This window comes from Canis lupus, chromosome 26, assembly GCF_003254725.2.
Source record: "Canis lupus dingo isolate Sandy chromosome 26, ASM325472v2, whole genome shotgun sequence".
Lineage (NCBI taxonomy): Eukaryota > Metazoa > Chordata > Mammalia > Carnivora > Canidae > Canis > Canis lupus.
Window position 1 is genome coordinate 7,039,093 of NC_064268.1, and position 218,767 is coordinate 7,257,859.

At 40.7% G+C, this 218,767-nt stretch overlaps 5 protein-coding genes, 1 long non-coding RNA gene and 1 other non-coding gene across 13 annotated transcripts; 5 read left to right on the forward strand and 2 right to left on the reverse strand.

Annotated features, from left to right (window-relative positions):
• The first annotated feature begins 18,166 nt into the window (after positions 1 to 18,166).
• HCAR1 (hydroxycarboxylic acid receptor 1) lies at positions 18,167 to 22,792 on the forward strand. The gene has a single exon (XM_025473771.3). The coding sequence runs from the start codon at positions 18,976 to 18,978 to the stop codon at positions 20,062 to 20,064; it is 1,089 nt and encodes a 362-aa protein (XP_025329556.1). The 5' UTR covers positions 18,167 to 18,975; the 3' UTR covers positions 20,065 to 22,792.
• A 9,772-nt stretch (positions 22,793 to 32,564) lies between these two features.
• On the forward strand, positions 32,565 to 34,663 carry LOC112676487 (hydroxycarboxylic acid receptor 2). Its single transcript, XM_025473772.3, has one exon. It carries the CDS (start codon positions 32,696 to 32,698, stop codon positions 33,785 to 33,787), a length of 1,092 nt encoding a protein of 363 aa, XP_025329557.1. The 5' UTR covers positions 32,565 to 32,695; the 3' UTR covers positions 33,788 to 34,663.
• A 27,247-nt stretch (positions 34,664 to 61,910) lies between these two features.
• LOC118352400 (uncharacterized) lies at positions 61,911 to 66,700 on the reverse strand. Its single transcript, XR_004809471.2, has 3 exons — positions 65,301 to 66,700; positions 63,687 to 63,744; positions 61,911 to 62,437 (listed from the first exon to the last, which is right to left on the reverse strand). It is a non-coding gene; the product is annotated as an uncharacterized LOC118352400 (long non-coding RNA).
• Positions 66,701 to 74,137: 7,437 nt separating this feature from the next.
• On the reverse strand, positions 74,138 to 153,186 carry KNTC1 (kinetochore associated 1). Its single transcript, XM_049101723.1, is given in 65 exon segments — positions 74,138 to 74,370; positions 76,031 to 76,121; positions 76,925 to 77,070; positions 77,535 to 77,624; positions 78,737 to 78,866; positions 79,843 to 79,856; positions 79,858 to 79,907; positions 79,996 to 80,050; positions 82,298 to 82,354; positions 82,725 to 82,820; positions 83,655 to 83,790; positions 84,529 to 84,647; positions 85,850 to 85,928; positions 87,962 to 88,008; positions 90,905 to 91,014; positions 91,131 to 91,341; positions 91,604 to 91,677; positions 93,111 to 93,327; positions 93,452 to 93,510; positions 93,600 to 93,771; positions 94,644 to 94,733; positions 97,273 to 97,480; positions 99,602 to 99,711; positions 100,922 to 101,038; positions 101,666 to 101,794; positions 102,184 to 102,288; positions 103,489 to 103,652; positions 104,168 to 104,224; positions 104,758 to 104,896; positions 105,539 to 105,636; positions 106,092 to 106,264; positions 106,824 to 107,104; positions 111,768 to 111,835; positions 112,438 to 112,510; positions 114,488 to 114,607; positions 115,146 to 115,280; positions 116,114 to 116,213; positions 116,622 to 116,725; positions 117,367 to 117,465; positions 118,187 to 118,330; positions 118,426 to 118,545; positions 120,924 to 121,025; positions 121,118 to 121,174; positions 121,366 to 121,509; positions 122,656 to 122,767; positions 124,522 to 124,583; positions 125,360 to 125,413; positions 125,780 to 125,869; positions 125,960 to 126,085; positions 130,102 to 130,177; positions 130,263 to 130,328; positions 130,430 to 130,473; positions 131,720 to 131,818; positions 133,135 to 133,186; positions 133,521 to 133,636; positions 133,853 to 133,905; positions 134,268 to 134,361; positions 135,612 to 135,722; positions 136,098 to 136,132; positions 137,008 to 137,085; positions 138,552 to 138,630; positions 138,982 to 139,097; positions 141,646 to 141,766; positions 150,108 to 150,278; positions 153,064 to 153,186. Coding segments are annotated over 64 exon segments (6,624 nt in total). The 5' UTR covers positions 150,237 to 150,278; positions 153,064 to 153,186; the 3' UTR covers positions 74,138 to 74,349.
• On the forward strand, positions 98,630 to 212,686 carry ZCCHC8 (zinc finger CCHC-type containing 8). 5 transcript variants are annotated; one of them, XM_035706448.2, is made up of 15 exons: positions 180,919 to 181,296; positions 182,947 to 182,989; positions 188,297 to 188,371; positions 189,934 to 190,039; positions 191,529 to 191,606; positions 193,173 to 193,187; positions 195,757 to 195,860; positions 195,977 to 196,042; positions 196,618 to 196,678; positions 197,130 to 197,272; positions 197,763 to 197,905; positions 201,954 to 202,075; positions 204,832 to 204,918; positions 205,175 to 205,292; positions 210,877 to 212,686. In XM_035706448.2, exons 1-15 carry the CDS (start codon positions 181,098 to 181,100, stop codon positions 211,659 to 211,661), a joined length of 2,145 nt encoding a protein of 714 aa, XP_035562341.1. In that variant the 5' UTR covers positions 180,919 to 181,097; the 3' UTR covers positions 211,662 to 212,686. The 5 variants fall into 5 exon arrangements, with proteins under 5 accessions (XP_048957678.1, XP_035562341.1, XP_035562342.1 ...); XM_035706449.2 differs by having other exon boundaries at positions 182,953 to 182,989; XM_025473786.3 differs by lacking the exon at positions 193,173 to 193,187 and having other exon boundaries at positions 180,920 to 181,296.
• On the forward strand, positions 153,215 to 174,079 carry RSRC2 (arginine and serine rich coiled-coil 2). 3 transcript variants are annotated; one of them, XM_049101722.1, is made up of 12 exons: positions 153,238 to 153,377; positions 156,712 to 156,819; positions 157,303 to 157,459; positions 158,886 to 158,929; positions 159,739 to 159,816; positions 161,396 to 161,608; positions 162,845 to 163,048; positions 165,285 to 165,407; positions 168,322 to 168,401; positions 170,519 to 170,751; positions 171,185 to 171,274; positions 173,096 to 174,079. In XM_049101722.1, exons 5-12 carry the CDS (start codon positions 159,809 to 159,811, stop codon positions 173,273 to 173,275), a joined length of 1,131 nt encoding a protein of 376 aa, XP_048957679.1. In that variant the 5' UTR covers positions 153,238 to 153,377; positions 156,712 to 156,819; positions 157,303 to 157,459; positions 158,886 to 158,929; positions 159,739 to 159,808; the 3' UTR covers positions 173,276 to 174,079. The 3 variants fall into 3 exon arrangements, with proteins under 3 accessions (XP_025329566.1, XP_025329565.1, XP_048957679.1); XM_025473781.3 differs by lacking the exons at positions 156,712 to 156,819; positions 159,739 to 159,816 and having other exon boundaries at positions 153,215 to 153,377; positions 161,418 to 161,608; positions 170,522 to 170,751; XM_025473780.3 differs by lacking the exons at positions 156,712 to 156,819; positions 159,739 to 159,816 and having other exon boundaries at positions 153,215 to 153,377; positions 161,418 to 161,608; positions 173,096 to 173,742.
• LOC112677063 (small nucleolar RNA SNORA9) lies at positions 188,823 to 188,957 on the forward strand. Its single transcript, XR_003146832.1, has one exon. It is a non-coding gene; the product is annotated as a small nucleolar RNA SNORA9 (small nucleolar RNA).
• Positions 212,687 to 218,767: the final 6,081 nt, after the last annotated feature.

A 218,767-nucleotide genomic window follows, 5' to 3' on the forward strand; every position in this document is an offset into this window, starting at 1 on the left:
GTCTAGTTGTTTCCTTCTGGGAAAATCCTTTCCTAACCGTGCTCCGCCCGAGTCCCTCCCAGTCGCGTTGGTGAAATGGGAACAACACTACAGTGCTTGCAAACCTCTGAGGGTTAGGAAAAGGATGACCAAGGAGTGCTTGGTAGCCGGTGGAGGTTGCTTTGTCCTTCACCTCATCCCCCTTCTTCCCGGCCGACTTCATTTGCGCCACCACCATCCTTACATTTTCTGCTCACGGTTTACTTTATGCGTGCACAAAACCATCTGGCATAATCTTTTTCGCCGGTGACTGCTGCCTCCACCCTGACATCTTTCTTAAATAAAAGAGGAGTCTCCACCCTAACCTCCTTGCAGAAGAGTCAATTCTGTGTAACTAGTGAAAGAAGATCTTGTTCCCAAACATGGTTGATTCCAATAATAATAGCTTTCGATTCCAATAATAACTTCCACTTATTGACACCCACCTGCCATTATGTATCAAAAACCTGCTCATTCGGGTATAGAGTCCAGGTGGATTCATTCCACAAAATTTTCTTTTTTTAAGATTTTATTTATGAAAGACACAGGCAAAGGGAGAGGGAGAAGCATGCTCCCCTCAGGAAGCCTGATGTGGGACTCCATTCCTGAACTCCAGGATCACGCCCTGAGCCAAAGGCAGAGCTTAACTGCTGAGCCATCCAGGCGTCCCATCCACAAAATTTTCTTGAGTTCCTATCATGCAGCACTGTCCCTACATAAGCACTGGGGATGCAGTGAACAAGAGACAAAGTGCCTACTCTTGCTAAATTTAGCAGTCTTAAAAGTGATAGCTGATTCAGTCCTTACAGTAACCCTATAAGGGAGCAACTGGGTGGCTCATTGGTTGAGCATCTGCCTTTGGCTCAGGTCTTGATCTTGTGGTCCAGGCATCAAGTCCCGCATCGGGCTCCCTGCAAGGAGCCTGCTTCTCCCTCTGCCTCTCTGTGTGTGTGTCTCTCATGATTAAATAAAATCTTTTTTAAAAAGATAACCCTATGAGGTAGGTATTGTCTTCAATTTCCAGATGGTAAAATCATAGCTCAAAGGTAGAAATGAATTAAGTAGACATGTGACTAAGATCATAAGCTAATAGTATATTTTATGGGTCTTAAGATGCACATTTTTTCACATTTTAATATCCCATACCAAGATGCATTGCAAGGGATGAAATTTTAGCATTTGTCATAGTTTAATTTGGCAGCTTTTTTCTTTCTTAGTGATGCATAAAATAATGGCATCTCATAATCAATGGCATCTTAAATGCGATGAAATATGTGTAAGTGGCCAGTCCTGTGTAGTAGACCCAATGTCTTCAGTTCCATTCCTCACCCCTTTCTTGCTCTGCTTCGTAAAGAAGGGGGTGCTGGACCCCCAGAGACCACATCCCCAGGCTTTCTTGTTCCTGAGCTTCCAGCTAGGTTTAGCCAACAGGAGGCAGCAATAGGAACAGCCACCTCCCTAGCCATCCACTCCACCCTTGTGAGTAGCATCTCTGACATAACTGGTTTTCCGTCTATATTGTTAGGGAATCCTAGAACCTGGGCACCTGTAACATACCCGCTCCTGGATCTAGTCTATAGCCTGGCAGCGGTGATTGTTGGCTTCTTGTTGCTGCTAATCTCTGAATTGCCTCAACCACCTCTGTTAAGCTTTCCAACACTTTATTCCCCATGTAACCAATCCCTTGAATGAAACTCCCACCCACCCCCAACCCCCACACTTTAAATACTTAGATGGGGTTATTTTCTAGGCAGACTATGCCTGACACCGCTGGCATTCAAACCCAGATTTGTACTTCCTAGGACATCTACAGCCTATCAGCTCTCAAGTTCTAAAAGCAGGAGCCACATACTAAATAAAGAAAAATCCCAGAAGTTTCTCACCAGGAAGCCACAGACTCTTTGAAGAGCAGTGTGATTTGTGCAAAGAATATAGGGCTCCACTTGTGCACCAAGCGTTGTCAGGAAATTGACTAAACATCTTTCTGACTTAAATATTAATATTTCCTAACGTAAATCACACTTTTGTTGCAATGAAATTTCAAAGATTGAATCTAACTGGCCTGGCTCCAGCTGCATCCAATCCTAAATCAATCACCATAACTAAACAAGCCCTGAGTCAACTGTCCACCTTCGGAGCTGTGTTTTAGAAGTGGAGACAGACTACAGAACTATGAGGTACTATGACCATGAGAGGGAATGATGGTAAAGTATCAAAACAACAGATGTCCACTGTAGTCATTCTTACACTCAGGTGTGCTAAAAATTATTAAATAACCCAACTACACTTACATCAAGTGGGTATATAGGTGAGCAGACTTCCTTACTAACAGAATACTACTTCGCTTAAGCGAGCAGTGTGTCCAGCCAGAGGCTTCACTTCCCAGCCTCCCTCACCGCGAAGGTGGCTATGTGACACAGCTCTGGTTAATGAGATGTAGATAGGTGGTGACAGGGACATCCCTTCTGTCAGGAACATTGTGAAAGATTTTTAAATGGACAGATACATGGTGTCCTAGCACTCTCTTTGGTGTCATCTCCATCTTTCACTACTGTTGAGCTATTTTACGGTTTTGTAAATTGTAGAAAACTGATAGTAATGCAATTGGCTCTTGTCCATAGAAATGCAAATGAATTGTGTCTGGTGCAGCTGCAATTGATCATTTCTCTGTTGCCTAGTTTTCCATCTGTTTGTAAATTCATTATAGCATTCTCAATTGCCTGTGTATGTATATATGATTGCCTATGTGTGAACGTTTTCAAGAATTCTCCTTTGAATTGGTTTTAACATCTTACTGACTTAATTAATAAATGAAGTAAAATATCTGACACATTTTTATTTTATGATTAGGGAAGAGTCATGCTTTTATTCTTTTAGAAATTCATCATTTAATACTTCTCAAATAAAAGGACAAGGTCTCATATTTAGAAAAAAACGGCAGTGGGATGCCTGGGTGGCTCAGTCAGTTAAGCATCTACCTTCAGTTCAAGTCATGATCCCAGGGTCCTGGGATCTAGCCCTGCACCGGGCTCTCTGCTCAGTGGGGAAGTCTACTTCTCCCTCTCCCACTCCCCCTGCTTGTGCTCTCTGTCTCTGTCAAATAAGTAAATAACATCTTAAAAAAAAAAAAAAAAAAAAAAAGCCTTGACCTTTCTCTCTTCTTTCTGATTGGTATTCGAACATAAACCATATTGCAACCTCGAGGGCCTAGCCTGAGCGTGAAGGTGCTTATGCTAAGGATTTGGGACTGGAAATGTATAAAAAAGCCCGTGTTCCTGATAGCATTGTTGAGTTACTATATCAGTTCTTGACTGCCTCCCTTCCAGGGCTTCCTATTTTGAAAATTCCCTGCTTTCCCGCACTCCATTTAGTTTAAGCCAATGCGGTAAGATTTTCTATTATACTACAGAATACATTCCTAAATAATACCATCAGAAAGCATGAAAAAGAAGGAAAAAAGGGGAGGAAAGAAAGATGACCTTTTAAAAAAATATATTTTATTTATTTATTCATGACAGAGAGAGAGAGAGAGAGAGAGAGGCAGAGACACAGGCCGAGGGAGAAGCAGGCTCCATGGAGGGAGCCGGATGTGGGACTTGATCCTGGGTCTCCAGGATCACACCCTGGGCTGAAAGCTGTGCTAAACCGCTGAGCCACCTGGGCTGCCCTTTTTTTTTTTTTTTTTTTTTTTTTTAAAGTAAGCCCCACATGAAACTTAATGTGGGGTTTGAACTCACAACGCTGAGATCAAGACCTGAGCTGAGATGGAGTTAGATGCTTAACCAACTGAGACACTCAGGTACCCCGGGACAGTTTCTTTAGCATGAGAGGGAAACCTGTGGTCAAGAAAAGCATGACTGAAAAAAAAGGAACAAAGGTGAGTCCTTGCTAAAGGATGATGGGGAAATAATGTTGCAAGACCAGTCATTTGGATGAAGCATTGACAAAGGGGCATTCTGACACTTTCTGAGAAGTCCTCTAGCAAAGAGAATGAAAGAGTTTGCCCTGGGCTTCTTGGATTAGGAGTGACTTCTTACCATAGGTGACACCTTGTCATAGGATCATCTATTTTTTCAAGAAGTCATGGGTTTTATTTTTCCACTGTTGGGGTTAGATTGGCCCTTAGCCAGATATTTTCTACTACTAGTTCCTTCTGGGCATTTTCAAGATAGTCACTTGGGGGTTGAATGGATATTTGTTGATTGCCTTTCTAGCATCCACTCTCTATTACAGGCCCATTTTAGTTTGGAAGGGATTGTCTCTCCTCCATACAATACCCATGTGGTCCAAATGAACCTTTGCAACTCCCCATCCAGAGGTGGAGCATGTGACCCAGGTTTAAGGCAATCAGCACGTTATATTCTGTTAGTAATAATGATTAAACAACTCAAGGGTAGATCAATCACAGTGAATTCCAGCACATTCTGAGGGAGCTTCTAGAAAACAGGTTCTCTCCTTCTCGCTGGACTGAGTCTCAGAGATGAACAATAGAGTTACTGGCAGTCATCTTGCCACCACATGGCCTGAGAGTAAAGTCATTATGAAGGAGAGCAGAGCTGAGAGATGGAGCATGTTGACCCCTGATTCCACCCACATTTGAAGTCAGCTCTAATCCTGGACCTTTCAGTTATGAAATTATCATTTCTGCTTAAGCCAGTTTGAATCGGAGTGTCACTTTCAAATTAGTTCTGGTGAACAACATAGGTTTAGGGCTAGAAAAGCCCTTATTGGGGTTAATGAAGACCTGTTTTAGGGGTGCCTGGGTGACTCAGTCAGTTAAGTGTCTGCCTTCAGGTTAGGTCATGATCCCAGTGTCCTTCATCAGGCTCCCTGCTCAGCGGGGAGTCTGCTTCTCCCTCTCCCTTGGCTGCTCCCCCTGGTTGTGTTCTGTCTCCCTTTCTGTCAAACAAAAAAAAATTAAGTCTTTTTTTTTTAAAGATTTTATTTATTTATTCATGAGAGACACAATAGAGAGAGGCAGAGACACAGACAGAGGAAGAAGCAGGCTCCATGCAGGGAGCCTGATGCAGGACTCGATCCTGGGACTCTGGGATCACACCCTGAGCCAAAGGCAGATGCTCAACCACTGAGCCACGCAGACGTCCCCCAAATTAAATCTTTATTAAAAAAAAAAAAAAAGACCTATTCTAGCTAATGTTTCCCAACACTGTGACACATATGATGGCTATTATGCCCTTGCAGAGCACAATCTCATAAAAAAAACTTACATTTTGATGAAACCCCAAAGTGATGGCTAAGATGTAAAGCATTAAAATAATTTATAATTTTCAGGGCTCAGAAGAGCATGCAACTCTTGATCTTGGGGTCGTGAGTTCCAGCCCCACGTTGGGTGAAAGTTACTTAAATAAATAAAACTTTTTCAAAAAGTTATATTTCACAATTATTTACAATTAATGTGTAAAATAGGTTGCTATGAGCTATGGCAGATTCAATGGGCTGTCACTCGGTTGTTTTTTTTTTTTCTCTTCTACTCCAGAAGGCTTTTTAGAGTTCTTATAACAAGAGCTGGCCCAAAGAAAAACATCATAAGCTTAACCTTCAATCTACCTCATTTGTTTAAATAAATAACATTTCAAACTCTAATACTTTCATATCTATTAGCAATAAATTACCAGACATGTGCCATATGTACAACAAAATTCAATACCAGTGGATTGAGATGCCCGGAAGAGAACTGCTTAGTGAATTGGGCTCAGTTTGTTCCTAAGCCATACGAGCTACCTTTAAAACTAATGAATTCTTCATCTATTAGGCCTAGTCTAAATTGGAAAAGAAAAACAATTTTTTTTTTTGAAAAGAGAGTTTTTATTTGTCCTCTTTCTCTCCTGAAAGATGGATACCCTTCAAGAATTGTTCTCTCAAAAGCAATTGGATCTTTGATGTGCAAACAGGTTTAGAATCTAGGAGTGGATTCCCCAATTTCAGGCATGGCTGGATTCTAAAGATAAACAACATATTCAAGAATCTTTTTTTTTTTTTTAAGATTTTATTTATTTATTCATGAAAGAGAGAGAGGCAGAGATACAGGCAGTGGGAGAAGCAGGCTCCATGCAGGGAGCCCTACGTGGGACTTGATCCCCGGTCTCCAGGATCACGCCCTGGTCTGAAGGCAGGCGCTAAACCGCTGAACCACCCAGGGCTGCCCCATCTTCAAGAATCTATCTCAGGGTGCCTGGGTGGCTCAGTCGGTTAAGCATCTGACTCTTGGTTTCAGCTCAGGTCAGGATCTCACCGTCTTGAGATCAAGCCCCCTGTAGGGCTTCCTGCTCAGCAGAGAGTCTCCTCAAGACTCTCTCTCCTTCTGTCCCTCCTCCAGCTCCCTCTCTGTAAAATAAACAAATAAGTCTTAAAAAAAAAAAAAATGAAACTAGGGACACCTGGATGGCTAAGCGGTTGAGCATCTGCCTTTGGCTCAAGGTGGGATCCCGGGATCCGGGATCTGGTACCACATCGGGTTACCTGTAAGGAGGCTGCTTCTCCTTCTGCCTGTGTCTCTGCCTCTCTCTCTGTGTCTCTCATGAATAAATAAATAAAATCTTAAAAAAAAAAAAAAGAATACCCCTCTTAGAGATAAAGCAAATATGAAAAGTGTTTATGCTTGGTAGTTCTGGGTAAATATATGGGACTTACTTCGTACTGAACTTGCAGCTTTTATGTAAGTTTGAAATTATTTCAAATTTAAATATTTTTTTCTTAAAAAGAAGCTATCTCTTTTCATCTCTTGGCTTCTTCCCTATGCTTTCTTCACATTTCCTAAATACTTAGGTTAGTTTCCACTAGTTTAGCGATCCCCAAAGAGAGATTATCTTTTCAAACAATTGTAACAAACAATTCAAGTTACTATTTGCTATATACTAAATGTATGTGTCCTCCAAAGATGCCTACGTTGACATCCTAACCCCAATGTGATGGTAGTAGGAGGCAGGCCTTTGGGAGGTCATTGGGTCATGAGGGTAGAGCCCTTATGATGGTATTAGTACTTTTATAAAAGAGACCCTAGAGGGACACCTGGATGGCTCAGTGGTTGAGCATCTGCCTTTGGCTCAGGTCGTGATCCCAGGGTCCTGGGATCGAGTCCTGCATCGGCTCCCCTCAAGGAGCCTGCTTCCCCTCTGCCTATGTCTCTGCCTCTCTCTGTGCCTCTCATAAATAAATAAATAAAGTCTTTGGGAAAAAAAAAGAGAGAGAGAGAGAGACCCTAGAGAATTCCCTTCCTCCTTCTGCCATGGGAGGACACAAAGCAAAGAACAAGCCATCAATGAATTAGGAAACAAACCCTCACCAGTGAACCTGCTAACAACCTTGATCTTACTTCCCAGCCTCCAGAACAGTGAGAAATAAATTTCTGTTGTTTGCAAGCCACCTAGTCTATAGTATTTTGCTACAGCAGCCCAAATGGACTGAGACAGTGAACCATTAGCCTTTCAAGTCCCTGAGACAATCACAGTGGGAATGAAATGATCTGATTTGCCAGGACAAGGCACATGCACTTTCCTTAAGCCAAAGGATGAAACCAAATCCTTCCAAACCTCAGAGATGGTTAAACCTCAGGGATGGATGAGTCACCAAAGGAAATCAGGCTATTAATGCCACAGGAGGGCACATGGGTGCTGGAAAGACAGAAACAGCATATCAGAACCCCATCATGTGAACTCTAGGTCCTAGAAGCCCTGCTCAAAGGGAAAGAGGCCAGGGGACTGAGATAACAGGCAAGGAGCAGGCATGCTAAGGGTTAATGAAAACCAACCTGTTCTGCTTCTCTAAAAAGCAGATGTTTAATAAGATCATTTGTTCTGACAGTGCAGGAATGACAAGGGATACAACCAGTTTTGCCACAAAGGGCCCATAAATATTCAACATAGAGGAAGACTCATTTACAAAGATGATACAATTTTACTATGATGAGCAGCGCTTTGAGTTTTCAGTGAAACCTGTTCTTGCTTAGTCTAGCCAAAGACCCCTCCCCCCAGGACCCTTCTCCCTCATGGAAGGGGCCCAAAGTCCTTGACATTCTGAGAGTCATGTTACAATACATGTACATATACCTCTTTTTTATTATAAAAGTATTACTGGCGCACCTGGGTGGCTCAGTCACTTGAGCACCTGACTTTCGATTTCAGCTCAGGTCATGATGTCAGGGTCATGAGATCGAGCCCCATTCCAGGCTCTGTGCTGAGCGTGGAGCCTGCTTGAGATTGTCTCTCCCTCTCCTTCTGCCTCTCTCTCCGCCCACCCACTGCTTGCATGCACACACATTCTCTCTCAAATAAATAAATAAACAAAATAAACAATACAGAAGTGTCTATAGTAAAAAAATGAAAGTTTCCCCCTCTCCAGAGTGCTGTTAACAGTTTGGTACAGAGGGTCCCTGGCTGACTCAATGGGTAGAGCATGTGACTCTTGATCTGGGAGTTGTGAATTTGAGTCCCACATTGGGTGTAGAGATAACTTAAAAATAAAATCTTCAAAAAAAAAAAACAGTTTGGTACATATAATGATAATAATCGTAGGTATATTAGTTAAACCATATATAACATCTATACTGTGTCATGCACTGTTCTAAGCACTTTAACTAGATTACTTCATTTTGCCTTGGTATTAGAATGATATGGGTAACATTGTTTCCATTTTACAGGTGAAGAAATTGAACCTTAGAGAAATGAAGTAGTTTGTAAGATCTCACAACCAAAAAGTGAGAAAATCAACTTTAAACCCAAACAGTCTAACTCTAGAGTATGTGTTATTCCAGATTTTTTAAATGTATATGCATATTTTTGAGTTGTAATTCACATAAAATTAACCAGGTAAAGTGTACATTTCAGTGGTATTTAGTACATTGTTGGGCAAACATTGCCTCTATCTAGTTCCAAAACATTTTCATCACCCCCTGCAAAAATCCCTCTGTACCCATTAAGCAGTCATTCTCCATTTTACCCCATATTTAGCACCTGATAAACATTAACCTACTTTTTGTCTCTATGATTTATCTAATCTGGATGTTTCATATGAATGGAATCATACAATACATTACTTTTTCTGTCTGGCCTATCCACTTTGAATGTTTTCCAGGTACACATACTCTGTAGTGTGAATCAGTACTTCATCCCTTTTTATGGTGGAATGATACTCCTTTGTAGGCATATACCACAATTTGCTTATCTACCCATGTGTTGATTAACACTTGGGTTGTTTCCATCTGCATTAGTCATGGTTCTTCAGAGAAACAGAACAAATAAGATGTGCATATATTTGGAGAGAGATTTATTTTTAAGGAATTGGCTTATGTAATTATGAAGCCTGGCAAGCTCAAAATCTGTGGGATAGGGTGGCAGATTGGTTATCCAGGGAAGAGCTGATATTGCAGTCAAGTCTGAAGGACATCTGCTGGCAGAATGCCTTCTTGCTTCTAGGAAGGCTTTCAACTGCTTGGATGAGGCCCACCCACATTATAGAGGCAGGTCTGCTTTAAATTTCACCAATTTAGGAGCACTTGGGTGCCTCAATTGGTTGAGCATCTGACTCTTGGTTTTGGTTCAGGTCATGATCTCAGAGTTATGAGATAGAGAGATGGAGCGCCACAATGGGTTCTGCACTCAGTGGGAATTCTGCTTGAGATTCTCTCCTTCTCCCTCTCCCTCTGTCCCTCTCCTGCTCATGTGCAGAAGTGCTCTCTTTCTCTCTCTCTCACTAAATGGACAAACAAATTAAATCTTTTTAAAAAATTTCACCAGTTTATTTTTATTTTTTTTTTAATTTTTTTATTTATGATAGTCACAGAGAGAGGGAGAGAAAGAGAGACAGGCAGAGGGAGAAGCAGGCTCCATGCACCGGGAGCCCGATGTGGGATTCGATCCCGGGTCTCCAGGATCGCGCCCTGGGCCAAAGGCAGGCGCCAAACCGCTGCGCCACCCAGGGATCCCAAATTTCACCAGTTTAAATGTTAATCTCATCCAAAAGACATCCTCACAGGAACATCTAAAATATTTGACCAAATATTTGGGTATAGCCAAGTTGACATATGAAGGAAACCATCATACCACCTTTTGGCTACTGTGATTAGTGTTGATATGAGCATTCATGAACAAGTATTTGAGTCCTGTTTTCAGTTCTGTGGAGTATATACCTAAGAGTTGAATTGCTGGGTCCTATGGTAAACCTATGTTTAACTTTTTTAGGAAGTCCTAAATTGCTTTTCACAGCAGCTGATTGATTTTACATTCCCTTCAGCAAGATATGAGGGCCTATCTATTATTTTTTAACTTCCAAAACTGAGATTATGCTATACAAATTTAGGTGCATTTTTGGTGTTTTACACTTAATCTTTCTTGGACATCTTTCTGAGTCAGTACTTATAACTCAGTCTCATTCTCTATGGATAGCAAAGATGCTGAGAACAGCGCCTGGCCCAAGGGATTGTTATATAAATGAATTCTTTGGGATCCCTGGGTGGCGCAGCGGTTTAGCGCCTGCCTTTGGCCCAGAGCGCGATCCTGGAGACCCGGGATTGAATCCCATGTCAGGCTCCCGGTGCATGGAGCCTGCTTCTCCCTCTGCCTGTGTCTCTGCCTCTCCTTCTGCCTGTGTCTCTGCCTCTCTCTCTCTGTGTGACTATCATAAATAAATAAAAATTAAAAAAAAAATTTTAATGAATTCTTCTTCTTCTTCTTCTTCTTCTTCTTCTTCTTCTTCTTCAAGTAAGTACTTTATTGAGTGAAGTCACCATAATTTTATCTCATTCCCCACTAATAAAGATTTAAGTTGCTTTCAATTTTTTTTTTTACATTTTTTTAGGGAAAATATATACAAGCAGGGAGAACAAGCAGTGAATGTCTATGTCCCCACAATCCAGCTACAACAATAAAAAACTCATAACCTCTCCTTTTTTATTTCTGCCCCCTCCTGTTGGACTCCTTGGAATCACATCCCAAACATCATATCATTTTATCTACACATATTTCAGGATATCTAAAAGATTAGTGGCTATTTGTTTAAACATAACCAAACTATTGACAATAATTAGCAATCATTCCTTAATTAGCCAACCAGTGTTCAGATTTCCCCAAATGTCTCATATTTTGAATGGTTGGAATTGAGCCAGATTACAAAAAATTTGGTTACTATATCTCTTAAATCTCTTTGAATATATAATTTCTCCCTCTGTCTTTAATTTCTCTTACCTTTTATTTTTTTTTAAAGATTTTATTTATTTAAGAAAGAGCAAGCACACAAGCTGGAGAAGAGGCAGACAGAGAGGGAGAAGTCGATTCCCCCCTGAGCATGGAGCTCAGTTCAGGACTTGATCCTAGGACCCTGGGAACATGACCTGAGCTGAAGGCAGGCGCTCAGCCAACTGAGCCAGCCAGGCGCCCTTCTTACACTTTATATGTAGAAAAAAAAAAACCATTGTCTGCAATTTTTAAGACTCATTTTGAAATGGCAAGGAAGTTCCTGTTAGAGCTTGTGTCAGGTCAGTGAAGCCCTTCCCCACCCGTCACACTGTGAAGCAATCCATGTCCCTCTGCTTAACTGTGTGGCCCCCCACACCCAGCTTTCTTCTGGGCTGCAGCCCCACAGAGCAAAACAAACAAAACATATGGTAAATCATCCAGTCCTTGAATTTGGTCAGTAAATTCCTCCTCCCTTCCAGAGAGGACATTTTGAAATAGTTGGGGAAAGAAAGAAATTCAAGGATGCAGACATAGACACTGGAAAGGTCAATGAGTTGCAGTGGGTTGGGTAGTGGGCTGTGGTTGTGGGTTGAATGGTCGCCACCCCCATAAAAGATACCCTTGCCCCTGAAAACTGTGAATATGGCTTTATTTGGAAAGAGAGTTTTGCAGATGTAATTAAGTTAATGACCCTGAGATGAGATAATTTTGGATTATCTGGCCCCTAAATAACACATGTTCTTATAAGAGGCACGCAGAGAAGGCCATGTAACCCTGGAGGCAGAGATTGGAGTGATGCAGTCACAGACCAAGGAGTGTGGATAGCCACCAGAAGCTGGAAGAGGCAAGATACAAGCTCTGTTCTAGAGTCTTTGGTGGGAGCATAACCCTGCTGATAACTTCACTTCAGACTTCTAGTCTCCAGAACTGTGAAGAGAATACATTGCTGCTGCTTCAAGCCCCCCAGCTTATGGTAATTTGTTAGAGCAGCTTCAGGGAGCTAATAGGGTCACATACTAAGGGCCCCATCTAGGAAAGGCATTTAGGGGAAGCAGGGCCCCTGGATTTCCACCTGTGAAATAAAAAGAAATATGTATATTGTTTTCTGCCCATGGTTCCTGACACAAAGCTCCTAAATCCTTTGGAGTTTCCTATAGTGTTTTTTTGTTCTAATGAGATGATTCTTGGTGAGCTCCTAGATGGAGGCTGGTCACCAGAAAGACCAAGCTATGATTAAAATTTTCATCCTCCAGAGAGGGGAAAGGGGCTGTAAATGGAGTTAATGGTTTATCCTGTCTAGGGGCATCTGGGTGGCTTAGTGGTTGAGCATCTGCCTTTGGCTTAGGTCCTGATCCTGGGGTCCTGGGATCTAGTACTGCATCAGACTTCCAGGAAGGAGCCTGCTTCTCCCTCTGCTTATGTCTCTGCTTCTCTCTCTGTCTCTCATGAATAAATAAATAAAATCTTAAAAAAACAATTTATCCAGTCTATATGATGAAGCCTCCATAAAAATCCCAACTGAATGGTTTTTGGGGGCTCCTGGGCTGGTGGATCTCTATAAACCCCAACTCCATGATGACAGAAGCTTCTGTACCTGGGACCCTTCCAGACTTCACCCTATGTATCTCTTCTCTGGTTGTTCATCTGTTTCCTTTATCACATCCTTTATTATATCATAAACTGGTAAACACAAGTATGTGTTTCCCTGAGTTCTACTAGCTGCTTTAGCATAAGATCGAATCCAGAGAGAGATCATAGGAACCTCAAGTTGTAATCAAATTAGACAGAAATCGTGGGCAACCAGGGAGAGGATGTCTTTCTAACACCCCACAACGTGGATGGTTCCTCCTTCTGAGGAGCCAGGTGGCCTCCGCAGGATTGTCCACTTCCTGCCCTGTCTCTTATAAAGTATAACATCATCTTAAAAACACCGGGGGAGGTGTCACACAGGGCCCAAGGGCCCCAAGCTCACACCACATCAGTCTGATAGGTGTTTTCTGAAGTTTTTTCAATCTGCCTTTCCTGTTCAGAGGTGTTTCCTACAGCCAAGAGAATAAGTAAACTGCAGAGGTCTACAATCATTTGTTCACTGGGTCATTCATTTACTTAAGACATGCATACTGAGTGTCCTCTTGGGGTCAGGCATTGGGCTGTGTTCTGGGCACACAAAGCTGAATCAGATCCAGTACTTTTTTTTTTTACAGAAACAGAGGCAGAGCCAGAGGGAAATACCAGGTAAATCATTACAATACTGTGTGGTAGGGGGCACCTGGGTGGCTCAGTCGGTTGGGCACCTGACTTTCAATTTCTGCTCAGGTTGTGATCTTGGGTCCCTGCAATCAGGCCCCATGTTCGGGCCTCCTCTCTGCAGGCTGGGAGTCTGCTTAGATATTCTCTCTTTCCTTCTGCCCCTTCCCACACTCTAGTTTACTCTCTTTCAAATGAATAAATAAGTCTTTAAATAATAATAATAACAAAAACATGTGGCAAGTGTATGGGTGCCAGAAGTGGTACCAAGAAGAGAGCCTAACCCAGACTGGAGAGGGAGATTCACAAAAGGCTCAGCAGTTGTATGAAGTGTGCTAGCCACAAACCACATGTGGCTTTTAAACTTTTTTTAAGAAAGATTTTATTTATTTATTTGAGAGAGAGAGAATGAGCGAGCACAAGTAGGGGGGAGAGACAGAGAGAGAGAGGGAGAAGCAGACTCCCCACTGAGCAGGGAGCCTGCCGTGGGACTTGATCCCAGGATCATGATCTGAGCCAAAGGCAAACACTTAATCAACTGAGCCACCCAGGCACCCTGGCTTTTAAACTTTAAATTAATTAAATAATATTGAAAATTCAGGTTCTACTAGCCCCATTTCAAGTGCTCAGTAGCCACATGTATATTACAGGGCACTTCCATCATGGTAGAAAGTTCTATTGGAAGATGCTGGTCTAGGCTGAGGCTGACAAAAGAGGAGTTATCCAGGACTGGGGGTGGGAGGAAGTATTTCCCCAGAAGTCCCTATAAAACAGCCTTTGGATACCAAACATAGTACAGCTGCTGTGGGAGGTGTCCAGGCCTTTCTGCGGGGCCTTGCCAGTCATCTTGAATTCCTGGCAAAGGACAACATGGGAGCCGCTGGAGCATTTAACCAGGTGAGTAGCATCATCAGATTTGAGTTTTGGAAAATGGATTGGAGGAGGAGTAAGACAGGGGCGGGGCAGGAGGAACACTACCCTCCACTACCACACTCCTCCAGAATCTTGGACCAGCTGAAGTGGTAGCAATGTGGCTGGAGAGAGATTTAGGGCATGTGGGTGATCAATTGGGGATCATGGTGTGTGAAGAAGAGGGAACCAAGCTTAGGGCTTGTGCTAAGTGGATGGCACTAACAGTTCCCTTTATCTGATGTGGAATCTGAAGAAGAGGATGAGAAACTTTTTTTTTCAGTGTTAGTACTTAAGGGAGTGGGTTTCAGTTGTCTGGAGGCCCTCATTCCTCAAAAATACCCGCTCTGCGGCTCACCGCAGAACACACTAGAGAGAACACATGGGCTTTGAGCCTGCAGGATTCCTGAGGGAAACAACAGGCAGCTCTGTGGCTCCAGAGCAGGCAGGAGGGCTGGGTGGGATTGGGGTGTGGGAGGGCAACAAAAGCCTGTTGCTTCTCTCTCTCTCTTTTTCAACTATTCCCCTGATCCTTCAGGATGCTGCTCACTCCTAAATGGCTCCCTGCTGCCTCCAAGTTCAAAGTCCCCTGTAAGATAGCTCCACTCAGAGCTATGTGGCCTATTCTCAGACTCCATGATTCCCAACTCAGATGCCTGTCTTTCCACTTCTTCTACACTCTTCATAGTGTTTGGAATGTCTGTTCCTTCCGTTTCTGCCTCTACAAATTTTAATAGCTCTCCGTCATTCCCCTCATTCACAAAACTCCCATGGACCAGTTGTATTTTTTTCAAACACATTTTAACATAAGTTTGTAGGGGCACCTGGGTGGCTCAGCAGTTGGGCGTCTGCTTTTGGCTCAGGGCGTGATCCTGGGGTCCTGGGATCGAGTCCTGCATCAGGCTTCCTTCATGGAGCCTGCTTTTCCCTCTACCTGTGTCTCTGCTGCCCTGTGTATGTCTCTCATGAATAAATAAATAAAATCTTTAAAATAAATAAATATAGTTGTAGCCACGAAGTCAAAATATATGTGTGTATTACATTATCCACAATAACCTCACATATCATTTGTGGTGTGTATGCTATATATATATATTTTTTAAGATTTTATTTATTTATTCATGAGCTACAGAGAGAGAGAGAGGCAGAGACACAGGCAGAGGGAGAAGCAGGCTCCATGCAGGGAGCCCGATGTGGGACTCGATTCCAGGTCTCCAGGATCACACCCCGGGCTGCAGGTGGTGCTAAACCACTGTGCCACCAGGGTTGCCCTGTATGCTATATTTTGAAGAATATTACCTCAATCTGCTTATTCAATGTGCTTCTTAAAATTGTTATTTATGTAGTTGTTTTATTTCCCACTAAACACTTAGCTCCAGACAATTAATAATATCTTCCTCATTTGGAGGATTCTGAAGCATCAGGCAACAACCTTAGAGGTTCATTCAATCTGTTCATTCTTAAATCAAAAAAGCCTCAATTTGCATCAGGCACTGTGATTAGTAACTAGGAGTAAAAATAAGATCAATAATAAAATTTGGTTTACATTTTAAAAGACTATTTCTTTCTTTATTTTTTTTTAAAGATTTTATTTATTTATTCACGATAGACATAGAGAGAGAGAGAGGCAGAGACACAGGCAGAGGGAGAAGCAGGCTCCATGCCAGGAGCCTGACATGGGACTTGATCCCGGGACCCCAGGATCATGCCCTGGGCCAAAGGCAGGCGCCAAACCGCTGAGCCACCCAGGGATCCCCAAGACTATTTCTTTATTTTATTATTATTTTTTAAGATTTTATTTGTTAAAAAAAAAAAAAAAGATCTTATTTGTTTATTTGACAGAGGGAGAGAGGAAGAGAGAGCACCAGCAGGGGGAAGGGCAGAAGAAGGAGAAGCAGACTTCCCGCAGAGCAGGGAGCCCGAAGTGTAGCTCAGGACCTCAAGATCATGACCTGACCCAAAGGCAGATGCTTAATCACCTGAGCCACAGCACCCCAGACTATTTCTTTTTTTTTTTTTTTAGAGAGAGGTTTTATATTCACAGCAAAACTGAGGGAAGGATACAGAGAGTTCCCATATCCCCTAGTCCCACACATGCACAGCTTCTCCTATTCTCAATAGCAGACTTTCAGGGAAATGGAAACCTATTCTTTTTTCCTTAATCCTCTGCCTTCCGTAGAATTCTGCAAAGAGAAAGAGAAGGTGCTTTCGCAAGAATGTGGAAAAAGACAGGTGTTAGTCATTTGAGAAAAGGGAAGCACTCTGTGTTTACAAGAATCCTAACAGTGTCTGCTCACATAGAATGAGGAATACTAAAAAAAAAAAAAAAAAAAAAAAAGAGAATGAGGAATACTTTCCATTTGTTGAAAAATCCAGCCTGATGGTATTCAGGTATTTACCAAGAACATGGACTCTGTCTCCAAGGACCTCTTGGATTAGCAGGGGGGCTACACGGACATGTTCGATGGATGTATTATTTATTAGAAGTTATGAGACTAACAAGGTGTGAGGAGAAAAAGTAGCAGGATGGCATTGGAAAGATACACAAGGCCCATCCGTGAAGAGCCTTGTATACCAATCTGACAAATGTGACTTTTAGCCTAGAGCAGATGTGGCAAACTTAAAATCCCACAGAAACCAGGCATGTAAATGAGTGAAGCTGACTAGGTAATAGGGAGTGGTGGGACTGGGGCAAAATGGAGAATGCCCCTGACACAGGGAGCGGCTACTCTCAGCTCCAGCTGATGGTTACTGTGTGGCCCAGAGCAGCCAGATCTTCCAGTTTTCCAAGAAAGTCTGGAAATCCAGGTTTTTATAGGACAGTTCTAAGGGGTTTTTTTGGTTTTGTTTTTTAAGTTTTGATTATTTATTGGACAGAGAGAAAGAGAGCACAAGTAGGCAGAGCAGCAGGCAGAGGGAGAGGGAGAAGCAGGCTTTCTGCTGAGCAGGGAGCTCAATGCGGGGCTGGATTCCAAGACCTGGGGATCATGACCTGAGCCGAAGGCAGACACTTAACCCACTGGAGCCTCTCAGGCGCCCCAGGACAGTTCTAAGTTCTTAAAACATGTGGCCCAAAACCAACTGGCTTTAGAACCAGATATGGCTCACAGGCCATACACCAATCACCTTGGCAGCTTGAAGGGAGCAGATGAAGGTTCTTTTTTTATAAAAGGATATGATCCCATCTGTGCTTTAGAAAAAAATCACATGGTGGTGTGGGAAAGGAATTACAGGGAATAGATTAGAGGAAAGGAAACCAGTCAGGAAACTCTCAATAGTTTCTACAGGTGGAAGGTGGCAGCAGCCACAGTGGGGTGGGGGGAGATGTCGTGGCTGATCTGGAGTCCAGGATTCAGTGGAAGGAACTTTGCTTTAATCAGCAACTGGAAAAAGGAGTATATGCATTTTCTCAATGTATTTCCTGCCCCTGCACCCCTTTCCTAAGCTAGGAACTGAAAGGAATAGGGCAGATAGATCATCTCTAAAGCCAAAGGATAGGACATTTTAGTAAAATCTCTGGGCTTGGGTGCAGTCTCTTTTTACCTATGATTATTTTAGAGATAGACTCCTTGACCAACTGCCCAACCCTCACTCGCCCCACCAATGCGCTCAGCACATAGTTAAAATTAAAAGCATATCCATCATTTGGTATTTGGCTCTTTTGAACGACCAGTGGAAAACTCAGAGCCAAATCCTCTTTTGCAAACAGCAGAGAGAGGAACCGGCTCCCCAAGAGGCTGTTGTGTGGAGACAGACTCATGAGAGGTGACCAGCTCCATTGCATGGTCTTGCTAGTTGTGTAACGGATCACTTGGGTTCAGGGAAGGATGCAAAGGGCAGGGGTGTGAATGCAGGGAAGAAGACGCACTCCACAGAGTTTTTCTAACACCCAACAAGTGCTACTTTTAGCTTTGTTAGCTAAAAATAAGCTCGAAAAAAGCTTTTCTAGCTTTTTTTCCCCCCTCCACAGACCCTTCTGAATTTTAAGTGCTGTATTTTTTAGTGTGGGCAGCGGAAATGGGTCTGAGGAGCTGTGCAGCAAAGCCTCCCCCTCTGGCACCGCCTGGGAGAGCCCCATGGGATAGGGAGAGGACGGGGCAGTCAGGCAAAGGTTAGGGGCAGAGGCCCAGAACGGCTCCAGGAAATGTTTGTATTTCTCCACCGGGAGGGAGGACAAACAAGCTTTTTTCGTGCCTTCTGGGCAGCTTTGCATGCTCTCCAGCGCAGGAGTCTGAAGAGCAAGAGTGAGGCTGGAAAGAAAAACCGTTCTGGGGCTGGACCCAGCAACTGCTCCATGAATCTCACCGGACCTGCCTGCCGCCCAGAAATGACCGCTTGCATTTCTCCATGCTTCACCTGGTGGGGAGACAGGTAGCCTGGGACAGCCTGCCAAGGAAGGACCTCCCTGAGTCTCTCATCCCCTGGCTGAAGTCTCTGTCTTCCCAGCGGTGGCTGTGTCCACCCACACGTGCAGTCGGTACCTGCATCCCAGGCTGAAGAAGTCGAGAAACCAGCAGCTGGGTGAGTGGTAGCCTTCAGATAAGCGTCTGTGTCTCTGTGGGGACTCCCAGCACCCTCCCCCCTGCACACGGGACACCGTCCACTGTCCACCATGGACAACGGGTCGTGCTGCCTCATCGAGGGGGACCCCATCTCTCAGGTGATGCCACCGCTGCTGATCCTGGCCTTTGTGCTGGGCGCACTGGGCAATGGCATGGCCCTCTGTGGTTTCTGCTTTTACATGAAGACCTGGAAGCCGAGCACTATTTACCTTTTTAACCTGGCCGTGGCCGACTTCCTTCTCATGATCTGCCTGCCCTTCCGGACAGACTACTACTGGAGACACAGGCAATGGGCCTTTGAGGACATTCCGTGTCGGGTGGCGCTCTTCATGCTGGCCATGAACAGGGCTGGGAGCATCATCTTCCTCACTGTGGTGGCGGTGGACAGGTACTTCAAAGTGGTCCACCCCCACCACGTGCTGAACACCATTTCCAACCGGACTGCAGCTGGCATCGTCTGTGCCCTTTGGATCATGGTCATCCTGGGCACTCTCTACCTTTTGATGGAGAACCATCTGTGCGTGCATGAGAAGACCATATCTTGTGAGAGCTTCATCATGGAGTCAGCCAATGGCTGGCACGACATCATGTTCCAGCTGGAATTCTTCCTCCCTCTCGGCATCATCCTGTTCTGCTCCTTCAGGATTATTTGGAGTCTGAAGCAGAGGCGGCAGCTGGCCAGGCAGACTCGGATGAAGAAGGCTACCCGGTTCATCATGGTTGTGGCGGTTGTGTTCATCACGTGCTACCTGCCCAGCGTGTCGGCCAGACTCTATTTCCTCTGGACGGTGCCCTCGAGTGCCTGCGACCCCTCTGTCCACGTAGCCCTCCACATCACCCTCAGCTTCACCTACATGAACAGCATGCTGGATCCTCTGGTGTATTATTTTTCGAGTCCTGTATTCCCCAAATTCTACACCAAGCTCAAGATCCGCGGTTTGCGACCAAAGAGTCCAGGGCACTCCAAGACCCAGAGGCCGGAAGAGATGCCAATCCCAAAGCTCTGTCGCAAGAGTTGTGTCCGTGTGGCAAGCAGCTTCCAGAGCCAATCCAACGAGCAGCAAGATCTTCAAATGTGTGGAATGGCACTGAAACAGGCAGACAGGCAAAACCCAAGGAGGACAGACAAACAGACTTAGAAATAGTTCGTGCCAAGGGGGTGAGAAGACTTTGAAAATGCCACCCTTCCTCAGCTGTATCCTCCTCACTCTATCTGGAAGTGGAATCCAGGTCACTATGGCTTTTTGGAAGGTTCCAGTTGAAAAGTGAGTGGGTTACCTTTCTAGGACCCAGTTACAAGGACAGGACAGTATGTGCACAGAACGGAGCATGTGTGTATTGGGTGGGGCTATGGGAAGAGCTCAGTTCCTGGGCAGTTTCAAGTGGCTGAGTAAATAGGTATCAATATGTACAGGGGACATATCCTTTTTCTGGGAGCATCAGTGAACTTAATGACTTAGCAGTATTTCCTATCCTCTGACCTTAAGTTGTTACTTGTTTTGGAAAGTAGATTCCAGAGTAAGTCAATAGCTTGATATTAGGCTGAGTGAGGCTCTTTCGAGGCAGTTGTCTTGATCCTGACGAATTTCATCTTCACAGGGCCCCTCTGTATGGCTCTGATTTCTCAGTAGCCCAAGAAGAAGGGCAGCAAAACCATCTGCTCTGATCTTCTCTGACCTCTGCATTTTTCTGCAAGTCTTTGCATTTCAAAGAAGGTGCTGAGGGATCTGTTTCCAGGGAGAGCTGAGCGCTTGAAAAAAAATCCCATTGGCCTTTGCAAAGGGCTGAGCCCAGGGTGATTGCTTCTGACTGCTTGTTATATGACTACGAGTTGAGATTACTTATTCATTCATTTTCCAAGTATCTACTGAATTCATATACATGCTGGGCACTGTGCTAGTCTCCCTTTTACCTGGAGGGTTGTTAGTCAAGCCCTGTGTGACAGCAAAGTATCTGGGGGGAGGGGGGGCAAACAGAAAGGTTAATACTCTCTCTCTTACTAACCTCTCAGGGAATATAGTTTCTAGACCTGTTCATTGCAAACATCAGTATGTTTCTCTCGTTTCAGATTTCTGTACAAACACTAAAGGGTGGGAAGGGTGATGTCCCTTATGCACATGAATTTTCCACACGTGTACTTGGAGCCCTCAAAACTGAATGATTCTATGGAATGACAGGCTGCCCCGGCCTTGGATTAGGGGGAAGGAGTCCAAGCCATCTTTAGCTCTGTTCTCAAGCCACAGAGTGGTGAAAGTCATTCTTGGCTCTTTTGTTTACACATTCTCAAATTTCCAGGGTACTCTCTGCCCCAGATGACCTTACCAGATTTTAGTTCTTTGGCCTTGAAACACTCCTATCAGCTGTCTTTATTATTTCCTTTTGCAGAGGCACTCCATACCCAGCAATGAAAAGTATGGGGTCTGGAAAGTCAGATGAACCTAAATTTGAATCCCAGCTCAACCACTTACTAGATGTATAATCTGAGGGCAGGTTTTTTTTAAATAAATTTATTTTTTATTGGTGTTCAATTTGCCAACATATAGAATAACACCCAGTGCTCATCTCGTCAAGTGCCTACCTCAGTGTCTGTCACCCAGTCACCCCCACCCCCCCCGCCCACCTCCCCTTCCACTACCCCTAGTTCGTTTCCCAGAGTTAGGAGTCTCTCATGTTCTGTCTCCCTTTCTGATATTTCCCACTCATTTTTTTCTCCTTTCCTCTTTATTCCCTTTCACTATTTTTTATATTCCCCAAATGAATGAGACCATATAATGTTGTCCTTCTCCGATTGACTTCACTCAGCATAATACCCTCCAGGTCCATCCACGTTGAAGCAAATGGTGGGTATTTGTCGTTTCTAATGGCTGAGGAATATTCCATTGTATACATAGACCACAGCTTCTTTATCCATTCATCTTTCGATGGGCACCGAGGCTCCTTCCACAGTTTGGCTATTGTGGACATTGCTGCTAGAAACATCGGGGTGCAGGTGTCCCAGCGTTTCACTGCATCTGTATCTTTGGGGTAAATCCCCAGCAGTGCAACTGCTGGGTCGTAGGGCAGGTCTATTTTTAACTCTTTGAGGAACCTCCACACAGTTTTCCAGAGTGGCTGCACCAGTTCACATTCCCACCTGAGGGCAGATTTTATTTAAACCTTCAGCTTCCATTTTCTTCATATGTCAAACAGAAGTAACAATAACGTAGATGTCAAGAGGTTGGTGGGCAGATTCCATGAACGTAAGCTCCCGAAGCACAGGGGTGCTTTTAAAAAAATTTTTTTAATTTAAATTCAATTTGCCATTATATAGTATAACACTCACTCCCCATCCCTCACTCAAGTGCCCTCCTTAGTGCCTGTCACCCAGTCACCCCATCCCCCCACTCACCTCCCCTTCTGCAACCCTTTGTCTCCCAGAGTTAGGAGTCTCTCATGGTTTGTCTTCAAGCATAGGGATTCTGTTCACTGTTATGCCTCCAGTGCCTAGAAGAGTGCCCGCACATAGGTGCTCAATACACAAGTGCAGATGGAGCATTAAGTTCTGTGTCTGGCAGTAAGTACTCAATATTACGACTTCTGACATTAATGCAGTTTGCACACAAAGATGATGAGGCATAGAAGCCATTTCCCTCAGAGTTTGCCACCCCAAGTAGCTGCTGTACTGTCACTACCTGAATTTCCTCACTCCCCAGCTGCCTGGGGAGGAGTGAAAGCACGATTCTTATCTGCCTCAGAGAACCATATATCCTCCAAAAAGAAATCTGTGGAAGGCCCACACTTCTGCTTTTGATTCTACCCCTGCTCATAATTCATTCCTGGGCTGCTCCTTTATTGCTTCGTTTTAATAAAGACGGTTTCCAAAAGAAAGTCTGCATTCTGTGTGTGTGTGACTCCTAAGACCATACGCTTCGAAGAAAGGAGTGTAAAAATCCAGAATCTCAGGTAGGCAGAGATTCTCACTAAGAACCAGCAAGAACAAACAAAAAAGAAGGAAAAATGAAAAACCCAAGCACAGTCCAGACTCCATTTTTTCAATTCCCAATGTGATGAAAAAGAGATCTTACCAAGTGTTCTTCAGAAATTGTAAGGAAGAGGAATTTAGCTTTGTTTGAGTAAACACAGGCCCCTTTTGAGCTCACTCATGAAGCTGGGGCCCTAAATTTTATATATTTATTTATACACACACACACACACGGTTTGAGATGGAATAGGACAGACAGATAACTATATTCACCATCCAGTGATGATATAGTAGGAGTGGGAAGAGGTTAATACTTTATCCTTGTAAAGATTCGTTCATTCATTCACTCATTCATTCCATCTTTCTTCCTTTTTTTTTTTTTTTTTAAGATTTTATTTATTTATTCATGAGAGACACACAGAGAGAGAGGCAGAGACACAGGCAGTGGGAGAAGCAGGCTCCATGCAGGGAGCCCAACATGGGGTCTCCAGGATCACCCCCTGGGCTGAAGGTGGCGCTAAACCGCTAAGCCACCTGGGCTGCTCTCATTCCATGTATTAGGCACCAACTCTGTACCAGGCACAGTAGACACATAAATGGAAAACAAAGCCCCTGACCCTGTGGGTTCTATTGTAGAAACCAAGGGAAAAAATCAAACTACCATTCAGGGTAACTGTGTGAAAGTGGTAAGAATAAGGTTCTGCAGGACAGCCCAAGGACTTCATCTTGACCTGGGGGGGAGGGGGGCTGAAGAGGGCTTCTCAGAGGAAGTGACTCCTGAACTTAGCCCTGAAGGTGACAAAGGAGGCAACCAGATGACTCAATGGGGAAAGGTATCCCAGTGAGAGAGGATGTGGTAAGAAAGCAGGTTACCTGGGAGCTGCAGGACAGTCAATGGGACAGGAATGAAAAGCCCTGGGGGTCTGAGGCAATCTGGTAAGAGGTGATGCCATGAGATCCACTGGGGAGAGAAGGTCTGTTCACAACATTTATTTATTTATTTTTTCTTTTTTTAAAGAGGGAGTTGAGGAGGGCCAGAGGGAGAGGAAGGGGGACAGAAACTCAAGCAGACACCCCAGCGAGTGTGGAGCCCCATGGGGCTCGATCTCACGACCCTGAGATCACAACCTGAGCTGAAACCAAGAGTTGGATGCTCAACCAACTGAACCATGTGCACCTCACAACTCTTCTTGATGGAAGATTCATGACTAACCTTTCAGATTCTTTGATTTTGGAAAGGAATTAAATTTAATTATCAAAGGCATATATGTTTTTCTTCAAAATCAAAAGAACAGGGATCCCTGGGTGGCGCAGCGGTTTAGCGCCTGCCTTTGGCCCAGGGCGTGATCCTGGAGACCCGGGATCGAATCCCACGTCGGGCTCCCGGTGCATGGAGCCTGCTTCTTCCTCTGCCTATGTCTCTGCCTCTCTCTCTCTCTCTCTCTCTCTCTCTCTGTGTGACTATCATAAATAAATAAATAAATAAATAAATAAATAAATAAATAAATAAATCAAAAGAACATATGAATACATAAAGAAGTAAGAGTTTTCCTTGCATTCCCTTTAATCTCATTTCCTAGAGGTGATGACTAATATTGGGGGTATATACACACTTGCACACAAATGATGAATCTTGCTGAAGCAGGATACACAGGCAGGTAGTTTTGCAAGGTACTTTTATCATGAATAAAGTACCTTTTTAAAAAAGATTTTATTTATTTATTTATGAGAGACACACAGAGAGAGAGAGAGAGAGCCAGAGACATAGGCAGAGGGAAAAGCAGATTGCCTGCAGGAAGCCCAGTGTGGGACTCAATCCCAGGACCCAAGGATCACAACTTGAGCCAAAGGCAGATGCTCAACCACCGAGCCACCCAGGCCCCCCAAGAAAGAGAATCCTAGGCAGGCTCTCCGCTGAGTGTGGAGCCTGATTTGGGGCTCCATCCACAACCTGAGATCACAACCTGAGCCAAAACTAAGAGTTGGACACTCAACGGACTGAGTCACCCAGGTGCCCCAACCATGGCCTTTTAATGGATATTTAAATGATTTCCAATTTTCCCCTATTGCCATCGTGCTGTGGTGAATATTTTGAATGAAGTATCTTTGGGCACATGGGCTAGAGTTTTCAGAAGATTCTGAGATGTGGAAATGCTGGGTCAGAGGACAGGCGGCTGGAGAGCATAGCCCCTGGACCCCGACTATCTGGACCCAAATCCTATCTCTTTTACTTACTAGCTATGTGGCTTTAGCAAGTTACTTAACCTCAATACTTTACTTTCCTTGTCTATAAAATGGGGACAAGAACAATACCTGCCATAGGGTTGTTTTGAGTACTAAATGAATTCAGATATATAAAGCACCTAGAGGGGTGCCTGTGATTCAGCCAGTGAAGCGTCTGCCTTCAGCTCAGATCACAATCCCAAGGTCCTGGGATGGATCCCCGCATCAGACTTTCTGTTCAACAGGGAGCCTGCTTCTCCCTCTCCCCCTGCCTACGGTTCTGCCTCCTTGTGCTCTCTCTTTCTCTCTCTTTCTCTGTCAAAGAAATAAATAAAAATCTTTTAAAAAATAAAAATAAAGCACCTGGAATAGTGCCAAACATAGAATAGACACTGAAAAAACAAAAACAAAAACAAAAACAAACCTAAAGCCCTACTCTTTTAAAGCAATGAAACCTAATCATCAGTTTTGTTGTTGTGTATTTGGAGTTGTGTGTTTGGAGAGGAATATTTGCCTAAGACAAAGTTATGCAAACCTAAGAGTGAGCTCCTAGGTTTTCTTCTAAGAGTTTTGTCTTATATTTAGGTCTATAATCCATTTTGAGTTAACTTTTGTGTCCAGGGCAAAGAAGGGATCTGACTTCATTCTCTTGCATATGGCTATTCAGTTGTCCCAGCAGCACTAATTACAAAGACTGTTCTTCCCCCCACTGATTTATCTTAGAACCCTTGTTGAAAATCAGCTGAGTAAAAGTTCAGTCTGAACTCTTCATCATACCCTATAGCTTTGCATGTCTATTCTTATGCCAGAAGCACACTGTATTGATGACTGTAAAGTGTTTGAACTGGGAAGTGGGAGTTCAACTTTCTTCTTCTTTTTCAAGATTATTTGATTATTCTGATTTGCCCTTAGATTTTTTTACATGAAATTTCACACTGTATTTCAAAACCCTGAAATATTCTTCTCCTTTATTTTCATATTTCTCTGTCAGCCAGGGAAGCCAACCTCTTCTCTATTTCTTTACTACTTCTCAATTTCTCCTTCATCTTTCTGAGAAGTCCAGAGGTCTCTTATTTCCCTCTAGCCAAGTGTCCCAATTCAGTGTTACTTACCCTCTACGGGGGCAAATCTCCCACAATGCTCCTAATGAACAATGCTTCCTGTCTTTCCATCCTCATGTGACCCCTCTTAGAATATGGACTGGCTCTATGATTCGTTTTAACCCACAGAATACGACGAAGGTGAGGTTTCTAAGCCCAGGCAGCAAGAAGTTCTGCTTGCATGTTTTTTGAAAGCCTTGAGAAGCCTCGTAAATTCAATCTACCCTGTGGAAAGAACACACAAAGAGGCCATACAGGCAGATACAAGACTATATGGAGAGAGAGAGAAAGGCCAGGTGTCCCAGTGTCCTACTTGAGCCTAACTGCCCTCGGACAAGAACTGGCCAGCTGAGTCCAGTCAACTCATAGGATCAGGAAAGATAATACAAAGGTGTTTGTTTCAAGCCACTGATTTTTGTGGTGGTTTGTTACATAGCAATAGATAACTAAAACAGAAATTCCAGGTAAATCCAAAGACAAACAGTGAATCACTTAACCTAAACCTTAGTTTTCTAATCTGTAAAATGGAAATGATGGTGAGGATAATCAGAGCATATCACTCACCAAGTTTTTTGTGTGGATTAAATGAGATCATGGAGTTAAATCTACAAATCTCTTAGCACGATACCTAGCACAAAGCAGACAGTGATAAATGATAGCATTTTTTAAAAATTTTATTCTTAAGTAATCTCTACACCCAATGAACATGGGGCTTGAATTCACAACCCAGAGATCAAGAGTCGCATGCTCCACTGACTCAGCCAGCCAGGCACACCTTACAATTATCATTTTTAATTAAAAAAAAAAAAAAGGTTCAGTTCAGTTCAGTGGCACACATCCAACCTGTGATAACTAGGCATAAAGATTCAAGTTAATTGTGAAAATCATACATTTTAAGTGGAATTTCCATGAAACCCGGTGGAATCACTGCCTCCGCTGTTGAAATGATTCATTAAAAGTTTCTGTACAACTCATGTGCTAGTAAGAAAAAACATAAATACATAAAAGAGGGACACAAACAGGACAAATCATGCCCACAGCACAGTGGGAAGACCGGAAATTCCACAGCAGGCACCAGAATCCAGGGAGACCGGAAGGTATATTCAGTCTGAGTGGTTGTCAACTTTCGTTAGAATCACAGAATGAGCTGGAAGATTATCTAATCCCTCAATTTGCACATGAAGAAGCCAAGAGGGTTCACGGTGGTTGATGACAGTTTCAGACTAAGCATCCAGTTTTTCTCTTTTTTTTCAAACTTAGCAATATTTGTTGTTCATTCCTAATTTTACCCATGACTTGGTTTTATTTATTTGTTTGTTTATTTAAGTAGGCGCCATGCCCTACATGGGGCTTGAACTCATGACCCTAAGATCCAAGAGTCAGATGCTCTACCAACTAAGCCAACCAGGTGTCCCAATGACTGTTGTTTGAAACACACACACACACACACACACAAATATTATAAAGCTGTAAAACTTAGAAAGAAAGAGTACCTTGCACATTCCAGCTCCTGGAAATAAATAATTATTGTTAATAATCAGTTTTTCTGACTCAGTAAATAAAGGACATTAGTTCTAAATATCACCAACCAATCTACATTAGTCCAAGAAGGATGCAGGATATTCACAGGCAGCAAGGTCAGGAAACAAATACCAACCATTTCACTAGAATCTTAATACACCCACATAAGAGGACCTCAATCCAGTGCAGCCTTATGAATAAGGCAGTAATATAGTAAGAGTCTGTGTAGTTTCGTGGTTAGGAACACAGTCTTTGAAGTCACTGTCAAATTCAAACCCAAAGCTCTGCTCTTATTGGCTGGGGTAGCATGAATATTACCAACCTCTCTGAGCTTCACTTCTTTCATTTTTTTTTAAATATTTTTTATTTATTTATTCATGAGAGACACACAGAGAGAGACAGAGACATAGGAAGAGGGAGGAGAAGCAGGCTCCATGCAGGGAGCCTGATGTGGGACTCGATCCCAGGACTCCAGGATCACACCCTGAGCCGAAGGCAGACGCTCAACCACTGAGCCACTCAGGCGTCCCCATTTTGAAATCAAAATCAGTAATGGCCCTACTTTGTGGACTATAGTCAAGGTCAAACACAATTATGTAGTTAAAGCATTTATTTGTGCATGGGGTCTGGCATATTGGAAGCTCTCTGTAATGTAGGTGGCAACAGCACCTGCTTTTTTTTTTTTTGTTTTATTAATTGAGGAATAATTGACCTGAAACCAATACAGTATTATATTGGTGCACATAAAGATGCACTATGTGTGTATATTGTGAAATGATCATCATAATGAGTCGAGTTAACTCTGTCATTGTACATAGCTACATAATTTTTTTCTTGTGCTGAGGACTTTTAAGATTTTCTCTCTTCATAATTTTCGAACATGCAATACAGAATTATTAGCTATCATCACCATGCTATACATTACATCCCCAGGACTTATTTATTTTATAACTGGAGCCTTGTATCTTTGGACTTTCTTCACCAATTTTGCCCCCTCTCCACCCCCTACCTCTGGCAACCACACATCTGTTCTCTGTATCTATGAGGGTTTTTTTTTTTTTTTATGATTCCATATATAAGAGAGATCATATGGTATTATTTACTTTTTTCCATCTGACTTATTTCATTTAGCATAATACCCTCACAGTCCATCTATGTTGTCATAAATGGCAAGATTGTATTCTTTTTTAAGGTTCAATGATTTCATCATTTTTTATGGTTCAATAATATTCCATATACACATACACACACACACACACTTTTTTAAATCCATTCATTTGCCTATGAACAGGTAGGTTTCTTTCCCATATTTTGGCTATTGTGAGTAATGCTGCAATGAATATGGACATGCAGATATCTTTTCAAGTTAGTGTTTTCGTTTTCTTTGGATAAACAGAAGTGGAATTGCTGGGTGGTATGGTATTTCTTTTTTTAACTTTTTGAGAAACCTCCATACTGTTTTCCATAGTGGCTGCACCAATTTCCATTCCCACCAACAGTGCAAGAGGGTTGCCTTTTCTCCACAGCCTCGCCAACACTTGTTATTTCTTGTCTTCTTGATAATAGCCATTCTAACAGGTGTGAGGTGATATCTCATTGTGCTTTGGATTTACATTTCCCTGATGATGAGCAATGCTGAGCATTTTTCATGAACCTATTTGTCATTCATTGTGACTTTTTTGGAAAATATATTCAGATTCTCTATCCATTTTTAATTAAATTGTTTGTTTTGCTATTAAGTTATATGAATTCTTTATATATTTTGGCTATTAACCCCTTATCAGATATATAATTTGCAAATATTTTCTCCCATTCATTATCTTGCCTTTCATTTTGTTAATGGTTTCCTTTGCTGCACAGAAGCTTTTTTTTTTTTTAAGATTTTATTTATTTACTCATAAGAGACTATCTATATAGAGAGGGAGAGGCAGAGACACAGGCAAAGGGAGGAGCAGGGTCCATGCAGGGAGCCCGACGTGGGACTCAATCCCCAGTATCCAGGATCACACCCTGGGCTGAAGGCAGCACTGAGCCATCCGGGCTGCCCTGCGCAGAAGCGTTTTAGTTTGATATTGTCCCTGTTGTTCATGTGTGCTTTTTTTGTCTTTGCTTCTGGTGTCAAATCCAAAAAAATCATCACCAAGACCAAGGTCAAAGAGTTTAATGCCAATGTATTCTACTAGGAGTTTTATGGTTTCAGGTCACACGTTCAAGTCTTTAATCCATTTTAGGTTAATTTTTTTAGAGATTTATTTATTTATTTGAGAGAGAGAGGACACGCACATGCACACGCCCACAAGTGGGAGGAGAGGCAGAGGGAGAGAATCTTCAAGCAGACTCCCCGCTGAGCTGGGAGCCTGACGTAGGGCTTGATCTCAGAACCCATAAGATCATGCATGACATGAGCAGAAAGTTTTCATGTATAGAGTAAGAAAGTGGTCCAGTTTCACTCTTTTGCATGTGGTTGTCCAGTTTTCCCAACACCATCTATTGAAGAGGTTATGCTTTCCCCAGTATATATTCTTGGATTTTTTGTCATAAATTAATTGACTGTTTTTGCATGGGTTTATTTCTGGGCTCTCTGTTATAGTCCATTGATCTATGTGTCTGTTTTTATGCCAACACCATACTGTTTTGATTAGTATAGCTTTCTTATATAGTTAGAAATCAGGAGTATGATGACTCCAGCTTTGTTCTTCTTTTCTAAGATTGCTTTGGCTATTCGGGATCTTCTGTGGTTCTGTACACAAAATTATTTTTTTCTATTGAATTATTTTTTCTATTTCCACCAAAAATGCTATTGGAATTTTTGTTTGTTCTACTTCTACCAAAAATGTTATCAGAATTTTGACAGAGATTGCATTGAATCTGTAGATTTCTTTGGGTAGTACAGACATTTTAACAACATTTTTTCTTCTGATCCATCAGCATGGAATATATCTCTCCATTTCTTTGTGTCTTCTTCAATGTCTTTCATCAATGTATTATATTTCAGTGTACAAGTTTTTCACCTCCTTGGTTAAATTTATTCCTAGGTATTTTATTCTTTTTGAGTGCAATTATAAATAGGATTATTTTCTTAACTTCTCTTTCTCTTTATTTGTTATTAGTGTAGCCAACATCATCTTCATCATTTTCTTGATCATTGAGTCCTCTGGTTCCTATGGGAATCTAATATTCAATCATCTCAACTCCCATTTACTGTGAAGCATCTACCAATCCCTGCTATTGAAGCTGGGCATGCCTCTGAAGAAATAAATTTTCTTTTTCTTTTTTTTTTTTTTAAATTAAGTTCTATGCCCCATGTGGGGCTTGATCTCATGACCCTGAGATAAAGAGTTGCATGTGCTGTATCGACTGAGACAGCCAGGTGCTCCAGATTTCCTATTTTTAAAAAAGATTTTATTTATTATTTAAGAGATAGAGAGAGAACGAGTGAGCATGAAGGGCAAAGGGAGAGGAAGAAACAGGCTCCCCGCCGAGCAGGGACCCCCCCCCCCAAGTGAGGCTTGATCCCAGGACCCCTGGATCATGACCTCAGCCAAAGCAGATGCTTACATGGCTGAGTCAGGCAGGTGCCCCACATTTCTGATTTTTAACTCAAAGTAGAAGGACCTCTTACACAGCACGGATCATAGCCAAAATATTAAAGGGTAGAAATGTCCTCTAGGGTTACACCCAATTATACTAAGAAGCGAAGAAATTATGTGTGAAATGGTGATCTGCTGTGAGGGGGAGTTCAAAGTCCTCAAGGGTCCCATCCCTCTAAGTTTAATTTTACAAAAGTGGAGGCTTTTAAAATATCATGCACTTAGTGCGATGAGGCTAAGGGGGAACAGGAGGATACAGGAACTCTGTACTTCCTGCTCAATTTTGCTGTGAATCTAAAACTCTAAAAAAATAACACTTATTGATTTTTAAGAATTATGTACTTCAGGGGCACCTGAGTGGTGCAGTCAGTTGAGCGGCTGACTCGGTTTCAGCTCAGGTTGTGATCTCAGGGTGCGCTCAGCACCAAGTCTGCTTGAGATTCTCTCCTTCTCCCTATGCCCCTCCCACTCCTGCTCTCTCTCTGCCAAATAAATAAATAAATCTTTAAAAAGGTAAAAATAAAAATCACATACCTCAAAATAAATTGCTAATGAGCACAGAAACCTATCAAAATCCAACGCAAACAAACAAAAAAACCCAGTTTATTGTAACATACCACTGGCAATCCAAACCAAGTTCAAGTTTTCAAACATCTTATGAAATTGTATACTGCTCTCAAATATCCTTCCCCTTCCCCCCAGCTAGAGCTTAATCGCCAATTTCTGGTGGGGAAAAGCAATCTGTGTTTGTACAGAGAAGACAGCAGGGAAGCATCAAACACAACACGTCCGTCCTCATAAAATAGACAGTTACTGCCTTGGTGTCTCCAAAGAAATCATATGCATGCTACTGTTTCTTAAGTCATATATATGCTAATACTTCATAGTCACTCTTAACGTTTCTAGAAAACCATACTGTTTAGCACAGGAAATTACTATTGCCGTTGTCATCTTGTTCATTGTGTGAGCCAACTACACAACCGTGAATTGATTCTCTAATGCTGAGCCTTCGGTATGCCAGCACACAGACTTCCGAAGGGAAACCCTCCACATTGCAGTAATTCACAAATGACAGTCGGCTTGCCTAAACTCATCCTTTACATTTAGGAAACTTTGTGGGTTCCTGTCTTCCCTGGGGGATTTTTATTACTTGTTTATGCAAACAGAAGATTGCATAAGAGTCTTGCTGGCTTTTTTTTTTTTTTTTTTTCTTAAGGGATTTCGTAGTTTCCTGGTAAGCACTCAGTCACCAGTTTCAACACCCTGACATGACATAAAGGCGGGAGCTGAACCTCCGGTTCGCCACTCAGACACACACCTCTTTCCTTGAGCACTCGCTAGGTGAGGCGCTCCCTAGGACCGGCTTGTTCCACTCATGAATCTGCACCAGCAGCAGAATCATTTTCTGGAAATAGACAAGAAGAACTGCTGTGTGTTCCGGGATGACTTCATCGCCAATGTGCTGCCACCGGTATTGGGGCTGGAGTTTGTGTTCGGGCTTCTGGGCAATGGCCTTGCCCTGTGGATTTTCTGCTTCCATCTCAAGTCCTGGAAATCCAGCCGGATCTTCTTGTTCAACTTGGCTGTGGCTGACTTTCTCCTGATCATCTGCCTGCCATTCTTGACGGACAACTATGTGAGGAAGTGGGACTGGAGGTTTGGGGACATCCCTTGCCGGCTAATGCTCTTCATGCTGGCCATGAACCGCCAGGGCAGCATCATCTTTCTCACGGTGGTGGCTGTGGACAGGTACTTCCGGGTGGTCCATCCTCACCATGTTCTGAACAAGATCTCGAATAGGACAGCGGCCCTCATTTCCTGCCTCTTGTGGGGTGTCACCATTGGCCTGACGGGTCACCTCCTATCCAAAAAAATGCTGATCAGGAATAGAGATGCAAATTTGTGCAGCAGCTTTAGCATCTGCCATACCTTCAGGTGGCATGATGCTATGTTCCTTCTGGAATTCATCCTGCCTTTGGGCATCATCCTATTCTGCTCGGCCAGAATCATCTGGAGCCTGCGCCAACGACAAATGGACAGACATGCCAAGATCAAGAGAGCCATCAACTTCATCATGGTGGTGGCCATCGTCTTCATCATCTGTTTCCTGCCCAGTGTGGCCGTGCGCATACGCATTTTCTGGCTCTTGCACACTACAGGTACGAAGAACTGTGACATCTATCGCTCGGTTGACCTGGCATTTTTCATCACCCTTAGCTTCACCTACATGAACAGCATGCTGGACCCTTTGGTATACTACTTCTCCAGCCCCTCTTTCCCCAACTTCTTCTCCACCCTGATCAACCGCTGCCTGAGGAAAAAGAGACCACAAGAGTTGGATAACAACCAGAGCACAAGCATGGAGCTCACAGGTGATCTGAATACTACCAGGAGTGTGCCGGACAATTTAGTGGCCAACTCCGGCGAGCCACGGAACCCATCTTACCTGACCCCAGCTTCTCGCTAAATAACCAAGCCAAGAAGAGAGCTTGTCACCAAGAACCAAGGTCTCTGGATACACAGTTTGGCTGGGTGCACAGGATACCATCATTAAACTTGGCCTGTGGTTTCCTGGAACTTCCAGATTCAGAGAATCAGATTTGGAGAAGGGTAGTGGCAGAGTGGGCTGCCTGGTTGTGGAGCGTCACCAGAGGACTCTTGGGGGAACAGAGAGGAAAGCTTCTGAAACTTCTGCTCAATTTCTGACACTCATGGAACTGAAGATGACATAACTGTCCATACTTTTGCTGAGTAGAGTTGGAGCCACGGAGACGCCCATCAGCGCCTGTGATTCACTGGCCTCTTTCCCTCACCTGCCTGAAACAGGGATGGTTCTTGGCTCCTGGGGTGATACCTAGCCGGTTGGTGGGCTCTAGATGGAATAAGAAAAGCTAAGTGGCTGGAGGAGAGTTATTGCCCCGAGAGGGAGGCCAGGTGTCATTAAACAAACCAGTAGTTCTCCCACATTCCATGGGACCAATTAATCTTCCAGCCACACTTCAGTAGAAAAGCACTAGGCAGACAGACTCACAAGCTTGGGTTAATATCTGAGTTTCCAGTAGTCATAAGAGAGGGATTAGCCAGGGCAGGACTGAGCAAAAGAGTCCTACTAAGAGAAAGGAAAGGTGTTTGTGCTGTGGCTAATCCATTCCTCTCCTGTTGACAATAATCGAAGGCTGAGCAGTTAGAGACCTCAGAGAAGATAACTCCTTCCCATCTCTTGTTTTTGTCATTAAAAGGGAAATGCTGCCCAGTGGTAAAGAGAGAGAAGGTTCCTTCACATTTGTTCGCTTGTTTCTGTCCTTATAAGAAATCTACCACTTCAATAAATTTTGATATGAGACACACAGTCTGGTGTTGCATGTGTCTGGGTGATGGTTCACAGAAAGGGACTTCTTATTTAAGCAGAGACCTTTATGGGCTGTTAACTGTGTCCTGATATATAAATACCAAATACTGGGATGCCTGGGTGGCTCAGCGGTTGAGCATCTGCCTTCATCCTAAGGTGTGATCCCAGAAGTCCCAGGAGCAAGTCCCAATCCGGCTCTCTACATGGAGCCTGTTTCTCTCTCTGCCTATGTCTCTGCCTCTCTCTATGTGTCTCTCATGAATAAATAAATAAAATTTATTTTAAAAAAAAGAAAAGAAAAATACCAAATACTGTCAAGTAGGGAAAGGAAGTAGACACTGAGCTCCATCAAGAGAGTATTAAGTAAAAAAAAAAAAAAAAAAAAACAAGAGAGTATTAAGTAAAAAAGACAAATGTGTTAGGACAAGGATGAGTAAGGGGACTGAGAATAAGTAAAAATCATCTAATTTGGAAGGGTGGTATAGACAGGGTGACAAGAGCCCTGTATGTTTTATTTAGAGTTTAGTGAATATTGCTATTACTATTTGCATATTAAAAAGGAATCAGGACAGATTGGGTGTTTGCATGGGAGGGAGGGAGAAGAAAGAATTTCCTGTGGAAAAGTTTCAGTTCCTAGTTCTGGGATGGAAAGGAGATGTACTGGTTTGAGTCTGTGATCAGTCCAAGTTTCTGTTACACTTTCATTCCCAGCCTGTCACTCCTTGATTCTTCAGCAAGATGAGGCTTGCTTTGACATCCTGACTCAGATACAGATAAGAAAGGCGGATACTCAGACTCCCAGCCATAGTCTAATGGCAGTAAATGAAAAACAGATGGAGATGTTCTTGTATTGAAGTGTTTTCAGAGCACTTTGCTTGTCCCGTTCTCCAGTTGATTCCTAGAAGTAGAAAGTTAAAGCAGAGATTACCTTCTCAAAGAGGAAAAGATGGCAGAGATGAGCTCAGAAGAAAGGAGTAGGTCCCCCAGCCTCAAATGCATGAGTCAGCAGGAAGCTTACTCAGCTGTGAAACTCTGATCTGTTCAGAACTAATTCACATTCGTTCATTTGCTCAGGAGTCCTGTCAGTATTTATTTATTTATTTATTTATTATTTATTTATTTAGCAGGCTCTACATCCAGTGTGGGGCTTGAATTCATGACGACCCTGAGATCAAGAGTTCTGTCCTCTACAAACTAAACCAACCAAGCACCCTTCCATCAGCGCCTTTGTGCTGTGGGCCAGATGCTGCTCTGGGTGGTTGGTAGAGATAGAAGAAGGAACACGGTACCCAAGACCCTCTTCTTATAGAACTCACATCCAAGGTGGGAAGGCAGACGGAAGAGAAGTAAACAATGAAGGGAAAAGGAACTAGGGATAGTTGGGAATATTCTCTAGAATTCTAGAGAATATTCCCAATGCAGACTTAAAACAGAGGGGTCTGCGGGCAGCCCAGGTGGCTCAGTGGTTTAGTGCTGATTTAGTGCCGCCTTAGTCCACGGCCTGATCCTGGAGACCCGGGATCGAGTCCCGAGTCGAGCTCCCTGAATGGAGCCTGCTTCTCCCTCTGCCTGTGTCTCTGCCTCTCTCTCTCTCTCTCTGTGTGTCCTCATGAATAAATAAAATCTTAACAAAACAAAACAAAACAAAAAAAAAAACAGAGGGGTCTGAGATGACTGGGAGGGTAGGTCTCTATGAAAAAGTGACTGAGCTGAGCCATAAATGATGAGACACAGGTACCATGCCTGGGTAGCTCAGTGGTTGAGTGCCTTTGGCTCAGGTCATGATCCTGGGGTCCTGGGATCAAGTCCCTCATTGGGCTCCCCATGGGCAGCTTTCTTCTCCCTCTGCCTGTGTCTCTGCCTCTGTTGTGTGTGTGTTTCTCATGAATAAATAAATAAAATATTAAAAAAAAATGATGAGACATAGCAGAAATCTGCAAAATCTGCAAAAATCCGGAGGAAGGGCATTTTAGTCAGTGGTGATGGTAAGTGCAAAAGCCCTGAGGTAAGAATTAGTTTGGTGTGTGTGACTGTATTTGTTTCCTAGAGTTGCCATAATAAAGTATCAATTTGGCAGTTTAAAACAACAAAAATGGGCAACCCGGGTGGCCCAGCAGTTTAGCGCCGCCTTTAGCCCTAGGCGTGATCCTGGGGACCCGGCATTGAGTCCCCCGTCGGGCTCCCTGCATGGAGCCTGCTTCTCCCGCTGCCTGTGTCTCTGCCTCTTTCTGTGTGTGTGTCTCTCATGAATTAATAAATTAAATTAAAAAAAAAGATTTAGGGGGATCCCTGGGTGGCGCAGCGGTTTAGCGCCTGCCTTTGGCCCAGGGCGCGATCCTGGAGACCCGGAATCGAATCCCACATCGGGCTCCCGGTGCATGGAGCCTGCTTCTGTCTCTGCCTGTGTCTCTGCCTCTCTCTCTCTCTCTCTCTTTGTGACTATCATAAATAAATAAAAATTAAAAAAAAAAGATTTAATTAAAAAATAAATTAAATAAAACAACAAAAATTTATTCTTTTCTAGTTCTGGAGGCTGGAAGTCCAAACTAAGGTGTCAGCAGGGTTCTTTCCTTCTGGGGGCAATGAGGGAGAATCTGTTCCATCCATCTGTCACTCCTAGCTTCTGGTGGCTATTGGCAATTCTTGGCATTCCTTGGCTTGAAGATGCACTACCCTAATCTCTGCCTCCATTTTCCATGACTGTCTTCTCTAAGTATCTCTGTGTCATCTCCTTTTCTGTCTCTCTCTTAAAAAAAAGAAAAAAAAATTATTTATTTATTTATTTATTTATTTATTTATTTATTTATTTATTTATTTATGAGAGAGAACAAGAAGGGGAGGGGAAGAGAACAAGAGAGAGAAGGAGAAGCAGACTCCTCACCGAGCAGGAAGCCCCACATGGGGCTCGATCCCAGGACCTTGGGATTATGACCCACGCTGGCAGACGTTTCACAGACTGAGCAACCCAGATGCCCTCTTTTTTGTCTCTTACAAGGGAACTTACCACTGGATTTAGGGACCACCCAGTCGAAGATGATCTCATCTTGAGATCCTTACCTTAATTACATCTGTAAAGACCCTTGTCCCAAATAAGTTCATATTCTAAGATTCCAAGTGGACATACCTCTTGGGTCCCTATTCGACTTACTACAGCAGAGAAGAGTCCCATGTGGCCGGTCTGCTACATGGTGGCCTACTACATGCAGCCTGCTACATGGGATCTGCTACATGGTGAGGTAAAGAGTCCCTGTTGTGTGAAAACAATGAAAGACTTGAGAAAAAGATCACATTGTATTAAATGAAAAAGCGTTTCAAAACAGAAGATGGTCTCAATTCTCATAAAATATGTACAACTGTGTATATATGCGTGGAATAGCAGACTAAAAGAGAACAAATCAAAGCCTTAACTTGGACACTACCCAGGCAATTCTACCTGGGATTACAGATGCTTTTCCCTTTCCTTTCTGGACTTCTCCGTATTTTCCAATTGTCCATGATGAGCTGTATCACCACTGCAATTATTTCTAAAAATGTGTTGTTTTAACAATTAAATAACAGGGTCACCTGGCCAGCTCAGTCAGTGGAGCAGGTGACTCTGGATCTTGGGGTCATGAGTTTGAGCCCCACTCTGGGTCTACGTAGAGATTACTTAGAAATAAAAATCTTTTTAAAGAATCACATTTTGTTAGGTCTATAAAATAAGAACACCATCATCATCATCCTTGGTCATTAATAATATTTATTAAGAAAGGAGTCTCCTGCTAAATACTTCTGTTTCCCTGTCCAGAGGAATACCAATGTTGATCTAAAATGGGAGCAAGTAAGGACACCTGGGTGGCTCAGTCAGTTGAGTGTCTGCCTTGGGCTCAGGTATTGATCCTAGGGTCCTGGGATCAAGCCGTGCGTTGGGCTCCCTGTTCAGCAGGAGTCTGTTTCTTCCTTTCCATCTGCACCTCCCCCTGCTCATACTTACACACACTCTCTCTTTTAAACAAATAAATAAAATCTTTAAAAATAAAATAAAATGGGAGCTAACAGGGGCACCCGACTGCCTCAGTTGGTAAAACATGTGGCTCTTAATCTCAGGGTTATACGTCCAAGCCTCACATTGGGCATAGAGTTTACTTAAAAATAAATAAAATAAAATAAAATGGGAGCAAGTAATGTTATTCTGGAAGAAACCAATGGTGTGCTCCATTCATTCCCAAACTGTGGTACAACATATGTGAGTGCATGTCCATATATTGGAAGGGGCAATTATTTATTTTTAAGATCTTAATTTTTTTTTAAGTAATCTCTACACCCAGTGTGGGGCCTAAACTCACAATCCCTAGATCAAGAGTCACATGCTCTGCTGACGGAACCATCCAGGCACTCCTGGAAGGGGCAGTTATAATCATATATGCATTGATTTTTCCATTGTTTCCTCCTTATTTTGGAGGGTACCAGTTTGAGTTCTATGAGTTTATTATATAAAAAGTAGGGCCTCATTTTAACCCCAATCTCTTCCAAACCTGAAGAAATTACTCCTAAGTCTAGAACCATAAAATTGGGGCTTTAAACCCCATGTTTGTTTCTGATTTGATGAACTCTTTCACCTTTCCAAATTTATTAGTCTATCTGGCCCATGGTGCCTTGCCTGAAGAGAGGGATCTAACTCACACCTAGGATTCTCATCCTTAATACATCTTGTTTCATTTTCAACATCCTTGATTATGATCTGTCGCTCTGTTGGCTGTCCTGCTTACAACAAGCAGCTGTCTTCCCATATGGTGCATCAGGCCCACCTGACCCCTTTCTTCCCCCACTTTGCTTCTGTAAATCAGAATTTAGCCGAGGAATTGGTTATCCATGGTGCCTTGGGCTGTGTGGGCATTTGGTGGGGTCACTAAGCACCAGAAATCGATCATTTACCAACCAAACTGGGCCTACTCCCCCTATCTTTTGGTTTGAATTGGGAACTTCTCCAAAGCAGAACTGAAAAAATTTTTTTAAAGATTTTGTGTATTTATTCATGAGAGACACAGGGAGAGAGAAAGAGAGGCAGAGACACAGGCAGAGGGAGAAGCAGGCTCCATGCAGGGAGCCTGACGTGGGACTCGATCCTGGGTCGTCAGGCTCCCTGCATGGAGCCTGCTTCTCCCTCTGCCTGTGTCTCTGCCTCTCTGTGTCTCTCATGAATAAATAAATCAAATCTTTAAAATAATAAAGATGAATGAATAAAGAAGCTGTGGTGTATGTATACAATGCAATATTACTCAGCCATCAGAAACGACAAATACCCACCATTTGCTTCGACGTGGATGGAACTCGAGGGTATTATGCTGAGTGAAGTAAGTCAGTCGGAGAAGGACAAACATTATATGGTCTCATTCATTTGGGGAATATAAAAAATAGTGAAAGGGAATAAAGGGGAAAGGAGAAAAAATGAGTGGGAAATATCAGAGAGGGTGACAGGACATGAGAGACTCCTAACTGGGAAACCAACAAGGGGTAGTGGAAAGGGAGGTGAGCGGGGGGGTGGTGGGGACTGGGTGATAGGCACTGAGGGGGGCACTTGGCGGGATGACCATTGGGTGTTATGCTATATGTTGGCAAATTGAACTCCAATTAAAAAATATGTAAATAAATAAAATAAAATAAAATAAAATAAAATAAAATAAAATAAAATAAAATAAAATAAAATAAAATAAATAAAAAATTCTTTGACGGTTGAGTCTGGGCTGTTCCTGTTACCAGCCAAGTTTGTGAGAAGGACATTCCTTTTTTTCCCCCATTGTAGTAAGAAGATGCCTTATTATAATTGTTTAACTCAAGGGCCTCATAAATGCAAGTATCAAAACACACTTCAAATTAGCTTAAGCAATAAATGAGAAATCAAAAGAGAGGGAAGAGGGATGCCTGGTTGGCTCAGCGGTTCAGGACGTGATCCCAGAATTCCGGGATCGAGTCCCACATCGGGCTCCCTGCATGGAGCCTGCTTCTCCCTCTGCCTGTGTCTGTGCCTCTCTCTCTGTGTCTCTTATGAATAAATAAATGGAATCTTCAAAAAAAAAGGGGGGGGGCGGGGAAGATACTGGCTTATCTTACAGAAACTGAAAGAGAGTTTAAGCAGGGGCGGGCAACTCCAGGGGACCAGCTCACAGCCCTTGGGTCCAGCTCTTAGCCATGAAGGTGATTTAACCCTTCCATACCTGTGTCTCTCCAATCAGACTCTCACACGAGAGAATCAGATGGGTCTCAAGCCACTCTCTATAAAAGAGTGATGAAGTCATGAAGAGTCACACAGCAGTTGTGCAAAAGGTATTTAAAAATTACTGTTTGGCTCAGTGGTTTGGTGCCATCTTCAGCCCAAGGCCTGATCCTGGAGACCTGGGATCGAGTCCCACATCCGGCTCCCTGCATGGAGCCTGCTTCTCCCTCTGCCTGTGTCTCTGCCTCTCTTTCTCTGTATGTCTCTCATGAATAAATAAATAAAATCTTTAAAAAAAGAGAGAGAGAGAGAGGATTGATATCTACTCAAAGTCCAAACTTACATGTATGAGTGGCATGGAAGGTGATTTGGAACGGTATCTGAGGAATATCTGGCAAAGGGCATGTCTTTACCCAAATACTAATTTTTTAAGATTTTATTCATTTATTCATGAGAGACACAGACAGGCAGAGACATAGGCAGAGGGAGAAGCAGGCTCCTCACAGGGAGCCCAATGCGGGACTCAGTCCCCAAACTGGGATCATGCCCTGAGCCAAAAGCAGACGCTCAACCACTGAGCCACCCAGGTGTCCCCAAGCAGTAATTTTTAAAAAAGATTTTAAAAATCTTTTTAAAGAGAGAGAGGCAGAGACACAAGCAGAGGGAGAAGGAGGCTCCGTGCAGGGAGCCTGATGTGGGACTCGATCTCGGGACTCCAGGATCAGCCCTGGGCCAAAGGACAGGTGCTAAACCGCTGAACCACCCAGAGATCCCCAGATCCCAATTCTCTTGCTGCCCAAATGTCTGCCATGTTATAAGATGGTGGTCCCAAAGAAAAGTAATTGATTGGCCTTTGGAAGCAACACAGTTCAGAAGCTCCAAATCCATTCAGAGAGCCCTTCAGAAGGCCTTTCTGGAGAATTAAAGTCTTCATTATTTTATATATTGCTTCATAAAGTTGGGGAAAAGAAATATTCTTTGTCAGGCTTAACTGAAGAGAATACCTGGCGATGATGTTCTGTTTGCTAAGTTTTGTGTCTTCTACAACAAATGAAGCATGACCCTTTTGCAACTGGTGTTATTGCTATTCTCTTGGAGCACAAATTTAAGATTTGGCCACCTTGTCTCTTCAGGAAGAAGGGGTTTGCCTGTGGCATTACAAACACCAGGCTTGACCTATAGTCCACAATCCCACGACCCTGGCAAATGAAAGCAAGCACTTCTACACTCTTAACAAATATTGATATACTCAATGTTCTAGCCACACCCACAGAGGGATTTACTCCCATCAGCAGATATTGGGAACAGTACATAAAGTTCCTAATACAATCAAAAAGAAGAAGGGCCCCTGGGTGGCTCAATCCTTTAAGCATCTGCCGTTGGCTCAGGTCATCATTCCAGCATCCTGGAAACTGAGCTGTGCATTGGGCTACCTGCTCAGCAGGGAGCCTGCTTCTGCCACCCTCTGCTTCTGCCTCCCTTGACTCCTCTTGCTTGTGCTCTCTCTCTCATTGTCAAATAAATTAGTAAAATAAAAAAAAAAAAAAAAAGAGGGACGCTTGGGTCGCTCAGTGGTTGAGCATCTGCCTTCGGCTCAGGACATGATCCCAGAATTCCAGAATCGTGTCCCTTATCAGGCTCCCTGCAGGGAGCCTGCTTCTCCCTCTGCCTCTGTCTCTGCCTTCTCTCTGTGTCTCTCATGAATAAATAAATAAAATCTGAAAAAAAAAAAAAGTCACATGCTCCATTGACTGAGCCAGCCAGGTGCCCCTATTTTTGGTTTTCTTTTCTTTTCTTTTTTTTTTTTTAAAGATTTTATTTATTTATTCATGAGAGACACAGAGAGAGAGGCAGAGACACAGGCAGAGGGAGAAGCAGGCTCCATACAGGAAACTGGGACTCGATCCCGGGCCTCCAGGCTCACACCCTGGACTGAAGGCGGCGCTAAACCGCTGAGCCACCCGGGCTGCCCTAATTTTTGGTTTTCATAAAGTAGCATGAGGCAAAGACATACTCACAATCAGATACTACTTTCATCAGCAGCATCATTTGATTGCTACCAGCTATATCTAAGATTTGCTCTCTGCTACCTGTCAGAAACTGAGCTAAGTGCTTTATGTAGGTGATCCCATATCATCCTCCCAATAACTTCAGAGGGGAGGTGCTCTTTCCATTTCACAGATAAGGGAACTGAGACTCAGAGAGTTTGAATAGTTTGCCTAAGATCAACAGTCTATGGGTGAAGGACCAAGAAAACAGAGGCTAGTGGTCTGACTCCAGAGTCTTTGCCTCTAAAGTTCTGAGAAAATGTAAAATGAGAGATGAACAATGTGAACTGTAAAAGGTACAGGGAATACCTTGAGCCATTTGGGTCAACATTCCCAGAACTTTCTAGGCTGCCCAACAACTTAGGCCTTCAGGTACTTCCCAGGTCCAGGCTGGGGTCATGTACTTAAACTGCCCAGTATAGTGCCTTGCACCTGGAAGGTGTTCTAGATAGGAGTTTCCCTTTTCTAGAGCTAACTGGTGATTGGCCCCTTTCTTTCTTTTTGAAGATCCTTCTTGTTTTTGTATAGAAACTACCATTTTATAAGGAGACAGATCAAGGATATTCACTGTAACATTATTTATAATAGTGAAAAACAGAAAACAACCTAATTCTCCATGAGTAAGGGAATAGATACATAGGGATACAGGCTCCTGATGGAATACTAAGTAGCAGTGAAAAAAAATGAACCTGAGGTACCTTGTATCAGTAGGACTGAATCTTTTTTTTTTTTAATTTTTTTTAATTTATTTATGATAGTCACAGAGAGAGAGAGAGAGAGAGAGAGAGAGAGAGAGAGACAGGCAGAGACACAGGCAGAGGGAGAAGCAGGCTCCATGCACCGGGAGCCCGATGTGGGATTCGATCCCGGGTCTCCAGGATCGCGCCCTGGGCCAAAGGCAGGCGCCAAACCGCTGCGCCACCCAGGGATCCCAGTAGGACTGAATCTTGAGCATAATATCTAGAGGAAAAAGCAAGCTGTCAAAAAATAAATTCAATATGATAACATTTATGTAAATGTTTAAAACATACTAAACAGGGGCACCTGGGTGGCTCAGTATTTGAGCGTCTGCCTTTGGCTTGGGTCATGATCCTGAGGTCCTGGGATTGAGTCCCCCATCGGGCTCACTGCAGGGAGTCTGCTTCTCTCTGTGTGTCTCTCATGAATAAATACATAAAATCCTTTTAAAAAGCAAATAAAACATGCTAAACAAAATAACATGATTTTTGAAAGCATTCAATATATAATAAAACAAAAATCTCAGGTGAGAAGGATGCAGAGTGCCTACAGGATATAGATTAGTTCGGGCAGCCCAGGTGGCTCAGCGGTTTAGTGCCGCCTGCAGCCCAAGGTGTGATCCTGGAGACCTGGGATCGAGTCCCACGTCGGGGTCCCTGCGTGGAGCCTGCTTCTCTCTCTACCCCTCTCTCTCTGTGTCTCTCATGAATAAATAAATCTTAAAAAAAAAAAAAAATCTTAAATGTTTAAAAAAAAAAAAAAGGATATAGATTAGTTCTATGGACGTAGGGAGGGAGGGTGGGACATGGATGGAAGGAGACCTCAATTCTATTTGTAATGCTTTCCCTTCATTTTAAATATTTTATTTATTTATTATTTATTTAGAGAGAGAGCACTTGAGTGGGAATGGGGAATGGAGGCAGGAAGGGACAGAGGGAGGGAGAGAGAATCTCAAGCAGACTCCATGCTGAGGCTCCAGGCCGACACAGGGTTCAGTCTCACCACCCTGACATTGTGACCTGAGCTGAAATCAATAGTCAGATGTTTAAGCGATGAGCCACCCAAGCACCCTGCTTTTACTTCATTTTATTTTATTTTATTTTTATTTATTTATTTATTTATTTATTTATGAATGATAGTCACACACAGAGAGAGAGAGAGAGAGACAGAGACACAGGCAGAGGGAGAAGCAGGCTCCATGCACCGGGAGCCCGACGTGGGATTCGATCCTGGATCTCCAGGATCGCGCCCTGGGCCAAAGGCAGGCGCCAAACCGCTGCGCCACCCAGGGATCCCTTTTACTTCATTTTAAAAGAAAGGTCTGCAAGTGACCCTCAGCAGGTGAATGATTAAAGTGTGGTGCATCCACACCATGGAATGTTACATAGCAATACAAAGGAACAGATTATTGATGCATGCATCAACTTGGATGGATCCCAAGGACTTTATACTGAGTGGGGAGAAAAAGACCAATCTTAAAAGTTACTTACTGTACAATCTCATGTATGTAAAATTCTTAAATGATAAAATTATAAAGAAGAACAGATCAGTGGTTACTAGGGGTTAAGAAAGGGTGTGGTAGAACATGAGGATGTTTCTTTCGGGTGAGAGTGATTTGTATCTTCAATGTGGTGGTGATTATACAAAATCTATGTATGTCTGGGGTGCCTGGATGGCTCAATCTGTTAAATGTCTGACTCTTGATCTCAGCTCAGGTACTGCTTTCTGGGTCATGAGTTCAAGCCCCACATAGGGCTCCACGCTGGGCATCAAGCCTACTTTAAAAAAAAAAAATCTGTGTATTTAATAAAATGTCACAGAGTTATAACAAAAACAGAGGAGAAGAAGAGGAGAGGAAAGGAGGGGAAGAGGGAATGGAAAGGAGGAAGAAAGAATACATGGAAAAACTGGTGAAATTCAAGTGATGTTTGTAGACTAGCTAATTTTATTGGGAAATATCAATTTTCTGACTTTGGTAATCTAGTACAGTTATGTAAGGTGCCATCATTGGTGGACTCTGGGTAATGGGGAGATGGGATCATACTATTTTTTATCAATTTATGGGTCTATACTTCAAAATAAAATGTTAAAAAGTAAAAATGTTCTGAAGTAAATATAACACACAGCTAACATTTGTTAAATCTGAGGATGCCTGGGTGGCTCAGTTGGTTAAGTGTCTGCTTTCAGCTCAAGTCATGAGCTGAAAAGGGCCTTGGGATAGAGCCCTTCATTGGGATCCCTGCTCAATGGGGAGCTGGTTTCTCCCTCTCCCTCTGTGGTTCCCCCTGCTTGTGCTCTCTTTCTTTGTGTCAAATAAATAAATGAAATCTTTAACAACAACAACAACAAAAAATTGTTAAATCTTGGTGGTAGAAGCACCTGGTGGCTCAGTTGGTTGGGAGTCTAGTCTTGGTTTCTGTTCCAGTTGTGATCTTGGGGTCCTAGGATCAAGTCCCACACGGGGCTCTGCACTTAGTGGGGAGTCTGCTTCACCCTCCCCCTCAGCCTCTGTCCCTGCTCTCTCTCTTTAAAATAAATGAATAGGGACACCTGGGTGGCTCAGCAGTTGAGTGTCTGCTTTGGCTCAGGGCGTGATCCCGGAGTCCCAGGATCAAGTTCCGCTTCTGCCCGCATCCTGCTCCCTGCATGGAGCTGCCTTCCCCCTCTGTCTGTGTCTCTGCCTCTCTCTGTGTGTGTCTTTCATGAATAAATAAATAAAATCTTTTTTTAAAATAATAAAAATTCATAAAACACGTTTCTACCACCCAGATTTTTAAAAAACATTTATTAATTTATTTTAAGATTTTATTTATTTATTCATGAGAGACACAGAAAGAGAGAGGCAGAGACATAGGCAGAAAGAAAAGCAGGCTCCCTGCAGGGAGCCACATGCGGGACTTGATCCCAGGACCCCGGGATCACACCCTGAGCCAAAGGCAGCCACTCAACTGCTGAACTGCCCAGGCTTCCTGAATTTTTATTCTTTATGAGCACGAAGGTGCATGTACACACACGTGTGCATGCTTAGGTCAACTGACAGCACCTTAAGGCAGACACTACCACCCATTCTGTTGACAAGGCCCCCATCTGACAAGATTCAGCTTATTCTCCATCTTCTTTTGCGTCCCTCCTCACCAGATGCCGTTTATGCTTTGAAGATTTTATGGCTAGCCACTTGAGGAACAGATAAAAGGTAGCCAAAAATGAGCTTGTTTATAAAAAAAAAAAACTAGTAAGATTAAAAACTCTTACAAAATGACAGTGGAGGGATCCCTGGGTGGCGCAGCGGTTTGGCGCCTGCCTTTGGCCCAGGGCGTGATCCTGGAGACCCAGGATCAAATCCCACATCGGGCTCCTGGTGCATGGAGCCTGCTTCTCCCTCTCTGCCTGTGTCTCTGCCTCTCTCTCTCTCTCTGTGACTATCATAAATAAATAAAAAGAAAAAAAAATGACAGTGGAAAACTTAATGCTGAGTAGAAGAAGCCAGACACAAAAGGCCACATACAGTATGATTCCACGTATATGAAATGTCCAGAACAGGTAAATCCTTAGAGACAGAAGGTAGATTGGTGGCTGCCAGGGGTGGGGGAGGGGAGAATGAGGAGTGGCTGCTGATGGGTACGGGATCTCCTTTTGGGGTGATGAAAATGGGAACTAGACAGAGGTGGAATTTGCACTGCCTTGTGAATGTACCAAATGCCGCTGCATGGTTCACTGTAAAATGATTGAATTTGGGGCACCTGGATGGCTCAGTCAGTTGAGCACTTGCCTTCAGCTCAGGTCATGATACTGGGGGCCTGGGATCCATCCTCACGTCAGGCTCCCTGCTCAATGGGGAGCTTGTTTCTCCCTTTCCCTCTGCCATTCCCTTGGCTTATGCTCTCTGGTTCTCTCTGTCAAATAATAAATAAAATCTTAAAAATAAAATAAAATAAAATGATTGTTATGTGAATTTCATTTGGTTGAAACACAAAAAACTCTTGTGAGCAGAATCTCTGGAGTAACTGTCCCTGTCTCTGGCTCATCCTCGCTCCCATCCCCCTCTTCTCCATCTGTCCCCAGTTCTCTCCTGAGTCAGGCAAGACCTCTGTCCCAGACACAGTGAAAGTGGAGTTAGGGCAGGGCGTTAAGTATGAGCCAGTGTCTAATGTGATTGCTGGAAAACTCTAGATTGGGTAATTCTCATATAAACGTTTTCCTTACTCTTACACCCCCTTGGAGCACAACATGGAGCCAGAGCCTCCGACTGAATAGCTTTGTTGAAATCCTAAGCCCCAGGACTTTAGAATGTGACTGTCTTTGGAGATAGGTTCTTTTAAGAGGTAATTAAGTTAAAATGAGGTCTTTAGGATGGCCTGAATCCCACAGGCTTGTGTCCTTATAAGAAGAGGAGGTTAGGACATAGGTAGACACAGAGGGAAGTCCACGTGAGGCCGCAGGGAGAAGACAGTTATCTACAAACCAAGGACAGAGGACTCAAAAGAAATAACGCCAACACATTGACCTTAGACTTCTGGCCTCAAGAACCATGAGAAATAAATTCTTATTTAAGCCTCCGGTCTGTGGACCTCTGTTATGGTGGCCCTAGCAAATGAACAGGGCCTGATCAACCTTCTTAAAAGATTCCATCAGGGCAGCCCGGGTGGCTCAGCGGTTTAGTGCCACCTTTAGCCCAGGGCATGATCCTGAAGACCCAGGATTGAGTCTCACATCGGGCTCCCTGCATGGAGCCTGCTTCTCCCTCTGCCTGTGTCTCTGCCTCTCTCTCTGTGTGTCTCTCATGAATAAATAAATAAAGTCTTTAAAAAAAAAAAAAAGACTCACTCAGCCAGTGGCTACAGAGCTTAGCTGGAATGCCCTACATATTTATTTAAAACCACTTATCACCTATAAATTTGAAAAGAATTTGACATAAGGCCTGCTGTGCTACACAGCAGAGAAATTCAACTTTAGAAAAAGTAGAATAACACCAAGGACAGATGGACTTTTCATAGGCAAACATTGCCCAACTGCTTCTCTCTCTTCATCAACCCTTTGTGTGATGATGGAAATCAATCTCAGAATTTATTAAAATGCATATTTAAAAGAATGTAATGGGGGATCCCTGGGTGGCGCAGCGGTTTAGCGCCTGCCTTTGGCCCAGGGCGTGATCCTGGAGACCCGGGATTGAGTCCCACGTCGGGCTCCCGGTGCATGGAGCCTGCTTCTCCCTCTGCCTATGTCTCTGCCTCTCTCTCTCTCTCTGTGTGACTATCATAAATAAATAAAAATCTTTAAAAAAAATAAAATAAAATAAAAAAAAATAAAATAAAAGAATGTAATGAGAGAAGAAAGTTACAGGGCTCTCTAGAGTTCCTGTAGAGGCTGATATTTCAGTCATGGTTTTAAAAGTATCTATTTTGGGGCACCTGGCTGGCTCAGTCAGGAGAACACAGGACTTTTGATCTCAGGGTCGTGAGTTCAAGCTCCATGTTGGGTATAGAGCTTACATTTTAAAAAAAGGCGGGGGGAACTACTGGGTGCTTAGTGATTGGGCGTCTGCCTTTGGCTTGGGTCATGATCCAGGAGACCCGAGATCGAGTCCCACATCAGCCTCCCTACATGGAGCCTGCTTCTCCCTCTGCCTATGTCTCTGTCTCTCTCTCTGTGTCTCTCATGAATAAATAAATGAAATCTTTATTTATTTTTCTAATAAATGAAATCTTTAAAAGATAGATCTTAACAAAACTACTAAAATTATTATAGTCAATCCAGAAAAAAAAAAAAAAGCCTTCCTCAATATTCTTATCCACTGTTTGTTTGGTTTTTTTTAATTTATTCATGAGAGACACACAGAGAAAGGCAGAGACACAAGCAGAGGGAGAAGCAGGCTCCATGCAGGGAGCCCCATGTGGGACTCGATCCCATGATCCAGGATCATGCCCTAGTCAAAGGCATACGTTCAACCATTGAGGCACCCAGGCATGCCTCCACTGTTATTTCTAACAAAGAATATTCACATTAAACTATTAATGATTACTTTCCTAAAAACAAAAATGGAATTGTATCTCTTTTCCCATTTCAGAAACCTTCAATTATCAACAGAATAAAATTCAAACTCAGCATGGCCTTCCCCTGCCAGGCTATGTGGTATCAGCGTGGTATGGGGAAGTCAAGGAGAATGGCCTCTGGAATCAGAGGATCGTGGGATGAAATTCCAGCTTTACCACCCGCCAGCCAGGTGCTCAGGACCAAGAGAATGAAAAAGGCCTAGGACCTTTCCAGCTTTTGAAGCTCCCCTCATTTATTATCTTACTAAGACATAGTTCACATACTACAAAATACACTTTTTTTTAAAGGCGACTTATTTTATGGAATATCTTGTGCTGGACATTTTTTTACATGCAGACACATGCCTAGAAGGGCTGAGAGAGTCAGGACAGACAGGGGACAAAAATCTGAATTTACATCAAAGCCATTCATTGTCTTTCCCACTAAGGGCTCAGCCAGTGCTTTCCTGTGCTTCTCAAGTGCCCAGTGGTCAGTCCTTATTTAGTGTGAAATAAAGACAGGATTGAGGAGAACCAGCCAACTGACAGAGAGAAGCCTGAGAAACCCCTGAGAGAGACAGTCCTGATTCTGGCAGCCACAGGCAAGTCCTCCCCTATGGCCAGGTACCCTTGGTCAGGGCTGGCTTCCAGACACACCAACTGGGTTCCCAGCCACCCAAGTCATTTTTCAAGAAGCCAGTATGTTATGCAACAACTGTCAACGACCCCAGCATCAAGCTCTTAACTTTCATCCAGCCCAGGACACCTACCAAAACCATACTTACACTTGATCTTAGCCAAAAGGCCGGGAAATGAGAAGTTCACCCTTTTATTTATTTATTTATTTTTATTTATTTTATTTTTTTAATAATTTTTTTAAATTTTTATTTATTTATGATAGTCACAGAGAGAGAGAGAGAGGTAGAGACATAGGCAGAGGGAGAAGCAGGCTCCATGCACCGGGAGCCCGACGTGGGATTCAATCCCGGGTCTCCAGGATCGCGCCCTGGGCCAAAGGCAGGTGCCAAACCGCTGCGCCACCCAGGGATCCCTTTTTAATTTTTTTTCTTTTTTTTTTTAATAATTTTTTTTAATTTTTATTTATTTATGATAGTCACAGAGAGAGAGAGAGAGAGAGAGAGAGAGGTAAGTCCACCCTTTTAAAGTGGTTTTTGGTATATTCACAGTGCTCTGCAGCCATCCCCTCTATCTGATTCCAGAACTTCTTTACCATCCCAAAAAAGAAAACCTATCCCCATTAGCAGTCCTGTAGAGTTCCCGAAGTCCTCGACAAACACCAATCTACTATCTGTCTTTATGGTCATTATATATTTTTAAAAATGAAGAAAGGTGGGACGCCTGGGTGGCTCAGTCACTTAGGCGTCTGACTCTTGATTTTGGCTCAGGTTGTGGTCTTAGGGGTCATAGGATTGAGCCCCACGTTGAGCTCCACACTCATTGTGGAGTCTGTTTGGGGTTCTCACCTTCTCCCTCTGATCCTCCCCACACCTGCCCCTGCTCTCTTAAATAAATAAAATCTTTTTTTTTTCTTTTTTTTTTTTAATGAAGAAATATTGGGGTACCTGGCTGGCTCAGTGAATGGAGCACACAACTCTTAATCTTGGGATGGTGAGTTTGAGCCCCACACTGAGTGTAGAACTTACTTTAAAAAATGAAGAAATGCCATAACAGGGTAGAAAAATTGGAGGAGGGGACGCCTGGGTTGCTCAGCGGTTGAGCGTCTGCCTTTGGCTCAGGGCATGATCCTGGAGTCTCGGATCGAGTCCCACATCAGGCTCCTGCATGGAGTCTGCTTCTCCTTCTATCTATGTCTCTGCCTCTCTCTCTGTGTCTCTCATGAATAAATAAATCAAATCTTTAAAAAAAAAAAAAAAAAAGAAAAGAAAAAATTGGAGGAGGAGGATTTAGAAGGAAAAACTGTCTTAATCAAGGCTTTTTTCTCCCTATCCTGGTTTAGGTGCTTGTTCTGGGGTTGGATCCAACAGCTATAACTGAGACCTTGGGCTCTCCTGGGGTATTCGTGGGAAACTCCTGAGGGGCTGGACAGGAGACCAGAAAATGGCCCTTAACCTAGATATGAACCAGTATGATGGTTAAAATATGTCCACATGTGCTTCGACACTCGTCCCTTCTAAAGATGGAGTCTAATTTTCCTCTGCTTGGATGTGGGTCAGACTTTGTACTTTCTATTAACAAATAGAATGTAATTGAAGTGATACTATGTGCTTCCAAAGCTAAGCATTAAAAGCTTCTTTCCCCTTCCCTTTCTCTCTTCCCTGTTTGGCACACCGTATTGGGTGGAAGCGCAGGCCACATGCAGAGGCCGCAAGGGACTGCTCTGGCTAATACTTCCAACTAGATCCTGAGCTGACAGCGAGCAGCCACAGCCAGGAGCAGCCACAGCCAGCAGAGCCCCCTTCAAGAGCATGTGATCTGGGTCGTAGGCTCAGGGTCTCATGGTAAGAAGGGCCCAGGCTTTGTTTTAAAGCTCTGCCATCAGTACCTTGAAATTCACTTCCCTTTTTTTCTTTAAGTAATCCCTATATCCAACATGAGGCTCAAACTTACAACCCTGAAATCAAGAGTCACATTCTTGGGGCAGCCCTGGTGGTGCAGCGGCTTGGCGCTGCCTGCAGCTTGGGGTGTGATCCTGGAGATCCAGGATCGAGTCCCACATTGGGCTCCCTGCATGGAGCCTGCTTCTCCCTCTCCCTGTGTCTCTGCCTCTCTCCCTCATGTGTCTATGAATAAATAAATAAATAAATCTTTAAAAAAAAAAGGAGTCACATTCTCTACAGACTGAGCCAGTCAAGCACCCCAGCACCTTGAAATTCTTAACACCTTTCTTTCTCTTTCTTCTTTCTTTTTTTCTTTTAAAAAAGATTTTATTTAAAAAAAAAAAGATTTTATTTATTTATTTATAAGAGACACAAAGAGAGGCAGAGACATAGGCAGAGGGAGAAGCAGGCTCCTCACTGAGCAGGGAGCCCAACACGGGGCTCTACCTGGTTGTGTCCTGGGATCACAACCCTAGCCCAAGGCAGACACTTAATGACTGAGCCACTCAGGTGTCCCGAAATTCTTTTTATTTTTTATTTATTTTATTTATTATTATTTATTTATTTATTTATTTATTTATTTATATTTTTAATTAATTAATTTTTTTATTTTTTATTTTTTAAAAGATTTCTATTTATTCACTCATGAGAGACACAGAGAGAGAGAGAGGCAGAGACATAGGCAGAGGGAGATGCAGGCTCCCTGTGTGGAGCCTGATGTGGGACTCCATCCCAGGACCCCAGGATCATAACCTGAGCCGAAGGCAGATGCTCAACCACTGAGCAACCCAGGTGTCCCTCACCCTGAAATTCTTCACACTTAACAGTTTATTGAGATATAATTCCTATAGTAGAAAACTCACCATTTAAAGTGTACAGTTCAGGAGTGCCTGTGTGAATTCATGGCTCATGGAAACCATCAGAGATAATATGTAATTATTGTTGCCTTACACTGCTATGTTTTGAGGAAATGTATTATATACCAATAGATAGAAAAAGCAGGCAGAAAATAGCAGATTCTGGGAAGAGCCTCCAGGTCTGTGGGTTCCAGGACGAAGCTTTCTTTGGCTTCAAATGAGCATTCTGGGTCTTCTCAACTTCTTTGAGCTGGAGGTGAATGATGTGTGAGAATGGTACTAGCATTTGCTGGTGGAGCCGACAGCATCATTGCCATCTTCCGGGCAACCTGATGGAGAGTTCAAACCCAGTGGGGCTTCAACTAGTGGGTATATCATCTCATACATATCTTCAGTTTGTATCCAGTTTTTCCATCGGCTTCATTATCTAGGTATTTCAGTGTAAACAAACTCTTTCAATGAACTTGGAAAGCGATTGGTGGTCTGTAAGTTCAAGAAATCATTATCTTTAAGGAACATTCTCTGGTGGAGCTGTGTATACCTATATCTGGTGCATTATTTTTTTAATTCAAATCATCTATTGGACTACACTCACAGTTTATGATATACTTTAACATCTGTGATTTTACAGATCATTTCATTTTTGTACTAAAAATATGTTTTAGGGTTGCCTGGGTGGCTCAGTCAGTAAAGTGTCTGCCTTGGGCTCAGGTCATCCTGGGATCCAGCCCCACATCTGGGCTTCCTCCTCAGCAGGGGGCTTGCTTTTCCCTCTCCTTCTGCTGCCCCTGCAGCTTGTGCTCTCTCTTATGCTCACTCTCTCTCTCAAATAAATGAATAAAATCTTAAAAAGAAAAAAAAAAACTAAATGTGAGGCTCCGAAAACTTCTGGATTGTAAAGCATCCTTATGCTGGGAGACTGGTACACCCCAACTCCACAGGAATAGAAGCTTCTATGCTCTGGACCCTTGCAAACCTTATCTATGTACCTCTCCATCTGGCTGTTCATTTATATCTTTATAATATCCTTTATAATAAGCCAGTAATAGTAAGTAAAGCACTTTCCTGAGTTCTGTGAGCCATTCTAGCAAATTATCCAACAGGAGAAGGGGACATGGAAGCCCCTGATTTATAGCTGATTGATCAGAAGTACAGGTGGCAACCTGGGACTCGCAATTGGCATCTGAACTGTCAAGGCAGTCTTGTGGACCAAGCCCTTAATCTGTGGGGTCTGATACTAACTGCAAGTAGTTAGTCTCAGAGTGGAACTGGATTCTAGGACACCCAGGTGGTGTCCAGAGAGCTGGAGAATAGACTAGTATGGAGAAAAAAACCCACACATTTGTCAGAAGTGTTGTGAGTAAAAGTAGATCACTCATATACAGGAGTAGAGGCTGCTTTGCCAGCTCACACAGTGTAGGAAAACCTCAACAGTGAAAGCTCAGCCCCAACGAGCTGACACTGAGGAATAACAGCCCATTAAATGGGCGCCAGCACCCAGAGACAGAAGGGCAGATACACCAATCAGAGCATACATTGCTGAAGAGGACAGATGTGCCTCGGAATTTAAAACCATCATAAACAGGGATCCCTGGGTGGCGCAGCGGTTTGGCGCCTGCCTTTGGCCCAGGGCGCGATCCTGGAGACCCGGGATCGAATCCCACATCGGGCTCCCGGTGCATGGAGCCTGCTTCTCCCTCTGCCTGTGTCTCTGCCTCTCTCTCTCTCTGTGACTATCATAAATAAATAAAAATTGAAAAAAAATATAAAAAAAAATAAAAAAATAAAACCATCATAAACAAGAATGTGTCAGCAAATCCAAATACAGCCCACATAAAGAACTTCCCAGAGCTGAAATATATGATTTTCAAGATTAAGAAACTCATGAGTTAAAAGTGAGTCGGGTCCCTGGAGTCCGAGAGATCAAGAGCAAGAAATGTCTCAAAGCACATACCAAAATTATAAAGAAACAGAAATCTGTGGGGAGATAGAATTGAGGAGAGCTCCAGAAGAATGAACACACACACTGTAGCAGCTCCAAGATGAGAAGATGCCCCAGATAAACAAATAAGCCAAGAAAAGTTCCCTGAGAATAGTAAAGACCAAAGATTGCAGATTGAAGGGCTCTCTGAGTTCCAGACGGGGCTGATGAGAGGAGACGTGTATGTAAGCATGAAGCATATTCTGTAACAATCATACAAGAGTCATGTGGAGGCGCACCTGGGTGGCTCAGCGATTGAGCATCTGCCTTCGGCTCAGGTTGTGATCCTGGGGTCCTGGGATCGAGTTCTGCATCGGGCTCCCTGCATGGAGCCTGCTTCTCCCTCTGCCTATGTCTCTGCCTCTCTCTGTCTCTCTGAATAAATAAAATCTTTTTTTTTAATTTTTATTTATTTATGATAGTCACACAGAGAGAGAGAGGCAGAGACACAGGCAGAGGGAGAAGCAGGCTCCCTGCACTGAGAGCCCGGCATGGGATTCGATCCCGGGTCTCCAGGATCGTGCCCTGGGTCAAAGGCAGGCACCAAACCGCTGCGCCACCCAGGGATCCCTCTTTTTTTTTTTTTTTTTTAAGTGTCATGTGGAAAGCAGAAAACTATTCACAAAGAAAAAAGAATATCAGATTGGGATCAGATTTTTCATTGACAGTAGTGGACAACGACAGTGGAACTGTATCTACACAGAAGAGAGAAAGGACCACAACCCAAGACTCTCCAGTTGTCAGAATATTTGCATCTATTGAGGCAAAAGGAAGGTGGTCAAGGGGACCCAAGAATTCAGAGAATATAATCCCCAGTGCTCTGTCTGAGGAAAGTACCTGAGAAAAGCCTAGCCAAGCTGAAAGTAAACCTGCAAAGAAAACTGAGGAAGGAGGAAGAAAGAGAGAAAACAGCATTAAAAATGTACACATGTGACATTTTAATCTAAATGGAGCAGGATAGACTGAAATTTGTGGAACAGGGAAGGATTCTTGAAACCAAACAAACATCCTCTAAGGGACTTCTAACAAATACTAGATTATCTCAGCCAAACCTCAGAGAGCAATGGAGGGAAGGGAAGTATAAAGTGTCATGGGTCTCAGCAGGGAACAGGGGAAAGAAAGATAAGGAAGTGAAAGTGTTCTAAAGGTCTCATCCTACTGGGTGAGGGAGAAAGGGAGGAAATAGATCAAGGAAGTGGTTAGTTATGTGCCTCTGATTATGGGAGCAAGGAAATTGGTCATGGAAGAGATGGGGATCTTAACCAAGCCAGCGAACACAGAAGCCAGGAAAGAAAAGATGGATATATTTGACTATGTAAACATTAAAATGTTTTGTGTGACAAAGGATACCATAAATACAGCAAGTTCAAGTGATGGAGCTGGAAAAATATTTGTAATATAAATAACTGTCAGCAACTGGAATTGACTTATTGTGTGCCTGGCACTGTTCTGTTGACTCTAAGGGTATTAACTCACTTGTGTCTAGAGCAATGCTATGAAGCAGGAATGGTGATGACAATGATGATCATTTCTTTTTTTTTCCTTTGGGGAGGGGCAGGGGCAGAGAGAGATGGAGAGAATCTTTTTTTTTTTAAGATTTTATTTATTTATTTACTTATTTACTTATTTATTTATTTATTAGAGAGAAAAAGAGCGCAAGCAGGGGGAAGGCTAGAGGGAGAGGGAGAAGCAGACTCCCCACTTAGCAGGGAGCCTGACATGGGGCTCTAACCCAGAACCCTGAGATTATGATCCAAGCTGAAGGCAGATGCTTAACTGACTGAGCCAACCAGGTGCCCCAGAGAGAGAGAATCATAAGCAAGCTCCTCATGCAGTACAGAGACCAATAGGGGGCTCGATCTCAGGACCCTGAGATCAAGACCTGAGCAAAAATCAAGAGTCAGATCCTTAACTGACTGAGCCACCCAGGCATCCTGATGATCACTACTTTATAGATGAGTAAACTGAGGCATGACAAGGTTAAACGACTTGCCAAGGTCACATGACCAGTCAGAGCCTGAGTGACCCTTGGTAACCCTCCCCAGGAAACAATAGCCAAGTGGATGCTATATAAAGAGCTTTACAAATTGACCAGAACAAGACAAACAACCACTACAGGAACAGACTTATATTATAAATAGACCATTTAGAGAAAAGCAAAATGAAATGGCTAGGAAACATATAAAAACACCCTCAATTTCTGTGGTCAAAAAAATACAAATTAAAGAAGCAACAGGACACCAGACTGACACAAACAGAAAATGGGATGTTGTCAAATGCTGGCAGGAATGTGGAGGAAAGGGCACTCTTCTACATGTGAAGCTTGCAGCCTTTTGGGAAAGCTATCTGGCAACATCTCTTAAAATTAAACTAAACATACCCTTTCACCCATTAATCCCACTCCTGGGAATCTAGCCCAAAGAAATAAAAACACTAATACTTAAAGACAAGGATTTTTTTTTTTTTTGAGCATTGTTTTTTGTGGCAGAAAACTTGTCACAATGTGAATCCCAAAAAAGAGAGAATCCATTGCATGAATTATGTTATATCCACCCTATATACATTTCAGTAAGATAAAATCAATCAGGGTCTGCAACATGGCAGCCCACTGGCCCAAAGGGCTGGCAGATATGTTTTTCATGAGCCAACAGTGTTTCTTTAAATTCCTGCAGGCTTCTGACTCTGTGATCCCCTAGAAATATTTCCATTAGATGCAGAACCTGCCCTCCATAGGGCCGTGGTGCATAAACAAATACACAGTACATGTAGTGGTAGCTGTACTTTGTGGTGGCGGGGTTGGTGGGGGACATTGGCAAGGATGTGGAGGGATGGGAACTCTGCTATGTTGCTGGTAGGATGTACAATGGTGCAGCCGCTGTGGAAAACGGTTTGGGAATTCCTCAACAAGTTAAACATCGAGATATCAGGGGTATCGGAGTGGCTCAGTGGTTAAGCATCTGCCTTTGGCTCAGATGGTGATCCTGGAGTCCTGGGATTGAGTCCCACATCAGGCTTCCTGCAGGGAACCTGCTTCTCTCTCTGCCTGTGTCTCTGCCTCTCTCTCTGTGTCTCTCATGAATAAATAAATAAAATCTTTTTAATAAATAAATAAACAAACAAACATAGAGGTACCATATGTCCCAGCAGTGCCACTCCTATGAACATATTCAAAAGAATTGAAAACAGGCCTTCAAACAAAATCTTGAACACAATATTCACACCTACACCAATAGCCAAAAAGCAAAACCAACCCAAATACCCATCAATGATAAACGGATAAACAGATGTGGTCCATCTATATAACGGGATACGATTTAGCCACAGAAAGGAGTAAAGCGCTGACATTTGCCACTATGTGGATGCGCCTTGAAGACGTGATGCTGAATGAAAGAGGCCAGACATGAAATGTTATGTATTGTAGGGGTCCACTTCTAGGAAATCTCCAGAACAGACAAATCCATGAAGACAGAAAGCCCATCAGGGGCCGCTAGGGGGCTGGGGGAGGGCATAGGGGGGTGACTGTTCAGTTGGTAAGGAGTTTCTGTTGGCAGGGGACTAAAACGTTCTGGAACTGCATAGGGTGCAATGGCTGCCCAACATGGTTGAATGTACTTAATGCCACTTTACTTTTTATTTTAAAGATTTTATTTATTTATTCATGGGAGACTGAGAGACACAGAGAAAGAGGCAGAGACACAGGCAGAGGGAGAAGCAGGCTCCATGCAGTGAGCCCGTCATGGGACTCTAGGATCACGACCTGGGCTTAAGGCAGGCGCCAAACTGCTGATCCACCCAGGGATCCTTAATGCCACTTTAAAATGGGTAAAATGGGGGTGCCTGGGTGGTTCAGTGGTTGAGTGTCTGCCTTTGGCTCAGGTCATGATCCCGGGGTCCTGGGATTGAGCCCCATGTTTGGGCAGCAGGGAGCCTACTTCTTCTCCCTCTGCCTGACTTTCCCCCTGCTTGCGTGCTCTCTCTCTCTCTCTCAAATAAATAAATAAAATATTTTTAAAAATTTGCTATCTTTAAAGCAAATATCTTATTTATTTATTTGTTTGTTTGTTTGTTTGTTTATTTATTTATTTATTTTATTGATGAAAATGGTAAGCCAGGAAAGAGAAACTCTAGAATGTCACCGTTCTCGTGAGGTGGCTTCTCTTCGTTATTGCTCTGACTTCTGAGTTGCTTTCCTCCCTACCTTGTGGCTTTTATTTACTCACAGCCTCTGCCAACTGTCTCCATCTGGGTCTCTTTGCTTCTGCATGACTGGTGTTAACTTCTGCATGTCTCGCATTCAAACTTCCACAAAGGGAAGACTCGACTGGATTATTGTCACTGTCTAGCATCACCTCTAATGAGCAGAGGATGTTATTGAGTGTAATAGCCACTATCTAATTGTAGTGGGTGACCACTACACTTGAATGGTGACCCCTAAAAAGACATGTTCCCCAGCCTAACTTCAGGCATCTTATTTGTGAATATCATCTATTTGGGAAAAGGGTCTTTGCATATGTAATCAAATTTAGGATATGAACATGAACTCAGCCTGGATGACCTGGATGGGTCCCAAATCCAATCACAGTGTCCTTATAGGAGACACACAGAGAGGAGAGACACAGAGGAGAAGTCCTGTGAAGACTGAGACAGAGAGTAAGGTGAAGCAACCACAAGCCAAGGAATGCCTGAAGCCACTGGAAGCTGGAAGAGGCAAGGAAAGATTTTTTTCCTTAGAGTCTTTGGAAGGAGTATGACATGCCAACACCTCAATTTCAGATTTCTGGCTTCCAGAACTGTGAGAGAATAAATCTCTGTTGTTTTAAGCCACCTAATGTGTAATAATTTGTTTCAATAGTCCTAGGAAACAAATATACCAGAAGAGAGTGCCTTTTTGAGCAAAACTTATGTACCAGGCCACTTCATGGGCTGCTGGTCAGCTGTGGATGGTTCCTAGGGATGCAGACCAATAGCTGTTCTAGTCAGCTGAAGCCAGAGAGGTGACGTGGCATGATTTTTGAGCCATAGACTTCTCTTTCAGCATAGCCCAGAGAGAGGAAGCCCATAGCCCATAGCCCAGAGACAACAGCACGAGGGATTGCAATTCAGTTTTTAAAAACTTTCCTGCTCTGGGGTTTCTGGATTGATTGATTGATTGATTGATTATTTCTGGATATATATATATATATATATATATATATATAAGATTTTATTTATTTATTCATGAGAGAGAGAGACACACACACACACACACACAGAGGGGCAGAAACACAGGCAGAGGGAGAAGCAGGCTCCCTGCAAGGAGCCCAATGTGGGACTCAATCCTCCAACCTGGGATCATGCCCTGAGCTGAAAGCAGAGGCCCAACGGCTGAGCCACCCAGGCGTCCCAATTTCTAGATATAAAATAATCATTCATTTTCAAACTTAGTTTGATGTTTCTCATGAACATTAAGCTGAAAATAAATACATGTCCGTGGTGCTCAAAGCAGTGTCCCTGGATCCTGCCCTTGGCCTTGCTGGCCTTTTGAAGGATAGCCTTGACATTTCCTTGCTGTAACCACTTCCCGGGAGCCACCATGTTAGGGAGCACTTGCAGCCTCTCTAACCATCTATTGTCAGGGAGGATCTGATCAGAATCCTTCCTCTCTTCTGCACTTTCATGGTACCCTGGATTTTTACTTCTTCACAGCATTTATCACACTGTGAATTAAATAATTATTTGCTTGACTATTCCTTTAGTTTCAATCTCATCCACCACACTGTAAGCTCTGTGAGGACAGGAGCTAAGAGCCTCTGGCTTACTACCACTTCCGCAGTGCCTTGTGCGGTGTGGAAGTAGTAGGCACACAATAAATATTTGTGGAATAGAAGCATAAATGGCTTCCATATGATGGTGGTGGAGGCAAAGGCAAATCTGGGTACACAAATCAAAATCTAGAAGACAATTAAATCAATGAAGCACATTCCCATTTGAAGCATCTCGCCAGGGTCTCTGCAAGGGTACTAGAGGGAAAGTGCACTCTGGATCCACCAGGGTCATCCCTCCAATATTTTTTAAGAGCTTCTACTTCACATGGCTTTGAACCACTGGCATGCTATTTATTATGACTCTAGTTCCTACACTTCTTCATTAAGACAACTGTTTATAGAATAGACAATCCATAAAGGAAAGGTTGTTTGACAACTAGAACAGAGAAGTTCACACCCATGAACAGGATACAGATTACTCTAATAATATTGAGGGGGTGGTTGGCAGAGAACTTGCCTACCTGCGTCATGGTGTTTGTGCTCATGGTTACCACCTTCTGCAAATGGCCTTCCTCCAAGCATCTGTGTCCTTCCGAGGTGACTGGGTTCAAACCTAGCTACAGGGTGTGAATCTTGTGAGTTTAGCCAGTCATAGTGGTCTTATTCTCCTTGCAAAGACATTGTTGCAGGCCTGGGGTTGTGAAGCAGTTCTGACCAGTATGATGTGAGGGTTAGTCTTCTAGGGATACTTCTCAGAAAATGTCCCAGCGATGTCATTGCTAGGTATATGCCCCAAAGAACTGAAAATTGGTTACTCAAACAAATACATGTACAAGCATGTTCATGGCAACATTATTCAATAGCTAAAAGGTGGAAACAACCCAAATGTCTGTGGACATGGATAAACAAAGTGTGGTGGATTCATACAATAGAATATCACAAAAAGGAATGACATGTTGTTACAAGCCACACTGTGGATGAACCATGGGAACATTAGACCAGCTGAAAAAAGCCACAAAAAAGGCCTCGTATTGTATAATTCCAATTTAATGAAACATTTAGAATAAGCACATCCTTAGAGACAGAAGGTAGATGAATGGTTGCCCAGGGATAAGGGAAGGAGGAATAGGGAATGATTGTTTAGTGGGAATGGGGGTCTCCTTTGGGAGAGATGAACATATTTTGGAACTAGAGAGAGGTGATGGTTACACAACACTGTGAATATACCAAATGTCCCCGAATTATTCATTTTAAAGAAGGTTAATTTCATGTATGAATTTCACCTTAATTTAAAAAGAGGATTTGGGGTGGGGAATAAAAAAGGATTTTTGGAAATTCTTGCCTACAGATGTCATGCTGGAAGCTGATGAAATCTTTTGCATTGTGAGGAGACAAACTAAGGACAAACCAGCACCCTAGAGGATGGCCAAGTGGAAAAAATGGAAAGGATCTGGGCCCTTGATTATGTCATTAGCAAGTTGGGGGAACTTGTTCTCCAGTCTTCTGATTATGTAAGATATAAATGCCTTCTTTGCTTCAAGCTGCTTTTAGTTGGGTTTTCTATGACTTGCAGCCAAAGTCAGTATAGATTTCAAGGTTCTGAAAAAGCAAGGCAAAGGCATTAATTTTATCCAGACGGGAACAAGAATCACAATACCAACAGCATCCACCTTCACACACTTTAAGTGTCCTCTCATGGGAGAGAAAAGATGACATAACGCATTGTTACTGGCTAACGTGAAAGAAATATATATACCTCTTGAGCTTGTTAGGTAAATAGCAAATTTGATGACAAATTCTTGAGAGCAGTTAATCCTCCAGGTTAGATGTGGAATGTGTATGTGTCTATGTGTGGTGGTGCTCTTCAAGATGAACCCAGATCTCATCCGCCCTGTGGTCTCTAGCCAGTCTTAGTATTTCAAAAACAGGATGGACTAGCTTTAGATGCAATCTTGACATAATTATAGAGTTGTTGGCTCTGAACACTATAGGTGAGATGGATTCACTGGCCACGCCATGGAGTTTGTGTGGCTTCTCTTGGGATTTGAGAGCATAGCATCTAACACTGACATGTGACCAAGCATTATAGAAAACTCAGGCTTTCTCTGTCCAATCTATTCAATGAAGGTGAACACTTCCCTTTTCAAAGACAGGTTGACTTTTCTGCATCACTAGGCTGTGACAGGGGAAAGCAGAGGGAGATAAGTAGTCCTGTCTCCACTGCCTTTCTCTCACTTTCCCACAGCTCTGGAAAGTCCTGGCAACGCCACCCTAAAAGGTTCCTGCTCTACTCCACACATAGAAAGCTTTCAAGAAAAGGATAATGCAGCTAGGTGGACTTTTATAAGGGCATTTAAGGGCTAATATTAGGGATTAGTACTTGAAGTGTTGTTGGATTTGATCTGGTTACTTCCAGAGTTCTTGGCACCTAGTCCTAAATTGTTGTGTAATGTGTAAACTATGAAAATAAATGACTTAAGTTGCCTACCATAAAAACCTGTTTCACAGCTGTTGGATTAAAGGAAATAGGTCCTTTGCCTGTGCTGATTAAGGTGCTACATTTGTTTATAAAGGTTGCAGGGAATTAGCCATGATGAAAATGAATTAAGTTTTATCCCTCTGAGAATATTTGACAGGGATATTGCATTACATTCCTCCCTGTTTTCACTCAGTAATTTTTTTTTAAGCTAGGAATTCAGATAGTCAATGCGTCTTATCTATAAAGAGGTGAGTTATTTATTCAAGGAGTCTTGAATCTCCTGGAATGTGAGGTATTTACAAAACAATAGTAAGTATGCTAAATAAAAGGAAACAAAACACAAATCTTGCTGCCTTTCAGAGGGCTTACCTGCATGAGGATATTGAGTTGAGTCTACCGATGTCCTGGGGGGTTAGCCCGGAACCAGCTTCAAAGAAAGGTAGAGGATAGAGAAATAAAAGATTGTTTTTTTTTTTAATTAATTATTTATGAGAGACACAGGGAGAGAGAGAGAGAGAGAGAGGCAGAGGGAGAAGCGGACTCCTCCCAGGGAGCCCGATATGGGACTCGATCTCGGACCCCGGGATCACTCCCTGAGTTGAAGACAGATGCTCAACCACTGAGCCACCCAGGCATCCCTAAAAGACTGTTCTTCGAGAATTGTCCTTCTGGTTACTGTTATCCATTTTTTAAGTCTGTTGATTCCTTAGCTTTCCTATAGACTCAGTAGTGGGATAATTAAAATGCACATGATGTTGGTTCACATGGCCAAAACTGATGAGGGAACAGAGGACTAGCTCAGGACAAAGCACATTGACAAGCCCTTGAAACAGGCAAAGGGATATTCCTCTACAGACTCAACTGCCTCGATATTCATACTTTGCTAAGGGCAGAAGGCAATCTTAGCTCGTAAGTCTACTTTAACATATAAAAATTCCTTTAGGGGATCCCTGGGTGGCGCAGCGGTTTGGCGCCTGCCTTTGGCCCAGGGCGCGATCCTGGAGACCCGGGATCGAATCCCACATCAGGCTCCCGGTGCATGGAGCCTGCTTCTCCCTCTGCCTATGTCTCTGCCTCTCTCTCTCTCTCTCTCTCTCTCTCTCTCTCTGTGTGACTATCATAAATAAATAAAAATTTTAAAAAAATTTAAAAAATAAAAATAAAAATTCCTTTAGAATGATGGTTCCTGATGTGAAATGTTGGGGTCTGGGAGTGAACGGTCAAGAAAGAATTCCTGAGGTGTCTTCAGTGCAAAAAAGGTAGTGTTTTTTTGTTTTGTTTGTTTGAAGCTCAATCTGTCTATTTAAGAGACAGAGTGTGTGCATAGAAGGAGAGGGAGAAGCAGACAACCCACTGAGCAGGGATCCTGATGTGGGGCTCTATCTCAGGACCCCAGAGTCATGAACTGAGCTGAAGGCAGACGCTTAACGGACTGAGCCACCCAGGTGCCATCCCCCAAAAAGGTGGTTTTATTAAAGGAGCATGGGGACAGGACCCATAGGCATGGAAGAACTGCACTGGGGTTGGGAGGGGTAGCTGATTCATATACTTTATAGGTGGCGGTTAGAAAGAAAGAAAATCTCTAAAGAATTTGGAAACAAGATTTCCAGGAATTTGAGGGGCTAGCTACTGTTAAGATAAGGTCATTCTGGGCGGCTCAGGTTGTAATCTCAGAGTCCTGGGATGGAGCTCCTTGTTCAGGGGGGAGTCTGCTTCTCCTTCTCCCTCTGTCCCTCCCCCTGCTTGTGTTTTTCTCTCTCTCTCTCTCTCTCTTTCTTTCTCTCTCTGTCAAATAAATAAATAAAATATTTTTTAAAAAAGTTAAGGTCATTTACTACTGTCCAGTAAACCCTTAGTCATGAGACTCTTCAGATGTACATCAGTGCCCTGTATGCTTGGAGGATGATTGCTAACATACATCTGGGAGGGACAGAGATAAAAGAAGTCTCTAAAGGGATTTTCATATGTTAAAGAAGACTTTACAGGATCCTGGAGGTCTGGCTGACATCAAGCTAAGGTTGCTTTTCTCTTCTAGCAAAGCATTAACTTTAAGGCAGTTTCAAGTTCCTTGAGGAATGCTGTACTCTGCCCCCTGAAGTATTTGTCCACGGCCTGCAGATTGTAAGGAGATTTAATTTTATCTACATTTCTTTTGGGGAGTTAGATTATTTGATAAGAATGCTTTTTTCTTGTAAATCACCAAGACTTTTGTAACTTGAGGGAGACTTATCTTGCAGGACTGTGATCTCTATTAGTTAACCATTCGTCTTTCCTTTCCTCAGGTTTAGGGCAGCCAGGAGTGCCTAAGGAAGGTCACAGCTTCCACCCCAGAGTGGGGGGTGTGGTTTGCAGGATGTCGGTTTCTGCTACGCTCCCAGCTAGTCTTCTGCTCCCTCATCAATGACCACCTGGAATATGACCTTATTTAGAAATAGTGTAAATGCACTATTGCAGATGTAATTAGGGTAAATATTAAGATGAGATCACACAGGATTAGGGCGGGCCCTAAATCCAATGACAAGCGTCCTCCTAAGAGACAGAAAAGGACGTACGGAGACACAGGGAGAAAACCATGTGATGATGGAAGCAGAGACTAGAGTAAAAGGAACATAAGCTAAGGACACCTTGAGCCACCAGAAGCCAGAAGCTACACGGTGGGATTTTCCCTTACAGCCTTTGGAGGGAGCATGGTCCTGCCAATGCCTTAATTTTGGACTTCTAGCCCCCAGAACTGTGAGGCAATAAATTCCTGGTTTGTTTGTTTGTTTGTTTGTTTGTTTGTTCAGGCTCCATGCCCACTGTGGAGCTGGTGCTCACAACCTGGCATCCCCGATTCCTGTTGTTTTAAGGCTCTCAGTTAATGGTAATTTTTTATGGCAGCCCTGGAAAGCAAGAGACATTCGGGGCAAAACTGGGGAGAAACTGTTTTCTACCACTGCCTTTCAAGAGACCTAACACAGGAGGCCAGCAGAAGACACGGCGAGAGTGTGGCTGGGTTTCTGGCCTTCGCCTTTCTGGGCCTTTCTTCCTTCACGCTGAAGATCTCTTCAACTCCCTATGACCCTCACCACTTATATTTTCTTTCCTTCCTCACTGTCAGCGTCTCTTTTCCTCCTCTGAGCCCAGAAGTAAAAATAAAAATACAGAAAAATCCCACCAGCAATCCAAACTGAACCAAAAGCCTGTCATTTTCTGAGAAAAGGTGACCCATTAATCCATGACTATGCAGAATTCTTATGTCTGCCTGGCAAACTTGTGAATGATTGAACTCAATGTTGAAGACTGGGCTTGGTTAGGAGTCTTTTAAAATTTTTTTAAATTTATTTTTATTATTTTATTATTATTTTTTAAAGATTTTATGTATTTGAGCACGCATGCATGCCAGATGTGGAGCAGAGGGAGAGGGAGAAAGAATTTCCAGCAGACTCCTCGTCAAATGCGGAGCCAGATGCAGGGCTTGATTTCACAACCCCAAGATCACAACCTGAGCCCGAACCAAGAGTTGGATGCTTAACCAAATGAGCCACCCAGGTACCCCTTAATTTTTATGTTTTTTTGTTTGATTTGTTTAAGTAATCCATACACTCAACTCGTAACCCTGAGATCAACAGTTGCATGCTCTTCTGGGACACCTGGGTGGCTCAGTGGTTAAGCATCTACCTCTGGCTCAGGGCCTGATCTTGGTGTCCTGGGATCGAGTCCCACATCGGGCTCCCTGCAGGGAGCTTGCTTCTCCCTCTGCCTATGTCTCTGCCTCTTTCTGTGTGTCTCTCATGAATAAATAAATAAAATCTTAAAAAAAAAAAGAGAGAGAACTAGGGGAGTGCCTGGGTGGCTCAGCCAATTAAGCATCTGAATCTTAGTTTTGGCTCAGGGCGTGAGATTAAGCCCGGTGTTAAGCTCCACACTCAGCACAGAGTCTGCATGTCTGCCTCCCACATTTTAAGATTTTAAAATCTTAAAAAGAGAGCAAGAGAAGCACCAGCATATGCACTCATATCATTTGATGATGAAGTTTTCCTACACATTCTGGCTTCTATGACTATAAAAACAGCAATTACAAGACATGTGACATTATAGAGTGGGAAGGAGTGGAGGAAATTTTGTAAATTACTACTTCTTCTTTTTGATGACATAACAGAAGGCAAGCTGAGGGCAAAAGGCAACGTGACACGCCACATACTCCCCTGTCCCAAGGTGGAGTGGAATACATGTGACATTCTGAGGTACTCATGGCTGCCCAAGAACAAAGGAAGGAAAAAGCAAATGGTCAACTGATAAAAATCACAGTCATGAAGGATATAAAACTCCATCAGTCTGTAACTGTCTTAATGATTTACAAGAAAAACACAATCTTGAGAATAGTCAGATTTCCAGAAACCTATAGAGACTCAATTTCCTGGAGCCCTAATGTCACCTTCCCCTTCCATAGGATAATATGTATTCAGTCACTCCGCACTTACAATTCGGCTTTTTCTGCCCACGTGTGGTGTCCCTATGCTTTAATAAAATCACCTTTTTTGCACGGAAAATGTCTCATGAATCCTTTTTGGCCGTTTGCTCGCAGACCCAAACTCCAAATTACACTATTTTGAGGTATGAAATATAGAATGGATTATGAGTAATATATCATAAGACTAAAAAAAAAAGACTTAAAAAAATCAAGTCTAGGGATCCCTGGGTGGCGCAGCGGTTTGGTGCCTGCCTTTGGCCCAGGGTGCGATCCTGGAGACCCGGGATCGAATCCCACATCGGGCTCCCAGTGCATGGAGCCTGCTTCTCCCTCTGCCTATGTCTTTGCCTCTCTCTCTGTGTGTGTGTGACTATCATAAATAAATTTAAAAATTAAAAAAAAAAAAATCAAGTCTATACGAAGAACATTAGAAAAAAATGAGTTGGGAATAACTTTGGTTTCGAGGAGGACTAGGGTGGCTCCATGGTTAAGCATTCAACTCTTGATTTCGGCTCAGGTCACGGTCTCAGGGTCATGAGATGGAGCTCTACATCTGGCTCTGAGCTGAGCTTCAGTCTGCTTGAAATTCTTTCTCCCCTTCGTCCTCTGCCCTTCCCCCTGCTTGTACTCTCTCTCTCTAAAAATCAATAAATAAAATCTTTTTAAAAAAATCTTGGGAGGGCCCCTGGGTGGCTCAGTCAGTTGAGCGTCTGATTTAATTTCAGCTCAGGTCATGATCTCAGGGGGTCAGATCAAGCCCTACATCGGGCTCTGTGCTGGGCATGGAGTCTGGTTATGATTCTCTCTCTCTCTAAAATAAATAGATTTTTTTTTTTTTTTTTAAAGATTTTACTTATTTATTCATGAGAGACACACTGAGAGAGAGGCAGAGACATAGGCAGAGGAAGAAGCAGGCTCCATGCGGGGAGCCAGATGCAGGACTCGATCTTGGGACTCCAGGATCACGCCCTGAGCTGAAGGCAGACACTTAACCGCTGAGCCACCCAGGTGCCCCAATAAATAAATCTTCTTTTTTTTAATTAAAGAATAATTCTGGTTTTGAGATTCTCCTGGTTATCACTTATCTTTTTGATTACAAGGAATATCCTAATGCTTCATCGGTATACATGTGCATAATCACATAAATTAGATGTTCTCTTAAGTGATTCAAGGAACTTGGATACTGAGTAAATATGTAATGAGGAATGAGGGCATCAACTAGGCAAAACAGAAGGAGCAAAGACTCGAAACTGCATAGTATGTGCAGAGAATTGCTCCTCAAGACAGGTAGGGAATGGAAAACTCTGATCATTGAATCTTATCTGATATCTTGGATAAGTCTGGGTATACATATTGAAAAAAACCTAAAGAGTATCTAGGTGGTTCAAAAGCTATAGGATATAGTGATGTTTTTCATAATAGCCAAAAGGTAGAAACAACCTGAATGTCCATCAGTCGATGAATAAACAAAATATTCCATCTATAATATGGAATAAAATTATTACACCATAAAAAGGAATGAAGCTGTGACATACAGAGTTTTGTTTAAAGGTAATGTAAATAGGGATGCCTGGGTGGCTCAGCGGTTGGGTGGCTGCCTTCGTCTCAGGTTGAGATCCTGGGATCCGGGATCAGGTCCTGCATCGGGCTCTGGCGAGGAGCCTGCCTCTCTGTCTATGTGTCTCTCATGAATAAATAGATAAATCTTAAAAAAAAAAAAAATAGAGGTAATGTAAATATTCTGAAATTGACTGTGATGATGGTTGTGTATATTTGTGAGTATGTTAAAAACCATCGAAGTGTACTTTTTTTAAAAGATTGTATTTATTAGAGAGAGAGAGAGAGAACGGATGTGAGCATGAGTGGATGGGAGGGGCGAAGGGAGAGAGAGAAGCAGGGCTCCTGATGAGCAGGGAAGTCAAATCAAGGCTCAATTCCAGGACCTCGGGGATGACCTGAGCCAAAGGCAGATGCTTAACCAACTGAGTGAGGCACCCAGGAACCCCCCACTGCGGTGTACACTTTAAATGGGTGAATTGTATGGTATGTGGACTATATCTCAATAAAGCTGCTTTTTAAAAAGCTTTAAGAGTAGTTACCAAGGGAAAGTCAGTTTAGAGGTCACATTCTTGAGTACTATGAACACTGGAAGGAGAATTCAAAAAGAGAATACTCCAGAAATTTCTTTAATCCCTTTGGAAAACACTCAGCTTTGGTTGAGTCTAGAAGCACATGCTCTTGTTTTCTAGTTGTTTTCAAATATGTAAAGAATGCCAGAAAACCACACCACCACCACCACTTTGTCTTTCTCTAATGTTTTGTAGAGTTAATGGTAAGGCCTAGCTGTTGTGAGTTAACATTCAGACTCATTTCAAGGGATGCAATGTGTTAACATAAACACTGCCAACAGGTTCTGAATCTTTGGGCCCCAGAAGAGACAGTAGAAAGAAGACTGAATATCTTATGTTTTGCCAGGCCAGGATTTCTATCCAGAAGAGAATGAAGGGAGGACACTTCACTAATAAAATTCTTTACTCCAAGTAGTGAAAGTAACGAAAATTTAGCCAACTCATTCACAGCAAGAGATGATGAAAGAATGGGCATGAGTCATGAGAATTAAATATAGTAGTGCCTTTACTTATTTAGAAGTTGTTGACTTCCCCCTTTCTATGTAATGAGGTGCTGTCACGTGTTCACATGATCATGACACATTCATGGAAGGAATTTTACCCTGAAAATGGATAGCTAATTTATTTCATAACATATTTATTACATCTTTTTTTTTTAATTTTTATTTATTTATGATAGTCACACAGAGAGAGAGAGAGAGGCAGAGACATAGGCAGAGAAGCAGGCTCTATGCACCGGGAGCCCAACGTGGGATTCGATCCCGGGTCTCCAGGATCGCGCCCTGGGCCAAAGGCAGGCGCTAAACCGCTGCGCCACCCAGGGATCCCTTATTACATCTTTTTTATGAGACTCTGTTCTAGGGTTTGGGGTCAACATAATGAGTAGTGAGACCATCAATAAACAGATCAACCAAGAAAAATAAAAAAACCAGATCAACCATGATAACTGGATTGCATTGAGAAGGAAGTAAATACAAAACACACACACACACACACACACACACACACAAAGAGAAGGAAGTAAATATGTTAATGCCATAGCCAGTGACTGGGGTGGAGGAGGGGAGGCAACTTTAGTTTGGCTGGTGGGGAAGGCTGGTGAGAGGAGAAAGTGGTAGATATACAGGCTAGAAAGGTAGGTGGGACCTTCTAAGCCACTGTATGGATGGGCAGGTAACAACAGGCACTGAAATCCAGCTTTTTATTATTTATTTATTTATTTATTTATTTATTTATTTATTTATTTAAGACTTTATTATGTATTCATGAGAGACAGAGAGAGACAGAGACAGAGACACAGGCAGAGGGAGAACCAGGTTCCATGCAGGGAACCTGATGTGGGACTCGATTCTGGGACTCCGGGATCATGCCCTGGACTGAAGGTAGGCGCTTCAACCACTGAGCCACCCAGGGATCCCCTGAAATCCAGCTTTTTTAAAAAGAGAGAGAGAGAGAGAGCATGAGCGAGTACGCACACCAGTGGGGGAGTGGCTGAGGGTGAGGGACAAGTACACTCCCCACTGGGCAGGGAGCCTGAGGCGGGGCTTGATTCCAGAACTCTGAGATCTTGACCTGAGCTGAAGTCAGATGTTTAACCAACTGAACCACCCAGCGCCCCTGAAATCCAGCTTTTAAATCCAGTGCTTTTTACAAATGTAACTGTTCCCAGGGAGTGCCTTTCTGTACTAGGAGAGCCCCTTTTTTAAAAAAGTGGCTCCACTCCCAGTAGGGAGCCCAACTCAGGGCTTGAACTCATTACCTTGAGATCAAGGCCAGAGCTGATATCAAGAGTCGGATGCTTAACTGACTGAGCCACTCAGACATCCCTGAGGAGAGCTTTTATAACTCATCTCATCTTCCTAAAGAGGTTTGTTTCTATTTTGAACAAAGGTGCCTGTGTGCCTCAGTTGGCAACTTAGGTCTTGTGCTAAGTGAAATGGGGAAGCCAGTGAAAAGGGTGTGGCGGGCATAGACAAGATCCGGCTTGTTTTAAGGAGAAACAGTATGGATAATGGCTGTATGGAGACAAGAGTGGAAAATAATCAAGGCTAATAAAAATATAATAAATAGAACAAGGATCCCAGCTAATTGTATATTTGAACTACAAATGAACTGAAAATAAATTTAAATATATGTGTTTCAAAAAATACTTCTCTGGCAGACCTAAAGCTAACCCTCTGGCTATCAGAACTTTTTTTTTTTTTTTTTTTAAGATTTATTTGGGATGCCTGGCTGCTCAGTGGTTGAGCGTCTGCCTTCGGTTCAGGGCATGATCCAGGGGTCTCGGGATCGAGTCCTGCATTGGGCTCCTTGTGGGGAGCCTGCTTCTCACTCTGCCTATGTCTCTGTCTCTCTCTGAGTGTCTCATGAATAAATAAATAAAATCTCTAAAAAAAAAAAAAAAGAAAAAAAGAATTTGGGGCAGCCCAGGTGGCTCAGCAGTTTAGTGCCGCCTTTAGCCCAGGGCCTGATCCTGGAGACCTGGGATCAAGTCCCACATTGGGCTCCCTGCATGGGGCCTGCTTCCCCCTCTGCCTGTGTCTCTGCCCCTCTCTCTGTGTGTCTCTCGCGAATAAATAAATAAAATCTTAAAAAAAAAAGATTTTATTTATTTATTCATGAGAGACAGAGACATAGGCAGAGGGAGAAGCAGGCAGAGACTTGATCCTAGGACCCCGGGATCATGATCTGAGCCAAAGGCAGACACTCAACCACTGAGCCACCCAGGTATCCCTGCCTATCAGAACTTTATTTGAAACAATGAAACCAGTGTTAAGATTGGGAAAAGGATCATTCAGTTTAGCTTGAGCCCATCAGGCATGCAGTCATTTCATATTTGTTACCTTCTGGTGCCACCATTTGACCCCTTCCCTTCCTTTCACTTTTTATGGCCAGGAAGACAATTCCAGGCTCTGCTTTCAAATACAGATAGTTTTCTTAAGGTTCAATTAAAGAAGTATCAAAGAAATACAGATGTAAATAGTCAGATACCATTTTCACCTATCATGTTAGCAAAAGGTTTTTAAAAGTCAGATTGGTCCATGTTAGGGAGAAGAGGTAAAGCAGACATGCTTCTTGCTGGTAGGAAGGGACATTTGTGAAAAAGATCTTTTGAAACACATAGTCAGGCAACCCATATCTAGAGCTTTTAAGCTGTTCTTCATTCCCTTTGATCTGGTCAACCTGTTCCAAGGAATGCATCTCAAGGAAATAATCCCAAATATAGAAAAAGCTTTTTGAAAAATGTTGTAGTCTAAATAATCAGAACAGAGCAAGGGGAGGAACATTTAAACCTCCTTAGGAGGTTTTACAAATAAGGGAACTAAGGCTTTGAGAAGTTATATAACTTGTCCAGGATCACACAGCTAGTATGGGACAGAGCCAGGATTCAAATCCAGACTAGCTTTACCCCCAAAACCCACGTTTTTAATTACAATGCTACATTGAGTTTTCTGTATAGAAATAATGTTTTTCCTAACTGGAAAAGCAAAGGGAAACTCATTCTGTTTTATAAAATTCAATTTATTCAAGTTACACACACACCTAGAAAAAGATTGCCAAGGGGGAGAAAGGTGTGAGGAGGTCTCTGCACGCTGGGGGGGAGGGGCGCAGCGGGGTGGGGCGCCCCAGGCCAGCCTCCGTACTGCTGTACTGCAGCGGCTGACAGCCAGGAGGTGCCTCTCCCGGACCCCCTGCCACACGGGTTACGGTTTGGTTCTGTCATTCTTGGCCTTGGCAGGAAAATCAGAAGGTTGAAAAAGGCAAAGACTTGCTTCTTTTCTCTCTTGGGGGTGGCCTGGTAGCAGCAGCCATTGCTGGGGGTGACTGAGGGTTGCTGTGGGCAGCGGCTCCCCCAGGCTCAGGGTTGCGAAGCTCCCCCCACCCCCAGCCTCCAGCTCTCAGGCCCTCCCACTACTGCCTCTCTAGCCAAAACCCCCTATCCATCCTTTGCCTTTCAGTCCTTTCAACACCCTTGTAACCAATTCCTGGCATCCAATCCTTCTCTGTCCTGAAATACCTAGAGTGGTTTCTATTTTTCTGGCTGGCCATTAATATGTTCTGCAGCAAAACATAAGATACATATTTGCTAGACTTACATTAAAAATATTGACACTATTCTTATTTGTAAATGAAGATACAGGATATAAGCAGTAGCTTTTCTTATGAGGGGAGCAAAATATTTTTGCATAGTTTCCTTTATGTGGGGTGCAAAAGATAGTCTCTGTAAGTCATGCAAGTAACTGGTGAAGAAAAGGTTTATTAATTTAAGACATGAGTTCTTTAAGGGATAATCATACTGCTATTAAATGCTTCAGCTGTTACTTGTTGGTTAACATTTGACAAGTTAGAATACATCAATTGCACAATTTTGAATCTGTAATAAATATGATTAGTTAATAGTAGACTCCAGACTTCCCTCTGTTCTTCTTATAAAAGGTTGGATGATCTACTATGATGCACTAAGAAACATCTAAATGGGAAGAAACATAGAAGCATTTTCATTAGTGTCACTTAGTTTTTTCAATAGAAAATGGTCTGATAAACCATAAAATTTAAGACTTAACTATTGCTAAACTGCTACATATATAATTATTTGGCATTTAGATAAGATAGGACTAGAGAAAAACTGATATATTTTAAGGGTCACAAATTTGTATCCTGAATCAATAATCTCTATTTAAAAAAAAAAAAAGTAATCCTATGCCATTGAACACAACAAACTGGAAGTGAACAAGAGAAGTTATTAATGAAAGTTAACAAAATGGGGATCCCTGGGTGGCGCAGCGGTTTGGCGCCTGCCTTTGGCCCAGGGCGCGATCCTGGAGACCCGGGATTGAATCCCACATCGGGCTCCCGGTGCATGGAGCCTGCTTCTCCCTCTGCCTGTGTCTCTGCCTCTCTCTCTCTCACTGTGTGCCTATCATAAATAAATAAATAAATAAAATAATTTAAAAAAAAAAATTAAAAAAAAAAAAAAAAGAAAGTTAACAAAATGTAGGCTTATTTTAACATGCCTGATCTGGACAAAGGGAAGGAAAAGCCTCCACAGTAACTTTAATAAGTTTACTAAAACTACCAAGACGTGATCAAAGTAAAAAATATTAGGGGTGCCTGGCTGGCTCATTCAGTGGAGCAGATGACTCTTGGGCCTCAGGGTTGTGAGTTTGAGCTCCACGTTGAGTATAGAAATTACTTAAAAAAAAAAAAAAAAAAAAGAAGCAGACTTTTACCTTATATTTTAGTTAAGAATAAAAGTAAGAGGGCAGCCCGGATGGCTCAGCTCCCTCTTTCTCTCTCTTTCTGTGTCTCTAATAAATAAATAAAATCTTAAAAAAAAAAAAAAAAGAATAAAAGTAAGAATAGTTTACATGTGTATTTTACACATGAAAACATTTGGAAGGATGTATACTAAAATGTTAACAGTGATCCTATTTCTGGATAGTGAGATTTCAAGAGATTAGGGTTTTGTGGGTTGTTGCTTTTTGGCTCTTGTAAAAATTTTTTCTATAGTGAACATATGTTTTTGGTAATTAAAAAGGAGAAGAATTAAAATCAATTAATGCCCAAGTACAACATTAATTAATGCTTTTTGAAATTTAGTTTTTCTACTTCTTTTTTTTAAGGACTTTATATATTTATTCATGAGAGGTCACAGAGAGAGAGAGTCAGAGACATAGGCAGAGGGAGAAGCAGGTTCCCCTCAGGGAGCCTGATGTGGGACTCGATCCATGAACTCCAGGATCATACCCTGAGCCAAAAGCAGAGCTTAACCATGAGCCATCCAGGAGTCTCTCACTTGCTTCAATATGAAAAATAGGATTTTATGAGGAATCATAATGCTGTAGAGCACCCAAGAGACCATGTGGTCCAAATTACAAAATTAAACTCCATGCAGGCTCAGTGAGTGACTGGCCTGAGGCCACACTGTTCAGAGAGCAGAACCATGGCCTCTTGATTTCTGGTCTAGGACCCCCTTATACAAAAACCAAAATTTCAAAATACATTTATGTATTTTTATACATAAAAATACATTTATCTCCACAACACCAGAATAAGTTGGTTCAATATCAAGACCCTAAAAATATAAATAGTGCCAGGTTAGAACCCAAGTAATGGTGGGCCAGCTTTACCTTCAGGATTTCAGAGGGAGTGGTATCTGGTGGTACAGGTTTCCCACGATGCTTTGAATATTCAGTTATAAAGACTGAAGCTTCATCTAAACTATGGAATCAGAAAGAAAAAGCATCATGAGGACATTCTTTTAAGTGATAAATATGTCTGCTATCTTGATTGTGGTGATGGCTTCACGGGGGGAGGGGGGGGATATATATGTCAAAATTTATCATACGGCATATTTGAAATATGTGTCGCCTACATATATATGTGTGTATACCATGTCTCAAAAAATAATGTTTATAAACAACACATGATCTATGGTTAGATCACAAGTGGTAAACAAACAGAAGGAAATGCATGGCATGGTAATGAGAAAGGGACACATCCCAAGTGGCTAGCATAGTTAGACTAAATGTGGTGATGGCCCAGGAAAGACTTCTGTCCTGACCAGGTTTTCTTTCCTTAGTACTAGCCATTCCTCCCTTCTCCTTTTCACTTTCTAAATCCATCCCAACCCTATCCCAAGAAGCTGACTTCCAAACTTGTGGATGTGGGAAAATTAGACAATCAAGTTTAGCAAAAATTATATTACATAAAAGCCCCCAATTCTGAGCAAGTGTCTAAGGAATAAAGCTGTAATTCAGGTTTTAAAGTAGGATTGTGAATCACCTATTTTGGGGGTTCAGAAAGCTTACTTGATTGTCTGATTCCAAGTTCATGTTTGAAGGGACTGAATTATACAACTAGCCTCTGGGTATGTGTAATAATGCTACAACTTAATACACAGAGCCCTTCATTACAACCAAATAGTTGTGCAACTGTTTGATCTTTTCCTCCAAAATAAAGGTAAATTTTAAGGAAATTCTATGGTAAGGCATTTTTGTTTAGTAGCTTGTTAATTAACTTACCTTATCTCGCTTGCCAAATAGTTTACCAGGTCTGTGATGTTGTTGGTATTCATCATGTGCAATTTCAACACTTGAAAGTATTTTGTCTTTGCCAAAATCCCAAAGTCTTTCTTACTTATGATATTATTCAGAATCAGATTTCTGATCTATAGAATAACAGGTATTTTTATATAAAAAATGTGTTGAAATGGAAAAAATTCCGAGGCCTTATTCAATACCCCAAAATTTCTTATAATCACAAGTTAAATTACCATTGTATTGTGACTAAGCCTCTTTTTTCAGGGATTGGGGAAGGGGAGATGTTTTGGCCCATTTTAGTAACAGATTAAATCAATAAGTAATTACTGTTAAGCACTCTGGGACTTTTTATGAGGAAGATCTACTTACAACAAGCATTTAAGGCTATAGATTTTCCACTGAGCATGGCGGCAAATAAGAGAGATGATGTCTCTGTCTTTTAAAAAATTTATTAAGGTTTACTAAAAGCAAAATGATTTTATATATTACCAAGCAGAGATAGTAGTTTTCAGCTTAATTTTGATTTCAGAAAAATTATTACCTTCTAATATCAAATTTTTCATAGTGAAAAGAAGAAGAAAATGCCTCTTACTTGATGTGAAAATCCTGCCAACTGGCCAGTATTCATATGCTCTTCTAATTGCTGTAAAATGATCTGAGGATTACATGACCCCAGAAAATTCTAGAGGAAAAAAAATCAAAACACAGTTAATGGGAAAGTATTATTACTATTCTGTCAAATCTGAAAGGTTTTCATTTTTAAATTTGGAATATCTTTAGGAATTTCTATTATAGGAAAAAAAGCCCACCTCTATCATATAACAAAAAATTATGGAAATAAGGAAGGAGACATTTTACAAATACCTATTGTAATAGTAAGAGCTGTTTGACAAGCATTTTGTCATCCTAGGTGCCAAAAGGAATCTATTTAAATACTGAAATTTTGAAAAGCATCAACGGATGAGTTTATGAATAGTAAAAACAAACAAACAAACAAACAAACGAACAAACCCCAAGTCAAAGACAAGCACAGATGGCTGTGAAAAAATGCAATGAACAGACAAAACGACAGATTAAAAAAAAAAAAAAAGTGTGTTTATTTATATAGTTCTCTATCTACTGGCTTATCTACCTTTGGGGAAATACTGCAAAACATTCCCAAGTGCTTTGTTCTATTTGTCTGTGTTGTAAAGGGAATGAGTTATTTTTTAAAGTTCTGTCCTCAAACTGCTCATGGCTCCTTTTGTCAGACACCCACATACAAAACCTTCTCTCTTATCTCTCACATCCAATCACTAAGTCAAGCTGCTCCATCCAGTTCATTCTCACTGCCACCATCCTACTCTAGGGACATATCCCCTCAAGCCTTCCCTGCCCATCCACATCCCTGCTGTTGTGTGTGGATCAAGTGAGATTCACCTCCAGTCAAGTGCAACAACTTCTCACTCATCTCTTCTTGCCTCCTCTCTCCTCTGATCAAGCCCATGGATTGTTCCTTATAAAACAGTTCCTGAGCAATTAATTCACTTTACTCTTCCAGGAAAAGTGATTGCCCTCCCCACCTGTACCCGATAAAGGTCCAAATCCCTCTGAAGGCATCCCTCAGATGGATCTTGATCTATCTTTCAGGGTTATCGCCTGCTAAACCTGCATACAAATCTCCCACCCCAATCACACTGATGCACTCATGCTTCACAGGTCTGGTAAAAAGAAAATGCAACACTTTTGCAGGGGACATACAGCATGAGACTTTCTGTTTCTTTGGCAGCCCCAGAGGAATAATTTGCGAGATACCTTAATTTGCTGGTGTCTTTTTTCCGAGTGGGGCATGAGCATTAGACAGGCTAGTGCAAAAGCTGGAAGCTCTAACTGGACATACTGCCTGGCTACTCCAATCATGTCGAGATCATCTGAAACTGGACATCTTCAAGAGAGCACATGAATTTGTTAATACCAATCAAATTAATTTATGAATTAATTTGCTACCTGACTCTGCTTTCAAAGATTTTAAACATTGAAGTGCTGGGGCATAACATATGCTTAGTAATGAGTAACTTGAGTCTTTCACTGCATTCTTCGTGGAATAAAATAACCTGCCTACTGGAACACAGAGTACTGGTTGCTGCTGTGATTATGTCTGAAAGCCCACACATGCCTAAAGATACATGTCTTCTGAGTGTTCTCAGAAGACTCAAAACTTATGAGGTAACACTGCATAATTTAGGGTAGTTGTAAAAGTACTGTGTACATACATTAAAACTAATTTTAGAGAATGCTCACTGACCATGAGTTTATTAGCTGCACTGCATATGGAAAGTAGACATGGTAAAAATAGAAGACCGTCTATCTTAAAAGCAAGTGACTGGGCAGCCCAGGTGGCTCAGTGGTTTAGCGCCACCTTTGGCCCAGGGTGTGATTCTGGGGACCTGGGATTGAGTCCCACATCAGGCCCCCTGCATGGAGCCTGGTTCTCTCTCTGACTGTGTCTCTCCACCTCTCTCTCTCTCTCTCTCTCTCTGATGAATAAATAAATAAAATCTTAAAAAAAAAAAAAAAAAAAAAAGCAAGCGGTGTGCTTAACTTCCCCAGAATGAATTATTGGAAAGAGAGGGTTTTTTTTGTTTTTTTGTTTTGTTTTGTTTTGTTTTTAAGATTTTTTATTTATTTATTCAGAGAGAGAGGGGGGGGCGGGCAGAGACACAGGCAGAGGTAGAAGCAGGCTCCATGCAGAGAGCCCGACGTGGGACTCGATCCAGGGTCTCCAGGATCACGCCCTGGGCTGCAGGTGGCACCAAACCGCTGCGCCACCGGGGCTGCCCGGAAAGAGAGGTTAATTAGAAATGAATTTTATAAGCAACACAGAGGACTTTTGGGGGTAGGAAAACAAGTATCTTACTTACTCTAGAATAGCGACTGAGACTCTCACAGCAATCTGATAACTGACTGGGACTCAGAGGACAAGATGCTGAAAATAAACAACAGTAATGTGCACATACTCCCACGTATAGAGTTATAAAATGCTACTGTCAATGTTTCAGGGGAGAGAAAAATACCTGAAAGTAGGGGTATCTGAACCACACGCTGCCAAGCTTTGCTGAAGTAGGGAACCTGGGGAAACAAAAACACAATGGGATTCAAGCCTGGGGTATCACTAACTCTCTAGGTTCTGCAGTCGCAGAACTAACTATACTGAGAGGTTGTGTTCTGGATGCTAAGACCAAAATCATAAATTGGTATCTCTCTGTTCGAGATGGTTAGATTTTAGGATAGTATTCTTTCTTTCTTTTTTTTTTTTTTTTTCCAAAGTAAACTCTACACCCAGTGTGAGTCTCAAATTCATGATCCTGAGATCAAGAGTCAAATGTTCTACTGACTGAGGCAGCCAGGTGCCCTTGGATGATTTTCTTCATAAGCGTATGGTTCAAGATCTTATCTTGATCTTAACGAATCTTGGCTGATTCGTTATTGTTTCATTTGAGGAAAAGAAGTGTCAGAACCAACTTAGAAAACAAAACTTAGACTGCTGTGTGCCAGACATTGTGTAAGAGCCACAGGAAAGGCACAAGCATGTAAGAGAAAGGATTTCAAAAAATGAATAAGGCAACAACATCAATTTCCACTCATAGGGGAGGGGTAAAATGACTTAATACATTTTACTCCTTATTATAGAGAAAAATTAAGAGTTAAAACTAATGAGGTGCTAAGAGCATTAAATATACAGGTCTCTTAAGATCCAACAATCCCACTCGTAAGGATATGCTGAAGAGAAACAAAAACATACATCCACATAAAAACTTGTACATAAATGTTCGTGGAACAGCATTATTTATAATAACCCAAAAACCCATCAACTGATGAATAGATAAATAAAATGTGAGTCTGTCCATACCGTGAACATTAGTTTAGAAAAAAGGGATGAAACCATGAAACGTGTGACCACACAGATAAACCTTGAAAACATGATGCTGAGTGAAGGGAGCACAAAAGGCCACATACTGCATGATTCCACTGATACAACATATCCAGCATAGACACTTCCAGGGGCTGGAAGAGGAAGGAATAGGGAGTGACTGCTAATGGATCTGGGGCATACTTTCAGGGTGAAAAAAACGTTCTAGAATTAGAGAACGGTGATGGTTGAGCAACATTATGAATATACTAAAAGCCACTTAATTGTACAATTTTTATTTCTTTATTTTTGAGAGTTTATTTATTTTTTTAGTAATCTCTACCCTCAATGTGGGGCTTGAACTCACGACCCCAAGATCAAGAGTCACATGCTCCATGGATTGATCCAACCAGGCACCCCTTAACTTTATGCTTTAAAAGTGTACATTTTACATGGGAATTGTATCTCAATTAAAAAAAGAAAATAGATCTCTATGTGTTCTGTGGAACAGTCTCCGAGGCACCAAGGTTATATGGGAAAAAAAATTTTATCTAGAATGTCACTGCATTTATATGTACAAAAATGTATATACACCCACAGACACACAGACACATACCTATATAATAGGAGAGTTCTAGAAGAAAACATAAGATCGTGTAAATAGTAGCTATTTCTGGGGAGATAATTTTTCCCCCCCTGGGGAGATAATTTTGATGGGAAATGGTAAAGGAGAATTTTCATGTTTTACTCAATATATTTCTATACTGTTCTAATGTATTAAGCTAAGAATAGATTACTTATTTCCACATTATACATCATTATACATAGTAATGATTATGTGGTACACAACTTGTGAAATTTAGAAAAGATTAGTATGACATGGTGTCTGATTTAAATATCTTCCAAGTCCAGGAGGGGCAGCCAAATTACACTGAGACAGGTGTTACTGTAGAACCAGGGTCTGGAGAGCAGACATGAGGGTGTGGCTCCAGAGGCCTGGAGGGCTGGGACTGGTGAGGTCCTCCTCTGAGAGGTGACCTCTGAGCGAAGTACTGGTCCCGACACCACCTTAATGGGACATCGATTCCGTTCTTTACCGAGGAACCAGTTACTTTACCTAATGCACCCGGGTGCCACAAGTCCACTGAGTATTAATATTAAATTATTTTTGTTGTTGTTAAAGATTTATTTATTTATTTGAGAGAGAGAAAGAGAGAGCGCGAAGAGCGAGAAAGTGAGAGAGCAAGAGCATGAGTGTGTGTGAGCAGGGGGAGGGGCAGAGGGAAAGAGAGAGAATCGCACTCAAGCAGACTCTCTGCTGAGCACAGAGCCTGATGAGAGGCTCCAACCCACCACCCTGAGATCAAGATCTGAGCCAAAATCAAGAGTCCATACTTAACCGACCAAGCCACCCAGGCGATCCTAAAGATTAAATTCTACAAAATTTACTTTGGGAAACTACATACCTGCCATAAAGAATGGATACTAGAGATGGAGGTTAAAACTTTCCTTAGATAAGGAATCTGTGAAAAAAATAAAATACAGTTTGGAAATTACCAAAATGGAAAACTTAAACATGAAATAGCAGATTCTTCAATTTTCAAAAGAAGTATCAGTAAAATGTATTTGCCATGAGAACGATCAGGGAAGCTCACTTACTAAATCACAAATATCAAAAAGGGTCAGGGAAGCTTCCATTTCTTTCCAGCAAAATTTATGTCATTTTTGAGTTAGCACTTTCTCTGGTCCAACACCAAGTTAAGTTTGGCACAAACCCAAGGAGAGTGAATGTTTGCAGCATACAGCTGTTCAATCACAAGTATGTGCAGAATGCTGAAGAGTTGCTCTGCAAGAGCTTTTACAGAACCCTCAGCCCAGGGCATGGAGTCTTACCATATTGAAGCCAAGGAGCTTTTGCAAGAGTCCATTCCAAAGCTGCAGGTCATAGATTTTGTATTCTAAGCAAAGCTCAGTCACCAATCTGACTGCCTGAAGAGAAAAGAAAAAAACAAAACAAAACAAAACAAAATCATACTGCTTCAAAATACCAGGAAATGAAACCACCCATAGAAAAGGTAGGCAGGGCAGCCCCGGTGGCACAGCGGTTTAGCGCTGCCTGCAGCCTGGGGTGTGATCCTGGAGACCTGGATCGAGTCCCACATCGGGCTTCCTGCATGGAGCCTGCTTCTCCCTCTGCCTGTGTCTCTGCCTCTCTCTTTGCTCTCTCTGAATGAATAAATAAATAAATCTTAAAAAAAAAAGAAAAGGTAGGCAGCTAACACACAAAATACACTCATAATCTAGGTGCGTCTATTGCCTGATTTCAGTAAAGCCCCCTATCTCTCTAATAAATCAAGGAAAAAAATTCTTCTTGCTGAAATGAATTCAAACAGCATTTTGGACTTTCCCCACTGTCTTCTTTCTACCCAAGAATGGTTTGCCTTTTGGCCCCATAATCTTTATGCCCTAGGTTTCAACTGCCTCAGAGACTGAATTCCCACAGTCAGTGAGGAGGAAGAGAACCAACACCCCTCCTGGCATAGGGACAGCCTCTTCTCCCCACCCGGATGAGGACACACAGGCTCTAGGAAGGGATTATAGAAGTGTCCTCTTGCTGGTGGGGATCAGGACCTAAGCATTAAGGGACAGAGGTAAGGGGAGCCTCCAAGTTGCTTGTTACCTGTCAAGCTAGGAAAGTAGAAATGGTCTCAGAGCAGTAGACTTGTTCAGGAATAAAGAGTTTCTCCAGTTTCAGGCATTTGAGTGAATACAAGAGCATCTGAGAAGATGGGGGCCCCACCCCAGACAACTCCATGTACCTACCAAGGATTCATGGCTGTGGTTTTTCCATAGACCCTTAATCATTCCTTCTTTAGGACTGTTGCAAAATAATTCGTATGTGATGGGGATATTCAAAGTCTCAAATGATGCCAGAAAAGTTATACATTTCAAGTAAGATCTGGAAAACAGGTATTAATGGGAATCATTCTTACAAGCCACATTTACATTTAAGATAAAAGCCACCATAGGGCAGGGCACCTGGGTGGCTCTGTGGTTGAGCGTCTGCCTTTGGCTCAGGTTGTGAGCCCAGGGTCCTGGGATTGAGTCATGTATTGGGCTCCCCATGGGGAGCCTGCCTCTCCCTCAACCTATGTCTCTGCCTCTCTCTCTGTGTCTCTCATGAATAAATAAAAAAAATCTAAAAAAAATAAAAAATAAAATAAAAAAAAAAGCCACCATAGGGCAATGTTAGGCCTGCTTGTTTTCAAATGTCTATTTTTTAGGCTTCTAAATATATTCACTGAATATTAGAAAGAAATCAATATGAGCAAGATTAAGAAAGCATTCAGTTCCTAAATGCTTCAAAAAACTAGGGGAACAAAATGTTTTCAGAGGTCTATGTCCCCTTTGCTAAAATGGCAAGGACATTCAACGTAGCAGAACTAGGTATATACACAGCTACTCTAATGCACTCTTACAAAGTAAGGGGCTTAAGTGTACGCTCCCAAAGAACCGATCTATTTCCTGTTTCTTTTTTTTTTCTTTCTTTCTCTTTTTTTTTTTTAAAGTAAGCTCTACACCCAACTTGGAGCTTGAACTCATGACCCTAAGATCAAGAGTCACATGTTCTACCAACTGAGCCAGCCAGGCACCCGTGTTTCCTATTTATTAACACAATTTTAAAAATTCTACTTACTTCACTTCTTCCATGGGTTTTTTGAAGAGAGATTCTATAGTTTCCTTGTCAGCCAAATATAGGAGACACTGAAGAGCTCGTGCTCTGTGGGCAAAAGTTAACTGGCGCACACCCAATGTCTGTAAAACCAAAGCAGGTTTGCAGAGACACGCATGCTGTAGTTGGGTACATGAGTTTCAACTTAGGTAACATAAATGTCATTAAAAAAAAAAAAAATCAGTCAATCTCTTCTCTTAGGGAGCCAGTGATTCTCAAAGCATGGTCCATGGACCCCTGGTAGGCCTTCCTCAGACTCTTTCAAGTAGGAAAAGGTCAAAACTACTTTCACATTAATACTAAGATGTTATTTGCCTTTAGACTGTGTGATATTTGCGCTGATGGGTAAAACAACCAGTGCTAGTCAGGGTAGGAACACCCATTTGCTGGGGCAGCCATGGCATTCTTTACAGCCAAACAAAAGTGACTTCCACTTAACAAGGTTCTTGATGGAGCAGTAAAAATTAATTTTATGAAACTTCAACTCTTAAATATATTAATGAGTTCATGCTTGAATACATATTAATTAATTAAGATGTATTCATCAATGTTCTGTGTGACCAAATGGGAAGCATATGTAAAGCATACTACAGGACTGACGGTTTCTCAGGGAAAAGCACATGTATGAATGAACTGTGAGCTGAACTAGGCACTTTTCACAGACCACTATTTTTATTTGAAACTATGACTATCAGATAAACTAATATGCAAGGGGGAAAAATGGATTTTCTCCTCAGTTGCTGTCGAGGACATACAACCAGCAACCTCTGATTTCCCCTCTTTCCTTCCTTCTATCCAAGACCCATTTGCCTCCTGGCTCTACACTCTTTCTCTCCCTCAGTTCCAACTACCTCAGAACATTCCTAGAGACAAAAGCCTGAAGGCTAAAGAGATGGTGTTGCCTTTAGATAAAAGGGAAAATTTAGCCAGCTAAAGTCTAGTGGAGAGAGAAGGAGGAATGGCTGGAGGGTACAGCCCATCCTGCAGGGCCCCTGGTAGTAGGAATGTTGCCTAACCAAGGAGTTAATAACTTTGAATGTAGATAACCATGGGAATTGTCAATAGGTTCAGTTTGCCAAACAGGACGTTATGGAAGCCAGCACTAAATGGGGCTTGCTGACACTATAATCCTGATTACAAGTGTAAGATATGCAGTACTCTGAATAAGTGTGTAAGTGAGCATTATGTTAAACATCTGTTAATGATACCAAGCATGGTAAATATGAAGGAAAAAATGTTAAGCTCTCATGCAAAGATGAGTTTTGACTCCATGTCTAGGGCTTACAGTTGTAGCTGATGTTGCAAACACGAACAGCATTCTTGAACTGTAATCAATCGGACGAGGCAGAAGAAGATACAAGACTCTGGGGAAAAATATTTTAAATTACATTTAGATTTTAATTTAGTGATAGAGCACCTAAACAACAGACCTGTTTTACAGTCCTTAGAAAAAGTCACAAGGCATCCCAAACATGGGCCTGAAGTGTTTGGGGTCAAAGACATTTTTGCCTTTCCCCTTAATGGATGCTTAATCTTTTCTTGAGTGAGTTCCAATAATAGCTAAAGATGATAAAAACAATAAATGTTAGGCCTCAGTCTTCTCATCTATAAAACAGCTCATCAATCTCTGACAGTTTTTTAATTTTTAAATTTAAAAAAAAAGATTTTTATTTATTTATTCACAACAGAGAGAGAGAGAGAGGCAGGCAGAGACACAGGCAGAGGGAGACGGAGAGAAGCAGGCTCCATGTGGGGAGTCCGATGTGGGACTCGATCCCAGGTCTCCAGGATCACACCCCGGGCTGAAGGCAGTGCCAAACTGCTGGGCCACCAGGGCTGCCCAATCTCTGACAGTCTAAATTCTACTTAAGAAATTAATACAGACTATAGGGATCCTTGGGTGGCTCAGCGGTTTGGCGCCTGCCTTTGGCCCAGGGTGTAATCCTGGAGTCCTGGGATCGAGTTCCGCATCGGGCTCCCTGCATGGAGCTGGCTTCTCCCTCTGCCTGTGTCTCTGCCTCTCTCTCTGTCTCTCTCTGTCTATCGTGAATGAATGAATAAAATCTTAAAAAAAAAAAAAAAAGAAATTAATACAGACTATAGGGTAGCCTGGATGGCTCAGCGGTTTAGCGCCTGTCTTCGGCCCAGGGCATGATCCTGGAGACCCAGGATTGAGTCCTACGTCGGGCTCTTACATAGAGTCTGCTTCTCCCTCTGCCTGTGTCTCTGCCTTTCTCTCTCTGTGTCTCTCATGAATAAATAAATAAAATCTTTTTTAAAAAAAGAAATTAATACAGACTATAGCTACAAAGTACATTGGACACTATAATGGAGAATTCTGTTTTAATTCATAGGACCTGTTAAATGTTTAACCTCTAGACTCAGACCTGACTGGCCCCCTTCCAGAGGAGAGTAAGATGGATAGGGTGGGTGTATGTGGTACGAAGGAGGGAGAGGGTAGAACTGTCAGTGGGAAAAGGCAAGAAGCTACAAAATTGGTAAGAAATATCCCTTTGGGAGCTCCCTAGGATTTTCTTTTCTTCTCTCTCTTTGAATGGTTTCCCTCTAAGACTTTCTGTTGTGACTGATTCAGTTACACATTGCAGGATGAATCTACCTCTTGCTTATTAGACAAAGGTGCCCCTGTGTTTAAAAGACTAAGCAAGGACAAGGTGGAGTCCACAGGAAAGGAAGGAATGGAGGGGGTGGTAAGCCAGCTCTGCCCAAACCAGGAGAAATTCTTCTCTTGGGTTTGTTGTTCTACATCCTTTCTCACTATCAGATCTCCAAGGCTGATGCAGAGCTTCACAGGTGACTTGACCTACTTTTGGTCTAGAGCAGGAATGGCAAAAAGCTGGCATGCATGTCACCAATCCCTCCCCCATGCCTATGCCAAGCATCATTAATGGATTACCACATCCTTTCTGATTTAGGTCCAGATATAGTAGGCAAGCCGTGACCAATTAGATTTAGCCCATTAGATGAAACCTTGGTCTCAAGTCTTCGGTTAGAAGGTAAAAGGAATCCTAGTGACCCATATCAGAACCAGCCTAGCTCTCCAGAGTAAGAGAATACATAGGGGTCTGGAGCCAGAGTTGTAGAAAATAAAAGAGTTCTCCTTTGCTTGAGGTGCATCCTCTGCTAAAGGTATTCTAGGAACCCTCTACATTAGTAGGGACTCACTGAGGTTTCAGAAATTCTGGGTCTTGGTTGTTTATTTATTCCACTGGAGACAGTTGTATATACTCATGGCCATATATCAATTAAGTGATTCTTCTCAGAGACTCTGACCCAAGTTACATGAAGAAAATCTTTTCAAAACCAACCTCTGACAGATTTATTGTAAGATTCCAACTCGGCAATAAGATACAAACACATGTAAGTAAAGAAAAAGTACCTTTGTAGTGCTTCATCTTCTTGAAGTTCAAATAATTCTGATGGTTTCTTTGAAAAAGTGAAAAAAAAAAAGGTAAAAAAGAACTACAGAAAAGTTTGTTGACTATATAAGATAACACAACTAGATGAAAAACCCAATATACAGAATTATGTTTACAGAGAAGAAATTAGATTTTTCCTTTTAAAAGGGGGTTTCCTCGGGGTACCTGGATGGCTCAATGGTTGAGCAACTGCCTTTGGCTCAAATAGTGATTCCAGAGTTCTGGGATTGAGTCCTGCAGCAGGCTCCCAGAGTCTGCTTCTCCCAATCTCTCTCTCATGAATTAATAAAATCTTTAAAAAAATAAAAAATAAAATAAAAATTGGGCAGCCCTGGTGGCGCAGCGGTTTGGCGCCGCCTGCAGCCTGGGGTGTGATCCTGGAGACCTGGAATCGAGTCCCACATCTGGCTCCCTGCATGGAGCCTGCTTCTCCCTCTGCCTGTGTCTCTGCCTCTCTCTCTGTGTCTATGAATAAATAAATAAAATCTTAAAAAAAAAAGAAGGAACTTACACATATTTAAAAAAAAAAAAAAAAAAAAAGTTAAAAAGAGTTTCCTCACATTTATTCAGTCAGGAAATATTTGCTGAGCACTTACTATGTGCCAGGCACAATTCCAAGCACAAGGGTTGCCTGAGTGAACAAAATAAATGCTCCTATCTCCCAGTGCTTACAGTCACTGGGTAACTTTTAAAAGGAAAAGACTCCATGGATTAGAAATGAGTTGGTCAGTAATTCAGTATTGAGCTACAGGGACTTACAAAGCCATGTGCAAGATGCTAGATACAGACACAGGTCCTGGCCTCAAGGTGCTTGAGTTTAATTCTCCAAATTTACATAGAGGTTAAAACATGCTGGTTTCTGAGTCAACCATAGATTCTATATGGCCTAGCTATGCTTCTGGGTACAATAAAGCTCAGTCCTTCTCTTCATAGACACTTTAAAAAATATATATTTTATTTGAGAGAGGGGGCATGAACCAGGGGTAGAGGCAGAGAGAGAAGCAGGCTCCCTGCTGAGCAGGGAGCTCGATGTGAGACTCGATCCAGGACCATGAGATCATGACCTAAGCCAAAGGCGTAGGTCAACCATGTTAGTTGGTTGAGTCAAAGATGGCTCAACCGACTGAGCCACCCAGGTACCCCTCTTCGTAGACACTTAATAAATAAATACTTGTTACATTGAATACTAAGGGATATCAACACTAATTAAAAACCTAATGTCATTTCAGTTACAGCATTTGTTTACAAATAGATTTTTTTTTTCAGGCATATCTGCCTAGGCAGATAAAGGAAGTCTCCCTGATTGAGTTCTGCCTGAAAACACAGAAGCAGTACAGAAAATTCTGCATTTGGATTGCTGAATTGTAGCATAGTTTAGATGTTAACGACACTATTTCTCTAAAAAATTGAAACTATATGCCTCCTGATGTCATACACTGAAAAAAAAATCACCTACATGGTGTTCTTGCCAAAAAGACATAACCTGAATCTAATCATGAGAAACATCGTAAGAATGAGACATTTTGCAAATCAATTAGCCAGATCCCTTTAAAAAGATCAATATCCTACCACAGTCAAAACAGACTGGTGGGCAGCCCTGGTGGCTCAGCGGTTTAGTGCCGCCTTCAGTCCAGGGTGTGAACCTGGAGACCGGGGATGGAGTCCCACATCAAACTTCTTGCATGGAGCCTGCTTCTCCATCTGCCTGTGTCTCTGCCTCTCTCTCTCTGTGTCTCTCTCATTAATAAATACATAAAATCTTTAAAAAAAAAAGCAGACTGGTGTAGAAATCATCAACATATGCAAAACTGGGTTATCTGTGTGGTGGGGAAAGGAGTTTGAAGAGAAGCAAATTAGGGACGCCTGGGTGGCTCAGGGGTCGAGAGTCTGCTTTGGCTCATGTTGTGATCCTGGGTCCGCGGATTGAATCTTGCATCGGGCTCCCTGCAGGGAGCATGCTTCTCCCTCTGCCTATGTCTCTACCTCTCTCTGTGTCTTTATGAATAAATAAATAAAATTTAAAAAAAAGAGCAAGTTATTAAATTGTCTCAGTTTAATAGTTATAAAAGGAAATATAGTTAACTATGTAATAGGGACACCCGGTTATTTAAATTCACATGAGCTATTAGGGCAAATTAGACATCATATGCTTCCTCATTTCATACCCTGAGAAGGACATGATACCACTTAGGCAGGATTCTCTCTCTCTCTCTCTCTCTCTTTTTTTTTTTTTTTAAGATTTTATTTATTTATTCACAAGAGACACACACACAGAGAGAGAGAGAGAGAGAGAGAGGCAGAGATCACACCCTGGGCCAAAGGCAGGCACTAAACTGCTGAGCCACCCGGGCTGCCCAGATTTGAGCTCTGTGTTGTATCAATAGTGTTATCAATTTTAAATTATTTAATTTTGATCATTATAATGTGGTTAAGAGAAAAGCCTTGTTCTTAGGAAATATCAACTTGTTAAGGTGTAAAGAGGCATGCCATATGCAATTCATTCTCAGTCCAGAAAGATATTACAAGTAAATATATTATAGGGCAAAGAAAATATGGCAAAATATTAAACACTGAAGGAGCTGGGTGTATAGGAATTCTTTAAAACTATTGCAACTTTTCAGTATATTTAAAATTATTTCAAATAAAGAGTCACATTAATCTAAGAACAGGCCACTTCTTTTATATAAGAGTTCATCTGGAATCACCAATTAAAAAAGTAAAATAGTTGCAAAACAATATTTAAATGAAAAGAAAAAGGAAACTTCATTATAACTCATCAGATAACAGAAGGTATTAAAAGCAGCAAATGTTCCTTGTTCTAAGAGTGTGAACTCTTAATTAGAAGCTTCTGTCAGTGTGGGATAACAGATGTAACAATAGATCCTCTTGGAGAATGGACTTACCTCACTAGGTTTTGTGGACAGGCACAGCCACTTCTCCAACAACATGTCCCAGACCTTCTCCAAATTAATTTCATTAACTTCGGCAATTTCTTTGGCGGCTGTGTGAATATCTGAGATATTCAAGATAAAGGATTTTAAAAAGAAAAACCCAAGTTTTCAATGAAAGATAACTGAGAATCAAAATGATAGTTCTTGAGCAGAAAGATAAGTGGCATTTTGTCTTCACCTGGATAATCTTTGCCAGACGAGTTCTGAATTCTTTGACTTATGCTAGGGTGTTCGTACAGATTGACAATGAGATGTGCTGGTTTTCCTATCACTCTTAGATATTCCGTGGAGTTTAGCTTGTGGGCTATGAGCACAGCTTCAGTGCCTGATCGTCGGTACTGAATATGAAGCTTCTTCAACAAAGCCTCTGCTTTTTCACGTGTTTCATCCTTTAAAAAAAACCCACACAGGTAAAAAGAGAATCTCATGCTCTAAATCTCAGGTGAAATGAAGAATCTATCTTTGTCAATTGAGGTCCCTCCCTGCCTTAAGTTACATTCTTACATAGCTACATAAACCCTAATCTTTCTTCATTTTAGGCATACAACCCTTAAAGATGCCCGATATGAGGACAAGATGAGAAGGTATACCAGAGGAGCACAATTTAAGTGAAAAGAGACAGGAACCATCCACTGTGTAATTCAGACACACCTGAGATGGAATATTCTGTAGCCACCTCTCAGCCAGATACAGGCAGAATTTCAAGCTAGACATCTTGAAGGAACCTGAGAAGACAAAGATCCTTAATTAAGCAAATGTTAATCTTTTCAAGACAAATGTATTTGAGTCAAATTAAAAAGACTATTTTTTAAAAATGAGAATGCATTCTCAGAGTAAAAATACAATTTAAATAGGACAGAAGGATACATACATTTTAACCAAAACGAGGTAAGATCATAGAGGTAGTACAGTTCACTGTTCTCACTTAATATACTTTATATATATATGTGTATATATATATATATATATACATATACATGTACATGTACATATATACATATACATATATATATATATAGCTTGGGTATCTTTCCAAATCAACTACACAGTATTTCATTATATGAATATGCTCTCTCTCTTTTTTTTTTTTCCTATATGCTCTCTTTTTAAAACAAGTTCCTGGGATCCCTGGGTGGCGCAGCGGTTTGGCGCCTGCCTTTGGCCCAGGGCGCGATCCCGGAGACCCGGGATCGAATCCCACATCGGGCTCCCGGTGCATGGAGCCTGCCTGTGTCTCTGCCTCTCTCTCTCTCTCTCTCTCTCTGTGACTATCATAAATAAAATAAAAATGAAAAAATAAAATAATTTAAAACAAGTTCCTGACAAATAAGCATTAAAAAAAAAAATTAGTTGGGCAGCCCAGGTGGCTCAGCAGTTTAGCGCCGCCTTCAGCCCAGGGCCTGATCCTGGAGACCCGGCATCGAGTCCCACATCGGGCTCCCTGCATGAAGCCTGCTTCTCCCTCTGTCTGTGTCTCTGACTCTCTCTTTCTGTGTGTGTGTGTCTCATGAATAAATAAATAAAATCTTAAAAAAAAAAAATAGTTCTGAGGTGCCTGGGTGGCTTAGTCTATTAAACATCTGCCTTCGGCTCAGGTCATGATCCGGGGGTCCTGGGATCAAGCCCAAGTCAAGCTCCCTGCTCAGCAGGAAGTCTGCTTCCTCTCTCTTCCTCTGCCCCTCCTCCCTACTTGTTCTCTCTTTCTCTCTCACATAAATAAATAAAATCTTTAAAAAATTTTTTAAGTTATTTTCAACTTGTTACAAATAAAAACATGGCAATAAGTGCCTGTGCTTGTGTGTTCTTTGGTTATGCAAGAACATATAAAGATTTATCACCAGAAATGTGACTGGATATTAGGAAACATCAGTTTCTATCCCTACCAACAAGATGGAGGAGCGCCCACATCTCTGCAGCCTGATAAGCTTCAGGGACCCTTGCTGAATTGACTGGAGCCTTTTCAATATTCAGCAAATTTTAACAATGTCAGCAATGCACCAAGTGCAGTGAAGTGAAAACAGGACACACAACATTTTAAACTAACATCAATAGCTTTAAATGCCTCTCCTTAAAGACAGAGAAGTCCATTTTCTTTTTTACTGCAAGTTCAAAACAAGAAGCCAAACATTTTGAGCCTATTTAGAGGAAGAATCCATACCTTCTGGGATATCCTGGGCAAGACTTATGCCAATAGCCACAGCCCACTCTGGGTTAACTATAGACAGTAAGTAGGATTCAATGGTTTGAGTGATCTTAGTTATTTCCTTGTTAATCAGTGTTGAGGATTTAGCTTCTGTTAACTTCAGGAGCTTGGGCTTCAGTTTTTTTTCAAAAACATGCTTGGCAGTAGACACATACAGAGTGTCCAAAGAGAACTTCAAAGAGAGGAAAAGAAAAGTCTGTTTTATATGAGCACCTTTAAGGGTTTTACCCGAAAGCCACATAAAATCCTTCTATACGGGGTCTAAGTTAACTAGAGGGTATAAAGATACATCTTACCTTCATTAACTTAGAAATCAAGAGCAGTGTTGGGAAAGATTCTTCACTGAGTTCTGTAGCTAAAAAGGAAATGAGAAAAAATATGATTTGGTTAAGAAATTTTTTTTTTGGCTATTCAATAACAGTCATAAGAAATTAAGGAACATACATAAAATTTTCCAGAAGTTCTGTGCTGTGCCAAAGAATATTAGGTGAAAAGGCAGTCTAGTTTGGGCGGCTGATGGCAAACTTATCACATGCTCCAACATATACTGATACTCTAGGTCCACTGGAGGAGATATTCTTCTGTATGATTTTAAATGTTTCAGAAGACTCAATGCCTATATTAAAATATAAATGTAATTTCCTGTGAGATTAAACCAATCCTGTTTCTGAATTGTCTAGCTTGATAGCATCATGGATTTCCATTTCTGTGATGGTCTTGTTTTCAAAAAGATAAACAAAACTTCTATAGTTTTACCTCTAAGGTTATCCTTCTAAATCAAAACCATAATTTATACAATGATTAAAGAAATTATGTGTGGAGAAACTAATGGAATCCTGTGGTTGGTGGGGTCTTTGTGAATTTGACAGTTTCCCATGCCTTCTCCCAACAGTATGAGAGATCTAAAAAATATTTGGTTTCATTTTAAATACATAAGCAGTAGATCTAAAATTAACCCTTTACATCCTTTACTTTTTGTTAGCTTAAATCTGATATTTTGGGGGCCTGCAAAACCTTTTGAATCAACACATTGTCTCTTAATTTTTAAAATCCAATTTAAAAAGAGATAAAAGCTACTATGACCAAAATTCAGAAAAGACTAAGAAACTACTGAAAGCACTAGAATTGAGTCAGTCCTACCTACCAATGTAGTAAGTGGACTCGAACTCGGGTTCCACATAATACATCTTTTCCCCTTCTTTTGAATCACAAAAATTTTGCTTTAATTCTTCCAAATTAGTATTTCAGTGACTTCATGCCCTTGGACAAGTTTAAATTGCTTTAGTAAAGCAAAAATAGGATTAAGGTAAATGATAAAATATAGAAAGCATGAAAAGTCTTTTTACTTCTGTATGCCTTTCAAAGAAGACAGGAGTAAAATACAGAGCAGAAAGGATAGTCCAGAAAGATAATACATGACTGCAATTCTGTAAATGTCCAAAAAGCAGCATAAAGGTAATTTTTAAATGTATAATATATTAGTTATACCTGATTAATATTGATGTTGGTTATCTCATCATCAGCTCTTTCTATAACTTTTAGGATGACTTCAATCATTTCATAGTCATAGGGATCCAACTATATAAAAATTTAAAAATATCAAAACTTAAGATCATGCCAGGCCAAAAGATGGTTTTATTCAATAATGGTCATCAGTACAGATCATAAATATAAAACCTTAGTGCACTATGGTGTTAGATTATTGTTTTAAAAATGAACTGAAATGGGGAAGTCTGAGTGGCTCAGTCAGTTAAGTGTCTGGCTGTTGATTTCAGCTGAAGTCATGATCTCAGGGTCATGAAATTAAGCCTCAAGCCCCTTGTTTGGCTCTATGCTGGGTGTGGAAACTGCTTAAGATTCTCTCTCTCCTTCACCCTCTGCCCTTCCCCCCACCCATGCCCTCATGAGCACTCTCAAAAAACAAACAAAAAAGTCAAACTGAAATGGTTTTATCTGAAATGTTTTTATCTCTAAAACTAGCTCTTTATGAAGATAAACATTCTTTAAAATGTTTCCAAAGTAACTTTAAAAAGAAAGCTGTAAATAAAAATAAATAAATAAATAAATAAATAAATAAATAAATAAATAAATAAATAAATAAAATAGAAAGCTGTTCTTAGGGTACTAAAAATCTAGAAAGAATAAATATATCAAAATTTCAAAATTTTGTAAGACTTTTATTTTATTACAAGATTTTATTTATTTATTCATGAGAGACACAGAGAGAGAGAGAGAGAGAGAGAGGCAGAGACACAGGCAGAAGGAGAAGCAGGCTCCATGTAGGGAGCCTGATGTGGGACTCGATTCCATGACTCCAGATCAGGCCCTGAGCCAAAGGCAGACACTCAACCACTGAGTCACCCAGGCATCCCTTGTAAGACTTTTAACTTAGAATTCTATGTCTTCCATTTAAGATGGGAAAAGTTAAAAAAAAAAAAAAAAATAGATGGGAAAAGTACAATTGGAGGAAATGGACCTTTTTTTGGAAATGATGTAACTGGAAATGAGGCCTCCAAGAAAAAGTTTCTCAAAGGATTCCATTCTGGCTCTAATCATATACTGAAATGCAAAAATTAATTGGGTGGCACCTATATATGTTCATAAAAAGAAAGAAGTATTCTCTTTGTTCTTTGTTTCTGCCCACACATTACTTTTTTTCCCATTTCTTAAATGCCAAATAAAGTCACAAGAATAACCACAGTGAACTAAGTGGGAAGATGATTTCTTGTTGTTTTTTTTTTTAATTTTTATTTATTTATGATAGTCACACAGAGAGAGAGAGAGAGAGAGAGGCAGAGACATAGGCAGAGGGAGAAGCAGGCTCCATGCACTGGGAGCCAGACGTGGGACTCGATCCCGGGTCTCCAGGATCGCGCCTTGGGCCAAAGGCAGGCACCAAACTGCTGCGCCACCCAGGGATCCCCGGAAGATGATTTCTGTAGTACCTAGAACTTTTGAGCAAGTCTGTATTATTTTTGGCTGAATTTCACGCAAAATATAAAACTTTAGTATTTCTTGTTGTCTTATAATTGTCCTCGCCCTTCTATCCACTTTTACTCCCCCAAGAAACAATCCCTCAAACTAAAAGTTCCAATTCTCAGGAAGATCTAAGAAAATAATCAAACGAAGAGGGCAAATACGTACATATACATATATGAAAATATTCATTTTAACAACGTAATAGTGAAATGTACAAACAATTTAAATGTCCATCTATAAAGGCCTGGTTAAATACAGTGTGTTTCGGGATACCTGAGTGGCTCAACGGTTAAGTGTCTGCCTTCAGCCTTCAGCTCAGGGCGTGATCCTGGAGACCCGGGATCGACTCCCACATTGGGCTCCCTCCATGGAGCCTGCTTCTCCCTCTGCCACTGTCTCTGCCTCTCTCTCTGCCTCTCTCATGAATAAATAAATAAAATCTTTTAAAAAAATAAAAAAATAAATATAGTGTGTTTCATCCATATTGTGGAATAATATGTATCTGTCAAAAATGAGACAGATATATGTGTACTGACATGTAATGATAATATATTAAGTGAAAAAAAAAGAGTAATAGGAATAGGATATTTAACCTAAGATAGTCACCAAACTACTAACATTTTTAACATAGATATGGGCATGGGGTTATAGAGAAATTTCACTTTTTGATTTTATATTTCTCTCTAGTTTGATCTTTTTCAAAGAATGTGCTATCTTCAAAAATCTGGAAAAGGCTATTTCTATTTTTAGAAAAAAAAAAGACAGGAAAACTACTATGTTAAATTATATTAAAAAGAGGGGTGCTTGGGTGGCTCAGTGATTAAGCATCTGCCTTTTGCTCAAATTGTGATCACAGGGTCCTGGGATTGAGCTCATGTTGGGCTCCCTACTCAGCAAGGAGCCTGCTTCTCTCTCCACCCCTCCCCAATTTGTGTGTGTGCACACTCTTGCTCTCTCTCAAATAAATATTATAAAATAAGCTATATTAAAAAGATAGAAATCTAAAATTATCAAAATTAAAAATTTATAAAAAATATAGGACTTACATTTCCAGCTTGTTACTCTACATATCTAAATGAACTAAGGGTAGGAGAGATGTTTGAAGTGACCCAATACATTCACTTCCCCATTCATCTACCTTATACAGTACTCCGCTAAGACTGATGACCAAATCTTTTGTGCTTGTCAGCAGAGGAACCATTTCCAGAGCTTTAGCCAGGATTTTAGGGTGCTGCTGCTTTGCAGACTGTGTGTTCGCGTCTCCCTGGCTCTGGTTGGCACTGGTGTTGTGTAGCAGTGTTTCGATGAATAGCTGAAGAGCTGCATCGCAGTTCAACTGAAATGTGCTAAAAGAAGCATTCCATTAAAAAAAAAAAAAAAAGAAGTATTCCATTACATTACTAACTTCCCATATGCATGTTTCTGTACAATTTCTCCCTAACACATTCCCATCACTGGACTCCAATAACTTTCTCATTGCCCAGCCTCATTATTCGATTGTATAGCTGCCATCAGAGTTAGTAACTGCCTTTTAAAAATCAGATCTTATTCTTGGTGGCCGTGTTGACACAATACTGGGGAAAAATTTGTAATAAAATTGAAAATATTTAATTCCTCTAATAGGGCAATTCACTTTCTTTTTATTTATTTATTTAATTTTTGCAATTCCACTTTCATACACTTCACAGATGTAGCCAAGATACACAAATAAGGATGTCCACTGCACCAAATGTTTGTAATATTTAAAAATTGAGAACTCAATCATCTATCAATAAGGAGTTAGTTAAATAACTTATTCACACAAAGGAATACCAGAGTTCAAGAGCTATGAAGAAGGGCTATATGTACCAGTCTTATAAGACATCTTGTTAAGTGAATGACGTATGCTACAAAGTGGTTTGTAAAGTATGGTTCTGTTTTTGAGAAATTTAAAGAATGTGTGTTAGTATGTGCATAGGGGAAATAAAAAAACAATATAGGCCAAATTCTTAACAGTGATTATTCCTGAAGGGTGAGATTATGTGGAACTTTGATTCTAGAATGTTCCATTTGAATCAGAAAAAGAATAAACACTTAAAAATTAAGAATAAGGCTAATATAGACAAAAAGACAATTCCAATGCCTGAAGTCCTATTAATCAGATGATAGTTTAATTTGCTATACAGAATAACTGAAATACCAAGAAAAGCTTTAAGTAGGACCATTTTAAAATTTCATTATTTGAAATTCTAAAGGCCAGCTAAATTTATTCAGCTGGACTCCTTGAGGTAAAAGTGTCACTATCACACAAATACAAATCATCAATGCCACACAAGCAGTAAGATTGTGAAATAAATTTGACATTATTCTAACTATTTACATTTCAGAAATGGGGTCAGTCCCTTAAAACAATATGCAAAAATCTACCAGGAGTTCAAATTAATAAATAAGAAAGTGTGTGCATCCCAGTCTGGATTTGTAGCAGTTCAAACTGAAGAATGGCATAGTTTTGTTATTTCAAAGTATAGTTAGAGCTTCTTAGAGCTATGAACAGCCGAGAGCCTTTGCCTTTACAGGTTCAGGATGGTGATGGCCAGGGTCCTCACTAACCTGTTCTCTGTCTACAGGAAGAGCTGGGTACCTACCTGGTTTGAAAGCTATGTGGCCTGTGTGCCTCTGTGCTAGGCAGCCTCATAACACTAACTCTGACTTCACAAACTTCTGTCACAAACTGGATAAGGGTCATATAGCACCTTTAATATTTTTAAAGCAGTCACTTATTATTTGACCTTGAGCAGGTTACCTAACATGGGTTTGTTTCCTCATATATAAACTGGTGATAATATGCAATAAAAATTGTAAAAATTAAATGGTGTATGAGAAAGCACTTTGAAACTGACAATGTGTCACCAAACTAGTCATCCTATTTATTAGATAAACACCTGAGATATTATTTATTCCTACTCATCACAGTGAATTATTATCTATAAACAAAACGTTCAGTCTTAAGTTTTTTCTATTCACTTATTATTTTTTAAAAATCTCCCTAAATCATACTTTTCATTATGTCTTAATTTAAGATGACCCTGCCCCTGAGTTAATCTGATTTATACGTTCAATTGCTCATAACAATATTCCCAAACTTTCTGAACATGGGGATCATCTGGAACTCCTTCCTATTAAGGATCAGATTCTTGGGGCTCAGCCTAGATCTGCTGAGTCAGAACCACAAGGGAAGGGCCCAGGAATCTATAATTTAAAATCAGGTGACTTAGGTGATGTTCATCACTTGGCAAGTCTGGGAAACACTGTTACATGATAACTTAAGAAAATTTAATCTGGTTCTAGATTTACTCAGTTTGGGGATAAACAAAAGAAAACATCAGGGGTCCATGGACCATAGTCATCTTTATTATCATCTTCTTGCAGTAAGGAGTACCTGTTTTTTAAGCTAACAGCAAAAATACCACTAAGGTTTAAAGAATTACCAGCAATATTCCAAAATGACGCTTGTGTCCATATCTATATTCTCCACGAGAGCTTTAATGAGGTCCTTCTTGGTGAGAGAATGTTGCCTGAAAACTGGCTGAAAAGAAATCTAGAAATAAAAAGCAAAAGAAAAAACCCAATAAAGTAAAATGTACTAGAAAAAGGACACCATGGTAATTTACTTTTTTACTATCCTTTTTATAGAGAAACATTTTTCTAGATTCCTCCATCTTCTTTTATTTTTTTATTTTTTTTATTTTTTATTTTTTTTTTTAAATCATCCCACCCACTTGACCATCACCCTAAGATTCAGGTATACTTGGCTGTGGGTCAAATACCTCTCTTAGTCACACTAACCTTTGGCTCTTCATCAGTTGAGCATGGTTGTTAGTGATAACTAGTCCCATGACTGCATATGATTTAGACATCAAAACACATACCATTTCTGCAGTGATTACACATTTGATAACCTTACTATGTGTGTATAAAATAAAATGTTTTGGGCAGCCCAGGTGGCTCAGTGGTTGAGCTTCTGCCTTCGGCTCAGGGCGTGCTCCCAGAGTCCCAGGATCGAGTCCTACATCGGGCTCCCTGCATGGAGCGTGCTTCTCCCTCTGCCTGTGTCTCTGCCTCTCTCTCTCTGCATCTTTCATGAATAAATTTAAAAACCTTTAAAAAAACTAAAATAAAATAAAATGTTTTTCATTCAGAGTGTAAAGAAAATAGGGTTTTGTTTTTACAAAGTGAAAAATGATTTTTCCCTGGTAGGAATTCTTTTTTTTTTTTTTTTTTTAAGATTCTTATTCATTTATTCATGAGAGACACAGAGAGAGAGGCAGAGACACAGGCAGAGGGAGAAGAAGGCTCTCTGCAGGGAGCCTGATATGGGATTCCATCCCAGAACTCCACGTCCTGAGCAGAAGACTGGCTGAGCCACCCAGCAGTCCCTCCTTAGTAAGAGTTCTTGGCATACCTATATATACATTGATGTTATCTTTAACCAAACAGTAGCACAAAAGTATGAGGCTACAGGTCAGGTCTGAAACACCTTGGATGTTAATACTAGATATATTTCTATAAATGAGAAAGCTAAGTAGACAAAAATATCAAGCCTCTTCTAATTTCCTTAAAAATATAGAAAAAAGAAATGAAGCAAACGGTCCTTATTTCTTTAAAACATCAATTAAATTTTAATATAACTAAAATTTATGAGTCTACAATATACATTCTTTCTCCAAAGAAAGGGCAATGAGAGCTTTGTTTTCCTAGGGAAATCATCACAATGGATGAAATTTCATGGCATTCCAAAGAATACTCACACCAAGTTTGCCAAGATTAATACCCCACCGGGCATCAGTACTGAGCTCGCAGAACTTGAGCTCCATTTCTATTTCCTGATAGAGGCTGGCCAGGTGAGAGCCCACCAGAGATACTGCCTAAAAAAATCAAAATATAAAATTCAATTGCAAATAAAATATGTGAATATGTTCTAACACCTTTTAGATGAAATCCAACAATAAAAATCATAATCTCTCTTTGTGGTAACGTGTAGAATGTTACATATTGCTTTCTACACGGTCATTATTCATACAATAATTAGGTCATTCAACTTGTAGTATGATACCATAAATTTAGTCTGGCTTTCCTTCAAAGAAAAGGCCAAATTTTGGTTAACCTGCAAACAAAACACCCATAAAAAGCAAATTTTAAGACAAATATCATCAGAGAGAACTTTTGTATCCATTACCCTTGTCCTACAAAAAAAGCATTGGCTCATGTCTAAGATTTCAAATACACTAAGGTAAATATAAGTGAAGATCTATGACTATATACAGATTTAATAAGTAAACAATATTAAAATTTTGGGGGTTGAGCAATGCTTATAACATGCATGTAGTTCATTAGTGTGCCACTACTCAAGGAAAAGCTGGTAGAAAGTAAGTGAGTGAGCTCGACATTTCTTCTGCTTAAGTCTTTAAGATCTGGGGGCAAAGCCAATTTCATTTCTTCCCCTACATCTTTTAATACTTCAAGAACTGAAGCTGTGCTTCCATCGGTCATACCAAAATTTTGTCATAATTATGCCATGCTTCATCTATGAGCTTCCAGAGTTTTTCAAACACTTCTTTTCGGGGTAAGAGAGTGCAGTAACCCAACGCCAAGTCAAGATCCACGAGGCGACAATTAAATACCTATCAGAAGAAAGTATCAAGAGAAGACAGTCTTTACAATCAAAACAGAACCTGGTTTCTGAAGGTTGTTACTAAATTTAATTACAGACCTTAGGAAAGAGTGTTTCAGGAAAAGTTATTTAAAGTAACTTAGTTACAACTTGTTTACTTAGTTTTAACATCCTTTATCATTATTATAAATTTAAGGAAACAACTCTAACAGTTCTATATGTCACAGAACTCCTACTTTCTTCTCCCCTACATGACAATTCCATAGCTTCTCTTCAAACCCCAACACCCCCTCCTCCCCACCCAACTCTTATCCTCACTGAGAGATAAGAAGCAACCAGAAGAGAGGAAGAAAAATAATTAATTTTAAAAAAGAGAGCTTACCAAGAACAGATACTCACTTTGTACAATAATGTTGTAGCATTTCCCCTGATAAATGTAACGGCTTTCTCTTTCAATTCCATAACAACATGCTTTGATTTAACTAATGTGGCCTCTCCAAACAACTTTTAGAAAAGAACAGAAGAATCTTTAGGCCCACTTCAATCTATGCATCATTCTAAAACCTTTTCTTAAATATTAAGGAACTTTGGAAATTCATCATTATATGCAAAATGTATGGGTATTTATTTATTTATTTATTTATTTATGATAGTCACAGAGAGAGAGAGAGAGAGGCAGAGACACAGGCAGAGGGAGAAGCAGGCTCTATGCACCGGGAGCCCGACGTGGGATTTGATCCCAGGTCTCCAGGATCCCGCCCTGGGCCAAAGGCAGGTGCCAAACCACTGCACCACCCAGGGATCCCCTGTACTGGCATTTAATCTATGATGACATATCACTATGGCCGGAGGGCATGTGTGGGGGGGTTGTGGTGAAACTGACTAGGAAGGAGCAAAAAGGAACCATTTCAAATACTCTCTCTTGATTGTGGTGTTGGTGACATGGTGACTACATTGGCTGATACACTTAAAATGTGCAATTTTGAAAGCTATACCTAAATAAAGTTAACTTTTTAAAAATTGGTATTTAATAAACATCAATAGAATAGCAGTGAATACAATTCTCTCAGAGACTAGTTTCATAAGAACATTATCAACAGGTACTTTGTCTTCTAGATACTTTAAAAAAATTTTTTTTAATGTATTTATTCATGAGAGATACACAGAGAGAGGCGGAGACCTAGGGATAGGGAGAAGCAGGCTCCCTTCAGTGAGCCTGATGCAGGACTCAATCCCAGGACCCCGAGATCATGACCTGAGCCGAAGGCAGATGCTCAACCACTGGGCCACTCAGGCACCCCTTCTAGACTCTTTTCAATTATGCCATCAGGTAACAATTATAAAAATTTGGGCCATAATAAAACAAATAGCAGAGTTTTGACATAATGTGGTCACTGAGTTTGGAATAAGTAGACATACCACTGCAACTTAAAACCTCAGCCAACTAATTTCACCTCCCTCAGTTGGCTTCCTCATTTGCAAAATGGAGACTCTCGGGTCGTTGAGATTGAGTATGAGTGTGCAAGAACCCTGAACTACACCCGAATCTTAGTAGCTGCTCAGCAACTATTTCTTAACTCTGACAAATTATCAATTTCCTTGCTTCAGAGTCAAAAGAGAAAATGTGAACTCCAAATTCCTTTGTTTGGCAGTACTTTTATCTATATTCAACCAAAGTGAAAGCATTTGTTCTCAAAACTATACCTTTCCACTCAGACTGTCATTCATCAAGCTTGATGCAGAGTGCTGAAGACAGGTACCAAATGAACCAATGACAAATCTTAGGGCCAGCTCCCACTGGCTAGATTCTTGAAGGTTTTGGAGCAGGGCAGAGATGGAGTTTATAATAGGTAAAATAAGGTTGTCTCCTGTGAAATGATAGAAGTGTTTCATTTCAGGAAAAGTATGTTAATCCAGTTAGATTTTTTTCAAGAAAGAAAGATATTACTGAAAATTGTTTCCAGGGACAGCCTATGTTTTCAGTGGAGATGATGATCATAGAATTGGTTCTCAAAGTAAGTAAATGAGAGAATTAACATGGACTTGATTTAAACCAGAAAATAACTAAATATGATTATAACTTGTCTATTTTGAGATGCTTATTAAGTCATTAGCTGGAAAAAAAAACCACTTCTCCATTGGGAAGGCCAAAATTTTTTTTTTTTTTGGGGGGGGGAGGGAAGGCCAAAATTTATGAACAGATTCATAAACGTTAATGTCATGAGCCAAATAACACACTCTCCTGACGCTTTGGAAGATTAACACTGTGACCATAATAATTAAATAACCATATCAAGAACATTAAGTCAGATTCGTATCCATGATTTCCACAAATTTCTGTATTGGCGTATTTACAACAGTGAACATTTCTGATGTCAAATACCTTCATTAATAGAGCAGTATGGTAAACTTGTAGAATCCAAGGGATATCTCTTGCTTTCTACAAAACAGAGTAAAATATGTAACACTAAATAAAACAACTCCCTCATATTCCAAGAGATATTTAAATATTATGCTATTATCATATAATGTTTTAAAGCATACTGTCGCTTTTAAAAAAACCATTTAAGTATATATTCAGAAAAGTACACAGATTAAGTGTACAACTTGATAAAGTGAATATATCCACAGAACAGCACCCAAACAAACAAACAAAAAAACCAAACAAACCCAGAACCTTACCAATACCCGAAGCCCCCTCTTTCCCCCATTCTAGCCACTGCCCACCTCCAAGGGTAACCTAATCAACCACTCTCCTGACTTCCAACAGCACGGCTTCCTTGTAACCTGTCCTTGTACTTTATATAAATGAAATCAGATGGTACATAGACATTCTTTTGTGTCTAGCTTTTTTGCTCAACATTATGCCTGCCAGATTCACCATATTAAGGTGTTTAGTTCTAGTTCCAGACCTCCACAGTCAAAACTAGTATAAGGCAGAAATACACAGAAAATGACACAAGTGACAATTACCAGCAAGAGGCACAAGTGATGCAATCAATTCATAAATAACAGGGAGCACCATCTGTGTCTCAAGAACTATTCCATCTTCACTGAAGAAGTCACTGTAGGACCACTCTTCATATGGATCTTTGTGAGTTCCGAAGGAAGTCTGAACACCAAATCACATGGAAATGACACAAGTAAAAACACTCCAAAAACACAAATACCACCTTCACCAGGCAGAACCCAGGATCAGATATATTAGAGCCAAACAGTTTTGATGGTCAAAATCAACAGTGTAGTTTGTTTCTTCAGGTCTGCGACTTATAGTATAGTAACGTAATTTAAGATTAAATTGTTATTCTAAAAGAAGGACAATGTCCAGAGATGCCTCATTTGAGGCCAAACCTTTTTTTTTTTTAAGATTTTATTTACTTATTCATGAGAGACAGACAGAGAGAGAGAGAGAGAGGCAGAGACACAGGCAGAGAGAGAAACAGCCTCCATGCAGGGAGCCCGATGTGGGACTCGATCCTGGGACTCCAGGATCACGCCCTGGGCTGAAGGTGGCACAAACCACTGAGCCACCCGGGCTGCCTGAGGTCCAACATTTTAAATGATAGTGCAACTTAAAGTAGCCAATAAATGAGACTGGAAAAGAGGTCTCAAGCCCTTGAGTTTTCTGGCCTCAGATGAGAAAACATAAGAGACAGATTTGGTATTTTTGTAAACTACACAAGTGATTTAAAAGTGGTACATAAAGGATGGGCAGGGGTTTTGTTTAAGGAAAAGAAATCCAAAAGCAATTTACTTTCATTAGAACTCCACAGTCATCCATTTGGCACTGTCTGGAAAGCTCTACTGCCATTAAGGTATATTTACATAGTTCTAAAGCATCTAGTAAAAAATCTGAAAGAAAATGGAGAAAAATCATTACACTAATATTTCATGTCAAAAAAATATTTCATGTCTTTGGAATAAAGAAAATCCTCCAGTAACTGACATACAAAATTCTAAAGGCCACAAAGTAGAGAGAAAAGCTTCCATAAAACTATGACTACCCTAAATAATGCAGTTCAACTTTTTTCTTAAGCTCGGCTGAGAAATAAGATCATATATGGAGATGCAAGGAATTTCACAGTCCCATCAAAGTGAGTATCAACAGTCGGAAATGACATTGTTAATACCTGTAAATATTTTCAAACAGTAATCCCCATAGAGAATTTACTATAAATGGCTCTTTGTAAAATGGAGAGGATCTTTTGTCCTCACCACAACATCCAATTGTATAGAGACAGCATGTGGGAGACCAGTAGGAAATGAAGCCAAGAACACAAAACTATATATATTATAAATCTTGTCACCTGGGCTACAGATGGTGGCAGCTTGGCAAGCTAGAGCATGTATTTCAGAAGGAAGATTGAGGCCGACAGGTATTGCCATCGGAACATCGTTAGCCAACATTTGACAAAGCTTCTGACATGTCAGAAACAGCAATTTCCCGGTGTCCACATTGCAGTGATATTTAAATAAGTCTCTGGAAGAAAGGATGTGTTGGAAGGTAGAGCACGCAGAGCAAAAGCAAACGCATTTGCCTTTCTTGGGTCAATATGTGACCACCACCATCATTTAAAATGTCTTTATAACATTCAGCTTACTTGGGACACTATTAACTGTCAGAATACAAAGGCAACCTAAATTCAACAATTAGGTTACCCAATGACTCTATGTGAGTTACTTGCCTTCTATGCTACCACTTTCTTTTTTAAGAGAGAGGGAGTGGGGGCAGGGGGCAGAGAGAGAATCTCCAGCAGACTCCACACCCAGCATGGAGCCCAACACAGGGTTCCATCCATGACCCTGAAATCATGACCTGAGCCAAAATCAAGAGTCAGAAGCTTTTAATTGACTGAGCCACCTAGGCGTCCCTATGATATCGCTTTTGACCCAGAAGTCCACACTAGGCTCTGAGTGAGAAACCAAGAACACTTCTGTGAAAATGAAAATGTCACTGGCCTTACCCTATCACCAAAGAAGTCAAGGAAGCAAGTGTTCCTTCCAGAGACAAGCTGTGCAAGCACAGGGCTGGGACTCACCTGCACCTACTCAGCGCTGCATCCAGATTCCCGTGGTTTAAGGCTCGCAAGGTCAGCTCGGCCTCCTGCTCTTCCATGGACATATGTAGGGCCAGCACCTGTCTGTGCAGCTTGGACTTAGCGCTAAGGCTCTTGTCCTCTGTGGCTGCAGGCTCTGCGGCACTCCAGGATTTGTGTTTGCTCTGTGTGACTTCATAAGCTTTCATGTACTGTTCGCGGAGCTCTGCGACCAGGGAACCATTGCTATAATCTCCGAAGGACAGGAAGACCTTGAAGCTCTCCTAGCAAGGCAAGCAGGATAGCATGACACGTCTGTTTACTTCATCTATCTGTTGTTTTTTCTTTTTACTTTTTAAAAAAGATTTTTTTTTTTTTTCACGAGAGACACAGAGAGACAGGCAGAGACATAGGCAGATGGAGAAGCAGGCTCCTCATAGGGAGCCTGATGTGAAACTCGATCCTGGGACCCAAGGATCATGACCTGAGCAGAAGGCAGATGCTCAACCGCTGAGCCACCCAGACATCCCTTCATCTGTTTTTATTTTTTATTTTTTAAAATTTTTTAAGGGGATCCCTGGGTGGCGCAGCGGTTTGGCGCCTGCCTTTGGCCCAGAGCGCGATCCTGGAGACCCGGGATCAAATCCCACGTCGGGCTCCCGGTGCATGGAGCCTGCTTCTCCCTCTGCCTGTGTCTCTGCCTCTCTCTCTCTCTGTGTGTGACTATCATAAGTAAATAGACATTTAAAAAAAAAAAATTTTTTTAAAAGATTTATTTATATAGTTATGATAGAGAGAGAGAGGGAGAGAGAGAGAGAGAGCGGGAGAGACACAGGAGGAGGGAGAAGCAGGCTCCAGGCCGGGAGCCCGACGTGGGACTTGATCCCGGGACTCCAGGATCACACCCTGAGCGAAAGGCAGGCGCCAAACCGCTGAGCCACCGAGGGATCCCCTCTTCATCTGTTTTTAAAAATCACTGGGGGGGGAGGCCTGGGTGGCTCAGTGGTTAAGCGTCTGCCTTTGACTCAGGGCATGATCCATGATCTTGGGATCAAGTCTTGCACTGGGTTCCCTGTGGGGATCCTGCTTCTCCTCTGCCTCTGCCTCCCTCTCTCTGTGTCTCTCATGAATAAATAAATAAAATCTTAAAAAAGAAAACCATTGGAATGTCTCAAACCTCTCATTTCTCCCTCAAAGATTACCCCCTTTTAACTTAACAATGTAAGACTTTATGTTTTAAGTTATGAAACGAACATTATAAAAAGTTTGGAAAAGAGGAAAAACCATTTTAGCCCAGGATTTTCTCAGCATCAGCACTATTGACACTATTTCTCAGTGTTGGATGGTTCTCTGCTGTGGCAGAGCCCTGAATAGCAAGAGGGCCAGATTAAGTATTAGATTTGGGTGATTCTACTCAGGTGGCTTGAAGAACCCAGCTTTGCCCCTTTTTGTAATTATTCCTGATTGGTATCTAATTCCGCACCTAGAATTTATTTTTCTGACCCAATTAAAAATTCCCACTGGGGCCCATGGAAGGATACCAAGAGGTAGAAATAGTGAGTCAGACCTCTTCCTCCTTTTTTCTTTCTTTTTTTTTTTTAATTTTTATTTTTTATTTATTCGTGAGAGCCATACACAGAGAGAGGCAGAGACACAGGCAGAGGGAGAAGCAGGCTCCACACAGGAAGCCCGACATGGGCCTTGATCCTGGGTCTCCAGGATCAGGTCCTGGGCTGAAGGTGGCACTAAACCACTGAGCACCTGGGCTGCCCCCTCCCTTTTTTTTTTAAGTAATCTCTACACCCCATGTAGGGCTCATCCTAAAATCAAGAGTCAGGTGCTCTTCCAAATGACCCCTAGACCACCCCTAGACCTTCTGTTTTGATGCCACACTTTAGAGCAAGGTTTCTCAATCTTGCTGGATCATTCTTTGTTGTGGGGGTTGTCTGTGCATTGTAGCAGCACCCCTAGCCTCTACCATTGGATGCCACCAGCACCCTCCTTGCACTACTTGTGACAATCAAAAATATCTTCAGACACTGCCAAGTATCCCCTGGGTGCAAACACACACCTCAGTTGAGAACTGGTTAACCTAATAAGCAGTGACCATTTGCTTGGTATTTCTTCTCAGTTTCTTTCACCAGCATTTTGTGGCTGCATGGATAATTTCATGTTACCTTCTCCAGTTAACACTATGGCATTTCCCCTTTCTTCATCACTACATAGATTAAAAAATAATGATAATAATTGTAGAAAGATTTGAGAAAGCAAGCGTGTGTGTGTGAGCCGGGGTTGGCGTGCAGAGGGAAAGAAGCAGACTGCTGAGCAGAGCCTGACTTGGGGGTTCAATCCCAGGACTCTGAGATCACGACCTGAGCCAAAATCAAGAGTGTCACTTAACCAACTGAGCCACCCAGGAACGCCACCATAAACATTATTTTTGATGGTTGCATAACTTAACCTATGGTGTAGTCAATATTTATAAAATGTAAAGTTTTGAAACTAATATTTTCCCCAAAATATGAGTGATCTTTCCCAAAGGGTAGCATAATGTAGAAATACTTATTTATGGAAATAAATAGAGGCAACTGGGGAGCTCAGTTGGTTAAGTGTCTGCCTTCGGCTCAGTTAATGATTCTGGGGGGTCCTGGGATTGGGACCTGCATCGGGCTCCCTGCTCAAAGGGGAGCCTACGTCTCCCTTCCTCTGCCACTCCCTCTGCTTGTGCTCTCTGTCAATACATAAAATCTTTAGAAAGGCAGGCAGGCAGGCAGACAATATTTCCTATATTTACTACAGATAAGTTGTGGGAGATTTTATTCATTATATGTTACAGTTCCCTCTTTATTAGGAACCACAGAAATGTTTATGCTTATATATAACCATAGACTATCTGAAAAAATACACAAGAAACTGGTGATGGTGGTTGTACCTAATGAGGGAAACTGGATAGATGGAGTGTCATGATATGAAGAAGACTTGTTTTTCACTATTCTTTTAAACTTTTTAAATCAAAGAATTAATTCCTTATTGTTTGTAACATGTAGTACAGAACTTAAGTTTATTTTTTGTCGTGGTAAAATATACAAACAAAATTAACCATTTTTAAAACCTTTTGAATTATGTATCAGCCATGTATAATCTAGTCAAAGATAAACATAGAGTGATTAAACCAAGAAGTTTCTTTTTTCAATGTGCATCTTTTCCCAAAGGAATGCAGCTTCTACACAGCCAATATATTTCATGACTTTTAAAGGCATATATTTTTATTTTCAGTAATCTTTTTTTTTTTTAAAGATTTTATTCGTTCATTTGAAAGAGAACATGCATGGACAAGTGGGGGGAGGGGCAGTGGGAGAGGGAGAAGCAGACTCAGCACTGAGCAGGGAGCCAGATACAAGCTTGATCATGAGACCCTGAGATCGTGACCTGAACCAAAGGCAGTCACTTATCTGATTGAGTCACCCAGTGCCTCTATTTTCAGTAATCTTTTAATTTTTTTAAAGATTTTATTTATTTGAGAGAAAGGGAAGCAGAGCATGAGCAGAGGGAGGAAACAAAGGGAGAAGGAGAAACAGGTTCCAATCCCAAGATCCTGGGATCAGGACCTGAGCCAAAGGCAGAGGCTTAACCAAGTAAGCCACCCAGGTGCCCCCAACTTTCAGTAATCTTAACTGTTTATTGCTGCTGAAACAGTGCCAAAGAGAATAAGCAAGGGGTACTGGTACTGGGGTCAGACAGATGGGTTCTGAATGGTGGTTCACACGACTAGCTTACCATATACTCACTGCAGCATTACTCACAATAGCCAAAAAGTAGAAACAACCCAAGTGTCCATCAATAGAGGAATAAACAAAATGTGGTCCATCTATATGGTGGAACATGATTCAGCAATAAAAAGGAACCAAACACTGACGCCTGCTACACTACAGATGATCCTTGAAAACATCACACTGAGAAAAGCCAGATACAAAAGGATATTGTATGCTTCCCCTTATATGAAATATATAGAATAAGCAAATTCAGAGACAGAAAGTCGATCAGAGATTACAAGGGCTGGAGGGGGAGGGGAGCAGGGAGTTACTACTTCATAGGTAAAAATGGATAAAATAGATAAAAAGCAGAGTTCCTGTTGGAGGTGATGAAAAGCAGATACTGTTGAAGGTCACACAACATTGTGAATGTAACCAATGCCACTGAACTGTATGTTGGAAAACGGTTAAAATAGCAAATTTTATATTGTTATCACAATTATGAAAACTTACTAAGACAATATCCCAAAACCACTGAATTATACACTTTAAATGGATGAATAGTATGGTATGTGAATTATATCTCCATAATGTTTTTTAAATGATAGAGACAAAAAAAAGGAAAACTAGTTATGCTGTATTTAAAATTCCTGAAGGGGGATCCCTGGGTGGCGCAGCGGTTTGGCGCCTGCCTTTGGCCCAGGGCACGATCCTGGAGACCCGGGATCGAGTCCCACGTCGGGCTCCTGGTGCATGGAGCCTGCTTCTCCCTCTGCCTGTGTCTCTGCCTCTCTCTCTCTCTGTGTGTGACTACCATAAATAAATAAATAAAAATTAAAAAAAAAAAAAAAAATTCCTGAAGGTGGGATGCCTGGGTGGCTCAGTGGTTAAGCGTCTACCTTTGGCATGGGTCGTGATCCTGGGGTCCAGGGATCGAGTCCCACATCGGGCTCCCTGCATGGAGCCTGCTTCTCCCTCTGCCTGTGTCTCTGCCTCGCTCTGTGTGTCTCTCATGAATAAATAAATAAAATCTTTATTAAAAAATAAAGTAAAAAAATAAAACAATAAAATAAAATAAAATTCCTGAAGGTTAGTACAGAAGATTTTAAGGACAGACTAATCACTAATGTCAAATTCACTGATTAGTAACTTAATTAGTAAAGAAATAACGTTCAGGATAACTTAACATCTTTACCTGTAAGCTAGCAACAACTTTAAATTGTTTCAGGAGTTCTTCACATTCATCCTTCTTCTGTAGATTGTCTGTAATTATATTTTTTAAAGTTTTAACAGACATCCAAATTCCCATATTATCAGAATTTTCAAAAGCTACAATTTTAATTGGCTATGGTTTTATCTCAAGTCTTTTCAGAAGCTGAGGGAAGAGAATTTAAGTACAGAAGGAAATCTAATTATTCTTTCTGAAGGTAGAAAACAGAAGTTTATGGGTTGTAAGAGGAATGGTAACTTTTCTGAAACAAATTGCAGCTTTTTTCCCCAAGAGAGTTACTTTATTAATGTTTTACTTAAGTTCAAGTTTAAAAAGGTTTTTGCCTGATCATGACCAAATGATAAGTGAGAAATAGGAGCAATAAACACAAGAAATCTAGTCTAGACTTAAATAGCTTACTGAATGAAGTATATATAAACAAATGGTAAGTTGATTTTAGATGCTTCCATTTTCATACCACTAATCAAAAGAATAAAGCAAGGAAGATTTCATGAAAAAAAAAATGGGTAGGATCAAAGAAGACAATGAAAGTCAAAAAGCCAGGGGTAAGGACAAGGGCTGTCACTGATGCTCCTTTCTGAAAAGGGCTAGCTTCAAAACAAAACCAAGAAGAGAGCACAGAGGTACAATCTACCTTTCTGGATGTCGCATAGTATTTTAAGAATGTCTACAGATGTCTTTGCTACAGACATTCTCCAGGCCTTGTCCTAAAAAGAAAAACAGAAAATGAAATCTACTTCCTTTGTCACTTCACTAGTACACATACAGACAAATACGTAAAAACCACAATATCAGAAAAAAATAGTAAAAAAGGCTGAAAAAAATGGATCCATGTTAGAGGGAGTCAAGACAGCCAAGAAATGGATCATAATTGAATTATACAGAATGTAAACATGAAAAACACCAGTATGAATGCTTGGATATATGATTTAGAAATACCACAAATATGCAAATCCCCCAAATTACCTTTTAGCTACATTTTGTCAGTTGGGTTTCATTTTTTTAAAATAGTTTTTATTTATTACCGGACTAAACATTTAGCAAAGTTCTCTGGAAAAGTTAAAAAGAACTGAAGTTGTTTAAGCCTAGGGAATGGAAGTCTAAGGAATAATCATTATCTTCCAGACCGACAAGTTTAAAACAAACAAAAAGACAAGAAAAGTCAAAAAAGGAAAAGCTTTAATTTTTGAAAGATTTTATTTATTTATTCATGAGAGACACAGAGAGAGCGGCAGAGACATAGAGGGAGAAGCAGGATCTCTAAGGAGAGCCCACTGTGGGACTCGATCCCATGATCCTGGGATCAGGCCCTGAGCCAAAGGCAGACTCTACCACTGAGCCATCCAGGTGCCCCAGAAGGAAAAGCTTTAAAGACATGATGTAGGTGAAACGCTTAGAAAGTGCAAGGTCTGGGCAGCCCGGGTGGCTCAGTGGTTTAGCACCACCTTTGGCCCAGGGCGTGATCTTGGAGACGCAGGATCAAGTCCCATGTCAGGCTCCCTACATGGAGCTTGTTTCTCCCTCTGCCTGTGTCTCTTCTCTCTCTCTCTCTGTCTCTCATGAGTAAATAAATAAAATCTTACAAAAAAAAAAAAAAAGATCTATAAGGAGCTGAAAACAGGACCTATCTCACAACCTTGTTGTGAAGAGGAAGTACACAATTCTCTTAAAGTATGTAACCTGGGGGTGCCTGGGTGGTTCAGTCCATTGAGCATCTACCTTTTGCTCAGGTCATGATCCCAGGATCCTGGGATCCAGCCCCGCATCGGGCTCCCTGCTCATTGGAGAGTCTGTTTCTCTCTTTCCCTCTGCCTGCCACTCCCTCTGTTTATGTGCTCTCTCTCTGTCAAATAAATAAGTAAAATCTTTAAAAAATAAAGTATTTAACCTAAGATCCCCAGCATAAGAGCATAATAAATATTACATACAAAAAAAAAATTAAAAACCAACCCTCATTTCTCTAAAGGTAAAAAATTACTGAACTGGACTGCTGAGGCAGATTGGGGGATATCTGTCTCTAAAGGATAAAAAAAAATCTCAACTATCCTGGATAAATTAGGTATTCAGTTCCTCACCTCTTTAAAGAAGAGAACCAGCACTCTTGTAACTATTCCTAAATTCCAATGTTCTAAGATTCCTTAGATGTCCATGGGTTCTGTGGCTGACATTATTTTTTTAATTAATTAATTAATTTTAGAGAGAAAGAGTAAGAGTGAGCAAGTGGGAGGAGCAGAGAGAGAAAGAGAGAGAGAGAGAGAATCTTCAAGTAGACTCTCCACTAAGTGAGGATCCTCATAACCCATGAGATTATGACCTGAGTTGAAACTAAGAGTTGGATACTTAATCAACTGAGTGTGGCTGACATTGTTCTTTGATAGTAATGACTATGTCCCACACAACACAAAGCACTTCATATTGCAAAGCTTTACAGAAAATACTTTGTGTACAACAACTACTTCAATTAATCCTTCTGGTTTGTAGATCCTTGATTATTCAATGGAGGCTCAAGCCACTGCTCCAAAGCAGTAATACGTGGTTCTCTCCTATGTAGTAAATTTACAGAGGGATTTTTACATGACATTCTAACAGTGAGAACAGATTTTCTTCTGTTTATCTGTCTTTTCTACCCTGTTAATTAATATCCATAATTATTTGGTTTATCTACATTTTAGTGAAAATCTCACCTCTTTAGAATCATCTGGTTCTTCTTGTAATGCCAATCGTGCCCATATGATTACCCGTTCTGCAGTTTTCTCAGCTTCAGCAGGAGGCAAAGACCTCAACAGAAGGACACAGTCTTCACCCTATAGACAGAGTTTGAAAGAAAAAAAACAGCTGGTACTTGTAAAGGACAGTTTAAACTTACTTCTTGCTTTTCTATTTAAAGGTAAAAAGACAGCACTTAAAAAAACAATATGGTCTGACGTTTTAAAGAAGCCGATAACCGGTTTTGAGGACAGCAAACAAAAAAATTAAATTCAAATACAACCCTTTGTATTTTGTAATTCTTAAGTATGCTCAAGGTTATAGAATATCAAAATAAAGACATTTAAAACACAAAAAGAAAACGCACATCCTATTCTGGAATCAGAAGTTTCTGGAGTGCATATAAAACAGGAGTCTACTTTTTATAAACACCAAAGAGTATGAAAGCCCAATAACTAGTCACAGAATACTTCTAAAGAACCTATAAATATGAAGAATGTGTTCAATTTAACGTCCAATGTTTTCACCTTGGTATAGCTTTCTTTTGTGCTAATCTATTCGGATTTTATTGATTTGAGCTTTTACAGATTTACTTAACAAAGAAACCTAAGAAAGGACAATACAGAACTGTCATACCTGTTCTCTATCAATTAGGTCAAGAATCCTCAGACTGTAAATTTCATCACTGGGCAACATATATGCTTGGGCCACCTTCAAAGCATCTTCTAAAGAAGATGGGACATCTTGCTTGAGAATGTATCTGACCACCCTCTGAAACAAAGACCATATATACATTTCTTCATTATGAAATCTCAGAGTATCCAGAAATTCTTTGTTCACAAGGGCAAAGTACTCATCACAATAAAATCAAGCAGCAAAAAAACTAAGTTGTGTGAAAAATTAAAACATGATTTATATTCTACTATCATAATTTTATGACAGTCCTGTCTACCTTCTCCTCACCCCACCCTCCCAGGTCTACTGAGGTATATAAGTGACCACATTGCATATATTTAAGCTGTACAACGTGATGATTTAATATACTCCTTTAGCTTTTTAATGCATTTGTTTTGTTTTGTTTCTTTAAAAGATTTTATTTATTTATTCATGAGAGACACACAGAGAGAGAGAGAGAGGCAGGGACACAGGCAGAAGGAAAAGCAGGCTCCATGCAGGGAGCCTGATGTGGGACTCCATCCTGGGTCTCCAGGATCAGGCCCTGGGCTGGAGGTGGCGCTAAGCTGCTGAGCCACCAGGGCTACCCTTAATGTATTTGTTACGTGTGTATTTATCTTTACTATTCTAATAAACAAAAATTGGATAATTTTTAAAGAAGTCTGTATTTATTTAAATTTTTTTTATTTATATAAGTAATCTCTGTACCCAAAATGGAGCTCAAACTCATTACCCTAAGATCAAGAGTTGCTTGCTCTTGATCTGAGCCAGCCAGGCGCCCCTGAACAACCTATTCATGCTCTAACAAAAGGGAAGTGGTGAAGAACCTAGCTCTGTTAGCCTTTAAGAATATAAAGTCGTCATTCCATTTCCCAAGCTGCCTTCAGAATGGAACAGCAGGGTTCAGACTTTTCAACTACTGTACTTACCATGATTTCCTTGTTTAAGAGATTCACTTCCCTTACGCCATAGCCTCGTAAAAGTTTTTTCATCTCCATTAGTTTGTAACTTTCCTGCAATAACTTGACTCTAAAAGGAAATTTGTTAATATTTTTTAAATGGTTTTTAAAGAAGATTTTATTTATTCATTTCTTTGAGAGAGGGAGAGAGCAAGCCAAGTGCATGAGCAGGAGGGGGCCAGTGAGTGGGCAGAGGGAGAGGCAGAAGCAGACTCTGCACTGAGTTTGGAGCCCGACATGGGGCTTGATTCTAGGACCCCCAGACCACAATCTGAGTGAAAATTAATAGTTGGATGCTCAATTGACTAAGCCACCTAGGCACCCTAGAAATTTGTTGATATTAACATGGATTGTCTTTTTTTTTTTTTTTTTTTAATGAAATACTAAGGGACACAGTAAAGGGCATAAAGCACAAGTGAATGTCCAGTGAAAACATGAGGCTTATCCAACACAACTATCTGGGAGACTGTCATCTTACTTGGGATGGTCCATTTCTAAGTGCTGTCTCACCAGCTGCTCCACAGCTGCACTCCAGGGAACCACTGCCGCATACATTATCTTAAGCACAGCATCGAATATGAGCTACAAAGACACATAACATACTGACCATGAAGAGCCCTTGGATTTATGTTTCGTGCAAATTAATGACACAACCTAATCTATAGTAGAGGTCTTATATCCACTGTGTAGTACTCTGAGAATATCTCCTCTGACTGTAAAATTGTGTATTTGTTCTGATTCTCACGCATAAAGAACAATTTAATTATTTAGAAAAACTGAAAAAAATATTTTCTCTGCTGAAAGTTGTCATATAGCTCTATTTTTTTCTATAGTCTCTAGTCTGTGTTTAAAAATATTTTTCATGGTTTTATTCATACTTTATAATGGTGACCAGTAACAGTGGAAAGTCATAATAAAAGTATGTTATAACATATCAAAAAATGTGTCTGTGTGTGTATAATTATAGAAAAGCCTAGAAATATATGCACCCAATCATCCATGGTAGTTCTTCTAGGGATGGGAATGAGAACATTTTTACTTCTTATTTTCTATAATTAAAGAAAATGGAATTTGGGTGGATTTATTTATTTTTTTATTCTTTTTTTCCCCAAACTTCACGAATTCTCTTTAACAAATATAAGTTGCTTTTGTGATCAGAGAAAAAGTTTTAAGAAGAGATGCAATGCTCAAAAGGAACATCTACTTGGTCACCATTTACTTACATCTGTGTCCGATAAACATCCTATTACTGCCATGGCTTTTGCTTCCCATGCAGTTTCAAAGAGTGAGGTGGACTTTGAGCTACATCTCTTCAATAAATCCTAAAAGGAGATAAACATATATTTTTTTAACTAAAAGCTTTAAATTTCAATCCAAGTTTTAATTTAAAGCTTACTTTCAAAAAGCAGTAACAACACATTTAGGTAAATAGCTTTTATGGATGTGGAAAAAACTACTTAGCCACGAACCTTAAATAATGCTCAAAAACCACAGAATTGCTAAAGCCTTGGCCATTAGTTTAATAAGCTACAATAATCTCATTTGTAGATTCTTCAAGAATGTTTCCTTAAGTTTTCTTTTCTTTTTTTTTTTTTAAGATTTTATTTATCTATTCATGAGAGACACAGAGAGAGTGAGGCAGAGGCACAGGCAGAGGGAAAAGCAGGCTCCATGCCGGGAGCCCGACGTGGGACTCGATCTCGGGACTCCAGGATCACGCCCTGAGCCAAAGGCAGGTGCCAAACCACTGAGCCACCAGGGATCCCCAAGTTTTCTGTACCATATAGAACTAGTGTACAAAACATTGCTCACATTTGTTGAGCTCACACTTCTATTATTTTACAATAACCAATTGGAGAAAGCCCTAATATTATTCCATTCTCCCCAAGGTTACCAGTCAATCAGCAGTGATTATGCCACATTAACCAATACAACATGCTGCATAAAGCCCCACGGTAAAGCATGACATTCCTTAAAGAGCTAAACGTTTATACAATGACACACACAGATGTAAGGAAAAAAGACTAGATCTAAAGTAGTTACCTCTATGTAGAGCAAGAGAAGTTCCTCCTCTTGTAACCCATGTTCCTGCATATAAACTCTTACAAACTTCTCTAAGACAGAAGGGATCAGCTCTGGGGCTAACACTTTATCAAACATGCGGAACACAATGGTGGTTGTATTCTCCTGGATCGCAAGAGAAAAGTGGCATAGGTCTAAGTTCTAGTCATAGTGGCTGTGATTACAAAATAATAACATTTCTGATAAATCTAGACTTGTACCTTTTCAAAATCAGAGAGAGCCAACTTGCAGTTGTATTTCCTATGCAGTGTGATCAACTCCTGTAAATTATGTACCAAAGTCCTTAACTGACATACTTCCTCTGTGTTTTGATAATCCTTCTAAAACAAAAGTATGAGGGGAAATATACAAGAAGTCAGAATTATTTCAGACAAAATAAAAAATGACCATGATTATGCATATAAGAGGAAATCTGCACCTAATGTCTTCAAATTTTGTAGAATTTTAACTCATTAATACTAGTGCAAATTAACATCAGAATCCAACAGAAATCCAAAAGCAACTTTCTCAAAAACAAAACAAAACAAAACAAACAGAAATATACACATACAGAAAAACTTCAATGTTAGGGGTGCCTGGGTGGCTTAATTAGTTAAGCATCTGACTCTTGATTTTGGCTCATGTCATAATCTCAGGGACCTGGGATTAAAGCCCCATGTCGGGCTCTGAATTGAGCAGAGATTCTGTTTGAGGAGTCTCTCCCTCTCTCTTGCCCCCTGCTTGTGCTCTCTAAAATACATAAATAAATCTTAAAAATAAATAAATAAATAAAAACTTCAATGTAAGTACAACTTTTTCTTTTAAGATTTTTTTGGGGGTTGGGCAGAGGGAGAAAGAATCTTAAGCAGGCTCCACGCCCAATGTGGAGACTGACACAGGGCTCAATCTCACAACCCTGATATCACAATCTGAGCCAAAATCAGAGTTGGATGCTCAACCAACTGAGCCATGCAGGCTTCCCTAAGATTTTATTTTTTTAAGTAATCTCTACACTCGATGAGGGGCTCAAACTTACAATCCCGAGATCGAGAGTCTCATGCTCCACCAACTGAGCCAGCAAGGTGCCCCTGAATGTTAGTGTAGTATTTTATACTTAGTTACAAAAACATCATTTAGATGGCCCTCAATATCCTATCTGTATAAATCAAGACCAGATATAAAGCTGTAACATTTCCTAAATTTAAATACAAGGAACAAAATTTTCAGTATTGGTAAAGACAACAGGGAAAAGAGTAGTATTTTATAGCAAAAAGAAAAAGTTCTTCTATGGAAAGATGTATTATAATGATCAATACACATCACATATTATAATACATATTGACTACATTTATCAATATAATGCTTGAAGAGTATAGAAAAAAATTCCTGTTTCATTTTTAACAGTGTAAAACCAGTATGTATAATTATTGGCAGGAATCTGCTATATAAGAAAGGAGAAAATTTATCATTTAATTTTGGGCCCTAGAAATGTAAAGAATAGGTGTAATTTCATAATGTATATTATGATCATATATAAGGTCATACCTTCTGGTACTTAAATCCTTAATACTTTTGTTTTTTGGGGTTTTGTTTTTGTTTTTGAGAGAGAGAAAGTGAGAACATAAGTGGGGTGAGGGGCAGAAGGAGAAGCAGACTCCCCATTGAACAAGGAGCAAGATGTGGGGCTTAATCCCAGGACCCCGAGATCATGACTTGAGCTGAAGGCAGAAGCTTAACCAACTGAGGCAGCCAGGTACCCTATCCTTAATACTTTTGAGTTGAGATCATACCAGGATATCTCACATATTAGTTCATAAACTAATTTATGGCACCCCGACAAACTTTTCGAAAATACAACAATGTACTTTTTTTCAAATATAATGAATGCTTTCTAGTTTTTAGAAACTTAAAGAGGAAAAAAAATTAACTTAAGAAATTTAGAAGCCAGATAATAAATTCAGTTCATGAACCTCAAATTAACATCAAATATAATATCAGTATTCCTGAGCTTAGTAACATTTCTAGCACTGCAATTTTTTTCAGTCAAAAAGTTCCCAGAACTTTTTTTATTTTTTTATTTTTATTTTTTTTAAGATTTTATTTATTTATTCATAGAGATGCAGAGAGAGAAAGAGAGGCAGAGACAGAAGCAGGCACCATGCAGAGAGCCTGACGTGGGACTCGATCCAGGGTCTCCAGGATCACGCCCTGGGCTACAGGCGGTGCTAAACCACTGCGCTACCGGGCTGCCCCCAGAACTTTCTTTAAATTTGATCTTTTAAAAATTTGGCTAGTACTTAAGCCATAATGGCTATCAGAATGCCTAGGAAATATAATCAGAACTGGGAGTAGTTTGCTGGTTTAAATAATCTTTGAAAACTAATCCTAATGCATTATTAAATTTCATTCATTTAAAGGACTGTGAACTGCTGCCAATGCAGAAAATCCCAACTCTACTACTTCGGAGTATGCTTTATATTGTTTCCTGTTTGGCTGGTTCAATAGAGAAAAGCAAAGCACTAAAATAGGTTGAAGTTCTGATAGGAATATTAGGAAGAAAAAAAGGACATTTTCCTTTTTCGTGAATTTTAAAAGCATACAACAAAAGAACATACAAACAGAAAATTTAAGAAGTGGATATATTTCTAAGTACATGTAAACAAACTATTTAACATAAATTGAATGCTTTATTCCTAAAAATTCATTTTCTATATCATACCAAGGAAATCCAACGCCAAGAAGACACCAATACCAACTCATCCGGCTTTTCTGCTGTAAAAAACACCTTTGCTAGTTGAAGTCCATTTTCTGGCCAGTTTGCCTTTAAAGAGTAACAGAGACCATTAAAAGTAATGTTATATGCCACTGGGAGTGTTTGAAATGTTTTTTAAGGGCTAATTATACTGGTATTACCTTATCAGTTAATTCAAGGTTCCTGGCTGCTTGTTCCAACCATTTTGCAAGAATTTTCTGAAATAGACATATCATTTAAAAATACAATATTCAGCAGATAATCACTAAAATAATTTAAAACCCCCATGATAATCTTTCAACAGAGACACTAAACAAACTACCTGATAATGGTGCCATTTACTATTTGGTGATCTAAGGTAAAGGCTATATTTGAGTCATCCAGAGTAGAAACAATGAAGGCAACTTACCTGCCCTTCAGGTATGGCCCTTCTCACAAAAGGGATCACATCATTTTTAAGCCACGGACAAAGCTTTTGTAAAGAGACTGGTGTAGAAATCGAGTTCAGCAAGTTCTCAAGCATTTTCACATCAAATCTGCTTTCAAAATTTGCCTAAATGATACAGAGTGAGAAATTAAGATCTATTGGACAAATTTAAAAATGACAGCCTCCCCAAAAGGTAAGACCTGTTAGACAGTCATTTCAATAAATATATTACTGACTTAATTATGAGCACTTAAGGGTGATTTACTCTGTACTGATGAGTCGCTGACAGCCACAAATTCCATGAACTCTCATGGCAACAAGTACCAACTAATCAATCAGGTGACAGTGACTGTGGAAATGGCAAAGGAAGGAAAACTTAACAGGAGGTGAAAGTACAATCTTATTTTTTTTTATAAATTTATTTTTTATTGGTGTTCAATTTGCCAACATATAGAATAACACCCAGTGCTCATCCCATCAAGTGGCTCCCTCAGTGACCGTCAGTCACCCAGTCACCCCCACCCCCCGCCCAAAAGTACAATCTTAATAAGCAATGGGTCCATTAATGACATCACACCAAGTTACTTTTTGGAGCTAACAATACCTCCCCAATCAGAGCAGAAGTGCTAATGCACAATCCTTTACCACAATCCCAGCTACAACAGAAACATCCTCTCCACTACTTTTTAAGAAACCCATCAATAGGGCAGCCCAGGTGGCTCAGTGGTTTAGCGCCACCTTTAGCCTAGGGCCTAATCCTGGAGACCCAGGATCGAGTCCGACGTCAGGCTCCCTGCATGGAGCCTGCTTCTCCCTCTGCCTGTGTCCCTGCCTCTCTCTCTGTTTCTATGTCTCTCATGAATAGATAAATAAAATCTTAAAAAAAAAAAAAAGAAACCCATCAATAAATCATTTAATAACAACATGTTGCTTTTTTTTTTTTTTTAAGATTTTATTTTTAAGTAATCTTCATGCCCATTGTGGGGCCCAAATTCACAACCCAGAGATCAAGAGTCACATGCTCCACTGACTGAGCCAGCCAGGTGACCCAAAATATTGCCTTTTGAGCTAAATTTAGGAGTTAATTAGACTCTGGGATAAAACACGTTTCTAAGGTATCTTCACCTCTAATTTAATATCGTTGGGATAATTTTATCAAACATGCCATTTCCCACTCACACCCGACATCCTTCATCCATGTGTAGACAATGGATTCAATCACTGATCCTAGGTTCCATGAAGCCATTAACAACAAAATGCAAAATAGATTACCTGATGTCGAAGCCAAAGGTACTGTGCACAAACAAGGTTTCCTTCTCTTAGCTGTAAAAAGATATCCTTAAGGTCATCTTCATTATTCAGAAATTCAATCCAAGAACTACCACTGCAAAGTCAGAGGAAAAAAGTTAGTAGTTAAAAAAAAAAAAAATTAAGGTCATATGTTACAAGTGGATACTATTAGACATTTAAACTAGTGGTTTTTGGGCAGCCCAGCTGGCTCAGCGGTTAGCGCCACCTTCAGCCCAGGGCGTGATCCTGGAGACCTGGGATTGAGTCCCACATCAGGTTCCCTGCGTGGAGCCTGCTTCTCTCTCTGCCTGTGTCTCTACCTCTCTCTCTCTTTCTCTCTCATAAATAAATAAAATCTTTAAAAATAAATAAAATAAACTAGTGTTTTTCCCCCTCAAAGTTAAAAAAAAGGGGACGCCTGGGTGGGTCAGAGGTTTAGCGCCTGCCTTCGGCCCAGGGAGTAATCCTGGAGACCCGGGATTGAGTTCCACATTGGGCTCCCTGCATGGAGCCTGCTTTTCCCTCTGCCTATGTCTCTGCCTCTCTTTCTGTGTCTCTCATGAATAAATAAAATCTTTAAAAAAAAAAGTTACAAATATTATAGAGTAAAAAGTAATTTCCTGCTCCTACATTCCTCCCTGAGAGCCATATCTCTTCTTGTAGGTCCTTCCTAAGATAATCACTCTATATACAAGCAATTATTTTAAGTATTTTTTTGAGATTTTATTTATTTATTTGAGAGAAAGCAAGCAATCAAGTGAGAGCAAGAGCCAGGGAAAGGGCAGAGGGAGAGGGAGAAGCAGACTCCCTGCTTAGCAGGAAACCTGATGTGGAACTTGATCCTGGGACCAGGATCACGCCCTGAGCCAAAGGCAGATGCTCAACTGCTGAGCCACCCAGGCATCCCCCCTCATTCATTTTAAAAACATAAAATAATAAGATCACCTGGGTAGCTATATTTATACAACATACAAATATATATATGTATATAAATATATATATTTATACATATATATATTTATATACATATATAATATTTATCCCTTTATTTCCTTTACTCCTCTCTCTCAAAAAAAAAAAAAAAATAGGGCAGCCCCAGTGACGCAGCGGTTTAGCGCCGCCTACAGCCTGGGGTGTGATCCTGGAGACCCGGGATGGAGTCCCGCGTCGGGCTTCCTGTATGGAGGCTGCTTCTCCCTCTGCCTGTGTCTCTGCCTCTCTCTCTCTCTCTCTCTTTCTCTCTCTGTCTCTATGAATAAATAAAATCTTTTTTTTTTTTTGGTAGATAAAGGTTTGTTTAAATAAAATCTTAAATAAATAAATAAATAAATAAATAAAATCTTAAAAAAAAACCCACTACATGATACTGGTGAATGAATAATATAAAATTAACTGAATACAAAGTCCAGAGATAGACAAATACATGTCAGATTATAGCCTCACACTGCAAACAGCAGGAAAGGGGGACTGACTAGCCACAAGAAAAAAATAAAACTTCTATTTATTAATTTGACAATAAGCTAGTATTATCTTTAAGATAATTCTATCTCAAAAAAGATAGTTCTATCTCATATGTGTAGAGAATGATATTCTTGTTGCTTATGTTAGTATATCTAATAGAATCAATTGCCAGAAGTGAAATTGCTAAGGCAAAGATATGTGCATTTAAATTTGCCTTTCAAATGTATCAGTTCCCATAGATGGTGTAGAAGAATGTTCTAAAACCTAGTAGGAAAATAATATTTTCTATCACTCAATTCCCAGAAACACATTCGTTCAAAGTAATACTTTATTCTAGACTAAAACCTAAGTCATCATCTAAAACTGAAAAACAAAGAGTGTACACACCTGAATTTTTCTGGTCCAAATGCTCCATAAAAAGTAGTCAATTTTGCACGAGCCCTTAGAACCTAGAAAGAAATAACCTATTAATCTGAATAGTGTGTGTGAGAAAATTAAAATTAAAAACACCCCAAATTAGGTTTTCTGTTTCAAAGTCTTACACACATGCTCATTTCATCCCATATACCACTTCACATAAATATGACCAAAAAAACCTTGGAATAATGAAAACATTTCCAATCATATTCAATCAATAAAACTGCAGAAGAGAATGCATTTGCACATTGATTATAGATGACCTTCAAAATTAATTAGTTTTCCCATTCATTTATAAATGCCCTTATGGTAAAATCTAGCTGGATTATACCAAAAATTTACTTTTTTTTTTTTAAGATTTTATTTATTTATTCATGAGAGACACACAGAGAGAGAGAGAGAGAGAGGCAGAGACATACGCAGATGGAGTAGCAGGCTCCCTACAAGGAGCCCGATGTGAGACTCAATCCAGCATCCTGGGATCACACCCTGGGCCAAAGGCAGATGTTCAACCGCTGAGCCACCCACGTGTCCCCAAAAATTTACTTTGAAATAAGAATTTAAACCATGATAGTCATCATAACAGCATTTATTTGTGTGCATAACTGATGCCAGACACTACACAAGATGGTTTATATAAATTATCTAACCTGATTTCAAAATAACCCCATAAGTACTATTATTCCCATTTTTCAGTAAGGAAATAAGAATTAAAACAAGTTGCTCTTGAAAAAATACAGGTCTATCTTGAATTGAAAAACATATTGTAAAAGTACATTTATCCTCAAATTAAGTACAATGTAATTACCTCTTTTAAACCATCAGAATAGGTAGGAACAGTTTTATCTTCTTTTTGCAAAAGCTGAGATGAGCAAAGAGAAACAATGTTAGAATATCTGCTGTATTAGTTTTTTTCATGAAAGAAGATAGATTTTCCATGAAAGGAAAACTATCAAATCGCATGAACTGAGATAAATAGTGAATAAAGAAATGACACATCATAAAAAAATAATGCATCTTATGAAAACAGCTCACATGATTTGCCTATCTGTTACACCTTGATTTTAAGGAATATAATTATCAATGGTATCCACAGCTCACTGAGGGGAACGTAGAGCAAAAAATGCACTTTAGAACAGGTCTGCGATTCCTTTTTTTTTTTTTTTTTTTTGAGACGGTTTATTTTGCATGAGACAAACTAACAGGTATAGACATTATAAAAACTTACCCTGGTTTTGGCATAATTTAGCATTTCCTGGGTTGTTTCATAGGTTATCCACTGAGCCTCCAAGCAGTAATTCACCACAAATTCATCGTCCTGTTTCAGAAATGTCAGACATAGTAAGGCGACTTAATGTTCACCAGTCCATCAATCTGAATACTCTCATACATGACAGGGAAAACACACCTGGATATTACGGAGATTTTCCTTAGCTTCATCTACGAGTTTCTGCCATTCAGTCGGCTTGCTGGTGTCCGCAGAACTCAAGGCTAGTCTCTCTAATATATCGTTGGATTTCACCTTGTAAACAAGCTATAGTATAAACATGACACATTATTTTTTTAAAATTAATTAATTTATTTATGATAGTCACAGAGAGAGAGAGAGAGAGGCAGAGACACAGGCAGAGGGAGAAGCAGGCTCCATGCACCGGGAGCCCGATGTGGGATTCGATCCCGGGTCTCCAGGATCGCGCCCTGGGCCAAAGGCAGGCGCCAAACCACTGCGCCACCCAGGGATCCCAAACATGACACATTAAAGCAACTTGAAGCAAAATGATGCCTATGCAGGACTTGTTAGGCTACAGGCAATAGATTGTCATGAAAAAAGGCGAAGCCTCATGTGGTCCAGGAATAAATAGTAAAGCAGGTTAAGACTCAGATCACCCAAAGGTAATCCAGATTGCTAAGAGTTACAGAGACCATTGAATCCTGAGTACATGGGGATGCCTGGGTTGCTCAGTGGTTGAGCATCTGCCTTTGGCTCAGGGCGTGATCCTGGAGTTCCGGAATCGAGTCCCACATCAGGCTCCCCATGGGGAGCTTGCCTCTCCCTCTGTCTCTGCCCCTCTCTCTGTATCTATCATGAATAAATAGATACCAAAAAAAAAAAAAGAGCCTTATGTGAATTGCCTCATTTAATTCTCATAAAAACCTGAGCAAGCATTTATGCCTCACCATAACCCTACAGGGTAAATACTAACACTACCGTTATACCATCAAGAAAACCAAGACTCCAGAAAGGGTAAGTAATGCACCTGAAACTATGCAGTTCCAAAGTGACAGAACTGGTTTGTAAAAGATGACCCAAGGGTTATGGTGCATATCTCATTTCCTAAATCTGCCAAAGGTTCTTTAGCAGCTAGAAACAGCATGAGTTAGAAATACACAAAATGGGGTGCCTGGGTGGTTCAGGTGGCTAAGCATCCAAATCTTGGTGTTGGGTCAGGTTATGATCTCAGGGTCGTGAGATTGAACCCCAAATCCCATGTGGGGCTCTGCCCTGGGTGTGGAGCCTGCTTAAGATTCTCTCCCTCCCTCTCCCTCGGCCCCTCCCTAGGCTAACACACTTTCTCTCTTGAAAGAAAAGAAAAGAAAGGAAAGAAAGGAAAGAAAGGAAAGAAAGAAAGAGAGATCCCAAACTTCAGGTTCCTTTTTTGTAAGCAAAATGCTAACTTTGACAATAACCCTGTAATTCTGAAAGCTAAAATGGTACGAAAGTTGGGATGCCTGGGTAGCTCAGTGGTTGAGCATCTGCCTTCTACTCAGGGCATGATCCCAGAGTCCTGGGATCAAGTCCCGCATCAGGCTCCCTACGTGGAGCCTGCTTCTCCCTCTGCCTGTCTCTGCCTCTCTCTTTCTCTATGTCTCATGAATAAATAAATAAAATCTTAAAAAATAAATAAACAAATAAAATGGTAAGGAAGTATAGTTTCTCTACTTGTACTTCTATACTCCCTGAAAACTGCTTTTACTGATCTTGATTATTCACTCCATTCACTTAATTTTATTTTATTTTTTTAAGTAATCTCTACGTCCAACATGGGGCTTGAATTCATGACCCCAAGATCAAGAGTAAACAGGCTCTACTGACTGAGCCAGCCAGACATCCCTACTCTTAAAAAAAAAAAGAAAAAGTTATTATGAAACTTTCAAATGTTCAAAAAGGTAATAAGTCATGTACTCTCAACCTACTTAAAAGTAAATATTACTAATATAGCTTAAGATTTCTTCTCTGCATCCCTAATATATCATCCTCCTTGTCTCAACCAGAAGTATCCATTACTGATTTTGGTGCTTAATATTCCATTAATTTCTCTATGTCTTTACTCATATACCTTTCCAAATACCACACAAAATTATTTCATATGTTTTAAAATGTTACACTTAAAAAATTTTTTTAAGATTTTATTTATTTATTCATGATAGAGAGAGAGAGAGAGAGAGAGAGAGAGAGAGAGGTAGAGACACAGGCAGAGGGAGAAGCAGGCTCCATGCAGGGAGCCTGACATGGAACTCGATCTCGGGACTCCAGGATCAGGCCCTGGGCTGAAGGTGGCGCTAAACCGCCGAGCCACCCAGGCTGCTCCGACACCTCCCAGTTTTAATACTTGATCTTATCTGTAGTATTTGAAACTGCTGATCACTCCCTCCTGAACTCTAAAGTTTCTCTTTCCTTGACTTTTTTTTTTTAAGATTTTGTTTATTTATTATTTGACAGGGAGCAAGAGAGAGAGAGAGAGCAAGCACAAACAGGCAGAGGGAGAGGGAGAAGCAGGCTCCTCACAGAGCAGAGAGCCCAATGTGGGGCTCTATCCTAGAACCCTGAAATCATGACCTGAGACGAAGGCAGACGCTTAACTGACTGAGCCATCCAGGCACCCGTCTTTCCTTGACTTCTATCTACCTCATCTATCTTCTATCATACATTTTTATGGTTTTCCTCCTTCATTCCCAAATATGCAGATATCCCTTCTTCCTTATTCCCTACATGCTGCTATCCCTGGATTTTATCCTAAGATGAGATCTCTCTACTCTACACATTTGCCCGGAGTGGTCTGAGTGGTCACCTAGCATAACCTACCTCTAGATTCAACTAACATCACTCTCAATCTCCTACTAGACAGTCTGATTTCACAAAATCCCTTCCATGCAAGTTTTAGAAAGCAGACCCTTCATCTTTCCCCACTACCTGCTTTTCTGCACATATTTCTCATTTTATGGAGTACCATCCGCAACCCCTGAGTATGCCGAGCCAGAATCCTGTCAGTCCATCTCCTACAGTTGTCCCTCCCTAGGTGTGATGGTTTAGCCCCACTGATTCTCCCTCCTCTGTGCCTCTTGTGTCAGACTTTCCCTCTCGTACATCTTCACTTCACTGCAGTGGCTCAGGTCTCACTCAGAAATCTGTGCAATCTCCCAATTTAGGTCTTTACACCCCTAAATCTGCACCATTCCAAACAATTCTTCAGTTTTACAAAGTGATAGTCTGGGGCACCTGGGTGGCTCAGTAATTGAACATCTGCTTTTGGCTCAGGGCATGATATTGGGGTCCCGGGATAGGGTCCTCCATCAGGCTCCCCACAGGGAGCCTGCTTCTCCCTTCTCCCTTTGCCTATGTCTCTCCCCCTCTCTGTGTGTCTTTCATGAATAAATTAATAAAATTAAAAAAAAATAAGTCATAATCTAATCATCTCCCCATCACTGGTCAATTACAATCTAAATCCTCTGTGATGCACACAAAGTTCCCCAGGCACTGACCACCTACTGCTCCATCATCAGCTCCTTTCACTCCTTTGTGCATACAACCTATTCTCTGCTCCTACCTAGTCAGCAGGAGTTCCTAGAAGCCTCATAAGCCTTTGCTCATGCTGTCTTTCCAGCTAGAATTCCCTTCCTCTTCCTGGACTATCTGGAACATCTTCAAGATCTGACAAAAAGGGATCCCTGGTTGGTTCAGCTGTTTAGCACCTGCCTTTGGCCCAGGGCGTGATCCTGGAGTCCCGGGATCGAGTCCAGCATCAGGCTCCCGGCATGGAGCCTGCCTGTGTCTCTGCCTCTCTCTCCCACCCCCTCTCTCATGAACAAATAAATAAATAAATCTTAAAAAAAAAAAAAAAAAGGGGGATCCCCGGGTGGCGCAGTGGTTTGGCGCCTGCCTTTGGCCCAGGACGCGATCCTGGAGACCCGGGATCGAATCCCATGTCGGGCTCCCGGTGCATGGAGCCTGCTTCTCCCTCTGCCTATGTCTCTGCCTCTCTCTCTCTCTGACTATCATAAATAAATAAAAATTAAAAAAAAAAAAAAGTTCAAAATAATTGTAAAAAAAAAAAAAAAAAGATCTGACAAAAAAATGACCTCCTCTGGGAAATCTTTCTGTCCCAGTACGGTGTCAGTCTCTCCCTTGAATCCTTAGTGTTCTCTGGTCATATTTTAATTATAGGCTTGACCATACTAAATTCCAATTACACTTTACGTGTTTGTCTCCCCAGTCTCTATTACATAAAGAAATGCTTGTTGGATGAACAAATGAATTCATGAAAGAATTACCTCAACATCTAGTCCAAACTGAATAGCAAAGCTCTCAGCTTCAGCAAATCTGTGTTTGTGAAGTAATCGACTCAATCTGACAAGTCAAATAAGAAATTTCAGTAAAATTTTTATTAATCAGGGAACTTAAGGGTAAAGCTTAAAAGAAAACAAGAAGTTACCTGTTTTCTGGTAAAGCTTCTGTAAGACACCTGAGTACCACAAGAGAGATGGAGTCTTCAGACAGTCTGAAAAAAGTTTGCACTGTAAGTGTATTTGTCATTAAGTAAGTAAATTGTAACTTATCTGCTATTTAATGACTTATTTAATAAAACAAAATATGACCTACTTTGAATCATTTTTGCAAATTCCTTCCAGAAGGTATACGGTATCCTACAACAATTAAAAAAAAAAAGTTTAAAATTGAAATACAGAAATAATTCATTTTATAGTTACTAAGAAAACACTGATTTAGGTGAGAATTATCCATCAGTGCATCCTAAATTTACAGCAAAAAAACCACTGGGGAAAAGGATATTCCTGGAGTCTCCAAATAACATCACAGAATTTACTTAACCATTATAAAGGGGGGAGAAAGTACCTTACAATGGAGAAATCTGGTAGAACTGCCCCCAACAAAGTAATCACATTTATCATCACTAATAGTAGGACAAATGGACAGGAGGCCCTTAATATGACACAGTTCAATACAGTATTACCTATGTGGTATCCTTGTCAAGAAAGCTTAGTATGCACCTAATTATGACAACCCAAGTAGAGGGACATTCTACAACATGACAAGCTAGGATTTGGAAAATGTTAAGGTCTTAAAAAAAAAAAAAAACAGGGAACCATTGCAGATTAAAGCAGACTACTGTGTGACCATGACAACAAAATTCCATGCATAATGCTTGAGTAGATACTAGATCAAGAAGAAAAAAAAAGCTTTAAAGTAATTGGCACCACTGGTAAAATCTGGATTTGGATGGTATGTTTCATAATAGTATTGTATTAATGTTAATTTTTCTGAGTGATAATGGCGTTATAGAAGAATGCCCTTATTCTTAGGAGAGATCTGCTGAAGCATTTAGGGGTAACACGCCATGGTGCTTACAAGTAATTTCAAAGGTTTGGAAAAATAGAGAGAGAGAGAGAGAGTACGTGTGTGTGTGACGATGTGAGACAAATGTAATGAATGTTTTTTTAAAAAGATTATAATTAAAACATAAGTCCATAAAAGCAATAACCTTCCCCCCAAACTATCATTCATACTTCCTGTGGAGACAAAAGAAAACTGAACAAGTAGATGATTCAGGTTTTATTTGATTAATATGCTTATTTATTTTCCTTACATGAAGACTGGCCTTTGGCAAGTGTATTTGAAAGCATCTGGTGATAATAAATATAGTTGTAAACATGAGACCTATCCAGGTATTACATACACCAGTTTCCACTCATGTTTAGCTTAAAGTAAAAAATAATAATAATTTTGTTATTTAAATAAACTCTATACCCAGCATGGGGCTCGAACATATGACCCTGAGATCAAGAATTACATGCTCTTTTGACTGAGTCAGCCCCGCACCGCTTAGTCTCCTTAATGTTTTTATTATAAGGTAAAAAATATACATCAACATACTGTGCTAATTCCTGATTGGACCAGAGATGAAATACTAGATACTTCCAAAGAATACAGTATTTCCATCGTAGGTAATGAATAAACCACGAGATTTTTCATCTAAGAAAAACAGAAGAGCAATTAGTTTAGTAGGTCATATAAATCTACAAGACCAAGATAGTACTTCATAATCAAGGACCTATATTAAAACATTCGGTACAAGGCTAAATGCAAAAGACAATTTCATAACTAAGTTAATTACTGTATTATTTAAATGTTATATATGAAATTATGCTCTATTCCATCTTCTGAATCTTTTTTTTTTTTTAAAGATTTTATTTATTCATGAGAGTCACAGAAAGAGAGAGGCAGAGACACAGGCAGAGGGAGAAGTAGGCTCCATGCAGGAAGCCCAACGTGGGACTCGATCCCGGGACTCCAGGACCACACCCTGGGCTGAAGGCTGCGCTAAACTGCTGAGCCACCCAGGCTGCCCGCATCTTCTGAATCTTTTGAATGAAAAACCATATACCTGAAGTTCATTCTACAATTTATATATTTAAGGTAAATTAATTCCTAATAATAGGAGTCACTCTAATGAACATTTCTTGAGGATATTTTTTTTTCTTGCGGATATTTTTAATCCTGCAATGCTCCAATTAGAGCTGAGATTATTTATTTATTTATTTATTTAAAGATTTTATTTCTTTATTCATGAGAGACACAGAGAGAGCAAGAGAGGCAGAGACACAGGGAGAGGGAGAAGCAGGCTCCATGCAGGGAGCCCAATGTGGGACTCGATCCTGGCTTTCCAGGATCACACCCTGGGCTGAAGGCGGCACTAAACTGCTGAGCCACCCGGGCTGCCCATGGAGCTGAGATTTATTTTTAAAAGATTTTATTTCTTTATTTGAGAGAGAGAAAGAGCGAGAGAACACATGAGTAGGGAGAGGAACAGAGGGAGAGCAACAAGCAGACTGCACTGAGTATGGTGCTCAATCTCACAACCCTGAGATCATGACCTGAGCTGAATTCAAGAGTTGGATGCTTAACTGACTGAGCCACTCAAGTGTCCCTCCATTGTTTTTTAATAAGAAAAAAAGAGGGACACCTGGGTGGCTCAGTGGTTGAGCATCTTGCCTTTGGTGCAGGTCATGGTCCTGGGGTCCTGGGACACAGTCCTGCATCAGGCTCCCTGCAGGGAGCCTGCTTCTCCTTCTGCCTATGTCTCTGCCTCTCTCTCGGTCTCTCATGAATAAATAAATAAAATCTTTAAAAAAAAGAAAAAAGAACTCTGCGGTATTATATTTGATTTGTCAAAACTGTGTCAACAAAAAGCTAAATGCTATAGGCACTACTTAACCACTTTCATATTAGCTATGCTATTTCTATCTAACACATAATGTGGACAAATGTGAAATAAAATTTTCAAATACCTTATTAGTAGTAGTTGTCAGAGCTACTAATTTGAGATTTGTAATCCCTTGCCTAAATAAAAGAGGAAAGAAGGTTTAAGTGACTCAAATAAACTTTGCCAAGTTAGATATAAGCTAAGTCAAAGGAATATTCTAAAAGGTGAAAATTGATTCCCATAGAAGACATTGAACCTCATTTCTTCATGTTTATGGCCCCGACTGACACTCTCTAACACAACCATTTGGAGGTTGGTACAGACTATTTGCTCTCAATGAATTTGACCCCCAGTGGAATGGTCCTTACCCTGTCAGTCTGTCCACAGGGTTAGTTAGAATGTAACATATAATGAATGATCAAGAGACCTGGTTGTAACAGAAAGGAAATCACTACTAGTGTCATAATGTACCACGTGACTGATGAAGGAGAATCTGCTTCGGTGGTAAGAAGAAACTCTTCGATGTGAAGAGAAGGCCAGTTCCATATGGGAGTCAGAGTGTAAATATCCCATATGCTCAGCACATTCTGCAAAAAGAAACATTTCAGACACACCTTCTTAATGATATTTCAAGATCTTACACTGCAGCATCTATTTCTTGATATAGGTACTGAAATAAAGCACAGCACACCAGATAGTAATCCACCCCAGCTAAAATCCTTGTCTTTTTTAAGTTTGACAAATTTTTGTTGCTTAACATAATACCAAATGAAAACAACGAAGCAGAAATATCAGAAACATACATCAGTATCAAGAACAAAAAGTAGATTGTCTATCAACTGGAACTTCTTGGCACCTACAAGAGAGAAATCGAGGTGTGTAAGATTACATTTCTGTGTCACAGACAGCCACGTTTAAATAAAAAACTACCATTATTTATGAAAAGGCAGAACTACCACACTTAAACAAAAAGTTTCCATTCTCATATTCCTGACTCTATATATTTTTAGATGACCGCTAAAATGTAAAGCTCCCAAAATGAAGAGTAAAAATTCCAACAGGTCAAGAACAGTCAATTATGTGGACAGTTATCAAACTAATCTGGCTTCTTTCAAAGAGCAGTAAGGTAAAATGATCCATTCACTAGACTTAGCATATTGACATGAAAATTAAAACTCACTAGTCATGGCCCCAAGTAGTTTCATTAACTTATTTTACCTTTAATAATCTCTGCATCAAGAACATTCTTAATTGTCATTCCTTTCCTGGAAGAGTCTGGTTCCCATTTTGAGAATGCACAATTACCAGTTCCCTACAGAGGTGAAACAGCACATCAACTGCAAATTTGGTTGTTAGATCTGAAGACTCCTTCAAGTAAAAACACCCAAGTTGTACACATATATATATTTCAAAATATACGTATGTATTCAGGCCCAACTTTTATTTTCCAGTCACTCTCTTAGTCTGCTTTCAACAGAACAGAATGGAAAGAATAGCAAATTGGGCTATTTGCCATTATCACTGAATATTTAATAAGGAGCGGGCACATTCAGGCAACTCACTCCAGAGATATAGGGTAAACTCTAAGACTTCCTGCAGTAAGATGAGACAGTTTTTGGTTAAGTTTTTCATTAAAGTATCCACAAATTTTTGAAACAAATAAAATATTAATATTAATAAAAATATTAATTTTGTTTTTTAATATTAATTTTAAATCATTGGAAACCCTGTGAAACACTGAACTAGATACACAGAATAGATAAATGTGACCGTCTCCTAATATAAAATATAAATCTGGCAGGTAAAAATGTTGTCAATGCTGTAATTATATTGAATTATTTTCTACTTCTTGAATATAATTAGATTTTTGTTGTTATTTTTCCCTAGATTCATAACTGAAAGAAATGCTAAATTTCAGGTAGAAATGAGTGAAAATGAAGATGCTGGGCAGCCTGGGTAGCTCAGTGGTTTAGCACCGCCTTCAGCCCAGGGCATGATCCTGGAGACCGGGAATTGAGTCCCACATCAAGCTCCCTGCATGGAGCCTGCTTCTCCCTCTGCTTTGTCTCTGCCTCTCTCTCTCTCTCTCTTTCTCTCATGAATAAATTAATAAAATCTTTAAAAAATAAAATAAAAATATTTGACAAATAAAGCACACATAACATAATTATTTTTTTTAATGTTTTTAAATTTATTTATGATAGTCACACACAGAGAGAGAGAGAGGCAGAGACACAGGCAGAGGGAGAAGCAGGCCCCATACAGGGAGCCCGACGTGGGACTCGATCCCGGGTCTCCAGGATCGCGCCCTGGGCCAAAGGCAGGCGCCAAACCGCTGCGCCACCCAGGGATCCCCATAACATAATTATTAAAGAAAAAAAAAAAGATGCATTATGTTTTCCAACAGAGAAACTCAGGTGTACTTGAGTTAATTTCAAAATCTTAATTTTACAATTTCTATCTTTAAGTTATACAATACAAATTAATTACCAATTTAACCAAAACTATGTGTTAATGAAGAAATACTTCAGAAGCAAAATTAAATTTTATAGAAAAAATTACCCCAATTATCACGGGAACTTCACTTGCTAAGTCTCCAGCCACAAGATTGAGACAACCAAAGGTATGATAATTTTCAGTAGAAACAAAACTAGACTTGATTTGTCCTTGTAACTGCAAAATTAAAAAAATAAGAATGTCATAGATATGGTCCACAGTCCAAATTCCTTGGAAAGATTGATAAAAATGAGTTTAAATCAATCAGTTATAAATGCATTTTTATTTTTATTTATTTTTAAATACATCTCTCTTTTTAAAATGATTTTATATTTAAGCAATCTCTACACCCAACATGGGGCTCAAATTCACAACCCCGAAATCAAGAATTACATGCTCTACTGAAGGAGCCAGCCCCCATAAATGCACTTTTAAATGGCAATGTTACTAAAATGTTTTATCACTCTAATTCTCAAAATATCAACCACTAGACAATATCCAGAAACACTCTCTTAATAGAAGTTTCAAGAGGACAATGTGGCTTTTTCTTACCTTTTTTGCTGTATTGAAGTCTACATTCTCAATCGCTGCATGAAAGGAGAAAGCAGACTAAAGTTATAGTATTAACCTATAAAATACAAGCAAGTCACCCTTGTGTGTCAAGGCCAAATTACATACACTATTCTCCTAGTAAGAGGAACACTAGTCGGAAGCTAACGAAGCAGTGGCGAAGTTTCAATTTTGCTCTTGACCACTGATATAAACGGTGACATGTCATGGTCAGGGCACCAGCCAGGCTGCATCTTAGGCTCCAGAGAGCCTCTCCATACTTTCCCTTACCACATTTCTCCCTCTTAAGGCGGTCTTCTCCCTGATGCAACTCTCTTCTTCAAGCTCTAAAGTCCTATCTGTAAAGTCTTCATCACTTTGCATACCACTTTGGAAGAGCTCTTTTACTTGTCTGGTTCCTTCATTAAACTATGAAGACCTATGTCTGGTGGTATCCCCAGGACTTTGTATATTCGTGGCACGAAGATTATGAAAAAATATTTGTTGAACACATGCCCTCAACCTTTCCCAGCTCAGAAGGATGTATGGTCCATACCACTCACTTAGCACATTCTATGGATTATCGCCTGTATTAACGTGTTTATATAATCATTTCAGTTTCTAGGCGCATTCATTCCATCAAAAAGCATTTACTCTGCTAGTGTGTATCTTGTCTCCCCAACTAAGCCATGAACTTCTCGAAGGCTGTAAACAATGTACATTTCTTTAGATCCTGTCACAGCCTTAATAGTGAAAATTAAGCAATATGTGAATACTCAAAAGTATATGCAGTATTATAGAATCTAATTAAACTAAACTAATATTCTTAAAGAGAATATTTAAAATTTTACCCAAAAAACTAATAAGAAATATTGCTGCAAATCAATAATAATAAAAAAAATCCATTACTTACCTTGTTGAATTTTTAAAAGTTGAAGATTTGTAATGTAAAAAAATCCATTGTTTGTAAGCAGCAGCATATAATAGGTACCTATTGAAATAAAATCAAGCCAGTTTCTCTAACAGGTGCATGGACATAAAATTTAAGTGTTTGGGGTGCCTAGGTGGTGCAGTCAGTTAAGCGTCCAGTTAAGTGCCTGACTCTAGGTTTCAGTTCAAATCATGATCTCAGAGTCATGAGATCAAGCCCTGCATTGGGCTCCACACTCAGGGTAGAGTCTGCCTGAGACTCTCTATTCCTCTTCCTCTGCCCTCCGCCCCCTGACCATGCTCAAGCACTCCCACACTTTTTTTCTCTCTCTCAAGCAAATAAATAAATCTTAAAAAGAAAATTTAAGGCCTTAAAAACATGTCAATTTGCTCACTTAAATTCTAATTATCAAATAATATGGTAATGACACAGATAAAGCTTATTTAGAAAGAATAAGTAAGTCATTTGTAAAAATAATGCTAACTTCTTTGAAACCTTTATAAACTTCACTTAACAGGAAAAAAAAAAAACCCTCAGATATATTAAATTAAGGTCCAGTTAACATTTGTTGAAATAAAAATATGATAAATATGTTGAAACCTACAAAAACATTTAAAAAAAATATGTCTCCTTGGTAATCTATAGAACTCTTAAAACTGGGCAGCCCGAGTGGCTCAGCAGTTTAGTGTTGCCTTCAGGCCAGGACCTGATCCTAGGGACCCAGGATCAAGTCCCATGTTGGGCTCCCTGCATGGAGCCTGCTTTTCCCTCTGCCTGTATCTCTGCCTCTGTGTGTGTGTGTGTCTCTCATGAATAAATAAATAAAATCTTAAAAAAAAAAAAAAAAGAACTCTTAAAACTATAAAAATGAATTTAGAATATTAAGTTCAGGAAGTATATTTAAACCCCTGAAAAGAGGGGCACCGGGGTGGCTCAATGGTTGAGCATCTGCCTTTGGCTCAGGTTATGATCCCAGAGTCATGGGATCCAGTCCTGCATCAGACTCCTGCAGGGAGCCTGCTTCTCCCTCTGCCTATGTCTCTGCCTCTTTCCGTGTCTCTCATGAATAAATAAAATCTTTTAAAAATAATAAATAAGCCCCTGAAAAGAACTAATATACAAAAACTTGGGGCACCTGGGTGGCTCAGTCAGTTAAGTGTCTGCCTTTGGCTTAGCTCATGATCCCAGGGTCCTGGGTTCAAGCCCCATATCAGGCTCTCTCCTTAGTGAGGAGCCTTGCTTCTCCCTCTCCCTCTGCTGTTCCCCCTGCTTGTGTGTGTGCATGCTCTCTATCAAATAAATAAATAAAATTTTAAAACAAACTAAAACAAAATAAAATACAAAAACTTATTTCTTATAATAATATTACTTGAATCACTAGAAAATTTAATATATATAAATAATATATATAATAAGTAATATAGGAGGCATAAAGATGAATTCATATAATTTCTTAACTATAAATATTATTTTTTTATTGGTTATATATGTCCTCTAGACATTAAAGAAAAATTCAAAACACTTACCTTCACTTGAGCTGTCCTTCTCAATAACAAGATTCCGGTAAGTACACTGATTTTCATCATTAGCTTTCTGAAGAAAAGCCTAATTGCAAATTCATTTCAAATGATAAGATTAAGCCCAGAAAAATACAATCAAGGATTATATTTTTTCAAACCTGATATTATTGATGACCATTAGCAATAATTCTGCCTATATCCGAAATATTTTAGTTTTAAAATGAAAAACTATTTTGGACAAACATAGTAGGAATATATTCAAAGCTTAATTTTTCAATTTTGCATTTACTTCATATAAGGTAGAATTTTAAAATTTAATATAAAGAATATTATTCTTTCAATTAAAAAATTAAATAATGGTTTGCTACAGTTTTAGTTGTCTCAGAGGTACTTTCAAATTTAAGTGACAAAAATGAAAAATATAACAGTTTCTTACATTAGTGAGTAATGTTTGCTTTGATGTTACATGAATAAGATGTAAATTGCCACTTCTCTCCCCAACCAAAAGAAACTTTCCTTCTTGACATAGGCCAACTACATCCACTTTGGTATCTGAAAATTACAAATCAAAGTTACAAGCTTCCTTCAAAAATATTTATTTTCAGTACACAAAAATGTGCAAATTTTGTCATTAAAACTCAACTATTCAAGCTTTTCTTAAATATGTCCAAAAGGTGGTAATTAAAATTTTTTTTTAGGGGGATCCCTGGGTGGCGCAGCGGTTTGGCGCCTGCCTTTGGCCCAGGGCGCGATCCTGGAGACCCGGGATCGAGTCCCACGTCGGGCTCCCGGTGCATGGAGCCTGCTTCTCCCTCTGCCTATGTCTCTGCCTCTCTCTCTCTCTGTGTGACTATCATAAATAAATTAAAAAAAAAAAAATTTTTTTTTTAAATGTTACTCTTGGTCAGCCTGTGTGGCTCAGTGGTTAAGCACGGCCTTCAGGGATCCCTGGGTGGCGCAGCGGTTTGGCGCCTGCCTTTGGCCCAGGGCGCGATCCTGGAGACCCGGGATCGAATCCCACATCAGGCTCCCGGTGCATGGAGCCTGCTTCTCCCTCTGCCTGTGTCTGTGCGCCTCTCTCTCTCTCTCTGTGACTATCATAAATAAATAAAAATTAAAAAAAAAAAAAAAAAAAAAAAGCACGGCCTTCAGCCCAGAGTGTGATCCTGGAGATCGGGGATTGAGTCCCATATCAGGTTCCCAGCATGGAGCCTGCATCTCCCTCTGCCTAGGTCTCTGCCTCTCTCTCTCTCTCTCTCTTTCTGTGTGTCTCTCACGAATAAATAAATAAAATCTTTAAAAAAAAGTTACTCTTTAGTCAACAAATATTTACTGAGCACTTAGTACATGCTAAGGCAGTGTTCCAGGCCTTTTGCATATATCTGAGAATAGTAACAAAAGAGTCCCACCTTCATGGAGCTTAAATCCCAAGGCAGAAATAGATGACAAACAATTAGAGCATAATAAATTATATGACATGTAAGAAGGTGGTAAATTCTCTGAAAAAAAAATAAAAGTAGAGCAGGGAAAGATAGCTTGGATGAGCCATGCATATTGCACAGCACTAATTGGAGTGCTCAGGGTAGCCCCCTTGGATAAGGTGAGGCATAAACAAAGACTTCCCACAAATGTATTACACATTAACACAGCCCACTATTTCATGGTGAAATTTTGAAGCTTGTAGAACATTCAGGGTAGATACATTAAATTTTACAAAATAAGAGTTCCTTGCCTCCATATTGTAATCAAGATTGCCATCTCACATGCATACCTTCTGATTCCTCTTCTGTTGTCTAAGTTCTTAAACACTTCAACCATCTCTCAAAATTTCAGAAAAAATGTCCACAATGTTTTCACCTATTTTCCAGCATAATTAGTGACTCCTCCCTTAATTTAGTCTTATATCCATATTTGCATATACCTAAACTGTACATCCATATTTGTTTTGTTTTGTTTTGTTTAAAGATTTTATTTATTTATTCATGAGAGAGAGAGAAAGAGAGAGAGGCAGAGACACAGGCAGAGGGAGAAGCAGGCTCCATGCACTGGGAGCCCGATGTGGGACTCGATCCCGGGTCTCCAGGATCGTGCCCTGGGCCAAAGGCAGATGCTCAACCTCTGAGCCACCCAGGTGTCCCAAGATTTAATTTATTTTATTTATTCAAGAGAGACAAGGTATGCATGAGCAGTTGGGAGGGGCAAAGGAAGAGGCAGACTCCCCATTGAGCAGGAAGCCTGAAGCGAGGCTTGATCCTAGGGTTCTGGGATCAAGTCAGAGGCTTAACCAGCTGAGCCATGCAGGTGCTCCTAGAGAGCTATATATATTCTAATATTATTCAAATATCTGTTGATGGGGATGCCTGGGTGGCTCAGCGGTTTAGTGCCTGCCTTCAGCCCAGGGCGTGATCCTGGAGTCCCGGGAGCGAGTCGCACGTCATGCTCCCTGCATGGAGCCTGCTTCTCCCTCTGCCTATGTCTCTGTCTCTGTGTCTCTCACGAATAAGTAAATAAAATCTTAAAAAAAAATTATCTGTTGATATTGAAATTATGTACAAGATTCAGGAACTTGAACAAAATTGGGCTCAACTGGATTCCACAATATTATAATATAGAAAACCATGCAGGGTGCCTGGGTGATTAAGTGATCTGTGATTAAGTGATCACAGATCACTTAAGGTGATCAGTGTTAAGTGTCTATCTTCAGCTTAGGTCATGATCCCAGAGTCCTGGGATCGAGCCCCACACTGTGCTTCCTACTCGGTAGGGAGCCCTGCTTCTTCCTCTCTCTCTGCTACTTCCCCTGCTTGTGCTTTCTCTCTGTGTCAAATAAATAAAATCTTGAAAAAAAATGCAAGTAGAGTTAATTGTTGCTTTATATGTACTTAAACATACACATACCCCTTAGATTTACTGAGAAGAGGGTTCATCTCAGGATCCCTTGCATCTAGTACTCAGCACAAAAAAGACACTTGAGATTAATTTCTTTAAATCAGTCCAATTGAAAGTCTTAGAAATAACAGAGTAAAGAAAAGGCAATGCAGTAGAAATTTATTGGAAGTAAAAACTTCCAATTTATTTTATTGTACTACATTAGACTTACCAAATATAAGATGCAGTTGAAGCAATCTACAAACACTGTCAAGCAGTATCACTGATTGGTCCACTACAATAATAAACCCATTACTTAAGCTGCATGCTTGTATCTTTGGATTTAATGAGGCCTGTGGGAGGGAAAAGCAAGAGTACAATAAAACATTTTTACACACTTTTAACAATACTTACCAAAAGTATCATCATACACCCAAATACCCACATTTAAAAATTAACTTTTTTCTTTAGTCCATATATCTAATTAGCCAAGTTTTTCTTTCTACGGTATATTGTGAATCCATTCAGAGTCCAAAATAGGGAAACAGTCCAAGATTGCTAGGAAAGGGCAAGGGTGGATCTTAGGCCTGTAGGAGGCGGCAGGCATCAAAATAAATGAATGAGTCGAGACTGGCACAAAGTCTTAGTGTCTGAGATATGATGGGAGCTTGGGGGTGGGATGTGAACTGGAGGGCTCACAGCCCCACAGACAATAAAGAGAGCAGAAACAGATTAATGCCTGGTGGAAATGCAATCCTGGCATGGCCACACCCAATTTGCCAAGAAAACTGCATCTTTATGTGAAATGTTCTGAGTTTTAAATATTGGCAGCCAAGTCAGTATTTTAAAAAATACTCTGCAAGCCAAATAGGAATCTCCAGTTTTCAGCTTCTGGTAATTGGAGCTCTGCACACAAATGTATCTTGAAGCAGTTGGAGAAAGTATAACTTAATGACAATGCTTGGTCACTTGCTAGCTGAGTAATTTTGAGGCAAATGCCTCAACTGACTCTCCTGTAAAACAAGAATAATAACAAAAATAATACCTATAATGCTGGCTTATATGAGGATTAAATGAATGAATTTGTGTGAAGACTTAAAAGATAGCCCTATTTATAATATATGCTCAATAAATGTTCTTAGGGACGCCTGGGTGGCTCAGTGGTTTAGCACCTGTCTTCAGCCCAGAATGTGATCCTCGGGACCTGGGATCAAGTCCCACATCGGGCTCCCTGCATGGAGCCTGCTTCTCCCTCTGCCTGTGTCTCTGCCTCTCTCTCTCTCTCTGTGTCTCTCATGAATAAATAAAATCATAAATAGATAGATAATTTTATATATATATATAAATGTTCTTATTCTTCCCTGGCTAGGTTTTAATCTAGTCAGTTCATTTCGTGCCTGTTTCAACAGTCAACTTCTCCGGGTGAAATTCTTGAAAATGCCACCACATTCTGATGCCTCTTATACTTTTTAACTTTCTTCTTCTTTTTTTTTTTTTTTTATTTATTTATTTATTTATTTTTATTGGTGTTCTAACTTTCTTCTTCTAATAATAAGAAGTTACACCAAACCACTGCAGAGAAGGATCTAAGCTATACTTTCCTGGGTAAGTACCCATTCAGTTCTCTCTGCTTGGACAGCTCTTCCCCCTCCTCTTCTTTTTTAAAGGCTTTTTAAACATTTTATTTAGATTTTACTATTTGAGAGAGAGAGAGAGAGAACACAAGCAGGGAGGGGCAGGGGTAGAGGGAGAAGTGAACTCCTCACTGAGCAGGAGCCTGACATGAGGCTTGATCCAGGGACTCCAGGATCATGATCTGAGCTGAAGGCAGATGCCCAACAAACTGAGCCACCCTGACACACCAAAACTATTTTTTAAGAGCAGTTTTAGGTTCACAGCAGAATTGAGAGGAAGATATAGAGAGTTCCCACATATCCCCAGCCTCTACACATGGACAGTCTTCCCCACTATCAACATCCCCTACCAGATGGTACATTTGTTACAACTGACACATGATCACCCAGAGTCCATAGTTTACATTATAATTCGTTATTCCTATTGTACCCTCTGTGGGTCTGAACACATGTATAATGACATTTATCTGTCATTCTTATAGAGTAATTTCACTGCCCTAAAAATCCTGGGCTCACGTCCCTCTTCCCCTCAACCTCTAATCTTCTCTAACCATTGATCTTATCACTGTGTCCATAGTTTTAGATTGATTTCTTTCACTTAGCAATAGACATTTAAGTTTCCTCCACATCTTCCTATGGCTTCATAGCTCATTTGTTTTCAGTGCTGAATATTTCATTGTCTGGATGTACCAGTTTATCCATTCACCAACTGAAAGATATCTAGGTTGATTCCAAGTTATGCCAATTTTATTTTTTTTATTTTTTTTAAGATTTTATTTTATTTATTTATTTATTTATTTATTTATTTATGAGAGACACAGAGAGAGAGAGAGAGATGCAGAGACACAGGCAGAGGGAGAAGCAGGCTCCATGCAGGAGACCCGATGTAGGACTTGATCGTGGGTCTCCAGGACCAGGCCCTGGGCTGAAGGCAGTGCTAAACTGCTGAGCCACCCGGGTTGCCCTAAGTTATGCCAATTTTAAATAAAGCTTCTACAAATATCCATGTGCAGGTTCTTGTGTAGATGTAAGTTTCAACTCCTTAGGGTAAATACTGTGGAGTGCAACCACTTTGTTGGTATTGTATGGTATGTTTCATTTTTTTTTGAGAAACTGCCCCACTGTCTTCAAAAGTAGCTGCACCATTTTGTATTTCCACCAGCACTGAATAAGAGTTCCTATTGTTTCACATCCTGATTGTCAGTGTTGTTCATATTGGCCATTCTGATAGTTATGCAGTGGTATCTCATGACTGTTTTATTTTTACTTTTTTTTAAATTTATTTTTTTAGTAATCTCTACACCCAGCATGGGGCTAAAACTAACAACCCCAAAATCAAGAGTCATGTGTTCTTCCAAATGAGCCAGCCAGGTGCCCCTCAGGATTGTCTTAAATTGAACTTCCTTGATGACAAGATGTGAAGCACGTTTTCATATGCTTATCATCTGTATATCTTCTTTGGGGAGGTGTGTATTAGGGTCTTTGGCCCATTTTTTTTTTCTTTACTTATTTAATGTAACTCCTAGAAAGTTACTTACATGTGGCTCTTGTTACATTACCGGACAGCACTGCTTACAAAGAAGGAGTAGGGAGCCTTGGTGTACTTCACAGAAGCCACCCTACCCTCTTTGGTGGCTGAGTTCTTTACAAGCATTCCCCCAGGTAAAGTGGCCGAGCAACCAATTCTTCCCAATTCCAGGAATACATTTGTGAGAGGTTTACAGTGAAACAAGTTTTTAAAAGAAGTTTCAGTTTTCTAAATGACATCTTACAAACACATACTGCTAAAATGTTACTGACAGGCCAGCCAAATGTACTTTGATGCATCTTAGTGAGCTGTGAGCTGTAGTCTGCTTCCTGCCTGCTTCCTTATGACCACTTACACAGTTAACTGTAGCCAGGTCATAGTTTTTAGGGCAGTTAACAACAGTGGATGAAATGTGTATTGTCAAGCTAAAAACAGAACAGCATCACTTCTTCCAGGGTTAATGTAAGACCCTGGAAGGGAAAGCATCATCACCTGGACCTCAACCCAGATTCAGCTATTCAGAGATAGATACAACCTCCTCTGGTGAACCATGAGCATGATGGTGTGAGTTATCACAAGTCAAGACTTCCTTGTTCACTTCGGGAAACAGCATCCCCCAATGAACATGAAGGCTGTACACAGCTGCAGATGCTCTTGCTACTCTGCTGTAAACTTCAAAACAACCAAGTGAAGCACCAGAGTCCACTGAGGCATTTTATTTGCACGTATGAATTACATCCCTAGAAAAAGAATCCCAGGATTTTCCCTCCTGTGTGTTTTCGTCTTGCTTCTTCATGGTCCATGATGCCAGCTGAGGTTGTCAGTACAATGAAACCAAACTGGCAGGATGGGAGCAGGTTATTCTGCCATTTTTCTAGATCTTTCAGTTGTACATCAAATCTGGGGCTGATCACTCCACACTTGTTTAACCTGCCTGTGAGGTTCACAACAATTTTCCCAGCTCTGTGATCATCGATGATTTCAAATTCGCCAATGTAACCATGCTTCATCATCACAGTGAGAAATCGGACAATGACTTTGGAGCATGTTTGGCCCATTTTTTAACTAAGTTATTTGTCTTTTTATGATTAGGTTTGAAGTTCTTCATATTTTTTTGGATATAAGTTCCTTGTCATCTATAAATTTTTTTTAGTTATAGTTTAGTTTTTATAGTTACTATAAGATTTTATTTACTTATTCATGAGAGACACGGGGTGGGGGGGGGAGTGGCGGGGCAGACACCGGCAGAGGGAGAAGCAGGCTCCATGCAGGGAGCCTGGCGTGGGACTTGATCCTGGGTCTCTAGGATCACACCCTGGGCCGAAGGCGGCGCTAAACCATTGAGCCACCCCAGCTGCCCTAAATATTTTCTCCCATTCTGTGAATTGTCTTTTTTACTTTCTGGACTGTGTCCTATGAAACACAGCTTTTAATTCTGATGAAGTCCAATTTATTTTTTTGTTACTTGTGCTTCTAGCATCACATGTAAGAAGGATTTGCCTGATCCAAGGTCACAAAGATTATTTTTTATTGTGTTTTTATTTTTTTTAAAGATTTATTTATTTATTTATTCGTGATAGACATAGAGAGAGAGAGGCAGAGACACAGGCAGAGGGAGGAGCAGGCTCCATGCCGGGAGCCCAACGTGGGACTCCATCCCGAGACTCCAGGACCACACCCTGGGCCAAAGGCAGGCGCTAAACCACTGAGTCACCTAGGGATCCCCTTTATTGTGTTGTTGTTTTTTTTTTAAGATTTATTTATTTATGATAGACATAGAGAGAGAGAGAGAGAGAGAGAGAGAGGCAGAGACACAGGAGGAGGGAGAAGCAGGCTCCATGCTGGGAGCCCGACGCGAGACTTGATCCCGGGAATCCAGGATCACACCCTGGGCCAAAAGCAGGCGCTAAACCGCTGAACCACCCAGGGATCCCCCTTTATTGTGTTTTTAATGTCAAATTCCATTTGTTCATTTCTGGCATGTAGGAAAGCAGCTGACTTTTGCATATTAACCTTATATCCTGCAATCTTGCTATAATTGTTTTAGTTTCAGGAGTTTTTTTGGTCAATTATTTCATATTTTCTACATAGACAATCATATGTGAACAAAGACAGTTTTCTTTCTTCCCAGTCCGTATATCTCTTATTTCCTTTTCTTATTGAATTAGCTGGGACTTCCAGTATGATGTTGAAAAGGAGTAGAGTAGTGAGAAGGATATCATTGCCTTGTTCTGATCTTGCTGGGAAAGTTTCTAGTTTCTTCCCATTAAGTATGATGTCAGCTGCAGGTTTTTTATAAATATTCTTTATCAAATGGAGTAAGCGGCCTTCTATTCCTAGTTTACTGAGAGTTTTTATCATGATTGTTAGATTTTTTCAAATGCTTTTTTTCATTTACTGATAGGAGTGACTTTTCTTTAATCTGTTGAGATATATATATATATATATACACACATATACATTATAGTGTTTTGTGAGGAATTTTGCATTTCTGTTCATGAGAAATACTGGCCTATAGTTTTCTTGTAACGTCTTTGCCTGGTTTGGGTGTTAGGGTAATGCTGGGCTTATTGAATGAGTTAGAAAGTATTCCCTCTGCTTCTATCTTCTGAGATTGTAGAAAACTGGTATATTTCTTCCCTAAATGTTTGGTAGAATTCACCAGTGAACTCATCTGGGATTTGGACTGGTTCTTTCTGGGACTGGTTTTGGAAGGTTATTAATTACTCATATAATTTCTTTGATAGATAGGAGGCTATTCAGATTGTCTAATTCTTCTTGTGTGAGTTTTGGAAGATTATGTCTTTCAAGGACGTGGTCCATATCATGAGGTTATCATATTTATGGGCATAGAGTTGCTCTTAGAATTCCTTGATTATCCATTTAATGTCCATGATATTAGTAATTTGTGTTCTCTCTCTTTTTTTCTAAGTTAGCCTGGTTAGAGACTTACAGATTTTACTGATCTTTTCAAAGAAATAGTTTTTGGTTTCACTGATTTTTCTCTACTGATTTCCTGTTTTCAATTTCATTGATTTCTGTTCCATTATTCTCTTTTCTGCTTACTATGGATTTCATTTGCTCTTCTAGTTTCCTAAGCAAAAAACTTAAATTATTGATTTTAGATCTCTCTTCTTCCTAACATATACATTCAATGTTATACATTTTCCTGTAAGCACTGCGTTTGCTGCACTTCACAAATTTTGGTAAGTTGTGTTTCCATTTTCTCTTTCTCTAATGGCCCAAGTGCTACTTTCTTTATGAAAGACTCTTTAAACTGTCCCCACTCACAATGAGCTCTCCTTCCTCTGAATTCAGACTGCATTTAAATCTGTACCATTCATTTGATATTTAGCATATACTGACTTGCACAACTAAGTAGCTTTTATGGCTGGTATCCTGTCGGCTTCACTTTAAGGAAAGATCCTAAAATAATGGGATAATAGGTTACCTTATATTCTAAGTGTTTAGCATAGGGTTTTTTTTTTCCCCTTTAAAGATTTTATTATTTATTTATTTATTTATTTATTTATTTATTTATTTATTTATTTATGAAAGACAGAGAGAGAGGTAGAGACATAGGCAGAGGGAGACGCAGGCTCCCCTTGGAGAGCCCGATACAGGACTCAATCCGCAGACGTGGGATCAATCCCTAGACGTGGGATGATACTCAACCACTGAGCCACCAAGGTGTCCCTAGCATAGGGTTTTGAACATAGTATTTGCTATGAGTGATGAGTGATACTCCAAGCTAATAAGAGAATTTTAGTTCTTTGCTGAATTTGAAGCTTAATACACACATACTATTATTTTTCAACAGGAGTCCTCAGAGCTCAAGAGAGGCCTAGGCCACTTCCATGTTTTGAGGCTCCTGATATTCTCAAATATAAATGCTATTTTCTCATTACAGAACTTTTAATATACCTTAAATTAAAATTTTTGCTTTTAATAAACAATTTAATACCAAAGAAAATAATTTATTTGTACTACTCATAATTAACATTTACAAATTCTGTGATTCATAGTCTACTAAGGCAGTAAAGTCCAACAACAGTATGCAAGCTGTGTAAAGAATGGTACATTTTTTAAAAATCCTATCAGCTAGTTTCTTTGAATACATATAGAACCTCAGTTGAAAAAAAGCCAAAAGTCAACATTTGAGGTCCTTTATGAAGGTCCTCAGAAGAGGCCCTTCCTTTCAAGCCCTAGAAGATACAACTCTTGTCTCTAATATTTTGCTTCTTTTTATTGAAACCTTTTTTCTTAATTGAGGATTAAATATTACATTGACTTACTAAGGGAAATGAAGGGATCCTGGGCTATGCTATAAATAAAAATCAGATGTACTTTCTTTACAAAAAACCCTTTGTTTACAAAAATTTATCAGACAAATTACTGAAAAAGAAAATCTAGGGGATCCCTGGGTGGCGCAGCGGTTTGGCGCCTGCCTTTGGCCCAGGGCGTGATCCTGGAGACCTGGGATGGAATCCCACATTGGGCTCCCAGGGCATGGAGCCTACTTCTCCCTCTGCCTGTGTCTCTGCCTCTCTCTCTCTATCATAAATAAATAAAAATATTTTTAAAAAATGAAAAAGAAAATCTAGGGGATTCCTGGGTGGCTCAGCAGTTTAGCGCCTGCCTTCTGCCCAGGGCACGATCCTGGAGTCCCGGGACTGAGTCCTGCATCAGGCTCCCTGCATGGAGCCTGCTTCTTCCTCTGCCTGTGTCTCTGCCTCTCTCTCTCTCTCTCTCTCTCTCTCTCTCTCTGTGTGTGTGTGTGTGTGTGTGTATGTGTGTGTTTCTCATGAATAAATAAAATCTTTGAAAAAAAAGAAAACCCAAGTTAAAAAAAAACTGTAATATTTTCTATAAGGTGCAAAAAATAAGGTTTCAAGCCTGGACTGAGAATGGAATTACTGTTTTAAGATATTATTTATTTAATTGTGAGAAAGAAAGAGAGAGAGAGCACAAATAGGGAGAGGGACAGAAGAAGGGGGACAAGCAGATTTTCCACTGAGTGGGCAGCCTGATGTGGGGCTTGATCCCAGGACCCCTGAGATCATGACCTGAGCTGAAGGCAGATGGTTAACCAACTGAGACACCCAGGCATCCCTAGAATTATTGTTAAAAGAAGAAAATTAATATGTGGAAAGAAATGCATGGAAAGGATACATATCAACCTCAGCAGAATGCTTAACTCAGGGGTAGAGTACTGGGGGAACATGGGATTGGGGCTTCAAGTCTAGTGGTAATGATTTATTTTCTAAGGTGGTGTAGCTATTCTTTGTTTATTTACATTCTATTTGTCCAAATATCAAGAAAAGCTATGAAATGTTCAGTTTTGGATATAGTGATCTTAAGACAATGAAGGGAGAATTCAGATGGAAATTTCTAGTAATATGAGACTGAACCTTGATTCCCTGAGAAAATGCTATATGCATATATACAGAACATTTACTGTGTGACTACTGAGCTTACTAAGCACTCAGCAAAAGCACTGTAAATGAAAATAATCAGCATCATAATCATTACCTTTTCAGAGGTGATCTTTGCTAGTAAATCAACTTGATATAAAGCAGTTCCGTGTTCTTTTCTTGAGCCAACACTTAGGTACCCACTTCCTGTATCATCACTTGTCAACAGCTCAATATCATTCCACATATTTCTGAGATTGTCTTCCTGAACCAGGAACCACTACTTTTCCTGTGACAACATGTAGAGAACAAATTATATTGTTGCATTGAATACAATTCCTTGGGAAATGAAAAGGTTTAGTAAAAAAAAATATACATATATGTATGTATACACACATCAGTCAAGACTTTTCAAGACTTTTCTGTGTCTTGACTTTTCTGTGTGATTTCAGTAGTCACCACATACTTTTTTTTTTTAATGATAGGCACACAGTGAGAGAGAGAGGCAGAGACATAGGCAGAGGGAGAAGCAGGCTCCATGAACTGGGAGCCTGACATGGGATTCGATCCCGGGTCCCCAGGATCACGCCCTAGGCCAAAGGCAGGTGCCAAACCACTGCGCCACCCAGGGATCCCGAGTCACCACATACTTCAACCAATAAGATAAATGGAACTAACTATAATAATCATCAGAGAAAAATGTATTAGTTTAGGAACACAGACCAATCTGATCTCACCAATGTATCCTAGAGCTTCCAGTATTTTGTGTGCCTAGCTTAAAATTATAACGTCTTCATTTGAAATACACCTTTAAGCAATATAGAGATAAACAGTGGAAGCTCTAAAGTCAGACTATATGGGGTATCTTAGGATGGTTAAGGTTCCAGATGAACTTTTCAAAATATCCATTAATGTTTCTAGTATTGTTCAGTAAATGAAAATGGTAAGGGGAAAGGGGAAGAATTGGATTTGGTTTCTGACTGAACCAAAGAATATGCCCAGGGCAGTCCAGGTGTCTCAGTGGTTTAGCACCGCCTTCAGCCCAGGGCATGATCCTGGAGACCCAGGACTGAGTCCCACATCGGGCTCCCTGCATGGAGCCTGCTTCTCCCTCTGCCTGTGTCTCTGCCTCTCTCTGTGTGTGTGTCTCTAATGAATAAATAAATAAAATCTCTAAAAAAATAAAAAATAAAAAAAATAAATCTCTAAAAATAATAAAACAAAATTTTATTACACAGCACAGGAAAGGTACTTTTTATTTACAACTACTTGTCCTTGAGCAAGCAATGTAACCTTTCTGTTCCTTAATTCTCTGTAATAGGAAAATATAGCTGTACCTATAAGCAAAGGTTATAAGTTTTGAATATTTACAGAACAATGTTTGGTTCATGGTAAGCACTCAATATTAAGTGTTAGGTAATTTATTATATTCATTAGTGGAAGCAGGTAACATTTAGGCTACGGTCATATGTTTTTAAATATAGGAAAAGAGTTCTTACCAAGAATGTGAGCAAGGGTATAAAACAATGTTAGAATAGACAGTAATTCTAGTGGCCAGTGTTTGGGTGGGATTTGGGAAGAAATTAAGACAGGAGGGACAAGTTGGGGTGAATTTTTACAGGTCTCTATGTCCCACATCTGAAAACAACAGAGAAATATTATCAACCTTCAAGTACTGTCACAGTCAGTTGTTCAACAAATGTTTATTGATGTCTACTTTGTGCCAGGCACTGTTCTTTCTAGGAGTAGGAATACAGCCCAGAAGACAGAAAAGGCCTTTACCATTATGAAGTTTATATTCGTTTAGGAAGGTCAAATAAAATAGTTAACATGTGAGGCACCTGGGTGCTCAGTAGTTGAGTGTCTGCCTTTGGCTCAGGTCGTGACCCTGGGGGCCTGGGATCCAGTACGTATCAGGCTCCCCACAGGGAGCCTGTTTCTCCCTCTGCCTAGGTCTCTGCCCCTCTCATGAATAATTTTTTTTAAATTAGTTAATATGTATTGAATATGCAAGATAATTTTCAGTGCTTTACTAATTTAATCGGCACAACAATCCATCTTAAAGCAGAGAGACACAAGCCAGGTATGAAATAAATAGCCAAGGTAGGGGATCCCTGGGTGGCTCAGCGGTTTAGCGCCTGCCTTCGGCCCGGGGTGTGATCCTGGAGTCCCAGGATCGAGTCCCGCGTTGGGCTCCCTGTATGGCGCCTGCTTCTCTCTCTGCCTCTCTCCCTCTCATGAATAAACAAAAGTCTTAAAAAAAAAAAATAGCCAAGGTCACCTAAAGCGAGTCAATAGTTAGAGAAGATTCAAATTCACGCCTATTAACTGTTATATAAGTGCATAATTACAAACAGTACCAAAGGTTTTAAACGAAACGATGCTCAGTTTGGGGGGCGGGGGGGGTCGCATGAGAAGTACCTGGTAGGGAAAGGAAAGATTCCAAGAGCTGTTCGCGGAGAACAGAGATGCAAGCCGAGTGCAAAGGCTCAGAGGCTGTAACGAGTTTGGGACGGCTGCCGGGCCTCAGCAAAAATGGAAATAATGAAGAAGCTAAACGAATGGTCGACTTCAAGGTTGGGTTTTTATGGTCGCTGCTACAGGGGAAAGACACTAAGCACACGAGTGACCTGATTTGGTTAACGATTTGAAATCAGTCGAGTTGCTGGGTGAAGAACCGATTAGCGAATTAAGCGAAATGAGTGTCAGGCCCCCAAGCACAAACTTCCCCAGCTGGACAACCGACCAGCAAGAACCGACTTCAAACCCTCTCCCGCCAGCGGTCTTGATGAGAAAACCCCCAAACTTAGCTGAGGTCGCTGTTACTTCGACCTGAACCCACCCCCCGCATCTCTACAGCAGCGCATTTCCCCCTCCTCACCTGCAACTGAAGAACCTAAAGCAGAACACTCAAATAAACCACTCCTCTTCCCGCCGCCCACAACTGTCCCTAGTATCTTCAGGGTCTAGAGCCCACGGATTTAAATTGGCGGGAGAACACTAGGCCCAACCCCTTTTACAGCGGCCGGAAGGGGCCAAAACTGCTTTAGAATCGAAAGAGGACGTTGACCCACCCTAAATTCCACCCGTTCCGATTTACAGGCTGCACATTCTAGGGTGTATTCTTGGCCCCGCCCCACTCCTGGCCTTACACGCCCTCTTCAAAATAACAACCAATCAGCTCCTCGAATCGCGTTGCTATAGAGACTCTTATCGACACTTTTTTTTTCCCAGCAAGCTGCGCGACGCGCCGGGCCTCAGCCCCTTTGTGCCATCCGGGTCTCTCGCGCGAGCGATTTAGTCTGTGGCGAAGCGTCTGGGCGGCCGGTACTGTTGAGAGCGGCAAGTGGAGGCGCCGCCCTAGCGGCCAAGACTCTGGACTATGGCGGTAGGTGCCAATTCTTGAGTTTAAAGCCAGGGATATTTTCTTGATACCCTCCAAAGACTGGGTGAACTGCTCCCAGAGCTGTTGTCCGCGCGTGTGTGTGGACAAAATGGCGTCGCGGCCTTCTTTTGCGCCCGCCATCATGGCTGCCTACTGTAAGGAGGGGGAAATGAGGCGGTGTTGGTGGGGGTGGGGAGCCGCAGGGAGTGTCTTTTTTTTTTTTTTTCTTCCAGAACTTTCTTCCTCTCTTTTCCTAGTTCTCTATTCTGTTCGACCCACAGAGCGGCCTCCAGTTTAGCTTACTTTTGTTGGTCGTTTTTATACTGAGTTTCATTAGGGCTTGGGAATTTATTTGTTCGTGTTGGAGAAGGACTGGGGAAAAGAGAAAAGGGCTGGGAGGGGGGGTCTTTGAAAAGTATTGGGTCAGAAAGGCGTTGTCTGCAAGGGGGTAAAATGGGAGAAGAGAATCGACTTGTAACGTTTTGTTTTTTCCCTTATTATTATTGTTTTGTCTCTGAAAACCTTAGTTTATTTCTTAGTATGGAGCTGAGGAAGGTGTTGCTCAAAGGGAGCAAAAAAATTCTACTTAATTACGAGGAGCCTTTGGAACTACGAATTCTGATTGTTCCGTTTCCGAAGCGGCTCGTGATGTAATCATTTTGAAATCTTTGAGAAGCATAATAAAGCCTTAATATTGGCGTTTCTTTAGATTTAAGCACCCTTTCTTGACCCATTTAATTTTAAATAAGAACTACAGTTTTTAAAAAAGCATGCTTTGGGTGTAAGATGCCCAATTCTGGTGGGTCGCGCGCGTTATTGTGATTACTTCATTTTTCTTCCCGTGTTAAAAGGAAAACGCAAGCATTTTGTGTTCCTTTCCACTGACTAGGAAGTTCTATTTATTCATTTTAAAAACTAAGTAGGACTGTAAACGTACCGAAAAATTTGTACCGATAATCCCCTAAACATTGGGGTTATCTGGAATCGAGATGGTTTCTGCACTCCCCTCCCCCAGTACCTAATTGAATTAACCGATTTTTGTTACGGTTTCAAACAGCTGGGCTGTTTGGTGTTTGTGCAACTAATCGAAGTAGTGTTTTCCATGGTTTAAGTGGTGTTTTAGGCCTCTTAATGTATTTTAAAAATGGTGGTGTTTTACTTGGGCTCAAATGTTTTAAAAAATGAAGTCAGTTCAAACAAACATTTGGTCCTGCAGTACCTCCTTCAATAAAAAGACAGTCCCCTGGAGAAGTGGCCTACTATTAAATCCAAGGTACCTTCTTCGCACTGGAAAAAAGATTTGTGTGCTGTCGTGAGCATTATTACAGATTTAAACAAATTATAAATGTTAAGGTAATGGTAGTGGCCTTCTAAAACAAGTGCTAAAATAGAGGACAGTTTTGCAGTTAGATTTAAGATTTACTATGTACATCCCTGATAATTCGAAGTAAAGCTTAGAAATTTTCAGAGAAATTTTTTTTTTAAGATTTTATTTATTTATTCATGAGAGAGAGAGGCAGAGACACGAGCACAGGGAGAAGCAGGCTCCATGCAGAGAGCCTGATGTGGGACTCGATTCCGGGACTCCAGGATCATTCTCCAGCCAAGGGAGGCACTCAACTGCTGAGCCACCCAGGCGTCCCATCAGATAAATTTTCTTCAATTGATTTTATTTTTTGGATATTTTTAATTAGGGTACTATAAAATAGCATCGTGGAAATAAAAGTTTTGTGTAGGCAAAGTGGCCACCTATCATTCGGAATCTATAATGGTAGGGTGATTTTTGTTTTTCTATTGTATATTTTACAGGTGAAAATAGGTGGTTGATGTAAGTTATTGGCTTTGTATTACAGGATGCCTTTGACTTCCCTATTGCTAGGCTTCTGCAATGTTAAGCATGTAAATTGTTGACTGAAAATTTGTACTGTGTGAGCTGGAGCTGACTTCCATATGAAGGTTTTTTGTTGTTGTTGTTTTTCCTTCAGTTCTAGTCATGATCTCTGTAAAAGTTAATGAGTTGTGCCAGTGGCTCAAGAATGCTGGTTTTCGGCAGAAAAGGCTCATGCACTGAAAGAAGTGATAGCAGTGCTTAAGTTATCACAGTTGCTTTATTTTACTAAATGTAAGCTCTACCAGTCACAACATCACAGACATGCCTGAAATAGTTCGTAAGGATAATGATGAAAATCAGAATTAAAAGAAAATGACTAATGTTGTGAAAATCAGAACTATCCTTGATTGTGTGATACAGCACTATTTATTAGTAGTAGACAGCAAAGAGCTAAAGTACCATCTTAAGGGAAAGCAGGTCATGTTGCTGGATCTCCTCTGTAAGATCAGAAAATTGAACTCTATTATAAGTGATGAAAGCTTTCATCACAAAAATTTTATGATTCCAGAAATCACCCATACATAGAAAACTGGAGAAGGCACTAATGCTTGATTGGTAGCCTCTCCAGTAATGAGTTGCTTCCTCTGTGCTTGGTTGAGGGTTTTTGTTTTGTTTTGTTTTGTTTTACCATTGTTAGAGGCTTACCACGTTTATGTCTGTCATCCCAGCTAAGCTTGTAAATCTCTTTTTTGTCATCTTATTCTGAGTCTAGCATTGAGTTTGGCACATTTGTGATTCTTAGTTGTTGAGATAATGCAATCTCTTCACACTTTGTTAAATTACTCCCCTTTTAGTTTCCTTTCATTTTTTTTTTTCCTGGACTAATTTTCCTAAGGGAAAGGAGTTCGTTGCCTTGTGATTATTCCTCCTGCTGAAAATGTACAGTGATCCCTATTTATCCAATCCAGATTCTTCTGTAAAGAGTATGGTAGTAAATATTTTAGACATTATGGATCATATAGAGTCTCTGTCCCATTCCTTGCTTGCTTAATCCTTTCAAAAATGTAAAAATCCTTCTTAGTTCAAAAGCCAACTAGTCCACCTTCCACATACTGAAACTGTTTCCTCTACTTTTTGTCAAAATCCAACTCGGGAATCAGGTTTTAGCTTTTCACAGCTTTTTTTCTAGGACTCATTTAAATCAGTGGGCTTTTTGTGATACTCTTATTTGGATGACACATTTCAACAGAGCCTCAGAAATCCTCTTTTTTTAATTGAAAACAAGTTAACAGGAATTCATTTCTTCATCTGTTGATTGATTGCTGTGCTGAGTACTTGGTTATGAGCAAGTAAACTGGAAAACAGGGAACTGATATTTAGATGGAGGAACCTCTTTTTAATTAAAGGACTCTTTGGAAAGAATGTGTACTTTTTTAACTTTACAAAATTTGCATTGTGAAAATTTATAAAATGCTTTAAAGCAGAAACAACTTAATGTTTCCATAGCCCAGAGCATATGTGAGGAGAGGCAGACCATATTTTGCAGCAGCACTGTGCCAAGGGGCTGTTTTCATTAAAGAGGGTTAATGAAATTAAGATTGGGTTCTCAGATAGGTAAGTTAATTTTGTTTATTCTTTTATAATCTAGAAGCATTCTCTGCTATTCTTAGATTTTTACATACTTAAGTCTCTATAAATTTTACCAGTTCGTTTTTAAATGCTTTTGCTAATGTAAAATAAAAGTATTCATTAAAGTCAGGTAAATGACTTTACAAATCTAAAATGGGCTATATTTTCTCTGCTTGAATAGTTAATTGGAAATATTTGGAGCCCTGATTGTTCCCCTTCCCCTATTGTTTTGAAAGTTATGAAAATAATGATTTTTGAAAGTTAAGGACATTAGTCTCTGTTATTGGGTTAGTCATTTCAATCTATTCGGGCTTATTAGGTACAAATAATGTTTATTTAGAAATTGGCCTTTAATTTTGTAGAACTCAGAGATGATTTTCTATTCTCTTCCTCCTCTTTTAAGAAATTAAAAACATTTTAAATATGATTAAGAACTTAATAATCATTTCTCTTTATTTAAACTTTTAGGCTAGTGATACAGAGCGAGATGGACTAGCCCCAGAAAAGACATCCCCAGATAGAGATAAGAAAAAAGAGCAGTCAGATGTATCTATTTCTCCTAGAGCCTCAAAACATCATTATTCAAGATCACGATCAAGGTCAAGAGAAAGAAAACGAAAGTCAGGTATGAATTGTTGCAAACTAATTACCACTATCAGCATTTGTTAAAATCCATGTCGTTGTGTGTATAAGACTCATACTTAGTTTTTTATATAATTAATACATATTCTTTCTAGTTGAGAAATGAATAAAGTACATTGGTAATTTTCCGGAGAACTTTTCAGTTCTGAGAAACATAAATGTCTTCATGCGGAAATTTTATAACTTGTCCATAGGCAAAATTGTGTTGTATCCTGAGATTTTGGGGAGGGGGTAGGTTTTTTACCCTGAGACGTTTAAATTTCATGCTTTCAACATAGGCAAAATATTTTGAAAGATGTATCTGGGCAGTGATATATTATTCAGAATTGTTTTAACATTTTGATGTAAGTTACAATAACATTTTTAACTTTGTTTCTCATTTAATGTTAGAATGTTTCTGAAACAAGAGGTTTGGGCATTTTAAGATGTTTCTTATTTGTTTACTTGAAAAAGAATTAGACTGATGTGCTGTAGAAAGTAAGATGTTCTGCTGTATTTTTTTTATTTTTTTATTTTTATATTTTTTTTGTATTTTTTTTAAATTAGTGTGGCTATTTAATGAAGAGGTTAATTGAGCATCTAAACTATAGCACCCTTGGGGATCCCTGGGTGGCTCAGTTGGTTTAGCGCCTGCCTTCGGCCCAGAGGGTGATCTTGGAGTCCCTGGATTGCATCCGGCTTCCTGCAGGGAGCCTGCTTCCTCCCTCTGCCTGTGTCTCTGCCCCTCCTTCCCTCCACCCCCCTCTGTCTCCTCTGTCTCTCATGAATAAGTAAATGGAATCTTTAAATAAATAAATAAACTATAGCACCCTGGGACCCCTGGATGTCTCAGCGGTTGAGCTCTGCCTTTGGCTCAGGGTGTGATCCCTAGGGGAGCCTGCTTCTCCCTCTCCTTTGGCCTATGTCTCTGCGTGTCTCTCATGAATAAGTAAATGAAATCTTTTAAAAATAAACTATAGCACCCTTTGACTAATGCCAAATATAGTTCAAACTGTTTATTCTCTTGCATTCTTGTTTTCTTTGTTCATGTTTACCTCTGACATGTCCCTTTATAAATTTTCTCTGCAGTGGAAAACAAGATGGGCTAGTCAGTATGTTCTGTGAATTAAGAATCTATGACAAACTGAAAGAGAGTATCTGTTTTTGACTTGCCTCAGAAGGTTTGGGGTGGCAGGTTGCTTACTCTGTTATATTTTGGTTTATTCAGATTGCTTGATTTGTTTCTCATACACACAGTGGTATTTGGTAGAATAAACTCACCCTGCCATAAAAAATAGTCTTTGGAAAATAGTAAGTAGAATTTTAATTTAGTAAAATGGGTTGGAAATTGTCCTTTATTTGAATATTGGAATTTGTGTTTGAGATGTTTCTGTATCTTGTTTATGGTGAATTTTTATGTGTATTTGCAGATAATGAAGGAAGAAAACACAGGAGCCGGAGCAGAAGCAAAGAGGTAATTAACACTTTGTAGTGAATAGGCACTTTAAAATACTTGTAAAGTATCTGGTAGAAATGTTTGTGTGATATATGATATTATCAAGGTAAGTACGAAAACTTGAAATTTAAAAGGTTAATTGGGTTATAAAATAAGCATGATATGGATTCATCATTATTCAAGAAGATAGTTGTTTATATGAAAATTTCATTCAAAAACTATTAATTTTATTATGTTGTGAAAATATTCACAATAAAAATTTCATATGAAGATTATAATTGGTTTTTTTAGGCCTGTCACACAGAGCTTCCATTAATCTGAGGTCCCGAGTCTCCTTATACCTGACGACTGCTCAGGATTTTCATATAGCAATCATCTTTAAGTAGCAATAACCTAGGTACCTGTGGGCTTTTTCTTTATGGAAGAGAATGCGAATCCTCTTTTCATTAGCAGCAATTTCCGTTTCCCTAAGAATAGTGTTGAATTTTGAAATAAAAGTGTCTGTGAGGGACAGCTGGAAAGGTGGCGGTGACAGCAAAACTTGAGGAAAAAGAAAGGCAGCACCTGTATTGCAAAGGAGTTAACTTGCTTGCCCACCTGAGAAGACCAGGAATGAGCCAACAAGGAAGAACAGAAGTAGGAACCAAAAAGGGAGGAGAAGAGTCTTATGGGGGCTGGGCAAGGGACTCCTAAAAAAAATGTGGGCAGGGACTTCACCTCTTCCCCTAATGGAAGCTCTGTTAAATTTTTAATTTAGGAGAGTTTTTGTGAAAATGACTATTTTGTTTAGCTCACATGATAACATTTCTATAATAAATCATACTCAGCGTGCTAATGCGCGAAGAGACTGAACTGAAGACGCTGCAGACTCAGATAGCAAAATAATAAGCCTACTTCATGATAAGGTAACTATTAGTCATTCAAACTCCTATTTCCCTTAAGTATATCTTAAATCAGTTAAGGGTTTTAATGTTTTTTTTTTTTTTTAATTAATAGTAATGTTATGTTTGGAAAACTGGTTTGAAATAACTATAAAACCTTTGGAAGTTGAACCACTTAAAGCTTTTCCAGTTTGCCACTATATGGCAAAAACAAGGAAATACTTTTGTAAGTTCTTATTATAGAGAACTGGCAATGAAACTAAAATTTAGCTGTCTCCAGGTCTCTTTTCTGCAAAATACTAAATAACGTTCTATGATTCTTTTCAGATATATCATGCATGTTCCAAAATGTTTGGCCAAGTTTTTTGTTTTTTAAGGAAAGTTAATCTTGAGTGGAAAGAAAAATGTTTTGGTCTGTTTTGGGAAACATGAGTTAAGTGTCCTGTTGTGGTAGAAAAGCAGTGGCCTGGGCATAAGAAGAACCATGGGGTCTGGGTTCAGCTGCTACCATGTAGCTTTGTGACTTTAGATCTTAGTTGTACTTAAGGGGAGTTAAGAGGATCTGAGTTTCCTTCCAGCTTTAAAATTGTGATTTCGAGATGTCAAGGATTTTAAGCTTTAGCTAAAAGTTGGATTTGCCAACTTAATATGAGGAGATCTAGTTTATCACTTCCTAATTTGGTACGTGAGTGTAGGATGGAGACTTGATCATGCAATTAATTTTAGCTCAGTCTCTGAATGCATATGTTGTGAAAGCAAAAGCCTTGGTTTTTAATCTTTCAGAGTATGGAAGAAATCTATATTACATAATGGTTTAGGGATTAATTATGTTATGCCTAATTTGATTTCATAAAAATTAAAACAGATACGGTTGCCATTTTCTGCCCTAGGTACATGAAATGTAATAGAACTTCAAGCTCGTTGGGATATTGCAAGATGAAAAGTGATTTCATCACAGTTTAGACTTTGGGAGAAAAATCAAGAGCCGTCTTTTAGAGAGGATGTGGCAGTATAGCTATAAAAAGGACACTTCAACTCTGCGTAAAGTAATTTAAAGTTGCAGAAAATACTAATAATTAGTAAGACTAATCTTATTTAGCTACCTAATTGAAATGCGTTTTCCGGTGCATTTCTTTGTGTCCTGATCATCTTCATTATTGCTAAGTTTTTAAATCTAAAATAATATGTACTCTGGTTTTAGAAGTTGATGTATATGTGTATATATGATGTTTCTCTAAAAGGTTTGTTGAAAGATTTTGAAAGTTTTGATATATATGTAATTCCCTTATTCCTTTAGATAAAAGAAACATCAGGAATTCCTCTTTTTCTGATAATGGGTTTTTCAGTATTATTTTAACATTGAAAATCATTGTCAACATTGAAAATCATTGTTTTAATTATGTTATTTTGGGGAGGAAACTGCATTTTTGAGATTTATAAAGACAAGATTAGTAATATTCATCAGCAACATTTGGGTGATGTGAAACTAGATCATTTTTTTTTTATTTGCCACACACTCCTAAGGTTACTAATGTTGCATCACAACATTTTTGTCTACTGATAACCCATACTAACTCTCTTTGTTGCACTATTTTCCTGAAAGAACCAACTTCTTCTTAAAACAGGCAAGAAGACATGAATCCAAAGATAAATCATCTAAGAAACACAAGTCTGAGGAACATAATGATAAAGAACATTCTTCTGATAAAGGAAGAGAGCGACTAAATTCATCTGAAAACGGCGAGGACAGACACAAACGCAAAGAAAGAAAGTCATCAAGAGGCAGAAGTCATTCAAGATCTAGGTCTCGTGAAAGGTAAGTAGTTTTTGGTGTTTATAAGTTAGTGCCATTTAAAGAGCTATATTATGCAAAGCTACTCATGAACCCAGAGATACCCAAACAATCTTTTTAATTTTTATTATGATAGTCACGAGAGAGAGGCAGAGACACAGGCAGAGGGAGAAGCAGGCTCCATGCACCGGGAGCCCGATGTGGGATTCGATCCCGGGTCTCCAGGATCGCGCCCTGGGCCAAAGGCAGGCGCCAAACCGCTGCGCCACCCAGGGATTCCCCAAACAATCTTAATTAGATTAGAAAGTAAGAAATTTTTTTTGGTAGCTTGACCACTAATGTGGTCCTTTGCCTACTAATGTCTGCTTATAGCTGAAATCTTTGGAGCATTTTCTGATAAAGGCAAAAATGGTGTTCAAGGCTAGGAGATAAAGGATGATTATGATTGATTAACTTGTTCAATTAGCAAGTATGTTTTGTTTTGTTTTTTAAGGATTTGGCTTATTTATTTGAGAGAGAGCAAAGCAGGGGGAGAGGGAGGAGAATCTCCCTGTTTAGCAGGGAGCTTGATGTGGGGCTTGATCTCAGGACCCTGCGATCCTGACCTGAGCCAAACCAAGGCAGACACTTAACCAACTGAGCCACCTCCCAGAATTTTTATTTAAAGAAACCAATGTTGGGATGCCTGGGTGACTCAGTGGTTGAGTGTATGCCTTTGGCTCAGGGTATGATCCGAGATCCTGGGATCAAGTCTTGCATTGGGCTCCCCACAGGGGAGACTGCTTCTCCCTCTACCTATGTCTCTGTGTCTCATGAATAAATAAAATCTTCCAAAAAAGAAAGTAAGCCAATGTTTAACATATGCTTGGAGTTTTCTGTGGAAATACACATACATATGATGTATCTGATTGGGTCAAAATTTTTCAGTAGTAGATTAACTTCAATATCATCTTTAAGTTGCATAAATACTTCAGTAAGACAGTTAATAGACTTTAAAGTGTTAAACAGAATCTTGAGTTAGGGTTCATTGCATTTTTGACATGTAGTTTTATCATGCCCCTCAGACATCATCAAACAAGAATAAAGGCTCATTTGTTAGAACTTCTTCCCTTAGAAGGCTCAATTATCCTTTCTACACACAATGCAGAGCAGTTTATTGCCTGGCTTGACAGCACACACTGCAGATAATTAATTCATAATGTCTGTAATTGGAAAAGACACAGCACTAAATACCTTTAAATTTGTGTGCTTAAATTTCAGGCGTCATCGTAGTAGAAGCAGAGAGCGGAAGAAGTCTCGATCCAGGAGTAGGGAGCGGAAGAAATCAAGATCCAGAAGCAGAGAGAGGAAGAAGTCACGATCCAGAAGCAGGGAAAGAAAACGTAGGATCCGATCTCGTTCCCGTTCAAGATCAAGACACAGGCATAGGAGTAGAAGCAGGAGTAGAACAAGGAGTAGAAGTCGGTAAGTATTTGTCATCTTGAATAAAATCAGATAGGTCCCTTACAGGGTCTGGTTATTATCGTCTTTTTCTTTTTTTTCTTTTTTTCTTTTTTTTTTTAAGATTTTATTTGTTTATTCACGAGAGACACGGCGGCGGGGGGGGGGGGCGCGCAGGGGCAGAGACACAGGCAGAGAGAGAAGAGTCTCCATGCAGGGAGCCTGATGTGAGACTCCAGGATCACACCCTGGGCCAAAGGCAGTGCCAAACCGCTGAGCCACCGGGGCTGCCCAATGTTTATCTTCTTTCAATAACATTCTGACCAATAACAAATCTAAACACCTTAGATAGCATATGTAATCAATCAGATCTTCTTTAAAGTGCAGGTAGAAATAATCCTCTATTAAAATTATTTCAGTTGGGGCACCTGAGTGGTTGAGCATGTACCTTTGGCTCAGGTTATGATCCTAGGGTCCTGGGATCGAGTCCCACATCAGACTCCCTGCAGGGAGCCTGCTTCTCCCTCTGTTCTTTAAAAAAAGAAAATTGAGTTGTTTTGAATGTTGAATTGTTAATTGTATAATCACAGTAGCTTACATTTATTGCTTATCCGCCATACACTATGTGTTACATCAATACTCTTTTCCATGTACTAGGTCATTTCAGTTTCAAAACAACTTTTGTGAGTTAAGATCTCTTGGGCTTAGAGAGCTTAAGTAACTTGGCCAGAAAGCCTCTAATCATAGTTATTAAATGGTAAAAAGTTATTAAATGATCAGGATCAAGTCCCAAGTATGTCTGAATGCAAAGTCAATATACATACTTTACCCACGCATATAGCATGTATATATTATCTCAGGTACTCAAAAAGTTGAGCTTAATTCAAAACTGTGTCTCTCTCTCTCTCTCTCTCTCTCTTTTTTTAAGATTTTATTTATGTATTCATGAGAAACAGAGAGGAGAGAGAGGGCAGAAGGTGAAGCAGGCTCCATGTGGGAGACTGACTTGGGACTTGATCCTGGGTCTCTAAGATCACACCCTGGGCTGAAGGCAGCACTAAACCGCCGAGCCATCCAGGCTGCCCAATTCAGACCTGTCTTGATCGAGAGGAAGCTTTAATTTGTTGAGACAGGAAGTACAGTAAAGAGAACTACAGAAAATTTTATAAATAATCAGGAATATATTTAGTCTATTTACTTACATCAATTGTTAATAGTGCATATGCACAGATACTGATATTAAATAATTAAAGCTGTTTTTGTTAGTTTATTCCTCAGGTTAGTCTATAAAGACTGAAATATAGACTATGTTACTTATTGTGACTTAGCTTATCACTTGTTAATCAGGTAATTGGTTTTTGCTTTTTTGTGTGTGTGCAAAATGGTTTTATTAAAGCATAGGGACAGGACCCATGGGCAGAAAGAGCTGCTACTGTTTATCAGTTTTTTAAAGATTTTATCGATTTATTCAGGAGAGGCAGAGACCTAAGCAGAGGTAGAAGCAGGCTCCACGGAGGGAGCCCGACGTGGGACTCGATCCCAGGTCTCCAGGATTACGCCCTGGGCCGAAGGCGGCGCTAAACCGCTGAGCCACCGGGGCTGCCCTAATTTGTTAGTAGTTTATTAATTTGAGCTTTGTCAATTATGAAGTTTAGTGGACTTAGGATAAATAATAATTTCACCATTAATTATCATTAGTTTTTTATTTTCCATCTGGGCAATGTAGGACATCATTTATGGCATTTCTAATTTTGACCACTGCTACTCTATTTTTTTCTGGTCAGTGCCTATTTTTTTATCTTTCCTAATTCTTTTCATGATTATGTGCTTGGGGCCTTTTTTTGTTTTTGTTTTTTGTTTTTGTTTTGTTTTGTACAAATTAATTCACTGTAGAGTAAAATAGTAGGAACATTTGAACTATGGATCCACTACTAGGGATTTATCCTGCATATTGACCTACATGAATGTAAAACGACTGATGTGTGTATTAAAGCTAGCCTTTGTTATAGTGGGCGTAATAGCAAAATATTGGAAAACATCTTAAATGTCTAACAGGGATGGTTAAGTGAACTTACAGAAGATTAGCATTTTCAAAGGACTTCCATACTTTGTGGAAGCTGGAGGACAGAGGTGGAGAGGAAAGGATTCCTAATATATTGGCTACTATTTTCATTTCTGTTCAACCTATGTAACTATAATTGATTTGGATTAAACTATTACTGCTTGGCCATATTGCAATGTGTGAAATGCCTGTTTACAGAGATAGAAAGAAGAGAATTGAGAAACCAAGAAGATTTAGCAGAAGTTTAAGCCGAACTCCTAGTCCACCTCCCTTCAGAGGCAGAAACACAGCAATGGATGCACAGGAAGCTTTAGCTAGGAGGTAGGTATATTTTTATTTGATGCATTTTTCTTTTTCAACTTGAAGTAGGTAATCGTGTGGACAAAAATGCTTTTAGAGTTTAAGTCAAATAATTAAATCTGTTAATGATACATTCTGTGCCAATTCTGATCTAGAACTAAGTATGTCAATTCTCATTTTAACATTTGCCTCTTTGTACAACTGGAAAGATAACAATGTCAGCAGCAGTTTCTCTGTTTTTCCTCATTAACTAATTCATTTTTATCAAATTTAAGCTCCTAAATATTTTTTGGTTTGCAATTGAAACTTTTTTAGAAATCTTAAATCTGATTCAAGAAATCTTAAATTTTGCCTCTGAAAGTTCATTGTCCCTTTTGTTTTTCTTCCTCAAGAAAACAAAGTCTGAAACAATTCTCTCAATAGGTTTCTTATTTTAAAAGTGGCAAGTAATAAACATTACAAGGTGATTTATTGGATATTGTAAATTTTACTGCTGATAGCATAGCAAGATCATTGTATCTTTTAATTCTGTAGCATTTCAAAAATATTCTGGTAATTGGTGGGACTACACACAGCAGGGCTGTCTGGCCAAAATGTGCAAAACCCTTGAAAGAACTGCCTCATGTAGAAAGGCAAGAAGTAAAGTAAAATCCAAGCACTTGTTTGCAGGTTTTCCCATATTCTGAAAACTATACTCTTGATTTTGGGGTTTTTTTCCTTATGAAATTGAGTTTGTATTTTTTTTTCATTACAAAAATACAGTTATCACAATGTAAGCTGATGGGCTGCTGCCCTGTGAACCCAGCCTGGCAGAAACTCCAGCTGAACAGCAGCAGCAGCAAAGGTGTGAGCTCGCCCCTTCTTCATTCCATTCACCTTAGTGAATGGTGTTAATTCCAACCTGCAATGGCCATTTTAAATATGCACCAGTAGTAGTCAATCATTTTCTTTCTGAAACTAAACTCAACAGAACTAAATAATACTTGAAGTAAATTATAATGAGTGGTCTGTTACGTGTGACCAGTATTTTTTTTAAGCCCTAAAGTCTATTATAAGTTGGTTGTGTTTTAATTTTTGGCTTTTATTAAAGTTGAAGTTGTTACTAGCCTCTAAAACTTAAGAAAAATAATCTATTTAGTTATTTTCAGATGATAAGTTTACATGAAATAACTCATTTAAGAATACTAGGTTGCTCCTTGGCTACAGTTGAAATTTGAAGGGAGATCTTTTATTAATAAACTACAGTATATAGACTGGTTTTTGTTGTTCCTTTTTTTTTTAATAAGGACAGAATATTTTTATTTTTTATTTTATTTTTTTTTTTAGGACAGAATTTTTAAACTGCTTTGAAAATAGTTTTGATATTTGTGTGCCAAAATTTTAATGTTACCCCTAATCAGAAACTTTTATTCTCAAGGACAAAATCGAGTCATAGTACTGTGTCTTTCTTGTACGTGTGCTTAGTAAAAGGGAATAAAACTGTATTATTCATTTTATGTAAATTTCATTGATAAAGCCAATGCCATTTCACTACCCATAGTGCTCTAAAATAATAAAAACCTTTTCCTTAATCTTTGCCCCTTTATACACTTTAAAGGAGGAAGGGAGGAGTTGCTTTTAACTTAAGATTGGAGAGTTAAAGGGTCTTGAAAAGGGATTTGTCTTTCAGGAACTCACGAAGATATCACTTAAAGTTTGTTGTATGAGAAGTAGATACTGTCTTGACAGCACATTTAGTATATGTATTAATAAATTTAGTGTGGACAATTTTTATTTTGTCTGAGGATGAATTTGTTTCATGTTTCCTGTTCTTTTGCTAATGATGAATTTAAGCTGCTGAAAGTTCATTCTCTAATACTGAGGTTCCCCCCCCCCCCATTTTATTAGATTGTAGAGAATGGCTGATAGGGTTTCTGCCTCTTTTATTTTTGGCTTTTTAAATTTTTGTTAACTTAAAAGTCTGTTTAGATACAAAAGTCATAATTGGCATATTTTGATTGACCTTATCCTGTATCAGCCTCCCCCCTAAGAAGCATGTAGATAATTCTGTAAACATTGTTTAATATTTTTAACATACTCTACTAAGATTTTCTCAGCTCTCAATATGTCATTATTGCAAGATGTAATTTTATTCTTACTCCTGTAGCCACTGATAAAGGTTGAGTAATTTTTACTTTTTAAAACAATTCCCTGTGAGAACTGTGTTTAAAAACTTTCTGGGGAAAAAAAAAAAAAAAAACTTTCTGGGTTTTTTGTTGTTGGTTGGTTGGTTGGTTTTTTGGCTATTCCACTTTAAAATGTTGAAAACCGGGCAGCCCAGGTGGCGCAGCGGTTTAGCGCCGCCTGCAGCCCGGGGTGTGATCCTGGAGACACGGGATCGAGTCCCACGTCGGGCTTCCTGCATGGAGCCTGCTTCTCCCTCTGCCTGTGTCTCTGCCTCTCTCTCCGCTCTCTCTGAATGAATAAATAAATAAATCTTAAAAAAAATAAATAAATAAAATAAAATGTTGAAACCCAGTATTGAGAGAGACCTGACTGGCTCAGTCTGTTAAGGATCTGCCTTCAGCTCAGGTCCCCATCCCATAGTCCTGGAATCCAGCCCCCTGCATTGGGCTCCTTGTTCAGAGAGAAGCCTGCTTCTCCCTCTCCTCCTCCATCTACTCACCTTGCAGTTCTCTATCTCAAATAAATAAAATCTTTTTTAAAAATTCAAAAGGAAAACATTTTCTTAAACCAGTATTGAAATATTCTCTAACAGTAACTGTATTAAGAGTAAATGCTTTCCCCCCCACACATACAGATACCAAATTGTGTTAAACTTAATTTAAAAATCTATGTAAAATGTGTGTCATGTCTATACATATGGAGAAATACAAAGATAAATACTGGTTTATATTGAGTGTTATTTTAAATGCATTGAAATTGCTTTTGATAGGTTGGAAAGAGCAAAGAAATTACAAGAACAGCGAGAAAAGGAAATGGTTGAAAAACAAAAACAACAAGAAATAGCTGCAGGTAATTTATTTTATTTATTATGGAAGTATGGCATTTTTTGTAGAAAATCTAAATCTAAAACGTTGAGAAAAATAATAGGAAGCAAATCACCCATGATCCTTGCTCTACCCATCAGTGCACACTGTAAACCTCTTTATTATTGTTGTTATTATTGAAATGTGAACATTTTATTTTCAATGTTAACTTTTCATGCCTCATAAGTACTTCATGTATGTGTGGGTTTTTTTGTTTTGTTTGTTTTTTCTTTAAGATTTTATTTATGTGTTCATAAGAGAGAGACATAGGCAGAGGGAGAAGCAGGCTCCATGCAGGGAGCTCATTGTTTGGCTTGATCCTTGAACTCCCAGATCATGGCCTGAGGCAAGGCAGGCGCTCAACCTCAGAGCCATCCAGGGGTCCCTGCACGTGTATTTACTTGGTTGATGCACATGATTTTGGCATGTAAACAGTCACTGTTCTTGTTCATACAACACTTTAACCATGACTGCACATGTCTTTTAGTCATGATTTCTGGGAAAATGCAGTTTATTAAAGATGATGATTGAACTGAGGTAAGAAATTAGGTTATTAGGGCAGCCCCAGTGGCGCAGCAGTTTGGCGCCGCCTGCAGCCTGGGGTGTGATCCTGGAGACCTGGGATCAAGTCCCACGTCGGGCTCCCTGCATGGAACCTGCTTCTTTCTCTGCCTGTGTCTCTGCCTCTCTGTGTGTGTGTGTGTGTGTGTGTGTGTGTGTGTGTGTGTGTATTAATAAATAAAATCTTTATTAAAAAAAGAAATTAGGTTATTAGACATAACACAAACATTGCCTCTGAATGACTAAAGGCGATCAAAGAGAGTTTGTTGAATTGCATGAAATGTAATTTGGAAGGTGTTTTTTTGTTGGCTTTTTGACATTCCTAGTAAATTGGTATTTCTTGAAATAATCTAAAATTGGGGCACATGGGTGGCTCAGTGAGTTAAGTGCCTGCCTTCGGCTTAATTTATGCCATCAGGCTCCTGCTCAGTGGAGAGTGGAAAGGCTTTTCCCTTTCCCTCCGCCCCGTCCTCCAACCATTCTTGCTCATGCTGTCTCTACTCAAAATATTTGAAAAAAAAATAAAAAATTGGGACGCCTGGGATGCCTTTGGCTCGGCATGATCCTAGAGTCCTAGGATCAAGTCCCACATCAGTCTCCCTGCATGGAGCCTGCTTCTCTCTCTGCCTTTTTTTATGTTTAAGCTTCTCTCTGTCTCTCTCATGACTAAATAATCTTCTTAAAAATTTTTTTAAGAATCTAAAACTGTACAAATTGGGGTACCTGTCTGGCTCAGTTGGTAGAGCATGCGACTCTTGATCTCAAGGTTGTGAGTTGGAGCCCATGTTGGGTGTAGAGATTAGTTTAAAATAATAAATTTTTTTTTTAATGTTAAGAAATTGTACAACTTACCTTTATTCATTAATTTTAGGGGTGGAGGGGTAGAGGGAGAGAAAGAGAGAGAGACCTAAACAGGCCCCATGCCCAGTGTGGAACCCAGTGCAGGGCTCTATCTCACAACCTTGATCTTGATTTGAGCCAAAATCAAGAATCAAATGCTTAACTGACTGAGTCACCGAGGAACCTTTTTTTTTTTTTTTTTTCCTCTAAGATTACTTATTTTAGAGAGAAAGCATGTGCCTGGGGGAGGGACAGAGGGAGAGAATCCCAAGCAGACTCCCTGTTAAGTGCAGAGCCCAATGAAAGACTTTCAAATGAATGTCTAAATAACCATTTTGTAAGCTTTTAAAGAACCATACAAATAGTTTTTATTGTAAGTTTAGATACAAGTACCGTAGTTCCATTTTCATTGAAATCACAAATCTTTTTACTATTTATAGAATTCTTATATTTGTAGACATATAAAGTATTAGTATATATAAGGGATAATATCTAGAAATGTCTATTACAAATATATACAATACATTTTGTTAAAATGCTAATTGCTTTATAAACCTGCATTTATTTTGAAGATGTTAGTGCTTTCTTATAGATTAGTTCTTAAATATAAACGCACTAATGTAAATCAGGACGTTGCTTTGGTTAGTTTTAAAATCTGTGCTTAAAAAAAATAAGTAAAATCTGTGCTGAACTCCTCTTTAGCAGCTGCAGCCACCGGAGGTTCTGTTCTCAATGTTGCTGCTTTGTTGGCATCGGGAACGCAAGTAACTCCTCAGATAGCTATGGCAGCTCAAATGGCTGCCCTGCAGGCTAAAGCTTTGGCAGAGACCGGAATAGCTGTACCTAGCTATTATAACCCAGCAGCTGTGAATCCAATGAAGTTTGCTGAACAAGAGAAAAAAAGGAAAATGCTTTGGCAAGGCAAAAAAGAAGGGGTAAGTTTTTTAATTCCCCTCTTTTGTCATTTATTCCTAATTAGCAGTTGTTTAGGAAAACAAATTTGGATTGGAAAAGATTGGGTTTATTTTTCTTCTGAAAACCTGATCGTAATATTTTTTAATTTACCACACAAATTAATGTTGGAAAATCATAATCTAAGAAAACCAGTATTAATGCAAAGCAAAACAGTATTCCCCTATGTTTATAAGGGGGAAAGATGCTTCTTGACTTAGACTTTTTCATAAAGGATATATTATGAAGCACTTAATTCTGTTTTGCTTCATTATTTTGTGATAGAAAAAATAATTATAAACACTGATAAAGTGCTATAAATGTTATTGTTTCTTTTAGACCTTATTACAGAGATTTAATATCCTAATAAAAGATAGCTAAATTTTATGAATTATAAAAGTCACTGTTTCTTTACAGGATAAATCCCAATCTGCTGAAATATGGGAAAAATTGAATTTTGGAAACAAGGACCAAAATGTCAAATTCAGGAAATTAATGGGTATTAAGGTAAGTTACACACTTTGTTTTTTTTTTTGTTTTGTTTTGTTTTGTTTTTTTAATTTTTTTTGTTTTATTTTTTTTTTATGATAGTCACACAGAGAGAGAGAGAGAGAGGCGCAGAGACATAGGCAAAGGGAGAAGCAGGCTCCATGCACCGGGAGCCCGATGTGGGATTCGATCCCGGGTCTCCAGGATCGCGCCCTGGGCCAAAGGCAGGCGCTAAACCGCTGCGCCACCCAGGGATCCCAAGTTACACACTTTGAATTAGAATTCATATTAGCATTTTCAGGTTAACATTGGTCCTCATCCTAAAATTTATTTCAGTAATGTGTGAACCCTGGGTACTTTCTGGTGTTCTTTTGATTTTTCTTCAGATTAATTTGACAGAATTACGTTATCAGTAGTTGACAAGACAAATTATTCAATTTAACGTGTTTGTTGGTTATAACTTTATACCTTAGGTGAACCTTTTTCCGATCATAAGCTTTTCTAAGTAAATAAAAATGAACTTGTAAATGGAAATTATTTTTTTTTTTTAATATGCTCATTTAAAGCTAACTGTTCTTGGAGTAAGACCACAATATTTAAAATTTCCAGCAAGCTTTTTTAAAGATACAGGTTTTTGGTTTTGGGTTTTATTTTTCTTGGTGTTTTTTTGTTTGGCTTTGTTGGTACAGTTCCAGTACTAGATTTCATATAAAAACCTGGAGGAGGGAAAAATTAATTAAAAAAAAAAATAAATAAAAACCTGGAGGGACATCTGGGTGGCTCAGCAGTTGAGCGTCTGCCTTTGGCTCAGGGCATGATCCTGGAGTTCCGGGATCGAGTCCCACAAGGGACTCCCTTACATGGATCTCTGCTTCTCCCTCTGCCTGTGTCTCTGCCTCTCTCTCTGTCTCTCATGAATAAATAAATAAAATCTTTAAAAAAAAAAAAAAACAAAAAAACCTGGAAAAGTTCACAGACACTCAGGTATTGATTATTACTTAAGGGAGTTGGTTTTTCACTGAAGGCATATTGGCTTAAACTAAGCTGCACTGAGCTGGCTGTTTTGGTTTTTGTTTGGTTTGGGGTTTTTTGTTTTTTTAAGATTGTATTTCTTTTGAGAGAAAGAGCACAAGCAGAAGGGGATGGGTAGAGAGGGAGAAACAGACTGCCTGCTGAGCAGAGGGTCCAATATGGGGCTCAGTCTCCGGACCCTGGGATCAGGACCTGAGCCAAAGGCAGACACTTGACCAACTGAGCCACCCAGGTGTTCTAAGCTTCCCCTCTTCTTTTCTTCCCTCAGCTCCCTACATCATGCTTTGGTTTGGTCTCTGCTCAAGTGTCAACTTTTTTGAGTCCTTTCTCCCTTGTTTTTTAAATTATTTATTCATTCATTGATGGAAGACACAGAGAAAGAGGCAGAGACACAGGCAGAGGGAGAAGCAGTCCCCATGCAGGGAGCCTGATGCGGGACTCCATCCCAGGATTCCAGGATCATGCCCTGGGCCAAAGGCAGGTGCTAAACCGCTGAGCCACCCAGGGATCCCCTCCCTTGCTTTTTAAAAATAGCATTTTTTGCTTTTCTTCTAGACTTTACTTATTTAAAGGTATGTTCTACATACCCATTAATATGAAGTTGATTTGTGTTATATCCTGGCTTAATCCCAATACCTAGGAAGGGCATTGCCTTGCACTCTATAGGTGCTGAATGAATGGAAGCTAAATAATTGAGGTCAAATACATATTCTAAAAATGTAATTTATCAGTCTATCAGTTGAAAAGAACACCTTATTCCCACTTCCATTTATTATTTTAATAATATATTTTTTATTTGATATTTAGAGTGAAGACGAAGCTGGATGTAGCTCAGTTGATGAAGAAAGTTACAAGACTTTGAAGCAACAGGAAGAAGTATTTAGAAACCTAGATGCTCAGTATGAAATGGCAAGATCACAAACCCACACACAAAGAGGAATGGGATTGGGTTTCACATCATCAATGCGAGGAATGGATGCAGTTTGAAAGAGATCAGACTTAATATTTGAGACTTTATGGACTTCTGGTTCTGATGTCAGGTCCTTGTTCACCAAACAGCTAGCATTCTAGCTTGCATGGGTGTTGCATTGACTTTAATTTATTGAAAAATACGATTTTTTGTAAATATCAGATCAGTGATACTGGTGTTAGTGTTGTAATCAGGTTAAACACACTTCCATTAAACTTGACAGGACTATAGAAGGACAATATTTTTTAGTTCATGAATTCTACTTTTCAAATATATAAAAGCTGCAGGTGGGATAAAATCTCATACATGGATATTTCGTGTCCGCTGTCTTGTGTACTTTTGTACTTAACCTTGTACAGTTATTTTCATCTCTTGAAACATGAAAGAAATGTTATGTAGATGTTCTTTAGAAGATCTGGCCATTTGGTACATAATCCAGCACAAATATGCTGGGTGGTGATGACAATAAAAATGGTTTTCTCAACACTGGTGTTAATTTAAGTTACCTGGAATTCTTATTTTGATTTTGTTTGATGGTTTTTGTAGCATTTTGCAATTGCTATTAGAGAACACTAGGAAGAAATTTTTTTTTCTTTTAAGAACAATTAACTATGCTCTAGGCAATACCATGGTGAGCAAAAATGTAAAAGGGAAGTTGGGAGGAGTAAACAAACTACTACAGTAATACTGTTTTCCTACTACTGTAAGGAACACAATTGGTGTACAGTTATTTGTTCAATATTCCATATGTTATTCAGGAAATAGATTAATACATTAAAGGGATGTAAGCACTTTTATTTTAATAAAGTGCCTTATAACAAGTTCTTGGTATGCCCTTTGCTCATTATCCCTTTGAAGTCTTCAGTAGCACAAAGTACTAAAATACTAGAAAATACTTTGTCACTAAATTAAATAGGGCATAAATCTGGTAGAGGGAGGGAATTACAAAACTTGTAATTCATTTGCATTTATTACTACAAAATCATGATTCACCTTATCCTAGAAAAATCCTACAACTCCACAATGTATTAGCACAATACAAGGGAAGTGTACTTAATGGTAAAACTTCTACCTTTATTTTACTTATTTTGAGAGAAAGAGTAGACGTGAGTAGAGCGAGAATCCTTCAAGCAGACTGCTGAGTACAGACCCTGACTCAGGGCTGATCCCCAGGACCCATGAGATCATGATCTTAGCCAAAACCAGGAGTCCTACCACCCATTGAGCCACCCAGGCACCCCTTGTACCTTTATTTTTAAAATGAGTTCATAAGTGACCAACTTGCTTGTTGGGCATGTTTTTGTGGTAAATAAGGTATAAGTATTTTGGTAAATGTTTAAATCTCATTTTCCTAGAGCACAATACTTTTATGAAGAAATGGCTCTTCAGGGTGCCTGGGTGGCTCAGGTGTCTGCCTTTGCCTTGGGTCATGGTCCCAGAGTCCTCGGATCAAGCCCTGCATCAGGCTCCTTGCTCAGCAAGAAGTCTGCTTCTCCCTCTACCTGCTGCCCCCCCTGCTTGTTCTCTCACATGCTTTCTCTGTGTATCAAATAAAATCTTAAAAAAAGAAACGACTCCATACTTCAGTGACAAGGTCAAGTTTCTGGAGGAATGGGGGGGGGGGGGGTTTCCTTCTGGTGTCCCCAAACCAAAATTTTCAAGTTCTCTGTACCTTCTCAAATAAGTTTAATTAGGAATTTCCATGGGCTAGGGCATATGGGTGGTTAAGTGCCTTCAGCTTAGGTCATGATCTCAGGGTCCTGGGATAGGATAGAGCCCTATATTGGCCTCCCTGCTTAGCAGGGAGTTGGCTTCTCCCTCTCCAGTTCCTGCACGTACATGCACTCAACTGAAAAAAAATTTTAATTTCTTCTCAGGGGACGCCTGGGCAGGTCAGTGATTGAGTGTCTTCCTTTGGCTCAGCTTGATCCAGGGTCTGGGGTGGAGTCCTTTATGGGGTGCTCCGCAGGGAGCCTGCTTCTCCCTCTGCCTGTATCTGCCTCTTTCTGTGTATCTCTCAAGAATAATTTTTAAAAAACAAATTTTCATGGGCTTATAAAAGGCAGTGGAGAGGCAGGTGGATGGCCCAGTGGGTTAAGCGTCTGCTTTCAGCTCAGGTCTTGATCCCAGGGTCTTGGAAGGAAGCCCTAGGTTGGGCTCCCTCTGCTTGTGCGCTATCAAAATCCTTAAAAAACAAACAAAAAAACGTGGAAATGAAAGCACACGTTAACTGCTGTGTTTTTCTATAGTATTTGAAGAGCTGACCATACATTATAACGGATATGATCCATCCTGCACTCCTCTAGAGCAGTAATTTAAAACACCCAAGTAGCCAAATTTAAACAAATGAAACTAACTTCATTCGTACAACATGTACTTTAAAATAATTCAATCAGTAAGTATTAGGTAATCAGTAATTTAAGATTTTACATATTTTTAAGACCCAGTGTGTTTTAGTACATCCCAATTTTTACTTCATAGCCAGTCCCAAGTAGCCAGACAACCAGATTAGACCGTGTAGATCTAGAGGGAGGTATATAGATAGATTTAAGTTACATAATTTAACTTGAATAAGTAATTTTTAGAGTCCTGATTGGGGGGAATGATTTGGTGATGGAAACCATTGAGCTGCTTGGCTCAGTTGGGAATTGATTTATAGGGGAGATAGATTCAATGGTTTTTATGTGTTAACCTTTTGTTTCCCCCATTTTCCTGGCTATTACTGTGCTTTCAGTTTCAAAGCCTTGTACTCCATGATGGATGTGTTAGGATTAATCCCTGTAAGCAACAAGAATGTAGGTTGCTGTCCAAGAGATACTTTATTTTTTAAAGTAGGCTCCACTCTGGCAGCCCAGGTGGTTCAGCCGTTTAGCGCCGCCTTCGGTTCAGGGCCTGATGCTGGAGACCTGGGATCGAGCCCCGTGTCGCGCTCCCTGCATGGAGCCTGCCTCTCCCTCTGCTTGTGTCTCTGCCTCTCTCTGTGTGTGTGTCTCTCATGGATAAATAAATAAAATCTTTATTTTATGAATAAATAAATAAAATATTTTAAAAAGTAAAAAAATAAAGTAGGCTCCACTCAACAGTCCTGAGATCAAGACCTGAGCTGAGATTAAAAGAGACACCATAAGGAGGGCGTGTGACCGAATGAGCGCTGGGTGGTTTTTTTTTGTTTTTTTTTTTTAAGATTTTATTCATGAGAGACACAGGCAGACCACAGGCAGAGGGAGAAGCAGGTCCATGCAGAGAGCCTGATGTGGAACTTGATCCCAGGTCTCCAGGACCTGGGCTGAAGGCGGCGCTAAACTGCTGAGCCACTCCGGCTGCCCTGAGCGCTGGGTGTTATGGAAGACTGGTGAATCACTGAACTCTACCTCTGAAACTAATAATACACTATATGTTAATCGAATTTAAATTTTAAGAAGTCGATGCTTAACCAACTGAACTACCGAGGTACACCCAGAAATATTTTTTTAAGATTTTTTATTTTGATAGAGACCATGTGAGGAGAGAGTGGGTGAGGGAGAAGCAGACTCCCCGCTGAGCAGGAAGGGACTCAGGGCTCCAGCCCACTGGGATCATGACCTCAGCTAAAGAAAGTTGCAACTGAGCTACCCAGACAACCCCCGCCCCTCCCCAGGAGGTATTTTAATGATGTGGTAGTGATGTGAGAGCAATTGGCTTTGACGGTAACTTGGAAGGTAGAGTAAGACCGGGTAGTTGTGGGGGCAGCCTGGGTGGCCCAGTGGTTTAGTGCTGTCTTTGGCCCAGGATGTGATCCTGGAGACCCAGGATCGAGTCACATGTTGGGTTCCCTGCATGGAACCTGCCTCTCCTTCTACCTGTGTCTCTGCCTCTCTCTGTGTCTGTCATGAATAAATAAACTCTTAAAAAAAAGACTGGGTAGTTGTGTATGGGTGTCAAAAAATTCAAAGATGAGGTTTCCAGCTTGGGTAGATCTTTATTCCATGAACCTTAGAAAACTTAAGTATCATTGAAGAAGTAACTTGGTGCAAGAAGATGGAAACAAGTTTTATATATCATTCCAAGTACACATTTCATAGGTCAAAAGGTGATTAAAGTGTATACTTAGGGCAGCCGGGGTGGCTCAGCAGTTTAGTGCCGCCTTCAGACCCAGGATCAAGTTCTGCGTCGGGCTCCCTGCATGGAGCCTGCTTCTCCCTCTGCCTGTGTGTGTGTCTCTCATGTATAAATAAATAAAGTATTAAAAAAAATAAATAAAGTGCATACTTAAATATAACTTCTAGGGGTGCCTGGCTGGCTCAGTCAGTAGAGCACACAGCTCTTGATTTTGGGATTTTAAGTTTGATCCCCACATTGGATGTAGAGATTACTTTTAAAAAAATTTAGGGGTACCTGAGTAGCTTGGTTGATTAAGCAACTGCCTTTGGTTTGGGTCATGATCCCAGGGTCTTGAGATTAAGCCCCACATTGGGCTTCCTTGCTCTGCAGGGAGTGTACTTCTCCCTTTCCCTCTGCTTCTCCCTTTGCCCCTCCCTCAGTTTGTGCTCTCTCTCTGGCTTGCTCTCTCTCAAATAAATAAAAACCTTTAAAAAGGGGCACCTGGGTGGCTCAGTGGTTGAGCGTCTACTTTTGGCTCGGGGTTGTGATTCCAGGGTCCTGAGATCAACTCCCACATCGGGCTGTGTCTCTTTCTCTCTGTGTCTCTCATGAATAAATAAGTAAAATCTTAAAAAAAAATCCTTCTTAAAACAAATATTTACAAAAATAAAATTGTATATACACACAATTTCTATTGGATCCACTCCTAGTTCTCTCACTCTGGCAATTCACCACCAATTTCTGTATTTCTCTTGTCAGTTCCATCCCATTGAGTGTCTCAAGACTCAATCATAGACTCTTCTCTGTATTCTTCATTATGCAATTACCCTTTACCGTAGTTATATTTAATGTCCTTAAAAATGTGGGGCATCCAAATGTTAACCTTTGGGCAGCCCCAGTGGCTCAGTGGTTTAGCACTGCCTGCAGCCCGGGGTGTGATCCTGGAGACTCGGGATCGAGTCCCATGTCGGGCTCCCTGTATGGAGCCTGCTTCTCCCTCGGCCTGTGTTTCTGCCCCCCTCTCTCTCTCTCTGTCACTCATGAATAAATAAATAAAATAAAATAAAATTCATACATCTTAAAAAACAACAACAACAAATGTTAACCTTTAGTGCAGACTTTTTTCTCAGAGCTTTACTCAAAGATCCAGCTGCCTAGAAAACAACATCTCAATTGGGGCTCAGATTTTACCTTAAATATATCAATGTGTAAGAGTCCCTGGGTGGCTCAGTCATTTGAATATCCCACTCTTGATTTTTGTCCCAGGTCATGATCTCAGGGTTGTAAATTCAAGCTCCACGTTGGTCTCTATGCTCAGTGCAGCATTTGCCTTAAACTCTTTCCCTGCCTCTTCCCCTGCTCTGGCTCTCTCTCTAAACAAAATCTTTAAGAAAAATATATCAAATGCTTAAAAATTTTTCACCAATCCAGTTTTTTTTTTTTTAAGATTTTATTTATTTGGGATCCCTGGGTGGCTCAGTGGTTTCGCGCCTGCCTTTGGCCCAGGGCGCGATCCTGGAGCCCCGGGATCGAGTCCTGCGTCGGGCTCCCGGCATGGAACCTTCTTCTCCCTCTGCCTGTGTCTCTCTTTCTCTCTCTCTCTCTCTCTGTCTCTGTGTGTGTGTCTATCATAAATAAATAAAATATAAATCTTTAAAAGTAATAATAAAAAAAGATTTTATTTATTTATTCATAACAGACACAGAGAGAGAGAGAGAGGCAGAGACACAGGCAGAGGGAGAGGCAGGCTGGATGCAGGGAGCCCGACATGGGAATCGATTCCGGGTCTCCAAGATCACATCCCGGGCCGGGGGCGGCTCTAAACTGCTGGACCCCCGGGGCTGCCCCTTCAGTTGCTTCTTTATTGCCTCTGAGGATAAAATTGCCTCAAGGTACCGCATAACTTCCCTTGTTGCTGCCAAACCTGATCCACATCCATTGATCATTTATTCAGTTTCTGAAGTCAGAATCTTGAGAAATATTCATGACTCATTTTCTTTCATTTGCTATATCCAACTCTCCAATTAATTGTTGATTTAATTTTATGTTCTATTTTCTACTTCTAAATATCAACTCTCCACCATTATTTCTACTACCCTAATCCAAACTAACATTTATTGGTTTGACTACAAAAACCTATCAATCTGCTAGGCTCGGAACTTTACTTTTGCTGGGTTTTCAATCGTTTTTCTTTTTACATATATTTATTAAAGATTTTATTCATTTATTCATGAGACACACACACACACACACACAGAGTGGCAGAGACATAGAGGAGAAGCAGTCTCCTCACAAGGAGTCTGATGCGGGCCTCAATCCTGGATCATGCTGGGATCATGACCTGAACCAAAGGCAGACGCTTAACCTGTTGAGCCACCCAAGCATCCCTGAATTGTTTATCTATCACATAATCAAGACCATCTTACCAAAATGAAAATTTGTGGGTCATGAACTCACTACCTGTTTAAAATTTTGAAATGACTTCCCAATTTTGGGGGTGTAGAAAGAATTCCCTAACCTGGTCTGAGTACTGGCCTAATGTGACCAGCCTCATGTGCTCCACTCTCTTTTCATTTCATATATGATTTCTTCAAGGAGGATGCTAGGTCTGCACGCAGTGCATTCACCAACTTTGCCCTCCTAACATTTCGTGTGTTCAATTCAAACCTCAGTTCCTCAGTTCATTGATTCCCACAGATTCTGTCAAAGTAAATTGTTACATACCCATAACTTGCTGTTTTTTTAAAATAATTTTTTAAAAGATTTAATTTATTTATTCAAGAGAGACACACACAGAGACACAGAGACACAGGCAGAGGGAGAAGCAGGCTCCTCGCAGGGAGCCCGTTGGGGGACTCGATCCTAGACGGGGATTACGCTCTGAGCTGAAGGCAGATGCTCAACCGCTGAGCCACCCAGGCGTCCCACTGTTTTTATTTCATATACTTTTAAATATGATGAACACCATCAACATCTTCCGGGTCCCAAGAGCAAGAACAGTTAGGACTTTTTGTTTTGTTGTTGTTTGTTCCTTTTGCTAGCCTGTAGGTTCCACCATAGCAATAATTTCTCTATTTTGCTCTCTTGCATCCTGGAGATCTAGAACAGGGCCTGGCACTTTGAACGTGGGAAAGAAATGTTATTGAACGAATGAGAGATTGAACGAGAGAAACCACGGAAACCCGCAACAGACAAGTCTAAAACGGTCTGATTTGGCTAGTGTTTCATGAAAAAGTGCAACAAGCCCAATAAACTGAAATAGGTTGTCCAAGATCACGGAGGGAATTTGTGGCAAAACTAGAGATCCTTATTCTGTTGTTGCAATTTAGCACGCACACTAGAATCTGTGATAAGACGTGCGTCACGCTCTGATTTTTCAGCCTTAGACGCATTCACAGGAACAATGTACATTGTTTTAACACATTCTGATCTAGGCATGTTTTCTGCACGTTTAAAAAGGAACAATCCCACTATGCAATGCAAACAATGAGTTAACGGGCGCTTAGAAACCATGTGTCCCAGCATGCCCTGCTCCCTAGCAATCTCGGAAGTGACGCTGAGCGACGCCATTGCATTCTGGGAGTCGTAGTCTCTCGGGGCTGACCCGCCCCTTGTGCAGCTTCGGCGGCCTACGTTTGGAGAAAATCTACCGGGTGGCTTGGCGCGGTCCGAGCCCCAGCGAGCGGTGCCGCCCTACAACCATCGCCCCCGGGCCGGCGGCCAGCTCCGCCTCTTCTCGAATCTCTCCCACAGCCCAACATGGCGGCGGAGGTGGATTTTGGCGACCTAGAGCTGTTCGAGGCGTTTGACCACCCAGAGGACTCGATTCCGAAGCCCGTTCACACCCGCTTCAAGGACGACGACGGCGACGAGGAGGACGAGCATGGGGCCGGCGACGCGGAGCTACGGGAGCGGCTTCGGCAGTGCGAGGAAACCATCGAGCAGCTCCGCGCCGAGAATATCCTTCCCGCTCGCTCGGGCCGGCTCGCCGGCGTGCGGTGGGCGGCCTGTCTGGGAGGGCGCGGCGGAGATTCCGGGGGGGCCAGGATTCCCGAGTCGTCTCGTCGCCGCTGGCGGGCGGAGGACGGAGGGTTCGGCTCGCGTGCGCTGCCCCGGGGGCCCGCGTCCTGGACGCGCTCCTCGCCGGCCTCCCCCACCCCCAAGCTGGGGCTGGGTTTTTGGGATGCCTTCAGACTGCTAGGTTGTAGGCTGGCCACCACTCGTCCTCTCTCAAGTCCTTATCCGCTTTCACTTGTGTTGTGTTTTTTACAGCCGAGCCCAAGTTGATGCAGTCATTTTGTAGTTTGTCAGTAGGAGAGAGCCGGCTGCTCAGACCTTCGCGTGGATCTGTGCTCTACAGTGGGGTAGAAGCCAGTGGTCAGGGTGCGGGGTCGGGGCTTTTAAGGAGCCGAGGCGTGCACAGAGGAATGGCCAGTTGCCTGATAGAGTTGGGTGGATTCGTTTTAAAGTTCTTCAACTTTGAAATACCTTCCGTGCTGAAGGTGCGTTGCCAAGCTTTAGGAAAAACGCGCCAAATAAGTTTCCGTTTGGCTTAGTTACATGATGACAGCCTTTCTAGCAAGATTAGTTAGTATGTTTATTTACGTTCTTAGAGAGTGGTTTTGTTTTCGTTTTTTTTTTGAAACTATATGCGGGTGATTTCGGGTTCACATAGTTTCCCGTTTAAAATAAACCCCTAAAAGCGGTTGGTAAATCATCTTTAAGGGTTTTTGAAGTTTGATTTGTTTTTCATGATGCTTTTTTCCTTTGCCTTTTAATATGTGAGATTTCAAAATACAGAAAAGTTGAAAGGATTGTTTTTTTTTTTTTTTTAAATGTTTATTTATTTATGATAGTCACAGAGAGAGAGAGAGAGAGGCAGAGACATAGGCAGAGGGAGAAGCAGGCTCCATGCACCGGGAGCCCGACGTGGGATTCGATCCCGGGTCTCCAGGATCGCGCCCTGGGCCAAAGGCAGGCGCCAAACCGCTGCGCCACCCAGGGATCCCAAGTTGAAAGGATTGTAAGGTGAACACCCAAAGATTCTATCCTAGATTCTTTTGTCATCAGGACTTTGTTTTACCATATTGACTTTATCGCTTATCAGGCTGCTCTTTTTATTATTATTATTATTTATTTATTTATTTTATTTTATTTTTTAGAGAGAGAGTGCGTCCACAAGTGGCGGGGGGTGTAGAGGCAGATGGAGAATTTTAAGCAGGCTCCTGACCTGAGCCTAAATCAAGAGTGGGATGCTTAACCAACTGAGCCACCCTGGCGTCCCATGCTGCTTTTTCTTAAAATGAATTGCTGTTTAAATTTTGATGGGGTGTCACTCTCTGAATAACATTTTTGGTTTGGTTAGTCACTTTTGAACTACATGACCCTGCCTTAGAATATCTAAGTTAGAAGAGATGAGAAAACTATTTTAATCTTTAGGTTTAAATGCCTAGTTCTACAACAAAATAGGAGCTCCGTTAAGTGTATCATCCTCAAAATATTTGCAGGTCTTTTAACATTCTGACACCTAAAGTAGGAGTGAGTAGTTGAGTTTTATGATGTTTGTGATTCTGTTTAATGAGGGCTTATATTCTTAACAAGTAATAACATCAACAACTTAAAAGAAAATTGAACATTCTGACTCGACCAAGGTATGAGATATTGCACTTACATCATTGTCCTTTATTAATATTGAATATGTAGCTACAATTTCTTTGTAAAAAGTATTTAGGATTTTTGTATTGTTTTTATTTGTTCAGTGTACTCTGAAAAAATCAGTCATGATCCTTTACTTTTAATTTCTGGAGGTAAAATTTGAATTTTTTAGTTTATTTGAATACAGTTAAAATTGTATTAAATTTTTATTTTTTTTAAAAGATTTTATTTATTTATTCATGAGAGACAGGGAGAAAGAGAGAGAGAGGCAGAGACACAGACAGAGGGAGAAGCAGTCTCCATGCAGGGAGCCCAATGTGGGACTCTACCCCGGGACTCCAGGATTGTGCCCTGGGCTGAAGGGAGGCTCTAAACCACTGAGCCACACAGGTGTCCCTGCATTAAATTTTAAATTAATTTATTGGTTTATTTGCGGGGTAGATGTTAACTAGATTTATTGCACTGATCATTTCACAACATACACAAATATTGAACCATTATGTTGTATACCTGAGTAACTTTTAAACTGACTTACTGGGGGGATCCCTGGGTGGCGCAGCGGTTTGGCGCCTGCCTTTGGCCCAGGGCGCGATCCTGGGGACCCGGGATCGAATCCCACATCGGGCTCCCTGCATGGAGCCCGCTTCTCCCTCTGCCTGTGTCTCTGCCTCTCTCTCTCTCTCTCTGTGACTATCATGAATAAATAAATAAAATCTTTAAAAAAAATAAATAAATAAACTGACTTACTGGCTAAAAATATTTGTGAAACATATCCAGAAAATTTTGACTTAATATTCAGAACAGGCAAGTTGCCAACCTAGCCGTTCTTACTCCACAAATATTGGAGTTATTCTAGGATTAATATTATAGTATTACACTAGGTGAAGATTTATTTACACGGTTAAGATGTTTTCCTAAATAGAAATGATACAAGATTTCATTTTAGGAAAAGAGAAATGACTGCTTTTGAAGAAAGTACAACGAGTAGGTTTGCATTCAGACATCTGACTTTAAGAGTATAGGACACCTAGGTGGCTCAGCATTTGAGCGGTGGCTCAGCATTTGAGCGTCTGCCTTTGGCTCAGGACGTGATCCCTCGGCCTCAGGATGAAGTTCCACATCGGGCTCCCTGCATGGAGCCTGCTTCTCCCTCTGCCTATGTCTCTGCCTCTGCTCTCTGTGTCTCTCATGAATAAGTAAATAAAATCTTTTAAAAAATTTTAGAAAGAACAAAAAAAAAATTAAAAAGGAGTAAATGCTCATTTCCCGTAATATGAATCTAAAATATTTGTCAGGGATCCCTGGGTGGCGCAGCGGTTTGGCGCCTGCCTTTGGCCCAGGGTGCGATCCTGGAGACCCTGGGATCGAATCTCACGTCGGGCTCCCGGATGGAGCCTGCTTTTCCCTCTATGTCTCTGCCTCTCTCTCTCTCTCTCTCTCTCTCTCTCTGTGTGTGTGACTATCATAAATAAATAAAAATAAAAAATAAAAAAATAAAATATTTGTCAAAGGACAGCCTTATTATGTGGAATAGTATTGTCAGGCTTTCAGAATTTTGGGGGCCCATGATCCAATGTCACATGGAGTTTTTTGTCTTTGGAACCAGCTGAAGTAACCAGCTACATTGATGACTAAAAGTTTAAAATTTCAGAATTCAGATGTATTTTGGAAGCCTCTGTATTCCTTACCTCACTTCTCAATGTGAGCATACTAGTGGATTTAAACTTGTTTATGGTTAGATATTAAATATATTGAATAGAACTGGGATTCCTCAAAAATCATAATTTTTAAAATATTTAAAAATAAGCACTTTTTGAAAAAAGATTTTATTTATTCATGAGAGACACAGAGAGAGAGGCAGAGACAGGCAGAGGGAGAAGCAGGCTCCCCACAGGGAGCTGGGACTCCATCCCAGGACCCCAGGATCATGCCCTGAGCCAAAGGCAGATAGATGCTCAACACTGAGCCACCCAGGCGCCTGATAAGCAGACTTTCTAACTGAGTTGATAATTTAAACAAATACTCATTTATAAAGGGGTTATAATCACCCATTTAAATGATAGCATTGTGGGCTTTGCCAATACCTGAGGCAAGCATTAGTGTCCTAAAAAAGGAATAAATTAAAATTTTCTAAAAAAGAAAAAGAAAAAAATTTTCTTTTTAGAATTAGTGCTCTTCATGTTGTCAGACTGATAAAACATTCTACAGGAAACTTAAAAACAAGAAATAAAATTATTTAGGTAAAATTTGTACCACAAGCCTTTTGGTTTAATCCTTATTTTTGGAACTGTCATGATCAGGAGTTTCTCCCCTTTTTGTGCAATAAACACTTTTAACTTTATATTATGAAAAGTTGTGGGGATCCCTGGGTGGTGGCTCAGTGCTTTAGCACCTGCCTTTGGCCCAGGACATGATCCTGGTCTCCCGGGATCGAGTCCGGCATCAGGCTCCCTTTATAGAGCCTGCTTCTCCCTCTACCTCTCCCTCTGCCTCTGCCTCTGCCTCTGTCTCTGCTTCTCTCTCTGTCTCTCTCTGTCTCTATGAATAAATAAATGTTAAAAAAAAAGTTGTAAATGTCTGGAAAATAAATATTACAATTAATACCAGGGTTTTTCATTACTATATTTAACAGTTAATATTTGGCTATATTTCCTTTTCTTTTTTTTTTTCATATTTCCTTTTCATCCCACATACACATTTTACCTTAAATATTTCAGCATGTAACTTTTTAAATCAAGACTTTGTCATGCATAATCACACCACCACCATCACAGTATCTGGTATGATTTTTTTTTTTTTTTAAGATTTGACTTATTTATTCATGAGAGAGACACAAAGAGAGAGAGAGGCAGAGACATAGGCAGAGGGAGAAACGGACTCCATGAAGGAAACCTGACGCAGGACTTGATCCTGGGTCTCCAGGATCACACCCTGGGCTGAAGGTGGCGCTAAACCGTTGAGCCACCTGGGCTGCCCACTGGTTTTGTTTTGTTTTTTTGTTTGTTTTACAGATTTCTTTTTTTTTCTTAATATTTTATTTATCTATTCATGAGAGACACAGAGAGAGAGAGAGAGAGAGGCAGAGACACAGGCAGAAGGAGAAGCAGGCTCCATGCAGGGAGCCGGACGTGGGACTCGATCCCAGGTCTCCAGGATCAGGCCCTGGGCTGAAGGCAGGCACTAAACTGCCAAGCCACTCTGGGGCTGCCCTGTTTTGTTTTTTAAATATTTTATTTATTTATTCATGAAAGACATAGAGAGGCAGGGGGAAAAGCAGGCTCCATGCAGGGAGCTTGATGTGGGACTTGATCCCGGGACTCCAGGATCAGGCCCTGGGCCGAAGGCAGATGCTCAACCATTGAACCACACAGGTGTCCCTGGTATGATTTTTTAAATAACATTCCCACCTCAGTCCATATTAGATTTCCCCAACTGAATGTCTATAGCTGGTCGCTCAAATTGGACTCTAGTCGAGTACCGTACAACTGGGGATCCCTGGGTGGCTCAGTGGTTTAGCACCTGCCTTTGGCTCAGGTCGTGATCCCAGGATCCTGGGATCGAGTCCCGCATTGGGCTCCCTGCGTGGAGCCTGCTTCTTCCTCTGCCTGTGTCTCTGCCTCTCTCTCTCTCTTTCTCTCTCTCTCTCTCTCTCTCTGGGTCTCTCATGAATAAATAAATAAAAATCTTTAAAAAAAAGGGGGGGGGGATCCCTGGGTGGCGCAGCGGTTTGGTGCCTGCCTTTGGCCCAGGGCGCGATCCTGGAGACCCGGGATCGAATCCCACATCAGGCTCCCGGTGCATGGAGCCTGCTTCTCCCTCTGCCTGTGTCTCTGCCTCTCTCTCTCTCTCTCTCTGTGACTATCATAAATAAATAAAATTAAAAAAAAAAAAAAGGACCATACAATAATTGCATGTGGTTTTTTAAAACATCATGGTTTTTTTTTTTTGTTTGTTTTTGTTTTTTTTTTAATTTTAGAGCACAAGCGCTCTCATGTGAGTGCACAGGAGAGCAGGGAGAGGGGCAGAGAAAGTCTTAAGCCTATCCTGCACTGAGTGCCTCAGTTCTGAGCCCTTCCCTGGGCTTGATTCCCAGAACCCTGAGATCATGACCTGAGCCAAAACCAAGGGTTGGTCACTTAACCAGTTCTGCCACCTTAGGTGCCCCCCAAAAAAGTCTTTTTTTTTTTTTTTTAAGATTTATTCATTTTAGAAAGAGAAGATGGAGGGAGGGAACTCAGGCAGACTCTGCTGCGAGCATGGAGCTCAGCAAGGGGCCAATCTCATGACATCGAAATCAAGCAGCCTCAGATGCTAAACCCACTAAGCCACCCAGGCACTTCAAGACATTATGTGTTTTTAAAAAGAGAAGTTTGTGCAAATTCAAATAAGCTTCTGAACTTCTCCATATTATTTAATTTTGTTTCTTGATGCAAGCAATTCCAAATTTAGACTGATTTATTTCACATGCTGTGTAGGTAAAGGACTAGGAGGCAGGTGGGAAGAGGAGGAATCTGAGACTCAGCTGGTCCAGGTTACTACCGGGATATTGTGCAGGTCTTGGGGCCACATTCTACTTTTCCCCCCAGTATTTGAAAATCAAATCTAAGAACAGCATACTTTTTTATATCTCTGCTTTAGAATCTGGGATTTGGAATATTGGAAGGTGCTCTGCTCTAAGAGGCTGTCCATATATTTATAAACTGTTTCATTTTCCTATATATTCCTAAGCTAAATTCATTCTGATTTTTTTAGAAATATATTCTTGTAATCTGCTAGTTTATCCAGACCCTCCCTTCCCATAGTCTGTAAAGGAACTAGCCATTAGATAAGGAATTTTTTTTTGTTTGAAAACTGAAAGATTAACTGTGGTTTTAAATTTTATGTGAAATATTTTTAAAAATATGTAAGGGGTAGAGGGTTTTACATAGAGGTTTATGTAAAACCATTAAAATAGGTAAAATTTTGTGAAAACTTAGATATATATTTTTTAAGATTTTATTTATTCATGAGAGAGGCAGAGATGTAGGCAGAGGGAGAAGCAGGCTCCCCATAGGGAGCCGGATGCGGGACTCAATCCCAGGACCCCAGGATCAGGGGACCCTAGCTGAAGGCAAACACTCAACCACTGAGCCACCTAGATGTCCCTGAAACAGATTTTTCTTGAGAAAACAGTTCTTGGTGGTTCTTGATCTTATTTGTAAAATATTCTGTAGTCTTTGGTACTTAATACTTTAAAAAGTTATGTGTTTATACGTTTATGAGCTTTAATATCTTCTAAGAATATGTTTTAACTTCTGTTTTAGTGGAATATTGGTGAACAATACTAAGTTAGATGGACCTTTATTACAGATTCTATTTATGAACAATGTTATTTCAAAGTAAGTAATTTTCCCTTTTCTACATATGATGAGTTAATATGTTTATGAAACAATGTCTTCTATAAGTGTACTGTTTTCATTTGTATTTAATTCCATCTGTATTTAAAATTTAGGGAATCATGATTAAGACTAAGGACATTAGCATCTGTAAACCTGAATTTGAAACTGAGCCCCTACTTTCTACATACGGTGAATCTGGGCAGGTCACAACCCTGTCTGTGTATCAGTTTCGTTAATGGGAAACAGGATACTAATAATAACTATTTCTTAGATAGCCAGCTAAATGAGCACCCGTAATAGTCTCTAATAAACATGACAACTGCCACCACAGCAGTAAGTAATGAATGGATTCCCCCCCCCTCCCCCCCCCAAATTAGGAACTTTTACCCTGTTGGCTCTCTTTAAAACTTAGCCACATGATTTTATGTTTGTGAGTGTGAGACTTAGACCTTTGCAAGCTTTCCAGCATGCTTGGGTCTCGGGTGACTCTGTGCGTTTCTGCAGTGCTTGCTAGAATGTCCTGAAATGGTTTGAGGCTGTGCCCTATCTCTTCCTCAGAACATGGTCCTAGACATTTCAGACAATTGGTTGCCCTTCTACTGGCTTACTGTAGGCAAGGTAAAGAAGGTTATGGGAACCATATATAGAGTGTTAGCTGTGTGGCAGGCCCATTACTTACTTTATCTCAGCCCAGGTGGAACCCAAGGCTCTGAGGTGTGGGGACACCGGATGGTGAGTGTGGCAGTAGCAAGGTACTGGGCACTAGCACTGCTGTCACCATCGGATTTGAATCAGCATCTCCTGTAGCTCATGGCAATCTCATTTCTGCACCATATATCTACCATTTTGCTTGCAGAAATCTTAGAATGTCAGAGCTAAAGGGACCTGAAAGATCAAGTCTGGTGAAGAGCAAGTTGGCTGCCCCACTGCAGCCTAAACTGGTCTCTCCTTTGGCACCTCCTGAACGAGTGTTAACAAATATGTGATGAAGGCAGTTCTTGACCTGGAAAGTTGGAGTAGGTGGACCTCAGTAGTTTTGCTACTTCACGTTGTGTTTCTATTACATTTTTTTTCCCCAGCTGAACATTTATATAGGTGTTTTCTTATATGTGCATAGGGAGTATCTGGGAGGAAGGTAGGGAAGAATCTGTGTTGGTTGTCTTTGCATTGCAGAGATAGGTGGCTAGAACACAGCCAGGAAGGAAGCTTTTCATTACATAATCCTTTTACTTCTTTTGGATTTTGAACTGTGTTTTACATGGATTATGTATTCAAAATTCAAGTGTGTAAAATTTATAAATAAAATCTATCTATTCTCAGCACAAATGTTTGCCACTGTTACATGCCAAACACTGAGTGAGGTTATAGTCATTTTATTCACTCAGCAACAATGTGTGGTTTTTTTCTTAAGAAATATGTTCCTGAGTGTTATAGTCAGTGATTAGATAAATCACTGAAGAACAGATTAACAGAATTTACTCCTGACATCTTCTAATAACGTGTAAGACTGTAGTTGTTTCAGTATTTACTCTGGGTTCTGATTGTTGTGTCCTCTCATGCAGGCAATATCATCAAGAAATAGAGGAATTTGTATCAAATTTAGTAAAAAGATTTGAGGAACAGCAGAAAAATGACGTGGAAAAGACTTCCTTTAATCTTTTGCCCCAGGTATTTCAAACTTAAGAGACTTTAAGATTGATAGGTTATGCTTTTTTTTTTTTTTTTTTTTAGGTTATGCTTTTCACTGCCAATTGTTAGACCATAGGGATCCTCTTGTATCAAAATGAAAATGATAAAATGGAAACCATTATGTCCTACACCTGAACCTAATATAATGTATGTCAACTATAACTTAAAAATAACAAGGTTGTTAAGATTGTTTATTCTCTTCCCATCCTTCAGTTCAGCTTCCTTCACTGATCTGACCAATGTCACCACAGCGACTTCTTTTGCACTGTGTGGCTCCTTTCCTCAGGGGAGTTGTATTCAGACCTGGCTTCACTCAAAATTAGTTTTTTTCCCATTTCCTCACTTGGACACATGGTTTGGGGCAAAACATTAATTTTAAGCCAGAAAAAAAAACTATTTTTGGAGTTTATAAAAGATGAATTCTTTTTCTCTAAAAACCAAACAGGTTCCCATGCCATTCTTTTTTCCCCTATTTGTTGGGAAAAAATCGGTAGCATGTCCAAAGAAATCTCAGAAATTTTACTATGTGACTATTAGAGCATGAATTTAATATTTATTTATTTATTTATTTATTTATTTATTATTTTATTTTATTTATTCATGAGAAACAGAGAGGCAGAGACACAGGCAGAGGGAGAAGCAGGCACCATACAGGAAGCCCGATTTGGGACTCGATCCTGGGTCTCCAGGATCACACCCTGGGCTGAAGGTGGCGCTAAACCGCTGAGCCACCCGGGCTGCCCTGAATTTAATATTTTAAAAAAATCAGAATTATGGTTTCGGGCTTTTTTTTTGGAGGTTTTTTTTTTTTTCTTTTTTTTTAATTCAAAATTAAGGTAAGAAGAGTCCTTCAAATAAGGATTGTTAGCTGTTTATCCTCAGGTTGGGGAACAGTGTTCTGATTACATTTTCACCACCTTTAGTTTTCATGTATCATATACAATTTTTAAAGATTCAAGAAACAGAATGCATTTAATAATAACCACACTGAATATTACCTAATTTTTTATTAAAGGAGCACTTTAGAATTTTATAGTGGTGTGAGTTCTATGAGAGTTATATTATCCATATTGACCAGTAATGTAGAATCACATATTTTTTTTTATCTTTCTGGTTATCTGATTTCAAGATAAATTCTGCCAATTTAAGCATTGAGAGTTTAAATATTTAATTCATTAAATTTAATAAATAAATTAATATTCAATAACATGAAAGCATAATGTACACTAATGCTTCAGAAGGTGCTGTCTTTTGTGTCTTATAATTTTTAAATTTTCCTGCTTGTGAAATTTATTTCATAAACATTTTTAGCCTCTAAATTTACCCTATGACAATGATGAATTAAAAACTTTATATAGCTTAGTGGTATATATTAGAAGATAAAGGGGTGTATTTAAATTTCTAATATTTGAGATTTGAAGTTGTTAAAAATTGGTTACCTTTTGTAATGTGTTTTTCTTTGCACTAGCCATCTAGTGTTATGCTAGAAGAGGACCATAAAGTAGAAGAATCCTGTGCCATTGAAAACAACAAGGAAGCTTTCAGTGTAAGTTTGGATATTTTAGTTTTGAATTCTGTAGATAACATGTTTCCTATCCTGTGTCATTTGGGTGGCATTGAAATGATTAGATGGTATAGCCATATGTCATCAAATGATCACCATCCTTTCATGAAATTTGTTATAAACAGTGGTATAGACTTCAGCCTCTAAATAGTATAGTTTGCTTTTTAATACCTATTGCATATGCAATAGACATACTTTGGAGGACTTTATTTTTGTCCTGACAAACCTTATTTTGTTGATGTTCGTGAATGTGGATGATGATCTAGAATGTGTGCATGGTGCACTTACAGATGGCTGAAGCTGAGAGGGGATGGATAAGTAACTAATATAACAGATGGCAGATAGATAAAAATGTTGACAAGCTCAAATGGTGGGTGAAAAATAGAAGCAGCATAACAGAGATAAGCCTACATTTAGGCCTTTCTGCACCTAGGCGGAATTTCACTGTCAGTGCATTTGAGTGCTGTGATTTTGCAACTTAGAGGTTTTTTAAGGAAGATGATGTAATCCTAGATTCTGTTGAAGGCAGACTAGTTTTTATGTTTAGGGAGTGTTGTGCCCCATTGATAGTCCACAGTCTTGAAGACATGGGGCTGCTGGGGTGATGAAGAGCCCCCAGCATTGCTGAAGAGATTGACAGGGGATATCACATCTCTGCAAATGTAATAAAGTCTGTTGTTTGCAAAAGGTGTCATTTTTAGATCACTGTAGTGCCAGGTGGCAGAACCAGGACCAGTGACTGGATGAACTATAAACAGGCACATTGCAACTCAAATTTTAGCGCAAATTTCTGTCAGAGATGTGAAAATGAAGTGGAGTAGGTCTTATTAAAAAAAAAACAAAAACAAAAAACCCAGCAAATTCCATGTCACTGTAAAAACTCAAGGCACTTTAAAGAAAAAAAATTTTTTAAAGATATTATTTATTCATGAGAGACAAAGAGAGCGAGAGAGGCAGAGGGAGAAGCAGGTTCCATGCAGGGAGCCCAATGTGGGACTCGATCCCGAGCTCCAGGATCAACCCTGGGCCGAAGGCAGATGCTCAACCGCTGAGCCACCCAGGCATCCCTAAAGAAAAAATTTGAACTACATAACTTTTCATGTCCCATCCTACTCCAGGGTTCTGGGATTTAGGGTGACACCTGCCTGGAAAGGGATAAATTTATGTATGATTTAGTCTTTTAATAAAGAATAAATATTTATATTATTATTATTATCCCTTTTGGATTCCAGGGACACAGCAATGAAAAAGAAGGGCTAAGTCTCTGCTGTCATTAAATTACATCCTAATGGGGGAAAGCAGTGTTCTGAAAAAACTAGATCAGCATAAGGAGTTCGAGGGTAGCTGTGGGCATTTGGTTTGTAGAGTGAGTAGATGGTGACAGCCTCTCTGAGCTGAGACCTGAATAAATTGAGGGAGTGAGCTATAGTGTAGTTTGAATGAAGAGTACTCCAGGCTGTAGAAAAAGTAAGTGGAAACCCCTGGGGCAGAAGCAGACACTTAGAGGTTGCTCACTATGTATCAAGTACTTTTCTAATCTCTTTACAGACACTGCTCATGAAGGTACTATTATTATTCTCATTTTACATATGAGGAAACAGACATGGAAAGCTAAGTAACTTGCCATTGGTCCCTTAGCTAGTAAGCGACAAAGCCAGGCCTTCTGACCCTGGGACATAAGATAGATTTATTTATTTATATATTTTTAAAGATTTTATTTATTTATTTGAGAGAGAGTACAAGCAGGGGGAGAGAGGCAGTAGGAGAGGGAGAAGCAGGCCCTCCACTGAGCAGGGAGCCAGATGTGAGGCTGGATCTCAAGACCCAAGCTGAAGGCAGATGCTTAACCAGCTGAGCCACCCCGGCGCCCATAGAACATAGTTAAATCTTTACGTTACCTCATAAGTCATAGTGAGGGCTTTGGGTTTTACTCTGAGTGAGATGACAAGCCACTGGAGGATTTTAAGTATGTGACATGATACGACTTGAATTTTTAGAAGAACTGGCTTCTCTGTGGAAGATAGTCTGTATCTGGTTTACATGTGGAAGCTGGAAGCCAGTTAGAAAGTTAATAGATTGATCTCAGGTGAGAGAACATGGCAGGTTAGTCAGTCTAAAGAGCCAGTGGCGGAGGTGAGAAGTGGTTAGAACTGGGTATACCTTGAAAATAGAACTCATCAAATGTGTTGATGAATTGGATGTATAGAAGCGAAAGCGAAACAGAAGTCAGAATGACTCAGGTTTTTGAACTGAGCAGCTGGAAGAATGTCCTCACCTTTTCTGTGATGGGAAACTGGCAGGAGGAGCGGGTTTGGAAGGGAATGGGAATCCCAGTGCTATTTTAGGTAGGTGAGTTTGAGATGCCTCTTACGTGTCCAGGAGAGCTGTCAATTGACACTTGAATATACAAGATTGGAGTTTAGGAGGCAGAACTGGATGTCTGGGGGTTGTCAGCATGTAATAGTCCTTCGTACCATGGACCTGGGCAACCACTTCGAGAGTGCAGGTTAGAGAGGATGACTGAGGCCAAGTCTCACAGAAGATGGAGAGTTGAGGAGGACTAGTCAGCAGGGTAGGAAGAAAACTGGAGCATGTGTCCTAGAAGCCTAGAGGTTTCTCTGAGGAAGGAGGAATCCCCTGTGTCGATTGTTGCTCACAGGTTGAGACGAAGACTGAGCTATCCAGTCAATGTGGCCGTGTGGGGGTCACTGGGGAACGTAGCACCATAAAGGAACGGAAGCCTTCCTGGAGATAGATGTTCAAGAGGGATTGGCAGGGATCAAAGAAAAAAGAAGTGGAGGACTATTCCAGATTAAAAGAGACTAATAAAATGACTTATTTTTTTAAAGATTTATTTATTGGGCAGCCCTGGTGGCTTAGCGGTTTAGCGCCGCCTTCGGCCCAGGGCGTGATCCTAGAGACCCAGGATCGAGTCCCACGTCGGGCTCCCTGCATGGAGCCTGCTTCTCCCTCTGCCTGTGTCTGTGCCTCTCTCTCTCTCATGAATAAATAAATAAAATCTTAAAAAAAAAAAAGATTTTATTTATTTATTCATGAGAGACACAGAGAGAGGCAGAGACATAGGGAGAAGCAGGCTCCATGCAGGGAGCCCGATGTGGGACTCGATCCTGGAATTCTGGGATCATGTCCTGAGCCGAAGGCAGATGCTCAACCGCTGAGCCACCCAGGCATCCCGAGACTAAAAGGACATAACATCTGAATGCAGCATATGAACCTTAAATCCTGGCTTAGAAAAAAAAAAAGGCATTTTGGGGACAGTTGGGAAAATAGTATGGATTGGATATAGATGATATCAAGGATTTATTAATTTTCTTAGGTGTGACAGTGGTATTGTGTCTTGTAGAAGAATGTTCAAAAAAAAAAAAAAAGAAGAATGTTCTTATCCTCAGAAGATCCATCCTGAAGTGTTCAGAGGTGAAGGGTCATGACAATAGTCTGGCTGGTTATCTGTGGAAGCTGAAAACCAGTTAGGAAGTTACTACGTTAATCTCAGGCGAGAGAAAATATTGGCTTAGACTAAGTTAATGGTCGTGGCTTACTTTCTTCCAATAACTCAGTGAAAAGTAAGCGCATGTGTGTGCGAGAGAGAGCGCACACATGCATGTGGGCACACACATACATGGAAGATCCCAACAATTGTTGAATCTAGGTGGAGAGTAAGTACTTGGGTGTTCTCTACCATTTTTTTCAACTTCTCCATGTGAAAATTTCCCCCAGAATCAGAGGGGAAAAAAAAGGGAGTGGGAGGGAGGATGAAAATCGTAAACACAGATGACTTCTCTGAATTGTCTTGCTGCCAAAGGGAAACAAAGAGATGGGAAATTGGAGGGAAACATGAGAGTCAAAGTTTTTATTTTTAAAGTCTGAGGAGACTGCAGTGGATAGTAATGATCTCCTCAGAGGGGAACTCTGACCTGGGAGACACAGGGGCGTTTAAAGAAGCAGCTCTTGCTTACACCTCAGAATCTGGCTTCTTTAACTAGGGAGTTGATTATGACTTCTAATAATATCCTCCAAAATTGTTAAAACAATTAATCATAGTCTTACATAATTTAATGTCTTTTTTTTTTTCCTGCTTAAATAGCAATATTTTTTGACTTGTTTTCTGCAGGTTGTAGGAAGTGTCCTGTATTTTACTAATTTTTGCCTTGATAAATTGGGGCAACCGCTACTAAATGAAAACCCTCAGCTTACCGAAGGATGGGAAATACCCAAGTATCCTACATAGTGAATGAAGATCTTTTATGCATCTTGCCATTAAGTTCACCTTTAAAAAAACTTACCAAATTTTGCAGAGTATGATAACTATTCCTTAATAAAATTCACTAAAGGTACCAGCAAGTCTTCAGCCACATTGTTTCTCTAGAAGGGCAAGAAATACAAGTAAAGGCAAAAAGGTTTGTGTGGGGAGTTGTTTTGTTTTCTTCTTCTTTTTAAGACTTTTTTTTAACCAAAACCATAAACTCTTTTAGCTTGAAAAATTAATATTCTTCATTGCTGGCTTACTATAAATAAAGTACAGATTAAGCTAGAATATTAATATATAGCCATATTAAATGTGTAAGTCCGTCAGCCATTTGTTGGAACTCATTAGTTCACACCTAATATTGCTCGGGTGGGTGGAAAGGTGTCGTTGTTGTTGTCTTTATTATGACCTGCCCCTTTCCAAGTTACCTAAAAGAAATATAATCTGTTTGCCTCTGTTCTATTATTAACCACTGACAAAGCACAGAGGTGACAGATCATTTGGGAGCCTAAGGGTCCTTGGTTAGAAGAGTTGGTTAAAAGTACTGTTTATTTAAATTGCTGAGTACAGGAGGTGAAAGTGTACTCATGACTGCAGATATTAGTAATCTGGGATCTGCGTGCTTTCTTGTCTCTCTGGTACACTTTTGCTGTCATAGAGAATTGTATTGATTTGCTTTTATGTCTTCATTTACATTATGCACATCTTTGTTTTTTGACCAAATAGGCCAAAGCCTCACTGTTTCAATTGTGGTTCTGAAGAACATCAAATGAAAGATTGCCCAATGGTAAATTTTTCTCATATAAAAAAAAAAAAAATCTTTGAACTAGAACTTCCTAATGTTTTCCACACATTTATAGTGTTGCGTTAGATAAAGAAACTTGCTATGTTAACTTTCTTTTGGTCCTTGAATGTGAAACCTTTTCAAATTTGTACTTAAATTTTAAGATCTTAGATTTTAAAAAGCTCTGTGTTTGAGATGAGTGAAACAGGAGTTATTTTTTAGAGTTTATTCTAAAAACTTGATTTTATTGGAAGATAATATTGAGTAGTAAGAAGGTGACTGCTTCTTTGCTTATTTTTCTAAAATATTTACTCTTTTTTTATACTTGTTTGTTATATATTAAAACTAGAATAGTCTGTTTGCTTGACCTGAAACAGAGTGCTTAGGTATACTTAACTCCTCAAATATTTCTAAACTACTTGTTTCCGTTCTTCTCAAATGCACTGTGATCTAGCCGCGGAATGCTGCTCGAATAAGTGAAAAGAGAAAAGAGTATATGGATGCCTGCAGCGAGACAAACAGCCAGAATTTCCAGCAGCGATACCATGCAGAAGAGGTGGAAGAAAGATTTGGAAGATTCAAGCCAGGAGTCATTAGGTACCTCTGTTATTTTTCCCATAGAATATCATTTCCATGTCAGCAGTATTGGAGCATCCTGTGTGTTTTGAGGGTACTCATCAGGATATAGGGGTGCTCTGGCACAACTTTCAAGAATATGCACCAGTTCATTCAGAAACGTTCATTGGAATCTCACCCGTGGATCTGCTAAGCGCCATGTCGCCATGTGTGACCTAAGACTCATAGTTGTTTTAAAACATTTGAGACAGGGCAGCTCTGGTGGCTCAGCGGTTTAGCGTCGCCTTCAGCCCAGGGCCTGATCATGGAGACCCAGGATCGAGTCCCACATCGGGCTCCCTGCATGGAGCCTGCTTCTCCCTTTGCCTGTGTCTCTGCCCTTCTCTCTCTCTCTCTCTCATGAATAAATAAATAAAAATCTTTAAAAAAAAAACAACAACATTTGAGACAGTGTGTGTTTCCATCCAAACAAGAATCCTGTATTTTTTCTTCCCCTTGTGTTCTTTCTCAGTGAGGAACTTCAGGACGCGCTGGGTCTGACCGACAAAAGCCTCCCGCCTTTTATATATCGGATGCGCCAGCTGGGGTACCCACCAGGGTGGCTCAAAGAGGCTGAACTTGAGAACTCAGGGCTTGCACTCTACGATGGAAAAGGTATAGTATGTTAGGTTAGATAAGTCAGCCTAAATGTTACCTTTTTTCTTTTTTTCTTAATAAGAGAACTACAGTAATATCTGATAGGAATGACTGGCTTGTTCAGTGTGTGCTGAGTTAACTAGAAAATATCTCAATGGTGTTTTCTTTATTTTTTTCTTTGTTTATTTTTTTGTTGTTTTTATTTATTTAAAGATTTTTTAAAAATTTATTTTTTAAGATTTTACTTATTTATTCATGAAAGACACAGAGAGGGAGAGAGGCAGAGACACAGGCAGAAGGAGAAGCAGGCTCCACGCAGGGAGCCCAATGTGGGACTCGATCCTGGGACTCCAGGATCACGCCCTGGGCCGAAGGCAAGCACTCAACCGCTGAGCCACCCAGGCGTCCCAAGATTTATTTATTTATTCATGAGAGACATAGAGAGAGAGACAGACAGACAGACATAGGCAGAGGGAGAAGCAGGCGCCTCACAGGAGCCTGATGTGGGACTCCATCCGGGATCCCAGGATCACGACTGGAGCCGAAGGCAGCCGCCCAACCGCTGAGCCACCCAGGCATCCCTGTTTTCTCTTTTAAAGATATTATTTATTTATTTATTTGACAGAGAGAGAGAGAGAGAGAGAGAGACAGAGTGCACAAGCACAGGGAGTGGCAGGCAGAGGGAGAGGGAGAAGCAGGCTCCTTGCGGAGCAGGGAACCCATCATGGGGCTCTATCCCAGGAATCTGAGATTATGACCTGAGCCGAAGGCAGATGCTTAACCAATCCTGAGCCACCCAGGCACCCCTGTTTCCTTAGTTTTACAAGGAAGGAACTAAAATTTCATTGAGAATTACCAAATGAGGGATCCCTGGGTGGTGCAGCGGTTTGGCGCCTGCCTTTGGCCCAGGGCGCGATCCTAGAGACCCAGGATCGAATCCCACGTCGGGCTCCCGGTGCATGGAGCCTGCTTCTCCCTCTGCCTATGTCTCTGCCTCTCTCTCTCTCTCTGTGACTATCATAAATAATAAATAATAAAAAAAAAAAAAAGAGAATTACCAAATGATTATCTGGACCAGCTCAGTGACTACATAGGTCAGAGCATCAGCTCTTCCACTGGTTTTCATAAGCTCTTGTCTTCCTTAGAAATAGTGACAGAGGGATGCCTGGGTGACTTAGTGGTTGAGGGTCTGCCTTTGGCTCGGTGTGTGATCCCGGAGTGGTGTGATCCTGGAGTCCCGGGATCGGGTCCCATGTCAGGCTCCCAGCGTGGAGCCTGCTTCTCCCTCAGCCTGTGTCTCTGCCTCTCTCTGTGTCTCTCATCTATAAAAAAAGAAAAGAAAAGAAAAGAAATAGTGACAGGCAGCTTGGGTGTCCCAGTGGTTTAGTGCCACCTTCAGCCCAAGGTGTGATCCTGGGGTCCTGGGGTTGAGTCCCACGTCGGGCTCCCTGCATGGAGCCTGCTTCTCCCTTGGCCTGTATCTCTGCCTCTCTCTCTCTCTCTCTCTCTGTGTCTCTCATGAATAAATAAAATATTAAAAAAAAAATAGTGACAGAAATCTGTTCATCAGGAAATACATTAAGAAATATAGAATACAGGGATCCCTGGGTGGCGCAGCGGTTTAGCGCCTGCCTTTGGCCCAGGGTGCGATCCTGGAGACCCAGGATCAAATCCCACATCGGGCTCCCGGTGCATGGAGCCTGCTCCTCCCTCTGCCTGTGTCTCTGCCTCTCTCTCTCTCTCTCTCTCTCTCTCTCTGTGACTATCATAAATAAATAAAAATTAAAAAAAAATTTAAAAAAATATAGAATACATAAAGCCTCTTGTGATCTAGAACTCTCTTAGGTATCTACTCTAGAAAAATAATTCACACATATGCACAAGGAAAGGATGTATACGTATTTTTTAGTGTTGGATATGACCATGAAAACTTAAAAACAGTGGTAAGGCCCTTAAGAAGAATGGCTAAATAAATGATGGTAGATCTGGGCTGTGGAATTCTCACAGGAGTTAGAGTGGAATGAATCTGTGTGAGCTGACATGGCAAAACCTCTGTGCTGTACTGAATTTCTGCCTAATTTACCAGTGATTTCATTCATCTTACATCAAAAAAAAGGAAAGAAAGAATCTGCATGGATGGATGAAATAGTGCTCCATGTTTTTTTCTGAGGACGTTTATGTAAAATGTATTTTTAAAAGATAACTGGGGGCAGCCCGGGTGGCTCAGCGGTTTAGCGCCGCCTTCAGTCCAGGGCCTGATCCTGGAGACCTGGGATCAAGTCCCGCGTTGGGCTTCCTGCATGGAGCCTGCTTCTCCCTCTGCCTGTGTTTCTGCCTCTCTCTTTCTCTCTTTCTCTCTTTCTCTCTGTGTCTCTCATAAATAAATAAATAAAATCTTTAAAAATAAATAAATAAAAGATGATAACTGAGAACTGGTTAGATTTTAGGGTTCAGATTCAGAGAAACCTTTCCTTTTTTAAAAAAAATATTTTATTTTTTTATTCCTGAGAGATACAGGGAGAAGGAGGCAGACACGTAGGCAGAGGGAGAAGCAGGCTCCACAGAGACAGCCCGATGTGGGACTCAATCCTGGGACCCCAGGATCATGCCCTGAGCCAAAGACAGATGCTCAACCACTGAGCCACCCAGGCGTCCCTAGAGAAACCTTTTTTGACCATCTCATTAATTTGTGTATTAATTTATGATTTATGTATTTATTTGAGAGAGAGAGAGTGTGTGTGTATGTGTACATGAGTGGGGAAAGGGGCAGAAGGAGAGAACATCCAAGCAGACTCCCATTAAGTGGGCAGCCCAACTCAGGGCTCATCTCAGGAGCCATGAGATCCAGACCTGAGCCAAATCCAAGAGTTGGATGCTTAACTGACTGAGCCACCCAGGTGCCCCACTCTAAATCTTTTAAAAATAAAAATGTTTCAGGGTGCCTGGGTGGCTCAGTTGGTTAAGTGTCTGCCTTAGACTCAGATCATGATCCCAAGGTCCTGGGATCGACCCCCACATCAGGCTCCCTGCTAAGCGCAGATGCTGCTTCTCTCTCCCCCTCTGCCCCTTCCCCTACTTGTGCTCTGTCAAATAAATAAATTTAAAAAATATTTCTTAATGAAAATGTTTCTGTGTATTAGGTAATTAAAAATATGTTTATTCACCAAGCCACCCCTTCTCAATTATTGCCAAAGAGTTATTTAGGACAGCCCTTTTAACATATCCCCAAGTCATGCCGACATATAGAAGTGTCAATTCTCAAGCCAGTTTCTGTAGGTTCTCTTTTAATCTATAGATTACCCTTGTTTTTAACAAAACTGTATTTTGTCCTTTCAAGTTTTCAGGATTTTGCTACTGCATTCCCCATGGTGTGTTACTGTAGCATATTCCTCTGTTCTCCATTTATTGTAATGGAATCAGTCACCAAGGACCATTGCCTATCTAAACCTAAACCTGTTAATGATGGGTTGCAAAATGGTTATATCCTCATTCATACGTTACTTCTTAGCTTATTAGCTAGAATACTTATCTAAAGAGAAACTTCTCTGATTACCTTATGTATGTAGACATCATAGGACTGGTAAAATAAATGCATGATTTATTTAGTAGTTTTCAGAATAGAAGTGGTTCCCAAATATCTTTTTGTCATCTGTAAAATGGTTTTAATAGTATGTACCTCTTAAAGTTGTTATGAAGATGAACAGTTAATACTTGGAAACCATTTAAAACAGTGTCTGATACATACTAAGAATTATTTATATATTAAATAAAATAAAGACATTGCAATAGAGCATCAGGCGTATCATCAGATCAGTGCAAACTAGACTTTTAAGCAACCCACGGACGAACCTAGGTTTCCAAGATTTTCAACATTTATTTTTATTAGAGTATCCTGTTTACATTGTTTAAAAGTTCTAATTTAATGATTTAGAAAAATTGTAATTGAAGCCATTCTCAGAATAATTCTGTTGCCATGAATATAAGCACTTGCCCAGTCTACATTTGGTCTGGAAAGGAATTGATATTTGGCGTCCAGTAACATGAACCCTCTGATGGTCTGTGACAGATGGTGCTGATGGGGAAGCAGAAGCCGGAGAAACCCAACAGAACAAAAGTGTCACCTATGATCTCTCGAAATTGGTAAACTATCCAGGTTTTAATATCTCTACTCCCAGAGGAATTCCAGACGTAAGTATATTGTTTTTCTATTCTTCTGGGATGGGACACTATTATAATGATTGTTCAAAACGTTAGCTTATGTAGCAGTTACTGTTAGGGAAAGAAGTAGATGTGTCATTTGTGTGTTTAGTTTTGTAACTTCCTTTATGTTGACTAGAGTCTTTTTTAAGATTTTATTTATTCATTAGAGATACAGAATGAGCGAGAAAGAGTGTGGGCGAAGGACAGAAGGAGATGGACAAGCAGGCTCCCCACTGAACCTGACTCAGGGCTCAATCCCAGGACCCCGAGATCATGACCTGAGCCAAAGGCAGATATTTAACTGACTCAGCTACCCAGGCAACCCTATGTTAACTAGAATCTCAAGTGAAATCTTGTATTCATTTTTTTTTAAAAAAACAACAGTTTTTTTCTGATTTTTATGCCTTATGAAAAGGAGCTAAAAAGAATGGTTAGATTCTATAAATCTAAAACTATACTAAAAATATATATATATATATTTTTAATTTTTATTTATTTATGATAGTCACAGAGAGAGAGAGAGAGAGGGGGGCAGAGACACAGGCAGAGGGAGAAGCAGGCTCCATGCACCGGGAGCCTGATGTGGGATTCGATCCCGGGTCTCCAGGATCGCGCCCTGGGCCAAAGGCAGGCGCCAAACCGCTGCACCACCCAGGGATCCCTAAAAATATATTTTTTAAAGATTTTATTTATTTATTCATGAGAGAGACACAGAGAGGCAGAGTCATAGGCAGAGGGAGAAGGATGCTCATGCAAGGAGCCCAATGTGGGACTTGATCCCGAGTCCCAGGATCATGACCTGAGCCAAAGACTTAACCGCTGAGCCACCCAGGTGTCCCCCAATTTTTTTTTTAAGATATTATTTATTCATGAGAGACAGAGAAAGAGAGGCAGAGACATAGGCAGAGGGAGAACCAGGCTCCATGAAGGGAGCCCAATGTGGGACTCGATCCCAGGACTATATATATTATATATATATCAGGATCATGCCCTGAGCAGAAGACAGATGCTTAACCACTGAGCCACCCAGGCATCCCTATAAAAGATTGTTTTTAAAACATGGGATGGTTCTGAGGCAGTATTGTAAGTTCTATGGGATTACTTGGAAAGTAAATTTCTGCCTTTAGTAAATCTTTTTTTTTTTTTTTTTGCCCTTAGTAAATCTAAGTTACTATAACTTCTTTTCCTAAGCTAAAATTCCTTCCCCCCCCATTTTTTCTCTTTAAAGTAAATTTTCTCTTTTTAAAGTTTTATTTATTTATTAGAGAGAGAGAGGAAGGGAGGGAGGGAGCACAAGCCAGGGGAGGGACAGAGAGAGAGAGAGAAAGACTCTCCACTGAGCAGGAAGCCAGATGGAGGACTCAATTCTAGGACCCTGAGATCATGACCTGGGCTGAAAAGCAGATGCTTTAACTGAGTGAGCCACTCAGGCGCCCCTAAAATTTCTCATTCTATATAAGAATAGTTTTTTACATTTAATCTCTTCCAACTTCCTTATTATGTTTTTAAGACTCAACAATGATCTTTTGTGGTAGTGATGATGGTGGTGATAAATTTCAATTAAAAAAATGCATTCTAGATGTACTTAGGAACTGAGCAGTAGAGAAGAGGCCAAAGATCTGAACTTAGCATCTAGCGAATAGATGTGAAGACAAGTGTGTAATTAATTAAGGGCTAAATTGCATGGTGAACCATTAGTGCCTCTGGAAATGGTCCCAGTCCCACCCTAAATTAGAGTCCACCAGGGGCGTTCAGTAGAAATGCACGTTCTTGTATCCCACCTGTCCCACCATTAGATCTAACTAATCTGACCCTGGAATCTGAAGATTTGACAAGAGCCCAAAGTGACTTTCCTCGAGAACTGTTGCATGTGCTCTTGAGATGAGAGAGAGAGAAGTGGTTTTGAACCATAAGGATGAAGGCTGGGTTTATTTTTTTATTTTTTAAAGATTTTATTTATTTATTCATTCATGAAAGAGAGAGAGAGAGAGAGGCAGAGACACAGGCAGAAGGAGAAGCAGGCTCCATGCCAGAAGCCTGATGTGGGACTCGATCTCAGGTCTCCAGGATCACGTCCTGGGCCAAAGGCAGGCACTAAACCACTGAGCCACCCAGGGATCCCTGAAGGCTGGGTTTAGAAAGGGAAAGAACAGAAGATGGAAGCTCAGTGTGCCTGACTATGTTAGAGATAAGCAGTGAAGGCACTGTCAGCAGGCCAATATGTGAGGGGTGGGGAGGCCATGTCGTCACTGCCTAGAACTTTTGCTTATAATCAGTAGAAGCTTTTTGGGCCAGGTGATTTTGTCAGGTAGGCTTTTAGTATTGAGTTCAGATTATTTTGCAGGTGGAGTTGGTTGGGGTTTTTTTTTTCCTGGGTGCACCATCATCTTCATTAATCCTCCTAAAAAGGAAAAGTCACGTGTGAAGCAAAAATGTGATTTGAGACTTCGACTTCACAAAATCTCAAAAGTATGGGCAGCCCTGGTGGCTCAGCGGTTTAGCACCGCTTTCGGCCCAGGGTGGGATCCTGGAGACCTGGGATTGAGTCCCACGTCAAGCTCCCTGCATGGAGCCTGCTTCTTCCTCTGCCTGTGTCTCTGCCTCTCTCTCTCTCTCTCTCTCTCCCTATCTCTATCTCTATCTCTCATGAATAAATAAATAAAATCTTTAAAATATATATATATCTCAAAAGTATGATGTTTTCCAAATCCAGGCTTGTTTTTCCCTTCTTTTTTCTTCATTAGGAATGGAGGATGTTTGGGTCCATACCAATGCAGGCATGTCAACAGAAGGACGTGTTTGCCAATTACCTTACTTCTAACTTCCAAGCGGTAAATAGCTTCTTAAGCATGTATTGCCTATAATCTGTGGGATTTTGTAACTCCTAAGCATCTTTTTGCACTTAGGCTTTGTAAAGTACTCTGTACTCTGTGTTTTCTGATGAATCACAAGGACAAGGGTAGCTACATTCACCATTAACCTACACTTTGCTCCAGATTGGTTTTCTGCATGGAATTGAAGGGAAGGTGTGGCATCTCATTCTTTGTTTACCCCATTAACTTGTGCTTGGCTTGGCTCCTCTGTCAGCCAAGTCTGAGGTCTGGCAGCAAGAGGTCTTCGTCCCAGTCCAGCCCTAGCAGCCCAAAGAAGCAGAAGAAGGAAAGCAGCTCAGGAGCCTCGCCTGCAGATATGGAGCTCGACTCCGGTAGGTTTCATCTCATGGTCTTGATTTCACCGAGAAGGTAGAGCGAATGCTCTATTAGGAAGGGGGGCTGTTTATGGCACTAGCAGAATGCTTTGATCTTATCCTTGGAGATGAGAACTTCACCCCTACTACTGATACAAGGTAAGGTGGAAGACAGCTTGGTGTAGGACCAAGGGGGCTAGCTGAGTTCCTGAGTCTGCCAAGCCTACTTACCCGTCCCAGTGGGCCTGGATCTGGACTGCCCCCCAAATAGGGGCAGCGCCCTGGAAAGTGGTAGAAAGTGTTCTACTTTAGCAGCTCCATCCTAAGAGGGAGAAAGGCAGAGCTGAGCCAGGCTTTTCCAGTTACTCTTCCCATTCTTCGTACCCCAACTTGGTAAGTTGTACTTCCTTCCCAGGACAGAGAGGCCATGAGGAAAATCTGTCCTGGAAACCCACAGTGGAACAAAGGCTTTGCCCTCTGATATTTTTCTGGCTTTTTATTCCCAATCCTCTGGGCTTAGGCATGGAAGCTGTGGCCAGCCAGGACCATGACACTCCTCAGCAGTGGATCAGGACAGGCACACACCCACTTTTCTGTCCCCGACCCCTACTATCAACCACTCCACTGGTCTTTGGGACTTCCCCTTGGGACTGCTGGTGTGTAGTCTAGATTTTGCCCCTAGAAAGCTCTGGAATGAATCAGAACTTTATATCAGAACTGCGAAGCTACTCTGAATCCAAGACTGAAAAACTCCTTCCTTGCCTCCCTCCCTCCCCTCCCATCCCAAATTATGCCCAGCTATTTGGTCCTGTTCGCATGTCAGATGGCAATGTTAAGATGAAGTGCATTTATTTATTTATTAAGGTTTTATTTATTTATTCATGAAAGACACAGAGAGAGAGGCAGAGACATAGGCAGAGGGAGAAGCAGGCTCCCTACAGGGAGCCTTACGTGGGTGGGACTCCATCCCCAGATGTAGGGTCACTCCCTGAGCTGAAGGTGGAGGCTCAACCACTGAGCCACCCAGGTGTCCCGATGAAGTGCATTTAGATACCCTAGTAGTAAGATGGCTAGCAATACAGATCACCCCGATTTGTGAATCTCCTTATTTTTAAAATTCCCAGGGAGAATTTAAAGGTCACAGATAAATCCCCTTAAAATCCAAGGTAATTAAAGTCCAAAATCAAAGCCCCCTCCCCCCCCAACCATTTTCCCACAAGTTTTGCTCCGCTTAGTCTCAGCCACAGGAGTTCTCGATGCCAGAATAGAGAGCACAGACAGGGCACTGGGTAGCTACAGACTGATGTCAGTATCCATTTTGCTTTCCACAAGGTTGGCAAGTTCATAACAGAATTATTATAGCCTTTGCCATATTCATGAAATTTGGCTCTGCCAAATTCTCCAAAGCTTGAAGGCAGTTGTCCCAGACAAAATTACATTCCTGGAGGCCAACACTTAGCCAAGATTTCCAAGTGGAGGGCAAAAATCTTGTCTGTCTGAGGGATTCCAGTCGGTGCCAGTTATCTGCCTCCACCACCTGTGGACTTAAATTCAGTTGGAAGGAAATGCCCACAAGAAGTGAATTTTGGTCTTGAGCACTTAGAATATCTATGGAGAGGAGCCACCTATGCTTGGCATTTTGAAATTCTTTTTTAGAGTAGGGGGCAAAGGGACACCTGGGCAGCTCAGCTGTGGGGCGTCTGCCTTTGGCTCAAGGTGTGATCCTGGAGTCCTGGGATCAAGTCCCACATCAGGCTCCCTGCGTGGAGCCTGCTTCTCCTTCTGCCTATGTCTCTGCCTCTCTGTCTGTGTCTCTCTTTTTTTTTTTTTTTTTAAGATTGTATTTATCCATTCATGAGAGACACAGAGAGAGAAGCAGGCTCCACACAGGGAGCCCAATGTGGGATTCGATCCCAGGACTCCAGGATCACGCCCTGGGCTGAAGGCAGGCACTAAACTGCTGAGCCATCCAGGGATTCCCCGTCTCTCTGTGTCTCTCATGAATAAATAAATAAAATCTTTAAAAAATAGTGTAGGGGGCAGAGGAAGAAGAAAGAGAATCTTAATCAGGTTCCACGCCCAACATGGAGCCTGATGTGGGGCTCAATCTTACAACGCTGAGATCATGACCTGAGTTGAAATCAAGAGTCAACACTTAACTGACTGGGCCACCCGGGTGCCTCTGTTTTGAACCTTTTGAGACATCGTTTTTGTGTCTCAGAGTGGGGATTTGTGGTGACACACTCCCATCACCGGGTCCACAAACTTCCATGCAGGTATTTTCAGCCCAGTGTGACAGGAGCATCATTTATTTCCTGTTAGGGGAACTGCTGAGGCCTGAGGAACCTGCTTCCCAGGGGAAGTTCCCCCCTCTCCCCAATCATTAACCAGCCCAGAGCCACCCTGAGCCCCCTGTGGTGAAGTGAGACTTCATCCTAAGGCCAGAGTCTTGAGAACCCAAGCACTCCCCCACGTTCCCTCTACGGCTCTCAGGCTGGAGTGGGATTTGGGGCGGAAGACCATGTGCATGCCTTACAACTCTGGGATCAACAGTGCTCACAGAACACTGGGTGTCTAAGGCAAATGGGACCATTCAGAACAAAGATTATTTATGCCTTGTGCATGAGAGTCCTGAGATGTGTCATTTCCATAGCATACAGTCAGGTCTGGCACGGGCGCATCTCCTGAGCCGGGGTGGTGCCACACGGTGAGCTGAGCCAGGGCCCCGAGACTCCCTTTGTCAGCCATGCCTTAGCTCTCCAGCTCACTCTCACCCCGTGGTCTCTTACAGAATTCTGTCCTCAGTGGTGCCTGATATGGGGCCTCTGCTGGTGTCTGTACTCATCTGCCTGCTTGCACAAATTTGCCAGGTGTGGTTCAAGGTCCCAGGCAACTTGCTAAAGGCCCTCTAGCCTCTGCCATGGGCAGTGGCAACTGGCTGTGTTGATAAGCCTCTGCCTCTTCAGAAAAACCGCGCTTATAAGTGAAGTCACTATAAGGTGGACTCACCTGCTGAGAAGAAAGGACCATGTGGCAAGAGTTTCCTTGCCCAAAACACAGACTTAAAAGATGAGCCAGTATAAGCCTCTATAAAATACCAGGATCAGAACACTGACCACACGCTAAAGCTCAAGGCCTGAAGCCATATGTCTTGACCACACTGTGTCCCCATGCATCTCTCTATCCCCAGTCATTCCTTCATTCTGTTGAAATTTCTGGTGTTTCCCCTCTACTCATCAGACGTCAGGGGCTTTGAGAGTGCTTAATAGCAACCTACTTTTCCACCTAGGTTCTGAACAACTTTTAAGTGATCAGTAATCATATATTACATCACCAGGACCAGATTTTAGGGTGCTTAGTGCAAGAGCCATGACGGTCTACTAACTGAACCGGGCTAGCTTGTGAACACCCAGGTATGTGGTCCTTAAGTGAAGCAGGCCTTCCCACCCCCGGTACAGCTCTCATCCAGCCTCTTCCTGCCCTACAGGGGCAGAAGTCCAGAAGGAGGAGCAGTGCGCATGGCCTCTGTGGACAGCCCACTCCCAAGAAGAGGCATTTGAGTTGGTCTCACTATCATTTTCCTGTGGAAAACTTTACTAGCAAGTGATGAATATAAGTGAAGTGGATCCCCTGTTGCAGACATGCATGTTTAGTGATTTAGTTTGGAATTATGAACTAGAGTTGCCTACATGTCTTTTCCCCATGGATGTTGACATTCTCCTGTCAAGAATGCACTCCATGATATTCTGTGCAAAGGAAGCTCGGGTTAGGGTTTGGAATGATTTGTTCTTAAATGAGTAAGGTGCATTGGTTGTAAAAGAAAAGACTTCTGATGAGAGTTCTGTCCTCCCTGCCGCGAGCTCCTCCCCTCCTCCTATGTGGTGTGTGTTGTAGTGAAGAGTGCCAGTGGTGTCCTCGTGAGTCCCAGGCAGAGGTGCCATTCATATGTACGAGCATCCACCCTTTCTCATATTGGCCCAGTTTCTAGCCGGTTCCGCAAATCCCAGCAGTACCTCAGTAATAACGTCTTTGTTCAGGTCCACTCTCCTGATGGCTCTCCCTGCCCCCCCTCATTGGTGTTTTTGTGTCGTTTCTGCCCTTAGTTGTTCTTTATGTTTCTGAGTAAGTTGATTTCTTAAAATCTAAGTGACAGTACGTTACTGACCTCACAGGTCTTATTGCCCAGCCAAGAAAGTTCAGACTGGTTTTTGCATAGCCGTCGAGATCATGGTAGTTGAAGTTGCCAAATTTTAAAAACCTGTGCTATTTAAGCCTCTCTACTAGACTGAGGACAAGAAGATTCGTGGGACACAAGCGCTACCCTAAGTTTCCAGTATTATCTCCTAGGGAGGGCAGAGGTCTAAATGTCACTGTAGTATAAATGCAGTGGCCCGTAGTGATAACAGAGCCACAGAGCTGGTTACAGACTGTAGGGGTGTCACTGAGGAAAAGCTGAGCTGCTGTGCTGGATGAGGTCAAGACCCTGATCAGGACAGACTTGGAGCTGCATTCTAGGGATAAATTCAAGAATTTACCTAGTAGGTTAGGGCGTTTGAGTCCATGGGAAGTTCAGATGCAGAGCATGAGACATCACGGCACACTGGTTGGTCCAACAGAGGAGTGACACCTGGGATTTAAACCCGGCAGTAAAAAATGGCATGGTGAAGTAGGCGGATTCTTGGTCAGAGAGGGCCTTCCAAGGCACAGATCAGCCTTTGTTCTGTAGGTGATGGCAGCACTGAAGGTTTCTAATGAGGTGGGAAGGTTAATGATTTGTAAAGATTGATGCTTTACAAAGGTGAGAATAGTTTGGACAGTGGATATAAGGAAGATGAGTCCAAAGGCACAGATGACTCCAGTATTCTGAATATAATGTCATGGCTGTGACAATCTGCAGGAGAGCATGGACCCCAGAGAGCCAAGGACCAGGGGTGGGGGGCAGAGGGAGAGGAGAGACTCTCAGGTGATGAACAGGTCCAGTTTGGCAACAGCTAGACGCCACCCGTGGTACCATTGGTGAGAACAGCATGGAGTCCAGCTTTGAGGGAAAGATCTGTTGTTTCAGACAGGATGGATCTATTGTGAGTGGGACGTATTCTAGGTGGTGAGGACCAGTGGGCAGTGAGCTCCATGAACCCATAGTTCAGGTGGGCAGTCTAGACCAGAGGTACAGAACCGGGAGGCAGGGCCGGGGGTATCGCATCCTGCCTCCTCAGCTTGGTCTCCTGCAGCAGCGGCCCACCCAGCCTGTGTTTCCTGCCATCGCCCTCCCCAGCCCCCCCTGCAGCGCCTACAGACTACCTAGAAATCACTCTGCCTCTAGGCCATCATTCATGTTTCCTCACTCTGAGCTGGTGCATACAGCATGCAACAGGATTTCCAGGGGTTTTGTTTAAGTTCCGGGCACTGGGAGAGCCTGTAGCCCTCCCTACAGGTGTTCTTTTCAGGTGGCAATGGTTATGGTACCTGAGCATCCGGGGTGTTCCCCTCCCTGGCCAGCTTATCTGGCCATTGACTCTCTGGGTGCACCTGAGTTCAAACGAGAAATGTTGGTAAACGCAGATGCTGCGACCACTTCAGTTTCTTAACTGTTCTATTCCAGATGCGGAGGTCCCACACAGCTCTCCAAGCGGAGCTTTTCAGTTCCAGCCCCCTTTGCCCCCTGGCACTCCTCCTCCCCTGCCACAGGGGACTCCTCCGCCCATCTTCACCCCTCCACTCCCCAAGGGCACCCCGCCACTGACTCCCAGCGACTCACCCCAGACCAGAGCAGCATCCGCAGCTATGGATGAGGACTCGCTGACTTTGGAAGAACTTGAGGAACAGCAGAGGCGGATCTGGGCAGCCCTTGAGCAGGCTGAGAGCGTGAACAGCGATTCTGATATTCCCGTTGACACCCCTCTCACTGGGAACTCGGTTGTCTCTTCTCCTTGTCCACATGAGCTAGACCTCCCGGTTCCTGAGGGGAAACCCTCTGAAAAGCAGAGGCCTGAGGAACCTGAGGAACCTGAGGGACCAGACGTTTGTACAAAGAAATTGGAAGTTGAACATTCTCTGAGCCCAGATTCTGAGCCTCCGTTGCTTTGTCAGGAGGAGGAGGAAGAGTCTGTTCAGATCGACTCTAAAGATGCTCTTGATAATGGCAATGGCGTGTCGAACTGCGATGTTAGTAATGGAGGCAGTCAGAAGCTCCTTCATGTGGACACCAGCCCTTCAACAGCCACGAAGATTCACAGCCCTGTACCTGACATGAGCAAGTTCGCGACTGGAATAACGCCATTTGAATTTGAGAATATGGCCGAATCTACTGGAATGTACCTCAGGATAAGAAACTTGTTAAAGAACTCTCCCCGAAACCAGCAGAAAAACAAAAAGGCCTCCGAATAACTGCTTGACATAGCAGGAAGAGCTATTTAATTATCTATAACTTTGTGTTTTGTTAATTAGTAACAACTGGAGATAAATTGTTTTCAGATTTTTCTCTCCCATGTAAAAACCTATCCAAAGCTTAACTGTGGCCTGAAGTCAGGCCTGTTTTAAAGAACAGAACAGAAAGACTGGGCTTGCTGGTTTACTATATTTTATTCTTACTAATAAAAACTTGGGGTGGGAGGGGGCTGAGAATGTAAGTACGAGCTGGTTTAGAGATAGTTTGCTAAGGTTTCTACTACTTTTGGATTGTGTCTGTCAAGAGTGATTGATGGTTTTTATCTGTCTTTTGTACATTGTTTTCCCTTTCTACATTTTGCTAGTTATCCTGTATATAAGTTTAATATATCATTTTTTAAAAGAAAAAAATTCTAACCATTTTAAATTCATATTTCAACTCTGACAACCAAATGAGAAAAAATCAGGGATGAGCAGCTTTACCCCATTTGGGGTATTTTTGTAAGTGATTTACACACATCGATTTTAATAACACTTTTACTTTTTTGTAACTTCATTCCTCATATAAGTTTGCTATACAGGTATGTTCATCTTTGTGTACAAAGGTTTAATAAATTAGCTTTCATATACATTATCTAAGACTTTGAATATAAAAAAAGTGATTCACAGTTAGTGTATACAACCTTGTTAAGGTTAAACATGAATTATGTGGTTGCAAAAATTAGTGGTAGCAAAGAAAATCTAGGAAAACTTGCATTTTTCAGTGTTCTTTCAGCCTTAACTGCAGCAAAATCTTTTAAAGTAATTATTTTGGAAAAAAGGGGGGGGCAGCTAGCCTTTGTACAAAAATGACTTTCTAGATTTGAACCCTAAGGTAATTAATACTTAGAAATAAAAGGTAAACATAAACAAGTTGCTTTTAATTGTCAGCTATTTGAGATAGAGCTGGACTATGTTGTCTTTAAACGGAATGCCATTACATTGTTAACAGTCGCATCCCTGAAAATAAACGACTTAAACAATTAGTCTCAGGTATTGTGATCCTGCCCTCAGGCCAGCAGAGGGAGCAAACTACAACCAATCCAGACCATTCCAAATTTTCTTTCTTTCTTTCTTTCTTCTTTCTTTCTTTCTTTCTTTCTTTCTTTCTTTCTTTTCTTTCTTTCTTTCTTTTCTGATTTTATTAATTTTTTCAAGAGAGGGACAGAGACACAGGCAGAGGGAGAAGCAGACTCCATGCCAGGAGCCTGATGTGGGACTCAATCCCGGGACTCTAGGATCACGCCCTGGGCCAAAGGCAGGCGCTAAACCACTGAGCCACTCAGGCATCCCATGTTTCTTTTTTCATTTTGAGAAATTGAATAGCCACATTCACTCTTCTATAAACAGGAAAAGGAAAGAAAATCCTAGGAAGTGGGCAATTTTCAAGGCCCTCACAGAATGTGCTAGAAATGGAATAAAATGTTAAATATTTGTTTTTTTCCCTCCGAGTTGAAGTACATAATAAAACTAATCCTAGTCTACCATAGTGGTTTTATATACATTATCTTGCTCAATATTTTTGTCAGGTACATATAATAGCACCACATGTATATAACCTGAGGAAGGGATCCCTGGGTGGCGCAGCGGTTTGGTGCCTGCCTTTGGCCCAGGGCGTGATCCTGGAGACCCGGGATCGAATCCCACGTCGGGCTCCCGGTGCATGGAGCCTGCTTCTCCCTCTGCCTGTGTCTCTGCCTCTCTCTCTCTCTCTCTGTGACTATCATAAATAAAATAAAAATTAAAAAAAAAAAAAACCTGAGGAAACTGGTGGCATTGAGAGGTTACAGGGACTTGTCAAAGTGCAAGAAGTGGTTGTTGACAGGCCAGTCTCCAGCTGAAGACTGGTTGTAGAAGTAAAATGCCCCTATAAAGATACCTTAGAGCACCAGCGAGAAACACCTAGGTGTTCTCTTTTTTTTAAAGATTTATTTATTTATTCATGAGAGAGAGACAGGAGCCTGATGCAGGACTTGATCCCGGGACTCCAGGATCACTCCCTGAGCCAAAGGCAGACGCTCAACCGCTGAGCCACCCGGGCGTCCATCCCTAGGCATTCTCCTTAGCATAAACCACAGGTCTCAAGTTAAAGTGTGTTCATGGCTTTACCCCATGTTCGTAATCCCCATGGTGTAGATATGGTTAACTTCATGTTTTAGAGGAAGTGCCTATGACACAGCTGGTGAGTCACCTGGTGACCCTAACTCTAGAGTGCTCTGACCCCCACATCCATGCTTTTCACCATCATGCTGCCTCCTTGTCAAAAAGCGTTATAAAAGCACTAGTTTCTCCAAAATTGGCTTCTATTTTTTACTTGTTCAATTACTTATCAAGACACACAGGTAGTTCTGTGTACTTGGGGACACTACAAGGAGAAAATGGTAGGATCTGCTTCTAGGAGCCTACATACCAGCAGTAGACAGTGGCTCCCTCTTAGTCACAAGGTCCACTGAGCGGCCAAGAAAGAGGACAAGGTTCTTTGACCACCTGGGGCAGTGGGAGTGCATAGGGAGGACTGGCTTCAAATTCATAGGACTGGGGATCCCTGGGTGGCGCAGCGGTTTGGCGCCTGCCTTTGGCCCAGGGCACGATCCTGGACACTCGGGATCGAATCCCACGTCGGGCTCCCGGTGCATGGAGCCTGCTTCTCCCTCTGCCTGTGTCTCTGCCTCTCTCTCTCTGTGTGACTATCATAAATAAATAAAAATAAAAAAAAATTCATAGGACTGTGAGCTCAAGTGTTCGTTTGCAAGGTACTTAAAGACTCCTGAAAAGAGAAGCTCTGAGCTAAAGCTTAGAGGGGAGGTAGAAGGACTCTACAGACAAAGCAAGCATTAAATGTACAGATGATGGCATGAATAACAAGCAGGAACACTCAAGAAATGCAGGGTGGTAGAAAAAAGGACTTTGAAAAGGGTTGTTGACTCATCGCTACTGAGAACTCTTGATTGTTTTACTATGGGATTTGAATTTTATTAGGGAAAAGGATCTGCTTAAAGATCTTTCAGTGAGGGGGTGACATCGTCCAAGCGGGATTTTTAAAAAGATGCATCCTAAAGCCGAATTGAGAAAATGAATTGGAGAGGAGATCTTTCGCGGAAGGAAGCCTCCCCCAAATGGAAAGTAGTTGCCTTCGGAAGGTGCCCCATTTTTAAACTCTGTTCTACTAGCTGTATCTGTGTATTATGGAGAGGGCTGGGCTGAACAACAGGTTGTTGTGTGGACTTGTCGGTGCACAGATCTCCGGGTGTGGGCAGGTGAGGTCATAAGCAAACACTTGTACTTCAGGATGGACTTGGAGCCGGGCTGGGGACCGGTTTCTCATCTTTGCCTTGGGTTAGAAGGAATGTGGATTGGAATATAGGTTGCTAAAACAAGACCAGTTGTCATCTTGGGCAAGTGCGTGGAAAAAGGCACTGCCCTCACTAAAGCCAAATACCTAATTCCTTCTTTCAAAAGCTTGCATTTCCTTATGTGGTCAAAAAGAGCCTGCTTTCTACCGACAACAGTCTTTCTCCTAGTTGCTTCTATTCTTTAGGCTCTCTGCTGGAACCATTTTGCCCTTCTGTGTCATACTTTGTAGATTGTCATTAGCATGCAAAGCCAACAGGGTGTTGGAGCAATTTTGAATACCCAGGTGGTTTGTAAGGCATGACTCCGTTCCCAAGAAGTCAACATGTACACACAGCCTGTGCTTTTCTTCAGAAGTGAGGAAAGTCCTTTTTCCTTTAACCTAATGTATGCATTGATTTAATGGTCTAAATTCACTTTAGAGTGTTCGGGATGAAATTATTTTGTTGAAGCATTCATAAATTGTTCTTAATTACAGAGCTATTTCTCTATTAAATTGGAAGTCTCTGAATGGGCATGTTTTGTAAATCACCAGCAATCTAGGTAGAATGTTTATGGAATATTGGAGTGGAGGGAAAATGTGACAGCTGTCTAAAAGGGAATTATATATATAGGTTCCTAAAGAAATAACTGCATTTGAGGGGGAGGGGGAATGGAAGGAGACTGTAAAATTAAGTGGAAAGACCTTGTTCCCTATTTATTAGTTGCAGAGCATGTATTTGTCATTCATATTTGGATTTTGAATTTGTGGATTTTGTAATTTAGAAAACCAGTCCTCTAAAATTCACATCCCATACACTTCTAACTAGTTGATGTTAAATGTCTATGCATTAGATTTCACTTCTAATTAATTTCCATTTGCAACTATACTCCTTCATAACTATTTAAAGAGTAAAATGAGAGGTTTGATTTTTTCTTTAAAATCTTGACTTTTTGAATTATAAGCAGAGGGAGTAACAAAGCCATCAATTTAAAGGGAAATCTCCTATAAAGGAAACCCACACCATTCTTCTTCATACAGTATAGAAATTTATTATTTTCTTTTTTTACCAATTTTCTAAACCCCAAACTTTTTTCTTTCCCAAAATGGAAAGTCTTGATTTTTTTTTATTATAAATGTAATACAGTTTTGTTTTTATAAATTTAAACAAAATGGTATAAAGCCCTTTATAATCACAGCTTTCAGAGAAAAAAGTCATTGTTTATGGTTTGGTATACCTTCTTCCTGAGCAAATACATGCAACTAAGAATTTTTAAAAATGTTTTATATGTATAAGTGTGTTTCAATAAAAGTGAGATTATGCTGTACTCAGAAGTATTTGAAGTCTAGTTATTGTTATTTTATTCATTTAATTTTTTATTTTTTAAAGATTTTATTTATTTATTCATGAGACACACAGAGAGAGGCAGAGACACAGGCAGAGGGAGAAGCAGGCTCCATGCAGGGAGCCTGATGTGGGACTCGATCCCAGGACTCCGGGATCACGCCCTGAGCTAAAGGTAGATGCTCAATTGCTGAGCCACCCAGGCATCCATAGTTATTGTTATTTTTAAAAATATTTTTTGTTTTAAGGGCCCCTGGGCAGCTCAGTCAGTTAAGTGTCTGCCTTTAGCTCAGGTCATGATCCCGGGGTCCTAGGATTGAGTCCCCCATTGTTGGGCTTCCTGTTCAGGGTGGAGCCTGCTTCTCCCTCTGCCTCTGTCCCTCCACCTGGTCATGCTCTGGCTCTCCCTGTATCTCTAAAATAAATAAAATAAATCTTTAAAAAAAGATTTATTCTTTGAATAAATCTTTAAGAAAAGATTTTTTTTGTTTTAAGTAATTTCTGTACCCCACATGGGGTTCCAGCTTACAACCCCGAGATCAAGAGTCCCATGCTCCACAGACTGAACCAGCCAGACACCCCTCCAGTTACTATTCTTAATGGGTACATGGTGGCATACCTCATTTATTCAATATTGTTTATTATTTTTTTAAAGATTTAATTAATTTATTTGACAGAGAATGAGAGGGCATGAGCAAGGGGAAGAGCAGAGGCACAGGGAGAAGCCGATTCCCCACAGAGCAGGGAGCCTGTTGCAGGGCTCAATCCTTGGACCCTGAGATCATGACCTGAGCCAAAGGAAGACATCCAACTGAGCTACCCAGGTGCCTCTGCAGTGAACATTTTTTTTTAGATTCTTTATTTATTTATTTGAGAGAGAGAGAGTACAGATTGGGAGAGGGAGAAGCACACTCCTCACTGAGCAGGAACACCCTCCACCTACTTGGGGTTCAATCCCAGGATCCCAAGATTGTGTCATAAGCCAAAAGGCAGACGCTTAACTGACTGAGCCACCCAGGCACCCTTTCAGTGAACATTTTTAAAGATAAATCCTTAAGGTGTGCCTGGGTGGCTCAGTTGGTAAAGCCTGCAACTTCATCTCAGCTCAGGTCATGGTAATCGGGTCATCTTGCCCTAGTTGGCTCCGAGCTCCAAGTGGAGTCAGCCTGAGATTCTTTCTCTCTTTGCCCCTCCCCCAGCTTGTACTTGAACACACTCCCTTCCCCTCTTCCTCTCTCAAAGATAAATAATCTTTTAAAAAGTATTAAAGGGGGCAGCCCCTGGTGGCGCAGCGGTTTAGGGCCGCCTGCAACCCAGGGCGTGATCCTGGAGACCCGGGATCGAGTCCCACGTCCCTGCAGGGAGCCTGCTTCTCCCTCTGCCTGTGTCTCTGTCTCTCTCTCTGTGTCTCTATGAATAAATAAATAAAATCATTAAAAAAAGTATTAAAGGTAAAACCTTAAATATTTGTGGAAATTGTTTATAGGATGCATTCCTAGGTTATCAGATTGGATATTTTATGGGTGTTTCAAGCAATTTTTACTTCTTCTGTAAATTGTCTTCATATCCCTCGTTCATTCTATTTGTTTACTAATATTTGTTTACTAAATGATACATAGTGACTTTTTTAAAAAAAGATTTTATTCATTTATTTATGAGAGACACACAGAGAGAGGGAGAGACACAGGCAGAGAGAGAAGCAGGCTCCATGCAGGGAGCGCGATGCGGGACCTGATTCCGGGTCTCCAGGATCATGCCCTGGGCCAAAGGCAGCCTCTCAACCACTGAGCCACCCAGGGGTCCTGATATATAGTAACTCTTCATTAAACTATATGTCTTAGGTACACTGCAAAATTATGTTTTTAATCTGTCATATATATTTTGTTTATACCTTTTGTAGTACAGAAATTTTCAGATTGTTAAAAGTCAAATCTTTGTATTTTTTCCTTTATGAATTAACTATTTTGGTGTGATGTTCTATTTTCCAGAAGATGTTTTGTTTTGCAAACTCACCATCTGATATCCAATAATGGGGTTATTGGTTGGAACTGATATTGAAAAATTATTTCTTCCCCAGTATTTAAATTGTGTGATTAGTAAGACTGTCTCTCCTTATAGTACTCTTAAGTATATTTTCATGTAGACAAATTTATTTTTTTTATTTTTTTTTAATTTTTATTTATTTATGATAGTCACAGAGAGAGAGAGAGGCGCAGAGACACAGGCAGAGGGAGAAGCAGGCTCCATGCACCAGGAGCCTGATGTGGGATTCGATCCCGGGTCTACCAGGATCACACCCTGGGCCAAAGGCAGGCGCCAAACCGCTGCGCCACCCAGGGATCCCAACAAATTTATTAGTTCCTATCCACATTTGGTTTATATTATGCCCTA

What these genes read in the sequence shown, in the direction of transcription:
- RSRC2 (XM_025473780.3), top strand. An exon ending in GCCGGAGCAGAAGCAAAGAG is followed by an intron (nt 158,930 to 161,417) that starts GTAATTAACACT and finishes TTCTTAAAACAG; the next exon opens with GCAAGAAGACATGAATCCAA. An exon ending in ACAACAAGAAATAGCTGCAG is followed by an intron (nt 168,402 to 170,518) that starts GTAATTTATTTT and finishes ACTCCTCTTTAG; the next exon opens with CAGCTGCAGCCACCGGAGGT.
- LOC112676487 (XM_025473772.3), top strand. Translation starts at nt 32,696, where the DNA reads ATGAATCTGCACCAGCAGCAGAATCATTTTCTGGAAATAGACAAGAAG.
- HCAR1 (XM_025473771.3), top strand. Translation starts at nt 18,976, where the DNA reads ATGGACAACGGGTCGTGCTGCCTCATCGAGGGGGACCCCATCTCTCAG.
- ZCCHC8 (XM_035706448.2), top strand. Translation starts at nt 181,098, where the DNA reads ATGGCGGCGGAGGTGGATTTTGGCGACCTAGAGCTGTTCGAGGCGTTT. An exon ending in TGCACTCTACGATGGAAAAG is followed by an intron (nt 197,906 to 201,953) that starts GTATAGTATGTT and finishes GGTCTGTGACAG; the next exon opens with ATGGTGCTGATGGGGAAGCA. An exon ending in TTACTTCTAACTTCCAAGCG is followed by an intron (nt 204,919 to 205,174) that starts GTAAATAGCTTC and finishes CTCCTCTGTCAG; the next exon opens with CCAAGTCTGAGGTCTGGCAG.